This window comes from Sciurus vulgaris (assembly GCF_902686455.1).
Source record: "Sciurus vulgaris genome assembly, chromosome: 6".
NCBI lineage: Eukaryota > Metazoa > Chordata > Mammalia > Rodentia > Sciuridae > Sciurus > Sciurus vulgaris.
The window spans coordinates 38,018,768-38,304,434 of NC_136466.1; the positions used below are offsets into that span (position 1 = coordinate 38,018,768).

The following is a 285,667-nucleotide window of genomic DNA, read 5'->3' on the forward strand; positions in this document are numbered from 1 at the left end:
GGGTTGTGAATAGAGAATCAGGTCCCAGGAAGGCTCTGATCTGGCGGCCCCTGGCCTCTTCTCAGTTGGTGGCAGCCAGAATCTACGCTTCTACTGGAAAGAGTTTGTGAATGAGGTGGATGTGCTGGTCTTCATGGTTGACTCTGCTGACCGGCTGCGGATGCCCTGGGCCCGACAAGAACTGCATAAGCTACTGGACAAAGACCCTGACCTGCCTGTCGTCGTGGTTGCCAACAAGCAGGTAAGGGTCATGGAAGGCTGGCTGAAGCCAGTTGGACTTCTCACGTATGCCTTGTCAGGGCAGGGAGCACTAGAAGGATTTGGGCCCACGCTTGGAGGACTTGGCTGAGATATTGTCCCCCGCCTCTTCTACCTATACTCTTTTCTCATTCCTCCTCTTTTCTGATCCCTACCTCTGTCTTCTCTTTGTCTCCCTATCCTCTGTCACCCTAGAAACATAAGGGGAATAATTAGTAAGTATGTACTATATACCAGGTGTGGTTCTGAATGACATTTCTTCTTGGGCTTCTGTTGACCCTACAAGCTGTGGAATAGTCTCAGAGAGGTTTGTTATCTCTCCAAATTTGTGGAATTGGGATAAGAGGAGTGGAATTGGGATGTACCTTTACCTGGGTATGGTGGGACATACATGAAATCTGAGCAATTTGGGAGGCTGAGGAAGAGCATTGCAAATTCAAGGCCAGCCCGAACAACTTAGGGAGACCCTATCTCAAAAAGTAAAAATGTCTGGGGATATATCTTAATGGTAGAGCACCCCTGGGTTCTCTCTCTGATACTAAGAGGGAAAAAAAAAACAAAAACCAAAAAAAAGCCTTGTACCTTTTCCACTCTGCTGTGCCCTTTCAACTTCTGGGTATAGACTAGAGAGCTAAAGTGACAAGAAATAGAACAGGTTAAATAATAATAACAACATTTATTGTGTGCTCACAGTGTTCCAGACACCTAACAACCATGATCTCACTTAATTCCTACAAAAGCCCATGATGGGCCCTGCTGTCATCAAATGCCTGAAGTTAAAACTTCAGCAAAGCCAAGACTCAAACTCAGGTCTTCCTTAATGTTTCTGCTCTTAACCATAACAGAGGGCTACCTTGGGTCCAGCAAACTTCAACATCACAGAACCTTAGGTGCAATAGGGCTCTACAGTCCAGAACCCTATCATATTCCCTATGGCCTGTGCCTGTGTGTCTGGTTTTTTGTTTGGCATTTGGTGGTACTTGTGATTGAACCCAGGGCTCCAAGCATGCTAGGCAAGCACTTTACCACTGAGCTGTATCCCCTGTCCTGTGGAACACGTTTCTAACCTGAATTGGAGAGAAGCTGTATGTCTTTGACCTTGGATTCCCCCTACCTATTGGGAGATACAATGACCCATGACTAGAGGTATAGTTCGGTAGCAGGGCACTTGCCTAGCATGCACAAAACCCTAATCCCAACACTGCAAAAAATAAACAAACCATGGTGACCATTTGGCCTGGTATGCTTCAGCATTCCACATCTATATCTATTACTCTGCTGTGACTATTAATAATTTCTAGCCTCTGAAATACCCTGGTTTAGACAAATTATATCATCATCCTATTTATAACTCATAGCAGTTTTACACCTTTGGGAGATAATGCCTACTTTATAGGAGGTTTTTTAATATAATTTTTGGTTCCTATTCACAGTAGCTTTAAACCTATAGGAGTTAACACCTAAGTTAACACCATTCTATGAATTGGTCCAAGAGAATCCTTTTAATCTTGAGCCATCTTTGAATTAAAATATATCATCACCAGCCATGCCATGAGTAGTTTATTCTTTTCTTTCAGCTAGTTTTTAGGGTATTATCTGGAAGTGGAAGTTTTTAGGGTATTGTCAGGAAGGAACCCTACTGTATGAACTCCACTACTGAGTTTAGGAAACTGAGTCAGGATTTACATAAGGGTCAAAGCTTGGTTATCAGGGCTGGGGATATAGCTCAGTTGGTAGAGTGCTTGCCTTGTAAGCACAAGGCCCTGGGTTCAATCCCCAGTACTGCAAAAAAAAAAAAAAAAAAAAAAAAAAGCAAAAAAGCATGGTCATCAAACCAACCTGTTTGGAACCTGTCTCTGCAACTTATCATTGTTACTTGGGCTAAAACACTTCATCTGTGAGAAATAAGTTTGGGTATATAAGTACCCAAACTTATATACTTCCTATGTGGCTGACACATAGGAAGTGTTCTGTTTCTTACTGTAGTTACTGATGGTACAATGAAAAGAGAATTTTTGGGTTTTGGTTGGGTTTTGTTTTTTGTGTTTTGTTTGTTTTGTTTTGTTTTGCTTTGCTTTGCGTTTTGTTTTGTTTTGTTTTGTTTTGGGTACTGGAGGTTGAACCCAGGGCACTTTGCCTCTAAACTACAACTACATTCCCAGTTTTTTGTTTTGTTTTGTTTTACCATGCTGGGGATTAAACTCAGAGCCTTGGATATGCTAGGCAAGTACTCCACCACTGAGCTATATCCCCAGCCCACCCCTAGTCTTCTTATTTTTTGAGACATGGTCTCACTAAGTTCCTGAGCTGGCCTTGAATTTGGATACTCCTATGTCAGCCTCCTGAGTCGCTGGGATTGCAATTGCACCACCACACCCATCAAGAGTAGTGATTTTATTTCAAGGTACCCAGAGGTGGCTCCTGGAAACTTGGGCCCTGATGTTCCCGGGAATAGCCAAAGAATAGTTGAGTTCATGGATGACGAGGGTGGCATTGTTGGGAACCACTGTCAGCTGTGTTCTAACTGGCTTCTGTGTCAACCCTAGGACCTGAGTGAGGCCATGAGTATGGTGGAGCTGCAGCAGGAGCTGGGCCTCCAAGCCATCGACAGTCAACGGGAGGTTTTCCTCTTGGCAGCCAGCATTGCTCCTGCTGGACCTGGCTTTGAAAATCCTGGCACTGTGCACATTTGGAAACTGCTCTTGGAACTTCTCTCCTAGGCTCACTGCCCAGCCTGGGGACCACAGTTCCCCTGCCTCCTCCTTCTTCTTCACCAGATTGGGCCTGGGGTAGGAACCACATGGCAGCACTTCCTTTCTCCCCTCCTTGCCCTCTCAAGAGCAAGGCCAAGTCCTGTGAATAAGCCTTCCTGGTGAGGTAGCCATGAAGCTAAAATAACGAGGTGAGTGAGGCAGAGAGTAGAGAGGTAGTTTCTGGCTCATTCCAGGCTGGAGTGTGGATCCAGTGTTCCCTTCTATTACCTGCACAGTGAGATGCTTAGTAGGCTCAGTCCTCCCCTCCCTGAAGGTCCCAGTGGTTGAAGAACCAGTGCAGATGTCACAAACACTCTTAGCACCTCCAGGTCTCCCAGTATAGACTGTCCCTCCTGATGACCATGCCTTTCACATGTGAGCAGGTTTTGGGTGATATGGAGTCAGCCCTTGCTTCCAGCTCTGTATTGTCCTTCAGCCCCTGGTCTGCCAGCAGAGCTCAATGGCACATACCTGTAATCCTAGTGACTCAGGAGACTGAGGCAGAAGGCTTGCAAGTTCATTGCCAGCCTGGGCAACTTAGTGGGTCCCTGCTCTGCCTAACTGGCTTGTGGCCTTGTGTAGTCTCTGCCTCTCTGGTCCTCAGGCCATCATTTTTAAAGGAAGGTAATCACCATGTTCTTTTCTAACTGCCAACCATGGAGATGTGACGTAGTAGGATGAACCTAGAGATCCTAGCAAGGACCTTGATCAACACCTTCCTGCTTTTAAGGCCTGGATTGCCAGCTTCTCTTGACTAAAGAATAAGTACAGTTCACCCACCAGACAGAAAGGGTTAAGGCTGGGTTTCCCCGCTGATCTGGAGACAAGCTGCTGCTCTTATACTAACTGCCAATGCTCATGTTTACATAAGTCTGGGGAAGGAAGGAGCCTGAGTCCCTGGGAACGAGACTGTTGACTGGAGCTAGAAGTCAGCCTCAGAACTGTTTTATTTATTTATTTATGTATTTATCAAAGGAACAGTCCAAAGTTCTAGGTTCTGTTTATAGGTGCTGTAATCACAACCCCAGGTGATTATCATAGAAAACTTGGAACTTTGAGGAAAATAGCTGGAATCCTGGTGATATTGAGATAACCTACAGGTGACAATGGAGACAAAGCTGTAGCCACACCCCCTCCCACCTTTGGGATTGTAATTACATAATACTTCACATTGATTCACATGAACTTAAACTTCAACCGTTGGCTCAATATGTTGAAGGGACACAAACCCCTTCTGGATAGATAGAACCGACTCCGAAATTTCTATCATGTAAGTCCCATAAAAAGATGAAAAAAAACATTTTCATCATGTTAATCTATAAGGACAGGAATAACAGACCAGCCAAGGTGGTCTTGAGCATATCACTCAGCCTTCCTGGACCATTTACTCCCCAACGAAAGCTAAGTTGGACTGAATTTCCAGAATTCTCTCCAGTGCACATTCCATGATTCTGTTAATAGTGATCAGCCAATACTTCTTGATGAGACAGGCAAAAGAAGGAGCCACTGAATAATCAACAACTGCAAATGGACTTATTTTTTTAAAGTGATATCCCACTCAGTTTGCTTTCTAATTGAGAACAGAGTTTGTGCCTTTGTTTCACTTGACATCTACCAGCATGCTTCATACCATACTATGGTCAAGAAGAGGCACCTGGAGGGGCAGTGCGTGGGAAGCTTTTAAGTCCAGAAGTAAGTATGATCCGTGGGAATGTGGTCCACTGTGCCCATGGACTGTGGGAACATTATAATGGAATCACTGTTCTTTTAGATGCCAATTCATTTTCCACGGTAAGAAGTGATTTCTCTGCTTTTGTGTTAAATATTTAAGGAATGACTTGAGTTTTAGAGTAGCCTTCGAAATTTTGCTGGCAGTTTTTCATCTTGTCATTGGAAGAGTAAGAAACTGTGTCTTTGTTCTATAAACTCTACCTTGTTCTCCAGTGCTTACAGGTTACCTTCAGAACCAGCATTGATTGTTGAGAGGGATCCTTTTTTTCCTAATTAAGATCTGCCTTTGTCTAATGAATATCATTATGTAGTACAATTTTTAAAGTCCCCAATAGGGGGAGATGAACTTGAAGAATAAAGAACTCTACTATGTCCACTTGAGCTGCTTTTATAAAGACCATTCTCAGAACCTCAGGAGCTAGTGGCACACTGAGGAACTGGAGTATCATCACCACCCCATCCTTGTACAGCATACAGGAATTCTAGTGGCCTCTGAGTGCTAGTACACTCACATGGTGGGGCTGCTAGCATTTTATTCTCCCTATCTGCTTGGCCTGGTGGTGGTTTTGTTGTTGTTTTGTTTGGATTTTTTTGGTACTGGGGAATGAACCCAGGGGTGCTTTACCACTAACCTGTAACCCATTCCTTTTTATTTTTGAGACAAGGTCGCTGAAGCTGGCCTCAAACTTGTGCTCCTCCTGCCTCAGCCTCCTGAATCACTGAGATTTTAGGCATGCGCCACTGTGCCCCACTCCTTATGGTGTTCTTACCCAGCTGCTGGTGATTGAACCCAAGGGCATTCCACCACTGACCTACATCCCGAGCCCTTTCTTATTTTTGAGACAGGGTCTCCCTAAATTGCCCAGGCTGGTCTCAAACTTGTAAACCTCCTGCCTCAGCTCCTAAGCTGCTGGAATTACAAGTGTGCCACCACACCTAGCTATTTCTAAATAGTTCCGAATAGTACTTTTTGGATCCAGTAGCCCAGAACACCTGACTCTTGGAAATCAGCCAGTTACCTGCAGCTTCTCATCTCATATATGTTGCCCAGAGCTTGGATATTTGGATGGTCAGGGTGAGCGGGTTCTGGAGGCTTCTGGGACTAGCTGCCCATCCTGTCCAGTAACCCTTGCTGCTCAGAACCGCAGGTCTTAAGCTTGTGCTGATGCCATGATACCTGGCTATGAGGACTGGGAGGAAGTCAGCCCATCAGAGCCTCATGGTCTTCTCTGGAGAAATGCTGATGGAAATTTGACACTTATCTGCCAGCCTGAATGAACAGATTCTCCAAAAATATTTCCACTTATATCTTTTGAAAAACATTTTATTATTCTCATGCTGGATTAGGAGAACAGCCAGCATTTGAACCAGCTGCAGGACAACCTTTGGTGTCCCCTCTCTTGCAGCTGTTCCAGACCTCAAATCTGAGATATTCTAAACAGACTGCCCTCCCCTCACAGCCTCAGAGGTGGCAATTTTGAACATTAAGTTCTATCTAGTAGCCACGAAATGGGAATCTCCCTTTACTTCCAGATCTTTGACAGAAATCCTCCCCTTGTCCCTTTATGGGCCCATTTTCCAGAGGCAGCAGATGAGGAAAAGGACCTTGCTGTCTTGGCCTGTGCTCCACAAACCCAGATGCAAAGGGCTGCCAAGAACAAACTGTATATACTGGAATTTTAGTAGCTGTTTGAGGTTAAAAAAACAAAACAAAAAAAAAAAAAAAAACAAACCTTGAAACTCTTATATACTTCAGTTGAATTCTCATTTTGAGTAGTATGTGCTAAGTGCTTACAGTTCCAGTGAAGGGGAGCTGTGGAGGGTGGGCCCAGAACACTTCCTTGTGACACAGTAATGTGCTGGACAGTCCCAGGTCCCTATGTGGGACAGTACCCCATTTTGGGGTATGGAGCAGGTGGGTAAGAACATCAGCTTTGGCCTAACTCAGTGCCTTTGAGGAGGGATCCATATTGCTGTTCCTACCCATGGAGGGGTCTCAACTAAGGACAGAGGGTGGAAATGGGAGCAAGGAAGTCTCCTAATGGCCTCAGCACTAAAGGTCAGAAGGGAGACCACAAGCCATGCAGACAGGTGATTCCATGAACATTCTCCCCAGCACCTGCCTTGGGCCAGGCTTTGGATTCCCAGGCAAGATCCCTGTCCTCAAGCTTACTCTAGCAAGGGATGTTAAACAAATAAGACAATTTATGATTGCTGAGCACAGTGGTGCATGCTTGCAATCCCAGTGATTTGAGAGACTGAGGCAGTTAGATCAAAAGTTAGAGGTAAACCTTGGCAACTTAGTGAGACCCTCTCAAAAAGTTAAAAGGGCTTAGGATATAGCTCAATGGCAAAGGACCCCTGGGTTCAATTCTGAGTAACAAAACAAAAAAGGAAAAAGGCAGTTATGGGGCTCAGGGGTATAGATCAAGTGCCTGGGCCCTGGTTTTGATCCCTAGCACCACAAAAAATAAGTATATATTGTTACAGGAAATCTAGGGGTGGCAACTACAGGATACACCCAGCCTGGGGGGCAGAGACTAGTACTAGGGAAGGCTTTCTAAAGCACCTTACTGGGTAAAGAAACAAGGTAAGGGGACAGCCTGGTCCAAGGCTAGAATTTGGAATTCTATAGACAAAGGAAGTTAGGAAGCCAAATAGGCCCTCAGAAGCTCCTCTAGACAAGATCCTAAAGACTGCTCTCAATGCTTACAAAGGCCAGTCACTGCTGAAATCTAAGTCTGGGGTCCAATAAGGGGCGTTCTGGGACTCTCACAGCCCACCTTGATAGTTGGACTGCAGAAAGCCTAGAAGATTTGACTTCAAGCCCAACTTTAACACCTCTCCAGCCTGTTTCCTTTATCTGTAAGATGAAAGCTTGCACCTCACAGGATTTCACATGCAATGAAACCAAGCCTTTCTTTTTTTAAAATTTTGAGACAGGATCTTGCTAAGTTGCTGATGATGGTCTTGAACTTAGGACCTTTCTGTATCAGCCTCCAGAATTACTGGGATTACTGTTGAGTACCATAGATAGCGCCCAGGTCAAGCCCTTACTTTCAAGAGCAGTGAAAAGGTACATTATAGATGCTTCTAGAAAAAAACCTTGAGAATGAGGATTAAGTTGGGGATGAAGGATTAGGACTTAAGGAAATACCCACCCCCGCACCCTGTAGCATCACAGGTATCATTTCCTCATCATTTTGCAGCAGCATCACAGGTATCATTTCCTCCCATGTCACTGCATTAGGCCTGGCTCAAGGATGGCCACATCATGTAGAGCCCAGTGCATTGTTCACAATAGAGTGGTATGCAGCAGTCCACTATAGTCCCAGATGGCAGGTTTTGGGCCTAGGGTTCACCTCAGGCCAAGGCCAACACAAGCAATCCAAAGCAAAGATGGAAGATCACTTGGAGGGCAGACAAGGAGTTGGCTCCTTACCTTTTGGCAGGGGTGGGACGAGAATAGCAAGGCAGGCTCCCTCCAAGCAGCTGAGGTTACCAGTGAGCTTCTATGGGAGGGTAAATAGAACTGCTTCACAGGAAACCAAGGCAGAGAACAATCAAGAAAAGGAAGGAGACTGTACCTACAAAAGCATGTGCATGTGGCACATGCTTGTTGAGCTGAATGGATTCTGCACTGGTAGGGATAGTTTTCACTGGGGCAGCCCCAGGACTTAGCTGGGACTCAGAAACAAAACCAGCAGGAAAGTAAAATATCTGATTTTATTATGTACAGACTATATGCAAATAAAGCACTCACTCTGAAAACAAGTTCTGGCTTTTCTGAGAGCTCCCAAAAGAATGTAAATTGGAGCCCCTAAGACACCTCCTTTCCCAGAGTGGGAGGGGTGTATAAACTGATTCCACAGATTGGTCAGCCTCATCAGAAGCCACACTCTCTCTCTTTGCCTTTAACCCTGGCTCCAGCTTCATAGTCCGGGGGAAGTCTCAGCCTGAAACAGGTATAAACTAGTCACTCAATCTCCATTTTATCCTTCTGCAAAGAATCGATGAAAGCTTGCCACTCCACTGGGTAAAAACGTTTATAGACGTTGATCTTATTCCGAATTTGTTTGGGAGTATCTTGATAGTAATTCTTCTCATCCCGAGCCATGGCCTAAAGAAGAGAGGAGGGCTACTTGAAGAGAACTAGACAGGTACAAAGTTTTAAATCATCTCTGCCTGAAATGAGCAAGCCATTACCTACCCTGAGGTCCAGATGCCTCACCTCAAAAGCCATAGTATATGTGGAGCCCTACAGCACTAAGGGGCTAGGGAAATGGGTTCAAATGTCCTTAGGGACCAGGCAGGACCAAGAGTTCAGTGGGCCAGCAGGCACTATAGCCAGTTTAAGGAGCTCATGCCCCACTGATAGCCAGCTAATCCTGCCTGGGCACAGGGGTCCAGTGTAGCCAGCTCTTTCAATTAAAAAAAAAAAAAAAAAAAAAAAAAAAAAAAAAAAAAGGGTGGGCATGGGGGTGCATGCCTATAATCCCAGCAACTCAAGAGAAGCACAAATTCAAGGCTAACCTCAGCACTTAAGCGAGGCCCTAAGCAACTTAGTGAGAACTTATCTCAAAATAAAAATAGAAAGGACTGGGAATGTAGCTCAGTGGTAAAGCACCCCTGGGTTCAAAGCCCATACAGTACACATACACATCCCCCAAAAATATATAGACTTTTATTTAAACCCTCCCATAACTAAAATGGCAACTAGTTCAAGTTCTTTAAAAACAACATGGAAGTCAGGTACAGGCACATGCCTGTAATCCCAGAGGTTTGGGAGGCTGAGGCAGGAGGAACCTAAGTTCAAAGCCAGCCTTGGAAACTTAGCGAGATCCTATCTCTAAATTAAAAAATGAAAAAGGGCTGGGGATGTTGCTCAGTGATAAGTGCCCCTAGGTTCAATCCCCAGTACCAAAACAAATAAAAAAACAGCAAAAAAAAAAAAAAAAAAACAGCATGGAAGCAAAACAACATATTTGTGAGTGGGATATGAACCATAAGCCACTGTCCATCCTTACCGTTAGCATTCTGTTCATATTAGATCCCTGTCAATGGGATCCCTTTCCTAGAACCTCTTTTCTCCCTTTCTACTCAGTCTCAGGAAACAGGCAGTAGACAAGCAGAAAAGGCCACGAATAGTCCAGTATGCCTTCCCAACAAGTCCTTCCTGTCTGCCCTGAGCCACTCACCTTATAGTCCTCCCCATGGTTCTCCACCATGTAGCGGACGTAGTCAATGAGATCGCGAGACAGGGTATTTCCTTTCTTTTCTGGGAGGCTGGCTTCTGCCTCTAGATCTGGAGTAAGAGAAGCCAGGAGACAGAATGAGGCTTTGCCTTCTGCATTATTTGACCTACCCAAACACCCCCTTACCCAATCTCAGGCCACAAGAATTTCTTAATCAGCCCATTCCCAAATTCACTGCTGGAACGTTCTTTAGCCCCTAGGATCCCAGACTCTGCCTATGACACAAACATCTATCAGTACAGCAACTACCTGAAAAGCAACTCACTTCTCTCTAGGACTTAGATGGATTTAAAAAGAACCACACTACCAATCTCTAATGCCAGGTTCTGGGACTAAGAGAGATGAAGATACACTGCCTTTCCAGAAAGCAGGATTCCCAGTGGTACAGCACTTGCCTAGCACAGCTGAGGCCCTGGGTTCAATCCTTAGCACCAATTAAAAAAATAACAAACAAATAAAATGAAGGTTAAATTCTTATAAACAACAACAAAAGACTTGTCTTTTCTTGGTGTCTTATACCAACACAGGAAATTGAAAGGTCTATATAATGAAAACTAGAGCTGCAGGGACTAGGAGGGCATTTCTCCGTGCAAGGAGAAAATCCAAGCTATGGAGCCAGTTGCTTCACTTTAAAAATAACAAGGTAGACTGAGGGTGTAACTCATCAGTGGAGTGCTTACCTAGCACCATAAAAAAGCTAGGCAAAAACCTTCCCATTTCTCATCTATGAAGGGAAGAAAATAGCTACTTCATAGAAATGAGGTTGTTTAATCTAAGGGTTAGGTGCTAATACTGCTTATAGTCAAAATTATGTTTGTCATAGCTGGAGGTAGGGAAACAGGGAGTTGTTTAATGCGTATAGTTTCAGTTTTGCAAAATCAAAGTTCTAGAGATCTGCACAACATTGTGAACACACTAACACCATTGAACCATACATTTAAAAATGGCTAAGATGGTAAATTTTATTTATGTATTTATTTATACAAGGGACTAAACCCAGGGGTGCTTTACCACTAAGCTACATCCCCAGCCCTTTTTATTTTGAGACAGGTCTCACTAAGTTGTTTAGGGGCTCACTAAATAGCTGAGGCTGGCCTTGAACTTGTGATCCCTTCTTCCTCAAACTTCCAAGTCGCTGGGGCTTACAGGTGTGCACTACAAACTCCCAAGTTGCTGGGCTTACAGGTGTCACCACCAAGCCCAGCCAGATGGTAAATTTTATGTAATTTTTATAAGCCACAATTTAAATTCTTAAAAACTTTATTACAATGAATACATGTGCCTTCGTGTACACAATCCTGTGCAGTATTTTTTTTTCCACATTGAACAGTGCAGTAATTCTTATGAGAACCATAAAGACAAGCTACAGACAGGAACACATGCTGAGGCTCAATCCTTCCCACTGAAAAAAATTACGAAAAAGCAAAACAAAACCCATGAAAGATAAGGGAAAGGATCAATGAGTGAAAAATTCTAGAGTTTTCTTGTTTTACTGCAGGGTTTACTCTCCTGTCTTAATATCAGTCTCTAGCTGGGTGTAGGGGTACAAACCTGTGATCCTAGCAACTCAGGATAATTACAAGTTCCAGGCCAACCTGGACAACTTAGGGAGACCCTGTCTCAAAATAAAAGAAAGAAAACAGAAAGGGCTAGGAATATAGTTCAGGGTTCAATCCCTGGGATGGCCAGGGGTGGGAAATCTAGTCTCCTTAGTCTTAATACACATGAAATTGATTTGCCATTTGAAAAATTAAAGGAAATGGTGGAATCTCTAAAAATAAGTTCATTTTTAAAATCATGAGAAGCCAAATACATGCCTGAGATTTAATGGTTTCTTTTCTATTCTCTCAGGTACCTGGCTATATCCCCCTGACCGTCTCTTGACTTTAGTTCATATACTTTTTTATTTTTTGTATTTTATTTTATTGTTTGTAGTACTGGGGATTGAACCCAGGGATACTTTACCACTGAACTACATCCCCAGCCCTTTATATCTTTTATTTTAAGACAGGGTCTCCCTATGTTGCTCCAGCTGGCCCCAAACTTGATACTCCTAAGCCTCCTGAATTGATGGGATTATAGGCAGGCACCACCACACCAGTTCACACACTTAAGTTTAGTAAGTACTAGACTGAAAATAGCTCAGTGGAGGACACAGTCCTAATTCTATAGAACCCTAGACCAGTTCCCTTCTGCTCTCTGAGCCCTGATCTCTCCAGCTTTAAAATGAGGACATCCCAGGACTCTTTCCAACTCTGACAGCGTAGGACAATGAACTGGAGGAATAAGGCCCACACCCACCATTTAGCACATAAGGCTTCCGTACAAGCTCCTTAGGCCTCTCCTCCATGTCCATGGCCTTCACCTGCAGAGAACAGAAGCTGTGAGACAGTAGATAAGGTCCTTTAATCAGGGAAAGTATGATCACAATCAAACAAGGATCCTGCCATCCAAACACAGCTATATTACCCCTAAGAATTCCTGCCCAAGATCAGGCAGAACTAGATAACAAGAGCCAGTGCCCTGAGGTTTCAAGTACTAAAATTCACAGTCCCCCCCCCCCCCAAAATCACATATAGGCCTATGTATATGCCTATTTGTAAAATGAGTATAATACTCCTTGCATTCCTCATTTGGTCATATGACAACTGAGCTGAAACAGATGTAAAGTGAAACAACTGAAAGTGAAAGCACTTTATAACTTAAAATTGGGGGAGGAGGGTCTACCTGACAGTGCTCAGCTATAACCTCATAATTGTTCAAGAAGCAGAAGTGCCATTTTCCTCTGGCATGAAGGAATAAAAAGCAATTTGCCTACAGACACGGGTCACATTCATTCAGCAAGCCCATTCCTTAGGTTATCAAGTTACATCCTAAGCACATTAGGGAAAAACAGGAGATTCTGTTAGTCACCAAAGAAATTATGTTAAGGGGAAGATGCACAGACAATAAACAGATAAGCAAATAAGTTAATACGCATAATATACCATCATGTACTTACAAGTGCTATAAATTAAAGCAGGGAAGAGATACTGGGTGAAAAGAAGTGTTGTTTTTGAAAGTTTTAAAACATTGTCCAGAAAAAAACTTTTGAGGGAGAAACTAGTCCTAAGGAAACCTCAGGCTAAGGATGACTGGGGGAAGGTGTAGAAAATAATAAATAAAAATCTCAAAACTCTGGGGCGTCTTTATTAGGAAAGTCGTGGGTAGAAAAAGATAAATTCTGGAAAATAACCTTCAAGATGGCAACGGTCCCAAAGAGGTTAATTTCCTAGGAAAAATATTGAGTGGAGGAAGAAAAAATAAGCTCCAAACGTGTGCTGAGGTGTGTGAGAGGTGGTAAAGAGACCTTTGACAAGAGTCAGTACAGGCTGACCGAGTGGACTGTGGGGAGGTGGAGAAAAGTGTGAGGGAGGATCAAGTTCTGAATCCCAGCAAGGCAGAGGAAGAAGGAAAAAGGGATAGAAAAATTAGGAAAGGGAGCAAGTAAAGGAGAAGAGGAAGGAAGGAGAAAAGGAAGAGGAGACAAAGGCCGGGATGCTGTCTTGTCAATACCTTTTTCTTACGAAGGGGAACCGCCTTATTGGGGTCCATGGCCAATCCCATCTCTGCCAGGTTCTGCCGCACGGATTTGGCGTGGTCCCAGGCATGTCGGATGTGGGAGCTACCAGCAAAAAGAGAGATCGCAGTTCTATCACCTCCCGGGTGATCCTTGCCGATGACCCCTGCCTCCCAAACCCCGAGCCCCTCACCACTCGATACGAGGCGCTGCCTTCCGTCGAGCATTCCGGTTCAGACGCTTTCGGTTGACATTATAGCCGAACTTCTGCCTTCGAGTTTTGCCCTTGGCCTTGGGCATCGCGCTGACAGCCGCACCAGCAGCTCACCCTTGAAGCCTCACACTTAGAACCTCGTGTTAAGAGACTCCTTCCGGTGGGTGAGCGCGGGGTTTTTTGGGAAATGTAGTCTTTCTCGTAGCGTTTCCGCGTTGATTACTACGACTCCCAGAATGCAACTGGTTCTTGCGCCTGCGTACTACACTTGCACGTTCGTTTTCCCCGCCCCCTTCGTGACTTCATTAGGAGGTGGGGTTTAACGTCCGGAGTATCTCCTACCTCTGTTGCCCCAGACATGGCAACTCCTAGCCCTGTGACTCCGGAGACACCCTTTGAACCATCGAAGCCCCCAGTCATTGAGGGCTTTAGCCCCAGTGTTTACAGCAATCCGGAAGGCTTCAAGGAAAAGTTCCTTCGCAAGACTCGTGAAAACCCAATGGTACCCATAGGTAAGTGAGTGCTGTAGGAACTATAAACGAAGAGGACAATTATGTCGGGGGGAATAAAATAGGGGAGGACCGGGGACTCCAGGAGGTACCGAATGATATCTAACCCGAGAGGTGGGCGAAGGGGCGGGGCAGTGAGGGGAAAACTGGAATCCGGGTAGTGCAGTTTTGGCTGGGCCGGGAAGGGGTGGACTCTTGAACTCTCGAGGAGGACCCCGCCTCATCCAACCCCTCCCTCCCTCCCTGCTGCTGTCTTGTCCTTGGTGAAGTGAGACCTAAATCCCTAAGGTACCTCCGGGGCCCTACCTGTTGCTCCCCTAGTTTTGTCCCTTCCCCAGGCTGCCTGGGCACGGCGGCCGCCCTCTCCTACGGCCTCTACTGCTTCCATCGAGGCCATAGCCAGCGCTCACAGCTCATGATGCGTACCCGGATCGCCGCCCAGGGCTTCACCGTCGCAGCTATCTTGTTGGGTTTAGCTGCATCGGCTATGAAGTCTCGACCCTGATTCCACTGCCAGCTCGTGAAAGCTCCGCGGAAGATCATTCCAAACCTCAGGAGCAACCACCAGCCCTGCCAAGAGACTCATTCCCCTCATCGCCTCCACAGGCCCCAAACCCCTGTGTTTGGAGAGGAAGTGGCCAACTGTGTGATCGACAGATTATTTTTTTTTTCCCCCAGAAATCCCAGAGTTGGTGGTTTGGGTATAGCATATGTCTATTTGCGCTGCCCTCCCTCCCTACTTAATAAACTCTAATCACTAGTAGTATGGTGAATACATTCTCAGCCTCACCCCCATGGTCAAAAACCGTGGTTTGGAGTCTTTGGTTTTAGGAGGAATCAGACTGGAGACTGGAGTGACCCTTAGAAATCATGGAGTCTAGTCATTCAAACTTTTCCTGGTTAGCAGTCACCTGGGATACTTGTTAAAAAGATTTCATGGCTGTGACAGGAGGATTTCAAGTTCCAGGGCACTCTAGGCAATTCAGGGAAAGCTATATCAAAAATTTTAAGAGCCTGTAATCCCAGTGACTTAGGTGGTTGAGTCAGGAGGATTACAAGTTCAAGGCCAGCCTTAACAACTTTGTAAGACCGTCAGCACTTAGGGTGAAATCAAAAGGCCTGGGGATGTAGCTCAGTGACCACCCCTGTGGTCACTGGTTGTTATATACCTAATTCATAGAAAGGTACAGCTGAAGGAGCAGGTAGAATAGGCAGACCAATAAGCCCTCTACATCCAGAGGGTCCCAGCCAACTCCACCAGAAGGGGTCTGGCAGAGGCAGCCTTTACCAGCCTTTCACCCAGGCTTGGAAAAAGTCACCACTGGGGATGTCTGGTCTTGCCTGTTTATTCCCACTATAAGCCACATCCCCTCTGAGAGCCTTAATGTCCTTGGCTACATGTGAGAACAGCAGAATTCTTACTTCACAGGCTTGTTAAAGGATCCTAAAGGATCAAGGTTACAAACGCATTCTGACTGGGAGCTCTTGGGCTTCCAGGGTGTTATGGTTTGGATTGGGAATGTTCCCCAAAGAGCTTATGTGTTGAAAGCATGGTCACCAGTGCAGCAAGGTTCAGAGGAAGGGCTTTTAGGTAATGATCAGAACATGAAGGCTCTGACCTCATCAGTGGATTAATCCATTGACAACTAAATAGACTACTGGGAGGTGACTTCTAGTTGAAGGAAGTAGGTCACTGGGGGCATGCCCTGGAATGGTTTATCTTCTCCCTAGCTCTTTCCTTCCCTCTTCTCTCTTGTAGTATCTCTCTCTTCCTCTCCTTCTTTACCCCTCCTTCCCATTTGGAGCCTGCTGACCCTGTATAGACTGAACCTCTCAAACTGGGAGCCAAAATAAACCTTTCCTCCTTAAGTTGTCTTTTCCAGGTATTCCTTACCTTCTTCCAAGGCCATGAAGTTGGGAAAGTTCTAAGCACAAACAGCCCTGACACCAGTTGTGGCTTCCAGAGAAATGAGGATGATAATAAATAGGTGTAAAAAGAGTTAACAACATACCCTTTAAGCCAAGAAAAAAAATACATCAGGAGGGACAGTCACAATTGAGTGAACACAATTGAGTGGAGGAGGCATGAGGGGCTGGACCATAGGGCCAGGAGAGAGCAAGGGACCAAAGGGGTCAGGGTCCTCTTTCTCAACCCTGGGAGACAGAGAGGAACGGAGTAGGCTGTGTGTAGCAGCTATCAGTGGAAGTTTCCACCCTGGCCAAAGCAGCTGCTGTTCTCTGCCCTGGTGCAGCCCGTGCTTTGTGATCATGCTTATGGCAGGCACCTAGCGGGACAGCGGCGTCTGCTTCAAGGACATGAGCACCGAACGCAGCCGGGACACATCTTTGCACTGCTTGCTGCTCTTGGGGTTGAAGTCACAGAGCTGGGCCACCTTCTCCCACTCTGTGCCTGGAGTCTCCTCCTTGGATTCCTTCACGAACGCCTCCTCAGATGCCCTGTGGTGGAGATGGGGCAGATATTTCTTAGTGGTCCACTTTCTGATGCCCTGCCTACCTGGGGACACTTTATCCACAGGTCTTCTCCCTAGCCCTTATACCCTGTGACCTCAGCCCCCCAGGAACAGGTTTGTCGTAAGAGGAAGCCTAAGGCTGAGGGTACAGTTCAGTGGTATAGCACGTACTTAGCATTCACAGGCTCTGAGTTCAATCCCTATCACCAAAAAAAAAGAAAAGTTTAGTCCTGCTTTAGGACCTTTGCACTTAATTGTCACCTCTTCCTGAAAGACTCTTCCTCCACATCTGCTTATGACTTGTTGCTTCCTTTCATTTAGTTCCTAGAGCAGGCCTCACCTCAGAAAGATCTTCCCAGTCTAGGCACTCTGCATTACTGCTCCCTCTGGAGGTTCCAGCCTGGTGATCCTGACACCTAAAGGCCCTTGGAGAGACTAACACAGTACCTCAACTATGCTCAATATTTCCAAAATTTTGACCTAGAAAAAACATTGACTAGCCATCTACCTCACTGAAGTATGTGATTCAGCATTGTTGTATGAGTGTTCTCCAGAAAAGGATTGTGTAAATACAGAGCCTTTTTTAGCCCAAAAGAATCATTAACTCTGTGGAGCCACAGCCTGGGGATTGGAGTCTTTACTTTTGGTTGGAATCAAGTTAGGATGAAAACTAAAGTGGTCCCTTCTTCAGAAGTTCACCTTGGGCCAGGTGTGGTGGCACCCGCCTGTGATCCCAGCAACTCAGGAGAAGTTCACCTTGGTAGTTTAAAAAACTGCTGATCTACCTAGAGGTGTAGCTCAGTGATAAAATACTTGCCTAGGTGAGAAAGTGTGTGAGGTCCTGTGTTTGATCCCCAGCACCACAAAAAAAAAAAAAAAAAAAAAAGTCACTGAGTAAGGGACAATAGGGAAACAAATAGTAAATACAGCTGAGGGGGGCTGGGGTTGTGGCTCAATGGTGGAGTGCTTGCCTGGCACGTGTGAGGCACTGGGTTCGATCCTCAGCACCACATAAAAATGAAATAAATAAAGGTACTGTGTCCATGTACAACTAAAATATTTTTTAAAAATACAGCTGAGGGACAAAATCTAAACATGAGTGTCATTTAAAAAAAAAACACACAGTTGGGAGAACTGGATCTGTGTCCTCTTTGGCCTACAGGGATCTGGGGAATTCCTTTTTTTTTTTTTTTTTTCTTTCTTAAAAGGCCCTCTGTATCTCTAGGCTCCTAGCTTCCACCCTGCTGATCTGGTTCCTGGCTGACAATCCAATAAGATGGCTGGTGTGTGCTGTGTAGAGTCTGATGGTGAGAAGAGCTGTCCCAGGAGCTGCCCTCTTTCAGAATCAAGAGATTCCTTTCTGGGGCTGGGGTCGTAGCTCAGGAGTAGAGCACTTGCCTAGCATGTGTGAGGCACTGGTTTCGACCCTCAGCACCATATAAAAATAAATAAAGGTATTATGTTCATCTGCAACTAAAACATGGAAAAAGAGAGATTCCCTTCTGTCCATTGTACTGAAAGTGTGGTTCATGCTCCAGGGCCGTCAGTGTCACCATGGAGATTATTAGAAATATAGAACCTTGAGCCTCATCTCAGTCTTCCTGAATCAGTATCTGGATTTTTTCAAGATCCCCTGGTAATTCAAAAGGCATGTGCAAGTCTGAAAAGCCTTGTTCTAGACTCTGCCTCTCTTCAGGGTCCTCTTACATGCTCTCTGGGCCATTACCTTGGGCTCAACAGGAACACTTGAGTCCCCATGGGATTCCATAGAACCAGAGCCTATGGGACATCCTCTTCCCTTGCTGAAAACCTCTCATGGCTCCCTGCTGTTTTCAGGATCAAGTCCAAGCTTCTTAGATTAGCAAAACAGGCACTTTGCAATACCCAAGCTGATACCTCCCAGCTTCAGCCCCCAATCATTGCCACAAAGCAGCCCTGGCAGCATTCCAGACACCGCAGGCCACTAGGTAGTTACTTTCTCTAGGCCTTTGCCCCAGCTAATTCTCTCACCTAAAATGCCCTTCTCATCCCCGCTCCCCACCCAGCGAGTTCCTTCTTGTACTTTCATATGCAGCTGAAGGTCACAAATCTGAATCCTGCGCTGGCTCTCCCAGCTTAGGGTGATTTCCAGAGCTCCATTTGTCCTTTCACACATGGCTCATACCACAACATACTCCAGTCCATGAGCAACTTGTAGGGACAGACTATGTGTGACCTCTTTCTATTTTTTTAAAATATATTTTTAGTTGTAGATGGACACAATACCTTTATTTTATTTATTTTTGTGGTGCTGAGGATTGAACCCAGTGCCTCATACATGTGAGGCAAATGCTCCACCACTGAGCCACAACCCCAGTCCACCTCTTTCTGTTGACCAGAGAGTGGCATAGGGTAAGTTTCAAAAAGCACAGAAGAGAGGGGATGGAAGGAAGAAGAGGGCTGCTGCCCTGCTGGACCCTGCATTTTGTGCAAGACAACTTAGCCCAGAGAGCATTGGAGAATGCAGTATCACACCCAGAGCAAGGAGTGGTTCTAGCAGGAACAGCAAGTACTTGGCACACTCGCATGTGCCAGACATCACTCAGTAATAACTGCATTTTTGTCTTTGGTTTCAGAATCCCCAACACCACCCTCGAAATTGTCACAACCAATCAACTGAGATTGGCATGAGAGGAAGCCTGTTTGCCATGTCTACATTAGTTGTAGTGCCAGCTAGACACCAAGCCCAGAACCATGTGATAGGGGTTGGTGGTGGTGTGGACACGGTTCATGACCAATGTCAGGGCATTGGGGGTAGAGGGCAGGGATCAGTGTACACATAAAAGCATCTCTTATTCTTTATGCCTTCAGTACCTTGTACTCAGTGTTTGTTTTGTTCAATAAAAGACCCCTTCAACCCACCCACCTACCCACCCCAAAGGCATCTCAGAGAGAAGGAACTGGGGGCTGCTTTGCCCTTTGCCCCTCCTACATGGCACATTCTTGTCTCTGCTCTCACCCTGTAGGGCTCTCTGATTTAACAAAGCAGCCTCCAGTTTGCTGGAGAAATAGAAGTGAGGGTTAGCCTCTTCATATGCCCTGGGTTTAGCCCTCCTCTGATCATCTCCCTAAGCCCAGCCACATTGATTTATACCCCACAAGTAGAAGACTCCAGAAGTCTTGTGCCAGCCACACGCACACCTGGGTGCCTCTCCAGATCCCTCCCGGCAGAGAAGCAAAGGAGACACGTACACATAGCCGATGATATCAGCATCTGGCTGCTGGTAGAATGCTTTGTCAGCGATCCTTGAGAGAAAGGTTAGAAGAGGTTAGGTGGAGAAGGCCAGGCAGGCAGGCAGAGGGTTAAAAGAAAGAAAGAGCACATTAGTACCTCCAGCGGGAGGTGTGTTAGGAAGCACAGTTTGAAGGCTCAGCAGTTATGCACAGCTCCAGAGGGGATCTTCCACCCTGGTCACAGTGTTTTTTCTAAAATTCAGCCCTGATCATATTACTCTCCTGTTCAAAACCTTCAGAGGCTCCCCACTGCCCACATTTGTGCCCAAAGCCCTCCCAATGTGACCCCCATTTGCCCACTTGCTGTCTTTTCCACCATTCCCTGACTCCATGTGGCCCAACACACCACATCTTTTCTTTCCTGCCAGGTGGTTCCCAGGTATAGTGCCCCTCCCTATACCAAGCCCTTTTATTCCTGATGAACTCCTAGTTATCCTCCAAAACCCAATCTCCAGATGCAAGAATTCTTCCCCAGCCTGCTCCTTGCTTCCCTTGTTTCTATGATTTTTGTGCAGAGGGCCTCACAGTATTCAAGTTCAGCTGCACCCATGTGGTTCTCTCCTCTGAGCCCTTTGAGGACACAGACCAAAGGATCTTCCTTATCTAGGCCCTGGCATACAGTAGTTTCTTGAACACAAGGTGGCAGATTCCTAGAATGTGTCTTTCCCTTCCTGGAAGGTCTTGTACCTTGAAGGGAACAGCCTCAAAGGCAGTGGTCATGGACAGCATCCTGTATGAGACCATTTTCATACAGATATTCTTTGATGGACAACTACCATCTTTGCCTGTCAGGTATTCATGCCCCTTCTTTCAGGAAGGGTGCCCTGTCTGTCCTTTGTGGGATCAGGCTGTTCCAATGGCAGTCCCTGTGGTTTGTATGGGACTGACCCTAATGCAGAGTCCAAGGAATGGGACTTTCACCCATAGTGGGTGGAATAGGTGCATCCCTCCTGGCTACAGTCACTGGGCCTGGCACACATATATAATCCAGAACAGACCAATGACAGTCAGGTCAAAGACTTCAGCTGGAATGGCTGGCCACCTGATGTTCTTCTCATGGAGGTTGCCAAGAGAACAGGACAGAAGCTGGCCATTTTTACCCCATATTTCAGGGCTGTGTGCCCAAGAATGACACCAACATAGAGGAAAGCAGAACTGAGCAACAGTAAAGGTGAATGCCTATTGACTTTGTGCCTGCAGTCCTACCCCTGACCTTTTCAGTTACGTAGGCCAGTAATTTCCTTCTATCCTTTAGTCATTCTGGGTAAAGGTGTTATAAAAATAAAATCCTATACACCAGTTGGCTCTTCACTCTCAGCCAGGCCTGTACCTTCTCTGACTCTAACCCTGGCCATGGAGGGCCCAGGGCTAGCTGTTGGCTGCTGGGCCCCTGGACAGTCTGGCTCTAGGACCCTTGGAGATCTTCTGTTGACTCACAGACCCTGCGTCCTGTCGTGGAAAGGTGGAGAGGGCTCAGTGGTAGACCATCTCTAAACTCTACAGGGACGCAGCCCTGGAGGCTTCACCCTTCCTCCATGTTCTTGCCACCAAATCACCCATCTCAAGACAGTCTCTGATATCATATCCAGCTCCCCTAACCGCCCCCATGGCTTACCTCAATCCCCATGCCTCCCTCATGTTTCCATAGCTCCTCTCATGTCCCTATGGCTCTCCCATCTCTTTGGCCCCCCTCATGTCCCCATGTCTCCCTTCATATGCCCACAGCTCCTTTTATATCCCAAGAGCTCCTTCATGTTCCAAAGGCTCCTCTCACCGGTTGTTGATCTTGTTCTTCTCAACTTGCTCACTCTGGCGCTGGTTCCACTCCTCCAGGTCCTTTTTTGCCTTCTCCCGCCACTCCTGTTCTGTCACCTTAGAGGCAGCATCTGTGAACCCAACAAGAGAATGAGTGACAGCTTTCCAGTGGCCCTACTGTCCTGGCTACTCCTCCCCTTGGCCCCTGACAGGGCCCACCTTTACCCAAAACCCACATTAAAGCAGTGTGGGCTTCCACAAATCCCATGGCTTTCCCGCTCCACCCCTGCCACCACCATGTCCCAACAGCCAACGCTGCCAGAACCCAGCTCCCAGTCAGCCCTGCCTTTACCCAGCTCTTGCAGCCGTTTCTTCTGCTCCTCTCTCCATTTGCGTATGCTCTCGGGCTCCTGAGTCAGCCTATCAACTTGGGCAATTGCAGCGTAACCATCAGCGGGGCCATTAGCCTCCTAGGCATAAATATACCAGTCATGTACCCAGCCATATCTGCACACTATTTCTGCTGCCCCTCTGGGGAGCCTTAGTACCAAGGCACCCTTCACATCAGGACACCTCAATAGCCTCAAACAACTGCACACTGTCTCCTGTGACAATTCATTCCCTGCCTTCGCACTTGCTCTTCCCTTTGCCAGCAACATTACTTCCCCTGTGTGACCTTAAGTTACTCAACCTCTCTGTGCCTGGCCTTTGTACCAAGCCCAGCAGCACTAATTTATACCCCCACTTTTTTTTATACCCCATCATAAAATGGGCCAAATAATAATGCCCACCCCACGGTTGATAGAAGACTGGAATTTTAAAATGTAAAGAACTTGGCACACAGTGAGTCCCTTGTGTTACTATTGTTAAAGTTGCTTTCTATTAGAGTAATAGTAACTAATAACAGGTATTCAGTCTGAAATAACTAAACTTTTTAATGTGTTTATTTGTCCATCAGAATGTCATTTTTGTGACAGCAAGGATCTGGTCTGCCTTGCTCACTGCTGTGTGTACCCAGAGCATAGCACAGTGACTGGTACATAGCAGACACTCAATAGATTATATTTTGGGGGCAGAGGGAACCAGGGATTGAATTTAGAGGCACTTAACCACTGAGCCCTTTTAATTTTTTTTTTTTTTTTTTTTTTTTTTTGTGACAGAGTCTTAGTTGCTTAGGGCCTTGCTAAATTGCTGAGTCTCTCTTTGAACTTGGGATCCTCCTGCCCCAGCCTCCTGAATGCTGGTATTACAGGCTCCCAGTTTACATATTTGTTGAGTGAATCACAGTCTTCAGAACAGGACAGCCACGGCTAAGCCTGTGCAGTGGTGAGACAGCCAGACTGTCCGGGTTTGGATCCCATCACTTATAAGATGTGTGTATGACCTGGGGCAGGTTACTGAACTTTTCCCAGCCTGTTTTCTCATCTGAAAATGGAAATAATGGTAAAAACAACCTCTTAGAGTTGCTGTTGTGATTTGATGCACCAGTATTTGTAAGGACATTTAGAAGAGTGCCTGGCAAAGAGTGTTCAATGAATGGCAGTTAGAATTATTACTATTATTATTAATTCCCATTTTATAGGGGAGGAAACTGGCCTGGAAGGTGGAATGATGCAGTAGCTGGAGTTTAGGTCAGGGCTTTGTTCACTTCTCCCAGCCTCCTACTGGATCTAGGGGCAGAGTTGCCAGGGCTAGGGACAGAAACATTAGGGGCACGCCCCCTCTGCCCCACCCCTCTGGCATACTGCAAGCTCCACATTCCTGTCTGCCTTCCACACTGCCTCCAACTTTGCTGCCATACCTGTCTCCTGACACTTTCAGCCTGAAATCATCTCCCCTCCTTCTCTAGCTAGTGAAATCTTACTCCCATGAGTTTTCCTGCTCAGGAGTCACCTGCTCTGGGATATTTCCCAGTGTCCCCAAAGAAGTCCCCCCTCTCTGCACACAGGTCACAGCCTGCTCCAGCTCCTACCAGGAGCTCCTGGTGGACAGGACAGGGCCTTGTTTATAACCCCAGAACAGTTGTTTTATCATTTGGTGACTCCCTATCCTCCTCCAAGCTTTTGTCCAAACTGTTACGATTGCTTATGCTGTTCCCCATGGGTCAGTGTCTGGCGTGCCCTGTCTGGTGGTGCCCACCAATGTCCTCAGCACATAGTAGGTCTTCAGTAAGTAGCGTCTGAATGGGTGAAGACCCATGAATCTGCAAGTGTGGAGTTGGGAGAAGGAGCTTGATAATTGGATTTGCTCAAGGGGTGTGGGCAGATGGAACAGCTGGGCTATCTCCCATCATCTGGGGAGTGAGGGAAGGGTGGGACCCAGGGCAGCGTGCCTCCAACTAGGCTCTGCCCTTGGGTGGGCAGTTGGGGTCCACCCTTACTCCTCTTTCCTGCCCAGCACTACACTTCAATTCAAATTAGCTACACCAATTAACGTTCTTTTCATGCTTTTCACCATTACTTTTCTGTTTGACTTTGCGAGTAAGTGGTGGACCTAATTGGTTGATCCCCCAAATCAGGCCTCTGACCTAAAACTCCAGTAACAGCATCACCTTCCATCTTCTCTCCCTCCAGCTCCTGCCACCTCTGACCTGGACCACAGCTGGTCTCCTTTCTTCACCCACCAAAATGATCCAGGCACAGCCTAAATCAGATTATATCATGTCCAGCTTAAAAACAGCTGAAGGCTTTCCACTGCAATTAGAATAAAATCCAAGTGATCTGGTCTACCCTGCTCCCCTGCTTTTTGTCCTCGATCAGCACACACTTCCCACATTGCCCCTTAAACAATGCTGTGCCCCCACAGGGTCTGTCTGGAACATTCTTCTCCAAGAATGTAGGACTTGCCTCTTCCTGGGCTTCCCCTGACTCCCAATTCAGGACCTAGCTCTGAGAAAGGCCTGAGCACCCTGGCTTTAGTGACCTCTCACTCACTACAACCACATCTTTAAGCAACTGCTATACAATCCACCCTCCCTCTGCATCTGCACATCCTTGGACTCAAGTAAACACTGATCCTGTACTACACAGCTAGGCCTACAATGGTTGCCTCTATACTCAACATGTGCAGAGTTTTCTTTCTTGGCATTATTCTCTCAACAAAACAGCATAGGGACTGAGGATGTAGTTCAGTGGTAGACTGCTTCCCTGGCATGCATGAAGCCCGGGGTTCAATTCCTAGGAATACACACACACACACACCAAAAAACAAAAACAAAACAAAACCAGTGTACCAACTGTTTACATAGCATTTACCTTGTATTAGTTATTATAAGTCATCTAGAGATAAAGTGACACAGGAGGATACACATAGGTTATATGCAAATGTGTTATCTTTTTATAGAAGTCGCTTGTGCATCCTTGGATTTTGGCATTTGCAGGGGTCCTGGAATCAATCCCCCATAGATCCCAAGGGACAACTGTATTTTATTTTCTTCATAACCCTTATTGCTATCTGAAATGACTTGTTTACTATCTGTCTCCATTCCCCCACCTCCTGCAAATAAATAAACTCCATAAGGACAGAGACCATCTGTCTCTATTGAATCCATAACAGGAGGGTCTGGCTATAGGAGGATTTCTAGAATATTTATTGGAGTCTGGAGGTATAGTTCAGTGGGTAGGGCCTAGTACGTGCAAGGCCCTGGATTTGATCCCCAGCATGACCAAACAGAAAGAATACTTAATGAATTCATAGATGTCAGCTTTGGGGACAGGGATGAACAAGATAACCCATCTCTTTGGACTTTGGGAGGGGAGTCCTTCATGGCTGGGGAATGTAGTATAACACAGGCCAGGTAAAGAAGAGGGACAAAGGACAGCATGACCATTCCTACCTGGGGGGACAGGACAGCAGGAAGGAATGGGGAAGAGCATTTCAGGCCAAAAGCCTGCATGTATAAGGACCACATGGTTCAGGTGCCTTTGAGAAACTCCAATTACACAGATGTTACCAGATGTGGAAGGAGATGGGGTGGGAGAGATGGGCAGGAGAAGGGCTTCTAGGCAGGCATCTCCTCTCATTGTGTCCTTCAATGCCCACCATCTCCAGAAAGTCTGACTTAAAATTAAGATTCTAGAACACTTGCAATTAAATGATCTTTGATCTTTACAATTTTATGTGGAAGGTTTTATTATCCTTGTTTTATAGTAGGGAAACTCTAGTTTCAAAGTGCCAAGGTCACCCAGTCAGGAAGTGACAGAGTTGGGATTCAAATTGAATTACTAGCTGTGAACTCCCTTGCTAACAGGGTCCTAGTATGGTGGCCACACTTATAAGCCCAGCATCCCAGGAGATGGAGACCAAAGGATCTCAAGTTCAATGTCAGCCTCAAAAACTTAGGAAGACCCTGTTTCAAAATAAAAAGGGCTGGAAATGTAGCCCAGTTGTAGATCACCCCTGGGTTCAATTCCCAATGCCAAAAACAAAATTCAATAAAAACATACAAAGTTCTGTGTAGCATGATTTCTGTGCTTCCTTTTTGTCTCCCTGATGAGTGCATCTTAGAGACTGTGTCCCCTTCCTCCTCTGCCCCTACACCCCATCCTCACCTCTCTCTCTTTCACATGCTCACAGTAGGCCACCCCTCAGTTAACTTAGTAGCTGGGTGAGGAATTTATAAGAAGCTTCCAGAGCTACAGAGCACCTTTCTCAACAGTCCTGTGAGAGCAACAGGGCCTTGAATCCCCATTTTACAAATGAAAAACCAGGCTCTGAAATGTTATATAACTAGTTCAAGTTCATCTAGTTGGGACACCCATACAATGAAGTTCGGGCCTTCTGAATCCATCCAAATTTCTGCTGACTGCAGTCTGGGCATGGGAGTTCCTCAGCCCCTGGAGCAACTGCAGCACACATCCGGAGCCCACTCAGTGTGATCCACAGTGTGAAACCTGCCAAGCTGGGTCCACCTCCTCCAACCATGTGCTCACCAGCAGTGAGGCCCACCGACATGCTCTGGCTGGGAGTTAAGTATTGCTCCTCTGCTGCCAGGAACACCAGTTCTGCACCTTAGTTTCTCTGGGCTCTCCTCGCACATCTCTCTGTCTTTGCACAAGCTGTTTCCTCAGCCAGTACAACCCGCATCCCCCTGGAGAGCCTCAAAACTCACTCCCAGCATCCCTTTCCTGTTGTGCTCCCTGACTAAAGTGCAAGCTCTGGTGCTTGAGCTTGGATTTAATCTATGTAACTAGAGCAAGCCATTAAGCTCATGTAAAATGGGAATAATGAAAGAACCTGCATCCTAGGGTGTTGGGAGGATTACATGAGTTAATCCTTGCAAAGCTCTTGGATGGTGCCTGACCCATAGGAAGAACTCAAACTATTCATTCACTTGCTTCTCTCTCATTCTCTCTCTCTCTCTCTCTCTCTCTCTCTCTCTCTCTCTGTCTGTCTCTTTCTTTCTCTCTTTTGAGATGGGGTCTTTCTATGTTGCCCAGATTATCCCCAAAGTCCTGGACTCAAGCAATCAAGTAGCCGAGACTATAGGTGCATGCCACTGTAGAAACGAATTCTTCGAAGACAAACCCCACACTGGATCTACCACCCCAGCAGCACAGGGTGTTGTACTCAAAGAGTGTGAGTTAATTAAGTGACTGGACAAGTTGCTGATTATAAGTGAAGTGGAGGCTGCAAGAAAGCATTAAACTTAGCATCAGAGGGACTGGGATTTAAGTCCCTCTCTGCCATTCACTGGGTCATAACTATTGAGAAAGTCCCTTTCCTGGGCAATTTGGATTTTAAACCTGTTAAATGAGAATAACAACATCCCACTCAAGGTGCAAAAATGAGGATTCTATGAAATGACTGTCATGGAAACACCCTGTTGCCCATAAAGGTGTCCATGAGGGATCACATAGCTATTGTGGTTCATTGTTGCAATGTGACAAGGGCTCCATACATTCTGGTCCTCATTGCACCATGATCAGGAAGAGCACAGAGTCCTGAGAAACAGTTTCCCAGTTCTTTTCTGAACTGCTCTGGATTTGTTTTCCTGCCTCTCCTCTTGCCAGTGACTTTTGGGACCACAACTAGAATTTTCCTTAATCATTTGAGCACTCCAGGTGGGAGACAGGGTCATTGCCAAGAAGTCTGGCAGCTCATCAGACAGTAGTGACTACAGAAAGAGTCTGAGCCCCTCCAAAGTCCCAAAGAGGGAAGGGGTCAGGAATGGTTAGCACCAGAAGGCAACAGTCAGGACCAGATCGTCTCAGCCCAGCTTCTTAGTACCCCTCTCCTGAGGGATTCCTCTTCTGGGCACTGCCCAACACTTCAATGGACCATGCTGGTCAAGTTTGTGCTGTGACTTCAGGGAGGGACTGGAGGATAAGGCATATCCATCTTCAGAACTGACAAAATAAGCCAGGCATGGTGGCACAAGCCTCTAATCCCAGCAGTTTGGGAGGCTGAGGCAGGAGGACTGAAAGTTCAAAGTCAGCCTCAGCTACTTAGTGAGACCCTGTCTCAAAATAAAAAGGGCTGGGGATGCAGCTCAGTGGGTATGTGTCCTTGGGTTCAATTCCTGGTTAAAAAAAAAAAAAAAAAAAAAAATCCTGACCAGCAAATGCCAAGGTAAGTTGAGCTGCTGATTTCTTTGAGGATCTCAAAAGAGGATAATGGTAGTATGTGGTGGGGAAAAGGAGAGAGAATTTTTGCAGGATGGTGGAAAGGGGGAGAGTCCTGCAGGGGCTTTCTGTCCTTGTCCCTGTTCCTAGTGATGCCAAAAGGAACTGGAATAGGTGTAGGCAGGCTTATCCCCAGGCCACAAAAGATTAAAGTACAAAATCTCTTCCCAGGTTGGGTACTGTGGTGTACACTTGTGATTCCAGCAACTCAGGAGGCTGCCAGGACTTTTTTTTTTTTTTTTTTTTTTCCCTTAAGTTACATCCCCAGTTCTTTTTATTTTGACTCGCTAAGTTGCTGCTGGCCTTAAACTTGTGATCCTCCTGCTTCAGCCTACCAAGTAGCTAGGATCATAGGCATACACCACTGCATCCAGCTCACCAAGACTCTTAAATGCTTTTTAGAGTTACACAGGCCAAGGCATCTCCCCTGAAAGGGCAGACCAGACACTGCTATGTTCAATCCTAAAGAGTTTTCTGGGGCTCACCACTTGTAACCTAGCCACTGTGACTGGCCAGTTCCAGGAACAGAAAGGTAGCAGAGTACAAAGCATATTGATCAGGGATCAGAAGATGTATGTGAGCAGGGCATGGCAGTACACACCTATAATCCCAGTAATTTGAGAGTCTGAGGCAGGAGGATTACAAATTCAAGGCCAGCCTCAGCAACTTTGTGAGACTTTCAGCAACTTAGCAAGACCTGGTCTCAAAATTTAAAAAGAGCTGGAACTATAGTTCAGTGGCAAAGCATTCCTGGGTTCAACCTCCAGTAAATGCACCCCCTCCCCCCCCCCAAAAAAAAAAAAGTAGATGAGTTGGAGCAAGTTGGAGTTGTGTCTCTAAGTTTCTGAGTGATTCATCTCACCTGGGACCCTCCCCTGCCTGAAAGGATTCTAGGATGGCACTGATGGTGAAATGATTTACAGATAAACATGCCTGGGGTCATTATTACTAGCAGTGAGAATAACTACCAAAGGATTGGGAAGGAGCCCTAAGGTTCGTCAGATCCACCAAATGCAAAGTAGGACTGGGGAGGAAGAAAGCAGGGGAGCTAAATCAACCAAATGAGGAAAACTTCAAAACTGACTGATTTCCTGTGTGATTTTGCATAAGACACTTCACCTCTCTGTGTCTCAAGTTCCTAATTGATTGAAAAATAAAATTACCCTGTTCACAGTATTCTAGGTACTTTTAATCTTATCTCCAGGTACAGGACTACTTAAAAGTCCTTTGGAGTGTTTATAGAGCCTGATGATCTAAATCTCAAAGATCTAGCAGACTGCAGGAAGAAACGGTCATTGTTTGGCTCTGTCAGCCTCAATTGGATATGAAACTGCTAAGACCTAGAGATTGACTTTTTTAGCTTGCTGAGAGTTGAGTAATTTTCCAGAAACAGAACTTGGCTAGTTTCCCTGAGTAAGGTACCAGCCCATCCCACTTACATAAGAAAGTATTGTTTGTTTTCCCAGAGGATTCCACAGGCCAGCTTCTCTATGGGGCGGGGCTCAGGAGTCTCTGCCACAGCCCCTGGATTAAGGGTCTTTGACCCAATCTGCGTGGGAATTAAGGCACATTCAACGGAGACATGGCCCCAGTGAGGCAGGAGGTGGGGTTGCAGGGTGAAGGCTGTGCATCTATGAAGTTCTAGGCATGCCACTGTGCTATGGGGTCTCTCAGTAAGTATTCTCTCTCCCTCTCCCCCAACCCCTCTCTTTTTGTGGTCCTGAAATGCTGTACATTGCATTATACACTCCCAGACATTTTTTGGAGACAGATTCTTGCTAAATTGCCCAGGCTGGCCTCAAGCTTGTAATCCTCCTGCCTCAGTCTCATGAATAGTTCAGTCTAAGTACTCCTAAACCTATCTGTGGGTATATGAGGGGACAGATTTGGGTGGGTGTAGGGAGAAGCAATCTCGTTTTGTTGTTTCTTTTGCAGGGCTGGGAATGGAACCCAGGACCTCACACATGCTAGGCAAATGTTATACCATTGAGTTACATCCCCAGTCCCTAAAAATATTTTTCACAGATTTGCTCTCCACCCCCCGTTTTGTGGTATAGGAACACTACAACGATTTTATTTTTTTAATACAGTGAAAACGAACACCCTTTTCTTATTCCCCTAGGTCCTCCTGTCCCCGTCTCCCCAAACTCCAATTCTCTCCTCAAGACCAACCATTGTTAACAGTTGGTACACATCCTTTCAGATATTTGGCCTGAACATTTAAAAATAAAAACCAGGACCATACTGTGCATAATATTCTGCAAGCTGCTTTTTCCAGTAATATACCGTGGGTATCTCTGCATGCCCACAAGGAACTCTGATTGCCCTTTGTAACAATGGCATGGGCTTTCAAGCTCTCTATCCAGGCCCCTGATAATGAACATTTAGATTGTTTCCAGTTTGCCTGCCATTATAAATAATCCTGCAAAGATCTGGATGTAAAAACAACAAATAAACAAAACACAAGAATCTAGGTGTCTTTCTCCAATTATTTGCTTAGGAAAGATTCCAAGAAGTGGAATCTCTGCTTCAAAGGACCTTCCCAGCTCAAGTGTTCACATGTGTGAATGATGGTCACTCAGTTCGGCCTCCCACCAGTGGTACATGCTCAGGCAGGGTCCTGTACTTTCTTTGTTACAGGCAACTGTGGGCCGCTTTATCTCTCCCTCCTGAAGCTGAATGTCATCATGGTCAACCGGAGGCTAATCCTCATCAGTCCCTGTCTCTAGAGGTCCTTATTCTTCACTCCTCCCCTTTCAAAACCAGAAAACATTTCAAAACCTTTCTCTACATTCCCACCTCAATGCATCAGACATAATGAACAGAACTAGGAGCCCTGAGCCTACCAATGATGGTGCCACGAGTCATTGGACTTCAGGCTATCACCGCTAAGACAGAGTCTTGCTTACCTGAAACACATCTCCATTGACAGTGGTCCCCATGTCTTCAGAACCAGCTAGAAAGAGAACAAGAAGACAGTATCACTCATTGTTCAGCTTATAGCAAGCATACAATGGTTTCACCTTAGGGCCGGAAGACAATATCTGTATATGCCCATGTATATTGACCCCACACAGGTAAATATATGGATACACAAATAACTATGGCTCAATCCTTCACCTTTCACAATGCCTAATACAGCTGTTACACCTGATTTTCACTGCAGCCCTACAATGAAGTTGTTAACAACGCATTTTACAGATTCTCAAGCACAGTCTCAGAGAGGCTATATGTTTGCCCAAGATCATCCAGACAGCAATACCTCCTTACCCACCAGAAGTTAACTGACCAATAGTCGTGTGGGAATGATCCAATGGTGTGTGGAACCTGTGCCTACTGAGTAGGTGCTGGGAGGTGCTGCAGGCTTGGGCGAGGGCTACCAGGGGCAAAGAAGAGAGAGACCTGTGTGTCTCTGCCTGTCCTGGTGGAACCTTAAGTAACTGCTCTACCTGGGAGAGCAGGAATCACAGTTCCCACTGGGCAGCACCTGGCCTATTTTTTCTCTCTATGCCTCTCCCAGAAGAATTTTATTTTGCCTTCTGCAGTGACTCCTCCCAATCCTTTTGCCTGACATCCAATTAGTCACACATTCCTGCAGCTTCTGGTGGAACAGTGACCCTCAAAGTTGTGCTCTGCTGATTCTCTGATGTCCATCCTCAGCCTGGGACCTCACCATCTCTCTCCTGCACATCTGCTTTGGTCTGTATGCCCTGCTAGTGATGAACACCTGGTAAAGTATAACTCTCTCTTTCTCCTTACCATGGTCTTCCCCAGAGCCACACATGGGATTTGCCCCTTCAGAGCCAATAACTAGTTGTTGAATAGATAAATGAATAATTTTTCGTTTGTTTGTTTTCAGTGCTGGGTATTGAACCCAGGGACTTGAGCATGCTAGGCAAGTGTTTTACAACTGAGTTACATCTCCAGCATCTCTTCTTTTTCTCCCCCCCCCCTTCTTTTTAAAAAACAGAGTGAATGCATGACTTCTGCCCATTCACTGGCCTCCCTGACTCCAGCTTTACCCTCTCCAATCCCTCTTTCAAACTAATGCCAGGGTGAATATTTTGAAAAACATAGACTTGTTTATGTCCCTCCTCTGATTAAAAGACAATGAGAGTGAACCAAAAAGAAATCCACTTCCCCTGGACCACAGGGGCCTAATGGGACTGCTCCTGCTTTGGGGACTTTGCAGGTGCTGTTCCCTTTGCCTGGAAATCTTTCCTACATATTCCACATGGGCTCCCCCATCACTCCTGTCTCTGCTCAAACACGGTCTTAACACATGGCTTCCCTGATCACAGCTCATTCAGCCCTCAGACACCAATTGCCCCCATGTTATTTGCTTTAGAGCACTTACTACAGCCTGATAAGTTTGCTTATATATGTTTTTATTATCTGTCTCCCCCACTTGAAAGGACCCTTCATGAGGACAGGGACTTTGTTTTATCCTCAATGGGACCCAACACCTGGAACAGTGCATGAAAGGAATTCAATAAATAATTGGCAAATAAATGCATTTAACCCTGGAATACAGTTCATGAGGAGCTTTACAATCTGGCTCTGCCCTTTTATCCTGACTCACTTCCTAAAGAATCCTGTTTGGATCCATTCCTTCTCCAAAGCCAGTTCACAAGTCACCTCCTCCAGGAAGACCTCACCTACTACCTTTGCTTCCCTCGACACTGCGGTAAAGGTCTTACCTCTATGGTATGCCAGAATATTGCACGGCATCCCCTGCTCTGTTGTGCAATTACTTGTAACCCCCTGGAACCAGGTATTCCCTTTCCAGACTGTATCCTATCAGCTTCTAAGGGCTCCTGAATAGAACAGGTAAGTAGCAATTATTGGCTAAATAAAAATTGAATTGCTTTTGGGGGGGGGTCTACTGTAAGAATCAAGAAAATAGTCAGAAAGTGCAATACTTCCTAGCAAAGTACCATAGGAGGCCACCAGAGGTAACTACAGATGGGCAAATAATACTACCAGCCAGAAAGGGCCGTGAGCAGCAGCAACCATGCTTTCAGCCTGAGTACTGAGATACTTAATCTCATGGCAATAAGCCCCAGTTAATATGAATTATAATTGACTTTACTGAATCAGGCAGTGATTCATTTTGACCTACGAGTCAGCTGTCACTGCCACATATTCAGATAGAATTTCTCCTGCAAATCAGGATGAAACCAATGAAGTTTCGGAGGCAGTCTCTTCTCTGAAGGGTCTTTTCCTGGGGCACCTCCTCTACCAGGGCCTGATATTGCCAGGGTCCATTCTTGATGATGCAGGTCTGTATTCAACGTCTTTTGGAGAAGTTGCACTACCATCCTACACCCTGACCAGCTGTCTTAGACCCCTCATATGCAGGCAGATGCCAAGTACCTACCTTGGCCTCTGGAAAAATCTTTCTGCCCCAGGCTGTCAGTCCTGTGAGTGTCCCTCTGGAGATGCAGTTTCAGCCTCTTTGGGAATCCACACACCCACCCACACAGAGAATTACCAGTATCTGTTCCCACAATGCTCTATGAGTATGGCACATTTATTATCATGGGTCTGCAATCAGAGCCAATAGAACAGGAGTAAAGCAAATCCAAGTCCCATGAATAAACCCCTGGGTGTGTGACTTCCCTCAGATGCCTGGCCCATTTTGGAACAAGTTTAAAGAGGGTCCAGAACATTCCTGTGAGCTTACTGAGGCCCAGAAGGAGAAATGGACTTGCCCAGAACTGATGGGCAAGTCACAGCCATGCCTACTGCCCAGAAAACTGGGTGTGAAAATATAAACCTTTGGGGCCCTGCCCAAGGCTGATGAATGGAAACAAAGTGTCCACCACTCAGGCTGGCCACAGAGCCAGCCCAGGGAAGAGAATCTTGTGACTCAGGCTCAGACCTACACCAAATACCTCTTTTCCCTCATTCCTCAGGGGCCTCTGGGAGCACAACATCAGGGTACTCAGCATAGGGACTGCTAATCAGAAGATCCATCATTTAAGAGAGGGTGACTCAGAGGTGTTGACTGGTGGCTGCTACTTGAGCCAGCTTCCACCCAGTTCCCAACAGGCCAAGGCCCTTCCTCTCAGCCCCTCCAAGTTCATTGCTCTCATCACTGATCAGGAGAAGACTACCTGTCCAGTGCTGCCTAGTCTAGAAGGGTCAGATCAGTTCTATTTATGTCTGGTCACCCACTGAGTGACCAGATTGCCACTTAGGTGGGCAGCTGAGCATTTGTAGCCTCAGCAGGTTTGAATTTCAGAGTCACTTAGAGGGCTGTGTTCCTGGCAGCTGCCTAGAAGAAGAGAGCATGTCGATGTTTCTCTCCCTGTCATCTCAGGTCTGGGGCCAATCAATGCCCTACCCTGTCAGAGAGGGAACCCTTCATCTAGGCTTTAAAACCCAGGAGCCCCACTGTCCTGGGACAAGACACAACTCCCATTCCCTTCTGGTGACCCTCAGCTGGAATTCTACTTGCACTTTTCTTTACTAGGGTTCTGGCAACTTGAGGCCTCTTGGAACCATCAGGCTAGATTAGGGAATGGGGTGGTCTCACGGAGGAAGCGTGAACAAATGAATACCATTGCATGAACTTGGGCAGACATTTCTTAGGAATTCCCTGGGATATGGAAGGGTCCATGCTGAGGGGCTGGGAGCCACTGCTTCAGAAGACCTCTATTGCTGACTGTTTCAGGTAGCAAAAGACACCTGTCCTCCTCCCCCAATATCCAATGGCTTCCCACAGCATTTGAAAGAACATGAAACAAAAAAAGAACATGAAACCCAAAGTTGGGAGGTCTGGAATTAAATCCCAGATCTATCACTCATGCTGTGTGACTCTGGGCAAGATACTTAGACTCTCTGAGCCTCCAGTTTCCCTCCCTCCCTCCCTCCCTCCCTCCCTCCCTCCCTTCCTTCCTTCCTTCCTTCCTTCCTTCCTTCCTTCCTTCCTTCCTTCCTTCCTTTTTCTTTCTTTCTTTCCTTTCTTCTTTCTTTTCCCCCACCCAGTGTTGGGGATTGAACCCAGGACCTTGTACATGTAGGGCAAGCACTCTTCCACTGAGTATTTTATATTCTTAACCTTATTTATATTTTATTTTGAGAAAGAGTCTTGCTAAGTTGCTCAGGCTGACCTCAAACTTGTGATCCTCCTACCTCAACCTCCCTAGTAGATGGGATTACAGTCCTGTGACACCCTGTCTGGCTGCTTCCAGTTTTTCATATGTTACAAAAAGCTTGTTATATTTCTCATATCAAGGGAATAAAGAGTTGCTTCAACTACTCAGCCACAGAAACTGTCTTACTGGTTTCTGTATCCCCAGTGGGGCCTGGCACATCGGTATTCAACACATGTTTTTTTAAAAATCTTTTTTAGTTCTTTATGAACACAATGCCTTTACTTTATTTATTTTTCGTGGTGCTGAGGATCAAATCCAGTGCCTCACACATGCTAGGCAAATGCTCTACCACTGATCTATAACCCCAGTCCCTCAACACATGTTAAATGAAAACAAACATGACTGTTGAAAAGCCTTGTAAATAAATAAATATATGTGCGTGTACATAGATATATATACACACACAGACACATATGTCTGTATATATATGTCTCATATATATATACACACACACACACTCATACACACACACACACACACACACACACACACACGTATACACTCTTTTTCCAATATGTCTGTTGGCCTCTCCAAAATGACAATAATAAGAAATAAGTTCTGTATGGGATGTACTCATGAAGGTGATATCTACTTTTTTACTAAATATTTTAAGAAATTGTTTTGGGGGACCAGAATTAGAGTAGGAACATCAGTGATAAATATGATATTGCAGGGACCAGACTGTGAATCCTGAGTTCTGAAGTCAACTATAATAGCACTGGACCATTTTTAGAAAATCATTAAGTGGACAGAAACCTCTGAAGGGCAGGAACACTTCTGAATGATGCCCCTTTGTGCCCCTGCCCCAATCCCAGTTTCTAACTCAGAGCCAGGCACATGGAAGACGGCTTGGTCAATGGGAGGGGTTTAGGATCTGACAGAAATGAGTTTAATCCTTGAGTTACCCTTACTAGTTATTTCAATAGCATACCTTTCTTCCTCTCTTCTTTCCTCTCTCTCTCTCTCTCTCTCTCTCTCTCTCTTGTTACTGGGGAATGAACCCAAGGGTGCTCTATCACCGAGGTGTTTCTCCACGCTTTTAATTTTTTTTTTTGAGGTATGATCTTGCTAAATTGCCTAGGTTTGCCTTGAACTTAATGATTCTCTTGTCTCAGCCTCCCAAATTGCTGGGATTACAGTCATGTGCCACTGTGCCCCATTAATAGTGTACCTTTTGAGCCTCAGTTTTGTTGGCTCTGAAATGGGTTCACTAATGTGTATGAAATTATTAAATATAATTAACATGCCTAGCCCAGTGGCTAAGGGAAGACAGGTGGTCCCTAAGGACTACCATTAATCCCCATTTTCCCAGATGTGTGAAAGCTAAGGCTGAGGGGCCAGCAGGTCTGTGTTCTTCCCACACCTGCACCACTTAGCTGGAAGCCTGGATCACTCAGACTATTAGAAGGGTCAAGAGGGACTCTTAGAACTGGGCGGGTAATGAATTCCAGAGCCAGGCAGTGGTGAAGTTGGCCTTGGAATAAAATGTCATGACCGAATTCCTGTCCTCAGAGTCAGCAGATCCACAGTCCCAGGAGAGGCCTCAGCTCATCCCCCAGCTCAGAGATACTAGAGGTGAATCTCCAAGATTGCTCCCTACTTCCCCAGGTGAATCTCCAAGATTGCTCCCTACTTCCCCAGGCCTTCTGCTCACGGACGCACACAGCCCTCGGCCTGCTCCTCTGGCCTATACCAGATCCTCGTCACTCTCCCGCAAGACTCCTTGGCCAGGTCTGTGAAGGGCCTGGGCCACCGTCCCCAGGTAACAGGTTCAAGGCCCCCAACTCCCAGGCCGCTGCACCGACTCACCCCCACTCGCAGGTCCCGGCTGCGCCGAGGTCAGCTGGCTGCCGGCAGGTGCCCCGAAGCCCTCGTCATTCTCTATGCCTGCGATCTCGCTCTCCTGTTGGGCCAGGAAGGCAGCTGCTGGGTCCTCCTCAGTCGCCTCAGGGGCCCCGCTCTCCGACGACGAGAAGAAGCCAAAGTCATCAGCCATTTTCCCCGCGTCTCTGCTGAAGCCTCTGCCTGGCTCTTGGCTGCCCGGCTCTAGCCCCGCGCTGTGCCCGGCGGCCGCGACACTGTCACCCAGCAGCCCGGGGAGCCGGCCTGCGCGGAGACGGGCTGGGCGCCGCGGCCCCGCACTTCCTCTCCGCCACCGGGCGGGGCTCGCCTGTCACTGCCGCTGCAGGCGCCGCGGCGGCGGGAGGAGCTGGGAACGGGAATGCGGTGATGTCACCGGCCGAGGGAGGGTGCCCGCAGGACGGCGGGGAGATCGCCTCGCAGCTGCCACAGGAGGGCGGCAGCAGGACCGCGCGCGGCCTGAGGGGCGCGACCACCGAGACAGCGCTGCTGGGCTCCCTCCGCTCATTTCCAGAACACCGGAATCAAACACGGATCCTACCGGTCTGCCGGCGAAGAGAACTGGACAGCGGTCATACAGTGCACACTGCCACGACAGGACAGTCCCGGCCTCCGGAACTCCGAGAAGGTGGAGCTGGACTGATGTTGCTAATAATTAATTCCACAAAAGTTTGTTTTCGCAGCGCTGGGGTCTGGTGCATGTTAGGAAAGCACTGAGCTACATACTCGGCCCTTTTTACTTTATTTACAGAGTGTCTCGCTAAACTACCCAGGCTGACTTTGAGTTTATAATCCTCCTGCTTGCTGCAAGCGCTTTAGAGTGGGATTATAGGCGTGTGCCAGCGGTGCCCGCAAGTGTCTTCAACCAAAACTGTCCCAATATTATGAACCCTATTAAATGACACTTCTCTGTAGAGGAGGGAAATGAGCCTGGCAAGTGCAGGACGTCGCCCTCTTGGCCATGTTGCTTTAGTGCATTGCTTGGGCATTTCCCATTTGGGGAGTCTTTAGCTCCTGCCACCTGTTCGTGTGACCTGCCTGGGCCCCTTCATTGCCTTTAGATATGAACCGACCTGAGAAAGGTCTGCAGTTTATCTAGGCGACTGGACGACACCTACCTCCAGCCACCCACAGTTAACACCCAATCTCCTCCCTGCCAGAAATGACCAAGAACCAGGACAACAACATTTAGTAACTCAGCTTTGGTCATGTGGAGATTACAATCTAATGAGACCAACAGATGGCAAATGACTAAACGCAAGGTACTGGGAGACCCAGAGAACCACCAAGGGATTTGGACTGTTTTCTTCTGATTTGAGACTTGAAGATCAACTATGAATTATGGGCTGAAAGAACAGAAAGATATGCTCCAGGTGGTGGGTAGTGGTTCCTTCAGGCAGTGGGGAGTGGAAGTAAGGTTCAGTCAGCACAAAGCTCTTGTTAACTATTACTTGACTATAGATTTCAATCTCATACAGGTACTACTTGACTCATAATGAGGTTGCATCCCAATGAACCCACCATAAGTTGAAAACATTGTAAGTGGAAAATGCAGTCAATTCCCTTAACCCATCAAATATCATATCTTGGTCCAACCCGTTATAAATGCATTCAGAATGCTTACATTAGCCTACAGTTGGGCAAAATCATCTAATTTATTAAATACTGTAGTGAAAGTGAAAAACAGAATAGTCGTATGAATATTGGAAGTAAAGTTTCTACTGAATACAAATGGCTTATGCATCATGGTAAGGTTGAAAAATCATAAGTTGAAACATTGTAGGGTTGGAGATCATCTATAATGAGAACACAGACATGTTGAAAAAGAGAAACTAGAGGCCCTGCACAACTTGATTCAAACTCATCATCTTCCACCTCTTCCTTGTTCCCACACTACAGACTTGGGTGACGAAAAAAACCTAAAAAGTTAACTAGAACTGGGCATGGTGGTCCATGCCTGTAATCCCAGCGGTTTGGGAGGCTGAGGCAGGAGGATCATGAGTTCAAAGCCAGCATTAGCAATTTAGTGAGGCTCTAAGCAACTTAGCCAGACCCTGTCTCTAAATAAAATACAAAAAAGGCTGGGGATGTGGCTCAGTGTTTAAGTGCCCCTGGGGTCAGTCCCCAGTACCAAAAAGAAAAATAAAAATAAGGGTTAACTAGTTTAATCAGCTAGGTGTGGTAGAGACAGGGGACTAAGACTATCCTACTGCCCACTGAGCCCTCCATGGGATATCCTTGCTTGATTCTCTCAGGCTTAAGTCAATAACGTAGGCAACGCATATATATCCAGTAGAGACATTCTTCCTAACTACTTCCTCCTTTCTCCTCTTCCTTCCTAATGTACCCATCAGCAGAATTTCTGTCCTTAATTGTACAAATTACTTGTCAAATTATTCTGCAGCCAATGTTCACTCCTATACATTACTCTTACATGTTGATATTGAACATTATTATTAAAGTTATATTTTGAACAATGTAGCTGTATATGTATGATAGAAATTTCCAGTTTATTGACACCCCTTGAAATACCTTTGTGTCTAAACATTATTCAAGATTTTTATTTTTAGGACTGGGGATTGAATCCAGGACACTTTACTACTGAGCTATACCTCCAACTCTTTATTTTTAGATAGGATTTTGTTAAATCGCCCAGACTAGCCTCAAACTTGTGATACTCATGCCTGGGCCTCCTGAACTGCCTGGATTATAGACATGTGCCATTATGCTGGGTTCTGCAAATTTTTTTATTGTGAGTTTGTTCAGCTTAATATCTGAACAAAATTACATGTTGAATTTGATTCAATGACTCAAGTTCTTTAATTTTTTAAATTATGGACAATTTCTGACATTTACAAAAGCAGAGATAATTATAAATAATTGTAACAATATATCATTATTATAATAATAGTAAAATAAACCCCAATATAACTATCACCAACTTCAATAATTATCCATATTTGGAGGTTTATTTCATCTAAACCTCCACCACTGCCCCATACTTTAAATTCTTTGAAAATAAATCCCATGTTATATCACTTCATCCACAAATATCTCTCTAAAAGAGAAAGACTTCTTTCCTGTTAATCACTAATGATCAGAGATTAAAAAAAACTTTTCAACAATATTAGCAAATATCCAATCAGTATTCAAATTTTTCGTGAATATATATGGATCTAAACAATGTTTCCACATTGCATTTGTTCATGTATCCCAAGTCATTTTGAAAAAAACAACCTTATGAATACAAAATTTATAATCAATAGAGTGCACTGAGTGTACAATCCCATGAGTTGTGATGAAAGTGTGTATCTGTGTATCTACCAATACAATAAAGATACGAATCTATAATCCCAGCAACTTGAGAGACTGAGGCAGGAGGATTGAGAGCTTGAAATCTGCCTCAGCAACTTAGCAAGGTCCTTTCTCAAAATAAAAAATAATAAAAAGCGTTGGGGATGTGGCTCAGTGGTTAAGAGCCCTGGGTTCAATCCCCAGTACCAAAAAAAGAAATATCTGTCACCCCAAAATTTCCTTGTGCCCCTTCTCAGTTAACTCTCCTTACTTCCACCCATTCACAGGAAACCAGTGATCTGCCTTCTGTTACCAGATTGCTTTTTGTTAGTTCATGCATGTTATTGCATGCTTCAATGTTTATTGCTGTACAGACTCCCATAGCATGATTATAAAGTAAATTGTGTATCTTTTCACCTGTTACAGACATTTGGATTGTTGCCAAACTTTCTCTATCATGCATAAAGTTGCTATGAAAGTTTGTGTACAATCTTTGAATGAACTTATTTTCATTTCCCTTGGGTAAATATCTAAGAGTGGAACTTCTGGGTTGTATAGAAAAATATATGCCTAACTTTCTTTTTTTTTTTTTTTTTTTTTTTTTTTTTTTTTTGCGGTGCTGGGGATTGAACCTAGGGCCTTGCCCTTGTGAGGCAAGTACTCTACCAACCGAGTAATATCCCCAGCCCCCAGATGCCTAACCTTCTAAGGAATAGCCAAACTGCTTTTCAAAAAGGTTGTGCCATTTTACACTCACACCAGTAAAGAATGCTTGTTTCTGTGGCTCCATATCCTCGATAATACTTGGTCTTTTTTTGGTGTGGGAGTGTGTGGTGGGTCCTCTCTGCCATGTCCCACGTGGAGGAGAAAAGGATTAACTGTTGGAGGAGGATGTTGGTGGGTTTTCTACTACCCATAAAACTTATCTACTCAATAAAAACACAAGAGCCAATACTCTCTTCACATGAGAGGGGGTGTGACAGGACTGGCCATACCAGCTCTGGCCTCTTACAACAACATGGAGTGACCCCACTCTCCTTTATTTATAACATACAGGTAAAGGGGGCAAGGACCGGAGAAGCTTCTTCTGTGATGGCCAGGATAGGGTGGAGCTAGGGAAGCCATTCTCTTAGGGGAAAATTCCAGAAGGAGACAGGGAACCACTCCCACTCAGGGCCACATACTTCCCGGCAGTTCCTAGAAGCCAGGCCTCTGCATCCTTTAAGAACCCAGAAACCACTCCGGACGTGGGAACTCACGCAAGAGAGTTTATTAAGCAAACAGGCAGAGTGTCTCCCTGCAGGGTAAGAGAGAAAATGAGAGGAAGAGAGAGAGAGGGAGAGAGAGAGAGAGAGAGAGAGAGAGAGAGAGAGAGAGAGAGAGAGAGAAAGCAAGAGAGAGTGAAAAGCCAGGGGGAGAGAGCATGAAAGCGAGGAGGAGAGAGAGAGAAATGTTGGGGAAGCTCTTCTTAAGCAGTTGAATTCTGCAGGCTAACAGGGGACCAATAATGGAGAAGGATACTTGCAAGCTGACTGATGAACCAATAGCTAGCTAGGATGTTCACAGACTGATCAGCTCTGGTTGTAAGTTGGGAGGCGGGGAAATGACTGCAGCGTGAAGGGCGGGGGAGCAGCTTTATATTATATTATACACCCCATGGCTCAACTTAGTATGATTCTACTAAATAAGGATGGCTTTCCACAGGGGGACCCTCTGGGGATGGAACTTAGAGGCACTTTATCATTAGGCCACATCCCCAGTCCTTTTTATTTTTTATTTGAAGATAGGGTCTCATTAAGTTGCTTAGGGCCTTACTAAATTGATAAGGCTGGCTTTGAACTTGTGATCTTCCTGCCTCAGCCTCCCAAGTCCCTGGGATTATAGGCCAACACCACTGTGCTCAGAAATACTTGGTCTTTTTTTCACTCTAGCTTTACTATGTATTTGAGTAATACCTCATTAAGATTTTAATTTGTGCTGGTGTGGTGGTACACGCCTGTAATCCCAGCAGCTTGGGAGGATGAAGAAAGAGGATCTTGCTAAGCAACTGAGTGAAATTCTCTCTCTAAATAAAATACAAAATGGGTCTAGGGATATGGCACAGTGGTTGAATGCCCTTGAGTTCAATCCCCAGTACCTGCACCCGGAAAAACAGATTTTAATTTGCATTTTCCTGATAACTAAAACGATGATCATTTTCTCATGGTTTTTTTTTACTTTTTTTAATTAAAATATTCTTTATTTTTGCAGACACATTTTGATTCATTGTACGCAAATGGGGTACAACTTTTCCTTTCTATAGTTGTACACAATGTATATTCACGCCATTCATATAATCATACATATATACAGGTAATACTGTCTGTTTCATTCTACTGTTTTTCCATTCCCACCCCCCACCCCTTTTTCCTCTATACCATCCAAAGTTCCTTCATTCTTCTCTTCCCCCCACCACTCTTCATCATTATATATTGTCATACACTTATCAGAGAAAACATTTGGCCTTTGGTTTTGGGGGGTTTGGCCTATTTCACTTAGCATGATATTTTCCAACTTCATCCATTTACCAGCAAAGGCCATAATTTCATTCTTCTTTATGGCTGAGTAATATTCCACAGTAATATGGCTGTGTATATATACCACAGTTTCTTTATCCATTTGTCAATTGAAGGGCATCTAGGTTGGTTCCACAATCTAGCTACTATGAATTGAGCTGCTATGAACATTGATGTGGCTGCATTACTGTAGTATGCTGATTTTAAGTCCTTTGGGTATAAAGCGACGAGTGGGATAGCTGGGTCAAATGGAGGGTCCATTCCAAGCTTTCTGAGGAATGTTCATACTGCTTTCCAGAGTGGCTGCACCAATTTTCAACTCCACCAGCAATGTATGAGTGTGCCTTTATCCCCACATCCATGCCAACACTTATTATTGCTTGTGTTCTTGATAATAGCCATTCTAAATGGAGTTAGAGGAAATCTTAGGGTGGTTTTAATTTGCATTTCTCTAATTACTAGGTATGATGAGCACTTTTCATATATTTGTTGATCACCTGTATATCTTCTTCTGTGAAGTGTCTGCCCATTTCCTGAGCCCACTTATTGATTGGGTTACTTGTATTTTGGGTGTGAAGATTTTTAAGTTCATTATAAACACTGTCTGAAGTGTGTGTGGAAAAGATTTTCTCCTACTCTGTAGGCTCTATTTTCAAATTATTGATTGTTTCCTGTGCTGAGAAAAAAACTTTTTAGTTCGAATCTATCCCATTTATTGATTCTTGCTTTTATTTCTTATGCTGTAGGGGTCTTGTTAAGGAAGTCTGGTCCTAAGCCAACATGATGGAGATTCGGGCCTACTTTTTCTTCTATTTGGTGAAGGGTCTCAGGTCTAATTCCTAGATCCTTGATCCATTTTGAGTTGAGTTTTGTACAGGGTGTGAGATAGGGGTTTAGTTTCATTCTGCTGCATATGGATTTCCAGTTTTCCCAGCACCATTTGTAGAAGAGGCTATCTTTTCTCCACTAGAAGTTTTTGGCACCCTTGTCTAGTATGAGGTTACTGTACTTATGTGGGTATGTCTCTGTGTCTTCTATCATGTACCATAGATCTACCTGTCTATTTTTGTGCCAGTATCATGCTGTTTTTGTTACTGTTGCCCTATAGTAGAGTTTAACTTCTGGTATAGTGATACCTCCTGCATCACTCTTCCTGCCCAGGATTGCTTTGGTTACTCTGGGTCTTTTGTTCTTCCAGATGAATTTCATGATTGCTTTTTCTGTTTCTATGACAAATGGCATAGGGATTTTAATTGGAATTGTGTTAAATCTGTATAGCGCCTTTGGAAGTATGACCATTTTGATAATATTAATTCTGCCTATCCAAGAACATGGGAGATCTTTCCATCTTCTAAGGTCTTCCTCAATTTCTTTCTTCTGTGTTTTGTAGTTTTCATTGTAGAGTTCTTTTACCTCTTTGGTTAGATCGATTTCCAAGTAATTTTATTTTTTTGAGGCTATTGCAAATGGAGTTGTTTTCCTCATTTCCCTTTCAGATGTTTCATCGCTTATGTATAAAAATGCTTTAGATTTATGCGTGTTGATTTTATAACCTGCTATTTTGCTGAATTCATTGATGAGGTCTAGAAGTTTTCTGGAGGAGTTTTTTGGATCCTCTAAATAGAGAATCATATCATCAGCAAATAGTGACAGCTTGAGTTCCCCCTCTCCTATTCGTATCCCTTTAATTTCTTTAGTCTGTCTAATTGTTCTGGCTACTATTTCAAGGACGATGTTGAATAGAAGTGGTGAAAGAGGGCATCCCTGTCTTGTTCCTGTTTTTAAAGGGAATGCTTTCAGTTTCTCCCCATTAAGAATGATGTTGGCTATGGGCTTAGCATAAATAGCCTTTACAATGTTGAGGTATGTTCCTACTTCCCTATTTTTTTCTAATGTTTTGAGCATGAAGGGGTGTTGTATTTTGTTGAACGTTTTTCTGCATCAATAACCATATGATTCTTTTTTTAATTTATTTTTATTGTAAACAAATGGATACATGTTGTTTATGTTTGTACATGAAGTAAAGGCATACCATTTGTGTAATCATACATTTACATAGGGTAATGGTGTTTGATTCATTCTGTTATTTTTTCCTCCCCCGCACCCCTCCCACCCCTCTTTTCCCTCTATACAGTCCCTCCTTTCTCCATTCTTGCCCCCCTTCCACCCCCCATCATGTGTCATTCGTCCTTTGGTTTTTTGAGATTGGCTTATCTCACTTAGCATGATAGTCTCCATTTTCATCCACTTGCCTGCAAATGCATAATTTTATTATTCTTTATAGCTCAGTAATATTCCATTGTGTGTGTGTGTGTGTGTGTATATATATATATATATTATATATATATATATATATATATACCACAGTTTCTTTATCCATTCATCAATCAAAGGACATCTAGGTTGGTTCCACAATCTGGCTATTGTGAATTGAGCAGCTATGAACATTGATGTGGCTGTATCTCTGTAGTATGCTGATTTTAAGTCCTTAGGGTACAGGCAAAGGAGTGGGATAGCTGGGTCAAATGGTGGGTCCATTCCAAGCTTTCTGAGGAATCTCCACACTGCTTTCCAGAGTGCTGCACTATTTGCAGCCCACCAGCAATGTATGAGTGTACCTTTTTCCCCACATCCTCGCCAACACCTATTGTTGCTTGTATTCTTGATAATCACCATTCTAATTGGGGTGAGATGGAATCTCAGGGTAGTTTTGATTTGCATTTCTATTATTACTAGAGATGTTGAACATTTCTTCATATATCTGTTGATTGCTTGTAGATCTTCTTCTGTGAAGTGTCTGTTCATTTCCTTAGCCCATTTGTTGATTGGGTTATTTGTATTCTTGATGTAGAGTTTTTTGAGTTCTTTGTATATTCTGGAAATTAGTGCTTTATCTGAAGTATGAATGGCAAAGATTTTCTCCCACTCTGTAGGTTCTCTTTTTACATTGCTGATAGTTTCCTTTGCTGAGAGAAAGCTTTTTAGTTTGAATCTATCCCAGTTGTTGATTCTTGCTTTTATTTCTTGTGCTATGGGAGTCCTGTTAAGGAAGTCTGATCCTAAGCCGACATGTTGAAGATTTGGACCTACTTTTTCTTCTATGAGATGCAGGGTCTCTGGTCTGATTCCGAGGTCCATGATCCATTGTGAGTTGAGTTTTGTGCAGGGTGAGAGAGAAGGGTTTAGTTTCATTCTGCTGCATATGGATTTCCAGTTTTCCCAGCACCATTTGTTGAAGAGGCTATCTTTTCTCCATTGCGTATTTTTGGCCCCTTTGTCTAGTATGAGAAAATTGTATTTATTTGGGTTTGTGTCCGTGTCCTCTATTCTGTACCATTGGTCTACCTGTCTATTTTTGGTGCCAATACCATGCCATTTTTGTTACTATTGCTTTGTAGTATAGTTGAAGTTCTGGTATTGCGATACCTCCTGTTTCATTCTTCCTGCTAAGGATTGCTTTAGCTATTCTGGGTTTCTTATTCTTCCAGATGAATTCCATGATTGCTTGCTCTCTTTCTGTAAGGTACATCATTGGGATTTTAATTGGAATTGCATTGAATCTGTATATCACTTTTGGTAGTATGGCCATTTTGACAATATTAGTTCTGCCTATCCAAGAACATGGGAGATCTTTCCATCTTCTAATTTCTTTCTTCAATGTTTTGTAGTTTTCATTGTAGAGTTCTTTTACCTCTTTGGTTAGATTGATTCCCAAGTATTTTATTTTATTTTTTTTTGAGGCTATTGCAAATGGAGTTGTTTTCCTCATTTCCCTTTCAGCTGTTTCATCGCTTGTGTATAAAAATGCTTTAGATTTATGCGTGTTGATTTTATAGCCTGCTATTTTGCTGAATTCATTGATGAGGTCTAGAAGTTTTCTGGAGGAGTTTTTTGGATCCTCTAAATAGAGAATCATGCCATCAGCAAATAGTGACAGCTTAAGTTCCTCTTTTCCTATTCATATCCCTTTAATTTCTTTGGTTTGTCTAATTGCTCTGGCTAGAGTTTTGAGGACAATTGTTGAGTAGAAGTGGTGAAAGAGGACATCCCTGTCTTGTTCCCGTTTTTAAACGGAATACTTTCAGTTTTTCTCCATTAAGAATGATGTTGGCCATGGGCTTAGCATAAATAGCCTTTACAATGTTGAGGTATGTTCCTACTATCCCTATTTTTTCTAGTGTTTTGAGCATGAAGGGGTGTTATGTTTTGTCAGATGCTTTTTCTGCATCAATTGAAATAACCATATGATTCTTATCCTTAAGTCTATTGACATGATGGGTTATGTTTATTGATTTACTGGTGTTAAACCATCCTTGTATTCCAGGGTTGAACCCCACTTGATACTGGTGCACAATTTTCTTAATATGTTTTTGGATATGGTTTGCCAGTATTTTGTTAAGGATCTTTGCATCTATATTCATCAAGGATATTGGTCTAAAATTTTCTTTCCTTGATATGTCTTTGCCTGGTTTGCATATGAGGGTGATATTAGCTTCATAGAATGAGTTTGGTAGTGTTCCCTCCTTTTCTATTTCCTGGAATACTTTGAGAAGTATTGGAATGAGTTCTTCTTTGAAGGTCTTGTAGAACTTGGCTGAGAATCCGTCTGGTCCTGGGCTTTTCTTGGATGGTAGCTTTTGATGCCTTCTTCTACTTCATTGATTGATATTGATCTGTTTAAATTGTATATGTCCCCCTGGTTCAGTTTGGGAGGAGCACATGTCTCTAGAAATTTGTTGATGTCTTCAGTATTTTCTGTTTTTTTTGGAATATAGATTTTCAAAGTAGCTTCTCATTATGTTATGTATTTCAGTGTTGTCTGTTGTGATTTTTCCTTTTTCATCACAAATTATAGTTTGAGTTTTCTCTTTCCTTGTCTTTGTTCATGTGGCTAAGGGTTTATCTATTTTGTTTACTTTTTCAAAGAACAAACTTTTTGTTTTGTCAATTTTTTGAATTGTTTCTTTTGTTTCAATTTCATTGATTTCAGCTCTGATTTTAATTATTTCCTGTCTTCTACTACTTTTGTTGTTATTCTGTTCTCTTTTTCTATGGCTTTGAGCTGTCATATTAGGTCATTTAATTTTTGACTTTTTATTCTTTTCTTGAATGCACTCCATACAATGAATTTTCCTCTTAGTACCGCTTTCATAGTGTTCCAGAGATTTTAATATGTTGTATCGTTGTTCTCCTTGACCTCTAAGAATTTTTTTTATCTCCTCCCTGATGTTTTCTGTTATCCATGTTTCATTCAATAGCATATTATTTAGTCTCCAGGTGTTGGAGTAATTTGTTTTTTTATTTTTTCATTGATTTCCACTCTCATTCCATTATGATCTGATAGAACACAAGGCAGTATCTCTATTTTTTTTTTTTTTTTGCATTTCCTAAGGGCTGCTTTGTGGCATAACATATGGTCTAATTTTGAGAAGGTTCCATGTGCTGCTGAGAAGAAAGTGAATTCGCTCATAGATGGATGGAATATTCTATATATGACTGTTAAGTCTAGGTTATTGATTGTGTTATTGAGTTCTGTGGTATCTTTGTTTAGTTTTTGTTTGGAAGATCTATTCAGTGGTGACAGTGGTGTGTTAAAATCACCCAGAATTACTGTGTTGTGGTCTGTTTGATTCCTGGAAATGAGAAGGATTTGTTTGATGTACATGGATGCACCATTGTTTGGATCATAAATATTTATGATTGTTATGTCTTCCTGATTTATGGTTTCCTTAAGCAGTTTGAAATGTCCTTCTTTATCCCTTCTGACTAACTTTGGTTTGAATTCCACATTATCTAAAATAAGGATGGAAACCCCTGCTTTTTACTGAGTCCATTTGCATGTTAGATTTTTTTCCCATCCTTTCCCCTTTAGTCTGTGTGTATCTTTTTCTATGTGATAAGTCTCATGAAGGCAGCATATTGTTGGGTCTTTCTTTTTAATCCAATCTGCCAGTGTGTCTTTTGATTGATGAGTTTAGGCTATTAACATTCAGGGTTATTATTGAGGTATGATTTGTATTCCCAGTCATTTGGTCTTATTTTTTATTTTTAACTTGACTTGGTTTCTCCTTTGATTAGTTTTTCCGTTAAGGTAGTTCCTCCCTTTGCTGAACTACATTGTTGTTTTTCATTTCCTTCTCATGGAATATTTTAATGAGACTGTTCTGTAGCATAGGCTTTCTAGTTGTAAATTCTTTTAACTTCTGTTTACCATGGAAGGATTTTATTTCATCTTCAAATCTGAAGGTAAGTTTGGCTGGGTATAGGATTCTTGGTTGGCAGCCATGTTCTTTCAGAGCTTGAAATATGTTATTCAAGGCCCTTCTAGCTTTAGGATCTGGGCTGAGAAATCCGCTGATATCCCTATTTTTCCCCCTATAAGTAATCTGATGCTTTTCTCTCACAGCCTTCAAAATCCTATCTTTATTTTGTATGTTAGGCATTTTCATTATAATGTGCCTTGGCACATCTGTTGTGATTTTGTGCATTTGGTGTTCTGTAAGCCTCTTGTATTTGATTTTTCATTTCATTCTTCAGGTTTTGGAAATTTTCTGCTATTATTTCATTGAATAAGTTGTTCATTCCTTTGGTTTGCCTCTCTGTGCCTTCCTCAATTCTGATAATTCTTAAATTTGGTCTTTTCATGATGTCCCATAGTTCTTGGAGATTCTGTTCATAATTTCTTACCATCTTCTCTGTTTGGTCTACTTTATTTTCAAGATTAAATATTTTGTCTTCATTGTCTGAGGTTTTGTCTTCCAAGTGATCTAGTCTGTTGGTGATGTTTTCCATTGGGCTTCCTATTTGATTTATTTTTTCCTTCCTTTCAAGGATTTTTTGGGGTTTTTTGTTTGTTTTTGTTTGTTTGTTTTGAATTTCTATCTCTTTGTTCCTGCAGTTGCTCTTTCAACTATTTATTGGAGTGTTCATTCATTACCTGTGTTTGCTCTCTTATCTCATCCTTTGCTTCATGAATCATTTTAATGATATATATTCTGAACTCCTTTTCTGATATTTCTTCTACCATGCCATCATTGGATTCTATTAGTGTAGAATCTTGGGTTTTTTTTTTTTTTTAAATCCTTTCTTCCCTTGTTTTTTCACGTTGTTCATGTATCTTCCCCTTTAGCAGTGCAGATCTGGGGTATTGCAGTTTCCACCCTATAGGCTTATATTGACCTTATAAGTTTCCAAAACCTCTTCTTTAAGCGGCAGATCAATATTAGCAGCACACAGTACAGACAATATGCAGCCCTAAACCAAGTGACCCCTGACAAGGAGCTTCCAGTTTCCAGCAGGCATCTAAGGATGGGTCTTGCCCCACCTAAAGGTGGGAGCTTCTGCTTCCAGGACAATCCAAGATGGGCACACTGGCTTCCCAATGTGTTGGCAATGGGGAGCTGCAGCTCGTGGCATGAGCATTGTCTGCCAGGGGCCCTGAAGCTGGGGCGTGGTCAGTCTGGTTGAGGGGTCCTGGAGGCGGGGCACAACCTGTCAGTCTTGGGGTCCTAGAGGCAGGGTGTGGTCAGTCAGGCTGAGGGGTTCTGGAGATGGGGCTCTGTAAGTTCGCCTGGGTTCCTGCAGGTCCTGGCTGTTGTCTCAAAATGGCAGCAGCTATGTGTAACCAAACCTGCAGGTACTATGGCAGTGGGCTTCCAGCCAACAGCAGGCAGCTGGCGATCTGCTGGTGGTCTACAATAGGTCTGTAGGTTACCAGTGGACAATCAGCAGGTGGACCTCAGGCAGTAGGTGATGAGCAGGTGATAGGCAGGTGATGGGCAGGCAAGAGGCAGACAAATGGTGGATGATAGGCACCAGTCAGTGAGCAATCTGCACTCAAAAAGTAGTCAATATGCTGGCAGACTGCAAGTGATCCCAGTGGACAAGTCGGGTAAACAGCAGGGGATTGATAAGCAGCAAAGACTGCCTCACAGAGAAACAGACATCCTCTGCTTGAAACCTGAGTTACAGAGCAACAAGGAACATAGTCTCCCTCTAGTTTGCCATCTTGGATCCAGCCCTTTTTATTTTTTGAGACAGGGTCTTACTGAATTGCTAAGGCTGGTCTCAAATTTGTGATCCTCCTGCCTCAGCTCCCAAGTCACTGGGTTTTCAGGCATGCACCATGGTGCCCAGTTCCTCTCTGATTTAATCCTTGCCACTGCCCGGTGTGACAGGTGTCATATTAGTGTGTTAACAGTTGAGAGGTGAACAAAGTGAGCCTGGCCAAAATAACATGGTCAATTAATGGTGGCATCAGAGATTGTACTCAGATATCCCTGAAGTACTTGAAGTGTACTTTGTGGTCTGTGTAATGCAACTCGACTCCAAAACCTAATTTGGAGGTGGGTTTTCCCCCTGGTGATACTGGGGATTGAATCCAGGGGTGTTCTATCACTGAACTACACTGGGCCCCCAGTCCTTTTATTTTTAGACAGGATCTATTAAGTTGCTGAGGCTGGACTCAAACTTGCGATCTTCCTGTCACAGCCTCTAGAGTCTGAGATTACATGTGCACCACTAAGCCTGGCTATCCAAACCTAACTTGTTTAATTAGTGAAAATACCCTCTCAGAAGCCTGAGGATCTTTAATATAAAAAGAACAACAAACAAACAAAAACTGTTGCTGACATCTCAATGGTCTGCTTTACTCAGCAATCAAGATGCTGAAGTTCTGCCGCGTCTATTTCCTGCCACTCCAACATTTGACACAGCTCTGTTAGAGTAGAGAATTCGACACTTGACACGGTATGTTGGAATAGAGGACTCAACACTTGACACAGTTCTGTTGATCGTCCTCCCTCTTGGGGGCCATAGGCATGGCATATCTCCAGGTGTAGTTGCTTTTTAATATTAATAATCAATATTTCATTAGAAACTTATTGGAAAAACATTGGGAAGGTTTTACTGTATTGGGACACAAAATAGTGCACAATAAAAATTTAGCAGTAATACATAGATAAATATATGAAAATAAACAATTGTAGCTGTGCTCGAGTTAAAAAGGGCTTGTGATTGCTTTAGTATAATAATAGATGGATAAAGAGGCATTCCTCTGAGCTTGGATGCGGTGTTTAGACTTTGTTGCTTTCCTAGTTTTAATAGTTGGTTCTAGAGATACTTTACATAATAAAACATTTAGATTAGTCATAAATATAATTTGTGCTTTTCCTATGTTTAGTCTAATTCTTTGAGAATCAGAATAAGATTGTAGTCCACCATTATTTGAAATTAGAATAGACTAAATATTAATTATAAGTTGATTTCTTTGCCCTTTAATAATAGTAAAAACTTTTCACTGTTAAACACTGGAGTTCATGGTGCAGGGTGGTTTCTCAGAAAATCTAGTGATGTGTTTGTTCTGAAGATTGAAGGCAGGCAGATCATGGTGCCCTCAGTTTAGCTGGGAGGCAAATTTGTTTCAGTTTAGCTGGGAGACAAGGTTGTTTTAATCTAGCTGGGAAATAAGGTTGTTTTGGTCTGGACTGTCATACAGAGAGAATGTGTACTTTGAGAAGAAGCAAACATTGTACTTTTGAAGGTTTTTCTTATTCTAAACTAACCATAAAATGATATAATCATTACTAAAGAAAAATATCTATAAAAAGGCTGGCAGAAAAATAAAGATACAAATTCAGCCTCAGAACACTTGGTGTCTCTGTGTGCTGTTTCTCCACCACACCGATGCCTCCCATCCACCGAGGACCCCCGACCCCTGCTAGGGCTGGACCCCAACAAATTTTCCTGACATTCTTTGCAGAATTATGAAAAACAATTTTTAAATTTATTTGGAAGAAGAGACCCAGAAAAGCCAAAGCAATACTAAGCAAGCAAAACCCCTCCCCCGGTTCCCTACGATGGGCAGACTCACAGCTTTTGGGATAGGAGTCCCCTGTGTTTCTCCTTATCTGATGGGTGAGTTCCGATCTTTATGGTGGAGATTCTCTCTCAGGGTTGAGGCTCCTCTTCCTCCTCTTCACTTTTCAGGTCCTCAACTCTCTCAGCTTTTGCTGGGCTGATGGTCAGATGGCAACCCGCATCACTGCAACTTCTCATCTCCAGCCAACTAATCTGTGACCTCAGGACACTTTGGACACTGACTTGGCTGTTTCTCAGTCTCCACCATGGGATCTAGGTCTTCCATTCTGGCAGATTCACCCTTGGGACCTTTACTAGAAAATCTTAAATCCCTTCACCTGATCCCTGACCTAGAGCCATCAAAACTTATTTGCTTGGGTATGCCTTTTTCACTGTCCCTCTTCATCCTGACATAGGATCTCTGCGCCTTCACCTGGACTGACCCTCTCACTCAAATTTCTTCTCAGCTGACCTGGACAGTTCTCCCACAGGGATTCTGCTCATCTGCCTAATAAAATCTCTTGTGTGAGTTCCTGCATCCGGAGTGATTTTTCTGGGTGCTTCTCATTGGTGGAGCCCCCTTTAGAGGAGGTGGCCAGTGTGGAGGGACCCAGCCCAGGCCCAATATTCCCTTCCCTAAAGGAGTCTCTTAGAATTTCAACCAGTCCTCCAGGATTTAAGGCAGAAAGGCTTCCTGCACCCCACCAACTCACCTTATAACATTCCCATCTGGCTGTTAAAAAGCCAAAGGATCTTACTGTTTGGTGCAAGATCTCTGTATCATCAACTTGGCAGTTGTCCCCATCTTAATGAAAGTAACTTTCCTTTGGGGTGCCCACTGAAGTGCTCTAACCTCATACTCTACTTTCATATGGTTCACTGATGGGAGCTCTTTTCTCCATGAAGGGATCCAATGGGCTGGATATGCCAATAGGGACAAGGACTGAGCTTTCAGCGACAAATTTGGTGACCCAGATGGGACCCAAGAGCAGTCCTCACCCTAGCTTTCTTGGGAAGGCCTGGCTCTTCAAGGAACCCCACTTCCATGATGAGTATGTAAGGTGCTGGCAAACTTGTTGTGAGCCAACCCAGGAGTTAGGAGATGAGTGAGTTTGCCTCAGGTTGAACCAGAGGAGCTGCTTCTGTGAGTAAAAAGAGGAACTGAGGGACCATCCCAGCAACTGCATAAGCTCCTTTTGTCCAGGGAACTCTCACCTTCTCTCCCTGAACACTACAGGTAGCTCCATCAAGTCCACTCTGACAAAAAGGAAACTGAACTCAGGAAGGTTGCAACAACTTTGGCCATTCCATAATCTCCCCCGATGTGCACACCAGGACCCTTGATTCTACATATCTGGTTCCCCTTTGTGAGAACATCTGGTTCCTCTTCATGGGGACATCTGTGGTGCTGCTGGTGTAGAAGTCATGGTTAAGTGGGAGTTGGGAATTTGGGATTTTCCCCTATCTGGTCTTCCTGTTTTAAAGGTTCCTGTCTGTCATCAATGGTTTTGGAATTCCCTGTGATTGTCTGGTTTGTTTGGCCAGTACTGCATTGATTCTATGGGTAGTCTCTTGGAAAAGATCTTGGCTGATCAATTTCAAGATTCCCATCTGTCAGCCATGATTTTGGGGCTCCTCTCTGGTTGTCTATGTTTCTTTTTTGTACACTCTTGCAATTGGAGTTGATCTGTCAGAGGTAAAGTGAGTTGAAGAAAGGGCCACCAATTGGTATGCCTAAGATAATTTTTTTTACTGTAATTATCTGGCTTTTAAGTAACTTTCTAGATTATTGTACAATCTTGCAGTTGGAGTTGGTCTGTCAAAGGTAAAGTAAGTGGAAGAAATTTTGTACATGCAGGTCTGTCTGTTTTTAAGGTTCCCATCTGTCAGCCTGGGCTGGGTTTCAGTGATCCTCTCTTGTCTTTTTTTTTTTTTTTTTTTTTTTTTTTTGTCTGTTACTGACCCTTTAAGACGTGGCCATGCTGCATTGATCTTACTGGTAGTCTCTTGAGCAGAGGATCTTGACTGCATGGGCCACCTATAGGTATAAACCTGTCTTAGAGGAAGAGGGTATGCTGTAACACAATCTAGCCTTTAAAGGGTTTTTCTGGATTATTATACAATTTTGACATTGAAGTTGGTATGTCAGGGGAAAAGTATATGAAAGAGATTCTGTATGTACAGGCATTTATGCAGTTGCATGATAAGGAGCCTGAACCATCAGGAACTAAGTCGAAAGTGCCAAAGACACTGCCTCTGGTGTGCAAAGATAACAGGACACCAGAAGAAAGGGTTAAAATTTTTTTTCAATCTTTTAAACCCAGTGCTGCACTCCCACCACTGTCTCAGCTTGGTTCCAGGCAGCAATAAATCATCTCACTGTTGTCAAAGACACTAGTCCTAAACTGGAAAAAAAAAAAAATCCCAGAAAAGCTATCTGGGCTGTAGAAAAATGGCCAAAGAGAACCTGGCCACTGCCCTGACTTCCAACCCCTTTTGTCCCTGGTGGCAGGGGGGAGGTGGAGGCTGCTGGCCACAAAGAATGTGGTAATAGTTTCCAGCACTGTCAGTTATGACCTGGCAAGAGGAAAAGTCTCCCCTTTTAAGAACTGACAGAAGAACCTATTTGGCTATGTGATATTCATCACTGGGGCAAAGCTATTCTTGCTATAATAGCATTCCATCCAATGCCTGGGGAGTGGCAGAATAAATAATTGCACCCAGAAAAGAAAAAGAAATTACGGCCAAGCTGTGTTTTGCAGGCAGCCTCTGCAAAGGGATTTCAAGGGCCCCCTATAGCAATATGCTTAGTATTATATATGTTGGCAATATGCTTAGTATTATATTCTATAGCAATATGCTTAGAAAAAGGCCCAAAAGGAGCCTCTGGGTAAAATTAACAGTGGCGAACTCACTGAAAGTTGATGGCATTGTGACAATGATAATGGAGATGGATCAGGCTCAAAAATATCCTGTGAATGTGGTGTGGGAGAAAAAGCATTACGGCACAGTATTTTGTATGTGCTGAATTGTCTAACCCTCTCCTGGAACAAAACTTGTTGAGTAAATTAAATGCATAGATAACATTCATAAGGTCTGTTTCAGAATATGAATTTAAGAAAGGGTCCAAAACTAGAAAAGATAAAAGAAAGTTATAGGTATGGAAATATATTTTAGTATGGAAAATTAGAAGGTAAAAGAAATGTTTCTGGATGAGAAAGTATTTTGTCTGGTAAAGTAATGTTCTTGGGCTGAAGTCCAAGATGAAAAAAGATGAAACAAAGGATGTAAAGAAGTTTTGAATGTTTAAGCATGTTGCAGAATTTTTGTGGAAGTTAAATCTCAAAAGTTTGTGTTTGTGATTTAATTGGCTATAATTAGCACAAAGTCTTTTAAACTTTATTATACTGATATGAAGCAAAGTCTGAAATATTGAGCCGCTCTTATCTATTGAGATAATTTTCTTGTATTTGTTCAGTTTTATTACTTGGGGGAAACTAAAGTCTTAAAGGAATTAGGGTTTGTACCTGTTTTAAAGTCATATGATTACTTTGTAACTGAGTAAACAAACAACTGTTATTTAGGTTATAATGTTATAGTTGGCACTCTAAATATATGTGACTAGGTATATGTATGCATCTAAGAACTGTCTGAGCCTTGTCAAAGTGTTATGTAAACGTTTGTAAAATGAAAGTTTATGTAAGTTTAAAGGTAAGATAACCAATAAGTGTTCTCTTTTTACATTGTATCTGACATAGAAGGGCCACACTGTCATTTGAAGACCTATCTTACATCTGTTTGCTTTGATTAAATCAATTTCATCAGTAACATTGTTTCCTAAATGTATGAGATTTAAGGCTCTCCTTTGATTTTTGTTAACCCATGAAGACCTGTGATTATTGTTACTGTACACTCTGAATTGTAAGTTGTACTTTAAAAGTCAAACTTAGTTAAACATAAAGCTTAGGAGAGCGCTTTGTCAAGTTGGTGTTCTCCAAACTAAAATTAGGTGTAACACATTAGATTTGTATGGAAATAACAAATTTGGTTGACATTTATTCATGTATTTGATGTTTTATAACTGAATAAAGTAACCTGTTGTCAATAAGTTATATATACAATTTTGTGTTACTTTTCACATTGGAATTGGGATTTAAATGTATTTTTGGAAGTTATTAAAGCCTGATCTGTTTAAAGGTGACATTGTAAAATATGGAGGCATATTCTGCCACTTTTTCCACAAAAAGAAAGTTAAAAGCTCTCTTAGCCTTCTTTGATTCATATTTCAGATGTAATGTTGTATTGTTATTTGTGAAGAGCCCCACCTTACCTAAGATAAGGCCCTGCCTCCTATGTTACTCCATGTTAGAATGGTTCCAAAATAGGCTACATTTAAGCTATTTAAAGGTGTGTTCAAAAGATTGATTTTTGTTGTAACAATTACTGTGACCTCAAACAGAGGATATAATATATAACTAAGTAAAGTTCAAAATTATAAAAGTCACTTTTTATTGGTTCATACCTATTACACTGAGCAAAAACTGTGTTTTTACTCTGTTAATTTCATTTTGTATATTCAATGTAAACTTTATAACTGTTGCCTGTTAGTGTTTTGCAGAGGTACTGCTTCTAAAACAACAACAATAACATCAAAACAACCTGAGTTAATCTGAGATAATAAGCCATCACCTACAGGACAGATAGTACATACTGCTGACTTCCAGGACTAATCTAACCCCAATTAAACGAAAGGGGCATCTGTAAATTATAGATATTGAAGTTGTAACCTGTTATTCCCTCTTTAAGATTGGAGAAACTGGCTTGCTGGGTGTTTAAAACTGAAAACTTGGAGACAAAAGTCAAGCATTGAAAAGGCCAAGGAAAAAGCAGTCAATATTTTGGCCCTTGCCCTTTAATTTCAGCCAAGATGCAGAGAATGATGGGACCTCTCTCTGGCTCTTGCAACTCTGGTGAGTCACCTGATCTACTGATCAGGGAGATGGAGAGGACCCTAGAGAATAGGAAGCCAACCGGTGCACATTCTGAAAAAAGTAGGGTCATGGAGACAGAAATGTACCTGATACTTCCAAGAGAAGCCAGATATGGTCAGTCACACCCTGACCCATCCTGGCAAGTGACTCCACTGGTAGAGAAAAGCTAAAGGAGCCAGGTGGCTTCACACATGTCCCCAAAAGTGATCTCTGAGAAATCTCAGCTGACCTTTAGATAGGAACAAGGTCAGTTTTGACCAACCTGTTCTTAAACACCTGGCAGGAGGGTGTAGCTTAAGCACAGTCTTACGTATACATTTAAAAGGAAAAACAATGGTTTTTAAAATGTCACTTAAGATGTACATTTGTGTCAGCCCTACCAAAGGTAAGTAAACCTGGAGGCTATAAAGGAAGGGTTCTTGTGTGACAGTCCCTAATAATAATGATCACAAGAGTTGCAAATTTGTCCTGAGTTAATTCAAATCTTTTTTCATAGACCTACAAATCTTAACCTCCTACATTGATGAGCTTGATCTGTTTTCCACTAAGATCATGAGTTACTATCCTCATGGTTTTCAGAGACTGGCTGAAATCCTAATTGTTTTTGTGCTAATTATTTACAAAAAAAAGTAATGCTTTGCTGTCTTTATTGTTGTCTTAGCAAGATCCCTGCCATATGTATGCCTTCTCCAGTCACCTGCCATCTGCCACTGTGGATCTCTGGACTGCTCTGATGCTAAATGCCTTTAGTTGTCCACATACCACCTGATAGAGAACAAGGACTTTGAGTTACTTCCCCCAACTTCACTCTTTCAGTAGGAAGTAGCATGGAGATGTCTTCTTTTCATAGAAATGGAAGCTAGGAATTGACAGTGGGGAATTATGACAGAGATTCACTTGATGCTTTGACTATATCCTTTGTTGCTTTTTCTTTTTCCCAACCTTTTCCCTGACCTTCTCCCTGATCTTCTTTTCCCTAACCTTCTCCTCCATGATCTTCTTTTCCCTGATGTTCTCCTCCCTAATCTCATTTTCCCTGAATCACTTCTTGAAAAGCTCCCTGTTTCAGCTAATGGGCAGAATCACAGCCTTCAGGGCAAAGTCCCCTGTGTTTCTCCTTTACTAGCAAAAGCAATAAACTATATTTTTTTCTCAAAACCATGTTATTGGATTGGCACTGGGTACAAGGACAGAACTTTTGGCAACAAAAGTTCTTTTGATGGAGCACTCATCTCCAAAGTTTATAAAGAACTTAAAAAACTTTACACCCAAAATATAAAGAACCCAATCAATAAATGGGCTAAGGAAATGGGCAGACACTTCACAGAAGAAGATATATAGGTGATCAACAAATATATGAAAAAGTGCTCATCATACCTCGTAATTAGAGAAATGCAAATTAAAACTACCCTAAGGTTTCCTCTAACTCCAATTAGAATGGCTATTATCAAGAACACAAGGGCTGGGGAGATAGCTCAGTTGGTAGAGTGTTTGCCTCACAAGCACAAGGCCCTGGGTTCAATCCCCAGTACCGCAAAAAAAAAAAGAACACAAGCAATAATAAGTGTTTTGTGTGGATGTGGGGGAAAAGGCACACTCATGCATTGCTGGTGGAGTTGCAAATTGGTGCAGCCACTCTGGAAAGCAGTATGGAGATTCCTCAGAAAGTTTGGAATGGACCCACCATTTGACCCAGCTATCCCACTCCTTGGCCTATACCGAAAGGACTTAAAATCAGCACACTATAGTGATGCAGCCACATCAATGTTCATAGTAGCTCAATTCACAATAGCTAGATTGTGGAACCAACCTAGACACCCTTCAATTGATGAATAGATAAAGCAACTGTGGTATATATACACAATGGAATATTACTCAGCCATAAAGAAGAATAAAATTATGGCATTTGCTGGTAAATAGATGAAGTTGGAAAATATCAATGTAAGTGAAATAGACCGAGCCCCAAAAACCCAAGACTGAATGTCTTCTCTGATAAGTGCATGACAATATATAATGAGGGGGGGTAGTGGGGGAAGAGAAGAATGAAGGAACTCTGGATAGTGTAGAGGAAAATGGGGTGGAAGGGGGTAGAGGACAGAAAGATAGTAGGATGAAACAGTATTATCCTATGTATATGTATGATTACATAAATGGTGTCAATCTGCATTGTATACAACCATAGAAATGAAAAGTTGCACCACACTTGTGTACAATGAATCAAAATGCAGTCTGTAAAAATAAAAAAGATTTTAACTTAAAAAAAAAAGTTCTTTTGCGTAGAGTGTTATGGAAATCACCCTCAGCAAGAGAACAAGCACCTCCCTGAGGGTTGGAGAACTCAGGTTTTTTCATACCTGGCCACCCAGATGTCCCAGGGCTCTGAAGTTCTGAGCCCCGAGCTGAGGTTACAGATGGCCCTTTATAGGCAATTTGACATCATTCCTTAACCATTACAACATTAGTGGGTTAGACTTCTTGACCTATGTGATCAAGGGCCATGCACAGAAATTTTATGCAGAGTAGCTCACAGGTCAGAACAAAGACAGTAAAGTGCTTGTGAGTGTTATAAAGTGGCACAGGCAGTAGTTACTCAAAACAACATGAGTTTATCTCCCTAAACAGCAGTTAATTGGCATAGTAACCTACAATTTATACTAGCAATAAGTGATGTGGCTACATTCCTAGAGTTCAGAAAGTATAAGAAACAACTGTTCTCACAGCATATGTAGACTCTCTGGTCTTGAAAGACTGTTAGGGGAAGGTTTACATTTCAAGAGGGATTCTTCAGCCTCCTAGAGCTAGTTATTTACAATCCAATAGATAAGGACCCATATCTAATTATGTTCCCTGAAGAAAGGCTGGGGTGGGGGGTGGGGGCTTAACCTCAGGCATTGGTTCTTCATCATAATGTTCTTATAATTTCATTTTATAATCAGGTCTGGTATACCCCTAACAAAAGAAAAACAAAAACAGTTTGCAAATTGGGCAGGTACTAGAAGAGGTTCTGAGTACTCCACTTAACATGTGATGAGACAACATTTATAGAAAAATGGAAGTCAGGCATAGACTATGGCTTAGTAAATCAACCAATTGGTTATAGCTAGGTTTATTGGCTACAAGGCCTCCTACAAGCAACCAAAGTTCAGTTGCTGGGATTAAACTATTAGCTTGGTCCATTATGTTTAGTGCATGTGCTCAGTTCAAATCTATGACTTCCCACAAGTTTGTTTTTTCTTGTGGTACTGCCAATTGAACCCAGGGATGCTCTACCACTGTGCTACATCCGTACATCCCCAGTCCTTTTTATTTTTTTTAAATTTGAGAGAGGGTCTTACTAACTTGCCCAGACTGGTCTTGAACTTGCACTCTTCCTGCCTCAGTCTTCCAGAGTTGCTGGGATTACACACTTGTGCCACCACACCCGGTCCCACAAGTTTTATTTAATATGGCAGTGGAAGTGTAGCAAACACAGCTCTCTTTGCATCCAACGGTCTTCTGGATAAAGTTCATATGGGGAGAAAAGAAGCAGTAATGAAAATAAGAGACCTAAGGAGAGGTGGCAGTCTTCTCTTTTTCAAGGGAAGTAGAGACTGATAGAAGGGGCAAAACAGTAGAAATGGCATATGGGAAAGGCAAGAAACAATCTCCAAGGAGAATGAATAAAGGGGGTATGACAGGTGCTTCAGAGGACATGGCAAGATGGATCCCAAAAGGTTTGCCCAAGGGTGCCCAGCATTTGCAAGGTGGTAACTACAACCTGAACCTAACTCTACTGAAGATTCAGGGATCTTTCTTGGGTTGTAGGGGCCACTGGTCTAGGCCCTTGGCGCTAAGAGGAAAATGACCTGAGAAGGCTTGAGGCCCAGCGGTGGCTCCCGTACCTTGGCTACAAGGCTGTTTGGAAAGCTTTCCCCAAGTATCGGAGCACCATTAATAGCCAAAGACCCAGGAAGCTAGGTCCAAACACTCCTACCTAATGATGCTGAGATCTCAATTTAAACAAAAAGCTTTCCCACAGCTTCCTGTTAGAAGGCGGTGTCGGAAGTGCCCCACCATCATTGACTTTCAGAACTTCCCGAGAGATGATCAGCAACTTTGAACAGTGCATGAATCAAGCGTCAAAAGGCCACGGTCACAATTTCCAGAGAAACCTTCAGGATTATTGGAAGTGACTGGAAAATGGTTAGGGAGTAGCCCAAATCGGCCGAACGCCATTTGGGCCCTTCCTGAGTTTCTCTAGGCGCATTCGGGCTCCCACGGCTCTCTGCGTTCTATTCAGGAATCTTAGGACTCCAATACTCAGTTTGTCGCATAAATCAAAAGGGCGACAAGTACCGATAGTACCGATAGGAAACCATAGTAGTTTCCGTAATGGTTAGGCATTGACCGGAGCATGGCTCCCTCTAGCGGCAGGCTGCGGAAGGGGCGTGTGAGCCAGCGCGCGCACACGCAGTTGCGCGCCGGCGACCGTTCAGACCGGATGTGGTTGCGCCTGAGGTCACTTCCGGCGGGTGACGGTGCGGACGGGTCAGGAGCGTAGAGGCGGCGGCAAAATGGCGGCGCCTGAGGAGCGGGATCTAACCCAGGAGCAGACAGAGAAGCTGCTGCAGTTTCAGGTAGCAGCGAGTAGTCGGCGCAGCAGATGCGGGATGGGAAGTGGGCCCCTAGAGAATCTCATAACCTTCCTAACTCAGATTGGGTCCGGGCTCTTTCTCAGACCCGCAGGCGCCCCCCCACCCCCAGATGCCAACTGTCCGGATTCCCCTAGTCTCCGAGCCTCTGTCGGTTCTCAGCCTTCCAGCAATCACTGCCAGCCAGGCCCGTCTCGTCCGTGTCCCTTTACCCTCAGCGGGTCAACTTCCCTAGTTTCTCTTAGCGGCGCTAGTCCTCAGCCATCCTTGTCAACCTGGTTACCTGTCAGACCATCTCCGCCCAGCGACTCTACTTCTGCCTGAAATGCATAATTCCTATTTCAGAGTTGGCATTAATTCGGGTTTCCGGAACACTTCTGCCACTGTCCCGTACTATTTCCACAAGCATTCACCGAGGCCTCTTTGGTACCAGGTCTTGTGTTGCGGGCTGTGGTGGGGCAGGAAGCACCTACACACAGGCCTGGCTCCTGCTCTGTAGTTGTGGGAGGACATCATATATCGAAACAGTGTAATGTAAATACAATCATCGATGGCTTCTGAGGGGTTCATTACACTTTCGGCTCATTTCTGGACTCCTGTGCTTGATTATGCTTGAGGAGGGTGGCAACTTGCAGGAATCTGCATTTTAGTGAATTTTCCTTATCACTAAGTTATCACTAAGTATTTCACCTCTAAGCTGGAGAATCTAGTTGGAGGAGACCATTAGGGTGGATAACCATAGCTTGGTTAGCAGTTCTCCTGTCTTTTAAATGCATATTTTAAAAGTATCTACTTCCTTGGGGATGTTGTGGAGAGCAGTGAGTTTATGGATATTAGAAGGACTTTCTAAACAGTACAATGCTCCCAAACAGTATTACTGCTGTTTAGCGTTATTTCACTTATAATAGAACTGAAGTTAGTAGTACATTTATTTCATAATACAAAATGTGCTAAATATTCATTTATTCAGCAGTCTTTATGAAAAATCTTAGTGCTCAGGCACTCTTAGGTGGAATACCATTTACTAAGTATTTACAAAGTTGTAAGTATTTTGCTAAACATTTAGCATACATTATCTCATTTAATACTCAGAATTACTGTGAGACTCATACTGTCACAATGCCTATTTTAAAGATGAAGGAAATGAAGCTTTAGAGTAACATGCTTAACTTACACAGCTAGTATGTGATGGTGTCATTTTTAAGCTTAGGTTCATCTTTCCAGCGCCTTTCTTGGGCTTTACCTGCTGTACAACAGGTTGCATATGTATGGAGATGGGAAAGTGTGAAGTATGTCTATTGTGATGGTTTTAGAGAATTGAGGGTGGAAAATAAGACTGAAAAGGTAAACTGGAACTTGATTTTGGAGGCCTTTCAAACCTCTACACAGTAGTTTATACTTTTTAATCTGTAGGCATGGGAAGCCATCAAAGGTTTTTTTCAACAAGAGTGACAACATTAGATTTCAGGTTTACTTCAGGAATAGTATTCAGCATGTATTTAGAATCTCCGCAGGGTCAGGATAGAACAGTATGACACTGCTTGGTAGGACCTGGCTCTCAATTTCCTCATTTGATATATTGAGATTAGTAAATATTTTAGAAATCTGTTTTCCTCTATTTTCTTTTATGTGTGTGTGACATGTAATTTGATTGGAACTCCCTAAAGTATATTTATCATGTTTCTCAGTCCATCTGATATTTCTAAGATTTTTCTGCAGTCCTCCACTGCTTCTGTTTATTTTGGAATCAGCTGAGTATTAGTAACTAGTGCAGATGTTTGTTTTAAGATGTTTCAAATGGAAAAGAATGGGGCATGTTTTGTAAGAAGAGCTACTACAGATAATATGAATGATTACTCTGTTGGAGTCCATTTCTCCAAATTTCAAAATAAAGTAATTAAAGTAATTTCCCTAGTGCCTTCTTGCTGTTTGAACACCTAGACAATGATGACATGGACAAAGAGAGAGAAAACTATATGAGCTATTGCCCCCCTGGAGGAAGAAGTGATCTCTTTTCTGCTTGTACAGGAGTAAGAAAAATTTCTTTTTAAATATATAGTAGGGTATGACCCTCATTCTCCGCCCCACTCTACCCCACCAGTGTAGAGCACCCACTGGTGCTCTACCACGGAGCTACATTCCCAGCTCTTTTTTATTTTTTATATTGAGACAGGGTCTTGATAAGTTGCCAGGGCTGGCCTCAAACCTGTGATCCTCCTGCCTCAGCCTCCTTAGTAGTTGGGATTACAGATGTGTACCACCACACCTGATTGCCCTCATTCTTTCAAATTATAGAAAGTGAAGCCTGAATTGAGCTGTAGAATCAAGTTTATAACTCATTTTGGAAATCTTTCAGTGTGCTTCATCAGACAGTTACATAGCAGGAAAAAACAAATAGGTTTCATTTGTGTACTGAAAAATTCAAGCTGGCTGTGATGGCGCATGCTGGTAATCCCAACATCTTGGGTAGGCTGAGCAGGAGGACCTCAAGTTTGAGGCCAGCCTCAGCAACTTAGCAAGACCCTGTCTCAAAATATTTTTATTTTACTTTCGTGCTGGGATGTGGCTTAGTGGTTAAATGCCCCTACCTTCAATTCCCAGTACCAAAAATAAAAATTCATAGTTATCTGAGGTGTTTTTTGTTATAGTTGTTGTTGTTGTTTTGTTTTGTTTTTGAATGGGGCAGTAAATTTGACATTGTAGAGAAATGTGAGCTTTGAAACTCTAGGCAAACACAAGTTAGAGCCTTTCAGCTTAGCTTCTGGTGAATTCTGCAATCTTGGGTAAGTTCTTTCTTCTTTGAATCTCTTCTTTTATCTAATTGACAGCATTCAATTTCTCTCGCTCTTTTTTTTTTTTTGTTTTTTTCTAACTTTAAAAAACAAACCTATCAAGTAATGCATGCTTAGCCAGGTGCGGTGGTACTCCCCTGTAATCCCAGCGGCTTGAGAGGCTGAGGCAGGAGGATGGCAGTTCAAAGCCAGCCTCAGCAGCAGGGAGGCACTAAGCAACTCAGTGAGACCTTGTCTGTAACTGAAAATACAAAAAAGGACTGAGGATGTGGCTCAGTGGTTGAATGCCTTGAGTTCAATCTCTGGTACTCTCCCCCCACCAAAAAAAAAAGTAATCCATGCTTGTAGGTTAGCAACATATACCTGTATTAAAAAAGCAATTAAGTCTCTTTCTTCTAATTTTAATTTTGGGTATGTTGCATGTCTTTGTATGCTTTTTTCTAATACATGTGCACATCTACAAATGCTTAATGTAGAAACTCTTACTCTGTCTCTTGACTGATGAGTTGAAAAAGATTATCCTCCATTTCCTATGATCTACTCTCTAACATATTCAAGTGTTTCTGGCCTCATCATTTGAATTGTACTCTTGACAGGAGTCAATTGTGTTTACTCCCAAACCAGTGGGTGCTGGTGTTTGTCAGATAAAATAAAATACCAGTACAAAAAGAGTTTTGTTTATATAAAAACTAAATAAAATGGCTTTGAAAGGCTCTATAAGGATAAGTTGCTGAAAAAAGTTGCTATTAAGTTAGGTGTAGGCAAGATAACTGTAAATTACTTTGGGGAAAATCATTGAGGTAGAAGATTGGGCACAACTGCTTGGAATAAATAAACTGCCCATTGACAACTTTAAAAAAAAATTTTTTTTTTTTAAATCCAGTCAGTGTGGTTTTGCTAGAAAGTACCGGGAATGACAGTGGAGACATTCCCTAGAGAAACGTGTAGGCTTTTATTAAAAATAAAAAAAATTTGCTGCATAAACATGTTTACTTTATTTGTATTCCTTACTTTAAGTGCCTTTTCAATCAGTTGGCTAGTTATAGTTTTCATTCTCATTTTACTTATGATCATATTTTGCTTATGAAAGCAGATCATAATAAGTGGTTATGAAGATTGGCTTTGGAATAAGGCTTCCTGGATTTGAATTATGAATCTCCATTTACTAATTTTGTGACCTAGAGCAGATTACCTAACCTCTCTGTGCCTTAATTTCTTCATCTATGGACTAATAATATATTACATATTCACAATGTTGTTTCAGTGTTTAAATGTTACCATATCTAAAGCACTGGGAAATATGAAACACTTGAAGGTTAAACATTATTATTACTTTGTAGTTTCTTCAAAATATTATGGATAATTGTGTCATTTTCACTTTTGGGATCACGCAAATAATGCTGCAGTGAATATTCCTTTGTGAATGTGGCATAGTGAATCCTATTTTGTATAATTCTAATTCACTAAATAAAAATATTTATGTATATATAGATTTATCCCATTCAAATTCACTAAATAAAAATGTCTTCGTACATATAGATTTATCCCATGTTCAATCAATTGTTATTTATTCAGCATCTACCCTGTGCTAAAGTTCTGGGCCCAGAATGCAGTGGTACGGTTAACACAATTCCTACTTTGGTGGAGTTCATATTCTAGGGGGAGGACACAGGAGATAAAGATTGTGTAATATGTCAGATAGTGGTTAGTACTGTGGTGAGAAATAAAGAACTTTGAGGAACAGGTTTAATTTTAAATAGAATGATGAAGAGAAGACCTCACTAAGAGTCATTTGTGTGAAAACCTTAAGGAAGTATGGGAACAAATTGTGTGGATAGCTAGGGAAGAGTATTCTGGATAGTGGAAATAAAGGTGCAAAAGCTCTGAGGCATGGTCTGCTAATGTTTTCCAGGAACGGCAAGGAGGCCAGTGTGCCTTGAACCAAGAGAGGAAGGAGGTATGTAGCAGGAGATGAGGTTAGAGATGTGCTAAGACCATTCTTGGAATGCCTTGTAGGCCATTGTAAAGATTTTTGGATTTAACCCTGAGGTAATATGGGTAGGCTTGAGAAAGTTTTCAATAGGATAATGACAGGATTTGATTTATGATTTAATAGGGTTACTTTGGCCACTATCTTGAGGAGACTCTGAAGTAAGGTAGAATGTAGAGACCAATTAGGAATTTTTTTTTTTTTCAATGGTTAAGGAAGGCTCAGACAGGGGTGAAGGAGGTAGTAATGCTGAGTATTTGCTAAATTCTGAATCTATTTTGAAGGTAAAGTGGATGGGATTTTCTAAGAGATTGATTGGTGAGGAAGAAAGGAAGTTAAGGGTGTCTCTTTTTAAAAATGTTTGCCCTAAGTAACAGGGTGGAAGTCATTAACTGAAAGTACAAGAATGCCAGTGGAGCCATGTAAGGGTGAGATCAGGAGGTCAGATTTGTTCTGTGAAGTCTGAGATTTCTATTAGATATCCAAGTGAAGATGCTTAGTAGGCAGCTGAAGTCTTGTGTTTAAGATAGTGATCTGGACTGGCAATACAAGTTTATATATATAGATATATAGATAATATTTAAAGCCATGAAACTGCTTGAAGCTGGGCACAATGGCAGTGTCTTGTAATCTCAGCTACTTGGGAGGCTGAGGCAAGAGGATTGCAAATTCAAGACCAGACTGGGCAATTTAGCCAGAGACCCTCTTGGGTGTAGCTCAGTGGTAGACCATACCAACCCCTAGTACTTCCCCTCCAAAAAAATAGAAAAGGTAAAGGGGCTAAGCCCTGAGGCACTTAATCTTTAGCGTTTGGAGGATGTCATGAGAACATACAAAGGAGATTTAAGTGGCAAGTGAAATAGGAGGAAAACAGTGTACTGTCCCAGTAGTCATGAAGTAACTTGGAAAATGAGAACAGATCTTTGACTTTACATTGTGAAAGTCATTAGTTACCCTTGACTAGAAGTTTTATTGGAATGTTGCAGGGTAAAGGCTTGACTGGAGTGAGTTCAAAAAAGAATGTCATGAGAAATTGGAAATTTCTGCAGGTTTTGCTATAAAGAGGAAAGATATTTGGGCAGAAGCTGGAGTGGGGAAGAGAGTTTGTTGTTTTTTAATTGAGAAGAAATATTAGCATATTTGTATGCTGATGAGGAAGATGAATTAGAGAAACCTTGATGCAGAGGAAGAAAAGTTGCTGTCAGTATCCTTGAGTAGGTGACAGGGAATAGAATCAGGCACACAAAAGGAATTGGCTCTTGCCAGGAACACAAATAAATCTGTCCACAGTTAAGAGTAGAAAAGATGGATGAATGGGCACAAATGTAGACAGATATGTTCTGCCACTTGAACACTGTGATTATTTTCTCTCTGAAATAGTAACAAAGGTTATAAGCCAAGAATAAGGATGGGAGTGTAGCATGAGAGGTTTGAAAAGAAAGAAGGTATAGTCATCTGGGAGAGTGAATGAATTAGCAACTAGTATGAAGGCAAGTTAACCTCCACTTGAGGTTAGTGATCATAAATTTATTTCAAGACAGACCAGGAGGCTTCATTTACTTGTGAGGGTACAGGTACAGAGTTGGCAGAGTTTTGGAATTAAAAAGAACTGTGGGGCTGGGGAGATAGCTCAGCTGGTAGAGTGCTTGCCTTGCAAGCACAAGGCCCTGAGTTCGATCCCCAGTACCGCAAAAAATAAAATAAATCGCCCTCAACAACAAAAAATATTTAAAAAAAAAAAAAAAAAAAGAACTGTGAAAAATAAATAAATAAATAAATAATAAAAAGAACTGTGGCTTAACCAAAGGAATATGATTATATTAGAGGGTCTAAAGAGTTAATGGGTGTAAGAAAGTGATTATAATATTTGAATATAGAAATTACAGTGGATAAAATGAGAAACAGAGACATGAGGAGTGCTGAAGAATAGGGTCAGTGGGCCAAGAAGGGTTGAGAGTTGTTAGGCAAGGCCTTAGAAGGAGGAAATGTTAAAAGGTAGGAATGTGTGTGAGAGTGTGTAGGGCTGTGCAGTTACTAATTGTGGTGAGGTCTAGGGTTTGACCCTAGGAGTGAATGGCTGAGGTAGGGTAGAGATCATTGGAGGAACTATAGACAAGGACTAGAGAGAACAAAGTACAGATAGATGTCTTATTAGCGGAGGAGGTTCCAAGAACCCCCAGTGATATCCATATCTGAAAATGTTCAAGTCCCTTATATAAAATGGCAGAGTATTTGCTTATAAACTAAGCACACATTCCTGTATGCTTTATAATACCTAATACAATGTAAGTGCTATGTAAATAGTTGTTATACTGTATTGTTAAAGAATAATGACCAAAACAAATCTCCATGTTGAAATACAGACACCATCCCCACACCTGTACTTGTGATCTGCTATTGGTTAAATTTGTGGATGCAGAATGCTGAATGTATTAGAACAATTATCCAGTAGAGTTGGAGAAGGTGGCAGGCATCCAGGAGGTAAAATTTTTAAAAGAATTGAAGGCAGCGATTTGAAGTGAGCAGTTGTCCCAACAAGGACAGGATATTGATTGGTATAATCTGATGAAACTTTGAGATTTAAAGGTGTTTTGTGATGCTGTTTAAACATTTATTGAGCATTTACTTTGACCTGGATAATTCTAGATTCATTCTATCAGTGAATTCTCCTAGTAAACAAATGGAGTAGGTTCTAGTTTTGCTGAGTTTACTAGGACCTATAAGTAACACCCAGTGTTTATGATGAGCTGAGATTTGACCTGGCTTCCATTTCCTCTTTCCTATAACCTAGCATTACTTTTCTGGCTTTTAAATGTTAATTTGTTTTTAACATCAGGTAAGTAAAAAGGGCCAGTAGAAATGTTGTGTAGCAGGTTATTTTATTTTATTTTTTGCAGTGCTAGGAATTGAAGTCAACCATGCTAGGGAGGTGCTCTACCACTGAGCTATACCCCTAGTCTTATGTGGCAGTTTAAGAGAATTCAGCAGAGGAAGACCAAAAGTATGGTTCTAATTCTAGACATACCATTCATGGTAACTCTTGGTATCCTCTACATGAAGGTGGACTTTTTAAGGAGAAGAGAAGAATCATCACCCCAAAACAGAAATGAATTATGTCCATTGATATGGGAAAGAGAACTTCTGGGAAGAGTGGCCTCATAGAAAACCAGTTTTTTTGGATTTTTTTTTTTTTTTTTTTTTTTTTGTGATATTGGAGTTTGACTCAGAGGCGCTCTATCCCTAAGCTACATCCCCAGCCTTTTTTTATTTTTTATTTTGAGACACAGTCTTGCTAAATTGTCCAGGCTATCCTCAAACTGTGATCCTCCTGCCTAAGCCTCCTGGGTTGCTGGGATTACAATAGTGCATGAGTGGCTCAGAGTTTCAGTTAGACCTTGGAGATAGAGAAAAAAAATTTTTGTTTTCCTTTTGAGATAGGGTCTTGCCACATTGCCCAAGCTGGTCTCCAACTCCTGGACTTAAGTGATCCTCCTGCCTTAGCCTCCCTAGTAGCTGGGATTCCATAGTCCCAGAATGTGCTGCCATGCCTGGCTCCATATAGAAATTTTTAACACTTTTTTAAAAACGTATTTTAACGACTTTTACTTTTTTCTTTTTTTTTAATGTGCTGCTGAGGTTTGAACCCAGGACCTCACGTATGCCAGACAATTACTCTACCCCTGAGCTACAGCTCCAGCCTAAGATGGAGAAAATATTTAGAGGCTAAGAATAAAGCAAATATTGCTGATATAGTGGGGCTTTAATTTCTGTAGAATAAAATACTAAAAATGTGGGGTTCCTGGGTATCTTAGTCCGTTTTGTGCTATTATAACAGAATACTCAAAATCTGTTTATAAAGAAGACATTTAATTCTTACAGTTCTGGAGGTTGGGAAGTCCAAGTTTAGGGGCCACATCTGGAGAGTGCCTTTGTAACAGAAGGTAGAAGGGCAAGAGGACATAAGAAGAAGGACTAACTCATACTTGTATCAGGATCCCTTTCGGAGATGATAGCATTAATCCCTGTCCTCATGACCTGAGCACCTTTTAAAGGTCCTACTTTCTAGCACTGTTGTTTTGGGGATTAAGTTTCCAACATAGAAATTTGGGAGGCACCTTGAAACCATAGCACTAGTTAAACAAATATACTTGTTAAATTTTTAAAATTGCTGCTAGACTATTTTCTAGAAGGATTTTGTCAGCTATCATTTCCACCAAGAGAATTAAGAGGACCCCTTTTCCCATACTCTTGCTAGTCTCAGTTATCTTTTTTGGCCTTTAATAATCTGTTAGAATGAAAAAAAAAATCTCATTTTAATTTGCATTTCTGGTCTTGGTGGTGGTGGCAGCAGGAGCCAGGGAAGCTGTGGTATTTGACTTTGTTTTTCAATTAGTTGAGTTTAAACAGCAATGCCCACATTCCCCCTACCACCCCCATTTTGTGGTACTAGGGATTGAACCCAGGGTTGCTCTACCACTGAGCTATATCTCTAGTCCTTTTTATTTTTTAATTTTATTTTTTTGAAATAAGGTCTCACTGAGTTGCCCAGGCTGGCCTTGAACTTGGTGATCCTCCTGCTTCAGCCTCCATTAGTAACTGGGATTTTAGGTGTGTGCCACAATACCTGGCTGGTTGATATTTTTACAGTATATAAAATTGGCACGTTTTTTCTTTCTGGCTCTTAGGTTTACTGTTTTGCCTCTACTTAATAGGGCTATACAAATGCATTTTTTTCCTTTGGAATTTTATATAGTTCACTTTTAATTTATTTTTATTTATAAAATTTTATTTAATTTTTGTGGTATTGAGGATTGAACCCAGGGACACTCTACCACTAACCTATGCCCCCAAACCCCCTGTTTTTTGTTTTTTTGCTTTTTCTCATTTTGAGATAAGGTCTTGCTAAATTGCCAAAGCTGGCCTCGAACTTGTAATCACCCTGCCTCAGCCTCCCAGGAAGCTGGGTTTATGGTCATATGCCATCATGCCCAGCTATGTAATTTTATTTTTTAAATCCGATCTTTAAGCCATGTGGCATTTAATTTTCTTGTATTATATCTGATAAGAAACTAATTTCACCTTTTTCCAGGAAAAACTATAGGTTTGCTGAATAATTTATCCTTCCTGCCACTGATTTTGAGTAGTCCTCTATCTTCCTATGCCGTTTCACTAACTGGTCTACTGGTATCATTACTCATTGAATAACCTTAGATTTATGCTAAATTTTAATACCTGATAGAATAGGACTTCCACTTTTTTTTTCTTCCTGAAAAATTAATCATTTATGCAGTTTTGAGATTGTTGGAATTGCAGAATGAAAATATGTCCTCACAAAAATCTGTATATGTGGTGGTGCATGCCTGTAATCTCAGTGACTTGGAAAACAGGAGGATCACAAGTTCAAGGCCAGCCTAGGCAATTTAGGAAGACCCTGTCCCAAAATAAAAAAATAAAAAGGACCAGGGATGTGGTGGAATGTCCCTGGGTTCAATCCCAGAACTGCAAAAACAAACAAACAAACAAACTAACAAAAAAAGATTGCTGAGTCTATATTTAACTTTTCATGAAATTACCAATTTTCTGAAGCAGCCGCACCAGCATTCTGACCCTCAGTATATGAAAGTATATAATTTTTCCATATCCATGCCAACATTTGTTATGGTCCATATTTGTTAATTATCATCCTAATGAGTTTGAAGGGATTTCTTATTGTGGGATTTGATTTGCATCCTAAAACTGAAATGATGTGGAATATCTTTCCGGTGTTTGTTGATCGTTTGTATATCTTTGGAGAAATGTCTATTCAAATCTTCTACCTGGGCTGGGGATGTAGCTCAGTTGGTAGAGTGCCTGCCTTGTAAGCACAAGGCCCTGGGTTCAATCTCCAGCACAGCAAAAAAAAAAAAAAAAAAAATCTTCTACCTGATTTTTTGAGTAACTCGTTTAAGTGGTAAGAGTTCTTTATATATTCTAGATGTAAATCCTTAATCAGATATATGTTTAACAAAAGTATTCTCCCATTCTGTAGGTTATCTTTACTTTCTCTCTCTTTTGGGGGGGGGGCGCGGGGGAACGGTATCAGGGATTGAACTCAGGGGCGCTTAACTACTGAGCCACATCCCTAGTCCTTTTTTGTGTTTTATTTAGAGATAGGGTCTTGCTGAGTTGCTTAGGTCCTTGATAAATTGCTAATGCTGGCTTTGAACTCTTGATCCTCCTGTCTCAGCCTCCCAAGCTGCTGGAATTACAGGCATGCGCCACCATGCCCAACTGTCTTTACTTTCTTGATGGTATGCTTTTAAGCTTTAAATTGTAGAGTACAGTTTGTCTGTTGCTTGTATGTTTGGTGTCATATCTAAAACATCATGGCCTAAATCTAAGATTACAAATCTTTCTGCCTATGTTTTCTTTTAAGAGATTTGCATTTTTAGCTCTTTTATTCAGATCTGTGATCCATGCGAGTTAGGATTCTGACTTCTTTTGCATGTGGATATCCATTTTTCCTAGCACTTAGTTGAAAAGATTATTCTGTCTACATTAAATGACTTTGGAACTTTTGTCAAAAATCAGTTGACTATAACTGAGAGTTTGATTCACTGATCTGTGTAGTAATTATATCAGAACCACATCCACTGTCTTGACTATTGCAGCTATGTAGTAAGATTGAAGTCAGGAATTGTGAATCTTCCAGCGTTGCTCTTTTTCAAATTTGTTTGGCTGTTCGGGTCTCTTGCATTTTCAAATGAATGTTAGGATCACCTTGTTAATTTCTTGGGGCGGAAGGTAGTTGGAATTGGCTCTATAGATCAGTGTGGGGAGTAGCCATGTTAATACTATTGAGCCTTCCAATCCATGAACATAGAAAGTCTTTTCCATTTATTTAGGTCATCCTCAGTCTTTCTTCTCCTTTGTGTTTGTGTATGTCTGTGTGTGTGCTACAGGGAATTGATCCCAGGGGCATTCTACTACTGAGCTACATTCCTAGCCTTTTTTAGTTTTTGAGACAGGCATTTTGTTCAACTGTCTAGGTTGGCCTCACACTTGTGATCCTCCTGCCTCAGTCTACAGATGTACACCACTGGTCCCGCCTATCTTTATTCTTTTTCAATGATGTTTTATAGTTTTCAAGTCTTAAACTTCTTTTGTTAAATTTATTCCTGAAAGTTTTATTCTTTTTGATGCTATTGTGAACATAATGGTTTTCTTAATTTTATTTTCAGATTGTTCATTGCTAGTACCTAGAAATATAACTGGGTTTTGCCAAGCACAGTGTCGCACCCCTATAATATCAGCAGCCCTGGAGGCTGAGGCTGGAGGCTCTCGAGTTCAAAGCCAGCCTCAGCAATGGCGAGGCACTAAGCAACTCAGTAAGACCCTGTCTCTAAATAAAATACAAAATAGGGCTGGAGATGTAGCTCAGTGGTTGAGTGCCCCTGAGTTCAATCTCTGGTACCAAAAACAGAAAGAAATATAACTGGGTTTTGTATATTGGTCTTATACCCTGAAACCTTGCTGAATTAGTTTGTTCTAATAGTTTCAGGGAGACTCTATAAAAAAGGAGCAGTCCTAGGGTTCAATTATACATGTTTATACACAGACACACACACGTGTATATATGTATATATTTAAATTTTCTTCTTCAGTTGTGGGAATCCACCCCAGGGCCTGTGCATGCTAGGCAAGTGCTCTACTACTGAGGTACATCCCCACTCCCTATTCTCTAATATTTGTCTTCATTTTTCTGTGGATTATTTACTAGAAGGTGAAATTGAGACTTTGTGTAAAAATATTGCCCACCCATGTACCCCCCCCTTTTTTTTTTTTTTTTTTTTTTTTTTTTTTTTTTGGTAATGGGAATTGAATCTAGGGGCACTTTACCATTGAGCTGCATCCCTGGTCCTTTTTATTTTTTATTTTGAGACAGGGGGTCTCTAAGTTTCTGAGGTCATCCTTAAACTTTCAGTCTCCCCGCCTCAGCCTCCCTTGTCACTGGGATTACAAATGTGTACCAGTGGACTTGGCAACATTGTCCTTTTTAAGTTTGTGCTTGGGAGATAGGAAACACTATGGCCAGGTGCAGTGGCACACATGTATAATCTCTGAGACTAAGGTAGGAGATCACAAGTTTGAGACCAGTCTTGGCAACTTAAGAAAACCCTAAGCAACTCAGTGAGACCCTGTCTTAAAATAAAAAGGACTGGGGATATAGCTCATTGGTGAAGCATCCCTGGGTTTCATCCCCAGGACCAAAAACAAACAAACAAAGAAATAAACAAAACCCATGTATCAATTAGCAAGTTATATATTTGAAAGACTGCAAGTCCTTTTCAGAGGGACTTTAAGACTTTTTTATAAATGAAAGATTTATCAGATATTTTATATACAGAATTAAACCTGTCATTTGAGAATTAAAAGTGTTTCTTTAACATTCTAGGGTTTTTTTTTTTTTTTTTTTTTTTTTTTTTTCACTTAAAAATTCAAATATTAGGTGCTGGGGCTGTAGCTCAGTGGTAAAGTAATGTGTCTAGGGTGCCCAAGGCAGCCTTTGATCATCACCACCACTATCACACATACATACATATGCACACATGGCAGATATAGCTTCACACATTTCTCACAAGTTTAATATTAAAACATTGTTTTATTAGCTTTTACCTCATGACATTACCTTCTTAGTGACTCATAGATAATTCAGATGATGTTTTCACACCTCATTTTAATAGATGAGAAACCAACTGGCATAATAATAGGAAACAATGTGACAAGAGCATAAACTTTTGAAATCAGAGTACTCCAAGTTCAGTACAACTAGCTTCCCATTTTGAATAAAACTTTTTACTTAATTGGTATTACTTTGAAAGTTACAGATTACATCTGAAAGTTACAGATGAATTTGTTTTAGCTAAACTTTATGTTATAGAGTAATTTAAGTTTACAGCAATGTTGAGTGGGAAGAGATCCCATATACCCTTTCTCACCATGCAGACACTGCACCAGTATGTTACAGTTGATGAATTTTCACTCACATATTATGAAGTCAAAGGCCATAGTTTCACATTAGAGTCTTGGTGTTATATGTTCTGTGGTTTTACAAAAATAATGTAATGACACTTATCCACAATTACCATATCATACAGAATAGATAGATTCATTTCCCTAAAAATCCTCTAGTCTCTGTATACTTATCCCTCTTCCCTAGCCTTTGGCAACCACAAAACATTTTTACTGTTCCTTAATTTTGCCTTTTCCAGAATATCATATGTTTTAAATTACCAGTATGTATCCTTTTGAGATTGTTCTTTCTCTTGGGGATATGTATTTATTTAAGTCCTCTATCTTTTTATAGCCTGATAGCACTGAATAGTATGCTATTGTCTGGATATACTGCAGGTTATTACCCACTCACTTACTAAACGACATCGTGTTTTCCTTCACAAACTTTGGCACTTATGAATAAAATTACTATAAACACCTCATATGGGTTTTTGTATGGATGTGTTTTTTACTCATTTATATAAATACTTAGGAATGTGGCATACTGAATTGTATGATAAGACTAGTTAGCTTTGTAAGAATCTGCCAAACTGTCCCAAAGTACCTGTATGGTTTTGCATTCCTACCAGCATTGAATGGTATTTCCTATTGCTCCAAATCTTTATCAACTTTTGATAATGTCAGTGTTTTGGGTTTTAGCAGTCTAATAAGTATATAGTGGTGTCTCATAATTTTAATTTGCAATTCCCTAATGACATGATGATGGATGTCTCTTAGTGTTTACTTGCCATCTGTATGTCTTTTTTGTGAAGTATTCATTCACATCTTCTGCTTATTTTTTTATTTTGACCAAAATATTGTGTGAACAACTAATCATTGAAATTCTCTTTATTTTTAAATCGAGTTGTTCATTTTCTTATTGTCAAGTTTTAAGTTCTTTCTATCTTTTGAATAAGTCTTTTATCAGATGTACCTTTTACAAATATGTTCTCCTATTCCATGGCTTGACTTTTCATTCTCTTGACATTGTCTTTTCAAAAGTCAGTTTTTAATTATTTTGTAATAATAATAATTATTGTTATTATTGCACAACAGATTAAACCCAGGGGTGCTCTACCACTGACCTCTATCTCCAGCCCTTTTTATTTTGTATTTTGAGACAGGATCTCCCTGAGTTGCTCAGGCTGGCCTCAAACTTTTAATCCCCCTACCCTTAGCCTCCAGAGTCACTGGAATTACAGGCATGTACCTCGTACCTGGCTGCTTTTTCACACAGCTGGTATATAGACAATGGTTTCCTACAATCTTGCTATAATCACTTATTAGTTCCAGGAGTTATTAGTTCTTTCAGATTTTTTACATAGATGATCATTTTTTACATAGATGATCATATAAACAATTTATTTCTTCTTTCTTAAACTATATGCTTTTTATTCCTTCTCTTATTGTATTAGTTAGGACTTCTAGTACAGTCTTGAAAAGCAGTGGTAGAAGACACACATCCTTACATTGTTTCTGATCTTAGTGGGGAAGCTTACTATAATCCTCTTGCCTCAGCTTCCCAAGTCACAGGTATTATAGGTGTGTGCCACCATACCCAGCACTTTCTGTATTTATTAGTAGGGATTTCTCTGTAAAGAGATATGTTCTCTCACCTGTTATACTAAATTATCATATACAGTAAAGACATGATAATGTTGATTCTTTCAGTTATTTACTAGTGTTTTAATAATGAGTTGGTTTTCCTAGCATCCTGTAAAAGCAATTACTGAAACTTTTAAAAATTTGAATAGTTATGAACTCATGAATTTAAACATAGTTAATGTTTTATATCATTATGTTTATATTCATTTTGGGGCACAGATTGTGCATGTTTGATAACTGAAAATATTTTTGGATGGTGCCTAAGGACTTTTTAAAAAGAAATCCCAATTGTTACCCATTTTTTTGTGTATAAAATCCAAAAAGCTCTTTCTTTGGATATGTAAAAGTCTTATATTATTGCTCTTAAGGACTTTTGTCATGTTATCATGGCCCTAGTCATCTTTGGCAGCTTTTTAGCTTTTTCATACAAGGTGCTTTCTTAGATCCAGAATCAATCATATCTCCAAGGAACCTGAGGAAGGATATTTAGAAGCCACAGAATGGAAACTGAATGCTTGTTGCCACTGGGTTGGTCTAGAACTATTTAATGTCAGTTAGGAAATACATTTGTGTTTATTTTCATGATATAATAATTTAGTATTTCCATTTCAAATTTAGGACTGCCAGTCCTGACTCTATACTACATCTTATGTTTATCTACTTTTTCATGTCTCCAAGTTTTGGTTGTTAATAAAACTAACAACTATTCATTTGCTTTTTTTTTTTTTTTTTTTTGTGGTGCTGGGGATTGAACCCAGGGCCTTGTGCTTGCAAGGCAAGCACTCTACCAACTGAGCTATCTCCCCAGCCCTATTCATTTGCTTTAGCACATAATTAACACATAACTGTCTCAAAATAGCAATATCCGTACTACTACTAACAATATGATTATTTAAAGTAATTTAAGCTCTTCCATTTTTCTTTTTCTTTTTTTCTTTTGGCAGTAGTAGAGATCAACCAGGGCCTTAGGCATGCTAGGCAGGCACTCTATCACTGAGCTGTATCCCTAGCCCCTGAGCCCCTTTATTTTAAAGGGTATATAATATATTTACTATGTTTTAAAGTAATTTGTAGGATTATTTATCTGAGTCTGTATGCTGCAAGTAAAATACTTTTAGCCTTTCAAGCTATCAAAGAGGCAGAGAGAAATCTTAAACACATATTACTGAGTGGAAGAAGCCAGTTAGAAAAGTATGATTCCCAACTGTGACATTCTGGAAAAGACAGACTGTAGAGAAAGTAAAGATCAAAGGTTGCCAGGAATGGAGATCAGGGAGAGAGAAAAATAGATGAAGCAAAGAAGTTATTTAGGAAGATCTATGCCCTATAACTCTTTATGATACTGTCCTTGGCATTGTGCATTTAGCAAAACCCATAGAATGTACAACACAAAAAAGTGAACCCTAATGTAAACCATGGCAATGATGTATAGTCATACAAGTGGGTCTCACCAATGCAACATGTTAATAATTGGGGGGAAATGGGGAAAGGGTTGGATGGGAGAAAGCCTCTTGAGAACTCTTATTTTCTATTAAAATTTTTCTGTAAACCTAGAACTGTGCCAAGAAATAAAGTCTATTAAGTAAAAAATAGATCTTTTCTTCCATTGTTCTGAGATGTATCCCATATCAATGCTAGATTTCAATCCATAGTTGGGACTATTTCTAGATTTTCTATTCTATTCCATTAATCTTTCCATATACATGGCAATAGTACTCTTTCAAACTGTGGATTGAACCCACTGGCACTCTACCACTGAGCTACATTCCAGCACTTTTTTTTTTTTTTTAGAAAGGGTCTTGCCTAGGCTAACCTTGAATTTATGGTCTTTTTGCCTTAGCCTCCTGAGTAGCTCTGATTAGAGCATATGCCCCGTGCCTGCCACAACATTACTCTTATTATAAAGGCTTGTAATATATTTCAACCCAGAGGGTTGTCACCTGCCCCCCTCCACCCCATTGCTCTATTTTTTAGGGTCCTCCTGGATTTGGGGGGTACCAGAGATTGAACCCAGGGGTGCTTAACCACTGAGTCACATACCCAGCCCTTTTCATATTTATTTTGAGACAGGGCCTTTGCTATGTTGCTTATGGCATCACTAAATTGCTGATACTGGCTTTGAATTTGCAGTCTTCCTGCCTTAGCCTCCCTAGCTGCTGGGTTTACAGGCATGTCAGTACACTGAGTTTATAATCAACTTTTTTAAGCTGAAATTTTATTGTATTTGTAAATGAGCTTCTGGAGCTGGATTGACATTTCTGTATTGTTGAATCTTCCTATTCAAGAATATGGTTATATTCTGGGAATTTTTGATTCAGTAGTGCTAGCTGTCCAATCCACCCCCAATTTTTATATGGAAGTACAAACATTTGAGATCAAGTTGATTCAGTATTAGGGTTATTTCTTTAGAATGTGCTGGACATCAATGTTTATGTCCTCCTCTTAAGTATTTTTTAAAAATATTTTTCAGTTGTAAATGGACACAGTCCCTTTATTTTATTTATTTTGTTGTGGTGCTGAGAATCAAACCCAGTGCCTCAACACATGCTAGGCAAGTGCTCTACCACTGAGCTACAGCCCCAGCCTCTCATCTTAAGTATCTAAGGAGTATTTCTGTACATGACACATTAGTATAATTTCAAGTTTCTCTGAGTGGAGTATTCCCTGTACTGTACATATTCTTTTAGAAGTAGGTCATTTAAGGTAGGTCTTAATAAAGATTTATTTAATTTTGTCAGTTTTCTTTTGGGCCACCTGAGCATCCTTGCATGCAATTTGGGAACTCCAGTTGCAGTTCCTTCAACATTTTATTTTTGCTTAAAATGAGAAGCAAAAATGAAGTAGCACAGTTATAAAATGAAAATTTGATGATAACTGCTTTTGCTTGTATGTACATTAAAAATATTAAAAACCCCATACCAGGGATTGAACCCAGAGGGCACCTAACCACTGAGCTACATCTCTAGCCTTGTTTACATTTTGAGATAAGGTCTCACTAAGTTGCTTAGGGCCTCACTGAATTGCTGAGGCTGGCTTTAACTTGTCATCCTCCTGCCTCAGCCTCCCAAGCCACTTGGATTAAAGGCATGTACCACCATGCTGGGTTTAAAAATACTATCTTTAATAGGAGTGCCAGAAATGGTAAATAGCAGAAATCTCCATAAACATTTTAAGAGCCTGTCAGCTTTGGACTTCCCCACCAATAAAATTTAGAAAAAATTCTCACAGTCCTGGAATATATATGGAAATTTTTATTTTATTTTATTTATTTATTTTTTAACACAGTAGTGGGGATGGAACCCAGGGGTGCTTTACCACCGAGCTAAATCCCAGCCCTTTTATTTTTGTTTTTTATTTTGAGACAGGGTCTCACTAAGCTACCAAGGCTGAGCTTGAATTTGAGATTCTCCTTCCTCAGCCTTCCAACTTCTGATCATCCTGCTTCAGCCTCCTGAGTAGCTGGGATTACAGGTGTGGATTACTACTTCACTCAGCTGAGAAAAGTGTTTATGCTAAATATCAGGTGCCTTTTTTTTCCCTCTTTGATACTGGGGATTTAATCCAGATGTACTGTACCACTGAGCTTTTATTATTTCTATTTTGAGACAGTGTCTCCTTGAGTTGCTTAGTGCCTCACTAAGTTGCTGATCCACCTGCTTCAACCTCCTGAGTTGCTGGGATTACAGTTGTATACCACAGAACTCTGCTAACAAATGTCTTTTTAATGTGTCCTTCATGTGTCTTATTAATAATAGCTAACCTCTGTTGAGACTGTATACTTCATTTTTACAACACAAAGGTTTAATAAGCACTTTTCATTTACATTTTGCCAATGAGAAAAGTAAACTCAAGATGCCTAAGGTTACCAAGCTAGTTAATGTAGAAATAGAGGGAAGGATTTTTTTTTTTTTCCTCTCTCTCTCCCCTTTGGGAAATGAACCTAGGGATGCTCTACCACTGAGCTATGTCCCTAGCCCTTATTTTTATTTTAAGACAGGGTTTCGCTAAGTTGCCTGGGCTAGCCTCAAACCTTCGATCCTCCTGCCTCAGCCTCCTGAGTACCTGGATTACAGGCATGTGTCACCTGGCCCAGCTGTGAAGGAAAGATATTGAAGATGGTGTCCTTCCACCTTTCCAACAAAGGTCAACCACATTTTCCACATATTCTTAGTTGCTCGGATAAAGGATATTGTGGATTTCTTTTTGGAAATATTCATTCGTGTGTGTGTGTGTGTGTGTGTGTTTTGTTCTGTTTCAAGGTGCTGGGGATTGAACCCAGGGCCTCACACATTAGGCAAAACACTCTCCCACAGAGTGACACACCCCCAGCCCTCATGTAGGTTTTTTTTCCCCCCATTTCATTTGTTCAGCCTTTGTCTTTTTCTTATGCAGTTTTTAATGTAGATTTATATATTTGCCCATAGAACATCTCCACATGTATAGTGTCATTTGGTTCAAATGAGTTATCAAATATTTAAGACTCTACTATGTGGTTATGGTTATCTTGATTCACATAGGGCGTTTGGATGACATCCAGTGATGGACTAAACCAGTGAGTTCCAGATTGATTTTAAGTGAAAACTTATTGAGGGATGTCAGTAGTGTTCTTAAAAAGATCTTTCCCTGTGTAAAGGTATGAGGTTAAATTTTCTTTCTTTCTCAGAGCAGGACCTTTTAAAAGATTACATCACCAATTTCCAAAAGGGGAATTTGTTGAACAACATTTTCTAGTCTTATTTGACCCCCAGACCCTTTGGCCATAGATGAACTATATCAACATATGTTGATTCTGGGCATAAAAGAGAACAACTTTGAGTACATCTTTGAGCTATTATTCAGCTACATGTAGGGAAAATAAAAGAAATTTTAACTTTTTGCTGGGAATGTAGCTCAGTGGTAGAGTGCTTACCTGGCATATGTGAAACTGGGCTCAAACACCAGTATTCCACCCCCACAAAACAAACAAACAGAAACAAGAAATTGAAATTTTCTAAATTGAGAATTTATTGAAAATCTGTTGTTTTCAAACATGAATTTATCAAATAATAATTGGAGGCATCATGGCACAAGAGAGGACTCAGACTTTGGAGGTAGTTTTCTAGATTTCAGTCTCAGCTCCACTACTTATCACTGTCTAGGTATTCTTAGAAAAGGTGCATAGCCTTTTGAATTCTTGGCTTTCTCAGTGCTGAAAATAAGGGCTTTGATCTTTACAGTGCTTATTACATAGTAATAAGTGCTTTCAAAGCAATAGTAAACACCTATTACTATGTAATAATACATAGTGGGAGTTGCTGGTAATTAATTTGGGAGACCAGTAATTCAATGTGAATACTAAAGATCTGTATGTAAGAATTTTAGTTACAGCCAGGCACATGGTTCACATCTATAATCCCAGCAATTTGGGAGGCAGAGGCAGAAGAATCACAAATTTGAGGCCATCCTCAGCAACTTTGTGAGGCCCTAGTCAATTTAGCAAGACCTTGTCTCAAAATTGAAAATTAAAAAGGGCTAGGGATTTAGCTCAGTGGGGAAGTGTCTCAGGGGACAATCTCCAGTATATTTTTTAGTTACAGATCAGGGCTTAGCTGTGGTTACTTTCAGCATGGACTTTGAATTCTATTTCTCCTGCTATGCATGGTGGTGCATACCTATAATCCTAGCTACTCAAGAGGCTGAGGCAGGAGGATTGAAACTTCAAGGCCAGCCTGTGCAACTTAGCAAGACCCATCTCAAAATTAAATATGAACAGGACTGGGGATGTAACTCAGTGTTAAAGCACTCTTGGGTTCAATTCCTAGTACCACATAAAAAGAAGAAAAAAATGCATTTCTCCTGCCACTATCAGAGAAGGCATACTCCCCGTTGCATACAGCAAAGCCAAATTGTTTATGTGGCAGGAAAGAGAAAACAAAGATCCCCTAATTTTGCCAAGTTTCTCTCTGGGAATAGCTGAAAAGAAAGCTTAAAATGTGCATCCTCAACACGCTTGACCTAGCAAGCCAATTGGAGTTCAGACAACTTAGATCTCAACTGAGGTTTCCACACCAACCCCCTTCAGTGTTTGTTTTTGTATAAACAGTTGAGATACGGAAAGAGAAACACTTCTTAGGAAAGCGAAGTTATTATGCCCTAGTTACCAATCCCTGTCAAAACACTTGATTAAGACATCTGGTTAAATTGGGTGTGGTGGCACACTCCTGTAATCCCAGCAGTTTGGGAGGCTGATGCAGGAGAATAGCAAGTTCAAAGCCAGTCTCAGCAATTTAGTGGGCTCTAAGCAACTTTTCGAGATACTGTCTCAAAATAAAAAGACGTGGTTAAGCACCTCTGGATTTGATCCCTGGTACAAAAAAAAAAAAATCTGGCTAATATACTACATACCACCTAATGTGATACCATCTTTGAATCATACTTTGGCAAGAGATAGCTCAGGGATCACAGTATTTCAAAAGTTGGTTGCCAGGTGATTAATATCCTTTTATCTTTTGACTCCAGAGAGAAGATAGTTAGACAAAGACTAGATGGAATAAGTAAGCTAGGGTTATAGAATAGTTCAGACCCCTCTCCCAATTTCTCCTATGCATTTTACTAGAGATGGATTAGGGTTTGTTTTTTGTTTTTATTTTTATTTTTATCCCAAAGGTAAATACTTTCCTTCTCCCCATAATTCTATTATCAGTTGTACTTTTGTGTAAATTGCTGTGTCTAAGTGCAGTATTCTTCCAGTCCTTAGGAGATCAGTTCGTGGAAGGAGAGTTATCTCTAAGGGAATAGGAAAAAGGGAAAAGATGGAGCAAGAGATATTTCTCAGACATTTAGATGGACCTGCCAAGTGGGAGAGGTGTGATAGCAGTTGGTGACATTTGACACTTTCCCCTGAGAGATTAGAGGAAGAAAGAGGCTCCAAAGTTAACTTTATTTCCCATCACAGCTATTTTGTCCAGTGCTATCTGTAGTTACCTTAGGTATCAGTAGATCTGAATGTACATCACATCTACTCTGAAGAGCAAAGCAGTAGAATTTGGAGATTTGGCCAACCTTTAATGAGCACTGATTTAATACCCAAATTGGTGTGGGATGTTTACACATTATTCTTTTTTAAAAGACCCAGTATTCTCAATTTGTAATGGATAAGATGACATTTGTCTCATAGATGTTTGAGGAAAATGTAGTGAAAGTAGCTAACATAGTTCTTGGCACAGAGTAGGAATAAAGTAGTAATAATAAGAAGAACAATGTTTAAGAAACTAGAGAAAGGTAGCCAGGTGTGGTGGCACATGCTTGTAATCCCAGCAACCTGGGAGGCTTAGGCAGGAAGATCTCAAGTTTGAGGCTGTCCTTAGCAAGACACTGTCTCAAAATATAGAAGAATTGGGGATATAAGCCAGGTGCAGTAGCACATATCTGTAATCTCAGTGATTCAGGAGGCCAAGTTCAAAGCCAGCCTCAGCAACTTAATGAAACTCTATCACAAAAAATAAAAATGGCTGGGGATGTGGTTCTGTGGTCTACTGCCCCTGGGTTCAATCTCTGGTACAGGGGGGAAAAAAAAAAGAACTGGGGATGTAGCATTCCTGGATTCAATAACAACAACAACAACAACAACAACAACAAAAAGAAACTAGATAAAGAAAAGAAACATTATTTGGGTGAGAGAGGATTCAGTTACTCAAACGTTTCCTGTGACAAGGCATTATGCTAGGTTTTGGGATATAAAGGTAAATAAGTTTTTCATCAAAGGGAAAATTTTTTTTGAAGGACTGGGGTTTAGCTCAGTTGTAAAGTATATACCTAGCATATGCAAAGCCCTGGGTTTAATCCCCAGGACCCCCCCAAAAATTACTTTTTAAAAGAGAATTCCCTATTGGATTCTAAAGAAAGTACTTTGGGAGGAGCTTGAAACCTGCGACTGAGGTTATTAAGTCTAACCTTACCTCTTCTTTGTTTTACTTCTCTTCCAGAAATGCTAATTAGCCAAACTTTGTTATTGCTGAGGCAGGATTGATAGCAGAGATAATGGAATTATCTCCTGCCAAAACTATAGTGGGCTTTCCGAACAAGGCTGGCATTGCAAAACTCTTGGTACTGAAATGGAAATGGATGTTGGTTAGAGACACACTTAACTTTTGACTCAAATTGAAACCAGCCCTATCCAGTGTAAATTGGGATAGTTCTCTCACATGCATTTGGCACTATGTATCAGGAACTTTAGAAATAGCTGGGTGTTAAGGTACACACCTGTAATCCCAGTGACTTGGGAGACTGAGACAGGAGGATCCCAAGTTTGAACCAGTTTGGGTAACTCAGCAAGACCTTGTCTCAAAAAGTATTGGAGATAGCTGAGTGGTAGAGTACCTTTGGTTTCCATTCCCAGAACTATAGATAGATAGAGATACACAGATAGAGATAATATGGCCGAGAAAGAAGCAAGTACCATTAACCAGTTTCCCCTACAATTAAAAAAAAAAAAAAAATGAATATGGAGAGGAGGCTGAGTCAAAATCCTAAATCCTTGTCTTGGAGTGTGAGGAGCTGGAAGGAAATATACTAAAATATAAACCGTTTAAATCATTGTATTATTAGTGGTTGGGACCACTTTCTTAGTATTTAAACTTCTTTACCTTTATGTGAGAGAGCATGGAAGTACTAGGGATGGAACCTAAGGGCACTCTACCAACTGAGCTACATTCCCAGCCCTTTTTATTTTATTTTGGGGGACAAGGTCTTGCTAAGTTGCCCAGGCTTGTTTCGAATTTGTGATCCTTCTGCTTCAGCTCCCAAGATTACAGGTATGTGCCACCATGCCTGGCTTTTCTTTACCTAAATTACACTGTTTAAAAATACAAAAAGCTGAGAGAAAACCCAGGTAGCAAAACCCATCCTAGTGGTCTTGATATAGTGAATGCCAAATGAGTTCTGCGTCCTTGTTTACTAGAAGCTGTCGTGTTGGCTAGCATTTGAGGTCAGCAGTCTGTTTCCATATAATGTGTTTAATGCAATGAAATAAGTAAGAATGTATTTGTTAGGCAGTCTGTTTCTACTTTTTCTGCCATTCTTTTTTATTTAATTAAATTTATTTATTTATTTATTTATTTATTTATTTATTTTTCATGTGCTATTGGGGTTAGACCCCAGGGGTGCTCTACTACTGAGTCACATCCTCAGCCCGTTTTATTCCTTACTTTGAGACAGGGTTGGGCTGGGGAGATAGCTCAGTCAGTAGAGTGCTTGCCTTGCAAGCACAAGGCCCTGGGTTCAATCCCCAGCAGGGCAAAAAAAAAAAATCGAGACAAGGTCTCACTAAGTTACACAGACTGGCCTTGAACTTGGGCCTCCTGCATTAACCTCCTGAGTTACTAGGATTACAGGTGTACGCCATCCTACCAGGCTTCCTATTGTTCTTTATAAACAGTTTTATTTTTCCATAAATAAGTGTTTCTAACAAAGATGAGTAAAATCATCTCAACAGTTTTCCCCATTCTTTATTAAATGACATGATCATTCTGTTTGCTTAAGCCTGAGTCCATCTAAACATTTCTTTCCATCTTCACATATTTAATCCGTCATCTAATCCTGTGACTGTACCTCTACAATATATGCCAGATATGTTTACTTCTTTCCCTCTTCATGCTTGTTGTCCTTTTCTAAGTCACCATTTTCCTTTGGACTTCTATATAGATATTTTTATGGTATTTTGCCCTTTTTCATGTCCTGTGTAACTAATTTTTATATGCTACCAGAATAACTTTTTATATAGTATACATATGATTATGCCACTCCACTGAATTTGGAATTATGGCTTTGGATTTAGTGATTCTTAATGGTAGTTTCATATTAGAATTACCTGGAAATTCCCCACCCCTACAGAAAAAAAATTACCCAGGCTAGATAATCTTCAGAGAATGTAAATAAACTTCCTAGGGTCTATAGGGTATTTTTTTTTTTTCTTTTTCTTTTGTTTTGATAGGGTATTTTTAAAAATCTCCTCAAATGCTTCTGGTGTGCAGGCAAGATTGAGAACCCTGCCCTTAGAGGAATGATCTCTCCACTGTCTACTTCTTAGCCTTATCTGCCAACTTCCCACACTTGTTCAACTTCATAGGTTTCCTCTCTCTCCAAGTTATATTATCTGTCTTTCCTTCCTGTCCACCCTGCCTCCCTCCCTTCTCTTTTTTGCATTGCTAGATATTGAACCCAGAGCCTTATACATGGTAGGCAAATACTTTATCACTGAACTATACCCCCAGTCCTACTTACTCTTTTTTTTTTTTTTTTTTTTTGTACTGGGAATTGAACACAGGGGCATGTAACCATTGAACCACATCCCAACCCTTTTTATTTTTATTTTATTTTATGTTTTGGTAGCAGGTATTGAACCCAGGAGTGCTAAACCATTGAACCACATCCCCTGCCTTATTTATTTATTTATTTTTGAGGCAGGGTCTCATTAAGTTGCTTAGGGCCTCGATAAGTCTTTGAGGCTGGCTTTAAACTTGCAACTCTCCTGCCTCAGCCTCCTGAGCCGCTAGGATTATAGGCCTGTGCCAGATTGCCTGGCTTATTTTTTGTTTTGAAACAAGATCTCCCTGAATTTCTCAAGCTGGCCTCAAGCTTGATATCCTCCTACTTCAGCCTACTGTGTTTAGTTTTTACCTAATGTCCTTTTTTGTTTCAGGATCCCATCTAAGTTACCATATTATATTCAGTAATCATGTCTTAAGCTCCTCTAAGTATGAGAGTTTTTCAGACTCTTTGATTTTGATGACCTTGATAGTTTTCAGGAGTACTGGTCAGGTGTTTTGTTGAACATCCTCCAGTTGAAACTTGTCCAGTGTTTTTCTCATGATTTGGCTAAAATTAAGTATTTGGGGAGGAAGACTACAGAGGTAAAACACTTTTTATTACATTATATTTAGAGTGCATGATATCCAATGAAATTTATTGCTGTTGATGTTACTCACCTAAATGAGATAGTGCTTGCCAGATTTCTCCACTAAAAAGTTAATCTTCCCCCACCTCCTTTTCCACACTGCAGTTTTTGGGAAAAAGTCACTATGTATAGTCCATGCTGGAAAAGACTAGGAAGTTTTGCTTTAGTGTGAAGGTAAAGTATCTACCCAAATTATTTGAAATTCTTCTGTACAGGATATTTGTCTCTTCTCCCCCATTTATTTATTCAATTATGTATTTATACTATAGCTGTTTATTTTATACTTTAACTTATAATCAATTACTACTTTATTTTATTACTCTAATTTTCCAGCTTTGGACATTGTGGATCTTTTTCAGTTGACTCCTGTATCCCTTTACATAGCCATTATAGTTTTTTTCTTTTGCTTTTTGAGTACTTTCTTAATTCCCAGTACTGTAATTTTCTCCACCTTCATCTTATATATTTGCTGCAATCCTTTCGTTAGACATTTCTGCAAGGAACGCTGTTTCCTTTTATTGAAGAATGGTATTAGAAAATAAGATCTGGTTGTATGCACAAGGCCCTGGGTTCAATCCCCAGCACAAAAAAAAAAAAAAAAGAAAAGAAAATAAGATCTGGGCGTTTGTTGTGTACATAGGCCCTCTAAGCTGACAGCAAAGAGACTAAACTGAATTTTTCTATATGTAACCATGTGCATCTATATTAAGCTAAACATGAGCCAGGTATGGTGATACATGTGTAATCCCAGCAATTCAGAAGTCTGAGGCAGAAAGATTTCAAGTTCAAGGTGAGCCTCAGCAACTTAGTGAATCCTTGTATTGAAATAAAAATTAAAAGAGTTGGGGATACAGATGAGTGATAAAGTACCCCTGGTTCAATTCCCACTATCAAAAAAGAAAAAAGAATAGTTCAACACGAGTTGGTACATATGTTCCCATTACCACATGGATCATTCCAGCTTTCTTTCTTTGGTTATCTATAAACTCTTTAACAGTGATAAACCTGGCTCCCACCATCTACCATACATTTACTTAATTGTTCAGTTCCAATGTACAAATGCAGATTCACTGACTTCAGATTAATCCAGATTCCCATGGAAAATTCTTATCAAACAGAGGACAGTGCTTATTTGTGGTTCCCTTTGCCTTTAGTCTTAGATTTCAGTCATTTCCAAACTTACTTAGGTCAGCACCTTTCCTCCACCCCCTTTGGTGAGGTTGTTTCATTTATTTGTAATACAATTAAGATTATTTCATCACAGTTTGTGTTCCATCCAGAGATCCCCTGGCATCCTACCTGATTTTTTTAATTTGCATACATCAAGATTCACTCTGCTGTGATGTTAACATGAGTTTTGATAAATGCAAAGTATCTATTTGTCTTAGAATTTTTACATTTCTTGTCCTTTTGCCTGGAGTAATCTTCCCACATATTGCCCCATGGTTAACCCCTTATCTTTCATTCACTTCTGTGGTCCATGGGGAAGCCTTACTTGAGCACCCAATCTAAAGGACTCTTGGAACAAAGTGAAAAATTATTTTCTTTTATTTTCTCTCTCTCTCTCTCTCTCTCTCTCTCTCTTTCTCTCTCCTCTATTATTTTGGTTAGTCTCCTACAAAGATACAAATTTAGTGTGAGGAGGGACTTTTTCTGTATCCTAGATATTTAAAATACTGAGTCAGTAACTATATCTTGTTGTATGAATGAATAATCCTGTCTTAGGTGTGTCTAGTCTTATTCCTAGTCCATGGTTTCATGATTAGTAGTATCTGAAAGCAGGCTTGTCCAGTTTGACTTCCTGCATACCTGCCTCACTACTTACAAAATGGTTTTGCTTGCAGATTAGGTTATTTCAGTATATTGAAGATGTGCAGTTACTTTATTTTCTCCTACTTGTTGACAAATCTTTTTAAATTTTTTATTTTAAGTCTTTTATTAGAGACTTAAAAATTTCTGTTCCAGGACTGGAGTGTATCTCAGGGGCAGAGTATTTGCTGAACTCAAGGCCCTGAGTTCAATCCATGGTACCTCAAAAACAAACAAATAGCTTTGCTCATACTTAGAATTGCACATTAATAGCCATTGACTTCCCATTCTGGCTGTAATTAGAATCATTGAGGAATTTTTTTTAAGTTCAGCTGAGGAACTTAAAAAAAACAAAAACAAAAACAAAAAAAACCACTATTTCCTGACTAGGAAGATTCTACAGTTTTGTATTTTTAACAACCAGCCTAGCATCTAACATTTGGTGTTTCAAAATCCCTCTGGGACTGGGAGGGTAGTTCAGTGGTAGAACCCTTGCCTACATTCATGAGGCCCTTGAATCAATCCCCAGGACCTCAAAAAAATGAAAACAAAACAAAAAAAGACCCCAAACTCATAAATATCTAGAGGAATTCAGTTTATCACTATTATTGAAACATACACAAAAAATATTTTTAATTTCCACTAACTTTTTCTGTAATTATTTAAGCCCTTGCTGTGTGCTAGGTAATAACATAAGTGAATCATAGACGCTGCTTTCAAGGAACCTACATCCTCTGAGAAGGCATGGATGTAAATAATTATAATAGAGGATAGAAAACAATTTTGGTATTTAAGGTAGGGAGTGGTCCTTCACACTCTTGTGAGAAGGTAGGATTAGAGTTTCATTCCTTTTTGTTGTTGTTGTTGCACTAGGGATTGAACCCAGGAGTGCAGTGCCTCTGAATTATATACCTAACCCTTTTTATTTTATTTTTGAGACAAGGTCTCACTGAGTTGCCCAGGCTGACTTCAAACTTGTGGTTTTTCTGCCTCAGCCTCCTGAATTACAGGGATTACAGGCATGAGCCACTGCACCCAAGTAGTCTAATTCTTAAAGGGAATACACAGTCAGAGGGAGGAACCCTTGACATGCCAGTCCTTTATGGACTGTAATGTAGAAAATTGTAAAGTAAGGCAAGCCAGAAAGAACGTCATTGCCAAAGTGGAAAGAGGCCTAGAATGGTCAGGAAATAAAATCCAAACTGTCAGAGCTATGGAAGTCATTCACTCTTAATGGAGTTGTAGAGCTATTAATAGCTTTTTAATTTTAGTATTAAAGTTTTTATATTAATTCAAACACTATATATATATATATATTTTTTTTTATTTTTTTTTTTTTTTTTTGTGGTGGTGCTGGGGATTTGAACTCAGGGTCTTGTGCTTGTGAGGCAAGCACTCTACCAACTGAGCCATATCCCCAGCCCTACTAAATTTAATTATAAAGTTTATGTATCACTTGTGAATTTTAAAAAATAAACAATTATAGCCAGGCATGGTGGTGCATGTTTGTAATCCCAGTGACTCATGAGGGTAAGGCAAGAGCATTGCAAGTTCAGTGCTAACCTAGGCAACTTAGCAAAACCCTGTCTCAAAAAATAAAAAGGACTGGGATGTGGCTCAGTGGCAGAACATCCCTGGGTGCAATACCTAATAAATGAATAAATAAATGAGTAAATTTTAAAAGTTCTGAAAAATCCAAGCTTTAGTTTTTTGGTTTGTTTCTGTTTGTCAAGCTCTAAAGGATATAAAATCAATATTAAACCCTTCATGTTGTACATAAAGGAAACTAAATTCTAGAATGTTTTAAAACATGTTTGTGCATGAATATGGAGTGCAAAATCAAGCAAGAACTTGAGTCTTCTGACTAGTCAATCTGTGCCAACACATTCTTGTCAGGTTGAGATCACTCTTTGTCATAATGGCTCTCAGTTATTAAGAGGAGTTTCCTGAGGATATAGAGTTTTTACCTCATTTTTCTAGCCCTTAGACATAGTATGCTTATTATACAGAATAGACACACCATAGGTATTTGTTGAATGAAAGGGTGAATGAATGGAGAGATGTGACTTTTGTAGTGGTCCTTTTTTTAAAAAATTTTTTTAGTAGTCAGTGGACTTTTATTTTATTTATTTATTTATATGCAGTGCTGAGAATCAAACCCAGTGCCTCATGCATGCCAGGCGAGCATTCTACTACTGAGTCACAACTCCAGCCCTTTTGTAATGGTCCTTGAAGGAAGTTAGCTCTCTGGGCATGATATGTGCAATGAAATATTAGATTTAGTAGATATTGGGCATCTGAAGGGAAGAAATTTTTGGGGGGATGGGGCAGCACTAGGGATTGGTGCATGCTAGGCAAGCACCCTACCAACCCAGCTGCATCCCCAGTCCCCTGAAGGAAAACATTGAGGAAAATAACCTAGAAAGCCAGGTTGGGTTCACTTTATAGAAACACTTAAATGTTGGGCTGAAGATTTTGGAATTATTACTTTCATTTAAATAACATAATTTGAAATTCAGCTGACTATTCAAAGGTTTTAAACAGAGGAGTAATGCATACAAACATGCTAAATACAGGAAGATGATAAATTTTTAATTGAAGTTTTAACATACTATTACATCTATCTTAAACACTTAGTGCATTTTCCTAACATTAAACATTAAGGATTCCTTTGGGGTAAAAATACCCAAAACAAAAAAATAAATACTAATTGGTTTTTTGTTAAGTAACTTTTGTCTTTTTCTTTCCAGGATCTGACTGGCATAGAATCTATGGATCAATGTCGCCATACCTTGGAACAGCATAACTGGAACATAGAGGTATAATAGGATTTATTCTAATCTTTCTTTTTTTTCCTGGTCTGATAAAGAATCAACAGTACATGTTTGTGCATAGCAGAAATATTAAAGGTGTGGAAAATGGAGAAAGCATGACAAAAATGTATGGAATCATAAATGCTGATGAAATCCCATACTTTTATCCCCTTCTTAATTTTTCTTAATAGCTGTTTGAGAAAACTATTAGATTTTTATACTTGGTATTTAACCAGCTGTGAACCTTCTTATTATGTATTTTATAATATTCTTTTAGGTTTTCTAGGTGATCATGTCATCTGCAGCTCAGTGATTTTTTTTTTTTCATTACTTGCATCTTGTGTTTCTTTTACTTGATTATGAAATTGGCTAAAACTTTAGAATATTATCTAAATCATTAATGGTAGTAAGAAATATCTGTTCTCACCATGATGTTTTATTATCAGTTGTAATATTGGTTGTTGCTTTGAGATGGATTCACTAGAATGTAAACTCCATGAGAGCAGAGGATTTTTGTTTGTTTGTTTGTTTCTTCTAGTTTTATTAACTGTTTCATTTCCAGCATATAACATTGAGCTTGGTATGTCATGGGGTCTCAATAAAAGTATCTGTTGACTAAATTCCATTTTTTGAATATTAATGCTAGAGGGCACAGTGACTTATCCCTGTAAGTCCCAGCAACTTAGGAGGTTGAAACAGAAAGATCTCAAGTTCAAGGCTAGCCCTGGCAACTTAGTGAGTCCCTGTCTTAAAATAAAAAATTTAAAAAGGGGTAGGCATGCAACTCCATGTAAGAGCACCCCTGCAGTGAAAAGGAAAACAAAGAAAAACCCATGTTGCACACCCACATAGACAAAGAATTTTAAAAAACATAAAGAAGAAATTGATCAACTGTAAACCACTTTAGAGATATTGTTATATTTTAGTGTATTTTCTTTCTGTTTATCGAAATGACTATATAGGATTATGCTGTATTTGCAGTCTTTTTCATTTTAATCTTTTAGTAGCTTGTAAAAATAATACATAAAATACATCAGAAATAATTTAGTTTCTAAAAAGTTCAAAGAAAAGCCTAAGATAAAGTATGAAAGAAATTCCATTAACATCATTTTCCTACCTCTCTTTTTCAGTCCTGCTTCCCTAATACTGCCATATTAACAATCCCCTCGACCCCCCCCCCCTTCGTACTAGAGAATGAACCCAGGAGCACTTTACCATTGAGCCATATCCCCAGCCCTTTTTATTTTTTATTTTGGGACAGAGTTTCACTAAGTTTCCCAAGATGACCTTGAACTCAAGATCCTCCTGCCTCAGCCTCCCAAAATTGCTGGAATTACTGGCACTACCACACCCAGCTAACAATTTCTTTTGATTCTTTCCAGATATTATTAATGCCCATCGAAAAATGTTTTTGTTACATATTTCCTATATAGACCAGAGGTTTTCCCCAAATAAACTGGAGTTTTAATTTATAGGTATTAATAAAGTTTATTAATTCTTTTTTTTTTAGAAAACTCACGGAATGTTGAACTCCAAGTATATAATTTTGCTTAGCATACATGAGGCCCTGATTTCAGTTCCCAGTACCACAAAAACTATATAACTCTAAGTTATTAAAAACACTTTTATAAAAGATAACTATTTTTAACTGAGTGCTATGGAGCACACCAGTAATCCCAGCAATTTGAGAGGTCGAATGGACAGGAAGGGTATAAGTTGGAGGCCAGCTTCTGCAACTTAGCAAGGCCCTGTCTCAAAATAATGAATAAGGCTGAGGATGCAGTTCAGTGGTAAACCCTTAGGTTCCATCTCGTATTCACAGACTTGTACAGTTATCATCACAATCAATTTTAATACATTTTCACAAAAATATTTTAGATCATTTAGCAGATTACCCCAAAAAGAACCCCATACCCTTTAGCTATTGCCCTCCTATTCCCTTACCCTTCTATGCCTAACTAGTATACTTTCTATTTCTCTTTTCTAAACTTTCATATGAATAGAATCATACAGCATGTGGTCTTTTGTAACTGACTTATTTCACTTTAATGTTTTCAAGGGTTATCTTCTTGTAGCTTGTATCAATACTTCATTCCTTTTTATGGTCAAAAAATATTCCCATTGTTCTGGGGGTGTAACTCTGGTAGACCCTGGGTTCAATCCCCAGCACCACCAAAAAAAACCATAAAATTCCTTTGTACAGATAATATCACCTCTTAATCAGCTACTATAATAAAATATGAAATTTTTTAAAAAATTTTTAAATGAAAAATGAAGGCACCAGCTGATTCAGTGTCTAGTGGGATCCATTTTCTGATTCACATGTGGCACTTTCTCACTATATTTTCACATGAAGGGGCCAGCAGCTATCTAGGGCCTCTTTTAAAAAGGCACTAAACCTAATCATGAGGGCTCTATCCTTATGATATAATCACAAAGGTCTTACTTCCTAACATAACCACACTTATTAGGTTTTAGTATAGGAAATTGGGGAGGAGGATTACAAAAATGCACACCATAGCACCACAATATTTTCATCCATCATTTGATTGATATTTTTTCCCACTTCTGGCTGTTAATAATGTTGCAATAAAGTATGCAAGTTTTTGTGTTAATGTATATTTTTCTTGGGTATATAAAGTGGAATTTGTTGGGACATATGGTAACTATGTTTCACTATTGAAGGCCTGCTAGTCTGTTTTCAAAATGCACCATTTTAATTCCCAAAAATAATGTATGAAGGTCCCAATTTATCCAGACCCTTATCAATACTCCTTAATGTCTTTTTGGTTGTAGCCATTCCAGGGGGTATGAGATAATATTTCATTGTGGTTTTTTGTTTGTTTAATTGTTGATGGGCATTTATTTATTTATTTATATGCAGTGCTAAAAACTGAACCCAGTGCCTCACACATGCTAGGCAAGTGTTCTACCACTAAGCTACAAACCCAATCCTCATTGTGGTTTGTTTGTTTGTTTGTTTAAATTATTTTTATGTATATTTTTAATTGTTGATGGACCTTTATTTTATTCATTTATTTATATGTGAGGCTGAGAATTGAACTCAGTGTCTCACACATGCTAGGCAAGCGCTCCACCACTGAGCTACAACCGCAGCCCTCATTGTGGTTTTGATTTGCATTCTTCTCATGACTAAAGTGATGTTGAGTATTTTTTATGTGTTCTTGTTGGCCATTTATAAATCTGCAAAAATGTCTTTGCTTATTTTAAAACTAAATTGTCTTTGGTGTTGAGTTGTAAGAATTCTTTATATCGTGGATACTTGATCCTTATCAGACATATGATTTGTAAATATTTTCTCCCATTTTTATGTTTGGGTTTTATTTTCTGGATAGTATCTTTAAATGCAGAAAAGTTTTTTCATTTTGCTGAAGAGCTATTTTTCTTTTTTATTTTGTTGCTTATGCTTTTGGCATCAAATCTAAGATAATATGGCCTAATCCATGTACATGAAAATCTACATCACTGTTTTTCTTTAAAGAGTTTTAAAATTTCAACCAGGCATGGTGGGACACACCTGTAATTCCAGCTACTCAGGAGGCTAACACAAGAGAATCGCAAATTCAAGTCCAGTCAGGGCAATTTAGTGAGACCCTGTCTCAAAACAAAAAATAGAAAGGACTGGGAATGCAGTTTGGTGGTAAAGAACCCTTAGGTTTGAGCCCTGGCACCACAAAAAAAATTTAAAAATTGGGGGCTGGGGATATAGCTCAGTTGGTAGAGTGCTTGCCTTGCATGCACAAGGCCCTGGGTTCAATCCCCAGCACCTCAAAAGGAAGAGAAAAAAATTAAAATTTTTGAAAAAAGAAGTCTTAACATTTTAATTCTTATATTTTGGTCTTGATGTATTTTGAGTTAACTTTTGCATGTAGTATAGGCTTAGGGGTTCAACTTCTGTCTTTTGCATGTGACTAACTAGTTAAACCAGCCCCGTCTGCTTAAAGAATATTCTGTTCCTCACTGAATTGTAACTAGGAGAATGTCTGAATTAGCCAAACAACACAGTTTAAAACTAGCTATCAAGTTTAAAGGATACATGGCCCTCCAAAGCCCTACTTTCCCCTTCTGACACCAATGGGCGAGTTCAAAGGGTTTCAGAAATCATCCTGGAGTTTGATGGTTCACTAGAACCCACTGAAAGTTGTTACACTCATGATTACAGTTTATTAAAGGGAACAGATACAAATTAAAATCAACTAAAGGAAGAGACACAAAGGGCAGAGTCTCAAAGGGTTCCAGTTGCAAAACTTGCATACTCCTCTCTATTGGAACCAGATGCATTACCATCCTAGCACAGACTTTTTGGCCAACTGGAGAGGATCTCCTGAGCTGGAATGTTGAGTTTTTGGGGGGCTTCATGACACAGGCATAATTTATTTAATTGGCTACCCACGTGGTTGAACTCAGTCTCCAAGTTGACTAACACCAAGTTATCAAAGGCCCCACCAAAATTTGCCTTTCTGGATTGAATGAGGCAGCTCTAACTACAACCTACTAACAAAAAAGTACTTCTATCAGAAATGGCATAGATTACCTCCCAGAATACCAGACATTTCACTGGGTATGGCCAAATTTTGTACTACTTTGGGATAACCCCTTTTCAGAGACAAAATTGAGATAAGAATGAATTTTTTAAATTATCTATCCAAAGTTCTATTAGAATCTTTGTGTGTCTGCATCTCTTTAATTTTTCAGATTAACTGAGCATTTTTGTACCTTTTCATTTTGCACATAAGGAACCTGGGGCTTATAAGTTGAGTGCCTTCTCTGAATGATGAAGCTAGGATGCAAACCTGTTTCTGTATGCCAAAGTCCTCCAGTCAGACACCACTCATTGGGACTACTCCATTGCACAACTCCAGGGGCTCTATACACATTGTGTTCCCTGTAGATGGCTTTTCTTGGGATAGTACAATGAAGCACCTTGTATCCCAGCTCCCTTAAATAATAGATACCATTCAAATAGAAGCATTATGCTTGCTGCATACATATAGCTTCCAGAAAAGTTCCTTGGTTTTTTTCTACTAGTTTTGAAGATATACTCTTCAGGTTACCTTTGTGTAATTATCACCCTGTTTTGAAACACCAAATGGTTGCCTCATCTCTTCTAGGTTGATTTGAGCATTATTGAAACGCTTGCTGTTCTGTTTTTCTTCTCAGGCTGCTGTACAGGACAGGCTGAATGAGCAAGAGGGTGTACCAAGTGTTTTCAACCCACCTCCATCCCGACCCCTACAGGTTAATACGGCTGACCACAGGATCTACAGATATGTTGTCTCAAGACCTCAACCAAGGGCAAGTTACTTTGTAGCTGGAATTTCCCCCTTTTTTATTTTATAAATTTTTCCCCTTGATCTCTGTTTGATAGGAGTAAAAGAAATATTTAGAATGTGAACATGTTAGCTGGACCTGGGCCCTTGGTAGATTTAGTGGGTAAATCATTTTCCTTTGATTTTTTAATAAATTAATTATTATAGAAACTATCAATTTTTTGTTCTTTGTCAGTTATTTGGAGTATTTTCTGTATCTTATTTTGAATATATGAATGTATTCATTTACATGTGTAAAAATGTTTACTACAGATTTAATAGATCACCCACTTTTTAATTAGAATCTCTTAACCGAGTTCTTCATACTTCAATTTACTTAATTTTGACTATTTCTGAGAAAGTGTTTGGAATCCTTCAGAGTCCTCTACCACATATTACAAGTTAGTCTTGAAGGGTTAGTTGCAAAGAGGTGGTTCACTTAAATTTGACAGGCATTTAAGGGCTCCAATAATCTGGTGTTTTTCTCTTGGGTATCTAGAGCTGAATAAAGAGCTTGTCTTCCCATTTCAAATTTCTCCACAGTCTAGTTAGGGAAGTCATATGTATATATTGATAATGAACTCCAAAGAACTTCTTGGAGTTCTCTTTCTTATCCTTGAGATTATACTCAACTCTTATACTTGCATTCAGAATCCTAAGAAAGAACTCCCTTTAACCTTGGAGCCATAGAGTCTACTCTATCATCATACTTTTTGTAGAGTACTTGGTGTTTTTTAATTTGTTTTTTGTTTTTTTGAACTGGGGAAAAGGGTCCTTTACCACTGAGCTACATCCCCAGTCCTTTTTATTTTTTATTGAAGTTGTCTAGACTGGCCTTCAACTTGGGATCCTCCTGCCTCAGCCTCTTGAATAGCTGGGTTTACAGGTGTGTGCTACTATACCCAGTGGAGTACTTGATGTTTTAAAATTGGAGTTTAGGCAGGAAGTTCAAGGCCAGACTGGGCAACATAGCGAAACCCAGTCTCTAAATAGATACAGTCGGTCAATTTGTTTAAATAGTCCACCGTTATCCTTGAGGCATTCAAGATCCCTAGTAGATGTCTGAAACTGCCAGTGGTGCCAAACCTTTAATGTCTTCTCCATCTTGTGTGTGGGGTGGGGTTGGGGGGTACTGGGGATTGAACCCAGGGATGCTCTACCACTGAGCTATACACAGTCCTTTTTTATTTTTATTTTGAGACGGTCTCACTAAGTTGCTGAAACTGACCTCAAACTTGATGATCCTCTTGCTTTAGCCTCCTGAGTTGCTGGGATTATAGGCATGTACCAGTGCACCCAGTTGTCTTATCATTCACTATGGATGTAACTTTCTCTTTCTTCTTCTTCTTCTTCTTCTTCTTTTTTTTTTTTTTTTTTTTTTTTTTTTTTGTGTATGTGTGGTACTGGGGATTAAACTTGGAACCTCACACATGCTAGGCAACTGCTGTACCCCTTGTAGCAGTAAATTTTGCAGTTTGTGGTACAACAGCGAAACTAGCATGAATTTCTTTTTCCTTCTTCACAATTTCACGAATAAAGATTTGTTCTTACCATATTATCTTAGCAACCTCAGCATAGAATATTTTTCTCTTTCCTGCTTTTGCCTTTTCACCTAAAGGAAGCACCTTATTATTCTCTTTGACACATCCAGATTGCCAGTATCACAACTGATATGCTCTGGGGCCATATCAAGTAAAGTAAGAGCTACTTTAACAAAAGCACTGCAGTACTTTGACAATTAATCTGATGACTGAGATGGTCACTCATTGACTAATGGGCAGGTATCATATACAGTACACTGAACAAAGGTATGATTCACATTCTGGGTTGGATGGAGCAGGATGGCGTGAGGGTTCCTCACAATAAGAACAGCATGTTCTTTAAAACTTTTATGAATTGTTTATTTCTGAATTTTCCATTTAAGATCTTGGTTGACTATGGGTAACTGCAACTGCAGAAAGTAAAACTATAGATAAAGAGGAGGGCGATCTATCATAGTTGTTTTGAAATTTTCTGAAGTAGAAAGAGTATAGAGTCCTAGAAAATTATATAACTCAAAGAGTAGTCTTGTGTATGCCCAGTGTTTCTCATCTTGCTTTTGGCTTGACTAGGTGTTTGCAACCCTCATGTCAGCCATGGGGCTCTAGAGCTCCTTGGCTGTTGCCACAGAATATATCTCAGGCTAACACAGTGTGACACCTGAGCAGTGCTTTGTAAACTACAGAGCCCTGTGTGTTTGCTAGTTAATAACAACAGTAATAATCATATTAATAATTAATATTATTACTAAGCTTAGCAGCCTTGTGAGAATTTGTTATTGTGGTAATATACTTATTGTTTACATACAAGTGTCCAGGTAGAAATAATGGTTACCTTTGCTATTTCTGCATGCATATATTTTGATGCATATATCTAAAAATGAGTATTTATTATTCGGAGAGGCGAAGTTATGGTCGAATTTGATAACTAATGGAAGTAACTTCTGGAAAATTGTTGAAGGAAACTTAAGGCAAAATTATGTGGAAAAAAACAATAGTAGTAGATGGAATGAGATCAAAGGCAGTAGCATTTAAGAAGGACAAGGTTAAAAAAAAAAAAAAAGCAAGGTAGCTCAGCATGTGGCATACACCTGTAATACCAAGAACTGGGAAGGCTGAGGCAGGAGGATCACAAGTTTAAGACCAGCCTGGGCAACCTAAAGGGACCCTGACTTAAAAAGAAAATTTAAAAAGGGTAGGAGATGTAGCTCAGTAGAATAGTGCTTGCCGAGCATGCACAAGGCTTTGGCTTTAATCCCTAGTAACACACACACACACACAGAGAGGAGGTGACTAGGAAGAGGGAAGAGGAGTATCACAGTGGGAAAAATCACATAAAAGGATAAAAAAGTGCTAAAATTTGAACTCGCTGTTTTGTAAGATATTAGAGGTTGAGAGAATAGTCTCTAACTTTGTTTTTGATATTTCAGGGGCTGCTTGGATGGGGTTATTACTTGATAATGCTTCCATTCCGGTTTACCTATTATACGATACTTGATATATTTAGGTAGGTACCTCTATATTTATGTATTAACAACAGCAATGTAGACCTTGGAACTGAAGCTTGGATGAGCATAAGTTTTATGCTCTTAACAATTTTGACTTGCCAGTTTGTTATCAGATTGAATATTCTTCCTGAACTCTTACTATAGTGTAAAATATTTTAAATTGTTCAAGCACAGTAGCAGATGTTTTATAATGTAATTGTTTTAATTTGCCTTGCCTGTTTGCAAGAATCAATCTGCCTACATTTTATCAATCACCCCCTTCTCCCTTCACCATGTTTGTCACTTCTACATTCCCTAGTTAATCTCCACATCCTTTCCTTTCTAACCACCATTATCTCCTAACTTCACACTCCTTGGAACTTTTACCTAAACTGCTTCTCCATCTTACTACTCATAATCCCAACAAATTCTTTTGTTCTGAGGTTACCTACTTTGCCCCTAGATTCCTCCTACAATAGTGGTATCTCTCTAAACACTGTCATGTACATTTCCCTCTGCCCTGGCAATTTCTAGGATGCTGACACTGGATCCCTTTTGCATAAACACCCACTTGCTCATACCTTCACCTTCTAGCTTCCTTCATGTAACAATCAAAGAGTTCATTGTTGGAGCCTGCAGAGGGTCCAAGGTTAGGAAATGCTGAGTTCAGCCTGAATTTCTGGCAGATCAGGCTTGGTGTATCTGCCTTGAACCACACCTAGGCTTTATGGGAAATTTAACATGTTTTGGGTATTCAGCCCAGTAGGTGGAGCTAGAAATGTAACCTGTGCCTTGCATACAGTATGACCTTTACCTCCCGTCACCTCCCTTCAGATATGGGGTAGGCTTTGCTCTGCTCTAAGAAGCAGAAATGGAAGTGAGAGGCTGAAAGTTAGAACCTAGCAGCTACGGAAATTCAAGGATCAGATAATATTTTGGCCTCCTGGGGTTTTATGAGACTGCCTGCTTAATGGCTTCCTTGCTTTAGCAAAGTTTTTAATTACCTGCTTAGTACCCTTTCCATCCCTGTAGGAACGGGCACATTTAAACCTTTAAGATCATAGTGAAGACTAAATTATGTTGGCTGTAGGAATGTGTTGTAATAAGAATTAAAAAGTTAAAATCTTTATCCATTTCTAAAATTTTGAATGCTTTTAAAAGGATAACCCTAAAATAATTTCAAAGAAAGTAGACAAAATATCATTTTTATGAAGGATTTCTGATGACTCTAACACGAACACAACTTCTTACATTTTGTGTTTTTGATTTTCTCTGGAATGTTTGTGTCAATGAGTTTCATTTGATTACTCAGAAAAAAATCTAGTGTAATTATATACACATGGGGGATTCGTTGAGGGGTGAAGAAATTAGCTTAGAATTTAATTTAAAAATGTCATAGTTTAGTCACCTTTTCTGTGCTGAAATTTCAAGTAAATGACTCCTGTTTGCTTTCTTTGGGTAAATATGCATGGCATGTGTTACTAATTTTAATGCAGCTATGTCATCCAGGCAACTTGTTTATGTTACGTAGCACATTGGCCCCTGCCCCATTGCTTTCTGTGGAAGCTTGAAGCATAAAGAAATGGTGCTATACAACTAGAATGGGCTCTTTAGGAATAGATATGTAGACTAGTAGGTAATGCATCCTTAACTTTATAATAGCTGCTTATACTACAAATCTGCCAGTATATCCTGGATCATTTTTAAATCTTCCTTCACGGACACAGCAACCATAAATTATCAATTCAAATTTACTTGCCCATTTGAAGAGCAAGTAAATCACAAAAAGTTCAGGTTTTAAGTCCCTGTCTGTAATTTGAATAGCTTTGGAGTATGAACTAAAAATCCAAAACACCAGGAGAACAGAAAGGAGTGGGAGAGGCAAATAGAACAAGTAGAAAGAGATGTCTGTTCTAGATATGAACTGTCTAGTAGAACTTTCTGTGATGATGGACTCGTTCTGTCTCTGCACTGTTCAGTATGGAAGCTACTAACCACATGGTTGTTAAGCACTCGAAATGTGGCATGTCTGACTAAGGCACTGAATTCTTAATTGTGTCTGATTTAATACATGTAAATTTAGAATAACCATAAGTGGCTAGTGGTCAGTGCTACTGTATTAAACAGTGTCTGGGAGCATGGCCTAACCCCTAGTCTTTTTTAATATGGTGTCTTCCTTTTCCACCCCTTCTAGTTCTCAATTTTTCTGCAAAAAGCACTCCAGTCATTTGTTTAGGCCAGTATTGGATTATAATCCTAGTAGTTTGCATTCTTCTTGAACAGGCCATGGAACAACACTTGCAGCTTTGTGGCTTTTGAGCCAGATTCTACTCCCAGGTTTGATGATCCACTTAGACCACTCACCTCCCTTTGCTGCCATGCCTCTGGCTCTGTTATAGGAAACTGTACAAACTGGCCCACTCCATATGCACTGCAGTAACCTGGATTCATGTGATTATTTATTCCTTCCTCCCCAGGTTTGCTCTTCGTTTTATACGGCCTGACCCTCGCAGCCGGGTCACTGACCCCGTTGGGGACATTGTTTCATTTATGCACTCTTTTGAAGAGAAATATGGGAGGGCACACCCTGTCTTCTACCAGGGAACGTACAGCCAGGTCAGTGCCACAAACCATATAGATGCCAACTTACTGATTATGATTCTGTCCTCAAAGGAAAGCATAGCCCAGCACTGATCATGTCTTCTACTCTAAAATCTTAAATAGCTCTTCACTGCTTATAGGGAAAAAAAGACCAAACCTTTTAGTTGGGTCCTCCTTGATCTAATTCCAACCTTCTTTTGAGGTCTTTCTGCATTACTTATTTCCCTATATCCTAGGTTCTGGCCAAACCCTTCCCTGAACACACTTTCTCCTTTCCTACCTCTGTGCCTTTGCTTTTGCTGTTCCCTCAACATGAAATGCCTTCCTCACGTTTTGGCTAGTAGAAATCTTGCCCATCTTCAACCAGCTCATGTCACTCCCCTTTCTAACCATTCTAATTGTTGTGTTCTATCCTGCCGTACCTTCCAGTCTAAAATATTAATCTCTCCTTTTGTTCTCCCCACCTTTTAAAAATTTATAGCAATTTCACATTCCTCCTTATAATTATTTGAGTTCATGTCTTATGTCCTTTACCAGACTGTACATGGCTTGAAGGCAAAAGCTAAATCTTTTTTGACCCCTTACAGAATTGAATAAGGTTATAAATCTTAGATTCAGGGTGGCTGATCTCATTTATCCTAAGCCACATAGACCTCTGACTGTTACCTCCCAGGGGAGGAAAACTTCAGAGTTCTCTGGGTGTTAGTCACGTCTCTAGTAAGCCAGAGAAAAAAAAGAATTAAAACTTTTTTTTAATTCTGGCAAAAAATGGCAATGGCAAAGGGTAGTCTTATTCTGCAGCCTTTAGAATTCCTGAATCTATCTGGAGAAAGAGAAAACCGCTTACCCTTGGCTTCTACTTTGATTTTCCCACATCTGCTTTTTCTCATAGTCATTCTCCTTGCTGGCTGCTACCACTGCAACCAACCAACAGCAAGCATCTACTACATGGCATTAAGGCCCTGTGCTGAATGCTGGAGATACAGGATGAAAAAGATGGGTACCTCTCATGCACCCTCTTTGCTGTGATCCTGAGGGTAGACCATTATAGGCCATTCAGAACATAATTAATTAAAGTAAATGGTGCTCAGGAGTAAGCACATGCAAAAGTATAAACAAGACTCTTGGACACTAGCCTTGACTTCGCAAATCATTTAAATCACGTGTTCCTTAGAATGCCTTTGGGTCCCATAGTCCTTCATTCCTGCTTGTTATGTGGCTTATGATAAGGGTCATCTTAACAGTTTTTTTGGTTTTTGTTTTTTTGGGGGGTTTATTTTGTTTTGTTTTAGTTTTTGGTTTTTGTTTTTTAATTATAAGGATGTTATAGCTGTGAAGTGACAATTCTCACCTCCCTTTTCACCTGGTCAAATTCTCCTATTTTTATCTTTAGACTGTGGGAACAGCTGGCTTTTCTGGGATTTGTAGGGGACCTTTATATGTCAGCTTGTCTACTCTCATGTGTTTGATACAATTTAAATCCTGACAACTCTAAAACCTTTTAATTAAAGCTTATTAGTATGAACTTTCTATGGGGAGAAAAATACCAGGGGTGCACAGGTAGCCCCAGGAATTTTCTGGTTTCTTGCTCACATTTTTTCCTTATTTTTCTTTTTTTTCTTAAATATGTAGTGTATCTTTTAGGACCCTTAGTCTAAATAAAAGCTCAGGACACTGTCTTTATAATAATTAGTGATATTCTTTTTCTCATAGGCACTTAATGATGCCAAGCGAGAGCTTCGCTTTCTTTTGGTTTATCTTCATGGAGATGACCACCAGGACTCTGATGAGTTCTGTCGGTAAGTGAATTAATTGTTTTATTTCTCTTCTCTGACCCTTTCTGCTGACAGTTTGTAGTCAGCAATTTGTTCTTATTTCTTTTCATCATTTTCCACAGCAATACTCTCTGTGCACCTGAAGTTATTTCACTAATAAATACGAGGATGCTCTTCTGGGCATGTTCTACAAACAAACCTGAGGGATACAGGGGTAAGTTGTGTTTCTTTTGCCTCATTGAGATTGTTGGGGTGTCTTTGGCAAGGTCTGGAACAACATGCCATGTCATTTGTTTCATGTCTGTGGTAAACACAAGGCTAGTTGCGGTTTTTATGTCATTTAATCATCTCAGCAGTCGAGAATTGTATTACTTCTACTTTGTGGTTTTGAAACAGTCTCAGAGTTTAAGCTACAGGTTTGAGATTACATAGTTAACAAGTTTTGGAGCAAGATCAGGTCTGACAGACTTCTATTCTTTATAGTTATCCATTGCCAGAGACTTTTATTTTTAAAAATGAGCCCTACCTAGCAGTTTGCACTTTAATCTTAAGGAGTTTTTTTGTTTTTTTTTTTTTTTTTTTACCGAAGAGTTTATTCTCCTAATCAGCAATTTTAACAGAGCTTCTGACACAGTGAGTTGGCTGTTTGAGTACCCTGAGTGCTGATAGGGATTCAGAAAGTTCAGGTCTTTGCTGACAGTAACTCTTAATTGGAGATAAGTATTTTTAGAAGTCATTAGAAGATATGAAGACATTCAGTGAAGAAAAAAAATGCAGTTGTTCTGTAGCTCCTTGTCTCCAGCAACCCTGAGTGTGTGTGCCAGGCATTGTGCTAGATCTTAAGAACCAAAGATGCAGCAGGTATTTTCCTTGCATCCTGGAAACTGAATCTTTTACTCCCTAATTATGTCTTAAACATCTGGCCAGTTCCTGCAGCATACATTTTGCCATTCTAATGTGACTTTGTGAGATTGGGGGTGGGAGTGAAAAGAGGAGACTTAAGGATACTTTTTATAGAAATTTATAAAATCTCTTCTTTCATAAGGAAAACGGAATTCCATTATGGTCAAATTTTGGTTATTTGGAGACTTTCTCCTTTGGAGCAGAATGGGTATCCTTTTTAGGAGTAAAAATAGAGAAAAGGAATAAGGAAAAAATTAGACACCAAGAAGAAAAGGCAGAAGATGATGTTGGGAATCATCACCAGTTGTCTCCTTTTAGGCTTGACCCCTTATGTACCGAGAGCTACGCTAAGTAATAGGCAGATTCTTTGTAGATCCTTTTCCTACCATTAGGTAGACATTATCTTTGAAGTCTGCAATGTAATAGCCACACCCCAGGAAAGCCTGTCCTATCTAATTAAGCACCTAGGAGTGGGGATTCAAAGATATAGCAAAGAGAAAAGATTAAGGGTCTAGGAAAGGAAAAGATAGGGAGAGAATGAATGTTATTCCCATTTGTCTTAACTAGGATTAAAGCAATTTTCTCTCTCCCTTTATGGAAAGTTTGAGGGTTGATTTGTTTTATCCCCTTAATCTCTTGGGTGTTTCTGTCAGTCTCACAGGCTTTACGAGAGAACACCTATCCATTCCTGGCCATGATTATGTTGAAGGATCGGAGAATGACTGTGGTGGGACGGTTAGAGGGCCTTATTCAACCTGATGACCTCATTAACCAGCTGACATTTATTATGGATGCAAACCAGACATACCTGGTATCAGAACGCTTAGAAAGGTATGACAGACTTTCTGAAAGGAAGAGATCAGTTTGTGTATCTAGAGTAAAACTCCACTAAATTTTTACTGTTGCGAAAAAGACTGACCTCTGGGAGCTCCACAGACCCTGACTGTTTTCCTTCTGTTAAGCATATTTTGACCTGAATTATTCTATATCAGATCATCTGTTCTTAGAGGTGTGAATCAAAATATAGGGCCTTAGCCTCAGTAATGAGTATTGTGAGGTGGGCATTGTAGTACTAATCTGTAATCGTAGCAATTCAGGAGGCTGAGGCAGGATTGCAAGTTTAAGGCTTGCCTGGGCAACATAGGCCCTATAAAGTGAAAAATGCTGGGAACGTAGCTCAGTGGTAGTGTGTCATAGATAGTCCCCAATACTGGGGTGGGGAGGTGGACAGAAAATATAAAACAAGAATGTGTATTTACTCAACCATTTTGATTGGCTAAATATTCTTGCTATGTGAAAAAACAGGAAATACACCAAATTGTTATGATGTTATATGTGTTTAGTGGAATTCTTTTTTGGTTGTAGTGGTGGTGGGTGTGGGGATGTTGTTGCTGTGGTTAGTGGAATTCTTTTGTTGTTGGATTTTTTGTTTGTTTTATTTTGTGGTTAGTGAAATCCTGAATAGTGTTTTTATTTTTTTCAAATCTTTTATGATGTATGCATGAGTTTTTGATTTTGTGAAAGTGCCACGTATACAATAGTGCAATAATTCAGAAGGGTATTTATCTATAAAATACAATGTTGGTAATTACTTTAAAACAATAATACTGTTGTGGAAAAGGATAAACTTTTATTTTAAAAGTTAAAAAGTGAGAGGGGAAGCTTGTAATTCTGTTCCTGCCAAATTATACTGAGGAAAGAGATGGCTCTTTCAGATTCTGCATCCTCTGCTTCAGAATCAACATATTCCCCCTGTTCCAAATTTTTAACATAAAATTCCACAGGGGTCTGGGGATATGGCTAAGTTCTGCGTGAAACCCCGGGTTTAATCCTGAGTACCACCAAAAAAAGAGAGAAAGAAAGAGATAAAAGAAAAGAGCTTTGTGAAATTGCTATTTCCCTTTTTATACTTTGATCCGTCATAGGGAAGAAAGGAACCAGACCAGGTGCTGAGACAACAGCAGGATGAGGCCTACCTGGCCTCTCTCAGGGCTGACCAAGAGAAAGAAAGGAAGAAAAGGGAGGAACGAGAACGGAAGCGGCGGAAGGAGGAGGAGGTACAACAGCAGAAGCTGGCAGAGGAGAGAAGGCGACAGGTGATGGACCATACCTCTTCTCTGTGATTCCCAAACCACTGAGATTGCTTAAGTGTGAAAGGAACCTGTGATGTCACACACCAGCAATTGCAGCTACCCGGAGGCAGAAGGATCTTAAGTTCAAGGCCAGCCTGGAAAACTTAGAGAAATCCTAAAAACAGATATGTGAAAAAAGAAAACATGAAAGGAAAAGCTATGTTATAACTTTGGGTGATTCACAATTTTTTTTCCCTTATCATTCATAATACCAGTGTTAGCCGATAGCGCATTTCAGTAATGCTCTTATTTCACTCTTGGTTATAGCCAGTGTCTTTTAACCCATTCCCTTTTTCCTCAAATAATTCCAATACCTGAATGTGATCAGCAAATAATACATGTGCTGCCATAGAGTTGTTTCTTATCTCTTGCCAAGGGTTTTTGTTGAGAGTAATTAGTTATTAGTTTTTCCTTGGAAGCGCACAATAAACCTTCACAATCCTGTTTGAGCTGTAGCCTCACCTTTGCTTTGTCTTTACAGAACTTACAGGAGGAAAAGGAAAGGAAGTTGGAGTGCTTGCCTCCTGAGCCTTCCCAGATGGACCCTTGAAAGTGTCAAGATAATTTTCAAATTTACCCAATGATTCTCGAGTAGAGAGACGATTCCACTTTTTCACAGTCTCTAACAGTAAGCATCACCTAAGTGGGTTGAAGTGTTTGTGACTTCTAGAAGCTTTTATAGCCTTCATTCCTTTTTTGTTTTTGTTCTATTTTGTTTTGTTTGTTTCTGTTTTTTGCAGTGCTGGGGATTAACCTAGGGCCTTGTGCATGCTAGGCAAGCACTCAACCACTGAGCCCCTTCTTAGCCTTCTGAAAGTGTTATTGGTGTATCTACAGCTCTGATGAACAGGGAAGGAACCAAGAGAGATGGGTGTGACATCAGAGAACACCAGGAAGAGTACAATAAACTATTGAAGGTTTCTTCAGTTCTGGCTCTCGGCTCAAAGCACTTTTTTAAAGGTTTTCTTTCATCACAATGTTTGAGCTTTGCTAAACAAAAAGACAAAGATGTCCCACAAATGCCTTATGTGTTTAAGGTTCTTCCATGTTCTCTTTTGGCATTGACATCAGAACCCTTGGTTTTTTAGAGAAAGCTCTGTCTTCAGTGACCTAAGAATCACTGAATTACATTACATATCTGAATATAAGTGTACCTGTAGTTCAGGTGCGATTATCTCTTCCTTATGCCCTTCTCATCACATAAGAATTCCCACTTCCTGAGGTTCCTTGTGTATTTGGAATCCATACAGTAGTCTTTGTTATTTCCATAGGTACGTAGTTAAAAGCAGAGACACTTAAGAGTCTCACAGAATGAAAACCAAACTGTTATACTACTAGAGTTGCTAGATATATTTCCTTAGTTGGGAAACATACCTAGCATGAATTTCTTCATCGGTCAGATTGGTATAGTAATAGATACTCCTTAATAGGATTGTTAAGATTAAGTTCATATAAAGTGCTCAACTTTATGTCTGACTCATAATAAACAGCCAAATACAGTTTTGGTGTTTATAACAAAAGACAGTTTCTGTTATATCAGTGTTAAAAGGTAGCCTTACCACTTTACAGCTATAGTAGTCTGCCACTCCTCTGATCATTAAAATAATCAAGAGTAAACATCAGCCAGGTACAGTGGAGCATACCTATAATTTCTGCTACTCGGGAAGCTGAGACAGGATGCAAGTTCAAGTCCATCTGGCAATGTAGCAAGACCCTGCCTCAAAAAAAAAAAAAAAAAAAAAAAAAAAACATTTAAAAGGGTTGGGAATGTAGCTCAGTGGTAGAACAGCCCTGAGTTCAATCCCCAGTACCAGCAGGGGTCAGGGAGGTTATGAGGCTTCCAGGTTAGAGCAAAACAAATAGCTTTCTCATTTTGTTTATCTCTTATTTATGTATTTATTTATATTGAGGGAAGTGCTCACATGTCTAACTTTGGATATTGATTGATTGATTTTAGTGCTTAGGATTGAAGCTAAGATGCCTCCCACACACACATGATATAGGCAAGCACTGTACACTGAGTGAGCTACATCTCCAGTCCCTGGATTTTCTAACTGTGACTGTGCCTTATAGAGTACCTTCCCTGTAATATGTGATAACCATGTTTCCTGGTTTTCCCTGTGTTTCTTAACTACATGTTTACATGTGGATTTTAACTTGCATTACTAAGTTTCACTGTTTGTACATCTGAGCTCCATGGAGTTTCTAGCCCCAAAAGTCAGATAGATAAAACTATATATTAAAAAACTAACCACAATTTACTCTTCTGAGAGTTTTAGAGAAAAAAAAAATCTATTAAAAATGTGGAATAAGAATAAGAATAGGCCTGTGAGTAAAGGGGAACCAACTATTTCTTTTTTTTTTTTTTTTCTTTTCTTTTTTTCTCATTTTTAAATTGATACATTATAGTTATATATAATAGTGGAATTTATTGTTACATATTCATACATGCACACAATATAACAATATAATTTGGCCAGTATCGTTCTTCATTATTTCCACTGGGAACTGCTTCTCAACTATTTAATTATTAAACACTTGTAAATAGGTTCCTCATTGAAAGATGTTTCTTAAAAAAGACTATCACACTGGGCATGGTGATGTACACCTATAATCCCAGTGACTCAGGAGGCTGAGGCAGGAGGATCACAGGTTTGAAGTCAGCCTCAGCAAATTAGCAAAACCCTAACTAGTTTAGCAAGACTCTGTGTCAAAATAAAAAATAATAGGATGTAACCCAGTGGTTAAACATCCTGGGTTCAGTTCTCAGTATTGAGAAGAGAAAGAAGAAGGGGAGAAGGAGGAAGGAAGAAAGAAAGAGAACATCATGACCAGCTGAGGCTTGGTTGTAAATTGGGCTTGCAGAGGGGAAAAAACTATAAAGGAGGAGAAATGCAGTGCTAGTTCTGGCCTGGAATTTAACATTCACAGAGGTAACAACATAAAACCAAATAATGATTTAGAGTGTTTTAGTGCTCTTGAAGACCTTGTGTCATCTTCCTGTCAGCTCAACTCTTCACATATAATCTCAAGGATTATATGAGACATTTTGCATGTGATGCTCAGCTCTTAATAGCAGTAAAATGCTAAGATGAAAAAGAATAAACTATAGAAAAATCTCTAGATTCCATGAGTAGGCAGAAAAGTGGCATCTAGCTTTCTCTTAAATGTATATAAAAGAGATCCAGTTTGGGCTGGGGAGATAGCCAGTTGGTAGAGTGCTTGCCTCGCAAACACAAGGTCCTGGGTTCAATCCCCAGCACCTCAAAAAAAAAAAAAGATAGAGAGAGAGATGCAATTTAAGCCAGACACAGTGGTGCACGCCTGTATTCCCAGCAACTTGGGAGGCTGAGACAGGAGGATCTTTAGTTCAAAGCCAGCCTCAGCAAAAGTTAGGTACTAAGCAACTCAGTGAGACCTTGTCTCTAAATAAAATTAAAAATAGGACTGAGGATGTGGCTCAGTGGTTGAGTGCTCCTGAGTTAAGTGTCCGGTGCCCCTGCCCCCCCAAAAAGAGATCCAATTTATACTCAACCACATACTCATGTTTATGTCCATCACAAATCAAAAGGAGCATAATGTGGTGACATGTTTATTGGTGGTGTCAACTCTTTTCATTGGTAAGTGAAAACATGCCAGTCTTATAAGAATATTAGATATTCCCAAGCAATAATTGATATACAAAGTATAATTTCAGGGTTGGGGATGTGGCTCAGTGTTAGAGCATTTGCCTAGCATGCATAGGGTCCTGGGTTCAGTCCCCAGCACCAGGAAAAAAAGAAAAAAAGAAACAAATGTATTATTTCAGTCTCAGATGAAAACTGTTTTGGGCTCATACCAAGAATATATGTTGCAATTCTAACTGATCTTAAGAAAATGAGAGTTAATATTAATGGAGATTGCAGAGAGTCAGAAAATGCTTGAAGTTGTTGGACTAAAATGTGACAAGTTTATAAAGTCATTGGATAAGGGGGAAATAGATTTAATCTATAAATTCTAAAATTGTAGCTTCTTAAAAATCTCTAAAGAGTTGAAGACAAAGGAGAGAAAGACTGCTTCATGCAGAAGAGAATAAATCAAAAAAATTCATTGTTCTGAGAGGGAGAACAAAACAATATATATTCTCCCCCAAAAAAGGAAGGATAATTTGAATGGTGTATTCCTCATTTTTGGGGTTGACCTGAAAAAAAGTAGTGTACTTCATAACATATCCCCAAGAGTCTTTAATAGAAATAGAATGCATGATGGAGAGGGCCTTAGGTTGTGCCTGTCCCTAATGTGGGGCATTAAGAGACCAGGAGAAATAACCATGGCCTATTGTACAGGTGTCTTGCTCACATTTTAAGTTTTAGCAATATGAGTTCTGCTAACTGCCCACTTTGCACTCAGTGTTTACCTGTACCTTCTCAGAGCCAGAACAGTGTGAGGAAGGCTTTCCCACAGAGGGAAGTCCATGGAAAAGCATCATATTTCCCCCTTCCTGCTGAGATTGAACCCATGGTCTTACCCATGCTAGGCAAGTAGTGTACCATTGAACTATATCCCCAACCCTTTTTTTTTTTAATTTTATTTTTAAGACATGGTCTCAATAAGTTGCCCAGGTTGGCCTCTACTTTCAATCCTCTTGCCTTAGCTTCCTGAAGAGTGTCAAATCTTGATCAGGTGAAGAGTGTGTTTACATGTATGGCAACTCAATGCAAGAGTCATCTGAGCCCAGATAGCTCAGGTTGGGTGCCTAAAGCCTGAACATAGTAAGGAGAATATATGTCATAAGCCACAGATTTACAGATTTTAAGTTCTGGTTTTATACACATATAAACGTAGGAATGTGTGTATGTGTTTATCCATCCATAGGCATATTCTCCATAGTGAGTGCCTAGAAACAGCAACTCCCAGTCAAAATGAGCATATCTAGCACCAAGATCTTGACTTTTGAATACACTTGTCCATTAGGAAAAACTGGGGATTAAGCTCAGTTATAGAGTACTTGCCTGGCATGCATCAGGTCCTGGGCTCAATCTCCAGCACCACAAAGAACCACCAGATCTCTCTGGAGGAAATGGCTAATTCCAGGACTAGGGAAGAGAGTATAAAAGATCAGCCTGGAACATCTTATCCCTGAAAGCAAAGAATTGTTAAGAAATTGATGAAGACATATTAGACACTGAAGGCAGCCATTCATGGTGACTATATCTGGAATAGTTTGAACATTAAAATGGTGATTGCAATATTATAACCTATTGAATAAAACAGGAAGACAGAAATTTGTATTGATACAAATAAATGTAAATGTTTAAGGAACAAAATATCTTCATAGTTTCAGAGTGCTTCCCCCCCAAATTAGATCCTAACTGAAGAAAAAGCATAACCTACAGTGGAGAGACCTGGCAAACACCAGATAAATCAGGTGATCAAAATGAGCATCTTAGCTAATGGAACAAATTGAAAATATACTCCAACAGGAAGAGGAAGCATTGAATAGAGTATCATTTCTGAAATATTCTTATCAAGGATGTACTACTCAAATTTGATTATAAGTAAACAGAAAACTGAAAGACATTCTATAAAATATTTGACTGTACTCTATACAAATTGAATGATTTGTTGTGGACTAAAGGAGATCAGAGTCATAGCAGATATAATAGTTCTAAACTAGGTCATTTTGCTAGAAAAGACAACTGGCAAAACTTGAATGGGACCAAATAATGTAACATAGTCCAGCCCTCCATATCTGTGAGTTTTACAATCTATGGATTCAGACAACACAGATCAGAAATTTTAATGTCATTATTTATTCTTTAAACTATACAGAATAGAAATGACTTATATAGCATTTACATTGTTAGCAATCTAGAAATGAGTTAAGGTTACATGATTTTATATAAGGGACTTAAGCATCTGTGAATTTTGGTATCCACATTGGGGTCCTAGAACCAATCTCCCATGAATACTGAGGAATATTGTATTATGGTAATAATATGTCAATTACATTTCCTGATTTTGATGGCAGTGTTGTCATCATGTAGAAGGTTGTCCTGTTTGTAAAACATACATACCCTCAAGTATTTTGGGTTGATGGGACATCGGGTTGGCAGCTCACTTAGACCTGGTTCAAAGAAAAACAAAAATTCTATATCCTATACTTCCAGATTTTTTGTAACTTTGTGAGTATTTTAAAGTTAAAAAAAAAAAAAGCTTTATTTCAGATAGGTTGTCAAAGAAGAAACAGATGAAATCAATTCAGAGTAGGACTGGTATCATGCTTGGGTGATTTATTTTAAAGGGCTGCCTTTTTATATTTGTTTTATTATAATATATTTATATATTATATTTGTTCTGGGAAATAGAAATACCTGAAATTTCCAGTGTAATATGATTAATTTATAACCCAGAATCATCCTAGGGAGAGTTGGGCAACATTTGACTTTGTAGTGATGCATGCATCTCTTTTTCTCACTATCATTCTTTTTCTCTATGACCTCTGCAGGTAATCCACGACTTCTTATTCTCTTTGAAGGAAAGCCCTGAAAAGTTTCAGATTGAAGCCAATTTTCCCCGGCGGGTACTGCCCTGTGTTCCTTCAGAGGAATGGCCCAACCCCCCTACACTGCAGGAGGCGGGACTCAGCCACACAGAAGTTCTCTTTGTTCAGGACCTAACAGATGAATGACACTTTTTCTTCCTCTCCCCTCCCACCCTAATCCCTAAAAGAAATGGAGAAAACAAAAAAAGAGAGAAATTCATATTATTATTATTATAATACAATATTTTTTTTAAAAGACTGCTGCATCCTAAGGAAGGATCAGAAACCATGCTGCCTGCAAGAGTCACAACCTGTGTGCGTGCACAAGGTTAGCAGTGAACGTACCCACTTGGCAAGCTCACCCTTCCCTATGGCTTCTATACCATGCATCTTCCAAGTGAATGGAAACTCTTCACCTCCAACCCGTCCATTGTCCCAACCGGGGAAGGGGACATTCCCACTAGTTCCCATTTATTCTTGCTTTTATGGAAAATAAAAGTGAAAAACCTCCATCAACCAGCTACAGCAGCATCTCCTGAGGACTTGCTTCTCCTACCTCTGGAGAAGAGAGGGAAGAGAAAGCACAGAACAGAGATGTTCCTTGAACTGCCACAGTTTATGTAAAACATTGTTTCTCTTGCTTTGTAATGACCAAAGGAATGAGGCTGACATAGGTGTATTTCTTTTCCTTAACTTTATTTGATAAAGAGCCAATTCTTAAATATGAGTTTTTGCCCTGGGCTCCCTTAGCCCATAATAGTGTAATAAAGGTGCCCCGGGCTGGTTCGTGCTTATTTCTGCTATTTCCCCTCTCATGTTCCCAGAGAGGTCATTCATTTGGTCCAACTCTTGCTGTCCTTTCTTGCCACCTGTCTACCCCCACTTGGAGCAGTAGAGAAAATCTGTTTGTAGCCCCACGAAGGCTGTATATGTACAGATTACACCCATGTGTGTGGTGAACATTCACCTTTACATACAATTGCAGCTTTGCCTTGGAATCTGTACCAGGTGGTGGTGAAGGGTCTGAACCAAAGGATAGCAGCTCTGCATTCCTCTTCTGACACTGCTGCTGCTGCTTCTCCCAGCTTTTCTGAATTGCCAAGCTTGGTGCCTTCCAAAGGACTGGCATGGCCTGCTGTGGAGCCAGCAGAACCACATGAAAGCGCCCTGCCTGTCTTAGTGGAAGTATGTTTTACGGATGGAACCAGAGGAGAGGTCCTGAAGGGAAACAAGATTGGACTCCCAGCCTTTGTAAGCTGTTGAAAAGGCACAGATCACTTCCTGATGTAGCCACAGCTGGAGGCAGTCGGATCCTCTCCCTCTATTGCTGTATTGAAGTAGTAGGTTTTTTTTCACCTCTGGATGTCACTTGTCTGTGGTTGAGTTTATAATAATGGGTATATGGGTCAAGCCATGTATTAACATGCTATTGTTCAGTAGCTAGATGGGTGCAGACTTATATACAGAAGCCTTTGGAAGTCCTATGGTTGCTAGCATGCTGTGAGGGGCAGGGGTTTCAGGCCAGGTTTAAACTATAACTTGCTAGATATGTCATTCCAAAGGTTTTATCTCTTGATTAACTAAAACCTAACGACCACTTTCTTCAGTAGTAGTAATAGACTTACTGTTCTCTGCAGCCCTCTGCAGGTTTGTTGGGGTAAACATCATGGGACTGAGGGAGGTACCTCATTGATGACACCTGGGGAGTGTGAGAATTTCCCAGTGGCCTTGGCACAGGGATAGAACATCATCTGTAGGGAAAGTAGTTCTGTTCCTACCTGCCTATCATTCTTCCACTTGGTTTCCTGCTGTCCCAAGGCCAGATGGGTGGAAAAACACCCTCTCGCAAATTGAGTGTGTCTAGAGTAGACATCAGGTAAATTATGTTCTCCACTCAACCTTAGGTGAAGTCTGCTCACTAGCATCCATGCAAAGAGGAATTTTTCCACTTAGAGCCTCCCTCTCTGTTTGCAGTTCACAGCTATTTCCCTGGCAGCACATGGGAGGGTGTGAAGGACCTTCATTAGGCTAGGTGTACAATGTAAGTATTTTGCCCACACCTTCTTGGGGAAGTTTTTTGTTTTTGTTTTTCTCCCCTTAATAACTCAATCTCATTCTACAATGTGCACTTTATGCCTCTTGCCTTTGATAACTGTTTAGTAAAGGAGGTCAGATGCCAGAATATTAAGACAAGGTCCCTCTGTCAATACAACTCTTGGAATGGCCTGCCAATTTACTATAGGTTTCAAGAAGCTTTAGCAGAAGCACATACCTGTATCTAGTCCCTTTTGAAACAGTTCTGCTTTATTTAGACCCTGTGCCTGCCTCCTTGCAGCCCCTAGTACTACTGCCTGAGTGCCATTTCCTTTCCTTGAAGGTGAAAAATGGGCTGCACAATTTGTCACTTAATGCCTATACAATCTGTTACTCCCAAGGACCTCCAGGAGCTTGATGGGACCTGCAAGGGAGAAAAGGCTGAGATGCTGGTAAACTACAAAAATTTGCTCATTTCCACATCACCTCTGGAATATTTCAAATGGCAAGTCAGCAACTGAAGAAAACACTTGTTTCAAGTTTTGTTCTGCACTCTCAAAACTGAAGTTGTAGATACAGCTGAATAACCATGGGAAATGATCAAGCAAAGAAATCCACTAGGGTCAGTTGAATTTTTGCAGCCTTGGTGGGATCCTTCTGATCTTTTCTTCCACTTCTGCAGAATTTCCTGCAGCAAATATTTCTCCTTGCTTGCCTCTACCATGAGATTTGAAGAAGGAATGGCGGAAGGAGAATATCTCTTTAAAAAACTAAACTTAAAAGAACCTGTAATCAACTGAGCAGTTATTATGAAAATTACTAATGGTGCCAAGGCCAAGGAAAGAGTTTCAGAAAATAAGAAGGAGTGGTAACCCCCAGAATACAAAGTCGGGGGAATATTATCACCTGGTGCTTGAACAAGGAGCTCCACCTTACAACTGGTTTTTTTTGTTTTGTTTTGTTTTGTTTTTTAGGACTTGTGAGGAACGCAGCAACAGAAAATCCATCCACAAAGGATGCAGTGCCCCAACTTGTACTGCAGCTGAATAGTTATGCGATAATTTCCTGAAGAAATCTAGTGTACTTTAAATTTTTTTCATAAAGGTTTACATTGTATTGTAGGTTAACATTAAATGTTTTATAACAAAAATTTCACAACTGGTTATGAGTCTTTCTGTCCAGTAGAAGTGTGACAGATCTTTTTCCATGTGTGAAGGAAAGGTTGAAAAATATTAGGGGAGTAAATGGGACATTCCATTGCCAAGAAGCCAGAAGCCAGTGCACCTGTGATCCCAGCTGCTAAGGAGGCGAAGGCAGATGAATCACAAGTTCAAAGCCAGCCTCAGCAACTTAGAAAAACTCTGTGTCAGCATAAAAAAAAAAGGGCTGGGGGTGTAGGCTCAATGGTAATGGTAAGGGATCAATCCCCAGTACCCCCCCCCCAAAAAGTTAAAATATATCTATATTATATCCCTGTGAGAATAGCAATTTATGCAGTATAGTAGTATAGAAAGCAGGCAGATCTGGGATTAAATTTTGGTTTTCCTTTATCAGCTTCTATCTCAGGTGAGTTTTTTAGCTCCCATAAAATTTAGTTTCCTCAATCATAATGAAACATGTCATCATCCTCAGGATAGATTTGAAGAACAAATTGGCCAAGAATGGTGGAACACACCAGTAATCCCAGCATCTCAGAAGCCTGAGTCAGGAGTATCACAAGGCCAACCTCTGAGCAACAGTCTAAGCAACTTAGACTGTGTCTTCAGAAATAAGGGCTGGGAATGTAGTTCAGTGGTAAAGTGCCCTGGATTCAATCCTCAGTAAGCCCCATCCCACCCGCCCCCCCAAAAAAAGTGTGAAGCAACTGACCTACTTTAGATGCATTGTTTGTTCCCCTTTTCCCATAAGGATGTATTTTGAAGGAACAGTTTCTTGCAGAAATAACTCCATTTCATAAGGAGTTTATTGCTTCAACTTTTTTTTTTTTTTTTCTTTTGATGGTGCTAGGGATTGAATTCAGGGCCTTACTCATGCTAGGCAAATTACCACTAAGCTATATCCCAGGCCTATTTTCTCCTATTAGAACAGCTATATCCTGGCAAAAGTGATGAGAGAGAAGTAACTACAATCTAACAGATTCTGGGCTACTGAAATTCCTCTCCTGGATATTTTTCTCCTGTTTTCATTTAAGCTTCAGCCTTTCTCTTCATCTCTCTCCACCTGTTTTTTCCTGTGCTAAGAACTCATGCCTGTGAATTATAGATTCGTGTGTTGTGAGCATGTGGTACTGGGGATTGCACTACCTCTGAGCTACAGCCCCAGCCCTTTTTATTTTTGAGGCAGGCTCTCACAAGTTGCCCAGGCAGGCAATCCTCTGGCCTTAGCCTCCTGAGTTGCTAGGATTATAGGCATGAATCATCACATCCCCCTGAATTATGAATTCTTGTCACCTTCAAAGTCTGCGCAGTTGCTTATCCAGAGAGGTGGAGGTAGAACTCCATCTTCTTAATGTGAACTAGAACATCGCCTCTAGTCTAGATCTGGAAGATTTATTCACCTAAGGTCAGGAAGCCACTAAATGTTTCACAATTGACTGTGAAGCTTGTGTATTAAAATTGCCATTGATGAACAGAGCCAAGGAGAATTCAAACTGATACCATGATTTTGGCCATATCAGCTCTCTTTCTAAATTTCAGCAGCTATAAAACAGGACCAATTGCAGCTTGTGCAGGATGCCAGCACACATTAGGCATTGGTAAAATATTACCTCCTATTCCTGTTTTAGAAGTCTGTAGTTTACTCACACTAAAGATGAGACGTGGAGAAAGGAGAAAGGAGGAGGAGTGTGAAATTTAGGCTTTGCTTGCTGGCAACTCATGCATGATATAACTTTTCATGACACATTTCTCCAGCATTACAGTTGGAATTCCTATGTCCTGATGGGGCTCCAAGCCCTCAGGTCCCTTCTTCATGCCTATGAGTTCAGCTACCGTGCTTCCTGAGCCTTTTACCACCCTAGTCCCTCCCTTCTACCCCTCTTGGGTAACTCTCAGAAGGATGACCCACAACTTTCAGGTTTCTTCCCCTTAAATTGAGGACCTAGTTTTCCTTTGAAGATTCCACTTGCTTAAAAACAAACAAAATGTAAACAGAGGTCACATTCCCATGAATCTTGGCCAAAAGGTATAGAATCTGTATTTCTATTGCCAACTTGAAGCATGGTCCTAAAGGGACAGTGCTGAAGCACATGCCATCTATTTGGATTATATCTTTACCTCCACTAATTCTAGGAACCTTACAATTCTACATATGTGGATTCCCTAAAATTTTGTCCCTATAGGTCAGTTGAGTATGGTAGAAAGAGGCTTTGGGACTTGAAATTATTCCACTGTTTGCTAAGTATGATCTAAGGCAAATTAATGACCTCAGAACCTGTTTCCTCATCTATAATATTATAATAGTACATCCTTGCAAAGTGGAGGTACTGTTTAAATGAGTCAGTGTGTACAAACTATCTGGCATTGGGTGGATGATGCTCTGTAAGTATGGTGTCCCTCTTCCCTGTCTCTCTCCTAACAGTGACATGTTTTACTTTAACCACTTCACTTTTGAAGGCCTCATGCCCAATCCCTCTGACCACCTTTATATCTCCAGTTCCCACTGTCCCGGCTCTGCCCTCAAAACCTCTCCTCTCCACTCAACTCATCTCAGTTCCCCTATTTTCTTGTCTTCATTCTCTATTCCAATACAAGTCAATCCAACCTACAATTCCCTAGTCAATGCAACCATTTGGTTTCTCTCCTTGCATACTCCTTAAACCTGGGTGGTAAGTGCCCCTTCCTTTAATCCAGATCCCATGCCTTTCTGCTGCAAAGGAACTGTCTCAAATCCAAGCCCAACTACATCGCCCTAGTCTAGGCTCATTACTACAACAGTCCTGCCACCAGAAAGGAGTTTTCTTGCCACAGAACTTTGTTATCTTCCTTTTTCACCTCAAAATTGTTTTGTAATGCACCTGCTTTCTCTTTCTCTTTTGGTCTGATGGTATATTTTTTAAAAAGAGATGTACTTTACATACAGTAAAATGCCCAAATCTTAAATCTACAGTGTGATAAAAATTTTAACTATGTATCCACCAAAATTAAGCAGCAGAATACTCAGGATTGGGGATGCAAGATCAGTGGTAGAGGGCTTGCCTACACATGCAAGGTCCTGGGTTCAGTTCCTACTACCACAACACACACACACACAAACTAAAAGATGCCAAAATATTGCCACCACCCTGGAAAATTCCCTTTTGTGCCTTTGCAATTGATAGCTCCTTTAGAGCTGATGACCTCTTCTGAATTCTTTCAACCATAGTTTACCCTGTTCTTGAAATCTGCCTCTATGCGCAAGGGGAAGATTTTATAAATTGTTTTCCTAATTAAGATTTAATTATTTTTCATAGGGAGAAAATTTAGAAGCTGGACACTGGCTCATGCCTAAAATCCCAGCAACCTGAGAGGCTGAGGCAGGAGAAATCACAAGTTCAAGCCAGTCTCAGCAATTTAGTGAGGCTCTAAGCAACTTAGAGAGAGACTGTCTCAAATAAAAATAAAAGGGCTGGGGATGTGGCTCAGTGATTAAGTGCCCCTAGGCTCAATCCCTGATTAAAAAAAAAAAAAAAAAAAAAAAGGAAAAAAAAATTTAGAGAAATTAGGAAGTATAAAAGAAACAGAAAAGACAACAAAGAAGAATTGTAATACTGATTGATAGGTGGCAGAGAGACACAAGTGGTGGGAATATGAAGTTGGGGGTTGGTTTTGTGAACTGGGCCTACTGTGCTGACCTTCATGCTTTCTTTAAAGGGCAATTTGTCTGAGGGCTGCTTTGGCCCTGCCTGACTTGAGTCATGGAATTCTGGATTCTTCTATTATCAGGAGAAATGCAGGCCCAAGGACTCTTCCCTGTAGATAAAAAGAACAAGGGTTGCCTTGAAGGGGGACTTTTGTTACCTTTACACAGATCAGATTCCAAGACTCAGGAAGACAGGATAATTCAAACAATGTCCCCAACCATAAAATACGTAAAAACAAGTTGCAATTAGAACTGGCCAATGCAGACCAAAGTGACCCAAGTTGCCTTGGATCTTAAGCATGCCATCTTAATAGTAAAATATCTCCTTCATGGAGTAAGACCATGTGTAGCAGGGACTTGAAAGATGGATGCAATCCAACTACCAAACATCAAGAGGTGGGCCTGTGCAGGAGTCTGGGAATTTCCCTGTGACCCCTAATAAAAACAGGGCTAGAGGGACACACCATTCCTCTCCTCTCTGAAAGGACCCACTCTCTCCCTTCTTCCTTTGAGGGTGTTCCTTTTTCCCTTTTCCAATTCCAACAATAAACTCATGCCTGCTACTCCTAAATGAATCATTTGAAATCCTTCCAGCATGACAACAAGAAGTGGTGACTAAGAACCTCTGTGGACAGCCTTGTTCTGCAACAATACCACACTGTCCAGAGATGTCCAGTATTAATATTCTTATGTATATCTTCCTGGAACTTTTCATTGCACATAAAAACTTTTTTTTTCTATAGAAATGGGATTCTATTATAAGTAGCACACATTTGTTTGGTGTGTGGGTGATACTGGGGAGTGAACCCAGTGGTGCTCTACTACTGAGCTACATCCCTCACTTATTTTTATATTTTATTTTAATTTTTCTTTTTTGGTACTGAAGATTGAACCCAGGGGCACTTAACCACTGAGCCACTTCCCTAGCATTCCCCCCCCGCCCCCGGTTTTTAATCTTTTTTTTTTTTTAGTTGCAGACGGACACAACACTTTTATTTATTTGTTTTTATGTGGTGCTGAGGATCGAACCCAGTGCCTCACATGCGCTAGGCAAGTGCTCCACTACTGTGCTACAACCCCAGCCCCCCAGCCCCTTTTTATTTTTATTTTGAGACAGCATTTCACTAAGTGGTTTAGGGCCTTGCTAAATTGCTAAGTCTGGCTTTGAATTTGCAATCCTTCTGCCTCAGCCTTCTGAGCTGCTGGGATTACAGGTGTATGCCACCACAGTTGGTACCAAGCTTGTTTTCTTGGGAGGGAAAAAAAAAAAAAAAATCCAGGGGCTGGGGGCTAGCCTACTATACATGAGGTCCTGGATTTGATCCTCAGCACTGATGAGAAAATCCTAGAAGTGAAATTTCTGAGTCAAAAGAGATAGAAATTCTTACTTTAAAAAAATGTTTGTCTTATCTCCAAATTGTAGTTTAGAAAAGTTATTTATATTCCTACCAGCAGTGTATGAATGTGTGCTTAGTCTCCCATCTGTCACCATCATCTCCAGAACATTACCAATTATTCCCTTTTGAATCACTTGGAACTCTTCCCTCTAAAAATGTTTGCATCCTCACCCTTACCAAAAAAAAAAAAAAAAAAAAAAAAAAAAAAAAAAAAGAAGAAGAAAGAAAAAAGAAAAAATCCTCAATATTGCTTTACCCACAAGTCACCAGACTGTCTCCTTCCCTGGTGGAATTATTTGCACAATCAGGTTCTATCCACTTCTTAGCCTCTGTAATTGTACTTTCATTCCCACTGACCTTCTCCTAAGGTCACCTGGGACATCCTAATTACCATTTTAATCGACCTTTACAAGACCTTTTTGAATGCAAAAGTTCCCAAGCATCTACTGATTCTGAATAATGTCCCTTGCCCTTTATTCGTACAAATATAAATCAAAGTTCAGATTTGTGAACTAAAAGGAATTTATACTTTGTCCTAAGGGCCAGTAAAGGGCATTAGGCAAGAGGACCACACACCAGATTTGGGTTGGGGCAAGGTGTGGGTGGCACTGGCTTGTAATCCCAGCAACTCAAAAGGCTGAGGCAAGAAAATTGCAAGTTGGAGGCCAGCCTCAACAACCTAGTGAGACACTGTCTTGAAATAAAAAATAGTCTGGCTCTGTGGTACACTCCCTGTATCCCAGTGACTCTGGAGGCTAAGGTAGGAGGATCATAAATTCAAGGCCAGCCTCAACAACTTAGTGAGACCTTGCCTCAAAATAAAAAATATAAAGTGCTGGGGATATGGCTCAGTAGTTAAGCTCCATTGGATTCAATCCCTAGTACCAAAAATGAAGAAATAAATAAAAAATAAGAAGGGATGTGGGGGAGATCCAAGATGGCAGACTAGAGGGAGGCTGTGTTCCTTATCGCTCCATAACTCAGGTTTCAAGCAGAGGATATCTGTTTTCTTGATTGCTCACTATCTGGGCGCCTACCATCTGCCATTTGCCTGCCACTCTTGCCTGTCCATCACCTGCCTTTCCCCCTACCCATCACCCCAACGGCCTGAGGTTCACCTCCCAATCATTCAATAGCAGTCAGCAGACTGACCATAGACTGCCAGTGGAGCACCAGCTACCTCCTGTTGCCTGGAAGTTCACTGTCACAGTACCTCCAGGTTTAGTTACACGTGGCTGCCGCCATTTTGAGACAACAGCCAGGACTTGTAGGACCCCTGGCCGGACTGACTGAGCCCTGTCTCCAGGATCGCTCAGCCCAACTGATCACTCCCTGCCTTTGGGGACCTCACATCAACTGATTGCTCCCCCCCGCCAGGACCCCCAGACCGACTGCGACTGCCTACCACCAGTAGCCCCATACCAATTGACTGCACCCTGCCTCCAGACCTCCAAGCCGACATTGCCCATGCCACGAGCTGCAGCTCCCCATTTTGCCAACACATTTCGAAGCCAGAGTGGCCATCTTGGATAATCCCGGAAGCTGTATCTCTGATTCTTTAGGTGGGGCAAAACTCATCCTGAGATGCCTGCTGAGACTGGAGCTCATTGTCAGGTACTATCTCATGCATCAGGCTACTGAAGACTGGGAGGTTTCATTACTATATGACTGTTATAGTGTAGATTTTCTTTTTTCTCCTTATTGAAAATTTTTGTTTTTATTTACTTTTCTTGCTCGCTTTTCCTTTTGTTTACCTGTTCCCCCCGAGTCCTCTTTCTCCCTTTTTCCATGCTAACAACTGACTTCTTTTGATTATACTCACACTGAAAAGGGAGCTAAACCGCGGCCATGACAGGCTGCATTTAGGGCATGAAAGATTTCAGGCCTAGGTAGCCGATTCCAGGAAGGCTACTAGATTAGGACTGGCCTTTGGCCAAACAACCAATGTTAGCCAATGCCTAACTTCCAAACCATATATATCAATATGTTAAGACCTGGGTACCCTAAGCCAATGGAAACATGCCAAACCTCACATGTTGGAATATCAGCCAACTGTTGTACTTTGCTTTGTTCAAATTTCCCCGCTCTACTGTGGAGCTCATAAAAATCACCACTGAATGGAGACTCGGGACTCTCAGCAGTACCTGCTATGTCAGTGACGCTGTGATTCCGAGTTCGAGCTTGCAATAAAGACCCTTTGCTTTGCATCGGAGACAGCTCCATGGTGGGTCTTTGGGGATTCGCGATCTGGGCACAACAGTTGGGGGCTCGCCCGGGATCCCCCAAGACCCCTGGGGACTCCCGAACCGGAGGGTCGATCAACCAGCTGGTAAGTGTGTCTGTGTCTTTGTGTGTGTGGTGCCTTTTCTTCCCTGAAGAAACTTGAAACTGGTCAGGTTCCTGTAGAGGCCTTTTGTATTAGAGTTGGCAGAAGACCTAGGCCGGACGCACTGGAGGGTCTCCAACGGAGGTCTTGGAAGACATTCCAGGCCCTCCTGAAGGGAATGTAAGTCACCCTGAAGAACTTGAAACTTGGTCAAGTTCCTGTAGGATTGAAAACCGGTCGTGGGTCGCTCCCGCGTTACAGCGTGAGCCGTCGGTTTACTTTTGGTTCTGTTTTAGGTCGACCTCTTGGCATTTTTTCTGTTCTTCTTTTGTCTGTTTTCTTAAGTCCTTTTGTTTGTGACTATTTTTTGACTGATGACATGGGACAAACTCACACGACACTCCCTTGACTCTGGTGACTGATCATTTTAAGGATGCGCTTTGCTCGCGCTCATACTAACCTCAGTGTGGACATAAAGAAAGGAAAACTAAGGATTCTTTGCAGATCCGAATGGCCCACTTTTGGAGTAGATTGGCCGCCTGAGGGAACCTTTGATGTTTGGAATATCAGAAGTGTAAAAGCAAGGTGTCTTTCTCAGAGGACCCAACGAGCACCCAGAACAAATCCCCTAATTTTGGTCTGGGAGGATCTTGTCGAAAATCCCCCTCCCTGGTTAAAACCATTTATTCCAGCAGGAAGATTCTGGCACTAAGACACAATCTGCAAGGAAGATGGCCCCCAAACCTAAACCCTCTGCCTCCCGCGCATTCTTCGTGTTCTATTTTCAGGGAGGCATGGAGGAAGAAGTCATCTTTCCTCCCCCATATCAACTTAGGGTTCCAGCACCCCCTGAACCAGCCCCACCGGCTGGCACAGCTGCGGCCACCCAACAGGTCACAGGACCAGCAGCCGGTACCCGCAGCAAGGAGCCATGCGGGGCAGGCTCCCCTGCTGCATCAAGGACCAGCAGATTCAATGGTCCTTCCTCTCAGGGCCATGGGGTCCCCTGATGAGGAGGGAAACCAGCAGTACCATTATTGGCCCTTTGCCACCAGTGATCTCTATAATTGGAGGTCCCAAAATGCCCGATTTTCTGACAATCCTAAAGATTTAATTAGTCTTTTAGATACCGTCTTGTTCACCCATCAGCCGACCTGGGACGACAGTCAGCAACTCCTCCAGGTCCTTTTCACAACAGAGGAAGGGGAGTGTATCCAGACGGAAGCCCGGAAATTGGTTCCAGGAGACAATGGGCAACCAACCACCAACCTAGACACCATCATTGCTGTTTTTCCTCTGTCTCGTCCCGCCTGGGACTTCAATACAACCCAAGGTAAGGAGAGGCTCCGGGTCTACCGCCAGACTCTAATGGCGGGTCTCAAGGAGGCTTCACGAAAGCCCACCAATTTGGCCAAGGTAGGTGATTGTGCAGCAAGGTAGAGAAGAGAGTCCAGCCGCCTTTTTAGAAAGACTTATGGAGGCTTTTAGGCAATACACTCCTATGAACCCAGAAGCCCCTGAAACGAGGGCTGCGGTGATCATGGCATTCATTCACCAGGCAGCCCCAGATATCAAAAGGAAACTGCAGAAGATTGACAGGCTAGGAGAAAAGAGTATACAGGACTTGATGGCGGCGGTGGAGAGGGTTTACAATAACCGGGAGACACCGGAGAAAAGACAGACTCGGATGATAGCGGAAGAAAGAAAAGTTAGGGCAACTGAAAACGCCAGGCAGGCCCACAACATGGCTAAAATCTTACTTGCGGCTACTGCAGAATCTCCCGGAGAAAAGAGGAAACAACTAAGGCAGTTAGCAGCTGGGCAAGATAAGGACCGATTCAGGCCTAGAGTGCAGAAAGACCAATGTGCCTACTGCAAGAAGATAGGACATTGGGCATGGGAATGTCCCAGTAAGGCAGGGAGAAAAACCCAAGATTTTGAAGGTAGACGCAAGGTGCTGGTGACGGAATCTGGGGACATCAGCGACTAGCGGGGGGACAGGGTTCGGTTCCCCTCCCCCGAACCCAGGGTAACCCTTAAAGTGGAGGGGACCCCCATCAACTTCCTGGTGGACACAGGGGCCCAAAACTCAGTATTATTACAACCTCAAGGCAAATTGTCCACCAGGACTTCTTGGGTACAAGGGGCCACTGGGATGAACAAATGCTCATGGACTATCCGAAGAACAGTGGACTTAGGCGTGGGCCGGGTATCCCACTCGTTCATGGTGATCCCAGAATGCCCATACCCACTCCTTGGGTGAGACCTGCTCACCAAGATGGGGGCCCAAATTAGTTTTGGGCCAGTCTTAGATTCATCTGGACAACCCAGATTAAGTTGTGCTACGATTCATCTGGACAACCCAGATTCGGTGTGCTTATGATTAGTTTAGAGGATGAGCAAGGGTTGCATCAGGTCCCCGAGCCACCCAGTGATAACATGGACTATTGGCTCAGAGCCATTCCTCAAGCTTGGGCAGAAACTGGGGGAACAGGTCTGGCAGATCATCGCCCACCCTCTATACTGAATTGAAAACCGGGAGCTGAACCTGCCCGAGTCCGCCAATATCCAATGACAAGGGAGCCAAAACTGGGAATCACACCTCACATCAGGCGCCTGCTGGAGGCGGGAATCCTGAGACCATGTCAGTCAGCCTGGAACACCCCCCTGTTGCCCCATTCAAGCCCCATTCAAATGATTACAGACCAGTACAGGACCTGAGAGAAGTTAACAAGAGAGTAATGGATGTGTACCCGACAGTCCCCAACCCGTACACCCTCCTCAGCTCCCTCCCTCCTAACCAACAATGGTATACAGTGCTAGATCTTAAAGATGCCTTTTTCAGCCTACCATTGGCTCCCAAAAGCCAAGACATCTTTGCCTTTGAATGGAGTGACCCTGACAAGGGAATCAGTGGACAATTGACCTGGACCCAACTGCCACAAGGCTTCAAAAACTCTCCCACCATCTTTGACGAGGCACTCCATGAGGATCTTGGTGAGTTCCACACCAACCACCCTCAGATCACTCTTCTTCAGTACGTGGATGACCTCCTCATAGCTGCAGAGGACTGCAAGACTTGCATGCAGGGCACTCGAGATCTACTCCAGACGTTGGGGAGTCTTGGTTTCCGAGCATCAGCTAAAAAGGCGCAAATCTGCAGACAGGAGGTGAGTTACTTAGGCTATATGTAAGGGATGGTCAGAGATGGCTGACAAACACCAGAAAGGAGACAGTTCTCAAGATCGCCAGACCACAAACTGTCTGACAGGTTCGTGAATTCCTGGGGTCTGCTGGGTTCTGTAGGCTGTGGATCCCCAGGTTTGCGGAGCTAGCCAAACCCCTCTATGAGGCCACTAGAAATCAGGATCTCTCTTGGTCAGAAGAGATGAAGGCTGCCTTCACAAAAATTAAGGCTGCCCTCCTTTTGGCTCTAGCCCTTGGGCTCCCGGATGTGACCAAACACTTCCACTTGTATGTGGATGAGTGGAAAGGAATAGCTAAAGGAGTTTTGACCCAATACTTGGGGCCTTGGCGAAGACCAGTGGCATATCTATCAAAGAAACTAGATCCCGTGGTGGCTGGTTGGCCACCTTGCCTACGCATGATAGCGGCCACTGCACAGATAGTCAAAGATGCTGATAAATTATTGATGGGGCAGGAACTTTCTGTGACCACCCCCCCACGCCATCGACAGGGTACTCAGACAGCTGCCTGATCGGTGGATCAGCAACGCCCGCCTGACTCATTATCAGAGCTTATTGTTGAACCCCTCTAGGATTACCCCTCGGCACTGAACCCCGCTACCCTGCTGCAAGACCCTGACCTCGACACCCCCCTTCATGATTGCATGGAGATCTTGGCTCAAGTCCACGGGTCTCGCATGGACTTGAAGGACCAGCCACTGGCAGACACTGAGGACATCTGGTACACCCATGGGAGCAGCTTCGTACAGAACAGACAGAGGTATGCAGGGGCAGCAGTGGTGTCCAAGACAGAGGTGATTTGGGCTGAGCCCTTGCCAGCAGGAACTTCTGCCCAGTGCGCTGAACTAATTGCCTTGACTAAAGCCCTGACTATGGCAAAAGGGCGAAAGTTAACAGTCTATACAGATAGCTGCTATGCGTTTGCTACGGCATATGTCCACGGGCCATATACAAAGAGAGAGGACTACTAACAGCTGAAGGAAAAGCAATTAAAAACAAAAAAGAAATCCTTGCTCTACTGGCTGCCCTATGGCTGCCTAAAAAGCTGGCCATAGTACACTGCCCTGGTCACCAAAGAGACACCACCCCGGTAGCCAGGGGCAATAATCTGGCAGACTGTATGGCTAGGTAGGTGGCTCTGCCAACAAGTCAAGCCCTTAGTGTTGCCCTGGTGGATCCTGGGCCAGCCAGCCTACCAAAAACTCCCCGATATACCAAGGAGGTCTTAGAGTGGATCAGACAGCAGCCCACTACTCAACCCATAGACAGGTGGTGGAAGGCCGCGGACAGCAGCGTAATCCTCCTTGAGGACATGGGGAACAAAGTTTTAGCCAGGATGCATCGGACCACACACACGGACACCAGAAAAATGCAAGACCTGATTAGGCATGCAAAGATCTGAATCAAGGATGCCAATGCCAAAATTGAGAATATCGTGGCAGACTGTAAGGCCTGTCAACTGACAAATGCGACCAAGACCTCTGCAAACCCAGGATCCCGATTACGAGGGAGCAAAGGAGCGTACTGGGAGGTAGACTTTACTGAGGTAAAGCCGGGCCGCTACGGGTGTAAGTACCTATTAGCTTTTATAGACACCTTTTCAGGATGGGCCGAAGCGTTCCCTACCAAGCATGAAACAGCTCAGATAGTGGCAAAAAAACTGTTGGAGGAGATTATGCCAAGGTATGGCTTTCCCACTATGACTGGATCTGACAATGGTCCTGCCTTTGTATCCAAGGTAATACAGGGTTTAGCATCAGTTATTGGGGCTAATTGGAAATTACATTGTGCGTACAGACCCCAGAGTTCAGGACAGGTAGAGAGAAGGAATAGAACTCTAAAAGAGACCCTAACTAAATTGACCATGGAGACTGGCGGGGACTGGGTGGCTCTCCGTCCTTATCCCCTTTATAGGGTCCATAACTCCCCTTATAAGCTGGGCCTGACCCCCTTTGAAATCATGTTTGGAATACCCCCTCCCATTGTACCACAACTCCAGGCAGAATTAATAACTGAAATTAATGATCATGAACTTTTGTCTTCCCTCCGTGGTCTCCAGCAGTCCCACCGAGATGGGGCCCCCACCTGAACCCCACCGCTATCAACCAGGCGACTGGGTCTATGTACGGCGCCACCGGCAAGGGACTCTCAAACCTCGCTGGAAGGGACCGTAGGTGACCATCTTAACCACGCCAACTGCCCTCAAGGTAGACGGGTGTGGGGCGCTGGACCCCGGCAGACGGGATCGCCACCTGGGTCCATTATACACACGTGAGACCAGCAGACCCATTTGCTGTCAAGGACGACTTCCTGTCAACATGGAAAGTAACCCGCCACAAGGACAACCCTCTCAAACTAAAGTTGCAATGAGCAGGGGGTCAATGATTTTTCTCCTAATCCTACTCCAAGCTCACAGAAAACGAGAGAGGGAACAGCGAGAGGGATGGTTTGAGTCATGGTTTAACTCATCTCCTTGGCTAACTACCCTAGTTTCAACGCTTCCGGGCCCTTTGATTATTTTACTAATGTTGCTTACTTTCGGTCCCTGTATCCTTAATAGATTGGTCAATTTCATGAAGGACCGCTTAAATACAATTCAACTTATGGTGCTTAGAACTCAATATGGGCCAATACAGGAGACAGAAACTGAACTTTCAACCCAGGATCCATGATTGGCTCTCCTAAGTACAAGACAAAGGGGGAAATGAAAAGGGAGCTAAACCGTGGCCATGACAGGCTGCTTTTAGGGCATGAAAGATTTCAGGCCTAGATAGCCGATTCCAGGAAGGCTACTAGATTAGGACTGGCCTTTGGCAAACAACCAATCGGGAGCTAACAAGCCAATGCCTAACATTCCAAACCATATATGTCAATATGTTAAGACCTGGGTACCCTAAGCCAATGGAAACATGCCAAACCTCACATGTTGGAAGATCAGCCAACTGTGTACTTTGCTTTGTTCAAATTTCCCGCTCTATGTGGAGCTCATAAAAATCCCACTGAATCGAGACTCGGGACTCTCAGCCAACACCTGCTGTGTCAGTGATGCTGTGAGTCCGAGCTCGAGCTTGCAATAAAGACCCTTTTGCTTTTGCATCGGAGACGGCTCCATGGTGGTCTTTGGGGATTGGCGATCTGGGCACAACAACACTCCTTCTACGATCTAGAACTTCTATATATTCTTTTCTTATCCCATTTAACAGCTACATCCTACACCCCTCCACATCCTCTTTGTCCTCCATTAGAAACTGTAGACCTTATTGCAAATCTATTTGTTACACTGAAGATAATAATTGAACTCATTCTATTTATTATGATAATATTGTTAACGTCCTCATAGGGGCTATTTGGTTTCAGGTTGCATACTGTCTGAACTGGGCACTGCTAATATTGATCTCTCCTGTAAAGCAAAGGTTTTGGAAACCTATAGGGTCACTATAAGCCTATGGGGGGGAACTACAATACCTCAGATCTGCACTGCTAGAGGGGAAGATACGTGAACAACATGAAAAAACAAGGGAAGAAAATTATCCAAACACATCTAGATTCTATAATAATAGAATCCAGTGACAGTATGATTTCTTCTATCATATTGTCACTAGATTCTATAGACTTATAGTCACCATTGGATAGATCTTCCAAACAAAAACTAAACAAAGAAACCATAGAACTCAATAACACAATCAATAAGCTAGACTTAACAGACATATACAGAATATTCCATCCATCAACAAGCAAATTCACTTTCTTCTCAACAGCACATGGAATATTCTTAAAAATAGACCATATGTTATACTACAAAGCAGCCCTTAGTGAATGCAAAAAAACATAGATACTGCTTGGGTTCTATCAGATCATAATGGAATGAATTAGAAATCAATGACAAAATAAAAAACAGAAATACTTCCAACACCTGAGACTAAAAATAATATGCTATTGAATGAAACATTGATAAACTGAAAAACATAAGGGCAGGAAGATAAAAAAAAAAATTTAGAGGTAAATGAATAATGACAATAACAGACATATTAAAATCTCTGGGACACTATGAAAGGCAGTACTAAGAGGAAATTCATTGCATGGAGCGCATTCGAAGAAAAGAATAAAAGTCACCAACTAATGACCTAATATTACAGCTCAAGCCCTAGAAAAAGAAGAACAAAATAACAACAAAAAGAAGTAGAAGACAGGAATATTAAAATCAGAGCTGAAAGTCATGAAATTGAAACAAAAGAAACACTTCAAAAATCGACAAAAAGTTGGTTCTTTGAAAAAGTAAACCAAAATAACAAACCCTTAGCCACATGAACAAAGACAAGGAAAGAGAAAACTCAAACTATAATTTTGTGATGAAAAAGGAAAAATCACAACAGACAACACTGAGAATACATAACATAATGAGAGCTACTTTGAAAATCTATATTCCAAAAAAACAGTAAATACTGAAGACATCACAAATTTCTAGAGACATGTGCTCCTCCCAAACTGAACCAGGGGGACATATACAATTTAAAACAGATCAATATCAATCAATGAAGTAGAAGAAGGCATCAAAAGCTACCATCCAAGAAAGCCCAAGACCAGACGGATTCTCAGCCAAGTTTCTACAAGACCTTCAAAGAAGAACTCATTCCATACTTCTCAAGTATTCCAGTGAAATAGGAAAGGAGGAACACTACCAACTCATTCTATGAAGCTAATATCACCCTCATATGCAAACCAGGCAAAGACATATCAAGGAAAGAAAATTTTAGACCAATATCCTTGATGAATATAGATGCAAAGATCCTTAACAAAATACTGATAAATCCATATCCAAAAACATGTTAATGAAAATTGTGCATCACACTATCAAGTGGGGGTCCATCATGAATGCAAGGATGGTTTAACATCTGTAAATCAATAATGTAACCCATCATGTCAATAGACTTAAGGATAAGAATCATATGGTTATTTCAATTGATGCAGAAAAAATGTCCAACAAACATAACACCCCTTCATGCTCAAAACACTAGAAAAAATAGGGATAAGTAGGAACATACCTCAACATTGTAAAGGCCTATTTATGCTAAGCCCATGGCCAACATCATTCTTTTTTTTTTTTTTTTTGGGTGCTGGGGAACAAACCCAGGGCCTTGTGCTTGCAAGGCAAGCATTCTACCAACTGAGCTATCTCCCCAGCCCCGAACATCATTCTCATTCTTTTTTTTTTCTTTTTTTTTTTTTTTTTTTTTTTAAACAAATGGGATACATGTTGTTTCTCTGATTGTACATGGCGTAAAGGCATACCATTTGTGTAATCATAAATTTACATAGAGCAATGTTGTTTGATTCATTCTGTTATTTTTTCCCTTCCCCCCACCCCTCCCACCCTCATTCTCATTCTTAATGGAGAAAAACTCAAAGTATTCCATTTAAAAATGGGAACAAGACAGGGATGTCCTCTTTCACCACTTCTATTCAACATGTCCTCAAAACTCTAGCCAGAGCAATTAGACAGACCAAAGAATTAAGGGATATGAATAGGAAAAGAGGAACTTAAGCTGTTACTATTTGCTGATGACATGATTCTCTATTTAGAGGATCCAAAAAAACTCCTCCAGAAACTTCTAGACCTCATCAATGAATTCCAGCAAAATAGCAGGCTATAAAATCAACACGCATAAATCTAAAGCATTTTTATACACAGCGATGAAACAGCTGAAAGGGAAATGAGGAAAAGCAACTCCATTTGCAATAGCCTCAAAAAAATAAATAAAATACTTGGGAATCAATCTAACCAAAAGAGGTAAAAGAACTCTACAATGAAAACTACAAAACATTGAAGAAAGAAATTAGAAGATGGAAAGATCTCCCATGTTCTTGATAGGCAGAACTAATATTGTCAAAATGGCCATACTACCAAAAGTGATATACAGATTCAATGCAATTCCAATTAAAATCCCAATGATGTACCTTACAGAAAGAGAGCAAGCAATCATGAAATTCATCTGGAAGAATAAGAAACCCAGAATAGCTAAAGCAATCCTTAGCAGGAAGAATGAAACAGGAGGTATCGCAATACCAGAACTTCAACTATACTACAAAGCAATAGTAACAAAAATGGCATGGTATTGGCACCAAAAATAGACAGGTAGACCAATGGTACAGAATAGAGGACACGGACACAAACCCAAATAATACAATTTTCTCATACTAGACAAAGGGGCCAAAAATACGCAATGGAGAAAAGATAGCCTCTTCAACAAATGGTGCTGGGAAAACTGGAAATCCATATGCAGCAGAATGAAACTAAACCCTTCTCTCTCACCCTGCACAAAACTCAACTCACAATGGATCATGGACCTCGGAATCAGACCAGAGACCCTGCATCTCATAGAAAGAAAAAGTAGGTCCAAATCTTCAACATGTCGGCTTAGGATCAGACTTCCTTAACAGGACTCCCATAGCACAAGAAATAAAAGCAAGAATCAACAACTGGGATAGATTCAAACTAAAAAGCTTTCTCTCAGCAAAGGAAAACTATCAGCAATGTAAAAAGAGAACCTACAGAGTGGGAGAAAATCTTTGCCATTCATACTTCAGATAAAGCACTAATTTCCAGAATATACAAAGAACTCAAAAAAACTCTACATCAAGAATACAAATAACCCAATCAACAAATGGGCTAAGGAAATGAACAGACACTTCACAGAAGAAGATCTACAAGCAATCAACAGATATATGAAGAAATGTTCAACATCTCTAGTAATAATAGAAATGCAAATCAAGGGGCTGGGGATACAGCTCAGTTGGTAGAGTGCTTGCCTCACAAGCACAAGACCCTGGATTCAAATCCCCAGCAACGCACAAAAAAAAAAAAAAAAAGAAAAAAAAAAGAAAAAAAAAAAAAAAGAAAAGAAAAGAAATGCAAATCAAAACTACCCTAAGATTCCATCTCACCCCAATTAGAATGACAATTATCAAGAATACAAGCAACAATAGGTGTTGGCAAGGATGGGGCGGGGAGGTACACTCATACATTGCTGGTGGGGTTGCAAATTAGTGCAGCCACTCTGGAAAGCAGTGTGGAGATTCCTCAAGAAAGCTTGGAATGAACCCACCATTTGACCCAGCTATCCCACTCCTCAGTTTATACCCTAAGGACTTAAAATCAGCATACTACAGAGATACAGCCACATCAATGTTCATAGCTGCTCAATTCACTAGCCAGATTGTGGAACCAACCTAGATGTCCTTCAACTGATGAATGGATAAAGAAACTGTGGTATATATATATATATACAATGGAATATTACTGAGCTATAAAGAATAATAAAATTATGGCATTTGCAACAAGTGGATGAAAATGGAGACTATCATGCTAAGTGAGAAAAGCCAATCTCAAAAACCAAAGGACGAATGATCTCACTGATAAGTGGAAGATGACACATGATGGGGGGTGGAAGGGGGGCAAGAATGGAGAAAGGAGGGACTGTATAGAGGGAAAAGAGGGGTGGGAGGGGTGCAAAGGAGGAAAAAATAACAGAATGAATCAAACACCATTACCCTATGTAAATGTATGATTACACAAATGGTATGCCTTTACTTCATGTACAAACATAAACAACATGTATCCATTTGTTTACAACAAAAATAAATTAAAAAAAGAATCGTATGGTTATTTCAATTGATGCAGAAAAAGCGTTTGACAAAATACAACACCCCTTCATGCTCAAAACATTAGAAAAACATAGGGATAGTAGGAACTTACCTCAACATTGTAAAGGCTATTTATGCTAAGAGCCCATAGCCAACATCATTCTTAATGGGGGAGAAACTGAAAGCATTCCCTTTAAAAAACAGGAACAAGACAGGGATGCCCTCTTTCACCACTTCTATTCAACATCGTCCTTGAAATAGTAGCCAGAACAATTAGACAGACTAAAGAAATTAAAGGGATATGAATAGGAAAAGGGGAACTCAAGCTGTCACTATTTGCTGATGACATGATTCTCTATTTAGAGGATCCAGAAAACTCCTCCAGAAAACTTCTAGACCTCATAAATGAATCAACAAAATAGCAGGTTATAAAATCAACACACATAAATCTATTTTATACATAAACATTTGAAAGGGGCATTTATACATAAACATTCCAAAGGCACTATACAGATTTAACACAATTCCAATTAAAATCCCTCTGACATTTTTCATAGAAACAGAAAGGGCAATCATGAAATTCATCTGGAAGAACAAAAGACCCAGAATAGCCAAAGCAATCCTGGGCAGGAAGAGTGATGCGGGAGGTATCACTATACCAGATCTTAAGCTCTACGATAGGGCAATAGTAACAAAAAACAACATGGTATTGACACCATAATAGACAGGTAGACCAATGGTGCAGGATAGAAGACATGGAGACATAGCACATAGGTACAGTAACTTCATACTAAACAAGGGTGCCAAAAACTTACAATGCAGAAAAGATAGCCTCTTCAACAAATGGTGCTGGGAAAACTGGAAATCCATATGCAGTAAAATGAAACTAAACCCCTATCTCTCACCCTGTACAAAACTCAACTCAAAATGGATCAAGGATCTAGGAATTAGACCTGAGACCCTTCACCAAATAGAAGAAAAAATAGGCCCGAATCTCCATCATGTTGGCTTAGGACCAGACTTCCCTAACAAGACCCCCACAGCATAAGAAATAAAAGTAAGAATCAATAAATGGGATAGATTCAAACTAGAAAGTTTTTTCTCAGCACAGGAAACAATCACAATGTGAAAAGAGAGCCTACAGAGTGGGAGAAAATCTTTTCCACACATACTTCAGACAGAGCACTCATCTCCAAAATACACCCAAAATACAAAAAACGCAATCAATAAACAGGGTAAGGAAATGGGCAGACACTTCACAGAAGAAGATATACAGATGATCATCAAATATATGAAAAAGTGCTAATCATCCCTAGTAATTAGAGAAATGCAAATTAAAACCACCCTATGATTTCCTCTAACTCCAATTAGAATGGCTATTATCAAGAACATAAGCAATAATAAGTGCTGGCATGGATGTGGGGAAAAAGGCACACTCATACATTGTTGGTGGAGTTGAAAATTGGTGCAGTCACTCTGGAAAGCAGTATGGAGATTCCTCAGAAAACGTGGAATGGACCCACCATTTGACCCAGCTATCCCACTCCTCAGTTTATACCCAAAGAACTTAAAATCTGCATACTACAGTGATGCAACCACATCAATGTTCATAGCAGCTCCAGTCACAATAGCTAGATTGTGGAACCAACCTAGATGCCCTTCAATTGACGAATGGATAAAGAAACTGTGGTATAAAATACAGTGGAATATTACTGAGCCATAAAAAAGAATAAAATCATGGCATTTGCTGGTGAATGGATGAAGTTGGAAAATATCATGCTAAGTGAAATAGGCCAAGCCCAAAAACCAAAGGCCAAATGTTTTCTCTGATAAGTGCATGACAATATATAACAAGGGGGGGTGGTGAAGGGGGGAAGAGAAGAATGAAGGAACTTTGGATGGTGTAGAGGAAAATGGGGTGGGAGGGGATGGAAAAACAGTGGAATGAAACAGACATTATTACCCTATATATATGTATGATTACATGAATGGTGTGAGTCTACATTGTGTACAACCATAGAAATTCATTGTGTACAATGAATCAAAATGTGTCTGTAAAAATAAAAAATATTGTAATAAAAAAAAGAAGGGATGGGGGAATATAGTTCAGTGGTAGAGTGTTCATGTGTTCATGTGTTCAATGCCCTACAGTACAGCAAGGAGAGAGAGAGGGAGCGAGATTGCTTGATTCACAGGCACATATCAGGTTTGAGTTGAAGAAAATCATGATGCCCTGATTGTTCCCTAAACACACCATGCACTTAAATGCCTGTAGCTAAACAACTCTCCTCTTGATCTCTTGATATCAAGAGGAACAATTTAAACAATATACTGTCAGTTTTTCTGACTCCTCCAACTGCCAACAAGGCAAGTGCCTATACCATATGACACTGGTATTCCCAGAATCGCATTTAAAAAACTGGTTTAAGCAAGACATGGTGGCCAGTGCCTGTAATCCCAGTGACTGGGGAGGCTGAGGCAGGAGCATTACGAATTTGAGAACAGCCTCAGTAACTTAGTGAAACCTTGTCTCAAACTAAAAAATAAAAGGGGCTTGGGATATGGCTCACTAGTTAAGCACCCCTGGGTTCAATCCCCAGTACCCTCCCTAAAAAAAAAAAAAAAAAAAAAACTGGTTTAACTTTGTGTTCAGCATAACTCAGTTACTAGCAAAGAGTATTATGAATCATAATTAGCATCATATGCTAATGTAAACACAAACTCTGCACATACCCAGATTTACACATATTGCTCTTAACACATACAGATGTTACTTTTGGTCCCTATATCAGAGGTTTTTATTTGCAAGCAACAGAGAGAATGCTAACTTTTTTTTTTTTTTTTCAGAGCCAAGGACTGAACTCAGGGCCTTGCACATGCTAGGCAAGTGCTACTGAACTAAATCCCCAACCCCAGGAAAGCTAATTTAAGGGAAAGAAAACTTGTTGGAAGACTTGGGTGGGTTCCAGAATTTAAAACCAGATCTCGGAAAGCATAGGTTGAGCCTAACTGTGGGACAGAAGATGGAGATAAAGGACAACATTGCCAGGGTCCACCTTTGGGCTGAAGGAGCAGAACCAATAAGCAGACTGAGTTTTCTGTGCACTCCATACTATAAGGCAGAGCCTTGTAAAAAATAAAAAATAAATAAAGGGGGCTGGGACTGTAGCTCAGTGGCAGATCGCTTGCTTATCATATGTGAGGCACTGGGTTTGCCCCTTAGCACCACATAAAAGCAAACAAACAAAATAAGACATTTAAAAAAAAATGCACAAAGCCAGCCTTAGCAAAAGTGAGGTGCTAAGCAACTCAGTGAGACCCTGTCTCTAAATAAAATACAAAATAGGGTTGGGAATGTGGCTCAGTGGTTGAGTGCCCCTGAGTTCAATCCCTGGTACTGAAAAAAAATTGCAGAAAGTATACAGAAGGGGCTGGGGAGATAGCTCAGCTGGTAGAGTGCTTGCCTCACAAGAACAAGGCCCTGAGTTCAATCCCCAGTACCAAAAAAAAAAAAAAAAAAAAAGAAAAAAAAAAAAAGAAAGTATACAGAAGAAAATAACCATTGCTCACATTCTCACCATCCAGAATGATTAACATTAATATTTAGATATATTTGCTTTGGGTTTTTTCTGTGGATATACATTGGTTAAAAAACCACAGGAAATGTTTATACATATACTGAAATAAATCCATCTGTGCTCAGTAGATTTGGCTAACATGTGGATGAGCTGGACTCTGATGTTGGCCTCCCATCAGATCTGCCATTGTGAGTCCTGTGTTGTTCTGAGGGTCTTTCCCAGAAGGCCCTTTTTCTTAGCAATAGTGCAGAAGACAGGGATTCATCCAGTTTGTCAGAAGTGCAGAGGACAGGGTACAAGGAGTTATTATTATACCCAAAGATAAAAATAAAATAATGAAAAAAAGGACAGATTAGACAGATAATGCCATTTCACTAAACTGGGTCACTAGACAGAAAGGGTGAAGCCTGCGTAAAGTCACCAGGGCTGGGGTCAACTTCCCACAGTCTCTCTGCAGGTCGCCATTTGTTTGCTTATTTGGTCATCCATTCAGAAAATACCGATGCCTATATGTCCTTGCCCTTTTCTGGGGTCTAGGAACATGGTGCATGTCATGACCCTCAGTCTAGTGAAGCAGAGAAATGAGGAACCAGCAGGAGTGATTGTGACAGGTAACACATGGAGAAGGAACCTCTGAAGGCCTGTCATGGAAGCACCAGTAGAAGCCAGCAGGCTGGAAAGCAGGGGTTGGGTTGAATGGTACCTTTGACCTAGGCTCTGGAAAAGGAACCTGCTTGCTAGGGGGAGGGAGAAGGCAGTTATCTGAGATGATGTGGTGTAATTCAAGGGCTGAAGTGTGTCCTGCGGGTGGGGCACACACACTCGGGTCTGAAACCCAACTCTTGTTGGCTCTGTGGTATCCTTCCTCTGAGCCTGTTTCCTGTGGGTACTACAAAGGAAGGTAAGTTTCGCAGTCAAGAAAACAGAGGGAGGATCCCATGAGACAGATGCGAGTGGTCTTCCAAACAGAGGAAACAGCATACGGAAGGGGCAGGGTGTTGGGTGGCACAGATGGGCTGGGAAACATGAGCTTCTGGCGGGGAGGAGGGAGAGGTAGGAGTTGACAGAGTGGACCAGGAGACTGGTCCTCCCATTGCCTCTATCCTCTCCCTCAGAGAAAGTAGAGAAGACAGAGGGGAGAGGAAGAAACAAACAAGGAAATCTACTTCCTTGACACCCTTTACCTTCCTCTGAAATGACAAAGGTTACATTTAGGGCTGACTTTAGTCTCCCCATTCAAAAAAAGAAAAAGTAAAAATTTACAAAATTTCTGTTCTAGCTGATCCTCCCCAAAACTCCTCCAAGGGGCAGAGGCCTTCACATCTTGCTGTGGTAGGAAGCTATCGGTGGCTGGTTGGAGAGGGCACATCTGAGGTCTGAAGGATGTGAGAAGAACTGACTGAAGAGAGCAGTCTGAGGCCCACCAAACCCAGGGGCTCCTCTGTTCACTCTTTTCCAAAGCGGACTCTTGGGCAGGTTGTGTAGCTGCAGTAGTAGAGTGCTTGCCTAGCATCTCTGAGGCTCCCAAAGTAAGACAGAGTTAAAGGGGATTCTCTGATTTGAGGGGAGGAGTGGGGACTGAAAATCCGGACTGATTTTTCCATTTTGTATCTGGGCCTAAATCCAGGCTTTTCTGAGTCTCAGTCCTTCAAATGGAAACTCAAAATTATTTCTCTACTCAGGATGGTTAGGAGCAGGTGAAACAGCACTGTTGGATAAGGTCCCCAGGCCTGACTCACCCTGGAAAACTTCACCATGCTCCCACTCCAGTGCACCCTGGCCTCCTGGCCTTTGCCCATTCTGTTCCCTCTCTTTGGAGCGCTCATGTCCTGACTAGCTCCTTTTCATTATTTAGGTCTAGATTCAATGTCACCTTCTCTGAGAGACCGCCCCTGTGTCGGGATGCCCCTGTCCTAGGCCCTCTGACTTCTCACTTTTCCTTTATGGCCCTCGTTTAATTATTTTTTAGTGCTGGGGATTGAACCCTGGCTTACACAAGGTGGGCAATCTACTCTACCACTGAGCCACACCCCAGTCCTCTTATTACAATTTTTCTTTTTTTGCAGGGGAGGTGTACGGGGGATTGAAGTTAGGGGCACTCGACCACTGAACCACATCCCCAGCCCTATTTTTTTTTTTTTTTTGTGGCTTAAATTATAAAGACTTTATTATTATGAAACAGAGCAACATGAGGCAAGTACTATTCCAGGCTAGGTGACTTGGGAGTCTGAAAACATCTGTTGAAATTTCATGTAAAAGCTGGGCACAGTGGCAAGTGCTTGTAATCCCAACTACTTGAGGGCTGCAGCCTGAGGATTTGAGCCCATGAGTTCAAGGCCAGCTTAAGCAACACAGCAAGACACTGTCTCAAACAAAAACCAAATTTTATGTAAGATCAACAATGTCCATGAAGAAAGAAAACCTCTGTAAGTTACCAGCAGAACATATCTCAGGTCTTCTTGGTTAAAGATGGGTCATATTCATAACCACACTAGTCACAGAAAGGAATGAGGACCCTGTGAACTCAGGTGTCCCCTGCCTCACCCTGGGCATTGGAGAGAGTTCAAGTCCTGCTATTTGAATCTGAAGATGCTAGGTAACCAAGCTGGAGAAGTTGAGATGGATTCAGCCATCTCAACAACTTGACAGCAACTTGAGGATGTCAGGAAGTGCAACACAGGCCTGACATCTCACTGATGAATCCTGCTGTGCGCACAGCTCAGCTAACACCTCCCTGCAGCATGAATTTTCTGATGCCAAATGAGGTGGGAGCTTAAGCTGTAGGCCTTCCCACACTCACTACACTCATAGGGCCTTTCTCCTGTGTGCACTTTCTGATGCCGAAGAAGATGAGAGGTTCTGATGAAGTCTTTCCCACATTTACTGCACACAAAAGGCCTTTCACCTGTGTGAACCCTCTGGTGTGCTATAGTCAGAGCTTCGACTAAAGAATTTCCCACATTCAGTGCATTCAAAAGGCTTGGTCTCAGTGTGAATTCTCTGGTGTTTAATGAGAGTATATTTGTGGCCACAGGATTTCCCAAAATCACTGCAATCATAAGGATTTTCTCCAGTATGGATGCTTTCATGCTGAACAAGTGTGGATTTGTGTCTGAAGACTTTCCCACAATCATTGCACTTGTAAGGCCTTGCTCCATTGTGTACTCTCTGGTGTACCATTAGGTTAGAGTGATGGCTGAAATACTTTCCACATTCACTACACTTACAAGGCATTTCTCCTGTGTGGAGTGTCTAGTGCTGAGTAAGGTTATCTTTTCGACTGAAGGCTTTTCCACATTCATTGCATTCATAAGGCCTTTCTCCAGTGTGGATCCTCTGGTGCTGGACAAGTATAGCTTTACGACTAAAGGCTTTCCCACACTCACCGTACTCATAAGGCTTTTCCCCACTATGGATCCTCTGGTGCTGGACAAGTGTATCTTTGCGACTAAAAGCTTTCCCACATTCACTGCACTTGTAATGCATCTGTCCAACATGCAGGATCTCCCTGCTTGAGTTCTCTGGGCTGTCTTCCTCTTGTTATGGATGATCTTTTGTTGGCAACAGACCAAGCTACCTGAACGTTCTGCTCCTCCTCACAGGTAAAGGAGTTTTCTAAGAAGTGAGGTTTTTCACAAACTCTGAAATTCTTCACCAGTGAAGTCTTTCCTTCATTTCTCTGTGAAGGTTTCTCTCCAATGTAATGCTCAAAGTTCTGGTTAAAATCTGCAATGAACCAGAATTGTCTCCCACATGCCCTACATGTGTAAGTTTGAAGTCTACGGTGTGCTCCCTCCAGTAGCAAAATATCTTTCAAGATGGGGTCACATACATCACAAGGGTGAGCCACCTGGGTGGATGGACTGGCTGTAAAAGTCCTACTATACTACAGTTCTACAGAAAAGCTCTGCTTTGAAGGTACCTCTTCATCCTTCCTCTGCACCAACAACTGGGCGCTCGGAGCCGCCTCGTTCCCACGGTTCCACGGTTTTATTTAGAGACAAGGTCTCTCAGAGTTGCCCAAGGGCCTCACTAAATTGCTGAGGCTGGCTTTGAACTCTCAATCCTCCTGCCTCAGCCTCCCAAGCAGCTGGGATTACAGGCATGCACCACCACGCCCTGCTTCTTATTATAATTTGCAATGGTTGTTTGCTTATATATATCTACCTCTCATATGAATGCTGAAGGCAGAAACTATGTCAGGTTCCCTAGGGTATTTCTGATGTCCTGATGTCTAGAACAGAGTGCTTGGGTTGGCTCAGGGCTCAGTCAGTTTTGCTCAATAAATTTATTTGACACAGATGACATGCCAAGCACCCTACCAGGCCCTGTGGAGTCAGTGACAATTGAACAGTTCTTATAGAGTGTGTAGGCTTTTATATACTCCTTGTGACCAGAGAAGAACTCTGAATTTCCTGTCAACATACAAGCTGAACTCAAAGGACACTGAGACCAAAAGAGATGAGAAAGTATTCAACTCTCCGGGGGGCCGTCGTGCTAAGTGTATGTTAGTTTACTAAGAAACTACCAGACCACCTTCCAGAGTGACTTTACGTTCCCATCAGCAATATGTGAGAAATCCAGTTTCTCTACATGCTCATCTGAATTTGACTGTTTGACTGTTTTTTTTTTTTTTTTCTTTTTAAATACCAGGGATTGAACCCAGAGATCCTCTAGCAACACCCCCCACTTTTCTTTTTCTTCCTCTTTTTGGAGACAGGGTCTTGCTAAATTGCTAAGGCTGGGCTGGAAATTTTGATCCTCCTGTCTCAGCCTCCCAAGTAGCTGGGATTACAGGTATGTACCACCACACCTGGTTGATAGTCAATATATCTGGTTGTTATTAATAGGAATGTAATAATATCTCATGTGGTTTAATTTGCATTTTCCTAATGGTTAACAGTGTTGAACATCTTTTCAAAAGCATATGAAATATCCTCCTTGATAAGATTATGCTGATGTTTTGGTTTTCATTGAGTTTTGAGAGCTCTTTATATATCTGAGATACAAGTCCTTTGCCAGGTATATAGTTTGCAAATTTAAATTTAAAAAAAATTTTTTTTTTCCTGGTACGGGGGATTGTACCAAGGGGCACTTAACCACTGAGCCACATCCCCAGCCCTTTTTTGTATTTTATTTAGACAGGGTCTCAGAGTTGCTTAGGGCCTCGCTATGTTGCTGACGCTGGGGTTGAACTCTCGATCCTCCTGCCTCAACCTCCCAAACCGCTAGAATTAGAGGTGTGTGTCACCGTGCCTGCTAGAAGTTTTTAACTTTTTTTTTGAAGTTTTAAATTTTGATGAAGTCCAATTGTTGATTTTTATCTTTTATGGATCGCTTGATATCATATCTAAGAATGCTTCATTTAGCTCTAGGTCTTGAAGATTTTCACCTGTTTTAAAATTTTTCAATCCTTACATTTTATTTTAAATCTATTTTGTCTTAATTTCTGTATAAATTTTGAGATTTGTTGAAAAGACTATCTTTCAGCAAATGTTTAAAATCAGTTGGACTTATGTAGACTGACTCCTGGGCTCTTGATTCCGTTACTTTGATCTCTTTGTGTTTCCCATCTATATAATACATTGTCTTGCTGAATTTAGCTATAGTTTTGGGTTTTTTTTTTTTTTTTTTTTTTTTTTTTTTTTTTTTTGTCATTGTTTGTTTGATACTAGGGATTAAACCCAGTGGCACTTAACCGCTGAGCCACATCTCCAGTCCATTTTTTTTAAATTTTGAGACAGGGTTCACTATGTTCCTTAGGGCCTCCTTAAATTGCTGAGGCTGGCCTTGGATTGGTGATTCTCCTGCCTCAACCTCCGGAGCCACTGGGATTACAGAGGTGTGCTACCTCTATTGGCTAGTGTTTCTTCCAATTTTATTCTTGTTTTACAAAACTGTTTTAGTTACTTAGTATGCTTTTTCATATACATGTTAGAATAAGCATGTCTGTATCTTTAAAAAAAAAAAAAAAAAAAAAAAAAAAGTGGGGGTGAAGAACAAAAACTTCCCTGGAATTTTGACAGGAATTGCATTAAACCTATAGATCAATTTGGGAAGAAATGATCTCTTTACTATACTGAGTATTCTAATCCAAAAATAGGTGATTTCCATTTATTTAGATCTGATTTCTCTCATCAATATTTTGTATTTTTCAGCATATAAATCTTGTACAATTTGCTAGATTCATTCCTAAGTATTTCATTTTTCTTTTGAGCGATTAGAATTTTTTTTTTTTTTTTTACATTTGATTTCCACATTTGTTGCTGGTCTATAGAAACACATTTTTGTTTTATTTGAGATGTTGTCTTGATGTGTTTTCCAGCTTGACAAGAGATCCTCCTGCCCCAGCTTCCAAAGTAGCTAGGACTTCAGGTACATGCCACCAGGACCAGTTCACACAATTTTTTGGCTGATCTTACATACTTTGACCTGCTGAATTCATTTAGTTTTGAGTTTTCTGAAAGATTATTAATTTTCTACATAGACTTCCATGTCAGCTGCAAGTTGGGACAATTTTATTTTTTCCTTCCCATCTGTATGCCTAACTTTATTTCCTTTTCCTTGATGAATTGCACTGGTTGGGACTTTCAGTATGATGTTGAATAGGAACAGTGAGATGGGCTTCCTTGCCTTATCCTAATTTCAGGGGGAAGCATCTACTGTTTCAATATTAAGCATGAAGTTAGCTGCAGAAACTTTTGTTGATGCTCTTTATTATGATGAGGAAGTTATACTCTTTCTGATCAGCTGAGTTTTCATCATGGATAATGAATTTTATTAATTTTTTATATCATTTGATTTGATTATATATTTGTTTTTTTCTTTCAGTTTTCTGAAAGGGAAAAAAGTTTAGAGACTCCCCTCACTTTACAATTTTCTCAGACTTCCAGGTTTCTGGCAGTTCAGTTGCTACCACTGGTCTAATTCCCTATGTCCCAGAGTGCTCCAGGGAATATAATTTGAAACCTACACACGACCAAACCAAATACAACCAAATGTAGGAAATGTGGACCAGAATCCACTCTTGGAGATATAGTGTACATTGGTTGAGAGAAGCCCTGTAATACTCATTGCCTTCAACATGGAATTGACCAGAGGCCCCTTTTCTGTTTTTCTTTTATACGCAAACCATTATGCTCCCACTGGACTTTTTGTGAAACACACTTAGTTTTTCCTAACTACTCAAATGATCCCGTCCCCTAATTTGCAGGTAATTGAAGGAGCGAAAGAAAAGTGCCCTGATCAAGGCTCTAGTTAGTAGCGTCAGATACAAGACCTCAGCCTACTCTTCCTCTAAACCATGTCGGATCATGTTGTTCGACATGCTAACAAATCAGCCACCACTCCTGCAGCACCAGACACCATTCTGAACAAGATGAATGTAAATTCATCATCTGTAAGGCACTTAAGGTGTCTCCAGGGTCCTTCATCCCTACTTAGCCTAGGTTTGAGGAGTTCAAGTTCCTGTGGTTTCAGGAACCTGCCTGTGGATGGGCAGCATGTAACACAGTCCTGGCCAATCTCACCATTACAGGTCCCTCCTAACAATGAATGGTTCAGGTTTGGGAACACAACCAAAACTGGTCTAGTAAGATTTGATTTCAGAAATTCCATGGGAATTTGATACCAAAGTTGGAAGATGAAAGAGACCTTGTTCCCTTATGACAGGCCTGAGCCCCCTGATCCAGTCATAACAGAAGAACCTACCTTAGAATTTTTTTTTTTATTTTTTTGTGGTGCTGGGGATCAAACCCAAGGCCTGGCACGGGCTAGTCAAGCACTCCAAAACTGTGGTCCAACCCCAGCTCACTACTTCAGAATTTAAAAGTCAAAACTGCTAGCAAATTTCCCCCGTCCTCCTCAAATTAGTTAGATGAAATCCTGTCACTTGCCAACAAAATCTCACCTAATTCACATGTGAGGCTGATGGCCCAGGAAAAGCAATCACTAAAAACTGGCTTGGCAGGCCACTCTTTGACGAGGAGGTGCTGACTACCCTAAAGTTCCACAGTGCAGAACAACCTCCTTTACACCCTCAGCTCACCTGTCCTCCCATCCACACCCTCAGCTTAACATCATCCGCACTTCTCACCAAAGAACACAGGCAGCCAAAGGCAGCTTGGTCAATACTTGGTATACATCATACATTTATTAGTGAATATCCCTCTGAAATCAGCAACAATATTAAAAAAAATAATGATTGCACTACTTGGTCAAGCAGAACTAGCAACTTTCATTTTAAAAAAAGTACAAATCTGTTAAAAATTTCAATCAGTATACACATATATATAATACAACATACTAGTTATGTTAAATGCTACAAACCAATGTGAATCCAATGGAATGGAAAAAACCACACATTTAAGCTTTAAGAACCATTTTTTCTCTATATATTAGCATTTTCTCAAATACATACATGGGAAAAATGAGGTAACTGTAAAATGTGCAAGGAACAGGGCCCCCAAAATTACATATATTTATATATATATATATATGTTATTATATATATATAAAACCTTTCTAACACAGAACACAGGCGCTGGGCCCAGCCAGGGCTGGGGGAAGGTGCCCACTGTCATGCCTAGGCCAGAAGTTGGTAAATAAGAGTAAACAATGACAAGCCCCCACCACAGGAAATCATTGGTAACATGGCATCTATAGCAAGGTCGGCAAATCACAAACATCCTAAATAATTGTTTCATAAATCTTTTTTTTATGATGATTAAAAATAATGTTGTTCCCCCCCAGTAGCTGCTGTTGGAATCACTGCTGCAGCCAACACACAATCCGCGAGCCTGTTTCCGCCTGCCCCAGGAATGGTCAGGGTTTGGAAAACCTTTTGTTGGGGTGAGGAAGGGAGGGGGGTTTTGGAAAGGGTGGTTCTTTGTGTAAAACACGTGGGTTTCAACACTGCTATAAATATAGAAACGTCACCTGGAGTTATATACAGTAAGACTTTGGGTTCTCCATGGGGGTGGGACCAGGCAGGCTGGGGCGGGTGGGAGGCAGGGAGCCAGGGCAGCTGCAGGGAGAACGAGGGTGGTTGGAGCATCCCTGAGGCAGCAGGCGCCAAGGGCTGCCTGCTAGGATGTGCCGGCCCCACACGCAGTTCGTTCAGGGCAGCAACCCCAGCTGAGGGTAGGAGAGGAAAGGAATAGGATCAGAGAAGGAAGGTGGGAAGCACAGCCAGACCCTACAGGGGCCTCCTCCAGACCTTGGAGGGCAGGGATCAGGCTGGGAGGGGTCCCCTGGAGATGGAGGTCCACACCCTCCCTGGTCCCCATCCTCCTGGGATTCCTTGGAGGAGACTCACCCAGGCAGGTGGGAGATGGGCCCTGGCTGGAGAGGGAGAAATGCCCTGAAAAGCGTACGGTCCCAGTAGGCTCTAGGGACGTGTGCAGTACAGTGCATGGCAGTTATCAGCTGAGCACAGATCCCCCAACCCTGCCCCATGACTGCCAGCCGCCCAGCCCAGCCCCAGCCGCACACATGCATGCAGGCCGGGCGGTACCACCCAACCCTTCTCTGCCCCCTGGGCATTAGGTCCTGGTTGGTCCCTGTACCCCACCCCCCACCATTAAACCAAAAGAAAAAAAAAATTGTCTTAAATATCCACACCCCCAAATCCTACACGCATTTTTGGGCCAAATGAATAAACAAAAACTGCTGCTCCTCACATTCATGCAAAACAACAGAGGGGAGAATATTGGGCATGTATCTGACCCCATCACTGGTGGAGGGGCAGCCACCAGGAGCACAGGGACCCTGCCCAGTGTGGCCCAGGTCCCCTCAGGATATATGTGTCCCAGCTTGGGTCTTTCTCCTATTTGCTCAAGAGGCCTGGCTGGGATGTCCTCCAGCCTGGAGATGGGGCTGGAGTATTACTGTGCCTGGGTGAGGGTCCTTGAGCCAGACACACCCTGCACAGCAAACTACACAGAGCTGGCTGCCTGGGTCAATCAGGGGGACTCAGTTCCAGGTCCTAGAAAATAGTCTCATGCCACCATCTGTCCACACACCTGGCAGTGCCCCCTGGGCAGAGAGCACACTCTTTCAGTGCAAGGGACAAGATGGTCCAGGATGGTAAGTCCTTTGCCCATACTGGGGCCAAGGATCTCTACCAGCCATGAGAGGGGAGTATACCCCTGGCTCTCAGTGCCAGCAAGAAAAAGGAGGACCCAAGGGTGAACAGGAGGGACACTGAGCTGGGGATACCTAGGCAGCTCTGTGGCGGGCAGACAGGCAGGCAGATCGGGGAAGTAATCTTTGGAGCTTGGCAAATGCAGGGGCTTATTGCAGGGGCTTCTCACAAGGAGGACCCTGGGACCAGCTCTGGAGATGCAGGTGGGAACCAAGGGGCAGGTCTGGGCCATTCCCTCCCCATCCTCCCTGGGTCCCCCCCGAGTTTCCAGAGCTTCGGGCAGGGTTCTCGTGGGCAGCTGTGGGGCTTCACTCAGCCTCCCTGGGCACCTCGGAGGCATCGGCTCGGCAAATGGGACATGTCCGGTTGGCCTAGGGGAGCAGCAGCAAGTCAGGATTCACTCTCTCCTGTCCTCCACCCACCCCTTTAGTTCAGCTGCCTGGTGAGGACCTGGCTGGCAGAGCCAGAACTTCTGGATGATGACAGGGACAAGGAGGAACTTTCTCCAGGCTTGCCCTGCCCCTCACCATGGGAAGAATACCTGGGGCCACCATACCTTCAACCACTTGTCAACACACTTGGTGTGGAACTCATGGTTGCAGGGGAGGACTCGGAGTAGCTGCCGCGCCTCAAAGTCACTGAAGCAGACCACACACCTGGAAAGGGCAGTGTCACTTGCACACTGATGGCTGAGGGAAGGCTCATCACAGTGTAATTCCCCTTGAGGGAATCTCAATGCAGCCCAGTTGTTCAGGGTCAAGAGGTGGTGACAAGGCACTTACAGTGTCTGCTCTGACTGATGGCTGTCGGGGTTAAAGCGGTAAGATGGGAGCTGCTCTATGTCTGCTTTGGTGAGGCCTCTGGGCTTGGCATCTCCCAACCGCTCAGCCAGGTTCAGAAGGGCCTACATAAAGGTAGAAGGGGAGGGTCAGCAGCACCCAGAGCTGGAGATCTCCCAAACCCTACCTCCCGGCACGGGAAGCCACGGGACCTCATAGTTCTCCATTTCCACATCATCCACATCCAGATCCAGGCTGATGGTGGGCCCCATCGCTGTTGGTGACATTGGCAGCATCGAGCTAGAGAAGGCAGGTGTCAAGTCCTAAGGTCAAGGTTAATATGGGCGGGAGAGGGGAGAGCACAGAAGTGCTCCTCTAACTCCTCCATGCAAAGTCCACAGCTCTGCACAGTTTACAATGGGGACCCTGGTGTTTGTTCTAGGATGGGAACTCAAGAGAGTGTGTATGTGGCTTGCTGGAGATACTAGAAAGCTTTGGAGGACCTAAGGTCTCCAGGACAAGAGGTGTCACAGCTCTGGGGCAAATGTGCTGGTACTTACAGGAAGTAGGGCAGGAAGCTGGGGTAATAAGGTGGCGGTGGTGGCGGCGGCGGTGGTGGCGGGGGCAGTGGCTGTTGCAGGCGGTATCTCTGGGTGCTCATTCTTCGTGGCACCATGTGGGAGTACGACTGCAAGATGGGGGCCGGACTGCAAGTCAGCCTGTGGGCCTGCTTCCTGAATGCCCCCGAGCCTGGCTGGGAGGTGGGGCTGGCACTTACCATACCAAAAGATAGCTCCTGGTGCAGTGGATCATGGGGCAGGTAGTGTAGGGGTACTGAGGGGGACAAAGCTGGGCCAGGGGCAGAGGTGGAATAAGTGAAGCCACCCAGAGGGTGCTGTTCTCCCCGCAGGTCCACGTCATTATCGAGCCGCTGCAGGGGCTAGAAGTGATAGGGGTGATCAGTCACAAAAGGCATAAAAGAAATCCCCAACCCTCCCCTCCACTCTTCCCCTCTAGCACAGACCCAACCCCAAGACTCACCATTCGGGGGTGCTGGGTCTGCAGTGATACAAACTGCCCAAGAGGCGCCATGTGGGCAGGCTGAGGTGGAGGGGCTGGTGGTGGGGGGTGCAAGATGTAGTGGTCACTGGAGATGAGGTGGGGGTAGGTCTGATAGGGCATAGGGAGCTGCTGCATGGTGCATGCCTGGATCAGCTGCTGAAAGAGGAGGGAGAGGGGAGGAGGAGGCTGGAGAATGTTCTTCTGGACTCTGGGCTGGGCCTTAGCTTGTGATGAGGGCCAGGGGGTTATTCCACCCTCATTATACACACAAACCCAGTAGCCTCAGTGGATCTACAAGTCCCATCTCTGTCTTAAACTGCCCGGGAAGGACACAGTATTCTAAAGACCCATAGCCTCCACTCTAGTACCTATGCCAATATGTAAGACACTAGGGTACAGGGAGGTCCTTGAACCCTGAAGTACTCTTATCAATGCACGTGAACCACGCTTTGACACATCTTTCCTAGAAAGGACTATGGCCTGGAATTCTGACAGACTGGGTGAACACTGTTAGCTCAGCTCAGTTCAGGGTTGCCTGCTGAGCTGTCCTGGGGACATAAAGTTGCTTACAGCTGGGGCTTGCTCCTGGAGTAGGAAAAGAAAGTATCCACTTACCGGGGGCGGGAGGCAGCAGAGGGGGTAGTGCTGCCCGCTGAACATCACGGAGCATGCTGGGAGCTGCTGGGCACTGCAGCCAGGGATGTGTTGGCCTGTAGGCAAGGGGAAGCCTTGGGTGGTCACTGTGGTGACTGTGTAGGACAGAGGGACAGGTCCCTGGTGCACCTGTGAATAGAGAGAGAGCCGGGGAACTGTAGGGAGGTCCCACCACTCAGGTAACCCTCAGGAGAAAAAGTCCTACCAGGCTCAGCTCCCAGGTTTCTGTCCCTTCTCAGCTAGGGACCCACCAAGTTACAGATCAGATTATTCCCTGGCCCAGGCACCCCAGGGAAGAACCTCTAGGAATTCAGGAAAAGCCTTGCCTTTGTTTGGGCCTGTTTACCCACCTGTAAATTAAGGCTAATAATGTCTCCCTTGACCATGCAATGAGTTAAGCAAGGTGGAACCAAGGTGTTGTAGCCTTTGCTTCTTAAGACTGGCTCGTCAAAGGCTGGGGGACAGCAGTGAAGTGGGGAAGTGTTCTGCCTACCTGCTCGTGGAGATCAACCATGAACGGGCTCTGCTGGGTGGCTGGGTGTAGCATTCGGGGGCTCCCGCCGGCAGGAGCCGAGGCTCGGTGCTCCTCTAAGGGGAGGTGTGGTGGTCGGGGCAGCGGCTGCTGGGAGGGTAAGCGCTCATCCTGGGCAGGTGGGCTGGCCAGGGGGCCCTCGTGGCTGGGGCTGCACCACAGAGAGGAGGCCCCATAGGACTGAAGGGGTGCCACTCATTCACAGAGCAGGGAGAGAAGCCAGGGTTGTACACCCACTGGGGAGGGAAGACAGCTCAGGACCCTGGGCCCCACCCCTCTGGATCCCCAGGTCCCAGTCAAGCTGACCACCTCAATACCAGGGCTGGGAGACTCCCTCCTACCTTCCCCAGAGCTGGACTGGAGTACTGTTAGGTCCTGCAGAGAATCGCCGCTGACCCACAGGGATGGAGGGTGGCCACCTAGTCACTGCCAGAGCCCATGGTCGCATCAGGGGAACACTGGGTTGGAGGGGCTAGGCCAGGGCTCACAACCCTAGAAGGCAAACAGACAAAGAAACTGAGGCATGGAGAAGTCATGTCACCGTGCCCCACTACAGGTTGGGGAGACTGAATCAAATCCCTGCAGTATGATTCCAGGGGCCAGTGATGTTTATCACACCCTTGGGCTCTATGTGCACCCTGAGACAGACCCTGCTCTGGGCTCTGGGGTCCAGAGCTGACAGATTAGGGACAGGCTCAGCCTGTAAGGAATTATGCCTCAGATTCAACCTCTGTGAAATGGCATCAAGTCCTCTCAGAGTTGAGTTTGGAGATCTGGCCAGCACGTGTTTTGGGACCAGCTGGTTCCCACAAAGCTTCTGCTGGGTAGGGTTCCTGGTATGGGGACCTGGGCAAGGATCTTCCCTTGCCTTCTGCCAGGGGCTGCAACTTGGCCTCCAGTCTTCCTCCCTTCCATTTGGCTGGCTCAGAAGGGATCCCAAAGAAGCCTGGAATCCAGTTTTTCTTCCACTATCACTAGGTAAGAGGTTCCAACCTGGTTTCTGCCACTGGGGGTTTTCAGTTCAAGGAAGCAGTATTTTCTTTCCTTAACCAGTTCCCACAGTGCCTACCCAACTGTGACTTAATCTACTCTTCAAGAAAGGTCTTGTTAGAGCATTTGGCAGAGGAGAAAAACTTAGGATCAGCAAGAGGAAAGGAATTCTCCCAGATCCCACAGTAAGTATTAAAGCTAGGACAGGGGCCACTATAAGCCTGTCCCTTACATCCTGCTGCCAATCACAGGAGGTAATGAAGGCAGTGGTTACTGGTAGCCTGAGTCTGGTATAGGTCCTTGTTGGGAGTCGGAGAATCCTAACATAGCCCCAAAGTTGAAGGTGGGGCCTGCTAAGGAAAAAAGGGAAGCAAGACCCTGAGAGAGGAAGTTAAGAAGGAAGAAGGAATGGGTGGGGCCAAGGCCTCCTCCCCAGAGTCAGAGAGGGGGCCCAGGTGGGGGAAGTTGGGGGACCTGGCTCAATCCCAGGCTTCCATTCGTTAACTTCATAGGCTGGGCTAAGGCCTTGGCAGGGAAAGCTCTAGAACCTGTCAGATCCTGTAAAGTTGAAGGGTGCATCAAATAGGGCCAGCCCTTTGCTGTTCCTGACACAGGGAACTCCACCTCTTACCCTTTCTCGGTCTAACAAATTTCCAATGCATCCTTGATACTCAACTTGAAATGTCACCTCCTCATTGACACAGCCAGGGAGCTGGTGTTAACTGTCAGTTCAACATCTTGTTCTTTCCTGCCAACAGCAGTAAGAACCATTTCCTCAGTGCTCTGCTCTACAAGCTTGGGCCCTAATACTCAAAACAAGCTTTCCTAGGAGTTATCGCCTCCACTTTATAGTGCCTGGCTGAAACCACATGGACGGGAAGTGTGTAGGTTGGAATGCACATTTCTCCCCTAACTCAAGGGCTCTAACACTCAGAAGAGGGTGTGGACAGGGTCCAGTGACCGCCTCGTGTCTAGCACAGGGCAGGTGTTATAAATGTGCACTAAAGAGACTCAAAACACACAGGTCCAAGCCACACAGTCTGGCAGTGATGATGTTAGTGGCCAATAATTAAAAACTGGGAGATTACAATACAACCTCTCAGGGGAGGGGAGAAAAGTGGGAAATCTGGTTCCACTGGGCCTTATTTCTGCATGCCTTCCCCACGTGCTCTCTGGGTCACTCAAGTCCATTTTCTTAACCTGCCCACCATAGATGACAGTGAGATCTCTGGCTTGGGCCACGTGCACATCCTTATACACACATGTATATCCTGCTGTCAATTTTCCAAGCAAATGAGGGCCAAGGGAGACACAGATAACTGAAGCAACAGACTCCTGGCCCACCCCAGACCATTTGAAAATTCAGGGGAAAAGGGCACCTAGATTTTACCAAATTCCTTAGCAATTTCTATAGCAGGCCTGGGGTTGTGGCTCAGAGGTAGAGCGCTTGCCTAGCATGTATAAGGCACTGGGTTCGATTCTCAGCACCACATATAAAGGTCCATCAACAACTAAAAAATATATTTAAAAAAAATTCTATGGCAGTCAGGTTTGGAACTTCTGCTCTAGTTGATTCCAGAGATTTGGGGAGGTACAGTTCTGCCAATGACAAATAGTAACAACAAGAACTATAACATTTCCCATGTGCCAACTTGATGAGTCCTCATACAACCTTTGGAGGTAAGTACACCAAGGCTCAGAGAGGTGAAGACCATGGCCAGTCAGCTCGAGTGGTAAGCGCACTGGGGCATAACCCAGTCTGACCATAAAGCACCCACGATTAGCTATCATGTCAGTAGCGGTCAGTGGCCTCAACTGCTCCTTTTGTGTCCAGCTGTCTTCTGAGGCTAGGCAGTACTAATGCTCATGGGCACTAATCCCAAAGAGACCCAGGTCTGTGGAAATCTGCTCCGTGGCCAGATCTCTTACAAAGGCACCCAGTCCTCAGGGAAGGTAAGTAAGGAGCCAAGAAACCAGACAGACAGCAGTAGCCATCACAGCCCCACGCTTAACATCCCCAATTTCTGGCTAGAGTCTTGAAGACTTTAGGTACATGGCTTCCCCTTTACTGAACTTTAGCTTCCTTCTCTGTAAAACAGGAACAACTCACTAACTGCCTCCCAGGGCACTGTCAAAGACTGCAGCGGAAGTGATTTGTAAAGTTAAACTCAGTTTGGGTGTAAATGATCATTATCAGAAAATAAGATACACTACCTCCACCCCCAAGTCCCAGGCAGAAACAGGGCACTACTTTAAGCACAACGAACACAAGGCAGCAAAGAGGGGACACACCCACTTCACAGTTGACAAAACTGAAGCCCAGAGAAAGAAGAACTTGATATAAGCCACAAAATCTAAGGAACACAATTGGTCCTGGCTGGCCCCTTAGGCCCAGCCTCTCCCAATTCCTTTCTCTCATTGGCATCAGTAGTCCATGGAAAGACCATCTAATTCCAACTCTACTCCAAGCCATAAAAGAGGTGGAGAACGCTTTGTCTTCCATGCACCTGTAAGTAGCTCTGTTATGGAGAGAAAAAAGTGAGGCCAAGATGGAGCTAGCAACTTGCTCAAGGTCAAACAGTAAGGGTGGCCAGCTTAACTGCTCTGCCTTTCCACACAGGCACTGTGCTCTCAAAAACGTTTGTGTAAATGGGTTGACAGTCCCCTCTCAATCCAATTTGCCTAGAGGCAGGTATCTCACTTTGCACTGACAGTCCCACATGCACCCACTTCCCAGTCAGCCAACTCCCTAAGCCCACTGCCCCATGCAGATACCCTGATCCTTAAGGAGCCCATGCCATTTGGGTCTGGGATCTGCTTGCAGAAGAGACACTCCCTTTTGCAGATGAGCACAGTCAGATCCTAGGAGCATGAGTAAACTCAGGCAGGAAGAGAAGCCCCTTCCCTACTTTCCTGCCCCACCCCCACCCCAAAGAGGAGCTCTCCAACGTGTGGTGCCTGGAGGCGGTTGAAGGCTGGACCACCACACACGTTGCCAGGAGTCTTTGGGTAGTTCACTCTGGGTGACCTTGGTCAAGGAAATCCCTTAGCTTCTGAAAGTCTCAGCTGCCCCAACTATAAAATGAGGGTAGAAATCTCTCTTCCCTGGAATGCCACCCAAAAGCCAGAGGGAACAAGAAACTTGGAGGTCACATTAGAAGGGGGAGAAAAGCCGGGGTCCCTGAGGGGCAGGCTCCTCCCCAGATCCGCCCAAGCGCAGGTCATGGGGCTCCAAGAAGCTTCCACAGCCAGCTCTCCCTGGCGTGGGGTAGGGGTCTAAGACTTGGGACACCTGCCCCGAGAGAGGCCTCCCGAGTCCCTTTCCAATTCCTTTGTGCCACGCTCAGGAGTACTGGGGGCGGGAGGCCAGATTGCAGCTCCGGGGCCGGAGCGCTGTGACTTTAAGAGCCGAGGATCCTGGACCATGTGCTCGGCGTGAGACAAAAGCAACAACAAAGGAAGTGGCGGCAGCAGGGGGAGGGGGCGGCTCCTTCCTCTCCAACCGCAGCGCTCTGCCTCTGAAGAGGGGAGACCCGGGCCGGCCTTGGAGGGCGCAGGGGGGGGGGTTCCCTGATCTCAGGGGTCTCGCCGCTCCCAGTCCCTACCGCCCGTGATTAACCCCTGCGGAGCCAGCTGGACCACTTGCCCCAATCCCCGGGAAGGGAAACGGAGTTTCAGGGGTGCGGGAATCGGGAGTTACGGGCCTTGGCCTCGACTCACCTTCGGCCGCCCGGCCACACGTTGACTCCTTTGTTCGCAATCTAGGAAAGGCTAAGCCGGGCAGGGGGGCGGGGGGGGCTGCCTGGACCCTTTAAGAGTCCCCGCCCTGCGGAACAATGTGCTCCCCTCCCCACCCCCCCAGTCCGGGGGCAGCCCGGCTCCTTCCGGGGCCCTCTCTCTTTGTTGTCTGCCCGACGGCGTACGCCTCGCGAAGCCCACGCGCGGTCAGTCTCTCTTGGCCCAGGCCCTAGGGGAGCCGAGGGACGCGCCGGACGCAGCTGGTTTGCGCGGCTGCCGGAGGCTGGCCCTTTAAGAACTGTCCGCCGCGGCAGCGGAATGTAACAAACCCCACATTTGATTCACAACATTCGAAGCGGCGGGGTCGCGCGCCGGGTGGGAGGGGGGTTCGCGGGGGCGCGCCGGGAGGTTTAGGCAAACAGTAGCCGGCTGCAAGCCTGCGGCGGTCCCGCCCCACGCCAGGGGCTCCGCCCCATGGCAGCCCGGAGAGCCAATCACTTACCGTAGCCAGGCACGTGACTGGCGGGCCGCCATCTTGAAAGATAAGAGCGAGATATATATGTATTTTTAATCTCATTCGCTCCCACCTTCGCTCTTAAAGCGACCGCAGCCACAGTAAAAGGCAAGGGGCGGGGCCACAGAGCCTGACAAAAAGCTGAACACTTCGGGGTGGACAAGACCGACAGGTAGCAATTCAAACAGCCTATGCAAACTAGCCAACTACTTGCGCTTTGGGGACTGTTTCCCTGCGGGAGAAATGGATCCCGCCAGCAGACACCGCAGCGCGGACTTACTGTGTCATGGTCACCTCCTTGGGGACCGGGTGCCGCCTCGGACACTGGAGTGCAATGGGGCTGATCTCCAACGGGACAGTCTCTTAGGCCGTCTCTTAGGATGGCTTCAAAAGTACTGGGCAGCAACCTTCCCAGAATGACGTCACCTCCAAGAGCTGCAGCACCGCGGTGACATCATGATCCGGTCGCCCCACATCTCCTTGTTTATAGTGTGCAGCCCCTTTAAAATGGTGGGACGGCCTCAGTTGCCCAGCAGACCAATGACGGGCGACCCATGCAAACGAGCTAACGTCTACCTGGTGGGGAGATTGGTCCTGCGCGCGCTGACGTCACAGAGACACTTAACCGCCCCGCCCCCACGTTGGCCAGGGGAAAGGGGCGGGGAACAGATTGTAGTTTAAGGCTAACTACAGTCATCAGGCAGTAGTTACTCTTGGCTGGGCCCGGAAGTTTTGTGTAAACCTTCCATACTTCAGTATCCCTCCCAGTAGCTATAAAACGAGAGATTATGACGGTCATTCCATTTTACAGATAAGAAAAGTGAAGATTAATAAAGACCTAACGGGTTGAGGATATTGGTCGGTGCTACAGCGCTGACCTGGCATGTGCCAGGAGCTGGCTTGACCCCAGTACCTTAGGGGAAGGGGTGGAAGAGCGCATGCGCAGGAATCTTCACTCGCCCCACATCACAGAATTGGTAAGTGTGGTGGAGCAGGCATTTGAACCAAAGCCAAGCCTTGTTATCCTTTGGATGTCTTCCCAGGCAGGCATTATATGAAATGGGGCATTACACATCAATTATATAAACAACAACAAAAAAAATCATTAATATGCTAGATATCCCAGAGTTGGGGACAGGCCTAATAAGGACTGTTGAGCGAACCCATTCAACTAATAACTGGACTCCTATGTAGCTACCACAGATAGGCAGCTGCAGAGATATTGCCATAGGGCTACTTCCTGGATATCCCTAAACAAGTGCTAGTGTAGAATGTTAGGATTTGTTAAATCTGTGTGATGGGCTACAGGATGGGGGCTCATTTTTTATGCTTCTTGGGTATTTTGTACTTCCAAATGTAGTTTTTGGTGTTTTTTTTTTTTTTTTTTTTTTGGTACTAGGGATTGAACCCAGGGCCTTGCACATGCTGGGCAAGTACTCTACTACTGAGCCAACCATAATCCCAAATTTAAAAATTAAAAAATTGAATCCAAAATGCTGAGCAGGGTGTAACAGTACCATTAATAACTTTAATTGGATATATACATCTGCATAGAATATTTCTGAAAGGATATCGAGGGAACTGATTAATAACTGTCCTCAAGGAGAACTGGATCAGGAAGATAGATTTTTTTTATTGTATATGATGTTACATTTGCTCATTTAAAAAATTTTTAGAATACAACCTACTGGGATATTTAATAAAAACTTCTATAATGAAGTATGTTTTAAGTCTTATAAGCAATAAAATCTTTTGTTTCCTCAAAATCAGAAATCCCTCTTCAGGACAGGTGTCCAATGAAAAATCCAGAAAGAAGCTTGGGGAACAGACTTGCTTATTGCATGTCGCTTAGACCAACAATAATCAGTATTAAAAGATAGTACTCAGCAGGATGTTTGCTGATCTCTAAGCAACAGAAGATCCAAGTTCTTGATGCAGTACTACAGATGTAACTTGGGGTGCCGAACTGTCAAACACTCTACCACTGCACTACATCCCCAGCCCACTCGATGATCTCTTCAACTGGCTCATCAATTCTTCCTTCACCTCCTGTGTCTTTTTAATGTTTTTATTTTCCTCACCATATAAAAGCAATTGGAAACCCCTCCCACATTTAAAGGTTCCTACATCTTTAAGACTATCCCCTGCTTCAATAGGGGTAGAGCTTGCAGTGGCTCCCTACTGCCAACTACACATAAACTGGTCTTTGGGGGTATACTTAACAAGTTCTCTCTGTCCAAACTTTTTGGGCTCACCTCTCCTCAACCCTCTCCCACACCACGGTGGTGTTCCCTCTGGCCTTCCCTGCTTGTCTTGGATGCCCTCTGAATTCCTACCAATCCATTCCTCTTTTCTACCCTTTGAGCCTCTGTTCTTGTCTCTTTCCTCTTGCCTTGACTTTTGCCTCTTTCAATAAGCTGCTTGTGTTATCTCCAATTCGTACTGAACTCTTCCATCTCTGCACACCAGGGCTAGATGCACCCTGATCTTCCCCTTGTGCCATTTAATTTGCACATGGCCCTATCAGGATCACTGCTGTGTCTTAATAATCCTCCTCCTGGCTGAGAGGATTCAGCCCTTTTAAGTGTGCAGTCAGTCTTTGCTGGAAGTTAGGCAGCACAGGGGTAACCCAACCTCATTTTACAGTGAGAATTTGAGACTCACAAAGTGACTTTGCCAAAGGCCACAAACAATACCTGAGCCACTTTCTGCCCTCAGAAAAGGACTCTCTAGCCAAGATCCAGCCTCTGACTGTGCCATTCTTTTTGCCTAATATATCCTCAACTCTGTACTCACCTATGGTAAAATCCTGCTCATGCTTTGGGGACAGCTCAAAGAATACCCTTTCTGAGCCTTCCCTAACCTTCTGGCTTATTCTGGCTTCCTCCCAGTAGGATTATCACACTGCATCACAACAGCAGAAGGCTGTTCCCCCTATTCCCAGCAGGGCCCAGACACCCAGTCCAGGGCCTGGCTCATGCTAGGTAATGGATGCCCAAAGAAGAGGCTCTGTACGTATCCCTCATCCTTGTCCAGGAAACCCCTCCCCATCATCTCTCCTGCACAACTCTCTTATTTATTCCATGTGTCTGGGCCTGGCCACAGGAAGTCTTCAGTAAATTCCCAGAGTCCCTTGGGTTTAACCAAGATCTGAGGTCAATAACATGTCTTTTCTGGGCACAAGGAAAACCAGTCTGGAGAAAGTGGAAAGGGGGCACAAATTCATCAGATATCCTAAATTTTCAATACAAGGCAGAAACTTGAACTTTTCTTCAAAATCCTATGCTTTGGAACTCCAGTGTGAGGATGTGACCTACAATTCCCAATGTGCCTGTTTCTCATCACACCTGCCCCCTTGAACGCAGGTACTATTTACTCTCATATTACTGATAGAAGTGGTTCAGAGACAGTCACTGCCCCCATCATACAACCCAGAAGGGTGGCCAGTGGGCTCCTGCTGTGTGTTTTGTGGAAAGATGCAGGTCCAAGGTTCTTCTGCAGGGTCTGGGCAAATCCCACATGATCATCTGACACTGAGGTAAGTGCTTTGTGCCAGTATTTGTCCCATTTTACAGATGAGGAAACTTAAATGAAAGGTGATGAGCCACCACTGTTACACAGCCATCAAGGGGCAAACCTGGGATCACATTCTTAAGTTTGATTAATGCAATGCAAATGAAAACACGGAGACTCCCATGATTACTCAAGTTGCTCAATAATCAAAAGCAAGAGGAGACCACAGGGGTTCAGGGACTAGTGGGATAACTCCACATCACACAGAGCAGATGACAGCCAGAGGGGCTCAAATCCTGATGCTTCCAAGTAAGCTACATTCCAGCTTCCTCCTCCTGGCCGCCTCTGCAGTTGGGAGGGGCTTGGGTAAGCTGAGGCCGGAAAAGGAGGGTGTGGTCATCACTTCCTGCTGGGGCCCTACCCAGCCAGGGTTTCCACCTACTCAGAGCCTGAACAGCTGGTTGCCTTCCTCCCTCCCTCAGGGTCACAGAGTACTCCACTTTTCTTCCATGGCTCCTCAAATTCTCCTCCAAAGAGGCAGGGCACAGTAACCTTTCCAGGATGGAGCTGTCAGGAGATAAGAGATTGAGGTACCACCTCAGGGGACAGCACAGCCTGGTAGAGCCAGCTCAGAACTCAGACCTCCCAGATATCACAATATCACACTTCAGCCTAGAGACTCACATACCTGAGAGGGAGTTGACAGGTTCCCTAACAAGTCCTCTCTGCTCAGGGCAGGACCGAATGTACCTGAGGCCTAAGTTTTGGCTTCTCTAAAAAGAACTGTTTGTGTAGATGCACCAATGGGGCAAGGGTGCAAGGGCTTTAAGTGTCTTGTAGAGATGTTTAGGGTTTGAGGTTCATGTCTGCAGCATTCTGGCTCCAGTATGGAAACTGGGTAATTTATTTGCCTTCTCCAAATTTTGGTTTCTTATATCTAAGATCACAGCAATAATGATAGCACTGATGACAGGTGACATTTACTGAACACAAAGATGCACCCAACACTGTTGTTCATCTCCTTTAGAACTCAGTACTACACTAATGGTTAAATGAAGGGCCTGCTCTGCGTCTTATGAGCTCTGTGACCTTGAAGAAGTCATTAACCTCTGTAAGGTTGTTTGTTCAGGTGTAAAATAGGGATGAGAGTACCTATCTCAGTGTGTGTGCATCTTAGGAGGCACCTGCCTAACCTTCTGGTTCCAGGTCTACATTTGGATATGTGTGTGTGTGTGTACTTCGTTTTTTGACTCACCCCAGTCCCTGTAACTCTCACCACTGGAGTCCTCAAGTTCTGCAAAAGGATCACGACCATCTTCCACTGTCCACAAATGAAAACCAGCATATGCCGGAGTACAGTGTCTGGTAGACCCGGGAGATGAGTTCAACCAAGTGCCCCATTTTTCCTCCACATTAAATGTCCCCTTTCACCTCTTCTCCTTTCTGACCCCCGGCACCAGCTCGAGTAGGGTTTAGTGGCCTTCAGAAAACGGAAGCTGTGTGGTCTTGGAAAAGACACTGATCCTCTCTTGCCCCCTCGGAATTCCAACATCCTGAATGCAATAAGGACGGTGCTCGGTTGGGGGGGGGGGCGGGGTCTGTTCCCAGGACTCGCAGCCGCTCCAGGGCAGGACCCGGGTCATTCTGACTATTCCAATGGCTAGCACAAAGGGCGTCTGTAAAAATGTTTTGGACCAGCATAACCAGGCCAAAGGACAGCAGCGCCTCTCGGGCTCCGGGATACCTGGGTCCCAGCTGAAACCGGACCCACCCGGGGATGTGTGTTGGGGGCTGTGATCAGGGCAGGCGCGGGGCGCAGGGCGCAGGGCTCTTTGGGACTTGTAGTTGCCCAAGCATCCCCGAGCAGGGGCACTTGGCAAGCTGACCGACGGAAGAGCGGCGCGGCACCGGCACATGGACGCAAGACAGCGAGTTCTGGCTGAGTGAGCGCACGCATAGGCCTCGTTGGAAGCCACAGCGTTACTCGACCAGCCCGAGGCCGCCCCCTATCGCTGCGTCCTCGTTGGCTCCGCGCCTGGGGCGCTCGGCGCAGGGTCGCGGCCGGGCGTTACCTGGGGCAGTGGTGGGGCTGCTCCCCCACCCCGCGGCGGCTCGTCGCTCCCGCTGCAGCCTAGCGTCTCCGTCGGGCAGCGGCCCGGACGCCGCCTGCCGCGGGCCCCCCCTCTGGGCCCGCGCAGTGGAACCGTCCGCGGACTTCACCACCCGTCCACGCGCGGGGGAACCCACGCAAGCTTCGGCCCACCCACGCAAGCTTCGGCCCTCCCACCCTGGCTCCCTAGCAAATGGAACTGGCTGGACTGCACCATACGAGGGGGTGGTGGCAGGCGGGAAAGGGCGGGCGTCTTTCGGCCACGCCCACTCACGTTAGGCGGCAAAGGGCGCGCAAGGGCAAAGCGCCCACTTACTACGTCTGTGACCTTAGGTGAGAACTGACTCTGTTTTCTCATCTGTGAAATAAGGAGTAATACGACTCCGTGGCCTTTCAAAGAGTCTTTGCTTCCCGGAGAATTTGTGCCTCTTCCACAGCCTCAGAATGGGGAAGGGGGCGCAGGTAGACATACAAAGAACAGGCTCAGTAGATCTTGGTTCCTCCTTTGGGCCATTCTCCTGATGTTTTCTTGTCTGCGAAGTGGAGGGATGAACTTTATTCAGGAAGAAATTATGAGATTCCAGTGACAAGAAGACAAGGCTGCTGGGCGAGGGATTGCACCTCTGTCCCCACATTCCCTGTATACCTAACACGAGATAGGACTGGCCCCATACTTGCACAGAACAGGGAGCCCCAGCCCTAGAGGAAGCGGGTTAATAAGTACTACAGCTCCCAGAGTGCGGTGCGCTGGCAGCTCTTGTTGGTCCTGTAGACCGCGCCTCCCAGCGGCTATCCGCGGGGAGAATCCTCTGTTCTGAGGCCAGGACTTAGCTCCTATGCGGATGGTTGGTTCGGCTACCTTGAGGCTTAGTTTTTAAAGATTCCTTTTTTGGTAAGAAGAGCAACCTGGAAAGAGCACTTTAAAGGGAAAGTGTGCCTTGGAAGGCGGCTCAAGGTTCTGGGGTTGGGGAAAAGGGAGAGAGATTGTCTCGTGAATCTCGAAGTTTTTTCTAGGGTGGGAGTCCGTGAATGAATCTGTGACACAAAGGAGGGCTGTTCCTGGGCTGGTTCCTTGATTGTAAACAGCAACGAAGGAACTTTGTACCCTGTGCAGAGTGTAGCATCAAGGGATGACTGGGATATTGAGGAAGGATTAAATGCATTCACACCAAACAACCACCTTCAGCTCAGGCTCTACAGGTGGTTCATTACCTCTAGGGCAGGGATTAGGGGATGTCTTCATGTTGCATATGAAGAAGCGGTGGCTCAGAGAGAATGACTAGCCAGAGTCATGCAGCGAGTCAGGGACAAACTAGCACTTAGTTTTGACTTGATCAATTTCTGAGCACATAGTGGGTGCGCATAGCAAAGATAGTGAAGTTTTTCTGACCACCTTTGAAAAAGCATCCACTTAAAACAGTGGCTATGAAGGGACCCTAATGTATATTTAAATTGTTACCCCATGTGCACATCACTGTTACTTGCCCTGTGCTGGGTGCTTTCATGCATTTAATGATTAATACTTAATACAATTAATTGGAGTTTGTCCTTATTCCTATTTTACAGGTAAGGATATTGAGGCTCAGATTGATGTACCTTGCCTAAAACTCCAGCTGGAAAATTTGGGAGAGGATATTAGGACCCTGGTTATCCTGGGTTCTTAGCCCTGCTTTCTGCCTTTTGCTCCCTGGAACTAACTGAACCTGTACCTGTTAATCAGATCTGGCTCATCACAGCCCAGAACACAGCAAGTTTCCCAGGCTGCCTTGTGGCAGGTGAACGAGTGCCTCTTGAGATGGGCAGGGCAACATTTGGATCATCTAGGTGCTGTCCAAAGGTCTAGGTAGACCAGGGCACACCTGACAACCATAACGGTGACTCACAGCTGATGGCCCCAGTCATCACAGCAAGGAGGGAGGGCAGAGGGTTGTGTCTGGGGTCTGTGCAGGGAGACCAGGCTGACTTTGTGATCTAAGATAGAGCTGGAGCTTGGAACCTGGAGCCTTGGGTGAGGTCACCTGCCTCACCTCCTACCTGTCAACCCATCAGCAATAATTAGTGTCTATATTCTTCAGAGGAGAGTCTGATAACTGGCAGGAAAGCCAGGGGCAAGAATTGTTGTGCAGATATGTATTATTATTCCAGTTCTGCTAACTCCTGACAGTCTGGCCTCAGGTGGTAACCTAACCTGTCTGGGCCTCTATTTTCCCATCTGTAATAGGGGAAAATTATCCTTGGAGTTTTGGGGAGGATTGAATAAGATAACATTTGTAATGATGGCACAACAACCCCCAGCACACCACAACAAAAATTAACATTCATTGAGACTTTACCCTGTGTGGGCACCAAGCCTAGGACTTTAAATATGTGACTTCATTTCATCCTCACCACCTCCTTCCAAGGCAGGTACCATACATTATCCATGATTTACAGATGAGGAAACTAAGGTTCAGAGATATTATATAGCTTGCCCCTCCCCAGATTGAACCCAGCATTCTCACCCTCTGATCCTGTTCTCTTAATTGCTCTGCTGTACCAGTCTGTCAAGTGCTGTCCAAAGTTTCACAGCATCCTTGCCTCAGAAATGCTTCTCAGAAGAGGAAATGCCTTTTAGGTATCAAAACTTGAAATTGCATCATAGCTCGCAGATCTTGGGTATAGACTTGTGGTTTTGAACAGATGGATGCTGGACTCAATGGATCATCTTTCCCTTCTTGCTTTGCCTGCTAAACAACTCAGAACCTGATTTATGGCCCACCTCTTTTACTCAGAACGTCAAGGCAAATATTTTGTGGACTCCATTCAAGCTTAGATTCCCCTTGTTTTCTCATGTGACTTCTCTTCATCCAGATTTCTTTGCCTTTTAAAGCTTGTTGTAGCATACATATGTCAGTAATCTATTTTATGTTTGAGGATCTGGGGAAGAAATTATCCTGTTAAAATTTCTGACTCTGGTAACTAACTGATGTGTGTCTATCAAATGTGAATCAGACATGTCTCCTGCTCATGAGGAACAGGACACCCCATAGGGATGACAAGATGGAGGGCATATGCCTTGAGAAAGTTGTGAATTCAATGCTGGGGGAATCCAGATGAGTGCATGTGAGAAGACCCCATGACAGGAGCAGTATCTCAGTCACCTGATTTACTCCTCACAAGATCCCATGAAGTAGGTAATATTTTCTTTGAATTACAAATGAGGATGTCTGATATTGTGCTGCAAGGAAGAGCAGGGACTCCAAGAGGCTTACTAACTGGGAGATGGCCAAGCCACATTCACATTGTCTTTCTTGCTGAACTCTGTGCATCTGGGTGGAGTGGTGAAGGGAGGGGACTTCCTGTCTCAAAGGAGACTGTAGTCAGAGCAGAAACCAACTTAACAAGGTCTAGCAGAAAAGGCAATGTTTTGGTTCAGTAACTGAAAATTCTGACAATGAGTGGTTTCAACATGGCTGCATTCAGGGGCTCACACAGAATCACAAGGAATCTGTGTGTTTTCATTTCTTAGTTCTGCTTTACTCAGTCTTAGAGTAAAGTCTTACTCTATGTCTCAGTCAGACCTTGCCTTCATCGTAGTACGACAGCTTTTGGAAGCCCCAGAGTCACTTTCTTACAACTCCGCCATCCTCACTGGGAGGAAGTGCTTGCTCTCAACCATTCCAACAAAAGTCCTTTACTTGAGAACCATTCATTCTTATTGGCCCAACTTTGATCACCTGCCCAAACCTGATCCAATTGTTGTGGCCAGGGGAAGCTGTGATCTGACTGGTCAGGCCTCATCACATGGCCAGCATGGAATAGGGGAGAGTGGTACATGGAGTTTCCCCAAATGAAAACTAGGGTATTGTTGCCAGGGGAAGGACTGCTGGGCAATGGGAGCATCAGGTGCCCACTGGCAGGGAACAGGGAAGACTTTCTGGGAGGTAGGTAGCGGGAGACAGAGAGAGAAGTGTGGAGAAGGAACCCCCTCTCTGAAGGAGCAAGGGGGAGGGTACAAGTGAGTGAGGAAGGACAGGGTGACCACTCTGCTTGCTCTTTCCATATTCCAGAACCTCGACCCTGTAGTCAGAATGCACAGCCAGTTCAGTTATTTGCTCTTGAGGGGACATGAGAATGGTCACTTCCTTTCTCTGAACCTCGAGTTCCTCCTCTGTAGAATGGGTATGATGATAATGGTCTCTAACTCTTTTAGGTGATGTCAAGCATCCTTGAGAACATGATGTAAAGCACACAGTAGGTACTAGTAAATGCTGATTTCAATTCCTTTTGGGAGGCTTAAAGTCAGGCTTCACCAGAACTTCTCTGGACCATGAGATGCAAATTTCCAGGATTTGCATCCCATGACCTCTTCTGGTAGAGCTGGGTTTCACTGTACTTGCTTGTCCACCCTCCAGGCTCCCAGCAGGTGCCAGAGGAACTAGATGTAGACAGCATGGTTCAGAGAGGGGTGCTGACTTCCCCAGTTAGAAAGAGGCAGGATCTAAGGCTGGTGATCTTGTACTTGGGCCCCTCTTCTCCTGTGTTCACATGGAGATGGTTGGGCCTTGAGGTTGACTGAGAAGGAGCTGGGGGCTTGGTCCCTGCTGGGAAGCCATTGGCATTGAGATAGCATTAAAGCCAACCTGGAGTGGATGAAAGTCCTGGAGAAAGGTGACTGCCCTTTGAGGGCCTTAATGGAGAGAATAAATAGCAATGACAGGAGGGACAGTTCCAGGGTGCCTCACTCCCCTGCATTAACCTCTCAGGGGCTGGCCTGGAGTCTCCATGTTTGATTGTCACACCATTTTACTAGTCCCCTCTCCTCTCCTAACTCCCCATTCTACACAGGTCCCTGTCACTGAGGACTCTTGTAGTGGGGAGAGGGTCTTGACACTTTCCTCCCCCCTGTTACCTTCCCCGTATTTGGCTTGCCACAGGGCTGGGCCTTGTTCCCAGGTCCTCTGAGCTGGGGGTCTGCCAGGCCCTTTCTCCTGCAGTCTGTATACTAGTCCCAAGAGCACTGTGATCCCTGTCATCTCTGTCCCTTCCTCCTCCCCAGGCCCCCAGCTGTGGTCAGTGCCTCCTGAGGAGTCGGCCCCATCATGGGAGGTGTGGTCTCTGGCAGGGTTAATGATTGCTCAGAAGAGGCGGAGATGGTGCCAAAGTCTGCTGGGCGTGCTGCTGCCAGGCCTAGACAGTGCCCACTTGTGCTCACTGGTGATCATCGCCGCCTCTGCAGCCCCTTCTGGGGCACAGGTAGGGATTGCACAGCTCAGATGCAGCAGTGGGTTCTGGGATTTTCTTACTGGGGGTCATGTAGGGTTCTTGGAGCTGAGGTAAGCTTGGGGTCTTTAAAGATCCCACCTGCACCTGGGTGGGAATGCCTGGTGGATGGAACTATCTGTAGTGCTGGGCTGAACACACCTGGAATTGAGTCCCAACGAGCTTCGAGGTCTTCATTTCTTCTGGAATGTGGGAATAATGCCTACTTCCTGCTCTTTCTAGTCCTTGGGTAATTTGGCCTACAGAAGAGTCTTCACAGGGTGGAAGGGAGGCAAGGTCCCCCAGGGAAATGAATTAACCTATGTGGGCCCCTCACAGGAAGTTGGAGAGGGTAAGGACAAAATAACTGAGCCCTGGGAGCCCTAGAAGTTTAGGAGAAAAAGTTGGGCTCTGACCCGACTGCTTGGTTTAGATCCAAGCTCTGCCCTGGCTTGGGTGGGTTGCTTGACTCTTGTGAACCTCAGTTTTCTCATCTATAGTGGCAGGCGGAGGGGGAGATACTAGTACAGCCAAGAAACTGGAGAACCTGGAGGCAGGCAGGATTGGGTGCCTGTACACCCTCTCCAAACTCAGTGATCAAGTTCAGTGCCACCTCAGCCAGGAGAGGAGGTGTCAGATGGGGACTAACGACTGGCTGGCCCCCAGCCCTAGCTCATTCCAGGCCCTGACACATCTCCTTGCCCTGGTGTATAAAGTGGAGAGTCAGCTGAGACCTGGGGCCGGAACTCATCCCTAAGACAGGGACTGACTTACTGGGTTGACACAGGCACAAGGTAGGGTCTCAGTGAGCATGAGAATCTTCTGATCAAAACAGGCCAGGCTGCCTGGGCATGTGGCTCAGTGGTCCAGCACTTGCCTGGCATGCATGACGGCCTGAGTTTGATTCCCAAAACTGCAAAAACAAAACAAAAACAGGTCATGACCTTATCCTTGTCCCATTTCTCAGTAGGGGAAACAGAGGCCCAGGGAGGTGGGGAGGAATTTGCCTGAGGTTGCATGAGTAGGTGAAATGCTAAAATCCCTCTGATTCCATATCTGTCTCTTAGATGAAGCCGACTGTGAGAGGGGCACAGGGGTCCTGTGATTGGGAGCCTGGGGTCCTTGGGTCCTCACCCTGGAACGGCTCCTCCCATAATTGAGTTGAGCCTAGACCAGACCTTGGCCGGGGTCTCCTGTGTTTGAAGCTGCTCTGGGTCTAATCCTCTGCTGCTTGCTCTTGGGCATCCCTCTCTGAGCATCTCCGAGCCTTAGTTTTCTCAAAGTGACATGATCTGAATGATAATTCCTGTGGGAAGGCAACAAAAGAAAGGAGAAGTGAAAGTGTGATGAGTGGCAGGTGGTGAGGAGGGCAGGCCTCCCTTCTCATCCTTCTAGAGGCTCTGGATCCCAGTGGCTTGGAATTCAAGAAAGTCTAGAATAGTGTTGGACTGTTCTGAGCAGTCTGAAGCTTCCTCCCAACTGAGCTTGAGGAGCTGGTATTTCCAGGGCCCATCAGGGCCAAAGAGGACACCCAGGGATTGTGTGCATTCTCAGGGGTGAGTCCTGAGCCCCCCTCATTTGCCTCTGGGTTTTATTTGACCTTTCCTCAAGCACTTTTTTTTTTTGGTGTTGGGGGTGGAACCCAGGGCCTTGCAAATGCTAGGCAAGCACTCTAACACTAAGCCACATCCCCAGCCTTCAAACACTTGAAAGATTTAAAAAAATTATTTATTATTTTATTTTATTGGTACCAGGGATTGAACCCAGGGGTGCCACTGAACCACATCCCCTTTTTGTTTTTTGTTCTGAGACAGGGTCTCTCTAAGCTGCTGTGGCTAAGTTCTGCCTTAGCCTCCCCAGTTCTTGGGATTACAAGTGTGAGCCACCAATGCCCAATCATTTTTTATTTTTAATTGACACACATTAATTGTACATTTTTATTGGTTAGAGTGTGGCATTTCTATGCATGTATACAATGTGTAATGATCTGATCAGAGTAATTGGCATGTCTATCACCTGAGACATGTAGTGTTTCTTTGTTATGGAATATTCAAAATCTTATAGCTATTTTGAAATAATCGATTATGATCAACCATAATTATTCTACTATGCTATAGATCATCAGAAGTTATTCCTCCTATCCAACCGAAACTTATTTATGTGTTTATTTATGAATGTATGTATGTATTTATTTGTCTATTTATTTATACTGGGAATTAAGCCCACATCCCCAATCTTTATTATTTTTTATTTTGAGGCAGGGTCTCACTAAGTTGCTTAGAGCCTTACTAAATTGCTGAGACTGGTCTTGAACTTGCAATCCTCCTTCCTTAGCTTCCTGAGCTGCTGGGATTACAGATGTGCACCAACATGCCCTGCCCCAAATGCTTTTTAAGAGTAGGGAAAGTATAAGAGCTTGGGAGCAAGGAGACAGACTTTTTAGAATATAGAGAGTCTCCATCTCTTAGTGAAGCGCACTGAAAGAAAGGAGCTCCTGGGAACAGTTGTGCAGTAACAGGGGCTGGAATCAGACTGTGCCTTGTTTCAGAACTAAGTTTGGCCCAAGGCTGCCCCTGTTGAGACAAAGGGGTACCCAGTGAAAGGGCTCGATGGGTATTGCCCCTGCACCCCACCTCAGTCCTAGCCCATGGGAAACTCCGTCCCCTTTCTTTTCATTTGTACCTTGCTGGAGTACCAGAAATTTGGGTGCCCAAAGGAGGGAACACCAATTGCTGGAATGTGGCTCCACCCCTGACCTGAGTCTTAAAGGATGGGGAGCATTTGCACATGTGTGGAAGGCATGGGGGGCCTTCTGGGCAGAGATGACACCAAATGCAAATGCAGGAAAGAAAGAAATCGTAGGGTGTGGACCAAGAACAGGAGCTTTCAGTGTCCCTGGACCACAGGAGGGAAGAGAATAGCTTGCATGGAAAGAGAAACCCAGCCCAGGACTTTGTCTGCCAGGTAGAAGGGCAAGAAGTGTGTTCTGCAGCCAGGGGAAGCCATGGGGGAGTTTGAGTTTGGGAGCAAGTGAGCTTTTCTTTTTTCTTAAGTAACCAAATGCAGGGAATGATAATGATCTTTGGTCTCATTATGATCAAATGAGTATGTTTATGAAAAGTCGCTCTGACATGTGACAAAGAGGAGGCAAGAATGAGTGAAACCCAGGGCCTACCCAGCTGAAAGGAGGAAGAAGAGACAAGAATAGGATAGGAAGGAGTTCTGGGCCAGAAGTCAGGTGGGTGGCATCCTAGTTTCCTCTCTGGATGGCTGCCTCTGTTGGGCAGGAGCTTCCTGAGACTCTGGGTCCCCATGGGAAATGGGGCTGATGAGCCATCTCTTCCCTCCAGGGGATGATGAGGACCAGATTCTGGGAGACTTTTATGTGCTTAGGCAGATGCAGGGTCACATCATTGTGGAGTAAGGGGCAGTAGACTTGTTGACCTCCCCCTCACTGTGAGAATGGGATGGGAATGGGAGATACTTGAATGAGCAATGAGTATAGAGGAAGGACGCTGCAAGGGGAGGCCTCAGAGGTGATGGAGTATGAAGGTCCTAGTTCATGCTTTCTCCCTCAACCTCAACTATTTGGGGGTTCTCGGGGGGAAATTTGGCAGATCAGGAAGGAAGAACTAGAAGCCGAGAAGAGAAAGCACAGATTACCTGGCTTTGGTTCTGATCCCATTACTGACGACCATTTCCCTTCCCCACCTAGTATGCTAAATGGTAATGGGTACAAAGTGCCATTCATAGCACATGGCCCTTCTTGTGGCTTCCTTTTTCCTTGAGGACAGGGTAGAGGGACCTTGAGGGCACTAATCTCCCATCTTGGGAGAAAGACTGAGACGGACTTTGTAATGGAGATAAATATACTTTTTATACCTGTTGGCTATGTACCTAATGACGGTTGTTGTGACTGTTGACTCATTTCTGAAGGAGGAGAAAGGAGAGAACCAAAGAAATGAGAGATTAAGTGGAAGATTACAGACCCCTAGAGATGCCAGGTCTAGACATGTCCACCCAGCATGAAAGCCACTGAATTTTCCTCATGTGGTGAACATCAGCAGTGTACCACCTTCACTAACTCAGCTCCATCTGCATCTCCACCCACCACCATCATCTCCATCCCACAACCAACATCTCCACCAGCTTCTGTTGCATCTCCATTCATCCACCCACCACCTCCATCTCCATCCTACATGATTGCTTCCAAGAACTCCATCTGCACCTTCATTCCCAGTCCACCACCATTTCCACCCAATATTACCACCTCTACCCGCTCCAGCTGCATCTCCATCTTAAACATCACAAACATTATCAGCACACCATCGTCACTTCCATCTCCACTTCCATCCCTTCTGCCTCCTGAAATACTGCCTTATCCCCATCAACCCGTCCATGACCAGCTCCAGCAGCATCTCAGTCACTGCCCTTGGCCGTAACTCCATGACACCTACACTTCCAACAGCATTGCTGTATTCACAGCATTCTCACCGTCTCACTGAGGGCCGAGCATGGCTCAGCACTGCCAATGATTCTGAGGATTGTGGATGATTATTAATTCCTCCTGAGCAGCTGGATTCATCTGCATTTCTCAACACAATTGAGCATAGCCCTGCTGTCCAGCTTGTGGGCTGTGTCCAGCATGTGAGCTGTCCCCAGCTCTTATCTCTGGGGCTCTTGACAAACCAACAGTTTTCAGTTGCTTCCCAAGGGGCCCTGGCTAGAGTCACATGGCAGATAGTCACCAGAAATACAGTCCTTGACTTCATCGCAGAGCCCTGGTGCTACTCTGCTCAGCACACTCTAACATCTATATTCAGTCTCAGAGCCTGGGCAGTGATGTCACAGGGAAGGGACAGGAGCAGTTTCCATGGTGACTGTAGTGGGAGTAGCACGTGTAAGGTGAAGATGACCACACAAGATGCAGAAGGAAGGGATTTGTGCTTGCACAGCAGCGACAGTATGCCCGTTGCTGAGCTGGTGCATCCTTGCTCTCCTTCAGATCATCCCTACTCCCTGCTCACCATCGTCACTTCAAAGTGATATCATTCCTATGGCACAGAGGAGGAAACAGGCTCTCAGAAGGGCAGTGGGTCACCCAGAAGGGCTCTTCATTTCTCTGAACTGCTGTTTCCTCTTCTGTAAAGTGGGCATAATAGTACCCACCTTGAAAGGTTTTTGTGGCTCTTAAATAGCACTCATCTCAGTGTCTGGCAGACAGTAGGTGCTCATTATGTGGCAGCTATTGCTGCTCATCATCAGAGTGTTTAATGACTGCCTAACATTCCTCCCAGTGCTTGGCCTCTTCCTTACCACTCGCTACGTACCGTGTTTAGGTTACTTTCAACTTGCCAGGGTTATAAATCATCACTTGTGATGGACAACATTCTGAAAAAAGAACTTCATTGTTTTAATTTAGTTGGATGAGGGGTTCCAGAAGGATAAACATTTGGAGATTTGGGGTCCACATTGAACTGTGCTTTTTTTCTCCTGTTGGGGTCCAAGGGAAAGGCCAGAACTGTACCCTTCCCTTTGTGTCAAGCAGAGGGTCTTGGGCTTGAGAAACTGGGAGTGAATCCCACTCATTTCCAACGTGAGATCCTCAGCAGATCACTCAGTGCCTCAGTTTCTTCACCTGTAAGATGGGTCACTGTGGAAAAATTCTGTGAATTTTAAACATTCTGCTTCCAAACTATAGCTTTATGTTGCCTCTTCTCTCCAACTCTACTGCCATGTTTCAGTCCACCACCACACAACAGCCAGAAGGCTGAGAAGAGCAAAGTTCCTATAACTCCTCTGCTTGAGACTCTGAAATGTCTTCAATTTTTCTTAGAAAAAAAAAAAAAAATCTTTACTGTGCTTATGAATCCTTGCATGATCTGGCCCCTGCTTTGCTAGTCAGCTCTTCACTACTATGACATACACCTGAGATAATCAACATAAAAAGGGAGAAGATTTCTTTTGGGCCATAATTTGGAGACTTTAGTCCATAATCAGTTGACCCTGTTGCTTTTGGGCCTGTGGCAAGGCAGCAGCACATCGTGGAAGGAGCACTTGAGTGGTAGAGCAAAACTGCTCACCTTACAGCTGTGGGGAATAAAGGAGAAGACACTGAAGGCCCATATCCTCTTTTGAAGGCCCATCATCTCCTTCAAAGGCACCTTGTTAATGACTTAGGACCTCCAGTTCTTTTGACTTTAAAGATTCTACCACTTCCCAACAGTGCCATAGGTTAGGACCAAGCCTTTAACTCATGGGCCTTTGCAGAACATTCTAGAGCCAAACTACAGTACTTGCCTCCTTCCCCTCTCTAACCTTTCACCCTTCTCCTCTTTCTTCCTGTGTTCCAGCCACACCGACCCTCTTTCAATTCCTGGTACACCCTGGTTCTTGCCTGACCCAAGGTGATCCCTTATATTGTCCATGATATCTGGGAACACCCCCTCCCCATAACAATACTCATTTGATCAAAGCCATGTGAATATTTAACTTAAAAAAAAAATCACATAATGCTATATGCTTTATAACAAAAAACAGTCTTTCCCTGCCTCACATTCCACATTCCCAAAACCACTCTCTAGAAGCAACGGATTTTCCTTCTCTCTCTCTCTCCCTCTCCCCCGCCCCCCATTATTATTTTCTTTGAGGTACTGAGAATTGAACCCAGGGGCCTCATGTGTGCCAGGCAAGCACTTCACCACTGAGCTACATGTTCAGCTGGAGGATTTTACTCTTTTATACCTCAGTGCACTCCCCTTATGCTCACAATAAGGTTATATAGTCTATTGACTATGGAAACATTCATATTGAGCCCCTTAGTGTCTTATGTTCCTGTGCCCTTTCCAGAAAAGCTTTCCCACCACCTCCTTCCTTGACTGGTTTTGTTTGCTTAGTTTTTTGCATAGGATTACTCTTCACTCTAGCCAGAGGTGTAAACCTCCCCTAAATTGTTGAAACCATCATTTCTGCTTCCATTTTCTTAGAGACAGTTCTCTGGAGACCCATTGCTCTCTCAGCTGCCTTTCTCTACCTTCTGTGTTGACATCCTCTATTTCCTAGATTCTTTCTTTTCCTTTTTTTTCTTTTTTTTATATATGTATTTATGTTCCTGGCTAGCATCCTGAGGAAAAAAATGTATAAGAGGTAAAATTTTGGACTTTGTGTGTTTAAGAATGTTTTTATTTTTCTTGCATAGGAAATTGATAGTTTTGGTGGGTATAAAATTCTAGGTTGAAAAATAATTTGTCTTCAGCATTTTGCAGGCCTAATGTTCTGGTTATTTACTTCTGCATAACAAAATACCCCCAAACTCAGTGGTTTATTAGTATATTTTATGATTCTGTAGGTCAAGAGTTATAGGAGGGCATAGGGCATAGAAGGAATTGCTTAACTCTGCTCCATGGTGTCTGGGACTTTAGAATGGATTTTGTGAAAGGATGAGGGCCGGAACAGTGGGTATTGCCAGGGTATCCTGCTCTCTTTAGCTACATAGGTCTCTCAATGTGTAAGCTTCCTTATAGCATGGCTTCTTGATAGCAGAGTAGTTGGACTTCTCATAAGGATCTCTGGGTTCCAAGAGCAAGTGTCTCAAGAGGTCCAGGTGTAAGCTGCCAGGCTTATTCTGAAGTTCCAGAATGTACTTCCACTGTACTCTATTGGTAAAGCAAGTCATGAAGCCCAGCTCAGATTCAAGAGCATGGGATTACATTTCACCTCTTTGTTGAAGCCACTACCAAATTAGCTGCACATTGTTCTTTTTTTTAAGCAGGAAAAAAAAAAAAAAAAAACCTTTATTTCTATCAAATTGAAAAGTATGAATCAATCTTCAAGCAAGATAACCAAAATAATCAATAGTACAATCAACAGTTAGGAGAGCATACACGGAACAGAACACAGGGTTAGATGCTCTAAGCTGATCATAGACACCAACATTGGGGGGGAACAGCTGTCACACCAAGGAGAAGCACTCTGACTCATCGTAAACACATGTCTTCTGGGAAACTTGAGCTGACATTTCACTGGACAGTAAACGGAAGAGACAGATCATTGCAGGATTAAAAACTGGCTTGAACTTGAGGGGGATCACAGTGAAATGCCATCGTAACTCAACAGTATCCCCAGAGATCTGTTCATCTCAAAAACAGGACATTGTTCTTTAAAAAAAAAAAAAAAAAAAAAAAAAATTTGTAGTTGTAGATGGAAAGAATGCCTTTATTTTATTTTTTTTATGTAGTGCTAAGGATCGAACCCAGTTCCTCACACATGTGAGGCAAGTGCTCTGCCACTGAGCTACAGCCCTGTTCCATTATCCTTTATTTGCTAGGATTGTTCTTAAAAAGTTCCATGACCTTCTGATTCTGTAATTATATTTTCTCTTCAAATTTCATGGTCTTCTTTGATCCCTAGTATTCTGAAAACCCTTGTTGTAGCCCCATTTTGTTGGGAAGTCTTTCAATCTGGAAATTTGTTATTCATTTATGAGAAATTTATTGTTTATACTTCTCTGGTAGTTTCCATTTTCTGACTTCTCTTTCAAGAATTTCAGTTAATCAAATATAGGATCCTCTGGGTCCTCTAATTTTTTATGTTCTCTCACATATTTTCCATTTTCAACTTTATATATTTATCTATTAACTTTTGTATTCCTGCTATTATTTCTTAAATTTATGCCAGGCATGGTGGCACACACCTGTAATTCTAGCTTCTGGAGACGCTGAGGCAGTAGGATCGAGGTAGGAGGATCTTAAGTTTGAGGCCAGCCTGGTCAACTTAGTGAGACCCTGTCACAAAGTTAAAACAAACAAACAAACAAACAAAAAACCGGTTAAAGGTCTTTGGATGTATTTTAGTGGTGGAGTGTTTGCTTAGTATGTGTGAGGTCCTGAGCTCCATCCCCAGTACCAGAAAAAAATTTTTTTTATAACAGTGGTTCTCGATGAGGGATGAATTTAGCCCCAGGGTCTAGGGACATTTTTTACCATCACAACTTGGGAGTGGCCTAATGGCCTTTAGTAGGTAGAAGCCAGAGTTACTGCCAAATAAATTATAATGCATAGGACAGCTTCCACGACAAAGAATTATCCAGCCTAAAATGTCAATAGTGCTAAGGTTGAGATACCTTGATTTATAAGAACTCTTTAAAAAATGTCTATATTATCTTACCTGTTCATGTTAATAGATCTAGTAGCTTCTCTATGGCTCTGAGAATTCTAATTACTAATTACTGTTTTCTTCTTGCATTGTCCCTGTTCTTTCTGAGATGCTTTATTCATGTTTTTGTTTCAGTTGGTTTGTATTTTTCAGTTGATGTGCAAGTTCTTGGGGGAGAGAAAAAGCCTTTATTTCATTGTTGTGTTTGCCTCTCCTCTGCTCCCCTCCTCTCCCCTTCTCTCCCCTCCTCTCCTCTCCTCTCTCTTTTCTCTCCTCTTTTTTCTTTTCTTTCTTTGCAGTGCTGAGGATCAAACTCAGGGACTCATGCATGCAAAGCAAGTGCTCTACCAGTGACCATTGAGCCACACCCCCAGTCCCTGTGTTTGCCCATTTTCTCTAGTGTAAATACTTCCACTGTGAATGATCCTGAGCTACCTGCATGATATCAACCGGCATGTAGAATTCCTGAAAATTTTGCAGCATGCTACTTTCTCTGCCTTACCTTCAATGTCTAACAATTCCTGCCCATCAGTTCATAAAGAATGAGGCTCTAGAATTTGGCATGTAGCTAGTGGTAGGGCACTTGTCTAGCATGTGAGGCCCAGGGTTTGGTTCCCAGTATGGGGGCATGGGCAGAGATTAATGCTCTAAAAACTGATTGGTAGCCCTGAGTTGTGGGTGGGACTTGTCTCCTGGAGGTTTCTCCCTAAATGATCCAGTGGAGGACACTCCCCTACCCCCAACCTCCCACACACCTTCCAGAATCTGTGGTGTTTTGTTAGTTTTTTTTTTTTTTTTTTTTTTTCCTGTATACAGGTCCATTTTCTTAACTTTTTATTTCTGGTTGTTGATGAAGGTGACATTTCATCTGGTAGCCAATACTTGTGGGATTGAGAGGGGAAGAGGGTTAAAAGTGTCACCATTTAGTGTGCAGTCTTTCACTTAATCCATTTTATTATGGTATTCCCATCTCCTCTATGCTAGTGTCCCCAGGTCAAGATCTCTCTGATTCAACTTCCCCTGGAAATAACCTCCACATTCTTTAGTGCATAGGGTGGGGTGGGGCAGCCACCTCATTGCATGGGTGGGGAAATGGTATCTGGAAGTCTAATTACTTCTCTTAGAAACTTTCAACCAGTTTTCCTTCTCTCAGGCCACCCCACACTTCTGCTTTCAGAGGGTACTAGAACCTTCAATCCATCAGTCTACCTCGGGCTTGAGGTCTGCTTCCTGTGTGTATACCCTACTCAACTATCATTAACTTGATAAATTGATAATCTCTCATCACTTCTTTCCAGCTTCCAAAATCATTACCATCATTTTAGTGGGGTTTCAAGACGGAGGAGGTGGAGCTCAACATAGGATCTACATGCATAACAGAGGCTCCCTTCTGCACTCACAGGGGTCCTCTTCTTATTCTTCAGATCTCTGCTGAAACTTTGCCTCCTCAGAGACCCCCATCCTAACTTTTCCTATTATCAACTGCTGCATGAAAAACTACCCCTAGACTTACTGGCAATCACTGCCATCAATTACTATCTTCAGAAATCTATAGTTTGGGGCAGGGCTCAGCATGGATGGTTCATCTGAAGGTAGAAGATTCATTTCAGGATGAACTTTCTCACATGACTGGCAAGTGGGTTTTTGAGTATCAATGTAAGCTTGACTGGGCTGTTGGCCAGGGTCTTAGCTCCTTTCCACATGAACCCATTCAAGGAGCTGCTTGCGATTCTTTGCAGCATGGCTGCTGAGTTTCCAAGTGTGAGTTTTCCAAGAGACAGAAAGGGAAAACTGTCAGTATTTGTGGCCTGAGCCAGAAAGCATCTCCAGTGGCATGTTCTGTCAATCAATCCCAGAGTCTTGCAAATGGTTCATTGTACTACAGGATGTTAAATTTACCAAGGTTACTGGGTGATAACATAGAGAAGCTAATGGTATTGAAAGAAAATTTGATTACTCAAAATTCCAGGCAGAGGGGTCATGCTGTACACAGGACTACACAGGGAAACCTCAGGGCTGGTCAGGAGGCAGAAGGAGGGAGGAGGAAGCATAATTTAGAATGTTTATAATGTAGTCATGGGAAGGAAGGTGGGAAGGAGCAGTTAAGCAGCTGAGCAGAACTAGGACTAGATGATTTCTCAGTGGGCTCTGGGTTACAGTGGTGGTCCCTGAGTTCTCTTCCTTCATAGCATTAATGCAGTTAACTATTATATAGTGCTTTATATACTTGTTTAGGGTCTGTCTTCCCCTAAGCCATATACATAATGAGGGCAACACCTCCCAAGCCACTGGGATTACAGGCGTGTGCCACTGCGCCTGGCTCAAAAAACTTTCTTAACAGAAAGATGAAACATTTAAGGAGCCTGTCCTTCTTTAGTATAATAAGCCGATTGTCTTTTAGGATGAAGGAGCCTTGGAGTTTTAGATCTTTGAATGACAGGGAAACAAGTTCCCATTTTCTCTTCTTTTTTCTGGATGAAGGATAGCTTGTAATTTCAGATGACCAAGAAGGTTGAGAGTTTTCCAAGGGTGCTTGTCTAGCTCTCAATCAATAAGAGGAGTGCTGATACACCCTTTACCAAACTGATGTGACCTGGCAACCCTTCTGCTGCAAAGAATCTTACAGGACTGAGTTCCACAGAACACACTTTGGGAAAGGTTAACACGGCAGCTATTAAGTGTATCAGCAAGTGGGACAGACAATCCTGCCTACCCATAGTGCCTTGATGATCCTAAACAAATAATAGTCCCTCTCTAGGCCCCTAAGTTTGAAGGGTGCTGTTAATGTGGACAAACAGGCAGGATAGTATTGTGGTTAAGGTATACTTATCATCCAAAAGACCTGTGTTCAGAGCATGGTCTTATCATTGATCCTCTGTGTGACCTCAGGCAAAACCCATTCCTCAGCCTCAAGTTCTGAACTGCCACCTCCTAGTTGTAGGAATAATGAAATTTCATACCTAAGATGCTTGGAGTAAGGTCTGATACAGAGTGGGTGCTGAATTCAAGGGTAAAATTTAGGTTCAGCCATCCTGCCCATGCTGCCTGGCTCTCCTTTTGTTTACCCCCAGTCCTGGAGCATCTGGAAAGTGGATGGAGGGTAACAGGGGCCCTGAAGGAGAACTACTGAGTGAAGGTAGTGGGTGGGCTCAAGGTCAGAGCCAGGCAGATAGGGCTTTGCCAGAAGGAGGGAGGCCTGTGTTGAGATGCCATTCCCTAACACCTTTCCTCCTAGGTCCCTCCATGATGGCCTGGCCTTGGCTGCCCTGCTTCCTGCTTTCTGCCCTCACAGTGTCTGGTGGGTTTCCTCCTCTCTTCACACGAACAGTGATAAACTGGGGACCTTCAGCAGGACCTCTCAGAGTAGGGGGGCTGTCCAGGTCTGGTTGCCCAGCTCTGTGTGTGACTGGCTGCCTGGAGAGCCTGGGGAGGAAGCCAGCCCCAGCTGGATGACTTGGGCTGAAGGTTGGCCATAGGATGGGGTGGGAGTCAGGATCTACAGAGTTGTCCAGATGACCCAGTGCTCTGTGTCCCTACAGTGGCAGCCAACATGCCCCCAACGTTTGGGCAAAATATGTCATTTGTGAACCTGCCTGAGGACCTACCAGTGGGTGAGTAATGGTCCAAGCCTTTATCCACAAGAAAGTCCTAGGAGTAAAGATGACCCAAAGGGAGTTTGTTTGGCTTTATGTTTGTTTTCTCCTCTGCAGCTTTTGAGTGAGGAACAGTGTCCCCTTGGGTGTGATATGCACCTCCAGGGACCAAATATAAGGTCATATAAACAGCACTCATTTCCATTTCCCATGTCTTTCAATCTTTCTGATTATTCCAAGGAGATGACTTCAGGCTCAGAGACTTACCTAGACATATTGTGCTGGAAATTAATAGTCTGTTTTGCTTTTATTATCTTTCTTTGTAGAGTTACATTCCCTCTATGGCAAGAAGGGGGGTTTTCCATTTATGGCAGTGATCTAAAGTTTGCTTTCCAAAATACATGTATTTACACAAAACAGTAAGTTGATGAAAAGAATAATAAAGCTGGTGTGGTGGTGGCTGTAATCCCAGCTACTCAGAAGGCTGAGGCAAGAGGATCACTTGAGCCCAAGAGTTTGAGAACAGCCTGGGGAACATAGTGAGACCCCATCTAAAAAAAATAAAAAAGAAGAAGAAGAAGAGGAGCAGAAGGAGAAGAAGAAGCAGCACAACTAATGATACATGGATATGAACGTCATGGCAGTGAAAGGAAGGAATGTGTTGGGAAACCATCATTTTGTAAGAAGCCAGGGGAACTGGATACCAGATTCCCAGAAGGCAGGGTTTGGACAAAGGATGCAGAAACAATAGATGACTGCAGTCTCCTCCTGAATATGCGCTTTTGGAGGTTGTGTCTTGCCTCTTGCTTCTGTCTCCTCCCCTCTGGCCAGTCCCCAGTCCTCTGCAGCCAGCTCCTGCCCACTCCTGAGGCTGTTGCTTCTCTCCACTTTATCCTCTCCAGGCGTGAACCCAGGCTGCATCTTCCGTTGCATGTCACAGTCTTATTCTTGGGAATAAGGCAAAGAAGACAGCACTTGGCAGGACACCAAGACCACTGTTGCTGCTTTTGTCCACTGACTATTCAAGTCACGAGTGTCTGCTCCAGGCCTGGTCTGCTAATGCATGCCTGAGGCTTCCCTGATCCCTGCTTGTCTCCTCCTCTGCCCAGCTCTGGGATCCTGCACTTTTCTCCAACATCAGTCTCCCTGTCCCCCCAAGGGAAATCTAGTCACTTCATTGTTCAGAGCAAAGCACCTCCCTCCTCTCAGCCAGGACTTTCTTAAGTGAGGGAGCAATCTCCCGCTTCCTGACATGAATGCTGCAACAGGAGAGCATGTTTCATTTCAATTTTTTTAAAAATGTGTCATTTAGACTTTTTATTTTAAAGGATAACAAAGATACAGAAGTACTCTGAATGATCACAGTACAGTCAGCTCTTCATATTCACAGGTTCTGCATCTATGGATTCAGAAACCGTGGAATGAAAACAGGAGTTGTGAGGGGGGAGAATGTGCCTGCTCTGAACATGGAGACTCTTTTTTCATGTCATTAAAAACAATACAGCACAACAACTATTTACATAGTATTTACTTTATACTAGCTATTATAAGTCATCTAGAGATAATTTTAAGTATATAGGAGGATGTGCATAAATTATATGCAAACATTATGCCAGTTTATGTAAGGACATGAACATCCACAGATTTTGGTATCTTTGGGGGGTTCTGGAACCAATCTCCATAAAATACCAATATTTTTGATCATTGATCTGCAACTGGTTGAAGCAGTGGATACAGAGAACCAACCCTATGTACAGGGAGGGATTGACATACACACACTCACCTGCTGTGTTTCCTGAGGGATAAGAGCCACATCTTCTGGCATTTTAGTATTTCTGAATCAGAACTTGTCTTACAATTGAGATGATCATTTAACACAGTTCCTTCCCCCTGCCCCCTGCCCCAAAGCAGTCATTTCATTGACAATGTTTCTCACAGCTGAGAACTTCTTTATTATTATAATTATTAACATATATTACTTGTACAAATTAGTGGATTTCACTGGGGCATTTCTGTACATACGCAGATCATGCTTTGATCTACCTTCCCTTCTTCTACCCTCTCCTGTACATCCTCTTTCCCCCTACCCAGTCCCTAAAAGAGTTCCTCTTCTACTTTTAAGTCTTTTTTTTTTTTTTTTTTTTTTTTAAGTTTTCACATACAAGAGAATATGTATGATGTGAAATACTTGTCTTTTTTTTTTTGGTACTGGAGATTGAACCCAGGGGTTCTTAACCACTGAGACATATTCCAAGCCCCTTTTTAAATAGTTTATTTAGAGACAGGGTCTTGTTGAATTACTTAGGGCTTCACTAAATTGCTGAGGCTGACTTTGAACTCGCAATTCTCCTGCTTCAGCCTCCTGAGCTGCTGGGATTACATGCATGCACCAGTGCATCTGGCCATGAGATACTTGTCTTTGAGTCTGGCTTATTTCACTTAACATAATGTCCTCCAGTTCCATCCATTTTCTTGAAAATGACAGGATTTTGTTCTTTTTTTATGACTGAATAATATTCCATTGCGTATATTTATCATATTTTCTTCATCCATTCATCTGCTGAGGGCAGCTAAGCTGATTCCATATGTTAGCTATTGTGAGTAGTGCCACAATAAACAGGGGTGTACAGGGATTTCTTTGGTATGCTGACTTCATTTCCTTCTGCTGTACACCCAGCAATTGGATAACCGAATCATATGGCAGTGTTATTTTCAGTGTTTTGAGAAACTTTTTATTGTTCTCCATAGTGGCTATGCTAATTTACATTCCCAACAATGGGTGCGAGGGTACCTTTTCTTTTTTGGGGAGGAGAGTCCTGGGGATTGAACCCAGAGCCTCATATACGTTAGGTGTGCTCTACCACTGTTACATCAACCCTTTTTATTTTTTATTTTGAAACAGAGTCTTACTAAGTTGCCCAGGCTGGCTTCAAACTTGTGATCCTTCCACCTTAGCCTCTGGAGTTGCTGATCATAAGCATGTACCACTGCACCCAGCCCATCAGTTCTTTCCTAAGAACATTTTTTTAACAAAACATTGTCCCGAAGGTCCTCCTAGGGAGAGGGCCTTGGTGGGGAAAGACTACCTGAACCTTCCAAGCTGGAGGTGCTGAGACTATTTCACCAAAGAATAGCAGACTCCATGGCATGTGACCAAGACCATCTCTGAGGGGCTGCCGTGGGCAAGTGGGGCAGGTTGGTTCTGTGAGACCCTCAGATTGGGTGCTGGACCACATGGGGCATGAAACTATTGAGCACTTTTGCTTTCATGGGACCCTTCCTTCAGAAAAATATATTCAAATTATATATACATATAAAATTTTTTTGTGGTACTGGAGATCAATTCAAGGGGCTTGAGCATGTTAAGCAAGTGAACTACCACTTAGCTACATCCCCAGCTCTTTTTTGTATTTTATTTCAAGACAGGCTCTCACTGAGTTGTTAAGCACCTTGCTTCTGCTGAGGCTGGCTTTGACCTCGAAATCCTCCTGCCTCAGCCTCCCGAGCTGCTGGGATTACAGGTGTGCACCACTATGCCTGGTTTCTTCTGATTTTAAAAGACATTAAATATTTTTTGTGTGCCCCTGGAAGTATCATGGTTTCCAGTTTCCAAGCCTCCTGTGCCAATAGATGAGGCCTCTGAGGACCCATGGATGGCAGCTCTAGGGGGACGCACGCTCATAAAATGAGAAAAGCCCTTGCTAATGAGCACCTATCCAGTGACAGGAGGGGATGACTGAGGGGAGAGTGAGTCCCAGCACGGAGGGTGGCCAAGCAGAGGCTGAGTGTAGTGAATGGGGTGAGGCTCAGTGGTGGGGAGTGAGGGGTTGGTTTGATGAATCTGCAAAAAGTCCCTTTCAGGCTGAATAGTCTGTGACCCCAGGGGTTTTTGTGCTCCCCACTTCCCAGCCCCTGCTCTGCCCAGGGAGGCAGTGAAAGAGGCAGGTTCTTGGGAGGCCAATAGCAGATGCAGCTTTGGCTAACTGGAGCAGAAATAGAGTGTCCTGAAGAGCTCCCGGGTACACTCTCAAGATAAAGGGATTTCGAGGTCAAGATAAACTCTCTTAGGAGAGGCCAGGCCCAGGCACTTCGGGTGGGTCATCAGCAGCCCCGACCCTAGGATGCACCCAGCTTCTGCAACTGGAATGTGTTGACTTCAGCCATTTTTGTCTGGCAACAAAGCTCGATTTTCCAGTTCTGGGGAGGGTAGCCCTGTGGACTTGGCGACGGGAGGGGAAGACACCTGGGTAACAGCCCACCCCGCTTCTTCCCATCCTGCGCACTTAGAGTAATTGTCCCAGAAGAAATCAAGATGCAGTTCCTAAGAGGCCCTTGAATGGGTGCCCGGTAACAACCACATCTGATGTCCATGACCCAGGACTGGACCCTGGGGGCTGCAGACTTCCCAGGACTAAGGTAGAGTCTGTGTGCAGAGCAGCCAGACCCCAGCCCAGCCTCATGGGCAGCTCAGCCAGACACATACTGAAAAAGGTGGCCACAGACCCTGGGCAGCCCTTGTTCCATTTCCAGGTGCTGTGGCCTTCTGGATGGTAGTAGAAGACTCGAATGATGTTGATCTGATTTATGGGATTAGTGGTTCCAATGCCTACTTCTTCAATGTCACCATTAATACTGGGGAAGTGAAGTTGGCTTACCCTCTGGACTACGAGGTAACAGGGCAGCAGCATGGGAAGGGTCCCAAGAGTGGGAGGTGAGGTGGGGAGGACTCTCCCAGTGAGCGAACAGGTGGTGGGTGCCCAGCCTGTGTTCCCTCACTGAGCAGGGGCTCACCTGGGATCCCTTCTCTCTGCTCCTGCAGACAGTCCCCATCTTCAGCATCACCATCTCTGTGAGCGACCAGCACAACAACCGAGTGAGTTGGAAGGTGGAGGGAGGGGCGCGTGACCCAGGGACAGGAAGAGCAGGATTCCAGGTGTCCACTCTTGACTGTGTTGTCCACCTCAAGCGAAGAGAGCACCCTAGTTAATACCAAATTTAATGTTTATTCTTATCAAAATTATACAAATAATATGACCAGACTTGGTATGTATTATCCACTTAGTTATGTAATCAAATCATTTATATCAGAGTACAACATTATAGTGTTGATTTATATTATGTAATATTGATTATAAAAACAAGCGTCAAACACCTCTTGTGGCTGGGTGTGGTGGCGCATGCCTATGATCCCAGTGGCTCTGGACTCTGAGACAGGAGGATCTCAAGTTCAATGCCAGCCTCAGCAATGTATTGAGGCCCTAAGCAACTCATCAAGACCCTGTCTCTAATCAAAATATAAAAAAGGGGCTGGGGATGTGGCTCAGTGGTTAAGCACCCCTAGGTTCAATTCCTGGTACCAAAAACAAGACAAAACAAAACACCTCCCCACCCTAGCAGGTGATCTCAGCTCCTTTGTCTGAACATGTTGGCATCTACACTCACATTTCTAAAATTATGATTATGCTGTTATATCTTGTGTCTATGGAACTTGAGTTTGTCTGTAATGTATTCCCTAAACCACATTTTATGGGTCCATTTTCCATTACTATAACAAAGTACCTGAGGCTTGGCATAAAGAGATTTGTGTTGCTCAAAGTTCTGAAGGTTCAAGGGCATGGTGCTGGCACCAACCAGGCTCTGGTGAGGACCCCATGGCAGATGACTCCACAATGATGGAAGTCCATGCCAGAGGGAGAGGTCATATCATCAGACAGGAAGCTGGGGAGTGACCAGGGAATGGCCAGACTTCTTGTTCTGTAACAACCCTCTAGTGAGAACTAACCAGGAGCCATAGGAAAACTATAGTAATCTCTTCCAAGGGCATCGCCCCCAGTGATCTCTCACTAGGCTCCACCTCTTAAAGGGTCCACCACTTTCAGACCAACACATAGGGAAACAAACCTCCAACACATGAACCCTTGGAAGAAAAACCACCTCCAAACCATAGCACCCTCCCATTAAAAAAACATTTCAATCACTTGAATTCTCAATACATTCTCTACATAAATATTTCAAAAATTGCAGAGAAAGCTAAATTCTCCTTAAAGAGCCCTCTGAGGCCACCCACACTGAAATGTCCCCTGACACTGTGTTCCTTCATACCCCTCCCTGAGTGCACATGTACATCTCTACATCCTTGGAGAAAAGACTGCCTCTTAGTGTAGTTCCTGTGTATATTGTCTTGAAGCGGCCCCACCTACTTTTTAGTTGGGCTTGAAGCTCTTCTTGCATTTGTGAATGTGAATCCTTTATTTCTTTTCCTTTTATGAAAGTTATTAAGAAAAGAAGTTTATTTGAGTCCACAGTTCTGGTCCAATGTTGAAGGGCTACATTTGGCCATGGACTTCTTGCTGGTGGAGTACCAAAGTTGTGCGAAGCATCACATGCAGAGAAACAGGGTGCTTCCCCGATTCCTATGTTGTCTATATTCCATGTGGGAATGCGTCATGGATCTTTAGCTAGTCCCCTTGGCTGGGCACTTAGGTTGTTCACAGCTTTAAACTTTGGCAAACAAAGCTCAGTTGCATGTTCCTGTTATAGGACAGGCATATTTTAAATTTTAAAAATACCTAAAGATATCTGCAATTTCACTTTCAAATGGTTCAGAAAATCTAGGGAGAGTGAGAGAAACCAAATGATGGGTTGATCTAGAACAAAGGTATCAGGAGTTCTGTGTACTCTATTTGCAACTTCTCTGGTATTTTATTTATTTAGTTGTTGGTACCAGGGATTGAACCTAGGGGCGTTTAACCACTGAGCCACATCCCCAGCCCATTTTTATATTTTATTTAGAGAGAGGGTATTGCTCAGTTGCTTAGGGCCTCTCTAAGTTGCTGAGGCTGGCTTTGAATCCAAGATCCTCCTGCCTCAGCCTCCTGAGCTGCTGGGATTTCAGGAGTAAGCCACTGTGCCTGGCCTTTCCTGGCATTTTCATGCTCCCGTGGAGCAGAGAAGCAGCCTGACCTCAGAGGGCCTCAAAGCTGTCTGGGCCATGTTCTCGGTATAATGGGAAACACTTGGAGGTTTTTAAGCACAATTTGGTTTTGGCTCAATTTGGTTTTCTCACTTGCAGGTGCAAAAAGAAATGCATGTGGTTGTGGAAGACAGAAATGACAATGCACCTGTTTTCCAGAACACTGGATTCTCCACCAGTGTCAGTGAGGTAACATCTGACTTAATGGGGCAAGCATGGGGAAGGGTATACCCCAAAGTGCTCCTCTGAAGAACCAGAGGCAGTAAGTAGGGTAACCAGAATCAGGAAAATTCTCTTCTAGAAGGGACAGCAACAGGGACTAAATCCAGGGAGAGGCAACCCCCAACAATACTTACAGCAACATTTTTGAAGCAACCAGATTGGATTAATTCTTTCAATTATAGCAGAAAAGAAAGGAGTTGATTTTTTCATGTATCTGAAAAATTTAGAGGTGCCACTGACTTCAGGCATGGCTAGATAGAGGTACTCAAACTGTCCTCAACAAATGTCTCTCTGCAACTCTGGGCTCTTCTTCTTTTGGTCTCTTCATCATGAGGGGTAGGAAGCAGTTCCAAAATTAAAATGCAGTGAAAATGTCCCCTAGCAGCTCCAGATTAGCATCTTAGCAGCTTTGCAACTTCAATAGGAAAGCTATCTCTTCCTCAGTGGTTCCAGTCCAAACCCCATGGCTGACTTTCACAGGCTCATTTTGGGTCATTGTTAATCCTTAAACTAATGTAAAGATAACAAATGCTCTGATTGGCTAAATCTGCCTCATGGGCCTTCCCTTGCTAAAAGAGCACAGTCCCAGATGAACTAAAGTGGGGAAGAGGTTCTGCAATGGTCATTGAGTAGCAAACACAGCGTCATTTGGGAATGTTCATCACTACTGGGTGCAAAGACCTGTGTGTGGGAAAAGGCAAGCTAGGCTGGACCCAGGCTGGTAAGTCTAGACAGTCATGTGACAGGCTCTGATGGAGTACAATGTGCTAGGCACCACAGTTAGCGGGTGAATGATGCCTGCAGGGGCTCATGATCTAGTAAAGGATATTGATGATAATCAATGAAAGCGGGGTTGAATTATATGAAGATCACGAAATAGGGCAAAGTGAAATAAAGTGACTCTGAAGGGAACTGCTTTTGGTTGAGTGTTTAGGAAAGCAAGAAGGAGCCTGTAAGAGGATGCTCCAGGGAGATGATGTTCCAGGCAAGGAAACAGCAATGCAAAGACCCTGAGGTGGGAATGGGCTTGATCAGAGTAGCAGGAGGTTAGAGGGTGAAGAAGAGGTGAGATCAGAGAGCAGAGGAACAGCCTGACCTCAGAGGGCCTCAGAAGCTGTCTGGGCCATGTTCTCGGTGTAATGGGAAACACTTGGAGGTTTTTAAGCACAAGAATGATATGGTCTGATTCATGCTTTTAAAAGATCTCTTTGGCTGTTGTGTGGATGTAGCAGTCCAGAAGCAAAAGCCTTCCCAAAGAACTTCCAGAGGTTGAGACAGGAGGATCACAAGTTCAAGGCCAGCTTCGACACCTTAGTGAGGCCCTCAGCAACTTAGTGAGACCCTGTCACACATAAAAAATAAAAGGACTGGGAAATGTAGCTCAGGGCTCAAGCATCCCTGGGTTCAATCCCAGTGCTAAAACAAATAAAATAGAGAACCTTCCAGCTCTCTGGGTGCTATTTGAAATTTAGGGCTGTAGGCTTTAGAAAGCCCGTGGGATGTTTGAGCAGGGAAGTAGTATAGTTAGATCGGGTTCTAGAATGTTCCCTCACGCTAGTCCTGACAGACTCCACAAATCAGAAGTCAGCTCAGGTGGTGGTGAGGCTGTGTAGGGAAAGAAGGAGAATGGGGTCCTGCTCCCTGCTCCACACCACCCCTGGCTACCTCCAAAGTCCGGGTCCACTTGGGAAGAATGGGGGCACATTATCCCCACGGGACAGTTGAGGCAACTGAAGCTCACAAGTGGTGGAGAGGATTTGAGCCCATAGGTGACAAGTCCATCCCCACAGACCCTGCCAGTCGGCTCTGTGGTGTTCTCCGTGCTGGCAGTGGACAAAGACACTGGGTCAGCAGGCGTGGTGAAGTACTACATAGAGAAGGTGAGTGTGGCAGTCCCTGGGTGTGAGCCCTGATTGCTCCTGTGGCCACCAGGGGGCAGCATACCCACAGCTAACCCACTGGGTCCTTGAGCGTCACCTCGGCTGTAGCCCAGCCCTGGCCCCAAGCCTTCCTCCTACCCTCTTACCCAACTCGCATGGAACCCCATTTTGTCCATTTGCCAAAGAAGGGCACCTGCTTCCTGATACCTTCCTCCCACCCTCCTGCACAGGGCACTGTCAGGCCCCTGGTAAAAGCTAAGGTCTTTCCACCCATTGGCTTACACTCCTGGCTTCACAGGAGAACTCAGAGCTCAGAGAAGTTTGGGGTCTTGACCAAGGTTACACAGACAATAGGAATGTGCGAGGAAATTCAAGACAAATTTGCTAGTGGATTTGAAGATGAATTTTCTAGGGATCACTCCATTTCTTGAGCAACAACTATGTCCTTGGCACATCTGTTATCTCAAGGGACCCTCCTTTCAACCCATAGAGGCAGTTTCATCAGCTCTACTTCCCAGAGGCACAAACTGCGAGTAGGAGAGGTCATGTGACTTGGTGAAGTGCGTAGGACTTGTCAATGGTAGAGCCAGAATTCGACCCTATGTCCCTCAGAGCAGGCTCCTCAGGGTACCGCTGTCCTGAGGGGCCCAACCTGAATGTCTCCTGCCTCAGGTCATCCCTAACACTCTGGACAGTGAGCATCTCTTCAGAATCATGGACAATGGCTCTATCATACTCAATGGCAGTCTCAGCTACAATAACAAGAGTGCCTTCTATCAGCTGGAGCTGAAAGCCTGTGTGAGTGGGGTGCAGGCAGGGGCCAGGGGCATGGGGACCCACAGCCCTGGCTCACGGAAAGCCCATCTCCCTACAGGACTCGGGTGGCCTACTCAACGACATTGTCACCATCCAGTGCTCCCCGCCTGTCTTCCTGTCCATCACAGTAGTGGACCAGCCTGACCTGGACCCTCAGTTTGTCAGGGAGTTTTACTCAGCTTCTGTGGCTGAGGATGCAGCTGTGGTATGTACCAGGGGTCCTGGAGGGCCCAGGTGGAGAAAAGAGGCAGAGGAAATGGTCAAGCACTGACCAGGCTTCCTTCCAGGGGACCTCGGTGCTGAAGGTGGAGGCTGTGGACAGCGACAAAGGCATCAGTGACCATGTGATCTATAGCATCTCCAGTGAGAAGCCGGGTGTCCTGCTGGGCTGGGCTGGGGCACAGGACAGGGTGGGGGCTCTGTCAGGGTCCCTGAAAACAGCTGCTCATCTGCCTCCTTGTCAGACTCCACAAGGCCTGGGTGGTTCAACATTGAGGCAGATGATGGGGTTATCATTGTTGCTGGCAGCCTAGACCGGGAGCAGCTGCTGGAGGAGGATGAGGAAGTGCAGTTGGAGGTCACGGTGAGTGACAGCTGTCCTACCCTCTCACCTCTGACCTTTGATCCCACTCTCTCTGAACACTGTTCTCTACCCTCTGCCCTTGCGCTTTTGCTCTGTACTTTAGGCCACTGAGAGGAACCTCAACATCTATGGGCAAGAGGCCAAGGTGAGCATATGGGTCACAATAAGAGTGATGGACGTCAATGATCACAAACCTGAGTTTTACAACTGCAGCCTCCCAGACTGTTCCTTCACACCCCAAGAAGCCCAAGACAACTTCATTGGCTACGTGGATGAGCATGCCTCTACCCGCATCCCCATCAATGGTCTCACCATGGTGGCCTATGACCCTGACAAGGCAGGTGCATGGGCAGGGGGCAGGAGCCAGGGATGATGGTGGGTGATGGCTGGGGAGGTAGGTGGCAAGGAAACAACAGAGAATATGGCAGGAGGTTGAGTGGTAGACCCAAGGAGAAAGATGGCAGTGATGTTATGGTGAATATGGGTGTTGGTGGAGAAGATCAGTTTATCATGGGACATGGAGTTGTGGGTAACACCTGGACATGTTGGATGACATTGAGTTGATGAGGTCCTAGCTAGTGAGTTGTGCCCAGGGTGATTCCAGATGGCAATGAGCAGAGAGGCAGGGTTGAGTGGAGGTGGGGACTGGATGTGGGTAATGCTGAGTGGAGTGTAATTTCTGGTGATGTTGGTGTTGGTGGTCAGTGATTTGGGGTATTACTGGATGTTGGGAGATGCTGGGCACTGTTGCGTCCAGAGTGATCTGAGTGAGTGTGACACTGGAGGGAACTGGTAAATGAAGATTGACATTGAGAGGTGGTAACTTGAATGGTGCTGAATGATAAATAACCATGGATGGCATTTTGTAGTATTAGGTGATGTGGAGCTGGTGCAAAAGGTTGAGCGGAGGAGTTACTGGGTGGTGCTAGGTTGGAGGTGTGTTGAGCTGGTGGCTGGTGTTGACTGAAGGGTGGCATTGGTGATGGGGTGCTGTTGGGTATTGGTGGGGTGACGGGGTTGTTAGCAAGGTAGATAGGAATCCTTCACGGGAGTGAGGGGAGTGTGACCAGGCTGTTTCTCCAGCCCACGTCTGGGACCCACAGTGCCTAGGGAAGTTCTCTTCTGACAAGCTCCCATTTGTGGATATTAGTGACCAGCCCAGCCTCCTGGGTCCTATTGTTTCAGGACCCCCCCTCATGTGGGACCTCACTGGGCAGAACTTCTGGAGGCAGGAAGACACAGGTGGGGAGGTGGGAAGGGGCATAGGATCCCTACTATACAACCCACTTTTGCAGGGCAAAAATGGCACCTTCCTGCTGTCCTTGGAGGGCCCTGATGCAGGAGCCTTCAGTGTCTCTCCTGAGCTGGCAGCAGGCTCAGTCGATGTGCAGGTACTGGTGAAGGAATCAGAGATGGTGGACTACGAGAAAAAGACAGAGATGGTGGTGCAGGTGAGGGGCACTCTGGGGTGCTGGGGACCAGAGGCTATGGGGCAACTGGGCCCCAATAGTGCTGCCTTTTTTTCTGTTCTCAGGTGGTGGCCACTGACTCAATGAGCAAGGACTCCTCCATCGCCAGGGTGACCATCCATCTCAGAGACATTAATGACCACAGACCCACGTTCCCCCAGAACTTGTATGTTCTCAGTGTGTTAGAGAACAGCCCAACAGGCTCTGTGGTCACCAGCAGCATCCATGTGAGTGATGAGGGATGGGAGGGAGACAGGGAAAAGGGCGGATCTGGGGGACTGCAGCCCAGATTGAATCTTTGTATCATCTGATATCATCATATCCCAGGAAGTGTGCATGCACGTGTGAGTGTGCATGTGAGTCGGAGGTGTAGGGTCTCCGTGTGAAACCAAGTGTGTAGGGATTTGCCCTTCCGGTCAGGAAGCATGAGGCCCCTGTCTCCAAAAATTGCACAGCAGGTAGAAAGTGCCATTGTATCTAAACAGTGTCTCACCATCTCTCTGCTTCACAGGCCACGGACCCAGACACGGGTGAGTGGGGCCGCATCACCTACAGCCTGCTCCCAGGAAATGGGTAAGGTCTTAGGGTGGGCAGTGGGCATGTGAGCAAATGGGGCTCAGGCCTACCTCTCTGCCTCACCATGGGACTAGGGTAGCCTGAGAAAATATAGGGATCTCTGTTACATTTTTTGTGTATGTGTGGTGCTGGGGATTGAACCAGGTCCTTTGCATGCAAGGCAAGCACTCTACCAACTGAACTATATCACCAACCCCTCAGTTACATTTTAATTTCAGAAAAGCACACAATAATTTTAAAAATATGTGTATTAGTCTGTTTTCTATTATCATTATAACACAATACTTGAGACCAGATTCTTTATAAAGACAAGAGGTCTAATTAGCTTACAGTTCTGGAGGTTCAATAGCATGATACCAGCATCTGTCAGGCTCTGGTGAGGACCTCATGGTGGATGACATCACAGTGGTGGACATGTGTATCAGAGGGAGAGATCAGTGATGAGACAGGAAATCAGAGTGAGGGGAGGGGCTGGGAACCATCTTCCACTAGCCCTCACCTTTTAAAGGCCCCATCACCTCTTATCAATGCTATGCTGTGAACCAAGCTGCCAACACAGGAAGACTTGGGGACAAACTCAAGTCATGTCCAAATTGATAATAAGAATGTTGGAACTATTGCCTGGTACATACTAAATATGCATCATTATTTATTGAAACTCAAATTTAAGGGGACATCTTGTCATTTTATTTGCTAAATCTGGCCACCCTGAACAGGGAAGACCTCTTTGAGGTGGATCCAGACTCAGGGACAGTGACTGTGAAAAATGGCACGCTGCTAGACCGGGAGAGGCAGGCTGTGTACTACCTCACACTACAGGCCACGGATGGTGGGAATCTGTCTACCTCCACAACGCTGCAGATCAACTTGCTGGATGTCAATGACAACCCCCCCATAGTCAGCGGCTCCTACAACATCTTCGTCCAGGAGGAGTTGGGCAATGTCTCTGTGACCATTCAGGTGTGAACTGGCCTGGACCTGGTGGGTGGGGTGAGGGAGGGGATCAAGCCTGGCCCTGTGGTCCTGCTGGCCCTGGATAGAGTCCGAGCTCTGCTGTGTGGCCCTAGAAAGTCGCTCAGCCTCTCTGAGCCTGTTTTCATAAGGTGAAGATAATCAGGCAGGAAAGGTGTTGAGGGATTCAGGATGAGAAAACAGCATGTGCAAAGGACCAGTGGTATGGAAGAACTTGTATTCTATGAGCTTGTTTACCCCAAATGCAAACCAAACACGCTGGAGGCCCTGGAAGGACAAGAACACACATATACACACACTCGCACACACTGAGTGAAGAATTAGCTATTTAAAAATATAGCACTGTAGTAGTCATCATGGAAAAATCACAATCTTGTTGAACTTCACACTTATTTTATATTTTCAAATTTTTTGAATGTCTGTAGTATCCTTCCCTGTGATCTTTTTTCCAGTAGCATCTCAGATTCATAAAGAATTGTGTTGATTACTGCTCTGTCCCCAATGCCAAGATCAGGGCCAGGCATGTAGTAGATGCACAGTAAACATCTGATGGGTGAATGAATGACGACATTAGTGCTTAAGATCTCAGAAGCTGTCGCAAGCTGTGGATCTGAGCCTCTTAGAGGGAGACTGAGGTTGGGAGTTGGGCCAGCATCCCATTGGCTCCAGGCCCAATTGCTGCCTCCGTGGCCTGGTGCTGGAGGGGGAGATCAGGCTGCAGGGGAGGGGAGGGGTGCTTGGGGCACCGATAGCTGCTGTCTGACTCCTGCTGTCTGTACAGGCCTATGACAACGATGAGCCAGGCACCAATAACAGCCGCCTGCTCTTCAGCTTACTGCCTGGCCCCTACAGTGCTAACTTCTCAATAGACTCCAACACAGGGCTCCTCAGAAACTTGGGGCCCCTGGACCGAGAGGCCATTGACCCCACCCTGGGGGGCCGCATTGTGCTCACGGTTCGCGTGTCTGACTGTGGAGTGCCTAGCTTCAGCACGGACGTCAATGTCACCATCAATGTGGAGGTGAGACCCAGCTCGGCAGGGGCAGGGAGCTGGGTTGGGGCGCTCCCCAGCAGGTGGCCAGCCTCCCCTGCCTCCAGCAAAAGGCACAAGTTTAGGCCCCTTGCAATGTGGTGAGTGGGAGGGCCCGCCACCAGGCTGCCTGGCTGAGAGCCTGGCTCACGAACTGGGCATGCGGCCCTGGGCCACCCAACTCCCCTGGCTGTAAGTTCCTCTTCTGTGAAGTGGAGATGAAAACAACATGAAGAGTAATTGATGGAAAACATTCCTAAGAGTGCCTGGCTATATAAGGTACTCAGTGAACGTTAGTTTTTATCATCATTCACAAAGTCCTTCCTGAAACCTTCCTATCTCCCATCCCCACCATCCAAAGGCCAAGAGAAAGGGTGACAAATCAGCATTGATAGTGTATGTTGTGCCTCGGGCCCTGCAAGGTAGGAATGCTTATTACTGTTTTATTGATTAAGAAAGTTAGACACGGAGAGGTTCAATAGCTTGCCTAGGGTTGCAGAATGGGATTTGAACATGAGGGCTGTCACCTGCCCTCGAGGCACCTTTCTCTGGAAAAGGGTCATGACAAACATGCACCTCTACAATGGCAATGATGTGGATGGTCCCTCCAGGGCTGTACAGTGCACAGCCTGCACCCCTGCACACAGCAGCCCCGGGTGCCACTGGGTTGGGAATCACTGCATTCCTACAAAGGTCAGAGAGTATGATTTCAGAGATAATGGAGAAACAGAAGAAGATTTAGAACTAACTGTTGGCTTTCCTCGGGATAGGGAAGGCCACAAAGAAGGAAAAATGAAGAATTGCACTTACACCCATGAGCTAGTCCTGCTTGTAAGTGGATACTACTACCCCATTTTGCAGAGAGGGCACTGAGGACTAGAGAGGTCAAGGACACACAAGAGGTAGAGAAGGAGTGGGATTTACTCAGGGCTTAGCTTTTGGTCACTGCGGGGAGTTAGGCTCTCACACTTGAGAACAGAGCCAGTAAAGTCATTTCTGGGAAATCTCCAACAAAAACTGCATCTCAGGCTGGGACTGTAAGTCAGTGGCAGAGCACTTGCCTAGCACAGGTGAGGCACTGGGTTCGATCCTCAGCACTGCATAAACATAAACAAATAAAATAAAGGCATTCTGTCCATCAACAAAAAAAAATTTTAAAAAGAAAAGAAAATGCATCTCATCTGGACCTGGTGGTGTGTGGCCATAGTCCCAGTCACTTGGGAGGCTGAAGTAGCAGGGCCTCTTAAGCCCAAGAATTTGAGACCAATCTGGACAACATAACTGGTCCCATCTAAACATTTTATATATCCAGTTGAAGTAAAAGTACTTTACTTTCCAAGTGTCTGTTCTATGGTTATGTAGAAAAACTTAATGTCAAAGCAAATGCCCATATTGTTGCCCGCCTGCGAGCAGCCCTGGGGAAGGGCTGGAGTTTTCAGGGCATCTCTAAGTGCATGCTGGTATGAGGGGACATTGTGGAAGGCTGAGCTGGCTTCATCCTGGGACAACAGTTGTGAGGGATCCCGCTGTGCCCTGGCTGGAGGGGGAGAGTGAACACTGAACAGCAGGACCAGCATAGGCCCTGGCAGGGTCCCAGAGCCAGCTTCACCCGAGCACAGAGCTGGTGCCGTGGGTTCAGATGAGTGCGGGAAACAGGAAGAAGCAGGGGACAAGGGCATGTGGGCTGCAGAGCCATGGTACTGGTGCCACACGTGAATCCCAGAAATGAGAAGTCAAACTGAGCCAGGCAGTGACACAGGTGGGGACCTGGAACTGCCTTCCGGAAGGTCGGTTCTAAAACTGTCCTGAGCTGAGGTCAGAGAAACAAAAGTGAAACGGGGCTTCCTGACCACGTGTGAATAACTGCAGAGGTCCTTGCATATGCGTCTGAGCCCCGGGGAGGTGACTGGGACAGGTCCATTCTCCTTGAAGCCTGTTTCCCCATCTGGGAATCGGGCGGTGCTATCCAGGGAGAGGCCGTCCTGTTTCTGTGGCAGAGGAAATTTTGGCTTCTCAAGTTGGATTTTTGGGTCTATGAGGGTCCCTGGAACTCACATCGACCTCTGTCTGCAGGACATCAATGATAACCTGCCCATCTTCAGCCAGTCCAGCTACCAATTCTTCGTGAAGGAGAGGGAGTTAGGTAAGTCCTCTGTAGGGCAGGCTGGCACTGGTGATGGGTCCCCGTAATTGGGCAGTGGGTTGATTGTGAAGATGACATGAGGAAATGGCTGTAAAGTGTTTACCACAGGACCTAGCATGCAGGGGGCACAATTTTGAGTCAGATGTATACAGTTGATGTCCTACTTCTGACACCAAATGGCATAATAATCATCACAAGAGCTACACTAACCCGGAAAGCCTGGGGCGTGCCTGCGACTTAGGGGCAGAGGAAGCTTCCAGAGGCCTGTCCAGCAGTGGTCCCTCTAACCTCTTTCCCTTGTCCACAGGAGTGCTGGTGGGTGTAGTGGAAGCCTGGGACGCAGACCAGACGGAAATCAACAATCGCATCAGCTTCAGCCTGTCAGGGAGTGGTGCCAACAACTTCGTGCTCCGAGGCTCCATGCTGGGGTCTGGAAGGGCTGAGGGCCACATCTGGCTGCCCCCAGATGGGAGTCTGGACTATGAGACACAGGCCCTCTTCCTTCTGACAGTGAGTGCTGAGAACTTAGACCCCCAGGGGCATGAGGCCACGGCAGGAGTCAACGTGACTGTGGTGGACGTGAACGACGAGCCGCCCACCTTGGATGAAGATTCACTCCAGGGCATCTCTGTGGCCGAGAATGGTTCGCAGCATGGTCAAGTGGCTGAGGTCGTGGCCTGGGACGTGGACACCGAGGCCCAGCTGGAGATACAGCTAGTGAACGTCATCTGTACTAAGGGCAGGGTCGATGTGGGCAGCCTGTGTCATGGATGGTTCTCCGTGGATGCCAATGGCTCTGTGTACATCAATCAGAGTGAGGCTATCGACTATGAGGCCTGTGACCTGGTCACACTGGTCGTACGGGCCTACGACCGCACCACAGATCCCCGCTTCCAGGCCTACAGCAACAATGGTAAAATGATCTGGCCAGCAGGGCTGCAGCTTAAGAACCACAGGGTGGACCTCTGGGCTGGGACCCCCAAGATCTGGCTTCAAATCCTGCCTCCAGCCCTGCCTGGCTGTGTCACTGGCAAAGTCCTCTCCAGGCTTTGTTTTCCATCTGTCCTGTGGAGTTGGGCAGCAGATCAGCTGTGAATGTGAAATGAGAGCATGCAAAAAAGCATTTAGTGCAGGACCCTGCATAGAGTAGGTGCCTCATTAATGTTATGATTTTTCATTTTTTTTTGTGTGTGATGCTGGGAATTGAACCCAGGGTCTCATGCATGCCAGGCAAGTGCTCTACCACTGAGCCACATCCCCAGCACCCAATGCTGCATTTTTTGAGGCTGTGGAAGGGAAGGAACACGCCTCAAGGCAGATGTAGTATATTCATATCCTGCCTCTGATATTACTGCTACCAAATACCAGTAATAACCATATTAAAAACTAGCATATATTGAATCTTTACAATGGCCAAGAACTATGCCAGGTACCTCATAAGCAGTTCCTCATTTTATTCTAGTATAACCCATGAGGCAGGTGATGTCTATCCAATTTGATAGATGACGATACTGAGGCATGGAGTGGGTGTTTAAATAAGCAGCTACACTAGTTAGAAAGTAGTATATATATAGTGTATATACAGAGGGAGGGTGAAGGGAGGGAGGGAGGGAGAGAGGCACTGAAGATGGAATCCAGGGGGCCTCACTCATGCTGGGCAAGTGCTCTACCACTAAGTTTCTGCCTTAGCTCATTTTATATATATATATATATGATTTATTTATTTTTTTAAAGCTGTTTACCCTCTCTGAGGTCTAGGAATGACACTCCTAGATGCTCAGGCCAGAGAGGACTGCAGGGACATCCGAACTTAGGAGTAGGGGAAGGGACTAAATGGGGGTGATGTGTAGGGGGGAGGCTGTAGGGATCTGGTCAAGACTCAGGTCCTTTGTTTGGGCCAGGTCTTTGCCCAGAGGCTAGAACCAGATGACCTTCTCTCCCCAGGAAGCCTCCTTATTACCATCGAGGATGTGAATGACAATGCACCCTATTTTCTACCTGATAATCAAACTTTTGGTAAGCAGCCATCCTGGTGTTCACCCTTTCACCCCGCCCCCCAGGACACATACCCTGTACCACCTGGAACTACCTTCAGGCAATCCTCACAGGCCCACCTTAGGGAAAAAGGACTCTAACCCTACCTCACCCCACAGTGGCCCCCGAGGGTCACCTGTGATTTCATTCCAGCCCTGCTGCACCTGACGCCCTCCCGCTCTGGCCCTCGGTTTCCCCATCTATACAACGGGAGGTGGAAGACCCACTAGCCCGTGGCTCAGGTGTAGCTGCAGTGGGTCTCTGTTGATAGAGGTGTTGAGGGCAGGTTTGGGCACAGCTCAGCCCCCTGACTCTCTTCCTGTTCACATTTGTAGTGATCATCCCAGAACTTGTGAAACCCTCCCAGCAGGTGGCTTATGTTCGGGTAAGTCCTTGGCTCCAGTTTTGTCACTAAGCCCCAGGGGACATAGGGCACAGCCCTTCAGGCTTTTCAACTGCCCCCAAAGTGTTTGAACGCTGGAAAGGAAATGCACGGGTTTAAACAGATGAAAAAGCAAACCCCAGAATGGAAACAAACACCTGCCTAATTGATATGATCAAATTTCGCTAATTGTTCAATTTAGTACTCATAAAAATTTCATGACTCTCAATATCACGTTTCAGGCCAGATTTTTTCCTAACTATACCAGAATTCTTGAGTATGAGAGAAAAATCATAGCCAATTATAAATTAAATGAGTTCCTTCTAGATAAGTTATGTACAGAGCAAAATGATAAAAATGCTTTCAATTTGTTCTGGTGTTGGCTGTGGGTGTGTTTATCAGAGGTGGCTATGCCACATGGGAGTGAAGCCCGTGAGGCCTGGGCACAGACAGCTGCCATGCCCCTCTGGGCCTCAGTTTCCTTCCTTGACCAGAAGCTGGAGGTTCCTGGCAGGTGGAGTCTGGGTGCCAACCTCTATGTTGTGGAAGGAACATGGTATGGGGGTGGCCAGGCCTGGCCTTCCCCACGTGGAGCCGAGGGGCCCTTAGGACAGACTCTCTATTGGAGTCTCAGTTTTCATAAAATGGGGACAAGAGTTCTCCCTCTCTAGGTTCTTTAACGCCTTAAAACAGTCAGTTTCCCAGTCTTCAGCCTCTTGAAGTTCAATGCTGTGAGTGGAGTCATGGCTTTGAACAGTTTTCTTTAAATCAACTCCTGTTTGAAACTTAAACACTAGCTGTTTTGAAACTTGACCACCAGCTGTTCATCCTGAACAGAAAAGCCAGTGAACTCTCAGCTCTGTGTGTCAGTTATATTTTTCTCTAAAAGGTGCTGGAATGAATAAAACGTCTGTGCCTCATGCGTTCCGTGGCTCACTATGGAAATCCATATTCATATTAGTAAGCACTGACATGAGAGAACAAAAATAAGGAAGGGTACAGTCAATGCTTAGGAAATCTGAGTATTTTTGTGCCTGTGAGCGTGTGTGTGTGTAAGTTGTAGGGGGAGAAAGGCCGATATTTTTTTTTTTTTTTTTTGGTACCACTTACCCACTGAGCCACACCCCAGTCCTTGTTATTTTGTATTTAGAGACAAGGTCTGTCTAAGTTGCTCAGGGCCTCACCAAGTTGCTGAGGCTGGCTTTGGAACCTGCAGTCCTCCTGCCTCAGCCTCCCAAGTCACTGGGATTACAGGCAAGCACCACCGCACCCAGCTAAAAGGCAGAACTTCTACATGGGAGGGACTCTGGGCAGTGATATGTTAAATTAGGGTGCAGGAGCAGGAACTTGTTCCAACTTGGATTTTCAGACAAGCTCACTCTCTTCAAAAGAGCACTTGCTAGTTTGGGGTAGCCTGGGAAAGGCTGATGGAGATTCCATAGACCAACCTCCCAGACCTCTGAGCCCTGCTGGGGATGGAGGAATGCCTGACCTGGCCCTCAGATATCATCCACTCTTGTTCCCAGGCCAGAGACAATGACTCAGGAAGCAATGGGGCCATCGTGTTCTCCATCCTCCAAGTGGATTTCATCTCTAAGGATGGGGCCACGATCCCTTTCCAGAGCTTCTTCTGGATAGCCACCTCTGTGGAGGCCAACGTGTTTACTGGCAGCATTGAGTAACTGCTGGCAGCCCCTGGAGGGACCAGGGTGGGGGGAATGAGGGAGGCTTCCAGTGAGTGAGCCCCCATCCTGGGAGGTATACAGGTGGAGTTCAGAGGACCCCAGCTTGGGTTCCAAGGTTGAGCTGGGTCCTCCCTGCTTCCACAGGCTGGTGACCAACCTTGATTCCACTCTCCAAGGCACTTACCAAGTGACAGTCCAGGCCCAGGACACACCTTCTGTGGGTCCTGCACAGTCAGCCCAAATCACCCTGAATGTGAGTGCCAGTCCCCACCTCTGTTCCCAGTGTCTTGGCCAGTCCTCTGAGTCCTCAGTGCCTCCCCCTCTCTCCTCCCACAGCTCTTCACTGTGGACCAGAGTTACCGCATCAGCTTGCAGTTCTCCACTCCAAAGGAGGAGGTGGGCGCCAACGTGGAGGCAATTAAAGCGTAGGTCTGGGGCTGGGGAGCTAGCTCAGTCGGTAGAGTGCTTGCCTTGCATGCACAAGGCCCTGGGTTCGATCCCCACCACCGCAAAAAAAAAAAAAAAAAGCGTAGGTCTGGGGAGCACAGGAGGGGTCTGTGGGAAGAACAGGGCCTAAGAGGCTGGTCCCCAACAAGGCTTGGGTGGAATGTCCAATTCTGCCCTGACCCACACTTGACTTGTCCCTGTCTTTGATCCTGTCCCTGTACCTGCACCATATTTCTGCATGCCCCCAGATGTCTATGCCCAGCCAAAAGCAGAAAGAGGCCTAAATAAGCTGCATGTAGATACAGTTGTGAAGGTTGTGCACTGCATAAGAGCACTCTGCACTCCAAGCACTAGAGGAAGGGATTTCCTTTTTAATTTGCAGAGGTGCTATCTGCTTCACCAACAGAGCCACTGTGCCTCTTTCTCATTCACATAATTCCTAAGTCCACTGGAAGAGCCCCAGCCACAGGCCTGAGCTAAGGCCCCCATCCTAGGCACTTGTGACACCTGCCTTCTTTGTAGGGCTCTTGCCCAGGCAACCAGGACTACTGTCTATGTTGTGAACATTCAGGACACAGACTCTATGGCTCGGTGAGTGCCTGCAGGCCCATGATTGGGCTGAAGAAAGAAATAGTAGCCAGAGAGGCTTACCAATAGTTCTGGACTGCCAATTCTCCTCTGCCCCATTCCAGGGCTCCAGCCCAATCTTATCTTGATGCCTACTTTGTCTTCTCCAATGGGTCAGCCCTGACACTGAATGAGCTGAGTCTGTGAGTGGGGCTGTCCTAGGGGTGGGCAGGAGGGTGAGCAGGAAGCCAGGGGGTGCCCGCGGCTCTTGGGATAAGCAGGTTCTCTGGCCAGGATGATCCGGAAGGACCAGGATGCACTGACACAGCTGCTGCAGCTGGGGCTGGTGGTGCTGGTAAGTGTGGCAGGGCAGAGGGCACAGGGGAGCAGGAGCAGGATAGATCCCACAGCCTCCATCACCCCTCTTCATCTCCAGGGTGCCCAGGAGAGCCAGGAGGAAGACCAGGCCAAACTGCTCACCAGTGTCATCATAGGACTGGGAGTGGCTTTGCTGTTGGTCCTTGTGATCATGATCATGGCCCTTGCGTGTATGCGGAAGAGGTGCTGTTCCAATGCCCCCCAAGTCCCCAACCCTCCCCTTGCCTCCGCCAACCAAGACTGTCAGGGTGGGGGTGGGAAGAGCTTGGGTTTAGCATCTGGTACGTGTTTGTTCAATCCCCAGTGACCTGTTGGGATATCTTGGGTGAGTCACTTCTCCCTGAGCCTCAGGCTCCGCATCTGCAGAATGAACATGAGGTTAGAGTCCTTGATGCACCCAAGGTTGTAAAGCGTATCTCACGAAGGTGCCTGGCACCTGCTGTGCATTTCATAGATGCCGCTGCCTTTCCCCTTTCTAGCATGCATAACTGGCAACCATAACTGGTTTGATTCCAGGCCTTGCCACTGGCAGGCCGTGTGGCCTTCAGCAAATTGCTTTTAGTTATTCTTTCTACCCTCTGTAAAGTGGAGCTAATGCTCTTACCAACCAGGATCATTGTGAGGCCACATCTCAGAGCCTCCAGTGGGTACTCAGTGGGTATGGGGCAAAGTGTGACTCCCCTCCTGGTTCTCTCCAGCTACCACCGGAAGCTTCGTGCCATGAAGGCTGCTAAGGAGGCCCGGAAGACAGCAGTGGGGGTGATGCCCTCAGCTGCTGCTATCCCTGGGACTAACATGTACAACACTGAGCGGTGAGCAGGGTGAAAGCAAGGGACCTCAAGAGATGGCCAAGGCCATGGCCCCTTGACCAAGCCTTCTTTCTAGGGCCAACCCCATGCTGAACCTCCCCACCAAAGACCTGGGCCTTGAGTACCTCACTTCCTCCAGTGACATGGACCACGTCAGGTGAGCAGCACCCCTCACAGCTGGAATAGTTGTTGATGATGGTGGTGATTGTGGTGATGGGGCTGGTGATGGTGGCAATGGTGATTGTTGTGGCGATGATGGTGGTGATGGTGGTGATAATAGTGGGGGTGGTGATGGCAGTGGAGATGGTAGTAGCAGAGGCGACAGATGTGAAGGACTGGGCTTGCCAACAGCCCAAGCTCCATCACCTCTCCCCACAGCCTCAATTCCCTGGATGACAACTCTGTGGACCTGGATGGGAACAGTCAGGAAATAAAGGCAAGATCTTGGATGAGTTGGTACCTGGGGCTTCTGACTTGGGATTCTTCTTTGAAGGTCAGGAAAGGGGTGGGAGGAAACTGCTGTGGCCTGGGCAGTCTCACTTCTCTGTGCCAGGCCTTGGGAAGCCCCAAGGCTTTGGAATGAGGTCCAGTCCCTGCTCTTACCTTCATCATGTGACCCTGGATAGATAGATGACTTCCTGCCATTAGCTGTTGTGGGGATTAAATAAGAGCAGGCATAAAAAATATCTGGTCATAAAACAAGTGCTCAGAAATCTGGTTCTATCCTTTTCTAACCTTTATATGAAAACTGATGGGGTGTGGAAGAGATCTAGAGATGAACATATACAGTCTAACAAAGGAGAGGGGAGGCTCAAGACACAGCAAAACCATCATTTGTTAGACTAATTGGTTAGATGACTTAAGAGTTTACAGGCTGGGTTGCTGGGGAACTCTAATTATGGGTGCCAGGTCACAAGTAGAGATCCTGATTCTGGTGGCCCAGGGTAGAACCTGGGCATGGGTACGTGTCAAAGCTTCTCCATAAGACTCTAATGTACAGGCAGGATTGAGAACCCCAGGAGCTCGTCAGTAGGCTGCAGGGAGGATCCAGAAGCAGAAAGAACTACCCTGTCTCTTCCTCCTGGAGTAGAAGTTCTCTGAGGCCCATTTGAGTTGTAATGGTCCGAGATTCTGGATTCGGATAGAGGTGTCCACTCACCATCTATCCACATCCAGTCCCTGCCTCTGGATCCCGAGCTTAGCCTAGTTGCTGCCTGTAAGGGCTCCCAGCCTTTCCTCACACTTTAGTCCTTTTGTTCCCTTGAGGACTCCTTGCTTGGAAAGACTTGGTTAACCAAAGTCTCCTTTGGACTTTAAAATGCCAGAATGCTGCACAGGGACCCACATATGTCACAGTACACAGAGTCTGGCATAGAGGTCTCCAGACAGAACCCCAAGGTAGGGCATGGGTTGCCAATCCAGGGAACCTCTGGGTACAGCTCATCTCTGAAGATAGTTTGAGGCAAAAACTCCAGTGAACATGTCCGAGGGAATGAGGCACAAAGGAATGGTCTTGCCTATTGGTGTTATGGACCACCCCCTGAGAAGAGGGTGACCCTCAGAGGACAATGGACCCTCAAGGGACCTGGAGGTGGGGCTGGGCCTGTGGGATGGGGAGGGTCAGGGGCTCTGCGAGAAGAGTCTAGAGAGGGGAGGGGATCAGTTCACAGAGACTTTGAAGTCAGAAAAGAGCTAACGGAGGGGGCAGGGGCTTGCTATATTACTGAGAAGCTTCCTAAGGCTTCATTCCCTGTCCTGAGCAATAGATGGCCTTGGAGATCTCTGGCAGGCCCAGGAGGCCAGAGTCTTCTTAGGAGCCATCTTCCCCTTCACTTCCTTGGCTGGGTGGGGATTCAGGTGGGGATCTTTTCCACCAATCCCTTGATGCTGTGACTTTCCCAAGAACTCCAGGTGGAAAGTGTGAGTGACCTGAGAGGTCATCCATCCTGTCTTTCCAGGTGACCAATAGGGAAATTGACATTCAGAGGGCGGTGCTGACTCTCTTAAGGTCAGACAGTTTGCAGGGCAGGAGCAGACTAGAACTTGGGTCTCTGGTCTCAGGGACAGGGTGACATTATCCTGGGTGGCACTGCTCCTTGGCTCAGGGTCTGTGGAACACAGGCAGAATGCTTAGCCCCTCTGGGACCCCACAGATGTTCCACTGTTTACTAAAAACTAGAACAGTTCAAGTCCATTGGGTGCGGTGGCACATGCCTGTAATCCCAGTGACTCAGGAGGCTGAGACAGGAGGATTGTGAGTTCAAAGCCAGCTTCAGTGAGACCCTGTCTCTAAATAAAACACAAACTAGGGCTGGGGTTGGAGTGCCCCTGAATTCAACCCCCAGTACCCAAGGGAAAAAAAAAAAAACCTGGAACAGTTCCAATTTGGGAAAAAAGTCCTTGGAGTAGCCTGAGTAGGGCAGTGATGACTGGGGCTTTGGCCCTGTGGTTGACTCTACAGCAAAGTATTGAGCCTGAGGGCCTGGTCCTCCCACGTGTGTGTGAAAAGGCACGTGTGACTGGCCAGATGTGTAAGTGTACACTGTGTCACGTGGAGAGAGAAGGAGGAAGGGCAGGAGTGGTGTGTGTGTGTGTGTGCCACGATGAACTACAGGTGGGATCCTGAGTGTGATATGTCCCTCTGACTGTGGCAGGAGATTCCAGATTCATCCAAGGGCTGTGCTGTTCCACACACAGGCTTTTGATCCGCAAAGATGAGTGGTCCAAAGCTTGCTCTGTCACTTCCCGCCCAGGAGAGTCTTTTGAGCCTGTTTTCACATCTGTAATATGGGGGACGTTATCCCTCCCTTAAGGGGTTTTTGTGGGCATTTCAGGTAGTTGATGAACTTTGCCTAACATGGTGTCTGTTGTGGGGTGTAGGTGGCAGGAACTCTGATGAATTGGCTCCTCACATAGGATTCATGACTGGACATTATTCAGGATATGGCAGAACCCCAGAATGTTGCTCTGTGGGTGAGGCAAAGGCCAGATTAGAACTCACCTGGCCAGCCCCTTCCCCTGGGCCCATCTGCACCACCCCTGGTCATGGGCAACTCTGAAAGGTAGCTAGGAGACTGAGGCCTCAGAAGGAGTTGGGGGCAGTAGGACCTTGGCCAAGGAGCCATCTGGTCATGGCATGAAGGCCCATCTACTCCCCTAGGGCCTGGGGAGATCACCTTATCATCTCACCTTCCCTTCCTCTCCCCTCAGAAGCGGCCTCAGCACAGTCCACCAGAACTGGATCCGGAGCCTCTGAGTATGGTGCTATCAGGAAGGCAGGGGAATACAAGTGGACGGCAGCAGGAATTGTACTTCACCAATCCCGGCCTGGACACCACAGACCTGTGATGGAGGCCCCTACTCTTCTGGCCCACTTTGGAAGAGGCCCTGGGGCACCCTAACTACATCTCCCCCACCCTGATATAATAATATATGATGTTGCTTTGCTTCCTGATTTCAGTCAATCACAGCAGACAAGGGTTGGGGAAAGATTTTATTACCAATGTATACTGTGACAGTGTGCAGCCAAAAACTGAGGCTGGTGGGGTGGGGACAAGGGCGCTGAGTGGTCACAAGGGACTTGTGGGGGCTCACAGCACAGGGGGATCAAGGGACTGAAGAGGGTGGCCTTTAATAGTGAACGGTGGTGATAGAATGAACTCTTCACCCTGTCCCCAATACCCTAGAACAGTTGTCACCCAGGCAGCTGTGGCCCAAGACCTTTCATGAGCCTGACTGTGACCTTCTCTCTTGTTTGACACCCTCTGGCTTTTCTGCAACTCTCCTTCTCATCTGAGTCCCCAGTGCCCTTCCTGGCCTTTGGCCTCTCTGAGAATTGTGAACCAGTGAGCTGGTGGGAAAGGAGCTAGGGCTTGGGGGACCGGGAGATTGGAGTTGGGAGGGACCACCAACAGCATGCAAGAGATGCCCCAGCCATGGGGGCCAGCATATGCCCATTCGTTCAGAAACCTCCGAGGGCCACACATTCAGAGTCCAGCACACGTGGGGGTGGGAGTCTCACCAATCCTTGTACACATGGAGCGCCACTTAAAGATTTGCATGCAGTCTTTCCCAGTTCTGGGAATCTGGTCCCATTGGAGACCTCAACACACCAAATCTGGCCATCTCAAGAGCCTGCCTTAGCTCTCATGGGGCCGGAGGAATGGGTGCTGAGTAGGTCCCCTTGCTAGCCCAGTGTGACCTGGAGGGTACGGGACTGAGGACTGAGGGCACGAGGGGGCAGCAGGGATGGGTTTGTGGGCTCAAAGCCACGAGGGAACTAAGTAGAGGGGTTTCATTTGTGTGTTTGGGACAGAATGGGGCTGGGAAGAAGGGGATGAGAAGCCCCTAGAGGCTGCCCACCCCTCAGAGGGCTGTCGCACGCCGAGGGGACACCTTCTAGGGGTCTGGGGTCAAGAAGGGAGCCTGAGAAGGTTGAAAATCCGGGCGTACAAAACAGGGGCAGGTCATTCGGCCGTGGGTCCTGCCCGCGAGCAGCACCGCGGCCGACGAACACTCTGCAGTAGAGCGCGAAAGAGGCCAGGCGGGCGTTTGGCGGCGCCATCCGGGGGCGCGGCGCGCACCGAGCCTGCTCTGCCTGGGCCTGCGCGCGCAGCGGGCGGCGGCGCGGGCGCCCCTTGGCGGCCGTGCTCCTCGATCTGCCGCTCCAAATGCTTCTGGATGGCCATGCCCAGCACCTCCACCTCCATGGCGGCGCCGTACACTTCCCACGTCATTCCTTTCTCGTCCCAGCTCACGTCGCGCACTGGCTCGGCCGCCTCCTGGGGCGCCATTGCGGCCGCCAGCGCCGAGCCTGGCCGCACCCGCACTTCGGGGAAAGCAGGGGGCGCGGCAGGGGGCGCGGCTGTCTGAGGCGTCATGGGCCCCGTGGCCACCGAGCGTGTCTCGGCTGCACCCAGCGACACCTGCAGGCCAGCGTCCCGGCGTGAGGGCGGCCTGGGCGTGGGGCTGGGTGCGCCTGGAGCTGCCTGGAAGCTGAAGGCCGGACCGCCTGCGCCGTCCTGCGGAGACATGGGACTCACGGCCACCGAGACGCAGGCCTGCGCCTCTGCCTGTGTGCCTGCGTCCTCGCGCGGCGGGGGGGCACTCGCGTCCCATGACGGCGCCTTGGTGAAGTTGTCGCGAGTCCGTGGTCCTGGTGCGGGCGCTGAGGCCTCAGCACATGGGCTTCTTTCGGCCTCAGTGGCCACCAGGTCTTTCTGGCAAAGACTGGGGGTCTCAGTGCTGGGGGCAGGCTCTGGCTCCTTACTGCCCTCCACACTCCCGGGACCATCGCGGGGAGATGAGGCTGAACTGCAGGGCTTGCCATCTGATTGCCTGAGAGAGGAGGACTCGGTCTTCTTCGGAATGGGAAACCCCTTTCCAGAGGATGGGGACTCTGCTTTTATTGGAGATGCAGAGTCGGCCTGTGATACAGGCTCCACGTTCCCACACACAATGGGATCCACTTTTCCTGAGGATCCCGGATCTACCTTCTCAGAGGTCTGTGGCTGCTCCTTTTGCAAAACTGCTTTTCCTGATGATGTGGCACCCTCTTGCCCAGGGAGATTTGCTTCTGCCTTGCCCCCAGACTTTGGCTCGGCTTTCCCCAAGGCCTTGATTTCCTTCTTTGTGGCGGTCACAGGATTCCTCTTCTCCAGGGACAGAGGATCCACCTTTCCCTCTGGGATGGCTTCTGCTTTCCCCCAGTCCATGGCATCTGCCTTCCCAGGGGACACCAGGCCTGTTTTGCTAGGAGTCATGGGGGCCTTTCCTAAAGACATATAGTCCACTTCTCTAGAGGGGACAGTTTCTGGTTTCCCCCTGCTTATGGGGTCCACATTGCCTAAAATCAGGGGATCCGCTTTCCTTGAGACTGTGGGACCTGCCTTCTCCAAGGACCATGAATTTCCTTTTTCCTCAGTCACTGCCCCAGCTTTTCCTGCGGGTGGAAGAACCCCTGTCTCCAAGGATCTGGGATCCCCTGGACCTGAGGACACAGGGTCTGTCTTGCCTGAAGATTCAGGATTCACTTTTCCAGAAGATGGTATTTTTATGTTTCTCTCAGTTGTGGGATCCAACCCTCTGGAGGACACCGGGTCTTCTTTTCCTAAAGATATAGTTACTGTCTTTCCCACAGACACATGTTCTGCCTGCCCAGAAGACAAGGGCTCTGGCTTTCCTGAGGTCACAGGATCCACCTTTTCCAAGGAAACTGGATCCATCTTGCCTAGAGACACAGGATCTGTACTTGTCACAGATGTGGGATCTATCTTTCCTGAAAACATGGGATCCACTGGTCTAGCAGACACTGTTTTTGTCATTCTCACAGACATGGGACACCCCTCCCCTGAGGAGGCAGGGTCTGTGTTTGCCAGGAACTGAGGGTCCTCTTTTGCCAAGGACCCCATTTCTACATTTTCCATAGATGCAGGATCTGCCATCCTGGAGGATGTAGAATCCACACTTCCCAAGGACCCTGGAGCCCCTATTCCAGAAGATACAGGCTCAGTCATGCCTGATAACCCTGGAGTCAGCTTTCCCAAAAGCCCAGGATCTGACTTTTCTGTAGGTGTGGGATCCATGCTTCCCAAGGACATGGGATTAACCCTTTCTGAGGGCCCAGGATCTACCTTTTCTGTGGATGCAGAGCCCATAAGCTCCTCCTTTCTTGGGAATACAGGATCCACTTTGCCTGAGGAAACAAGATCCACCTTTCTCAAAGACCCAGGATCCTCCTTTGGGGACATTATATCCATCTTGCTGGAGCACACAGGATCTCCTTTCCCCAAGGATTCAAGATCCTCCTTTCTTGGAGGCACAGGATCTCCCTTTCCAGAGACTGCAGACTCTGTCTTTCCTGTCAACACAGGCTCTGGCTTCCTTGAGGAAACAGTGTCTTCCTTTCCTATGGACATGAAATCTGCCTGCTTTGAAGACTTGAAATCCCTCTTCTCCAAGAACACAGGATTTCTGTTCTCTGAGGACGTGAGATCAGTTTTCACTGATGACACAAGCTCTGGCTTTCTAGACAAAGTGGTTTCTGGTGTCCCTGAGATCAAGGCTCCATGTATCCCCAATGTCTCCATGGTAGCTGCCTCTTGAGGAGGGATGCAGGTGACAGAGGGACAGGCCAAGGTCCCAGTGGGGCCCTCAGAGCAGGAGGCCCCTTCCCCAGCCCCACTGGGGCTGCTGTGTCTAGAGTCCATGCTTGGGGTTTGGTCAGGGGTGTGCCTGAGGCATGCAGGGCTGGCCTTTTGCTGGGAGGGGTAGCAATCCCTCATGGCCAGGCCCCCAGCACCCAGGCACCCATCCTGTGGGCAGCAGGAGGGGTTGGGTGTGCTGGAGTCCTTCTGAAGCAGCTGGAACCAGGCTGGGTCTTCAGCACTGCCCATCTACCCTCATAGCCATGCTTGAACCCAGGCTGCTGTCTGGTTCTGAAATAGAGAGAGAGCAGACTCAGACTTAGGGGAGAGTCCAGGGGGCACAGTCCATCTGAGCCCCTCCTGCTCACCTTCCTTCTAGCAGCCCAGCCTCTTCACAGGGTTCTTTGTCCCTGTCTGATCCCCTTCTCTTCACAGGATCTGGGCTAAAAACACAAGCCAACCATGTCACCCCTGCTTCATCACACCCAGTGGTCCTCTGGATAGGACTTCTTAAAATGGCATTCAAGGCCCTTCACAACTTGGCCACAGCCTGACCTTGCAGCCTCACCTACTGTCTTCCCACCCTGGTCATACCCACCTTATGCAGCCCAAAGGTTATGCATTTGTTCTGAAGGCCAGAGCCACAAACTGATGCCATAGGGGTCATTTAAGTGAGGAAGTGGGTTGGGTATAAAACAAAAGGGAGAGGTGGGGACTATAGCAAAGAGTACATGCCCCGTTAAAGGCAAAGCCACTATTCCATGAGCCAAGTGCTGCCCTGGAGAAATGAAACCTGGTAGCACTAGTTCTTCCAGTGTCTTAAGAGAAGTGGGAAATCCAGACTTAAATGTAAAATATGCTAATTAATTCAGGATTTAAATAAAAACCCAAAACATTATGTGGGCCAAAGAAAACATGCCTGTAGGCCACCAGTTTATGTCTGTGTAGGCCCTAGGGAGCTGTGAATGGTTTATAGTCAGGGAAGGGACATAGATGTGTGTTTTCAAAGATTCTTTTGGAATGGTGTGGAGGCTGAGCAGAAGGAGAAGAGGGACTGGGCAATATCTATGAGGAGGTCAGTCAACCATTCATTCTATCTATCATTCAAGTAATCCTTAATTCATTTGTGTGGTCCCTTCTCTGCAACAGAACCTGAGCAATTGCATTATAAATGTATATATATGCTTACATACTAGGAATTGAACCTAGAGATGCTTACCACTGAGCCACATCACCAGCCCTTTTTATTTTTATTTGGAGACAGGGTCTTGCCAAGTTGCTTACTTAGGGCCTCACTAAGTTGCTGAGGCTGGCTTTGAACTTGTGATCCTCCTGCTTTAGCTTCCCAAGCTGTTGGGATTACAGGAGTGTGCCACCATGCCCTGCTATTTGCAATAGCTTATACAAGAGATGTCACAACAGAGGTCCTGAGGAAGATGGCATGAGCAGAATTGAGAGATCCAAAGGAAAACTGATGGAAACCAACTGACGATAGTAGGTGATGGCTAGAGTGGCCCCCAGGACACTTGCTAGCATGGTGCTGGGCAATGGTGCTGGGTAGGAGATCCAGGGAAAGAGAGAGCTCCATTCTGGACGAGCTATGATAGCTAGGGGACATTCAAGAAGAGGGTCCAGCAGGCAACTGGATCTATGATCCACTTTGTTCCATTACTCACTAGCAGCCAGAGTGAACAGAGCTTATGATTCCCCCAAAAACCTTTCAAAACTATCTCCCTAGTGCTCAGGCCACAATCCTTGAAGTCACACTTGATTTTCATACCCCATGTCGTATTTTGATCTACTTTCAAAATACATTCAGAATCCCAACACTACCCTGGGCTAAACCCTCACCATCTCTCATCTGGATTACCCTGGCTTTCCCCTTTCATCCCATCCAGAGTCTTCTCAACACAGTTGCCAGGAAAGTCTGTAAAACCCAAGGCAGATCATGTCCTTCTGCTCAGAACCAAGTAGTATCTCCACTTCTCATGTCAAATAGAAGCAAACTCACAACAGCTCTTAAGATCCTACATTTTCTGGCTCCACTAATTCTTTTGGTCATTTCTCCTACCAGTCTCCCTTTTCCATTATGCTGCTTCAGCCCCACTGGTTCCCTCACTGCTCCCTGAACACTCGGAATACCCTACTCCCTGGCATCAGGGCCTTTGCACTGACTGTACCCTTTGCCTGGAATGATTTCCCTTCAGATAGTGATCCACTCCCTGAGGCCTTTCCTGGCCTGTACTATATAACATAGCCTCCTCCCCAACCCTGGCTGGCATTCTCTGTCTACCTAGTACCACTGAGTTTTTTCTCCATTGTACCTGTCACCATCTGACATATCACATATATTTGTTTATTGTTTATGGCGTGTTCCTCTCATTAGAATGCCAGCTCCAGGAAGGTGGGGACTTTCTTGTGCTCATTGATAAGTCCTAGAGTCAAGAAAAATGACTGGCAAACTCCCAATAAATACAAGTTACATGAATGACTGAACGATTTTGCTGAGATTTAGATCTAACCATGCTATTCCTGGTTCAAAACTCTTCCTCTCGTTCCTCTCGTTCCTCCCTCCCTTCCTCCCTCCCTTGTTTCTCTCTCTCTCTCTCTCTCTCTCTCTCTCTCTCTCTCTCTCTTTCTTTCTTTCTTTCTTTCTTTCAGAATTGAACCCAGGGTGCTTAACCACAGAGCCACATCCCCAACCCTTTTTACTTTTTATTTTGAGAAAAGGTCTCACTCAATTACTGAGGCTGACTTTGAACTTGCAATCCTCCTGCCTCAGCCTCCCAAGTCATTGGTATTACAGGTGTGCCACCATGTCCTGCTTCTTCTTGGAAAATTAAATTGGTTATCTTTTTAGAAGGATATTTAGCAATTCTATCAAAGTTTACATACATTACAAATCACATAGCATTTGAGCCATCAAACCCACCCCTAGGGATGTCCTGAAGATAGACTAGGAGATAGACTAATGTGCATCAGGGGGCATGAAAATCTGGGTGGTGGTGGAGAAAAATCAGGAAGCAGGTCTGCTACATGTGTGACAACCACAGGGAACACAATGCAGCTACCAGGATATATGTGGAGTGCTGAGGAAAGATGCCATGATAATGTGAAAGAAAAGAGACCTAGGGGACAGCATGCATGTAGCCAAGGAAAAGGTGAGGCACACATTTCTGGAACGAATTCTTTAAAGCTTTCAGTGGTGATTGCCTCCTGGAAGTGAGACCAGGATGCAACCCGCTGTTGGGGTCCCCTCTTGTCTCTCCAAGTGAAGAAAGAAAAAAGACTAGGAATCTGAGAGTAGGAGATAAATACATATATATATTTATATATGTATTTATACATATATATACATATATATAAGTTGTAGATGGACACAGTGCCTTTATTTTATTTATTTGTTTTTATATGGTGCTGAGGATTGAACCCAGTGCCTCACACATGCTAGGCAAGTGCTCTACCTCTGAGCCCCAACCCCTGCCCCAAGATAACTTTTTATTTGGTATACCCTTTTGTGCCTGAATCTGGATTACCTGTGCACACAGTGCAGGCATACATTGCTTAACAACAGGGATATATTCTGAGAAATGCACTGTTGATAATTTTGTCATTGTGTGACTATTATAGAGTATACTTGCACAAACCTAGATGTTATGGGCCCATAACTCCATGTGGCCTCTTGATACAATCAAGAGACACAGTAAACTCTACAAGTGTGAGGCTGCTGCTGCTGAAACACTGCATACTGTTTTACAGTAAACTTTTTTTATAAGTAGAAGGAGTATACTCTAATGATAAAATACAGTACAGTAAATACATAAACCAATAACATAGTAGTTTATTACCATAATCAAATATTATGCACTGTACATAATTTTATGTGCTATATTTTTATTCAACTGGCAGTGCAGGTTTTTTTATGCCAACATCAGTACAAATGTGAAGAATATCCTGTGCTAAGATGTCATGACAGCCACAATGTCACTAGGCAATAGGAATTTTTCGGCTTCGTCATAATCTTATAGGACGACTGTTGTTGACTAGAATGTTACTATGTGGTACAGGACTGTACCTTTTTTTTTTTTTTTTTTTTTTTTGCGGTACTCAGGGCCTTGTGTTTGCGAGGCAAGCACTCTACCAGCTGAGCTATCTCCCCAGCCCCTGTACCTTTTTTTAAACAAGGGGAAAAGAGAAAATTTTAATACTTCCCTAATCTTGACCCTAAAGTTAGGGTCAAACCTATCTTTTTAATGTGCTTCTAAGTCCCTATATACATACTTACCTGCTGGAATCTATCTTTCATAATCTACTCCCACCCCCAAAGGATGCATACACAGACACTCACACCACACAGACATGAGTGTGACCTCTTTGGGTTGACCTGTGGCTTTGTGTCCTATGCCAGCTCAGCCTCTATAGACCTCAGCTAGGGGAATCTTTGGCTCCCTCCATTTCTGGCTATTTCTTATTTAAACCTTCAGGTCTCGGTTTAAATACTTCATCCTCTGGTGGGCCTTCACCCCCACTTCCTTTGGATTTCCATACCTCTTGTTCTTCCTCTAACCAATCAGGTTACTCTGCATGTATTCATTTACACCTCTGGGTCTCTGACTTGACCTCAAGTTTCATTTTTTTTTTAACTTACTATTTGTAGTTTTTTTATTTTTTAATTTTGGTTGTCTATGGACCTTTTATTCATTTATCTATATGCGGTGCTGAAGCTGGAACCCAGTGCCTCACACATGCTAGGCAAGTGCTCTACCACTGAGCCACAGCCCCAGCTCTGTCAGCCTCAAATTCTTAATGGGGACTCAATTACAATCAATACTAGTCACCACAGGGTCCCCCCAGGCTTTGGGCTTGAGACTTGGGATGAGAGTCATCAACTAAGGTGGGGATCCAGGAGAAAGGATGTTTTTTCAGAGGATGGTACGGCACTTGGGTTTGAGGAGTAGAACTGGGGGGCCTGTCAGACTTATGGAGGAGTCAGATGGGGGACAGGTGTGAAGCACAGGAGAGGTCTGGCTGGAATCCTTTGGGTCTGGTTTAATCAGCATAAAAATGAGAGTTAGAAGGTCATTGATCCACAGGGCTCAATCAGATTTGAGTTGAATGGATGGGGTCGATCTGCATGGCTTACCTTTTGATAGTGATATAGGTGTGTTGGGAGTAATCCTAGTTCTTGGCTCGCAGCAGTTAATGTCTCAAGTGTGTAAACTTGCACTGAGGAGCATTCTACTCTGACCACCTAGGAATGTAAACAACTGCCCCCAAATTGACCTAGTGTTACCAAGGGAACCTGTATAGGGGCCTGGTGGTCTGACCACCCATGGCACATTGTGATTGAGCAAAAAGTTTATAAAATGTATGGTTTTCCTGCAATAAACGAGTTTGCAGGTTGCTCGCCACAAGCCTGCTTTTTACCCAACTCCCGGGGTCTGGGTTCTGACTCCGCGGCTCTTACCTGCACCTGAGCTAACCTGGCACACCCTACATGGGTGGAAATAAAAATTTAAGAAAAACAATAGAGCAAGGAAGATGATGAAAGATGTTGACATCCTCAGAGTGAGGGAGATGAGGGTGGGAAATGTGGCCACTGATCCCTTCTAAAGGGGCAAATGAATTCAGTTCTGCCAGTTGTGGTCAAATAGGAATCCATCCATTAGTTCAACATTTATTGGACACATAAGCAACGTTCTAGGCACTGTTCTTGGTGCTGGAACACAGCAGTGGGTGAGAAATGCACAGTCCCTGACTTCCAAAGCAGGTAGACTGGGAAGAGAGTAATAAACAAGGAGCTTACAAACAAACAATATAATTTCAAATACTAGATACTGTGGAGACAAAGGAGTGGGCAGCTGGTTTGGACACGTGGTCAGGAAAGGCCTCTCTGAGGAGGTTAACATCTGAGCCAACCACGAAAAAGCCAGAGTGGCAGGAGTAGAGCTGGAAGCGGCAGCCAGTATCACATTCCTTGAGGGGAGGAGTGGGGGATTCTCCTAAGGGGACTGGGAACCCCCTAGAATGCTTTTAGTAGGGAAGTGAACGTGGCTTCTAGGTGGCCAGGTCTCCTAATTTATTGAGCAAAGTCATAAATCTGGATTTTCTACATCTTCAACATTGTCTCATTTTTAAAAATATCACACAGGCCAGAACCCTTCTGCAGGTCAACTCTGAGCTCTGATCTAACTGGTCCTTGGGACTGTGGAGAAGGATGTTATAAGCCAGAGTAGACTGATGGGCAAGAGAAAGGGCCCAGGTTCTGGAGAGGGCCAAGATCTGCCTTCATGCCTGCCTCAGTTTCCTCCTCTGGAAGGTAGGAATTCAACAGCTGCCAGGGAGGTGTACAGGAAGTTCAAGCTGCAACTAGAAGTAGTCAAAAAAGGCTATCAGGGGGTGTTCTGGGTCCTCAATACCTCATTTCAGTCCAATAGCTCAGCCCTAGGGTCTGCACACACTAGCCCAGCCAACAAGTTCCTCCTGGGCAAAAAGTATGGACATCTCACTACTTACCAGATGCGTGGCCTCAAGCAAGGCCCTTTTCTTCCCTGGGAACCCTGAAAAACCCACCCTTTGCTCTCCCAGGGCTGTTATGAGAATTAAAGAAGATGATGGGTGTGTGTGGCTCTGCTCACTTCAGGGCTGGGCTGTGTACATGCAAGGCCTGTTTTTATCTACTCAGCCTGTCAGAGCCCAGCTGTGCTCCCAGGAGGGGGTTGGGGGCTGCAGCAGAGAGCAAATCAGCAAAATGCGGCCTTTTCACATGCTTGTTTGACCCACAGGGCTTAAAAAAAAAAGTTAAAAAGTTAAATTTAAATAAAGGAGTAAAGCGATCAACATTTAAAAATTAGAATTCGTGTGAGAATTGGATTTCCAGAACCTCCTGGAAAATTAAAATTTGACAATCTGAGTATGTTTCCTGCGGGGGATGTACTCTCCAATTAGCTGCAATCCTCACCTCTCCCTAGGGTGTCCTGAACACTGAGGCTTACCATTGTCATTGATCACTAAATTTGTGCTGTTGTTTTTCTTATAGCCAATCCTTCATGTATGGTACCCTCCTGACCTATAGCCACCAAAGCCACCTCTGAACTGGATGCCAATAAAGGGAGGAAGTGACCTCACACAAGTCAAGCACTTACTATGGGCAGACTTCACATACCTGGCAGGTAGGTACTATGTTCCTGTTTTTCAGCCAAGGAAGTTGAGGTTCTGAGAAGTAGGCATGGCCCAGCTGGTATGATGCCCCTTTGGCAAGACTCCCTGGAAGAGGCTGGCTTTCCAGTTTCCTGCTCAAAGTTCTGTCCCTGCAATAGGATGGGTTCCAGGGTAGAGACAGACAGCCTGGCCAGGGTGGTAGACCCAGCTTAGTCATTAACTTGCTCTAGGACTTTGGGTGAGTTTTCTACTCTCTGGGTCTCTGTTTCCCAATCTGTTAGATGGGGCCAAAAGATCAATGCCAGACGCTCTGTTGCTCAGTTCTTCTGGGCCCTTCCTGGCTCTGAAGGAAGCATCTGTATTCTCCAGCCATTACTTCAAGAGGCAGCCCAGGCCTGGGAATTCACCTCCTCCCCACGCACTCCCTCTAGAACCCACCCCCACCCACTTTCCAGATCTCTCAGGCTCAGTTCATCATCTGGATCCCATACCAATCTCATGGGGGGACATTTTCACTCCATTCCACATATGAGGATACTGAAGTAAGAAGAAGAGATGTGACCCAGGGCACACACTGTGGGGAAGAAGTGGTTCAAAGCCAGTTCCGTCTGAGCCCAAAGCCTGGATTCTTCCCAATCATATCAGCCAGGATCTTGGACACTAATGCTTGGCTCTTAAAACCCCTTTCTGTTCCTTGGGACCAGGCCAAGGCTCCTCTGGATCCTGTGGATCTTACAGGCAACCGTACTATGGAGCATGCAGTAGAGGAAGCAAGAATGTCTCTGCATACATACACCTACCTGCGGGAACATGCACACCCAATGAACAGATGATCTGCACACTTAGGCATAAACAGGTGAGTGTGACCCAATTGAGGTAGAAGGCTGAAATGACTGAGTAGGTGTATGGAATGGCTCAACTGGTATGGGAAGGAGTAAGCAGACTGCCTGTGGAGATCTGTGCAAGCTTAGGTCAGTCTGGAGCTAGGACTCAGCTCCTGAGGTCTGCTCAAGAAAATCTTGATATGCGTACATAACCTGTATGTGCAGAAAGGCCTGTGTGTTTGCACATCCATGGGGGCCTCTTGGACCCTGTGGGTGTGCACATATGACCACATATGGCCTCATGGTCTCACTCATGGGAGATTGGTCTGAGTTTGTGCATAGGTACTGTGTTCCACAAAGGCATAGCGGTCCCTTTGAATACCCAAAGACCTGGCTAGCCTGTTTCTTTCCCTCTAGGATTTCTCCCCAGTCTGGAGCCATCTCTACACCCCAAATCAGGGCCAGAACTGCCAGGCACCTGCAAACATCTCCTCCCATGGTAACAAGACTGACAAAAGCTTGCAAGATTTTGGCAGGCATATGTGCCTGTGAGTATTGAAAATCCTGGTCTGCAGCCCCTTGTCCTTCAGAAGAGCAAAGTAGGAGAGAAGAAGTCTAGCAAAGGGTTATAATCAGACTTTTCCCACCAGAAACAGCCCCCATGCATCCATCCATCCATAGGACAGCAAGAATGGGCATTTAGGGCATGCTAGTGTGGGTGGGGTAAGCAACAAGCTAAGAGACAGTAAGCCTGTGTATGATAGGGAGTGTGTTCACAAGGGTGACAATCTACTCCAGATTCTAGGTATAGGAGGGACACCATGAGCAGGTGTGAGCAGGCACAATCAGACCACAGTAGGTTGACTGGGAGTGTGCTGTGATCAGGGTATTGTCGAGTTGAGTATGCTGTGATCTGTGACGGCTAGTGTGAGTGCTTAACTGTGCCTGAGTGTATACACAAAGCTCTCACTCGGTGAACTGGGTGGGTACACAGGTGGCTGTGTGTTTGAGTCTGATGGAATGACCAAAGGCCATAGTGGGTGTGTGTGTAGACCTGTGGTGTAGACCTGTGGTGTAGACCTGTGGCCTGGCCCAGGTGATCTCCAGTGCGGTGTGTGACCGTACCCCAGGGTGTGTACCACACTGGGTGTGCAACGGCGAGTGTGCTCAGTGGTGCCAGTGGAGCCACTCAAGCGCTGCGGAGCTCGCTCTGGGGAGATGAATCAACGCGGGCGGACCCCCTCCCCCCTAGTGGCGGGAAGCGCCCCCTCCCGCACTGCCGCGCGGAACAAAGCAGCCAGCAGCGTCCAGGCCAGACACGGGGCCCCAGTCCTGCACGCACCGCGGCCAGGCCCGCAGGGCCCCTCGGGGGTTCGGGCCGGGGATGCCGGACCCGCCCCCGCCCCGCCCCAGCGAAGAGCCTGGAAACAGACACCTGCCGCCCCCATCCACGCGCGAACACACAACCCAGCGCTCGCGGTGCGCGGTGCCAGAGCCCCGCAGCAGAGGGGCTTTGAAGACCCTGGACAGCGGCTGTAGAGCGGCCACGAGCGAACCCAAGGGGTCAAAGCCACGCTCGTGGAAGGAACAGCAGGTGCGGGCGCGGCGCTTACCCGGCGGTGCTGTTGCTCCGGCTCTTCGGCGCCCTGCGTTCTGGCTTCCGCCGCTGCCGCCGCCTAAACGGCCTCGGCTGCCTCGGGCCAGGCTGGCGGGTGGACCCGCGGATTCCGCGCTGCTGTCCCCGGAGCCGGTCCGCGCTCCCGCCCCGCGCCCCGCCCCGGGCATGCGCGCTGGCGGACTCGCGGCCTCGGAACCCGGGAGGGGGCGGTGCCCGCGGGGAAACCAGAGCTGGAAAGAGGGAGGGGCGCCACCAATCTGCAGCCCCTCACAGTAGCCCCTGTTTTACAGAGTGTCCCGCCCTTCTTCTTCGGGTTCCCATTTCACAGACCAGGAGACTGAGGGGCGGAGAGACTGCCCATTTGCTGCGCGCCAAAAGAAGGCGGGGCGTGCTGCCTCTCGAATCTCAATCAACGCGTCCCCGCGAACGCTCTCTAGTTTCACCGAGGAGGGAATTGCTGCTCGGAGACAGGCAGCCACTTGTCCGAGGACCTGCGGCTCCTACATGGGGACCCAGGTCGTTGTGATCTCCAAGCTCCCTCTGAGAGGAAATTTCCCGCCTCCCCCTCGGCCGCACATCCGGCCTTCTCTGCCCCCGCCCCCGCCCCGCCCCCAGCCCTTTGTCTCGCCGCTGCCCACGCTCCTACAAGTGGAGGGGACGCCTGCGGTGGTGGTTCTGGAGAGGAGCTTTTCATTCTCCCTCTGCCGTCCTTCCCAAATAGGGTGTCCGCCCACTCTCCTGTCTGTGTTAGCTGGGTTCTCCTCTGGATACCCCTGAGCAGGTCATTTCACCCCCTTTAAGCCTCAGTTTCCTGATCTAGAAAATGGGGCTAACATTAATCACCTCGGTGGTTTTGGAAGGATGAAGGCGCCCGAAGTAGGTGTTCAGGAGCTTGAAGTCGAATCTGAATTGCCAAAGACATGAGCACTCACTGCCCTCTCCCTCCACGTTTCCTGGCAGAGAAGTGGTCCCTTGCTCTTTCAGTTTCCCTGAAGAGAAAATAACTGTAATTGTTCTGGAGGTGATAAAACCCTCTCTTTAGTAGGTGAAACCACCTACTAAAAATAGTAACAACTAATGTTAATGAAACTTATTTAGGCACAAACACTGTAATGAGATTTTGTTTACAGGTTTCATCTAATTTCAATTTTCAATCATTCAGGAGAAAGGATTAATGTATTATAACCCATTTTCAGATAAGAAAACATACAATAATTATAGTGAAACTGGGAATTCAAATTTATGCAATTTAACTCCTGCAACTTCATGCTTAACTCTGTCTTAGCCTTCTCCCTTATCTGGTGAACTACAAGTCACCGTGACCTTGAAATATTTTTTAATTTTTTAAATCCGATGGCAAATGAATAAAATCCATGAGACTGGCGTCTTCAGCCAGGATCCCAAGGAAGGGAGAAAACGGTAAAGTGCCAGACCAATTTTCAGCACCACGGACAGCACACACAGCGCAGGGCTGCTTCCTTATATTCCTAGTCCTGAAACTGGTTCATTCACTGGGTACAAGGACACTTAATTTCAGACTTCACACATCCTATTCTGCATCCATCATTTCATTCTCCCCCTAAAATATTTCAAGGCAAATATTATAGACTCCATGATAGAGACAAACAAATCTTGGGGAGGTTCACAAGACATGAAAAGTAGGAAGAGACTGATCTAAAAAGTTCTCCCTCTGGCAGAATGAGGGTAGACAGGAGCAGATCCCACACGTATGTGAAGAAGCTGTGGCAGGTGAGGTTCGATGATACCTGAATCATGGCAACTTTTCTTGGTATGGAGAAGAGGGGCCAGACTCAATACCTATTTAGGGGTAAAATGAATATACTTGGTCATGGGTTGGATGTTGGAATGATGGGAGAGAGGGTTCTGCTGCCCCTCTGAGGTTTTGCCTTAGAAATCCAGGTGAGTGGAGGATCTATACCTGATGAGTCCTAGGAAAAGGAGGGGGCTTGGAGGATAGTCACAGTGAGACATATGAGCCTAAAGCTGAATTCTGATGTGACTACCACTGAAAATGAATTAGCAAGTCCATCAACTGAGACTGGTAATGGAGGCCATTAGAGACGTGTCAGCCTGTGGAGGGAGAGTATAAACCAAATAAAGAGTCATGCAGACCTTGGGTCAGCATTGAAGAAATGACTGCCATGGAGGTTCTGGTGGTGGGTGGTGCAAAGGATGAAAAGCACAAGTCTGAAAAGCCAGTAGAAACCCAAGAGAGTGTGATATTTCAGAAGGCAAGGGGAGAGAATGTTCCAGAAGGGGGACAATGTGAACCATATTAAGAAGACAAAATGTCACCTGCAAGGTGTCCTCTGGATTTGAAAAGAAGGTAACTGGACACTCGATCAGAGCAGTCAGTGGAGTAGTGGAGTGTTGGGGGCAGAAGGCTGAGTTGGTAGAGGGGAGTTTGATGATCAAATGGGAGTAGGGAAGTGGAGTGGAGGCTGGAAATGTAGCTCAGGGGTAAAGTGCCTGCCTGGCATGAACTGTGGTTTTGATCCCAAGCACTGGGGAGTGGGGGAGAGGAAGTGGAGTGAGCAATTATACACCTTTCTCAAGAAATTTGGGCTGAGAGAAAAGAAGGATAATGATCGCTATGGAAATAGAAGTTAAAATGGAGAAGACTCGCAGGCATTAAAATCCTGATGAGAAAGGCCCGGACAGAGGGAAAAGGGAGGATGCCAGCAAGGCAGAGCATGAGGACTGGGCCCAGACACTCAGGGGGAAGGAGAGGTGGGATCCAGATCCCTGGGGTGGTTTGCAGAACCTGAGATGAACATCGAAGGCATGTGGTTTATTTGTGTGGTGCAAGGACATCAGTAGGGGAGTGGAAAGGTGACCCAGGAAAGGAAGGCAGCCAATGAGAGGTTGTTATTAAGCCAGCTACCACAGTGGGTGAGAGAAACTTAATTCTGCAGGGAAGTCTTGGAAAATGGGGCAAATGCACACTTCAGAATTCCTCTGGCCAAGGACAAGAGATCTGGGGTATGCATATCCCACATCTGGCAGATGTTGGTTAAGTGCCTACCTGGAATATGTTGCCTGGGCAATACTGGTCCACAGTGCATGGGGGTGATATGGATTCAGCAGCAGTCTGAGAGTGTCTTTGACAAAGATGCTGGTATTGACTGTTGGGAGTCCTGATGGTGGTCACAGAAATGGTCAGGGCATTCAAGGGGATATGCAGAGCTCTATCCATGTCTGCTACATGGGCATAGGGTCTTTTGTCATCTGTGTCCTTTGCTGTGCTCTCTAACCCCTCTTTATCCAAAGGGACTTGTTGATAAAAAACATTTTTAATGGAAATCTTCAGACAAAAAGATAAAACATTTATTAAGACACAAATGGAGCTCCAAATGGGCAGGGAGGCAATCTGTAGGTTCAGGCTTAGCTTTGCCAGTTACTAACTGTGTGGTCTTGATTTGAGTTCTCTCTGAACTTCACTTTACCATATATAACACTAGAGCTCTGAGAAAACTACACCAAATGCCTGGCACAATGTAGCCATTGTAGAGGGTGCTACTGTTTGGATGAGCCCAACATGTACACCCTTTTCTGACCATAGAACCTCCATTTTCCTGGGGAACCACCTCCCCACTCTAGTTTGTATGGTGGGGAAGGGTGGACTCCACTGCCAGCTCTAGGGGGGGATAGTGACCCAGGCCTGGTCAATTGATGTCCAAGGATTCATTCTGAGGGTGGGGGTAGAGCAAGGGACCAAACTCAGAGCAAGTTACTCTCTTTTGTGGAACTTTGGGGCTTGCTGAGTTGATATGGGTCCACATGCTGGAGGGGCATCTTTGTCCTCATGTGGAGAGAGTCTGCCTAGGTCTGGGGTTTGGGACCACCTTTTGACAACCAACATGGTCACTCACACCCATAAGTGTGTGTACACCCATATCTCGGGTTGGTCTGCTGCTGGGGAGCCTTACACATGCGTACGCACAAGAAGATAAACAAGTGCCTGCAGCTCCTTGGCTGGCGCCCAGGCCGGGGGTGGAATAAACAATCCTGGTGACTTTCTGAAAAGCAAGCGTGTGTGGCAACAGGCACCATGGAGACAAGCAGACTGTACCAGAGCAGACAGCAGACAGTCCCCGATGCCACCCCTGTGCATGCCTGCGTATGTGCACACACATGCGCGCGCACACACACACACACACACACACACACACACACATGCTGTCCTTTCCTCTTTCATGTTCATATCACGTTCATATACATACCATCAAACACAATCTTTCTTTCACATCCAGGACCACCCACTCGTGTGGTCTAGCCAGCCACCCCATTCCAGTTTTGCTTGATGCAGAAAGCTTTGGAGAAGATCTGAGCTTCCCAATACAACAGCATCCATAATTCCTGACCCCTTCACCTGTACACTGGTCCTTGTCAAGGACCCAGGAAAGGTGTGTGCTCTGGGTGTATGTGTGTGTGTGTAGGTTGGAGTTATCATAGTGGGCAGTGACATGTAATCTTAACTTTCTCTAAAGTTCTTGCATAAAGTTCTTGTGCTTCAGGGATACACACACACAACACACATTCACTCACTCCTTCAAAAAAACCCTTACTCAGACCCTGCTGCCCAAGGGTTGTACAGAGACTCAGATGCATAACTCTACATGCTTGAGATGATGATAAGTATGGTATTGTACTATTTTCTGTTTCCCTAAGTTTCCGTAGTCATTATCTCATTTAATCCTTAAGGAAAATCACCCGAGACAATTACAATTGTTATTTCCATTGAATAGGTGAGGAAACTGACATTCAGAGAGGTTAAGCAAATTGCCAGGGTCACACAGCTAAGAAGGGGACAAATATGGGAATCAATCCAGCACACTGTTAGCTTCACACAAATGTACATGCAACACCATATGCACCACGGTCTCCTGTCAATCCAGATAACTTATGCCCATGGAGTTGTCTTCCCATCCCTGACCTCTCCACATACAACATCACCAGGCTCTCACTTTGCTGCTCTCACTTTGCTGCTCTGAGATTCATGAGACTCCCTGGCTTGGGAATGTATGCACACAGCCTGATCCCACACAGACCCCCTCCCTCCCCTGCTGCAACCCCCCACCCCCCACAGCTGCAGGCCCTGGCCCAGCTGGGGGCGGCCCCAGGATTTGGATGGGTGACTCAGTCTGAATCATGGCCCAGCTGCTCCTTGGCAGCCCCTCCCCCATTCTGCCCAGAAAGCCTATTTGGAAGGCAAAGGTGGGTCTTGCAGTGGGGGGCAGGGAGCGGGGGGGGGGGCACTTGAAAAGGAGGAAAAGGCACAAGAGGGCTTCTCAGGCAGCCCCCACCCTGCCTCTCATTCTGCCAGGAAATGGCGTCCTTTGTTTGGACTGAGACCAGGGGCTCCCTCTCTAATACCAGGGCCCATTTTGGCTCGCCTCCTCAATGTTTGGGTCCTAATAATAACATCAACTGTAACACTGTTCAGTATTCTAGTTGATCACTCACATTTTATAGAACTATAGTTTACAAAGCTCTTTCTCATCAGCATCATATTTAATTCTCCTACTGGTCTTAGGGGGTGGCAAATTAGCATCTTTACTTTGGAACTGAAGAAATAGGCTCAGAGAAGTACATGAAATGATCAGTGGCACACAGCTGGTGAGATGACTAAGCCTGGATGGAAGTCCCAGCCCTCTGGTCCATTCTGTGGGAGGTAAGGCCTGGAGCTGCAATACAGCAAGGTGGGGCACTGCAGGGGCATCATGGGGACATGGGTGGGCATCAAAGGAGCATGGTACTGTGGCATGGTTGAGCCATGGCAGGGGCATGGCAGGGGTATTGGGGATACACAAGAAGGCATGGCAGAGGTTTGACTGGAAGCATGGTTTGTGGCAGAGATGGAAAAACATTTTTCCTTTACCTTCCTGCAATTCATGATTTATGGAATTATTTATGCTTTCAAATCTTTTAAGTTTCAAACCAATATACGAAGACAAACAAATTCAAAGCATGGAGTTTCTTGTGAGAAAGCTTTGGTTGTGGGAACCTTTGCTTCCTGAAGCCTCAGTTTCCCTATCTGAAAACAATATGTCCAGTTCTGTGGCAGGATATAGGCTTTTAGGAGGCACGAGTGAACTCACTCTCATCAGGCGTTTCAGAAGCTGTGAAGGACTCCACAAGGGCTGCTGGTTTTCACATTTTGTTTCATCCTTTAAAAAAACACTGTGGGTGCTGGGCAGAGGGTTGAGTGGGCTTCTGGGAGCCAGGGGGTGGTGCTGTGGGGGGAGTGGGTGACATCTCTTCTTTTCCCCCTGCCTGGGCTCCGTCTGGCCTTCCCCCACCCTCAGCCCAGAGCCTGTTTCTAGGCAACAGAATGGATGCAGGGATGGTTCGGAGGGGAGAGAGCTATAAATAGGGAAGGGAGAAAACAAAAATAAAGTTCCAGAGAAAGCTGGGAAGCCGCATTACTGGGGGGTGGGGGTGGGGAGACTGGGGCAGGGAGACAGACAATGGCAGGGATGCAGGGACAACCCCCTAGCCCTTCATCATTTTTTGCTTAGCTGCCCGACAAGGGTCCATAGAGTGCTGACATGGGACCGAAGGGGGCCTCTGTGCACACAGCTGAGCAGAATGAAGGAGGTAAGAAGAAAGTACTTCTGGTCAGAGGAGTAGGAAAACTCAGAAGAGGGAAGGATTTCAACAGGCAGAGTTGAGGACAGCTTGTCCTGATGGAGAAAGGAACCCAGGCAAAGGAAGAGAAAGCACAGACCAGGAGGGGTGGAGCTGGAGGCAGGATCTCAGGCGTCAGGAGGCCCTGCAGGGTCAGCCTTGCTAAGGGCACACCCCCTGTGCTCATGCCTAGGCACGGGGGTGGGAGCTTTCTCTTGTATGCAATGCTGGCTGCCCCCAAACCACATTGTTTTCATTCAGGTTTCAGCTCCACCTCATCTCCTCAGACACCTGACCTGGCCATCTCGTTTTAATGTTGCCTTCATCCCCTCCATGTGACTTCCTTTTATGTTCTTCATAAAACTAGAAATTGTCTTGTTGATTGTTTTGTGATCTCTGTGAGGTGAGTTGTTAGAACATTGACCTGCAGGGCTGTACCCTGAAGTCCCTAGCTTCTAAGAACAGAACAAGTGTGTAATGCACACTACTGGAAGACTAATGAACTCACACAACACACGTGGGCAGCATCCATATACACACATGAACACAGATACAGACACAGCACAAACGCATGTCTATACCACAGATGTGTGAACACTGTACTAACTCACAACACGCTCCTAGGTTTCCTGACATTGCACAAGTGTCTGTAATCTCCACATTACTACTTCTCTACATTTTCCTATTGCTTTTCATTTGTTTCTTCACAAAGCCACAGAAAGTCCATTTTGGAAATTACAAAGGGGTTGTGCTTTGGACTCAGGTATGGGGCGCAATGTGTCTTTTGCCACTTCCCAGCAATATGACCAGGGAATGTGGTTTTGCCTCTCTGAGCTCCATTTCCTCATCCACAAATTGGGGCAAATAACAAAGAAGCCTTGAGGTTGGCTTCAAGTAAAATTAATGGAGTTAAGTACCATCTGCCTGGGCACTTGGGAAATGTCTTTGTTCCTGTCACATGGAGGAACCCATGATCGGTGTGTGCTCTCACACGTGTACTCACACAGCCAGGACTGCCTTCTGACACAGGCCTGGCACCCTCTGCTGATGCTTCTGGACCTGTGCCTGGAATGTATTTAAAGTGACCCTGGCAGATGAGAACATTGGTCTCTGAGCAGAATCATTCTCAGTGGGACCAGGTGTAGGGCTTGGCACCTGGAAGGAGGAATAAATCTCCCTACAGACCAGATGGTGAACCTGGTTTTGTCATCTAAAAATGGGGATCAGGCGCTGGTTGCTGGATCAAGAGTGCCAACTTCCTTAGAGGCCAAGCCGTTCATGAAAATAGAGGATGAGTGTAATACAGTAAGGAAAGGACTACGGCAACTGGAAAAGGTGTGCTCAGCCCAAAGATACTCGATTTATTTTTTATTTTTTGGGTACTGGGGATTGACCAGAGGCACTTAACCAATGAGCTACATCCCCAATTCTTTTTGTTTTTTGAGACAGGGCCTACTGAGTTACTTAGGTCTTTGCTAAATTGCTGAAGCTGGCCTTGAACTTGCAATCCTCCTGCCTCAGCCTCTCTAGTCTCTGGGATTAGAGGCACACCACTGAGCCGGGTACATATTCACATTTTAAAAGTTTAAAACCTTGTGGTAGCAAAGAAAACACAGTTGGAGGCCAAATTCAACCAAGGGACACAAGTTTGCAATTCTCAAGGACAGTGGATTGTAAGTATTGTCTTAATTCAGCCAAAAGGGATTTCGAGCTGTTTGCACCCTCACTCACATGAGTCACAAAATCCAAGGCCACCAATTCGTTCTAAACACACACACATACACACACACATACACACATACACACACCAACGTCTGCCAGCTGCTTCCTGATTCAGGGCATAAAGGCCCCCACGTTGCAGACCAAGGTGACTAGAGCAGACTGGTATCCAGCTTCAAGGACTTCCCATGTTTGGCGTTGCCCCTCGCCTCAAATAACTTAGGGTAGGAAGAGACACCAATACTTCAGGATATTAAATAGAGCGTTTCCAATTTTGCAGCTGGCGGGTAAGGCGTGGGTTTCGGCTTGAAAGGGACTCCACCGAGGCATAAAAATGGGCGGGGTCTTGCGCAGGCAAGGTTGGGGGGCCTCTGCGGCAGAGCCAAGCCCTGCTTCAGCTCGGTGTGGGCGGAGCCTCTGCAGGGTGGGACCTGTACAGCAAAAGAGGGCAGGGGCTACACACAGATGGGAGCGAGGCCTAGAAATGGGAGCTTTTCTGCCAATGAAAGCAGGGCTTTCGTGCTAGCGGGGGCGGAGCCTCGGCGCAGAACCCGCAATGTCACCACCCCTTTCTTCTTCACTTTGAGGTGGCGTTTGGGGGCCCCCTAGTGCTGATCGGCTCGAGGCTCCCGGACCGCCTCCTAGATTTCTATCGATGATCGCCCTCTTCAGCTGAGACCTCAACATTTCAGACGCCCTTCTAAGGATGGAGACGGCATGTCGGAGCTCTGTCCTCTTCTGAGGGACAATCGCTCTTCCCTGACCCCTTAGGGTTTTGGTTTTTGTTTTTCTGCCTTGGGCAGGTGAGAGCAAGGCTAAGTGCGTATACACGTTCAAGGGTGGGAGAGGTCTGTCTGCGCATTAACAGCGTCTTTCTGTTAACTGTCTGCGCTGCTGGTTTCCGAAGGCTTCTGCGTGGCTTCTGTCCAACTGTGAGCGCACACGCGTGTCTGCACGTGCGCGCTGGTCAGGGTGCTTACTCTCGGGTTCACGTGCTGGGACCGCTTACGTGCACGCTTGTTCGCGCGAGCGTGCGCATCCGCGCGCCCGCGCTGCCTCTACTGCGTGGGGCTTCCCTTGACTCTGCATCCCAGTAAGCGCTTTACAGCCCAGAAGGTGGCGACCAAAGCCACCTTCCTATCTTACAGTCCACTGCGCGTCTCAGACCTGTGGGGTCCCCTTTCCCACTCCGGGTCACGGGCGGGAGACCGACAGTAGGAGATGGAGAAGCCAAGGACCCAGCTAGTCAGTTTTGTACCTGGCTTGAGCGTACCAGACTCCACAGAGCTGAAGAGCAGTATGGAAATCTGAAGCCCATCTCCCTCCGCCACCCGACTCCCAGCCCAACCCTGCCCTTGCGGTTCTGACTATAGACAGATTGGCTTTATTCATGGACACGCGGGGGGCGGCCGCGCCTGCCCACCCGGGACACGCTCACACGGTAGGGTGGGGGACTTTCCATGCCACAATCACAACACACGACGCCCGCGCTTGGACCGGGCCGGCTGAGGGAGGGGGCATGGCACAGCCTGGCTCCTGGTTTTGGTTAAAAAAAAGAAAAAAAAGTTCTTGGTGTGATGTGGGAGTGGGGCGGGGTGCTCTGGGGCTGCCCGGAGGTCCCTCGGAGAGCCTCTGTCGGGGTGGGAGAGGAACGGTCGCTTTCCTATATTTGTTTAAAAATACATAAAACATGCTACATCCACGCAGACACCAGACGGGATGGGGCAGGAAGGGGCAACACTGGTGAGGCGAGGCTCCCAGTCGCAGCCCCAGCCCCAGCCTTGTTCACACCCCAGGTTGGACGCGGGCCGATAGGACAGACAAATGGACAGACACAAACACAGGCTCTGAGAGGGCTCCTCAGAGCGGAAGGAAGATCTCGTGTTTTGGGGGAAGGGGTAGAGGGACAGCCCTGGTTCTGGGGGGCGGGGTAGGGACAAGGAAAGAATTGTGCTGCTGGTGGGGGGCCGTTCTGGACCCTTACGCCTCTGGCTCATACTCCTGATATTCCTCCTGCATCAGAGGGTTGGGGGTGGAGTAGAGAAGAGCAAACGGGAGGAGGGGTTGGAGACCAAGTGGCCAAACCCTGGCCGCCAGATCCCTACCCCTCAAGAAGGAACATCACACGCGCCTCCCTCTGGCGAAGGGAGGAACCCCGAATTGGGGACAGCTAGGATATTCCCAGGCAGGGTTGCCTGGAGCTCCGTGCTAGGCCCCATGTGTCTTCCCCTCCCTGCTCCCACCTCCTGAAGCCTGGGTTCTAAAAGAAGCAAGGACTGAAGTCCCCTGGCCCAACTTTATCATGCCAGTAACCTCCCACCTCAGTTAGGGATGGCAGAAATCTTCTGGGATGCCCAAAGCCCCACCTGACTCTACTGCCCCCTCACCTGAGGTGTTTCCTCATAACTCTCCCCCTCTGGCTCCATCAGGGGCTCAATCAGCGGCTCTTCAGCAGCTTCCTGGGCCACTTCCTCTGGCTGAGGGCAGAAAAGGGTAGGGCTGGTGAAGGCAGCCAGGATACCCCTAAAATCCCATGATGGAAGAATGGGGAAGGCTACATGGGGTTGGCAGTGCAAGGAGAATTTTTAATTAAATTGTTTATTTGGAGCAACTTGGAAGTAGGGTGGAGGTGTGAAGGGCGAAATCCCTTCAAGTCATCACCTGAAGCTGGGAGTGTGAAGGGGGTGCTAGACTCTACACCCCTCCCTCCAGCACTTGGCAGCCTCCTCCACATTCATCATTTGAACTGGTTGGGGTCGGGGGATAGACAGCACACTCAGTCACCCATTTATCCCTACCTCTGGCTCTGAGCTAGAAGGGGAACTCAGAACCCTGGAGACTCCCTCCAGGGTTGAAGGGAGATGGAGGCTCAGGGACAGGGCTAAGCAGGGGCTCTGAGCCATTCCCCTGCCACCTTCCACCATCCCTCCCCCAGGGCCCAGCATGGCCTGATTTCTTCGCTGTTGCTATTTTAAGATAAGCTGGAAGCAACAGCTCATGGTGTTGCTTGGATGTGTGAGCTAAGACTCTCCCCTCCCCCCTGCATCTGCTGCCCAGATGGGCACAGACCAGCGGGCATGCATGTGGGGGACTGCTAGGCACATGGCTGGCCTCCTGCAGGTGAGTACATATATGAACTCACACACACACACACACACACACACACACACACACACACACAGGCACACGCAACAACCGGTGGTACCTGCATGGCTGCACAAAACCCAGTGTAGGCTCGCACATAGCCGGGACCCTCAGTTTGCACTGAGATGTTGTCACTCTAATTGCTCTAGCCCATCTAGGTAGCTTCAGCTCCTTTCTAGTACCAATTTAGGTGAACCCTGTGGGGACACGAGTTTATAGATCCTGACCTGACTCATTCTTTCTGTTGTAGAGATGGGTACATCAAGACCCAGGAGATAGGGAAATGATAGTTTTCCCCAAGTTATCCAGCTATGACCAGAAAGAATCCAGGGAAAAAATACAGTGTTAAAAATGCCACCTTGAGCATGTTGTTTGGAAACAACCCAAATGTGCAAACCAGTGGTAGAACGGATGTGTATACTGTGGTCTAATCACACAGTGGAATAGTACACAAGAATGAAGAATGACCATAATCTAAGAGCAGGACTGAATCTCAAGAATTTACTGTTGATTGAAAGAAGCCAGGTACAGAGGAGGCTGTACTTTATAACACTGATGTGAAATTAAAAAACACCCAACTAATTTGTGGTGACAGAAGTCAGGTCTCAGATACCCCTGGAGGGGGTTAAGCCAGGACTGAGGTAAGATAAGTGTGGTGCAGAGGGTGAATGTTAGGGAGGCACTTGCTCCCAGGACCCTGCAAATGAGACCTGATGTGCAAGTGTCCCCCACAACTCTCTTGCCTCACCTAGTCCTGACCCTAGGGATAGGGACTTGGAAGGGAGCATAGCAGGAGTGGGTGGGGGCCTGATGTTCTGTGTCTTGAGCTGACTGCTGGTTATTATGGCGGCATTCCTTTTCTGAAAATTTCATGGAGCTGCATGTATGTTGTACTTCAGTAAAAAGTCACTAAAGCGCTGGGGGGTTAGCGCAATGGTAGAGCACATACGTGTTCAGCATGAGTGAGGCCAGGGTTTGATCCCTTGTACCCCTCAAAAAATCACATAAAAAAATCCTAACCTGGTCCTTACTAGCTATTTGGCATTAGACAAGTCATTTCCCCTATGATCACAGCAGCCTGGGATGGGAAATGAGGATGCCGTGTGCTTTGCAGGAGTATGGCAAGGACTTCATGATCATGTAGGAAAAGCATGTTGGAAGCTGGAGATTCAGAAACGCTGACCCTGAGCTTACCCAGGTTCCCCCACCTCAAGGAACCTCAAAGGACTGCTGTTTGGATTATAACCCTGCTCTTCAGCTTCTTTGAGGCAGCAACCTTGATGTGTCCACAAGCACCAATGGGAGAAAGGTGGCTGGAGAGATGGTTCTGTGCAAAGACCCATCACAAAAAGCCTGGAGACCCACATATCAGGCCCAAATCTGCCTCTCTCTGTGCCTCAGCACCCAGCACATATTCTGGCCCTGGGTCAGCACCTGTGCTTATCCTCCCAACTGCCTCATAAAGGAAGTGGGCAGGAACTGAGATCTTGGGCAAGTCACTTCACCTTTCTGAGCCTCAGTTCCTCCAGCTGTAAAATGGTCTAGTTGTGGTACCTTCCTCCTCAAAGGGACATTGTGAAGATTCAGTGAGTTGCTCCATGAAAATGTCTAGTGGTCAATGAATGGGAGCAACTAGTGCTAACATGATTATAGGAAATGGGATGTGATTTCCCACCAAACACTGAACAAAGAGCCCTACACCTACAACCAGGGACAGACATGGGCACCCACAGGAGGGATACACACATGGTTAGGTCCACAGGGCACACTGGCATGGTGGTACACTTCTGTGCACACCTGTGATGCCATGATCTCCTGTGGGTAGACACTGACTATTTGCCTGATCATGAGTGGGCACTCACTGTGTGGAAGCCAGGCTCTCTCTTTATCTCAATAGTTCTCAAAGTGTGGTCCCTAAAACTGCAGCATCAACATCACTTGCAAATTCTCAGGCCCCACCTCAGACCTACTGAACCAGAAATTCTGGGGATGGGGCCAACACTATGTATTCTCATCTGACCTCCTGTGATTCTATACATGTTTGGGTTTTAAGAATCTGTTCTATATTATCCCTAATTTGCCTAAGAACCCTATTAGGTTCATTTTCCATGTTGCAGGCAGATGATCAGGCTAAGAGACATGATGGGACCCACCCAGGGCCACAGCCTGGAAGCAGTGGATCTGGGATTTGAATGCAGTTCCATGGGGCTCAGGAGCTCACCACTCTTTCCCTATGGGGTGTCCTAATGAAGTCCCCTGTCTCCATGCAGGTAGCAACCACTCCACCAAGGAAGCATATGTGCACAAATGTGTGACAGACATTTGATACCATTCTGACCCCACCATGGCTCACACTTGCCTCAGAGCCTTTGTACTTGATGTTCCTATCTGCCTGAAATATACTTCCTGCACATCTTCTCTGTCATCCCTTGGGTGCCAGCTCAAATGTCATCTTCTCAGAGAAGCCCTCCCACTTCAAATAGCCCTCTCTTGATTCCTTCCCATTACCCATGCAGTCTTTCTTCCCCTGCTTGGGGAGGTACTAGGGATTTAACCTAGGGGCAATTTACCATGAACTAATCCACAGCCCTTTTTTTTTTAAATTTTATGACAGGGTCTCACTAAGTTGCTTAGGGCCTCACTAAATTGCTGAGGCTAGCCTTGAACTTGTGGTCCTTCTGTCTCAGCCTACTGAACCACTAGGATTGCAGGTGTGCTCCACCCATGTTGTCTTTTCTTACCCTGTCTGAAATTATCTTGCTTACTGTCTTGTTTTTTACAATCTTTTCCCACTACAACATCAGCTGCACAAATGGAGGAACCTGTTCACAGTGAGAACGTCTAGGACCATTCCATACTGGCATGGACTTTTGTTCAATGATAAGAAATGAATGAACAATCAGTGGCATAGGCAGAGGTAGCCAGAAGTGGTCTGGGTCACAATGGCAAGCAGACTACATACATTCAGCCAGCTACCTCCATGGATGCAGCGCATCCACATCCCTTCAGACTTCATTCTGAGCTGAGCCTAGCATAGTCCTGCAGAACAGGAGACAGACACTTGTGCTCCAGGTTAACAGGAGCAAAGGGGGGTATGGTGGTCTGTCTATTTGTGTGCCTGATGTGTGTGTGTGTGTGTGTGTGTGTGTGAGGTGAGGATCACTCACCTTCAGGTCAGTGGGGAATTCCTCCTTCTTCACCAGGCCTGTGGCTGCTGCAATGTTCCCAGCCCCAGAGAACACAGCTCCTCCCAGATGTGATGCCTGCTCCTTGGTTTTCTCAGCCACTGAGCAGGAAGCGGGTGGGGAAGGGGTTTGGGGGCCAGGGTGAAGGAGGTATAGATTTCCCCTCATAACATCCCAGGGCATGCCCTTCCCAGGGAGCACCCCACCACCACACACACACAGAAGCTTTGGGAGCCCCCTCCTGCCCTCTGTATCCCAGCCAGATCACAGGCTGGGAGAGGGAAGGGGCTATGCCAGAGCTGGACGGGTACCTGAGGCCACACCTTGTACCACCCCCTCTCGGGTCTTGCTTCCTGCAGGGAGGAAAAAGAACACATTTAAGGAGTTTGAGATGAGAAAACAGAGATTCCAGCACAGCACTGCCTTCTTGGATCCCCACATCCCCCATGCTAACCACACTGAGCCCTCCACAAATACTTTTTCAGGTTTCCCAGTCCCATCCCACCCTACCCCCACCACTGAATCCACAGGGAACCTTCCCAGGGGATGTTGGCTTGAATGCTAGCACTGTGTAAAGCATGTAGCTTACACCGTTTCATGCATTACTCCCCCCAGCCCTGGAAGCGGGTGCTGTTGTCCCAGATGGAAAACAAATTCAGTAAGGGCCCTGCAACCAGTAAGTGACTCAGTCCTATAGGCATTCAAGTTCAGGTCTTTCTGACTCTAAAGCTCCTGCTACTAACTGTATTCTTAGAGTTTGGAGCCCAGGATGGAGGCTTGTGAAGCTGGGATGAATTTTGAAAGGTGTCCCTGGTACCCCTGATGCATGACTGCTCATGTGCCACTGCCTACAACTCCGTTTCTTCTAGACTCTTTCTTCCTATCAAGGGTTAAAGCCCTCCTTCTCGCCAAAATGGGGAGTCTTAGGTGCAGGGTGGTGTGCAGATTGTGACTGGCACCCATGACATTGACTGCACCTTCCCAGGAGGGAAGCAACTTGGTCATATCGAAATGGGGGTGGTGAGCACTGGGAAAAGTAAGAAGAATTGATCTGCTGTGGGGGTTCTGTGGGGAGGGAGTGGGGCATGCCTCATGCTGAGGATTTAGCAACCCAGACAACCACTGATGAATTCAGAAATGGGCATCTGAGCAGGCTGAGGCACATGGGCAGAGGAAAAGGAGAGGCCCATGTGGGAAGAAGGATTCTCGGGAATAAGGCCCTCTGGAACCAGGAGATGCAGAGCACGGGCTGTATGCCCACCCCTCATTCCTCCCACAAATGCCTTATTTGCCCATGCTCTGAGCCAGGCCCTGGACGAGTGGCTCACTGTCTGAGGAAGTAAGAGAAAAGTAGGTTTAATTTCTGAACCTCAAGTAGTGGGGAGAGGGTCTCCAGCCTCCAGGGTTTGTGTGAAGTGGGAGGGGACATTATCTGGACTTTGAGAAATGAGGAGCAGGTGGATATTCAGAAAGGTGGTTGGAGAGGGTGACCCAGGCTCAGGGAACCATGCAGACAAGGTCCAGGGAGGCATGATTTGGTCCTCACGCTAGGAACAATGGGTATGGTGAAAGGCAAAACTGGAAAGGTAAACCGAGGCAGGACAATGAAGAGCATTGTATGGCAGGCTACAGGGAGCTGAGGCTTTAATGTATAAGGACTGGGGTCCATGGGAGGGCTTGTGGGCAGGTGGAGGAACAGAAAGTACCAATCTAAGGAGAAGGACAGCATGGCTTGGAGGGGTGGGGTCTATTTGCAGAGAGAATAGTGCCAGGGGTCAATAGAAGTGAGAGGGCTGGGGGAGGAGACAGGAGGGAGGCCAGAGCTGGGCATCAGGTAAATGTGAGCTCAAGCCTTTTACTTGTCTGCATCGCCACTGCCATACTCCTTTGGTGGCTACCCTACTTCTTAATGGGCTTCCCAGTAACTTGTTTTTGTCCCCAGGGGCCTCAGGGGCCTTTCTAATCTGAAGTCAGATCATGCCAGTCTCTTGGTTACAATCTCTCCCCACACTTAAAATTAGCCACTGAGCCACATCCCCAGGATTTTTTATATTTTATTTAGAGTCAGGGTCTCCATGAGTTGCTTGGTGCCTGGCTGCTGAGGCTGGCTTTGAACTCTTAATCCTCCTGCCTCAGTCTCCTGAGCCTCTGGGATTATAGGTGTGGGCCACTGCACACTGTGCCTTGGTCCCCTCTTGAACTGACTCACCCACAAACTTGACCTTATCTCATACTACTGCTTCCTGCCCTTGCTTTGCAGACCATCTCACCTGCCTTTTCTGCCTCCCCTATTCCCCACCTGGCTCTTTATTATGCAGGGCTCAGCTCAAATGCCACCTCCTCTTTTTATCCTATCCAAAAAATGAACCTAACCAGGTGTGTTAACATATGTGTAATCCCAGCTACTTGGGAGGCTGAAGCAAGAGGATCAAGTTCAAGGCTGGCATTGGCAATTTAGCAAGACCTTGTTTCAAAATAAAAAATAGAAAGGGCTGGGGTGAAGCTCAATGGTAGTGTGCCCTGGGTTCAATTCCCACTACTGAAAGAAAAAAGAAAAAAAGACCCCACTCCTGCCACTGCATGTCAAAAATTCCACTACTAAAATGCTCTGCATCCCCATCTGTTAACTGATAAAGCCCCAGCATCCACACAATACCTGTCACATAATAGGTGGTCACTAAATAGTTTTCAGATTATCACAATCCAAATCTGCCAGGACCTTGGGCAAATTATCAACCCCTTGGAGCCTGAACAGGTGATAATTATACCTGCTCCCCACAAGCAAGCCCTGAATCACCATATGGGCTAAAAAAAAAAAAATCAACAAACATCAGTTTCCGGCTTTTCCTCTCTTTATGCAAATGACTCTAAAGCTCCTTTCACACTTAGGGTGAAGATTTTAACCACTTGGCCTTTCTCCTGACTCCATCTGGCAACTGCAAGGAGGGTGGACAGGTGGAGAGATGGCAATGGTGGAGCCACAGGCACTGGGAAGCAGGGGGTCCTGGAGAGCAACTTGGCCCTGGAGGCAGCTGGAGGGAGCCCATACTAATACAGGAAGGAGGGTCCAAAGAAGACAGATGGGGCTTCCCAGGTTCAAACTCCAGCTTTCGTTTTACCAGCTGTGTGACCTTGGGCAAGGTAGTTAAATACCCGGGGAGCCCCAGTTTTCCTGATTGGTGGAATGGGTTAGGAGCGTTAAATGAGGTAATGGATGTTATTGGTATTTCACACAGACTATAGGTTCAACACCAGGTAACTATCAATAATGGTATCAAGAATAAGAAAAAGGAGGTTCTTTGCTTTCTCTGCTTTGATCACTGCACTGACCCCTGGATTTTCAGCTGAATCCTCCTTTCATCACACTGCACCCAACACAACCCCTCCATTGGTCTGTCACTGACCCAAGCTTCCATGGGCAAGCTTTGACCCCAGTGACTCCTGCTGACCCACCCCATCTGCTGACTCATATTCCTCTGTCCAGAACCCCTACTCCCCCTGAGGACTCTGTCCTCATATCCTAGGAGGACACCCAAACCCTGCAATCCCATAAGCCCCGCCCCTCGCCCACCGACGTAGAGGACTCCCTCCTTGGTCTTCTCTGCTGCCTCGGTGACCCCCTGCTTGGTTTTCTCGGCTGCGGCCACGACGCCCTCCTTGGCCATGGACAGGCCCTTCATGAACACGTCCATCCTGGCGGCCTGGGAGGATGAATACACAGGAACCGGTGCTCTGGCTCCGTATCCTCACTCCAGCCCCTCCCGAGGGACGCAGATGTTCCCTCCTCTCCTTCCCTGATACCATGGCGCTCTTCTGGTCCAGTATCCCCTTCCCACCTCCTCCCAGACCCCAGTGCGACGCCTCAGGGCCTCGGTGAGTCCTAGCGTCCTTGAAACCTGGGACGCGGGAGGGGCCACCGCCTCGGTTATCCAGAGCCCTGCAAGCTGCAGCCCCGCGAAACCGGGGTGCTGCGCTCCGCACGAAGACTCGGGACCTGCCTATACACACAAGCCACTAAATGACACGGTCATGCACACAAACATACCACGAATACGCTCACGTGCACATACAGGAAATGTAGACGTTCAAATGCTCACGGACACCCGGACACACCCGGGCGCGGGTGCACGTCCCACACCGCCACCCAGACAGTTGCAAAGAAGCAGACACAAACCCCAGGGTACGTTCCCGCGCGCCCACCGGGGCCCCCTCACCGCCGCCCGCTCTGCATTTTCCATCCCCTTCCCCACATCCAGCCCCAGAGAAGAGTGCATCTCTTCCTCAGCCCATCCGAGTCTCTTCTTCATTCCCACCCCACTCCCCGGCGCGCGGCCGCCTCACCTGGTTGCGGGGCCCGGCTGGGGATGGAGCGGCGGCTGCAGCGGCTGCAGCTAACAGACGCGGGGGCTCGGCTAGGCCGGGCTGGGGTGGGCTTGGGGCCAGTAGGGGTTCTGGCCGTGATCAGGCGCTGCAGTCACCGACACTGAGCAGGAGTGCAGCAGTGCCCGGGTCTTGGGTGCGTTGCCACCAACGGTGCTCCTAGCGCCCTCCTAGCTCGCGCGCTCCGGCTCCAGCGCTGCGGCAGCTCTGAGCTCAGCGCCCCCCACAGGCGGCCGCGCCGCCCCCTCGGCCTGACTGACAGGGGGCGGGGAGGGTGACATCTCCGCGGAGCCGACGAGCCTCCAGGGACCGGCCTCTGACGCGCCGCTGGGAAACCTGGGGCTTGAGAATCGCATAGTGTTTTAAGGGTGAGGGAGGAGGGACAATGCGGCGCGCTAAGAGTGGGGGAAGAAATAAAGCGGTTGGCTTTGGAGTGCAAGTGGGTGCTCCATTCTAGCTGTGCTAGTTATTAGCTACGGGATCTTGGGCTGCTGAGCTCTCCATTCTAAATGCGTTTCTTTCTGTAAAACACGGGTGGTTAATTCAATGTATGCTTATTGAGCACTGAGGCAGGTGGTGCAGGTTCGAGGGTGGCCACAGGAGGGAAGGAAAACAAGGTCCCCTCTGTATGTGTACGCGCTTGCGCAGATGGGAGACAGAATGGAAAATAGATGCTTCTGCATCAGCACTTAAACCAAACAAGATTATTTCAGCTTGTGAGACGTGTTATGAAAATAATAAAATAGTGATCTATCAGAGTGACCAGAGGAGAAGTGCTTGAGTCAGAGTCGTCACAGAAAGCCTCTGCAAGAAGTTGCATTAGAGCAGAGACCCCAGAGAAGCAGTAAAGCTAAGTGAAAGCAAGATCCATAGAGAGGGAATTTCAAGTGCAAAGGCACTGGGGTAAGTCCTGCTTAGGAACAGTTAAAAGGCAAAGCAGTCCAGGAAAAACCATAACGGAGAATGAGAAGGACAAGATTGCTATTTAGGGTGGGGATTGTGAAAATGATCATAGAACGCCACAGTAAGACCCCTCAGTTAGTGCTATGATATTATTTCTAAAAAGTTATAGGATCCTCAAGGAAAGGGACTCTGACAGTTTAGGGGGTTCAGGAAAAGCAGTAAAGAGGAGGTGATATCTGAGTTGGGACCTTGAAGAATGCGTAAGATTTCATCAGACAGACAAGGAAGGAAGGGAATTTTGGGCTATGGATATAATATGTACAAACATACTGTGGCCAGAAATGCAGGATGGCAAGTGATGAGATTTGGGGGGTGGGGATATTCACAGGACTCTGGTAGAACTGCAAGCTGGCACAGAGTTTTGGGAAGACAATTTGGCAATGTTTACCCAAAGCGTAATTGCATGGTCCCTTTGAGCCAACAGTTCCCCTTCCAGGAATTTATCCTGTAGAACTCTGCTCACACAAGTACACACAGATATTTATGTAGGGATGTACACAGTTTATCATAGCAAAAGAAAAAACCTGAAAAGAATTGAAATGCCCATTTGTAGCCGACTAGTTAGTTAATTGGGGTATAATCACCTGGTGACATGCTACGTTGTGGTTAGAAAAGATGAGCTACACCCATGTGTACTGACATAGGAATGTGTCAAAATATGGTGTGAAGTGAGAGGAGCAGGATGTTAAACTGTTATGTGCTGAAGAAGCCAAATAAACATAATTTTCTATGTTTCAAAATATAATCATATATTAGTGCTGGGGTGTGATGGTGCACACTTGCAATCCCAATGGCTCAGGAGGCTGAGGCAGGAGGATTGCAAGTTCAAAGCCAGCCTCAGCAACTTAGCAAGACACTAAGCAACTCAGTGAGACTCCATCTCTAAATAAAATAAATAATAGGGCTGGCGATGTGACTCAGTGCCCCTGAGTTCAATCCCCAGTACCAATTTATGTGTGTGTGTGTGTGTGTGTGTGTATGTAAGTATATATTGGTATATACACATATACTTATCACATAACATATACATTATACACAGACACCTTATGTATAAATACATACATATAGTTGACCCCCTGTGTCCAAAGATTTCCCATTCTCAATTCAAACATTATGGAACCAAAATACTTGGGAAAAAATTGGACCTGTATTAAACACAACAGATATTTTCTTGTCATTATTCCTTAAACAACACAGTGTAACCATGATTTATATATCATTTACATTGTACTGGGCATTCTGAGTAATCTGGAGATGATTTAGAGAGTATGGGAGGATAGTGTAGGCTATATGCAAGTGCCAAGTCATTTCATAGGACTTGAGCATCTGCTGATTTTGATATTTACAGAGGGTCCTGGAACCAATCGCCTGCAGATACCAAAGGGTGATTGTATTTATTTATAGCCAGATATACAAAGAACACATCTGCAGGACTTCCAAAAAAAACTGCAAAACAGTAGTTTCCTTTGGGAAGTGAGGCTGAAAGGGCTCAAGGAGGAAGCTTCTAAATTTTACCACCTTTCATCTTTGTGAGTTTTATTATTTTACCTTAGATAGTACTTACTTGTGTGATTTTTAAAACTAACATGGCAGACAGCTGTAATTATTTTTGGCTTTAGGGAAAATTGAAATTGTTCCCTTCCTGTGTTTCGGGGTGCCCTGCCTTATGCAGCAGGGACTACTTTCCCCTCTAAGAAATAACAATGCTAAATACCTGCTTTCCCCAGTCTTCCTTGTAGCCCGACACGTGACTGACATGAAGCCTGGACTGGGAACTTGAGGCTGGTGCCAGCAAGAAGCAGGAAAGGAGGTGAGTCTATTCTGATGAGGGGAGGTGGTGCTGGTGGGGGCAGCTCCTGCTGGGGACCATGGGATTCAGTGACAACTGGTTTACAAAATCCTGAAGCTCTAACCATTGGTTTTTGTGAAACCAGGCCAAGTAGATTATTAGAGCACTGGATTTGGAGTCATTGGCAGAGAGGTGGTAGCTGATGCCATGGGAGGCATGGCTATTGTCCAGGGCACATGTAAAGTGAAAAGAGGAGGAGGCCCAGAACATAACCCTGTGGCACTGCAACCCTCAGGGGTAGCCAGAGGCAAAGGAAGCTGCGAAGAGATTGAGAAAGTTTAGTGATAGAGACAGAAGAAACTAGAGAGTGACAACACAGAGAACTAGTGTCTGGAGGTCAGTTGGAGGAATGCTGCAGAGAAGCCAAAGGAGATAATTAAATCTTGGATTGACAGCAAGTGGGCTGCTGCGGAGCTTAACAGCAGCACAGGGAATTACAGAGTCCACAGAGGGAAGGGGCAACAAGGGAAAGCCTCCAGGAGACAGTGACATTGAGCTGGGATTTGAAAGATAGAAGGATCTTACAAGTGGTGCAGAGCATTCTCAGCGGAGGATCTGGGAAGTGGGGAAGTCCAGAGTGCTGGAGGAACACAGATAGGTAAATTCCAAATCAGGTGGGAAGTTCATTTGGCTGCTAGCATAGAAGCTTATGCAAGTAGACTTGTATTCTTTCACTTTTTAAAAAAATAAATTTTAGTTTGTCCATGGACCTTTATTTACTTATATATGGTACTGAGAATTGAACTCAGTGCCTCAACACATGCTAGGTAAGGCTCTTCCACTGAGCACAACACCAGCCTGTATTCTTTCACTTAAAGGAGCCCAGTGCTAGGCAGTCCACAGATGGTGTGCCGGCTTCACAATCACTGGGAACCCAGGCTCCTTCTACCTTCTGACGCACCAATCTAATGTGAATTCCACCTTCAAGGTCACTTCATGGCCCATTATGGCTGTGGCTCCAGCCTCATCTTCATGTCTGTGCAGAAAGCAGGAAAAAGGGAAGTAGGGTACAAAAGAACACCTGCCAGTTATCTGTCCATTTCCTAAGGATTGTGTGTGTGTGGTGTGTGTGTGTGTGGTGTGTGTGTGTGTGCGCGTGCGCGTGCGCACACCAGGGATTGAACCCAGGGGCACTTAACCACTGAGCCACATCCCCAGCCCTTTTTTGTATTTATTTATTTATTTACTCAGGGTCTCGCTGAGTTGCTTAGCACCTTGCTAAGCTGCTAAGACTGGCTTTGAACTTGTGATCCTCCTGTCCTCATTTCCTAAGGATTTTATCAGAAGTCAACAACTTCTGCTTCTGTCTCACAGGCTAACCTGAGCGGTAGGGAGGCCAGAAGGTGTGGCCATTTAGCTGGGCATATGACTTTCAAAGGATAAAATTGTGAAAAGGGAGAATGGTTACAAGTGACCCACTAGCATATCCGTCATTGTTTCTTTTTATCTTAACTTATTTTGAAAATTTCAAACCTAGAAAAAATTACAGGAATGTACAATGAATAAACCTGCAGAAAAGTTGCACCATGAACATAATGACTACCCAAATATACTTTGCCTAGATTCACCGATTGTTAACATTTGCCACATCTTTCTATTTCTTCATATGTACCGTCCCAGGAAGGAGTCCTGGATACTGGGTTGTCACTTTCTAAAACAACATATTACCCATGCCACACATCTTTAGGCACAGGATAGCAAAGTTGAGGCTTCTAGGCCTCCTTTGGCCAGGTCGTTGGTGCAAGAGTTCTCATTGTTTCTGTTCTCTCTCTCCCTGGAAAATGGGCCTTTCCATTCTTCTCTTTACAGTCCCCTTCCGAAGGATGTTCGGAGGAGAATGACTATTGAAGCTTTGGGGGAATGAAGGGTGGCAGAATGTGGGAAAGGGCTTGGGAGAAAATCCCAGCTAGAAGAGTAGGAGCAGCGAGTTCTCAGAGAAGGATCGCAGGGATCCTGGCCCTGCCTGAATTCTTTCAACTTCCAGATGTGCCTTTATAACTCTGTGTATGGTGCTTGATTAAAAATACAGAGACCTCAGGATGGGCAGGAAGACAGGCTGGTAGGCAGGCTGCTCCCTGCAGGGCAGGCAGGATGGGAGGCTGAGAACAGGGAGGGGCATGGATGACACTTATTGAACACCTACTGTATGCTGGGTACTCCATCCATGATATCAGTAAGCATTGAAAACAATCCTTCCAAGCAGGCATTGTTATCTCCTTTAACAGATGGGGGAGCTGACATGCAGAGCAGGGCAGGCACTGGCATTTATTCTTTTCAATCAGTTTTTCCTGAGTGCCTACAAGGTGCCAGGTTTAGGAAAGTAAGCAGAAAAAAAAAAAAAAAAAAAAAAAAAAAAGACCAATGAAGGCCTTTTTCTTCTGGAATTCAACATTCTAGGAGAATGAGACAGACAATTAATAAGTGAACTAGAACCACATAAGACCATTGGCCAGTTAGGCACAGTGGCACATGCTGGTAATCCCAGCTACCAGAAAGGCTGAGGCAGGAGGGTTGCAAGTTCAAGGTCAGCCTGGGCAGCAAGACTCTGTCTCAAATAAAAGTAGAACAAAGGCTGGGGGATGTAGGTCAGTAGTGGAGCACCCCTGGGTTTAATCTCCAGAACTATAAAACAAAACAAAGCAAAGCAAAGATAATTTGGATTGTGTAGCTACTGCCAAAGTCCACAGTGATATTCACCTTACGAAATCTAATGGTCAATTCTCCTTTCTCTCCCTGATCTCTGAGAATTTCAGTGAGCCAGGTGCTGTTCTAGGCACTGGAGAACACGGTTTGTGAATAAATGAGTCCTTGGGGACCTTATCTTCTACAGGAAGACAAACTATAAGTAAAATAAATTGGTAAAATTTATAGTGTCAGGAGGTGACAAAAGCTAGGGAAGAAGTGAAGAGAGAAAGTGCCAGAAGTGCTGGAGTGGGAATTAACCATATGGGCAAGGAAGGCCCACCAAGCAAGGCTAGGCAGAGAGGGAAGAGCCAATGAGAAGTCCTAGGGCAGCAGTGAGCCTGACAGGTTGAGGATCTGCACACTTGAAGGCCAGTGTGGCTGGGGCAGAATGAGGAAGGACAGTAGGAGAGGTAGGTCAGAAGAAAAGATGGGGATTGGGTGGTGAACAGAGGAGACAGGAATGGCCTGTCGAGGAGCAGTGTGCTCAGGACTCTGTGAGGCTGAATCATGCAGGCCCTGAATGTGCACTTTGGATCACATCTTGGGTGTCCCGGAAGGTCTGAAATGAGACGTGATCATATTAGTATTTTAGATGATCCTGAGATGCTCGGAGAATGTTCTGTAGGGGGCAGGAATGGAAACAAGGAGAATGTGCAGAAAGACTTATGCAGTGGACAAGGCCAGAGAGGCTAGGGCTTCTCTGGGATAAGGACAATAGGGAAGGAGAAGAATGGGCAGGCTAGAGATATATATTTTCAGAACAGAATGGCAAGGTTGGGATTCAAGGACCCCTGCTTGTTCAATTCCACCAAGAAGGTGTTCCTGTTCCCTACAGACAGGCTAGGGGTGGACCTTCGTAGGGGCTAGGACCCCAGCCGCCTAGGAGTTGCTTTTAGTCTCTCCTTAGTCACCCCAATCCCAGACTCAAGGGACTGCACCAGGCTGGAAGACGTGAAAGATGAAGAGAAAGGGGTGCTGTGACTGGGAGGGTCATTCCAAGCCAGGCATGGGGCCAGGACTCTGAAGCAACAAGACCATGCCTGGTTCTGGGTGAGTGTTCTTCCTTCCTTTTCCCGGTTAAGTTGAGGTTCACGATCTCTCCTCACGCTCGCCTCTTGCAGGGTTTCTTCCGTCCTGAACTTCTTTACCACTCCTCCCTCTGAAGCGGGATATGTGCCCTGCCTTGAATTTGGGCCCTCTAGTAGAATACACAGGCCTTATGCAGGGCCAGGTTTTAAGCCCTGGCCTTAGGACACTGGCAGTTTCTGCTTCCTGTCTCTTGCGAGACTCACTCAAGTCACCATGCTGTGAGGAAGCCGAAGCCATGTGGAGAAGCCACACAGAGCTGTCCCAGCTGACACCCCCAGTTGAGGTTCCAGCTGACAGCGTCAACTGCCCCATGTGTGAGTGACCAGATGCTTCCAGCCTCAATCTGTGAGCCAGCCCAGCTGGTCTCACTTTGGAGCAGAGCATGCTGTCTCTCCTTGGTACTTCCCAAATTTCAGATTTGTGAGCATAATAAATGATTCTTATTGTTTTAGAACACTGAGTTTGGGTGGTTTGTTATGTGGCAATAATTGGCACACTGTGCTTCACCTCTCTAGGCCCATCTGTCACGTTATGAAGTATAACTGAGTTTTTCTTTTCAATACCTCTTAAATATGTCATCTCCTCTCCATATTCTCTGTCACCTGGACAACTGCATTAGCATCCTAATAGATGTCCTCCTCCTGCTCATTCCATTTTTTTTTTTTTTTTTTTTTTGGTACCAGGGATTGAACCCAGGAGTGCTTAACCACTGAACCACATTTCCAGCCCTTTTGATGTTTTATTTTGAGACAGGGTCTTGCTGAGTTGCTTAGGGCCTTGCTATGTTGCTGAGGTTGGTTCTGAACTTGCAATCCTCCTGCCTCAGCCTCCATAGTCGCTGGGATTACAGACGTGAACCACTGCCCCTGGCTCTCCTGCTTACTCTTGCAGCCACAGGTCCCTACACAGCAACTTGCTGAAATGCACAGGGGACTTGCTGAAATGCACATGATCACCTGCCCAGCTCAGCTGCTCCCATTTGAAGCACTTGGTGGTTCTGTACTGCTCCTAGAATCAAAACTTACCCATTTCTTTCCTCCTTTGGGTCTTCGTCACACTGGCCTTTCTTCTCTTCTCCAGTACCCCATTCTCTCCCTTTGCCCCAGGGTCTTTGCATGTACAAACAGTTTGTTCTCCCTGAAATGCCCTCCCTTGTCCATCTCGATACCTCTCTCGCTCATGCCTTAGGTCTCAGCTCAGTGAACTGTCCTCTAAGCCAGTGATTCTCAAAATGGGCTCTTTGACTAGCATAAGCAGGGGACTGGTTAGAAAAGAAAATTCTCCAGGCCCAAGCCCATGCCTAAGGAATCAGAGATTCTGAGGCAAAGCCCAGCAGTCTCTCTTTCACAAGCTCTGCAGGTGAATCTGATCCTTGTACTCTAGAACTGCTGCTCCAAAGCCCCAGTTGAGGTTATGGAGTTTGTTATCCTCTCTCATCCCTGAATTCCTTTCCTTCAGAGGTCTGCGCTTGTGAGCGCTCAGGGATCGGTAAGATCATCTAATGAGTGCCCCATGCTCCCCCACAACCCTGAGCACAGGGGCTGGGCTTTTTTTTTTTTTTTTTTTTTTTTTCGGGTTGGGGATGAAATCCAGCAGGGACTGGTGCATGCTAGGAGAGCACCCCACCACTCAGCTCTACCCCCAGCACTCACTTTCTGCTCACTGCATCCTGGCACCTCCCTGGGCACCTGGTCCGCCTCAGGGAAAGGTTAAGGATGTAGATTGAATAACCGTTGACTGTGAGTCTCCAGCTGGTCATGTACTGTGGGAGAGGGGAAACTTTCATGGTGCTGGGGCCCCACAAGTGGTCAGTGGAAAGATCAGAAACATTTAAGAGCTTGGGGAGGCTTTGGTCCCTGCCGGAAAGGTGTTGTTTAGAAAGCCAGGAAGGGATGTCCAGAGCCAGAGTGTTCCCCACTTTCCTTCCCCTTCCTCATGCCTTCCTGACCTGGGGTAGCCCTCAGCTGACTTCTATTGAGCACAAAGAACCAGGCCTTGTTCTATAGGCCTATGTGATTATGTCACTAATACTCACAGGCTTCTGAGTTGTGTATTAATATTCCCATTCTACAGATGGGAAACTGTGGCTCAATCAGGTTCAGTAACTTGGCCAAGGTCAGGGCAGGAATTGATCCCAGGTATGTGACTGGCACTGAGCCTCACCCTCAGTGCCCAGGTGGGACAGCACTAAGAGCAGGAGGCAATGCAGGACTCTATGGAACCTCCTGTGCCCTTCCACAGGGCAGCCTCATAGTGGATAGTGGACCTTCAAGACAGAGGTCCCAATGATGCCAGACCTTCCCAAAGTTGCAAGAGAAGCAAAGGTGTGAATTTTAACATAAAATCTCCCTGTTTGTAAACACTAGACAATTATCACAATTAAAAAAAAAAAGAAAAAAAAAAAAAAAAAAACCCTCAGATGCTTTCAGAGACCAGATAGCATGCCTTGTTGTCCAATGCCTTGGATGACATTAGGTGGCTGAATTGAAGGTGTGAATGGTTCCAGGAGAACCCCCATGGTTTTGTCAGTGTTGCTGCTTCTGTCATTTGTGGGGCAGACTGCTTTAAATTCAGGGGCCCCCCCTCAGTGGGATTGCAGACCCCAGTTTCTCTAAGGGCAGATTCCAAATATTGACCCTTACCTTCATTTTTCAGCCGCCACTGCCAGAGTCTGGTCAACCTGGTCACAGGTGTGTCCCAAACCAGCCTGCATGCTGAAGTGCTCACTAACGAATGCTTGTTGATGGAAGGATTCTGATAAACTTCCCACCTCCCTGCATGCTGGCTCCTCCCCCTCCCTGCCCCAGGAGGGGTGGGGGTGGGGCTGATAGGTTAAAAGCCAGCATCTGGGGACCCTTACATGCTGGGTGCCCTGTGGAGCTTGAGCCTTAGCATGGCTACCTCCAGCCCTGTAAGTCCAATGGTCTGCCCCTTCTGGAGCAAAGGCCCAGCTGGTGTGATGGATGTAGGAGTCTGGGGTACAGCCAGGGTCAGGACTCACAGTCAACCCCTGACTCTTTTCTCTGGTCAGGCAAGTGAAGTTGAGGGTAGACTTCAAACCTGGGAAGAAGAAGAAAGAGGAGGAGGAGAAGGAGGCAGAACCAGTGCCAGTGTGCATGTGGGAGCAAGAGCAGGAGGCGTCTGTGGCAGCATCCTTTGGAGAAGAGGCTCCAAACTTTCCTGGGACTGGAACTTTGCTGTCTCTGAGGGCGAAAGCTCAGGACAGGGGGCCCGAGGAGGTCAAACTAGAGTTGCACCCCCTGAAGAACAGGTAGGGAGGAAAATGAAGAACTGGACAGACCCCTGTGACTGGGCCAGCCTCTGTGCTCCCTGGTTGTGTGGCCTTGGGACTACCCTTTCTGCTCTGGGTCTCAGTTCCATATCTGTGAAGTGTCCTGGCCCTGTGGACTCTTCCAGCTTTACCCAGCTGAGATTCTGGGTTTTAAAACTTTGCTCCTTCCTCAACCTTTCAGGATAACTAACTTCAGTCACCTTGAGTGGTATGTGTGCGAAGGGGGGTTTATGCCCTCAAATCTTGTTTTGTCCTTAAAGGGGAGGGACCTCCCTGCTAGCTCAGGTGGTGCTGGGGGTGGACATGGGAGTGGGTGTCTCTGCTTCCTCTTCCCTATCAGGTGGGTTCTGTGGTTCTTCAAGAATGACCGTAACCAGGCTTGGCAAGACAATCTGCATCTGGTCACCAAGGTTGACACCGTGGAGGGACTTCTGGGCGTGAGTGTCTGTCTCTCAGGTGGGCCAGATCGGGGATTCTGAACTGGAGGTTGCTTGCTATGCAGTCATGCTACCCTCTCCAGGACCTTTCAGCATTTGGTGAGGGGTAGGGAAGGGTTTCCTGTCCCAGAGGCATTGGGGTTGGGGCCACAGCCACCCCCTTGAAGCTTCTGAAGGCTTAGGGAGAGAGCTTGGGAAGTGGGAGAAGCCTGGAGCACCCCACACTGCCATTTCATGGCTTTGTGACTCTGGGCACTGTGTCTCAGCCACACAGTGAGAATTAGGTTGCCTCAGAGTGTCTGTGGGTGATCAAGTGAGGAGATTTGAGAAGTGTGGTATAAAACCCTAGGGGGTCTTCCCAGATGCAGGCTTCATTGGCCTTGGATGGTTAGGGAAGCTGCAAGGAGAAGGTGGGTTTTGAGGGAATTCCAGGCAGCAGGAACAGGTGAGCAAAAGTAGGGAGGGCCCAAAGGTGGTGGGGAATTCAGTGTGATTCCACAAGAAGCTGGGAGGGTTGGGGATCAGTTGGAACATAGCCCAACAAACTTGACTTAAGCATGGGGTGGGGGCTCTCTCCAGGATGTACAGTCATATCAAGCTGGCTAGTAAGCTCTCTTCTGGCTGTGACTATGCCCTGTTCAAGGTAAGTTCTGTTCTCATGCCCTTCTCCCCTCAAAAGGACAAGGGGAAGATTCTTCCCAGCTTCTGCCACCATCCTCCCCTCCCAGAAGAGGTATTGGGGTGGGGGGAAACCATAAACAGTCTTTTCAGGGCAGAGGGTGTGATTTCTGATTGGAGGGAGTGCTCTACAGAAGCCCAGAAAAAGCATGTCAGGCCTGAAGCTGCACCTTGGAGAACACCTGAGTCTGGGAGGGTGGGGGAGAGGAAAGAGTCCAGGTTCTTACACAGCTTCTGGACACTCTCCTCATCACTGTCCTGCTTTAACCCCTGGAGGTGCCCAATGTAGGTATTTAAAGATTTCCCCAGGTGACTTCTGCCCAATGAGGTCTGGGGACTGTGCAGTTTAAATCTGGGATGTCTACCATTGCCCACATAAATGTCTGCCCCAGAGGCTTTCCTGCAGCACTCCCGTTTGCACTTTTGTCTTAAGGAATCTGATTCAGTAAAGATTAATTGCACACATAGACAAGGCTATGAATGGTGACAAGTAGTAAGGGTCAGGGCCTGTGGGGCTCCAAAGGGGTCTCTCCGGTGGGCTGAGTGGCACCTGGTGGCACCTGGTTGTGTAGAATGGAAGTAAGAGAAAAGTTGGCCTATTAAAGGGCTGAGGCAAGGACAGATTAGGCCGCTCGCAGAGGCAGCTGGGTCCCTTTGAAGGAAGGGAGGCGGTTGATCTGCCATTGACCTTGCAGGATGGCATCAAGCCTATGTGGGAAGACAGCAAGAATAAGCGGGGTGGCCGCTGGCTGGTCAGTCTCCCCAAGCAGCAGCGCCACATTGAGCTGGATCGTCTGTGGCTGGGAGACAGTGAGTGGTGGAGCTGGGGTGGGGGGAGGTCCAGGGGTAGAGTCAAGGCTAGAGTGGATCTCCAGGAGGCAGTGGTCTCAAGGGTGGGTGGGGGCTGTCCCTGTGCCCAGCTGGAGGGGCTCACCATCCCTTCTTTGGGCCCAGTTGCTGTGTCTGATTGGGGAGAGCTTTGAGAACACAGTACAGAGGTGTGTGGGGCTGTCATCACATTCGCACGGAAGGGTGACAAGATTGCTGTGTGGACGAGGGAGGCCGGAGAACCAGGCCAGTGTCCTGCACATTGGGTGAGGGCTGAGTCCAGGGACAACATGGGGGTGGGGGACTTGGCTTGCAAGGGAGACCTCTGGAACTTGAAGTACCCTCTCACCCTTCTTTCTTACCCACCTGTATAAAAGGAGTGGGAATCATTCTGACTTTTCATGTCTCCTTTCCTCTGTGTTCCCCTGCCCAGGCATGTATACAAAGAGCGCCTGGGCCTCTCCATGAAGACTGTCATGTGGTTACCAGGCCCATGCAGATGCAGCCACCAAGAGCAATTCCCTAGCCTAAGAACAAGTTTATGGTGTGAAGGAGTCTTGACACCATTCTCAGTCTGGTGGGGCCACCACCCCATGAGCCTCATTGCTGTGGTTTGTGCAGGGTGGTGCTGGACTACACCATTGATCCTGGCAGGCTAGGGTGCAGATGACCTGATTCTTTACCTATATCCGGAATGCATATGAACACTTTCTTTCCTTTCTCTTTTTTTGCTATGGGACCTATGCTGTGTAGCTTAGCCTCAATTCCTGAGTTAAAACAATCCTCCCACCTCAGCTCCCCACAGCTGGGACTATTGTGATTACCACCATGCCTGGGTTCACGGTTTGTTAGAAGTGGATTCACTTGAGGATGATGAGTTTAGTCCCTTGAGGAAATTGTTCTACATAAATACTTCTGAACAAACTTGGAATTATTATTATTAGTTTTAAGGAGGGCTCCAAATATTTTTAAGATCCAGGCTCCCCCAAACCCCTGTTCTGCCTGGAAGGAGCTCATGTGAGTTTCTTGGTACCAAGAAGTCCAACCAGGGTCTAAAACTGATACGAGGGAGAGGGGTAAAACTGAGGGACCTCAACCACCAAGGGATGGGGGATAGACTCCCAGCAAAACTGAAGGGACAGGGAGCAACAGGCTGGTACTCTCAAGATTCAGGTCCTCGTTTGGCCTGAGTCTGAGACCAGAATCAGTAGAACTGAATCTCTATTGAATGCCATGCGCTCTTCTGTATTTAGACCTGTGACAGGTGTGTTAACCATTGCCATCCGTTCACACCCGAGCCCCAGTTAATCTAGAGCGCTAGGGTGGGACTGGGGTGCCACTGGTACTGAGCCTTACAGGAGCTGAGGGATCTGGAGTTCTTCACGTCGTGGTCACTGGCGCCATCAGTAGGCGTCTCCTGCATGTCTAAAGGACATCAGGAGCTTGCTGGGGCGGTTTGTGAGAGGAATCAAAGGCCGGCTTCACAGAGCCAGGCCAAGAGGCAAGGGGCTCCGAGGCGGCGGAGTCGGCTGTGGGTAGAGCCGACTCAGAGGCGGGGCTCCTAGGTGGGCGGGGCCTGGGACGGGGGCGGGGCTCCGAGGGGACGGATCTGCTCTCCAGGCTGGGCGGGCCTGGGCGCCGTGGGCGGTCCCCTGCGGGGCGGGCCGGCGCTCTGTGTGGCCGCAGCCATGAAGCCGCAGCCGCCGGGCCTAGGCCCGCGGCGGCCCAGCCCAGGGCGGCCCGCTGAGGGCTGGGCCCACTCCCCGGCTCCGGATCCCGGGCCGGAGGGTGGCCGCTCACCATGCCTGGCAAGCACCAGCACTTCCAGGAACCCGAGATCGGCTGCTGCGGGAAATACTTCCTGTTTGGCTTCAACATTGTCTTTTGGGGTGAGCACGGGGTCGGCTTCGGGCCCTGTGCTGGGGTTGGTGAAAGGAGGTCCAGTCCCCTAACCGATGAGAGGCCACTTCCTGCTCCAAGAGCTTATGTGGGCTCGGGACAGTCCCGGGCCGACTCTTCCTTCCACCCTACCCGCTCCTAGTCCTGGTACCAGACCCGAGGGAGCCCCAAGAGGCCTGGATTGCTTGGGGGCGGGAACCCACTACGACAGTGCTGGGGAGTCACGGGTTGTATCCTCGAGGCCCAGCGGCGGAGGAGAGTGTTTGCTTCAAGACCCCAGGGGCATGCTGTAGTGGGTCGGCCCCTCTCTTGCCCCAACCCCCTTGTGAGGAGATATGAATATCCAGCCGGGTTTAGTCCAGAGGGGAGAGTCCGGCTTGTTCTGACCTCCTCGTTCCTCCACACCCGGGATTGGTGCCCTCGCCCTAGGCTCCTGCAAGTGGGGGTCGGTCACAACCCTCTCCCTTACCCACCGGTACTAGGAGGCAGGCGGTCAAAGGAGGGGCAATAGCCGAGGACCTCAGGGCAGGGAGAAGGATCTCCCCCTAGAGCTGGGTGCTGGACCTGGGGAACGGAATGCGACATTCCATGCTGACGGAAACCGAGGGCTCCCAAACAGGAGATTGATCCTACTCACAGAAGGAGCTGCATGTGCCTCTTCCAGAGTGGTGTCTGTGCCCCTGGCCCTGCCGAGTCATCTTTCCTTTCTCCCTCCCCCATCCCATCTCCAAAGCTGCCGCCTCTGCAGTCTCTGTTCACCAGGCCTTAGGTCAGAATGCCAGGCCTTTTCACTTGTGCCACTTCAGTGGCACCTCTTTCACACACGTGATGTTGAAGCTTGCCCCTCTGGTGGATGTCCTTAGACTTCAGTGGTGCTCAGCCCTGGATGGTGTGGGCAGTGTGGCAGGGAGGGTCAGGATCAGGAGCCTGGGTGTGTAGAAGGCTTAGCTGCAAGGCCTTGGCAGGGTTGCCTCTCCTTTCCGAGTCTCAGTTGTCCAGCCTGAGAGTGGGCGTTTGAAGTTGGCCCCCTAGGTTAAATGAGTTCTAATGAGTTGTATTCTCTCAACTACCTTCAATATTGTTGTCTATTTTATAGATGGGGTAACCTGATGGAATAGGTGTAGATAGAAGGTTAAGTCATTTATTATCTGTGGTCACACAGACCACGGTGACAGCTGAGGAGTAGTAGGTGCAGGTGAGGAGAGTAACCCCAGTGTCACTAGGGAGCAGGTACAAGAGACCCAGCTTTGCTCCTGGGGCCTGGGCAGGGGAATGAGGGTAGGTTGAGCATTTTGATTTTGTATTAGGGCAGCATAGAGCAGTAAGGGCTTCATGGTGGGAGTAACAGTCTGACCTGACTTCCATACTGGAGCAGATGTCTGGCTTTGAGGGGGAGTGTGGGTGAGGGGCAAGATCTGGAGGTAGGGAGAACAGAGAGGTACACTGGGACCTAGCTACATAGCTGGCATAGTGGAGAGAGGCAGTGGCATTGGGAAAGGTGAATAAAGCTCCAGGAAGAGGCCCAAGACTGAACTGACAGGACTGGGCCACTTGGGGAGGGGATGGGTTTCAGGTTTGGGTCAAGGTGGTTCAAGAGAGGTACCTATGAAACAGGCCCAGGGACAAGTACTTTACCACTGAGCTACATCCCAGCCTTTATTGATTTATTTAATTATTTTAATTTTTTGATGACAAGCAGACCCTGGTGTTGCCCTGTTTGGTTGGAATCTTCTCATGGTTTCTCACTGTTCTAGAATACAGCTGATAGCCAGTTTGCCTCCCCTGGTCTCATTTTCTTGAAAGGTACCTGACATGTCCTCGTTTGTTTGCTCACTGTCTCTTTCCCCTGCCATGGTGTGAGCTTCATGAGGGCTGAGAGCTTGTCTGTTTCCATTGACCAATGTATTCCCAGCACTTGGAACAGTGTCTGGACACTGAGAGTGTTTGCAGCAGGAAGGTGAACATTGGGGTCTGAAACCTGGGAGAAATTTGTGTGAGGATCTGGGGATCATGCCAGTGTCATGCAAGGGTGGAAAATGGATGTGAGGGGGAAGAAGGGTGGAAGTGCTAAGGTTGGAATCCAAGGAGGTGTGGCCATAAGCATGGGGTAAGGGGAGGCAGAGAGTCCTGGGAAGGAGTCTGAGAAGAAGCAGTGGAGGAAGGGTGTTGAGTTAACCAAGGAGGGATTTGAGAAAGAGATAGTGTTGGACTGGTCCCCAGTCCAAAAACTGGGGGCTGGTTAAGTGGGGTGAGGCAGAAGAGGTAATATTTGCTTGCATATCATTGGACCCAAATGTGGAGGAGGGAAGGAAAGATGTGTTCCAGAGACAGTATAGTGGTGGGTGGAAACTGGGGTCAGAGAAGGAAGGATGGTCAGGGGTGCCTTTGACAGTGACTGTCTCTGCACTCTCTGGTGGAGTCTCCTGAATCTGGATGTCTAGGGACCTAACCAGGATCAGGCATGACTGAGTGGTTGACCTTAACTTTCAGAGCGCTTCCCAGCAAGGAACTGAGGCAGGAGGTGGGAAAACTGAGGGTGGTACCAGGGCACCCAGGGCTGTCCTAGGTGAATAATCCATAGCTGGTAGTTAGAAGGCCCAGGCAGAGCTGTGGTGAGAATTTTTTAGGGCTAAGGCTAGGTCCCCTTAGCAGAATCCTGTTCTGCACTGAGATTCCTCATCATTCAGGAGGGTCACTAGTTGTGAGCTTTGAAAGCTCGGATCTTAAGATGCTGGGGTGTAGTTTAGTAGTAGAGAGCTTGCTCAGCACGTGTAAGGCCCTGTGGTTCAATCCCCAGCACTGCCAAAAGCAACAACAAAAAATCCATGATAGTGAAATGAAACCTGGAAGGCAAGGAGGAGGTTGGATGGCAGTCTTAGAGCTGTAGGGCTGTAGGAGGGCTGGTTTGGGAATGGGCAGAGAGGAGGTGAGGGGGATGGAGCTCCAGCATGGACCCAGGATAGGAGCAGAGGCTCAGTATGCTGCTTTTGCTTCTGGACAGGAGTATAGTTGTAGTTTTAAGATCCAGGAAGGGATTCCTGAGGTCCTTCTTAAGGCTATGGGTGGCTTCAATCCTTCACAATGTTCTGTGGACAAGAAACACTGAGCTGGTCCTTGGGAAGATGGAAAGGACTCTAGATTCCTTTCACAGCCTGAGTCCCTCTTTCTCACCCTGGGTTCCTGAAGGCCCCTGAGTACTAGGGAAGGACAAGTGAGGGTCCTGAGCTCTTTGCTATTGTTCTTGCAGGTACTAGGAGCCCTGTTCCTGGCCATTGGCCTCTGGGCCTGGGGTGAGAAGGTAAAGGTGGTGGGGTAGGGTGTGGGGCTGACCTTGGGGCAAGGTGGTGGGAGACCAGCCCCTCGCACCCACCTCTTCTCCCTCTGCACAGGGTGTTCTCCTCCAACATCTCAGCGCTGACAGATCTGGGAGGCCTTGACCCAGTATGGCTGTTCGTGGTGGTTGGAGGCATCATGTCTGTGCTGGGTTTTGCAGGCTGCATTGGGGGCCCTCCGGGAGAAACACCTTCCTGCTCAAGTTTGTAAGTGTCTTCCATCCACTGGAGACCCAACCTCTTTCCTTCTGGTTCTTGCAGTACAGTTGGTGCTTAGTAACAGGCAACTTTGTTGTTATGCTATTGTCATCATCAGATTCATGTTATCTATATTTGTTAGAATTCTTTTTGTTGTAAGTGCCCACAACCCAGTGGCCTAAGCATGAAAGTATACTTATTGGCTTATGTAAAAAATAAAAAACAAAAACAAAAACGAAATAACCATAGGTCACTTAGCCAGGTCTCTGTTTCTCAGCTCTGCTCCCTAGGGTTGGCTCCATTCCCTGTGGGTGGAAAGAAGCTCAGGGAATAGGTGCTGGCTTCACCCTGACCTCCCAGGAACTCCTACTGGAGACTGTGGGTACTTTTCTCTCAACTCCTCTCAGATTGCTTTAATTGTATGTCCTTGGCTCTGATTGGCTGTTTCTGTACCAATCCCTATGGGCTAGGAGGAGGTAGTGCTCTGACTGGTGGGATGGTGGCATAGCCCAGTTTTGTATCTGGGCATAGCTCAGCTCTGTACCCCAGAGTCAGGAGAGAGCTGGAGCTGTTCCATTTGAAATCTGGAACTGAAGTTATGCACAAGGGTGAATTTTTAAGAAAGCAGGTGTAGTTACCAGATAAAGAATGGTAGGTAATAATAGCACTTGCCTTTTACCATCATAAAACTGTACCAAGTGGGTGGTGGTGAGGCTCAGTGGCAGAGTGCTTGCCAGGGGTGCATGGGCCCCTGGATTCTATCACTGACACCAAAAAAACAGAACGAAACAAAAATACTTCTGTGCCAGAACTGCTACTTTCCCGTAATTTGCCAAAATGACAAACCCAAAGGGAAAGAGAGGAACCCAGTATTCTCTAGACATTTCAGAAAACATGGAGTTGTTTGTTCCTTTGGCCATATATATGTGAATATATAGGAATGGTGATATTGTGAGCATTAAGGGAACAGGTACTGTTCAAAAAGAAATGCCCTAAAAATGCTACCATGACAGAACTGGAAGAGTCTACAGTGTTACCCAGCATGCTGTTGGCATTGTAAACAAGCAAGTTAAGGGCAAGATTCTTGCCAAGAGAATTAATGTGCATATTGAACATATTAAGCACTCTTAAGAGCCAAGACAGCTTCCTGAAACGTGTGAAGGAAAAATGATCAGAAAAAGAAGAAGCCAAAGGGAAAGGTACCAGTGCTCAGCTGAAGTGCCAGCCTGGTGCACCCAGAGAAGTGCTCTTTGTGAGAATCTATGGAAAGTAGACTGAACTGCTGGAACCTATGAATTCATGTCACAATAGATGGGAGTGTGTGGGGGGGAAGTCCTGTGGACTATTTGAAAAGAAAAAAGAGTAAACAGTACTAAACTAGTGGAGGATGGGGACTGGTGACTTTGGGTTCCCTTGAGTCTCGGTGGAGGTAGAGGTAAAACTCTTCTCCCTGGCAACCTCAGAGCCCTGCATCTTTAACCCATACCATCTGTATGTCCCCAATCCAGTTTTCTGTGTTCCTTGGCCTCATCTTCTTCCTGGAGCTGGCAACAGGGATCCTAGCCTTTGTCTTCAAGGACTGGATTCGAGACCAGCTCAACCTCTTCATCAACAACAACGTCAAGGCCTACCGGGATGACATTGACCTCCAGAACCTCATTGACTTTGCTCAGGAATATGTGAGTGCAATATCCAGCATGGGCCACATGAAGGAGGTACCTAACAGGCACATGAGTGAGAAAGGGAGAGAGAGCAATTACTCTGTGTGTCAGGACTGCCCCCTCATCCATCCAGGCCAGCAGGCCCCAGGGAGGAGACCCAGGAGTGCCCCCATCCAATTAGAAACCAGATCCTAGTGATCCTTGGTGATCCCCATATACCTAGCCTTGTGGGGACACAGACTTGGGAAATAGAGACCAGAGGATCCTGATCGGCAACTCTCAGTTCAGGGCTTATGATACACTTAAATGGAGGAAATTTGGCATAAAAATATTGACTTCCTCTTGTACTGACTCTGAGCCCAAAGTGTCAGTCAGGACTATGTTGCTACTACCCCCTTTACTGGAAGAGGGGCTGTCTGTTTGCCGCTGATCCCAGCACTTGTATTTTGTTACACCTGTTAACCTTATCTCATTTATATCATAGTCACATTACTTAAAGTTGGAGATACAGTCTTGAGAAATGTGTTGCTAGATGATTTCATCATTGTACAAACATCACAGACTGTACTTACCCAAACCTAGATGATCCACACAGGCCAACTTGACGTGGACTCTTGAAATAAACAAGAGACTGAGTGAACACAGATGGGTTATGCTAATGCGAGTGTAATGCAGTATAGTATTTTTCAGTAAACTTATTTATTTATTTATTTGAGATGATGTCTTGCTATTATTGTCCAGGGTGGCCTCAAACTCCTGGCTCAGATGATCCTCTTGCCTCAGCCTCCCAAGTAGCTGGCCTACAGTTGTATGCCACCACACCCATCTTTACTCATCTTCAAACTTTTTAAAAAAATAAATAGAAGGAATCAACTCTAATAATAAAAAGTATAGTTTAGTCAATACATGAACTAGTAAACATAGTTGTTTATACCATTACCAAATATTATGCACTATACATAATTGCATGTGCGTATACTTTTATATGACTGACAGTGCAGTAGGTTGCTTTGTACCAGTATCACCACAAACATGTGAATATGTGTTTGGCTAAAACGTTAAAACAGCTATGGCATTAGTAAGCAATAGGAATTTTTTGACTCCATTATCATTTTGTGTGGAGCTACCAGGGACTGAACCCAGGGGTTCTTTACTACTAGTTACATCCACAGCCCTTTAAATTTTTTATTTTGAGACAGGTTCTAAGTTGCTAAAACTGTCCTTGAACCCCTTATCCTCCTATCTCAGCCTCCCAAGTTGCTGGGATTATAGGTGCATGCCACCACACCTGGCTGCACTATAATTTTGTGGGACTGCTGTCACTGACTAAAACATCATCATGCTGTGCATGGCTGTATTTCTTCAGCTTCTGAACATAGTTTGAGATCCCCACAGCAGCCCTATTCTCACTTGCAAACCTAAGCCCTAAGAGGAAAGAGCCAGAAAACAGTTCCCAAAACCTTAGTTGCCTCCCACGTGCATGTTCTTGTCCACTCACACCCACACATGGTCACATACTCCCAGTCACCTGATCACACCCACTTAGATAGTCATGTGTGCTTGATGACATCCACCACCAAGTGCCAGCTCTGGGACCCAGTAATGAATTGGAGCTGGTGTCTTCCTCCAGGAGCTCAACCTAATGCAGAGGCAGACATGTAGCCAGGGGGCTATGGTGGGATTCATTTGTTCATTCAGCACAGAATTATGAAGGGTACACCATGTGCCAGGCCCTGGGCCAAGTGCTGGGGATTCAGTAGTGAAGAAAGATGAACCTGTCCCCTTGGGAATGGCATCAGGAGAGACGGATGATAAATAAGCAAAACTCTGTGTGTGTGTGTGTGTGGGGGGGGGGGGGGGGAGAGAGAGAGAAAGAAAGAAAGAAAGAAAGAAAGAGTAGAGAGAGAATAGAACTAAATAGAGCGAGAGAGAAAGAAGAAAGAGAGAAAGAGAAAGAAAGAAAGAAAGAAGAAAGAGAGAGAGAGGAGGAGAAAGATAGAGAGAGAAGGGGGAGGAGGGAGGAAGTGAGGAAGGAGCAAGGAGGAAGAAGGAAGGTAATGAAGGAAGTAAGGAAGGAAGGAAGGAAGGAAGGAAGGACGGAAGGAAAAAGGAAGAAGAAAAAGAAGAAGAAAGAATTGTGGGGTAAGGGTCAGGTCTGTAATGGAGAAGAAGGGTGTACGGGAAGGCCCTGAGTGGTGACCTGGAGGCTCTCAGTGGAGGAAGCAGCAGAGGTGTGGAGTAGAGGAGAAGATTGTGTCTTCAGCAGGGACAGCAGGCACCGAGCAGGTGAGAGGGCACAGGTACAGGCTAAGCTGTGCTCTGAGACCTGCACACACATAGCGATGTTGGTTCTGCCTCATTCCAAGGCTTTGCTCCTTGGGGCCTGCCTCTGCTACCAAGCTGGTCCCTCACCTGCCCTTGAGCCTCCCAGCCCTTGTAGGCTGGCTTTCTAACAGTACACATTGTTGCTTTCCTTTGAGGCCCCTCTCCCAGCTCAGTGGGGAACTCTGGTCATTGCAGGCCTTGCACTCACCATCACCCCTGCCTAGGGAGGCAGCATGGGATGTTCTGGGAGGTGGGTGGGGCTATGGAGTGATGCCAGTGTGTACTTAACCAAATGGAATGGTACTGCTGTAGGGTGCAGGGAGGGAGGGCTGGGAGGATTTCTCTCTTGTCCCTGCATCATAGAAGAGAGAACTCTGTCAAATCTCTGGGCAAGTGTGGCAAGATCCAGTGTAGTTCAGTGGTTCAGTGCTGCCTCTATCTCAACGGGGCTTGACCTAACTCCTGTCTCAGGGCCATTTGGAAGAAGCCATGATCCTCAGGCCCCCTCCCTCCCTTTTTCATCCTCTTAGGTTGGGGGGCAAGTTGAGGAGCCCCTTCTCTGTACCCCATGACTCCCACCAGCCTGGAGCTCTAGACTTCTGTCCATTCTGTAATCCCTTTGGATCCTGGCCTGTTTACTGTGGGGGTAGGGAGGTACCCACTTGACTGGCTGTCTTTAGACCCCTTCCCAGCTGGCTTATTCTCCCGGTAGCCTGGGCTTCTTATCCCCAAACAGAATGAGGCTCCCAGGGTGGGCCTGGCTTCCAGCCATGGGCCTGGCTTACCCGGGGCTCTCCCCTGCCCCACAGTGGTCTTGCTGCGGAGCCCGAGGGCCCAACGACTGGAACCTCAATATCTATTTCAACTGCACTGACTTGAACCCAAGCCGGGAGCGCTGCGGGGTCCCCTTCTCCTGCTGCGTCAGGGACCCTGCGGTGAGTGGGGCTGGAGGAGAGGAGGGGATGTTCTGGGTGTCTAGGAAAAACCCACAGTAGGGCCCCACCTGGCTCTGCCTCACCCTGGGGATATGGCTGTTGGGGGGGGTCATTTCACTGGGGCAGTTTGTGCTGGGGCACTGAGGCCCGCTGGAGCTGGGACTTTTATCCCTCTTCAGTAAAACCTGTTTCTGATTGTGGCAAGATGGAAACAGTAGGTCCCTGGAGGATGGGAACTGGCCTGAGACCTCCCTGCACCCTGTATTTCACTAAACACAGCTCCAGGTGACCAACTGGAAGGTTGGCTGGGGCTGGTGTCACATTCAGTCACAGGTGTGTGTGGAAGGGGTCTCCCTGGCCACAGCCAGCCATCACGCCACCATGCCAGTATGATGGGGTGGGGTGGGGTGTAGGGGACTGGGGAGGGAGGTTCTGACCCCTTTATGGCTTTCTTGAGAGCAGAAATTTCTCACAGTGACATGTATGCAGTGGAAGTTCATCTGTGACTCCAAGGACCAGGTGTCTCTTCATTCTTATAAAACTTGAGGAGGCAGGATTCCAAATAAATAGGCAGCAAGTCCAAGCTGCAGCCACATGCCCTAGTGTCTGGAAGAGAGGCACGGGGGCCTTGGGGAACCTTGCTTCAGAGTGGTGTGGCATGACAGAATCCCTGGTTCCATCTGCCTCCCTGAGAAAGAAAAACCACTGTAGTGCTCAGGCACCACCAGCCCATATTGGATGCCCCATTACCAAGTTACTAATGGCCTGTTTCCCCTCAGGAGGATGTCCTCAACACTCAGTGTGGCTATGATGTCCGGCTCAAACTGGTGAGATGGTTGGGGACAGGGCTGGGGACAGTTGGGGTCACTGAAAAACCTCAGGAATTCTATGGGATAGGGGTGTACAGGAAATCCGACACCCAGGGGCTTGGTACTGGGGAGAGTGGGCCTGTGGGCTTGGGCATAGGTGGGGTTACTCATTTCACCTCTTTGTTGACCTGCTGTGTGACTGGCATTGTCTTAGACCTTAGAGATTCAATGCTAATGAGAGAGTCTCTGTTCTCGTGGGGAGAAAGACACCAAGCTCGTGGATACATAAATATGGATGGTCATGTGCCAATTTCAGCTGAGAACCTGGAGGGTGAGGGGAAGGGGGCTGGGTGCTCAGGAAAGGCCTGTCTACAGAATAGGCATCCATGCTGAGACCTCATGAGAAAGAGCCAGGGAGGCATGGACTGTGGGGCAGAGATCCAGGGAGTAGGCACTGTAGGCCAAGGACCCAGGGGCAGGGATGAACTTCACAAGCTGAAGGAAGGAAGATAGGGCAGGCTGAGGTGAGGCCTGCAATGGTAGGCAGGTCAAGCCTGGTTCCCGTGTGCCTTTAGGAACTGGAGCAGCAGGGCTCCATCCACACCAAAGGCTGTGTGGGCCAGTTTGAGAAGTGGCTGCAGGACAACCTGATCGTTGTTGCTGGGGTCTTTGTGGGCATCGCCCTCCTCCAGGTACTGCCATAGCCCCACATGCCCCTCCCCTTGCCCAGTACCTGCTGCCTCTCCCTCACCTGCCCTCTGTCTTACAGATCTTTGGCATCTGCCTCGCCCAGAACCTTGTGAGTGACATCAAGGCAGTGAAGGCTAACTGGTGAGGCTGCTACGGGACATGGCCACTTGCCTGGCCTACCCAGGCCTCTGGTGGGGGCCCCCAGGATCCTCCTACTGTACTTATGATGGGCAAGGCCACAGGAGGTTTCTGTTTGGACCTGAGCCCCAAAGGGTTTTGTGAGCTGGGTTGCACTGTCTGCCCACCAAGAAGGCCACTTTGGCTTTGCCTGGGCTGCTTGTCCTGGAGCTCTGTGTACATGGAGGGTGTTTGTGTGTACAAGTGTGCATTTGTGTATGTGCACAGGGAAGCCACTGTCTGGGCTGCTGGGGTGGTGGGCTCTCTAGGGGACTAGGAAGGGTCCAGTTAAGATGGTGCAGGCCAGATCAGTGGGAGGTGCTGCTGTAGTACCTTTGTGGGCCCCGCCTCCAGCCCACACTGGGTCACACGTCTCGGTGCATGATTGTGTGGGGTGGGCTTTGGGGCCTGCTGTTGCCCAGGCAACTGCCTCACATAACTTCAGAGATCTCTTCTCACTAGCTCTGATCTTAAGCCTGCCAGGAGCCCACCTCGGCCTCAGTGTCTGACTCTGAAATAGGTCCAAGAATTTTCTTTCTCTCACTTGCCTCTCAGGATCAAACATGATGATGGCTACAAACTACTCAGATAAAACTTTGAAAACCACTGGCTTGTGCCCACCATCTTGGAGGTTCTATCAGCTGTGGGACCTCAACATAACTCTCCGGTGAGGGCCCTTGGCTCAGACCCAACCTCTCTACAAGGTTTCTTTGGCCTGTGTAGTTTATACATTAGAGACAACCTTTAAAAATTGGTACATTTCACATAAAAGACCAGATTCCCTGCTTCTCTTGAAGAATGACCATTGGGCCACACCAGCTCTTCAGTGGCAACATTACTTGGGACATAAGCTTCCTTGGTCACTGAGATTCTGCCTGGCCTATTCTCACCTAAGTGCCCTGCCTGACCCCCTACAGGCTGGGAGTTGGCTTCCCCTGCCTCTGGATTATTCCCTGAAAATGTCACAAGGCTGCTGTGGCCAAGACTCAAGAAAAGCACAGGGATATGAAGAATGAGGATGCTGTACCCCACCCGAAGAGTGTCTTCCTGGAAGGAGTCAGGCCCTGCTGGGGACTGAGGTGGGTGACAGAATACCCAGGGAATGGCTGAATGGTAGGATGGCAGTCAAGAAGAGTTTGCAAAGGAATCAACTGAAAGCCCAAAGCGTGACCCCATGAAGTTAAAAGGAACCTGCTTGGGAGGCTACTGATGGTTGGTTCCTGGGCTTGGAATCAGGTTTGAAAATCTTCAGAAGAGCTATCTGATGGCCACCAGAGGGCGAACCAGCACAGCATTCTCTGGGTCTGGCTTCTTCCTTCTGCAGCCTCACTCACCCCAGTGAAGCCAGGTGCCTACCCTGCTTATTAGTGCTTCCAGGCTTGCAGAATTTGAAAACTTCTAATGGAGCAAACAAGCTCAGGCTTGGAAAATCTGCCTCTTATCAGCTACATGAATGGGTGCGTGTGGAATGACTCTGCTCCACCCCTCCCTAGGCCATAGATGAAGAGGGGGAGGTGGTAAGCTAGTACAGAGGTCTGGTAGGTTATACAAATGAATGAAGATGGTTTTAGAGTCATGATGCCTACTTCAGTTTAACTTGACCACCTGAAGACCAGACACAGAGACGTTGTACCTTGTGATGAGAAATCTTTGTGCAATCCAGTTGAAAGTGGCAACTTGCCTTGGAGAACAGGATGTCGTGGAGGTTGTGACAAAACACAGGTCTTCAGCAGAAGGTGGTAGCTGCTATTCAATTGTAGCTGGCTGTTGTGATATGGGAATGCAGGTCTGTCATTAGAAATACAGAGAAGCCACAAACAGATTTCAATGTGAGATAGTCCGGATTTTTAAGTTGTTGGCCACTAGTTAAAAAATTAACTCTGTAAGCCAAACAAACAGCATAGGACCCAGCTTTGGCACCTATGCCACCATAGATCCCATGGGGACAGGGACCCTGGCTGCTTAACCATTCAGGTATGCTGGGAGCTGCTGTCACGTAGCAGGGTGTAAGGCACGCACCCAGCACCCTTGTTCACCGTTCAGGCTGGGCAGGGTCCTAGGGTTCCTGACAGGCATTGACTGTGGGTGGTTTGTTCATGCTATAATAAATGCAGCTCAAAATACTGTGCATATGTCTTGCATTTCCTGATTTCAAATGTCTTTGCTTTTATTTTCTTCCTCAAACCTCACACACCCTTGTGATGTGAAGTTGCTTTTCCTGATGAGGATACTGGGTTCTAAGGAAGGTCATCCAGGGCACACAGCAGGGAGAAGGCACACAGATCTGACTGCGCCAGAGTTTTGTACCACACCTGTGATGGGCATGATGCCTTTCGTTCTCTTTCTTTTCTTTCTTTTTTTTAAAACTTACAACAGGTTACTTTATCCAGCTATAAAATATCATAAGGCATGAATAAATACTAATCAAATTTGTTATTTCTATACAAATCGAAGACTCTTGCTACAGATAATTTTAGTTTGGAGAACAGCAACCAGGCAAAGTGCTCTCCTAAGCTTTACATTTAACTAAGTTTAACTTTTAAAGTGCATTTTAGAATCCACAGTGTATGATAGCAACAATCACAGGCCTGCATGGGTTAGTAAAAATCAAAGGATAGCCTTAAATCTCTTATACATTTAGTAAACAGTGTTAATCATCAGAAATTGATTTAGTCAAAGCAAACAGATACAAAACAGGTCCTCAAATGAGAGTGTGGCCCTTCTATGTCAGATACAATGTATAAAAGAGAGCACTTATTGGTTATCTTGCACTTAAACTTACATAAACTTTTATTTTATAAACTTTTACATAACACTTAGACAAGGCTTAGACAGATACAGTTCTCAGATGCATACATATACCTTGTCACATATAATTTAGATGTAAACAATATTGTTATAACCTAAATAACAGTTGTTTGTTTAACCAGTTAAAAGTAATCATTTCAGACTTTAAAACAGGTACAAACCCTAATTCCTTTAAGACTTAGTTTCCGCAAGTAATAAAACCTAAAAAACAAGAAAAATGTCTCAATAGATAAGAGTAGATCAATGTTTCAGACTTTGCTTCATCAGTACATTAAAGTTCATAGAACTTTGTGCTAATTAAAGCCAATTTAATCACAAACTTTACCTTCCACAAACCTATGAAATAAACATTCACAACTTTACATCCTGTTTTGTCCTCTTTCATCTTGAACTTTAGCCCAAGAATATTACTTTACCAGACAAAATACTTTCTCATCCTGAAACATTTATTTTCTAATTTTCCATACTAAAATATATTTCCATGCCTATAACTTTCATCTTTTCTAGTTGTAGACACTTTTTTGGGGAGGTGGGGGTATCAGGGATTGAACTCAGGGGCACTTGACCACTGAGCCATATCCCCAGCCCTATTTTATATTTAGAGATAGGGTCTCGCTGAGTTGCTTAGTACCCCGCTTTTGCTGAGTCTAGCTTTGAACTCAGGATCCTCCTGCCTCAGCCTCCCAAGCCACTGGGATTACAGGTGTGTGCCACTGTGCCTGGCTTTGGATGCTTTCTTAAATTAATATTCTGAAACAGTCCCTATGAATGTTCTCATTTCATTTACACAACAAATTCCATCCCAGGAGAGGGTTGGACAGTCCAGCATATACAAAAATTGTGCCTTAATCTTTTTCTCCCAGGTTGCATTCAAGGGGTTGGAGCACAGGATGTTTTTGAGCTTGATCTGTCTCCATTATCGTTATCACAATGTCATGAACTTTGAGTGCTCCAATGTCAATTGTACCCAGAGGCTCCTTTTGGCCCTTTTTCTTATACTAAGCATATTGTTATAGGGGGCCCTTGAAGATCCCTTTGCAGAGGCTATCTTCAAAAGAGAGCTTGGCCTTAGTTCCTGTCCTTTTCTTTTCTGGGTGAAGTTATTCTGCCAGTCTCCCCAGGCATTGAGTTTGATGGGATGCTATTATAACAAGAATTGCTTTGCCCCAGTGATGAATATCCCCTGGCCAAATGGGGTCTCCTGTCAGATCTTAAAAGGGGAGACTATTCCTGTCCCCAGGTCACAAACTAACAGTGCTAAAACCTGCCACATCCTTTGTGGCCAGCAGCCTCCACCCACCAGGGGCTGGAAGGCAGGGCAGAGGCCAGATTTTCTTGGGCCATTTTTCTACAGCTCAGGCAGCTTTTCCAGAATTTCCGTCCCTCCCACCCACCCACCCATTTTAGTGTCCTTGACCACAGTGAGATGATCTGTGGCTACCTGGGGCCAGGCTGAGAAGCAGTGCCAGCACTAGGTTTAAAAGAGTGAAATCTTTTTTTTTAACCCTTTCTTCTGTTGCCCTGCTATCCCCGCACACCAGAGGCAGTGCCTTTTGGCACTTTCAACTTCCATCCTGATTGTTCAGACCTCTTACATATAACTGCATCAATGCCTGTATATACAGAATCCCTTTCATATACTTTACCCCTGACAGACCAACTTCAACATCAAGATTGTATAATAATCCAGAAAAAACATTCAAAGACCAGACTGTGTTACAGTAAACTTTCTCTTGGACAGTCTTGTACCTATAGGTGGCCCAATCAGCTAAGATCTGTCTGCTCAAGAGACTACTGGTAAAATCAACGCAGCATGACCCATGTCTTAAAGGGCCAATAACAGACAAAAAAGAGAGGATCACCAAAACCAGGGCTGACAAATGGGAATCTTTAAAACAGACAGACCTGCATGGGCAGATTTCTTCCATTTACTTTACTTTTGATAGACTCCAACTGCAAGATTATATAATAATCCAGCTATTTTAAAACCAGATCATCACAGTAAAACATTATCTTAGACTTATATTTATAAATACTTATAAGAATTTATAGGTGACCCTTTCTTCAACTTTCTTTATCTCTGAAAGACCAACTCCAATTGCAAGATTGTATAAAAAGAAACACAGACAACCAGAGAGTAGCCCAAAAACCATGGCTGACAGATGGGAACCTTTAAATTGAACAGCCAAGATCTTTCCCAAAAGACTACCTATAAGATCAATGCAGTACTAGCCATGTCTTAAAAGGGGCAGAAACAGATACAAAGAAAACAGACAATCAGAGGGAATTCCCAAGCCCAAGACCAACAAATAGATGAGAACCTAGAACAGATTAGAAGGGAGTAAATATCCCTAGGTTCTCAAGTCAGATTAACTGTGACTCCTACACCAAGGTGTCACAGATGTCCCCAGAAAGATGGACCAGAAATGTGGAATCAAGGGTCTCAGTGTGTACACTGGGGTACTTAGTAAATGGCTAAGGATGTCGTGACTTTATGGAGTTGTTTCCTTTTTCTCAAAGTGGACCATGATGGAGCAACCTGTACCATTGAGGGAGAGAAGGCAGGATTCCCTAAAGCAAAAGGAGCTTTGGCAGCTTCTGGGACAGTCCCTCAGTCCCTGTGAGTAAAGGGAGGTTTAACCCAAGGCAGACTCACCTGTCTCCTAACTCTCCTGCAGTTGACTCTCAACAAGTTCTCCAGCACCATGAATCCTCAGTATGTAAGTGGGGTTCCTTGGAGAGCCAGGCCTCCCCAAGAAAGCTGGAGTGGGGGCTGCTTCTGGGTCCCATCTGGGTTGCCAAATTTGTTGCTGAAAGCTCAGTCCTTGTCCCCAATGCCAATCCAATAATGAGGACATGGTTTTGAGAAAAAGGAAAAAGAATTTTATTGCTTTGCTAGCAAAGGAGAAACATGGCAACTCCTGTCCCAAAGGCTGTGATTCTCCCATCATGCCTTCTTGATATCTCTAGGTGAAACCTGCATACTTGAAGTATCAACCACCAAGGGCTGTAACAAAACCTTCATCTCTTAAGGGGGGTAGAACATCTACTTAGATGCTGGATACACAGAGAAGACAGAAGGGCAAGCTCCCTGCCCCATGCTGCTGCTTCATGGGGGAGACAAAACAAGTAGGCATATATTTTGGTTAGTAATATGTACTATGACAAAAATAAGAGTGATTGCCAGATAGTCTGGGAGGGGGTGGGGGAAGGAGCACCATCTCTGGGAAGCTCTGGGGGAAGTGTTCTAATTTTGGTACCAGCTTCCACCGAGTCCCTTGGTGGGCTTGTGTGAGAGCCTGGGAGAGGTGGGAGTGTGTGAGGGAGAGAGGGACGTACGTGATGGAACCAGGATGTCTGGAAAAGGGATTGGTGAGTTGGGCTGGGAATGTGGGGTAGAAGTGGTGGCCTTGGGTGAGCCCAGAGTTCTCCAAAGCTCAGTTGCTACAAGACATCAGTTCTTCATCCACCTGTCCAGATACTCATCTACCCACTCACTCATCCATCTACTGCTCCACCTATCTGTCCATCCATCCATTCACTCACTTGTCCCCAACCTGATGTCATGCACTCAGCCACTGACCAGGAGCCAGGGTTATCCAGGCAACTTAGACTTGTCTCTGCCCTCCCTGGTGCCACAATTCCTTCGCAGAGGCAGACAGGGAGCAATGGCTCTCTGAGAGTGCATGCTGAGAGGCAAGTGATGGTCACAGCTAGGTGTGGTTTGCCTGGTTACAGACAAACTTCCTGTCCCCTAAGAGGAACATGGAGCAATTCTCTGCTCCTAGGGGCCCTCACGTGCAGGTAACAGCTTTCCATATTTGCAGAAAACAAACATGTAAGGCTGCCCCCTCTCCATTCCTCCAGGTGGCCCCCTGGGCCATGGGGACCAAGATCACCGTCTGCCTTGTCAGGTTGGGATGCACATTGGTAGCGACACGGGTGGCAGATTATGTCTGCTAGCCTGGGAAATCTGGAGCTCTGGACTGGCCTAATCCAACCACAGACGAGGCTGCCAGCAGATACCTCCATCATCTTGGTAGGACATTCTGTGACACTAGGCTACCCCAGAGAAAAGAGGAAGGTTGGGGGAGTGCTGGAGTGAAGAACCAGAAGGGAATGAGAGAGCTCAAGCTGACAAGGTCCCCTGGGTCTCTGGGTGAGGTGGCCATGAGGACTGAAGAAGAATTACCACTGGTAAAGGTAAGCATGTTCCTTGGAGACGCCATTCCAGGAGACCACCAGAGGGCACTAAAGCTCAGCCCATGCAGCATCGTGGGCTCGGCAAGCAGCTGGACCTGTAGGGGTCATTGTGAGGCGATCCCTACAGCCAAGCAAGGCCGTGCCAGTGTTCTAAAGTCCTGGGAGCCCACCCTCTTGGTATCAAATCCAGGTTTTACCACTGTCTGTCTCCTTCTGGGACTTGGAGTAAACAACACTGCTAGCCCCAGGGATTCCTTTCCCAGTGCTCAAGGAGACCCAAGCTTGCATTCAGGACTCTGTCAGTGAACACCTGCCAGACCAATCAGAAAAAGTGTGTGCAATGTTATTTTTTGAGGCTGAAGTAGCACTATACCTCCACTTATTCATATATACCTCCATTTATTCACCCAGACTTACTAAGCACCTACTATGTGCCAGGCACCATTATAGGTACTTGGGAGACATAATGGAACAAAATAAAGTTGGCACACACACACTGTTCCTACAGAACTGTGCAGAGCAGGCATTGCAGATTTTGCAAGGGAACAAAGAGTACATATGTTAGACACATGCTGCACAATCACTCAGTTTTGACCTCATGGAAGAAAGCAGCAAGGTGAGTGGGGCTGGTGGCACATGCCTGTGACCCCAGCAGCTTGGGAGTCTGAGACAGGAAGACTGTAAGTTCAAAGTCAGTCTCAGCAATTTAGCAAGGCCCTAAGCAACTCAGCGAGACTCTGTCTCAAAATAAAATATAAAAAAGGGCTGGGGATGTGGCTCAGTGTTTAAGCACCCCTGTGCTCAATTCCTAGTACAAAAACAAAACAAAACAAAACAAACAGCAAAGTGTAAACAAACAGTCAGGACTTTGTTCTCGTACTGTTTTATTTAGGATGCTGGAATTTGACTTTCATGCAACTATTATCCTTCCATTAATTTTTTATCATTAAAAATTAGAAAACTATCTTTAGCTCTCAAGCTAGATTAAAAGAGGCCATGGGTTGGATTTGCCTACTGGGCTTGAGTTGGCTGATTCCTGCTCTAGAAAGATGAAGCCGGTGAACATCCTAATGGGGAACTGACCCGTGGGGGGTGCTGTGTGCTATGGAACCTTTAGAGCCAGGAAGGAGCTTGGGAGGGCAGTAGCCTGGAGGTGTAGGCCTTGGTGTTCAATGGAGTGGTCAGAATTGGTTTCACTGAGAAAGCAAAAGGGAGCAAATATTTTTTATTTTAAGATTTTGTTGTTGTTGTTGTTGTTTATTAAAATAGGAACCCATGACATTTTTTTAAATGGATGACACTAAAGTCTCTTCACTGTTCCCTTCTGGCCCCTTTCAGGCTCCCCCAGTGTAGTCTACACAGTGTCCCTCAGTATCTATGGGGGGTTGTTTCTAGAACCCCTTCAGATACCAAAATCCATGAGTACTTAAATCCCTTTCATATAAAATGGCACGATATTACATAGTATAACCTATGTACATCACCCCATTAGTTTTAAAAATTTATTTTTAACTGATACATAAAAACAAAAAAATGTACATATTAGTGGTATATTGTAATGTTTCAATATATGTATGCATTGCATAGTGTTTAAATCAGGTTAGAAATATTTTCCCAGAATTTGTCATTTCTTTATGGTGAAAACTTCCAAAATTCTTTCTTCTACCTTTTTGAAATCTACAATACATGCTATCTGTGAAATCAATGTTTTTAAATATGGCACTCTTCAGACTCTGGGGTGCTCTACCACTGAACTAGATCCCTATTCCTTTTTATTTTTATTTTTTATTTTGAGACAGGGTCTTGCAAATTTGCCCAGACTGGCCTTGAACTTGCGATCCATGTGCATCAGCCTCCTGAGTAGTAAGAATTAAATGTGTGCATCCAGGTATCCAGCTTAAGAGGTCAACTTTTCAATTTATTTCATTTTATTTACTTATTTTTGGTACTGGGAATTGAACCCAGGGGCACTTTACCACTGAGCCATAAGCCCACACCTTTTAAAAAAATATTTGCTTTTGAGACAGGGTCTTACTAAGTTGCTGAGGCTGGTCTCAAACTTGTGATCCTCCTGCCTTAGCCTGCCAAGTCGCTGGGATTATAGACATGGGCCACCATGCACAGTTCAACTTTTAAATTTAGTTAATTCATTAATTATGTTGGTGCTGAAGATCAGATCCAAAGCCTTGTGTGTGCTAGACAAGTGCTCTACCACAGCCCTCAGATCAACATTTTTAGATAGCAAATATGAGTGAGATCATGCAGTTTTTATCTTTCTCTCCCTCCCTTATTTCACTTAACATGATTTCCAGTTCTATCCATGTTCCCACAAATGACAGAATTTTATTCCTTTTAATGGCTGCTCCCCTATATATCAAACCATCTCTAGATTACTTATGATACCAAATATGATGTAAATGCTGTGTCAAAAATTGTTATACTGTAGTGTGTAGGAATAATGATGAGGGGAAAAGTCTGTGCCTGTTCAGTACGGGCACAGCCATCACAGGCCTAACTCCATAGTGCACATCAGGAACAATGGAACATTTTTTTCCAAATATTTTCCATCTGTGGTTGATTGAGTCCTTGAGTGCAGAACCTGAGCATGTGTACAGAAAGCCAACTGTGCAAACTTCCAGATCCTATACATTTAAAAAATCTTACACTCACATTATATGCCATAGAAAATGTGTAGTATTTCCTGAGTGTTTCCAGTATCAGGACAGCTTGTTTTCTGTCTCCAAGATGTGTTTTATTTTTATATTTTATTTTTGGTACCAGGGATTGAACTCAGGGCCACTTAACCACTGAGCCACATCCCTAGCCCTTTTTTACATCTTATTTAGAGACAGAGTCTCACTGAGGTGCTTAGGGTCTTGCTAAATTGCTGAGGCTGGCTTTGAACTCATGATCCTCCTGCCTCAGCCTCTTGAGTTGCTGAGATTACAGGCATGCGCCACTGTGCCCAGCTCCAAGATGTCTTTTAAAGACCTAGACCTGCTCACACATATGAAGCTGGTTGGTGTCTTGGGGCTGCAGGGGTGTTTCTCAGCAGAGATAAGCCATGTTTTGCCTCTCCTCTCAATAGGAGAATTACTCTGTTTCCCACTTTGGGTCTCTTTCCACACCAAGACTAGTGAGAGGCGTGATCAAGCTTTCTCCTTTGGGATTCTGGCTGGAGAAGCCACAGCTTCACTGGTCAGAAGGATGAGGGACTTGAGGGAGGGATGGCCCCAAGTCAGACTGATGGCAGGGGTGACCGCAGCAGGTCTTTACTGGGGTCTAGAGGTCTCATTTCTGCTCTTCAGCTTTGGATGGGCAGAATAACCACATATTTGGGGACCTGGAACTCAACCCATCAGGCATATGCAAGTTGTACAATTAACACTGTGGCTGTTGCCACGGCAATGCCTCCCTGGTCCCCTTTGCAGTTGTATGGAAAAATGGAGACATCAACCCTGCACACGGACGATCCTCTAGTGCAGCCCAAGCCTCCAGCCCTTGACTGGAGGCTGCCTCAGGTGTCCAAAAGCCTGGACACATCTGCACATCTGGGTCCTACTTCCAGGGATGATCTTTCCTGGGAATTAACTCTCTAGGTCTGCTTCCCATCCAGAGAACTGCTTTCTTTGAGGACAACCCTTCCCAGGCTACTCCATGGAAATTTCCCTGGAGTCATCCCTAGGGAGGGGTAGGATTCTGCAGAATTCCACATGGGATTTCAGCTGGCTCACCTATAGCCATTTGCCTCTAGGGTCTCTGCGTGCCAGGTCAAGCAGGGCACCCAGCATTCAGTAGAGGCTCCAACACAGCTCTTATCTTTAAGGAGCTCACAGTCTAGCGGGAGACACAGGCATATCACAGTGGTTTATTTGTTCAAATAGATGGTATATAGGCAGGTGGCTAAAACCCATAAACTACATAGAAAGATCAGTGCAAATCCCTTGGTCACCTCTGTCTCCTTGTCTCCTCTGTTCCCCAGGGGCAGCCACTGTCACCAGTTCTGAATGTACACTCCCAGAGATGGCTTATGCTTTAGAAAGTAGATCTCAAGAAACAAAGCAAGCCAGAACCAAATCCACATCCTCTCTGTGCTTTTCACTGACCAGCATTTCTGGGAGATAATTACACATCAGTGTGTATAGATCCACCCAGTTCTTTTCTACAACAGCAAACAGATAATGATAGCAAGCACTCAAATTTACCTTGTGCTGGATGCTCCTTGGCACATTTCCTTTGTGTTAACTGACCTAATCCTCAAGGACCAGGAGACAAGCACTCTGCTTGTACTACTCTACAGGTGAGGAAGCCCCGTTGTGCAGACTGGCACATTGCTTATTTGGCCTCTCCAGATGGACCTGCGAGATGTTTCCAGGCACTGATCATCCTTGTTCTTATATCTTTGGACACTTGCTTCTCTGCAGGATAAATGCTTGGATGAGAACTGCTGGGTTAAAGGGCATGTGCACTTTTCATTTACATAGCTATTGCCAGATTGCCCTCTGGAGAGGTCACACCCATTTACTGTCTCACAAATAAGACATGAGACCTTCCCCTCCTGAGAGCAGCTACCAGAGCCAGCACTGCCTTTAACCACCATTTCCATCTATGCCAATCTGATAGGAGAACACGGTTTCTCCTTGTGCCTCTTATTATGAGAGGGGTTAAGTGTCTTTTCACACAGATCGGGACAATCTAGTAGAATTGGAATTACGAAAGCCCTAAGGAAACACTGAGGTGGGAGACGGGAACGCCCAGCTGGGTCTGACCGCCACACTAATGCCCCAGCCCCAGGTTTTTCTCACACAGCTGGAGCTAAAGTGCAACTGCAGGGGGTGAGGGGGCCCTCTAGCCCATAGGGGGCATCTTTCAGAGGGAGTCGGTCCCCAGCTTTCAGTGAGGTAGCCCGGGACCTCTCTCCGCCCCTCGCCCTCCCTGCCCCTCCCGCGCACGCCGCCACCAGTCCAGGGAGCGTACATCCTCATTAGCACGGTTCAGTGGCCAGCACTGGTAATTGATCTCCCTCCGGCCCAGTGTGGACAGCGGCTAATGGGGATGAATGGGGCGGGAGGCGCCGCCCAGGGATGATCACTTGGAGGCCCACATGGGGCGGAGAGGCGGTCAGGAGACGGAGGCACTCTGAGCAGGTCTGCGATTCAGATGTCCACAGCTGCCTCTGCCCACACTTCACCGACAGCCATGCCGCCCCAACCCTGGCTCCGGGCAAGAAGACATGGGGGTAGAGTGGCTTTGGAATTGAGCTGCCCATGGTGTGTGTGTGGGTCTGGGGGAGTAGGCCCTGGGGACAGGGGGTGGAGGTGAGACTCAAGTTTCGGGAGGGTTGGGTGGGTTGTAAGCACTGGGGCCCCAAGGTTAGGCAGGCAGTGTCCTCAGTTATGTGGGGAGAGGGAAGAAGACACTCCAAAGCGAGATTGGACAGCCATGGAACAGACCATGACAAGGAACCGTGACAGGATTCCATTGTTCAGTTAATCAATAGATATGCATTACGTGCTTACTGAATGCCAGCTACTATGCTGGGCATCAGGTAGAGATGGTGTGGCTAAAGCAGTCAGTCAGTATCCTCTTCTGTGGGGAGGGGGAGATAGTGATAAATGCTCAGGAGAAAATAAGCAAGGTTATGTGCTGAGGACCAACTGGATGGAGCTGCTATTTAAAAAGGGATCTGGGAGGTGTTCCTGAGGAGAACACATGTGTGCTGAAACCTTAATGGTAAGAGAGAAAAGCAATTCAGGCAAAGAGGATGGACAGTGCAAAGGTCCTGAGGTAGAAATGATCTTAGAGCACTTAAGGAAAAAAAAGAGCCACTCACTCTTTCTTAGGCTACTGTGGGCTATGAGAAATTGTTGATAGGAAAGCAAGGAGAGACATGGTCAAGACCAATCCCAGCTGCCAGGTCTGAGGGAACCCTTTCCTGAGGTAGTACTGACTACCTCAAAGGCAGAGGAAGATCTTTCCTGGGTAAGCTGGGCCTGAGGACCCCAGTGAAGTCAGGCTTAAGGAGATGGCCATCACTACCTGGTCACTGCGAAGGCAGGGAAGAGCTTCCAGGGGTGTCTGGGCCAGCTTCAGCCAGACTTAGAAGAGACAAAGGGGCCTTCTTGGCCCTGTGGGACAAGGACAAGGCATCCAGTCTCTGCAACATGCATGGCACAGTGGCCTCCCTCATTGTATAACTTCTGGCCAACTTGTAAGCCCAGCTCAAGTAATCCTCCTAGCAATGAAGAAATCTATTAATGTGCATTAAGGTGGCACAGTAAAGCTTCATACTGGAGCAGGACAGAGTCAGCCTGGCAGGCAAGCAGGAGCCTTCTAGAATTCTTTCAGAGTTTTTGACATAAGATCTACGTATATTTTTATGGGCAATTTAAGCAATTTTCAAGGATAATCTTGACTGTTCTCTTGATTTTTGCCATATGTGCTGACTTTGCTGTTGAATACCCAAGTTGAATTTGCTGTTATGGTTCCTCTGGGGCTGAGGCGTGTGCTGAACCCGCCGTGGGCAAAAGTTCCAAAACTAGGGTAGGTTCTCATGTGAAAGGACCACGTCAGATTAGTGCCCTCTGATGAAATATTTACATACTCATCTCCTTGCTTAGATTGTCTCTGAAACCACAGTGCATCATCCGTTATTGACACCTGGTCTGTTTCTTTGTATTCTTGAAGGATCTGCTCAAATGTTCCTTCTTTTTTCCTGCTGTTCCTGACCCTCCTTGCTCCCTTCTCTAGGTTTCTGCATACTCCCTACTGCAGAAAAGTGCAGTACAGTTGGCACTTGGTATCTGTACCTGGGGTTCCTCATCAGCACTTTCAATCTTAAGTCAAAAGGTCAAAAGTTGTTTTTTGTTTGTTTGTTTGTTTTTGTTTTTGCTTTTTGGACTGGCTAGGAATTGAACTCAGGGGTGCTTTTCCACCTAGCTACACCCCCAGCCCTTTTTATTTTTTATTTTGAGGCAGGATCTCCTTAAGTTTCCCAGGTTGGCCTCAAATTTGCTATTCTCTGCCTTAGCCTCCTGAGTTGCTAGAATTATAGGCAAGCATCACTGTGTCCAAATCAAAAGTATTTTTAAAAATTGCATTTGTACTGAACATTCACAGACTTTTATCCTGTCATTATGCTCTAAACAATATATTATATCAATTATTCACATAGCATTTGTTAGGCATTATAATTAGTCTGGAGATGATTTAAAATATACAGTAGGATGTCCATAGATTCTATGAAAATGCTATGCCATGTTATTTTACTTTATTTATTTATATATTCATGGTACTGGGAATTGAACCCAGGATCTTGTACATGTTAGGCAAATATTCTACCTCAGTCATACCCAGGCCCTTTATTTATTTATTTACTCAATTTTTGCAATACTGGGGATGCTCTACCACTAAGCTATATCACCAACCCTTTCTATTTTATATTTGAGGAAGAACCTCACTAAGTTGCCCAGCCTGGCTTCAAATTTGTGATCTTCCTGCCTCAGACCCCTGAGTAGCTGGGGACTAAAGGTATGCACCACTAGCTAGGTAGTACTATGCCATTTTATATAAGGGACTAGCACCTACATATTTTGTTCTTTAATGGGATCCTGGAACCCAACGTGCTGCAGATCCTTAGTGATGACTGTACAACTTTTGGATTACAGATCTCAGCAGAATATGACCTAGAAAAAAAACATTGGCTAAATTTCATCACAAAATTATGATTTTTTTAAAAATCACAATTTCTTAGCAACCAGAAATAACAGGAGTTTTTAAAATCTGATAAAAGGCATCTACCAGACATATAGAAAAAATTTGTTATTGATATTGAAACATTATAGTAGCAGGAGTAGGCACAAGGATACTGACTTTGTTGCAGTTAGGATTGTATTGGAGTCCTAGCCAATGCAGTAGCACAAGAAAATAAATAAGAAGTATAAAGATTAGAAGAAAAGACAAGGCAGTAACCATCTCTTATCTCATTTCCATCTAAGCAGATACTTAATAAATTGTATTAAATTGAAGAAAATTCAGAAGTCTATAAAGAAAAGTTCTTAAAGGCTGTGGGATAGAACAACCCTCTAATAGCAAGAGTCTGAGAAAATTCACTGGTCCTCAAGAGGTTCCACTGATCATACACTTGCCAAAAAGAGACACACAATGTTCCCCTAAGGACATAGTGGAATGAGAGAGCTCTTATTCTGCTGAGGAAAGACAGTTTAAAGTAATTGGTGTTGGTCCAAAATATGGCAAGATGTTTAGGTTAATGAAATCTCTGTGACAAAACAAAATAGATGTACCTGTATTCTGAAGCAGGGTGCTGGAGGAAGAAAACCAGACAGTATTTTCTAGTCAGTGGGAGCTGCAAGAATCAGAGGCTGTCTGCTCTTTCCCTTGGGTTATAGTCAGAATATCCTGCTGTTTTCTATGGGTTTCAAGAATATTGAGCGACCCTCCCATCTGTTTCCTCCCAGGATTTTTTTTTTTTTTTTTTTTTTGGTACCAGGGATTGAACCCATAGGTTGCTTTACCACAGAGTTAAGTCCCCAGCCATTTTAATTAATTAATTTATTTGAGACAAGTATCTCCTTAAGTTGCTTAGGGCCTTGCTAAATTGCTAAAGCTGACTTCTAACATTTGATCCTCCTGCCCCAGCCTCCCAAGCAGCTGGGATTACAGGTGTGTGCCACTGTGCCTGGTCAGGATTGGGTTCTTAATGTGTTTATTACAGGCTCAGGAAAAGCAGTGCTGGCTCACGGTACACTGGGTCCTGGGGGTTTACTGTTTCTGCCTGGTCCTTGTCTCTTTACCACGTTCTGGCTTTGGCACTTGGATATCCCTTTGGCGGGATCCTCCCCAGCACTCTGCAGGCCCACGTCATGCCACCAGCGTCTTCTACTCCCTTGTCCATGGAAAAAGTGGGCAAAAGATTGATGTTTCTTGGGTTTTGCTGGGACAAAGACACTTCTGCTTGTTGATGTTACAGCACTGCTGCTGGCCAACCATCTTTCTGCCCATGGTCCCCGAGCAAGGCTGACACAAAGAAACAGGACAGGGTGGCCAACCTTGACCTGGTGACTGTAATTGAGCCCATGTCTGATGGCAGAGCTATTTTTATTTTTAATCTAAGGTGGTCAAACTTGGTTTCTCTCATCTGTAACAAAAAGAATCCTGAATTGACCATGGCAGGGAAGGGGAGAATATGAAAGCCTGGGTCAGACATGCTTTCTCATGGGAAAATAGGATGTAAAAGGAGTTTCCAAATGGATCCCAAGCTGGCAAGCTCTGCCCCTTCCTCTATCCTACACTGACCCTCCCAACGGGCTGGCCCCAAGATCACAAAAGGCATTGAGGAATGATCAGCATCATGCTAAGTACCCGTTTTTGTATAGTCCACTTGATTGAGGTATAATTTACAGGTCATAAAATGTACCCAGTTAAGTGCATATTTCAATGAGTTTTACAAATGTATTCCTCTGTGTAACCACCTGCCAGACAAGATAGACACGATCTGTCACCAAGAAGTTTCCCTGTAGTTCTTTCATATCAATCTCTGTTCCTCCTTACCTGCCAGACAACAACTGAGCTGCTTTCTGTCACCTTGGGTTAAATTTTTTTTCCACTAAAGTTTCATATACATTTGGCCCTCCATTTCTGCAGTTTTGTGTCCTCAGATTCATCCAACTACTGCTTGAAAATATTTGAAAAGAAAATTGCCTCTATAGTGAACATGTGCAGATTTTATCACTCTTCCCTAAAAGAAATACAGTATAACAACTAATTAATAGCATTTACATTATATTAGGGATCATAAGGAATCTAGAGAGGATTGAAAAAGGATGTGCATAGATTATATGCAAATACAGTGCCATTTTATGAGGGACTTGTGTGTCTATAGACTTTGACCTCAGGGGCCTGGGAATTAATCCCTGTCATTGATAGAGGGGCAACTGCATATTTAATCTTCAGTGTTCTCAGATTCCATATTTGTGAATTTGCCTACCCACAAAAATTTATTTGTAACTCTGGAATCAGTACTGGTGGTGCTTTCGTGGTCACTCATGGACACTTGCAGAGTGGTGAAGATTTTGATTCCCTATGCACAGGTTTCCAGCTGAGGTCAACAAAGCAATGCTCTGCCTTCTTGTTTCAGGTCTTAAACCAAACTAATGTCTTTTTTGCAATGGACTTAGCACCACATTTTCTGAATTTTTGTGCCATTTCCTGACCCCAAGCATAAGGTGAATTGCTAGTTGGTGTTCCTAAACACAAGGAAGGCTGTGATGAGTCAGGTACCCTGACGCACACCTGCAAGCCAGCTACTTGCAAGGCTGAGGCAGGAGAAGTACAAGTTTGAGGCCAGCTTCAAACTTATTGAGGACTCTGTCTCAAAATAAAAAATAAAAGGGGCTGGAGATGAGACTCTGTGGTTAAGTGCCCCTGGATTCAATTCCAGCACTGCAAAATAAAAAATAATTTAATTTAAAAATAAACAAAAATGAAGAAGACTGCAATGTGGCTTGTAGAGAAAATACGTGCATCAGAGAAGCTTCTTTCAGGTAGGAGTTACAGAGCTGTCGGCCATGAATTTGGTGCTAGTAAATCAATAATATATATTAAAGAAGGTATCTTTGAAACAGAACCACATATACCACAAAGCTTTGATCAATTGACAAATATGTTGTGAACAGAGGTTCACAAGAACCTCATCTTGTGTTTTCCTGTGAGTAACGGTTCAGAACTGGCAAATTTAGTGTTCTGGGGGACATTATAGGACATACTGCCTACTGGGACTCATGTGTACATTGAGTCACACAGATACAGCCTTTCAGTCTGGCTTCTGTCACTTACCATAATGTTTTTGAGATTCATCTGAGACGTTGGGAGTTTGCTCCTTTTATTGCTGAGTCGTATTCCACTGAGTGACTACACCAGCATTTCTTTCTTTACTCACCAGTTGATGGAACATTTGGATTGTTTCCAGTTTGGGGTGATCATGAAGAAAGCTACTTTGAACTTTTGTGTACAAATCTTTGTGTGGACATATGTTTTCACTTCTAGTCTTAAGTATTTTCATATGGGTAAATAAATTTAGTGTTTGTTTAATCCTTATAGTAGCTTGGTAAAGTAGACTCATTTTATATAAAAGGAGATGGAGCTCAGCTCTATGGTGGCCTGCATATGGCTCTCAGCAACTGTCATCTGCACTCACTGCTTCTTCCCTGGTAGAGCCTGGGGGTCCCTATTCAGAGATGGCCCCAAGTGGGGCAGGAAGGACCTTGGCTCTGTCATGTTGTGCTAGAGGTGGGACCTTTGGGAGGTGATTCATCATAAAGGATTGCCTTTGTGAATGGATTAATTCATTCAGGGATTAATGGTTTATCTTGGGAGTGACTTTTTTTTTTTTTTTTAATAAAAGTCAGTTCTCTGGCATGCTTGCTGTCTCTCACCATGTGATGCCCGCTGCCATGTTATGTTGCACCAAGAAGGTCCTCACCAGGTGCCAAGCAGATGCCAACTCCATGCTTGTTTTAGTCAGTTTTTTTGCTGCTGTGACCAAAAGACCTTACAAGAACAATTTTAGAGGAGGGAAAGTTTATTTGGGGCTCACAGTTTTAGAGTTCTCAGTCCATATATGGCCAACTCCATAGCTCTGGGCCTGAGGTGAGGCATAACATCATAGCAAAAGGGTGTGAAAGAGGAAAACATCTCAGGACATGGCCATCAGGAGAGAGAGAGAGAGAGAGAGAGAGAGAGAGAGAGAGAGAGAGAGAGAGAGAGAAAGCTCTGCTCACCAGGGACAGAATATAAACCCCAAAGGCATGCCTCCAGTAACTTACCTCCTCCAGCCATACCCTACCTGTCCACGGTTACCACTTAGTTAATCCATATTAGTGAATTACCCACTGATTAGGTTAAGTCTTTCATAACACAATCATTGCACTTCTGAAAATTCTTGCATTGTCTAACACATGAATTCTGGAGGTACCTCATTTCTAAACCACAGTAGCACTCTTGGATTTCCCAGTCCCCAGATCTGTGAGCTAAATACAACTCCACTCTTTGTAAATTATCCAGTCTGTGGTATTCATTTATAGCAATAAAAAATGGATTAAGACAATGGGCCTTGAGTTTCCCAGCTGCAAAATGTACAGTTTCCTCCAAGGACCACAGCTTTCTAAGCCTGTCATTCTAACCCCATTACAAATCTGAGCTTTAGGGGCAGACTGTACCCCCAGTCTCAAAGCAGCCCTATCGAGGCCAAATGAGGCTAGAATCAGGACTGGCAGGGTCTAGATGGCCCGGCTTCTTGGCCTCAGGGCTTCAGCTGCACGGAATCCATCCTGCCTGCTGGAGCTTTGGGGCTCCTCCTCCTCCATCCGGTGTACTCCAGTGGGGAAGCCCATCAAGGCCTTATGCTGTCCACAGGAGGAATGCATGTCTTGGGATTCAGCTAGCTGGCTCATCTCTGTCACAAGGCCTTGAGCCCTGAGCAGAGGCCCGATACAAGGACTGAGAAGTAGCTGGAGCAGTCTCCATATTGCCTTTGCTCCTCGCCCAGGCCTTGGTCTTTGGCTTATTATTAATTCAGTGAGCTGCCTGACAACCTCCTGATGCATCTAGAAGCTTTCTGTTCTCACAGTCAGTTAAGCCCTCACACCACAGTTGATATTCCCCTCCCTTGTGGACCAGAGGCCTCAGCACCATCTTGTCTCTTGGGAGACCATCCCTTTGGATTCTGCTTCCTGCCCCTTTCTTAGATCAAGGAAACCCCAGAAAGGGACAGTCTGGTACTTGAGAGTAAATGAAGCAAAGGCTCAGTCAGGCTTGGGGAGCAAAGATGAAGATTTTCACTGGCTGCTTGGGGCTCAACTTCCTCATCTCTAAAGTGGGTATCATTACCCCTGTTTCATTCATTATCATCAATCTTTTCCAGTGGGTCAGGCATTGT

The 285,667-nt window shown here is 45.0% G+C and overlaps 11 protein-coding genes across 20 annotated transcripts in view; 6 read left to right on the plus strand and 5 right to left on the minus strand.

Annotated features, from left to right (window-relative positions):
• The window catches only part of ARL10 (ARF like GTPase 10), a 13,096-nt gene extending 7,980 nt beyond the window's left edge, over positions 1 to 5,116 (plus strand). Inside the window, exons 3-4 of the mRNA XM_079145325.1 lie at positions 66 to 241; positions 2,805 to 5,116. Coding sequence (XP_079001451.1) covers positions 66 to 241; positions 2,805 to 2,978 — 350 coding nt within the window. The 3' untranslated portion in view covers positions 2,979 to 5,116. The remainder of the gene's footprint in view (positions 1 to 65; positions 242 to 2,804) is intronic.
• Positions 5,117 to 8,449: 3,333 nt separating this feature from the next.
• Positions 8,450 to 13,880, minus strand: NOP16 (NOP16 nucleolar protein). The gene is made up of 5 exons (XM_079144284.1): positions 13,750 to 13,880; positions 13,553 to 13,661; positions 12,299 to 12,362; positions 9,941 to 10,047; positions 8,450 to 8,862 (listed from the first exon to the last, which is right to left on the minus strand). The coding sequence occupies exons 1-5, from the start codon at positions 13,854 to 13,856 to the stop codon at positions 8,719 to 8,721; spliced, it is 531 nt and encodes a 176-aa protein (XP_079000410.1). The 5' UTR covers positions 13,857 to 13,880; the 3' UTR covers positions 8,450 to 8,718.
• Positions 13,881 to 13,990: 110 nt separating this feature from the next.
• Positions 13,991 to 14,954, plus strand: HIGD2A (HIG1 hypoxia inducible domain family member 2A). The gene is made up of 2 exons (XM_079144313.1): positions 13,991 to 14,282; positions 14,618 to 14,954. The coding sequence occupies exons 1-2, from the start codon at positions 14,129 to 14,131 to the stop codon at positions 14,782 to 14,784; spliced, it is 321 nt and encodes a 106-aa protein (XP_079000439.1). The 5' UTR covers positions 13,991 to 14,128; the 3' UTR covers positions 14,785 to 14,954.
• A 1,320-nt stretch (positions 14,955 to 16,274) lies between these two features.
• CLTB (clathrin light chain B) lies at positions 16,275 to 37,777 on the minus strand. 2 transcript variants are annotated; one of them, XM_079144270.1, is made up of 6 exons: positions 37,374 to 37,777; positions 31,311 to 31,357; positions 22,131 to 22,248; positions 21,798 to 21,909; positions 19,982 to 20,035; positions 16,275 to 16,736 (listed from the first exon to the last, which is right to left on the minus strand). In XM_079144270.1, exons 1-6 carry the CDS (start codon positions 37,558 to 37,560, stop codon positions 16,565 to 16,567), a joined length of 690 nt encoding a protein of 229 aa, XP_079000396.1. In that variant the 5' UTR covers positions 37,561 to 37,777; the 3' UTR covers positions 16,275 to 16,564. The 2 variants fall into 2 exon arrangements, with proteins under 2 accessions (XP_079000396.1, XP_079000397.1); XM_079144271.1 differs by lacking the exon at positions 19,982 to 20,035 and having other exon boundaries at positions 37,374 to 37,754.
• Positions 37,778 to 62,607: 24,830 nt separating this feature from the next.
• FAF2 (Fas associated factor family member 2) lies at positions 62,608 to 116,811 on the plus strand. The gene is given in 15 exon segments (XM_079144322.1): positions 62,608 to 62,738; positions 93,666 to 93,734; positions 98,910 to 99,044; positions 102,027 to 102,103; positions 104,561 to 104,699; positions 106,398 to 106,483; positions 106,582 to 106,673; positions 108,016 to 108,193; positions 109,288 to 109,301; positions 109,304 to 109,458; positions 109,976 to 110,041; positions 110,043 to 110,066; positions 110,068 to 110,103; positions 110,105 to 110,122; positions 115,982 to 116,811. Coding segments are annotated over 15 exon segments (1,335 nt in total). The 5' UTR covers positions 62,608 to 62,675; the 3' UTR covers positions 116,165 to 116,811.
• Positions 116,812 to 149,160: 32,349 nt separating this feature from the next.
• On the minus strand, positions 149,161 to 165,195 carry RNF44 (ring finger protein 44). 6 transcript variants are annotated; one of them, XM_079144638.1, is made up of 11 exons: positions 165,037 to 165,195; positions 154,551 to 154,701; positions 154,171 to 154,360; positions 153,639 to 153,806; positions 153,003 to 153,179; positions 152,740 to 152,901; positions 152,522 to 152,649; positions 152,174 to 152,261; positions 151,965 to 152,086; positions 151,739 to 151,838; positions 149,161 to 150,173 (listed from the first exon to the last, which is right to left on the minus strand). In XM_079144638.1, the coding sequence occupies exons 2-11, from the start codon at positions 154,655 to 154,657 to the stop codon at positions 150,156 to 150,158; spliced, it is 1,260 nt and encodes a 419-aa protein (XP_079000764.1). In that variant the 5' UTR covers positions 154,658 to 154,701; positions 165,037 to 165,195; the 3' UTR covers positions 149,161 to 150,155. The 6 variants fall into 6 exon arrangements, with proteins under 6 accessions (XP_079000764.1, XP_079000763.1, XP_079000760.1 ...); XM_079144637.1 differs by having other exon boundaries at positions 149,161 to 151,553; positions 153,003 to 153,176; positions 165,037 to 165,193; XM_079144634.1 differs by having other exon boundaries at positions 149,161 to 151,553; positions 165,037 to 165,193.
• An 821-nt stretch (positions 165,196 to 166,016) lies between these two features.
• CDHR2 (cadherin related family member 2) lies at positions 166,017 to 209,463 on the plus strand. The gene is made up of 33 exons (XM_079144653.1): positions 166,017 to 168,243; positions 170,113 to 170,309; positions 182,704 to 182,766; positions 183,008 to 183,079; positions 187,592 to 187,731; positions 187,881 to 187,934; positions 190,134 to 190,223; positions 192,047 to 192,136; positions 192,809 to 192,934; positions 193,011 to 193,157; positions 193,240 to 193,315; positions 193,417 to 193,535; positions 193,639 to 193,872; positions 194,831 to 194,986; positions 195,070 to 195,231; positions 195,516 to 195,577; positions 196,297 to 196,540; positions 197,334 to 197,573; positions 199,656 to 199,725; positions 200,033 to 200,638; positions 201,670 to 201,741; positions 202,095 to 202,144; positions 203,668 to 203,819; positions 203,971 to 204,079; positions 204,163 to 204,251; positions 204,796 to 204,864; positions 204,966 to 205,043; positions 205,135 to 205,195; positions 205,277 to 205,401; positions 205,917 to 206,030; positions 206,104 to 206,184; positions 206,406 to 206,463; positions 209,238 to 209,463. The coding sequence occupies exons 2-33, from the start codon at positions 170,156 to 170,158 to the stop codon at positions 209,373 to 209,375; spliced, it is 4,101 nt and encodes a 1,366-aa protein (XP_079000779.1). The 5' UTR covers positions 166,017 to 168,243; positions 170,113 to 170,155; the 3' UTR covers positions 209,376 to 209,463.
• A 46-nt stretch (positions 209,464 to 209,509) lies between these two features.
• GPRIN1 (G protein regulated inducer of neurite outgrowth 1) lies at positions 209,510 to 223,116 on the minus strand. Of its 3 annotated transcripts, XM_079144626.1 has the most exons (3): positions 222,771 to 223,116; positions 220,338 to 220,482; positions 209,510 to 213,463 (listed from the first exon to the last, which is right to left on the minus strand). In XM_079144626.1, exon 3 carries the CDS (start codon positions 213,419 to 213,421, stop codon positions 210,494 to 210,496), a length of 2,928 nt encoding a protein of 975 aa, XP_079000752.1. In that variant the 5' UTR covers positions 213,422 to 213,463; positions 220,338 to 220,482; positions 222,771 to 223,116; the 3' UTR covers positions 209,510 to 210,493. The 3 variants fall into 3 exon arrangements, with proteins under 3 accessions (XP_079000752.1, XP_079000753.1, XP_079000754.1); XM_079144627.1 differs by lacking the exon at positions 220,338 to 220,482; XM_079144628.1 differs by lacking the exons at positions 220,338 to 220,482; positions 222,771 to 223,116 and adding an exon at positions 213,541 to 214,114.
• Positions 223,117 to 229,152: 6,036 nt separating this feature from the next.
• Positions 229,153 to 242,140, minus strand: SNCB (synuclein beta). 2 transcript variants are annotated; one of them, XM_079145795.1, is made up of 6 exons: positions 241,816 to 242,140; positions 241,046 to 241,175; positions 237,798 to 237,827; positions 237,457 to 237,575; positions 233,533 to 233,622; positions 229,153 to 233,158 (listed from the first exon to the last, which is right to left on the minus strand). In XM_079145795.1, exons 2-6 carry the CDS (start codon positions 241,164 to 241,166, stop codon positions 233,126 to 233,128), a joined length of 393 nt encoding a protein of 130 aa, XP_079001921.1. In that variant the 5' UTR covers positions 241,167 to 241,175; positions 241,816 to 242,140; the 3' UTR covers positions 229,153 to 233,125. The 2 variants fall into 2 exon arrangements, with proteins under 2 accessions (XP_079001921.1, XP_079001920.1); XM_079145794.1 differs by having other exon boundaries at positions 232,514 to 233,158; positions 237,786 to 237,827; positions 241,816 to 242,117.
• EIF4E1B (eukaryotic translation initiation factor 4E family member 1B) lies at positions 241,277 to 254,225 on the plus strand (the record flags this gene model as incomplete). Its single annotated transcript, XM_079145131.1, is given in 13 exon segments — positions 241,277 to 241,347; positions 251,472 to 251,711; positions 252,073 to 252,157; positions 252,159 to 252,169; positions 252,749 to 252,812; positions 253,543 to 253,650; positions 253,652 to 253,657; positions 253,802 to 253,825; positions 253,831 to 253,911; positions 253,913 to 253,941; positions 254,109 to 254,154; positions 254,156 to 254,203; positions 254,205 to 254,225. Coding segments are annotated over 13 exon segments (834 nt in total).
• Positions 254,226 to 255,331: 1,106 nt separating this feature from the next.
• Positions 255,332 to 266,447, plus strand: TSPAN17 (tetraspanin 17). The gene is given in 11 exon segments (XM_079145521.1): positions 255,332 to 255,563; positions 258,822 to 258,872; positions 258,964 to 258,972; positions 258,974 to 259,081; positions 259,084 to 259,113; positions 260,613 to 260,783; positions 263,900 to 264,025; positions 264,805 to 264,852; positions 265,410 to 265,526; positions 265,604 to 265,665; positions 266,257 to 266,447. Coding segments are annotated over 11 exon segments (846 nt in total). The 5' UTR covers positions 255,332 to 255,476; the 3' UTR covers positions 266,294 to 266,447.
• Positions 266,448 to 285,667: the final 19,220 nt, after the last annotated feature.

Excerpts from the sequence above, each read along its gene's own strand:
- NOP16 (XM_079144284.1), bottom strand. The coding sequence starts at position 13,856 with ATGCCCAAGGCCAAGGGCAAAACTCGAAGGCAGAAGTTCGGCTATAAT. Across the intron at positions 12,363-13,552 it reads TTCCCCTTCGTAAGAAAAAG|GTGAAGGCCATGGACATGGA; the intron begins GTATTGACAAGA and ends TGTTCTCTGCAG. Across the intron at positions 10,048-12,298 it reads GAAGCCTTATGTGCTAAATG|ATCTAGAGGCAGAAGCCAGC; the intron begins GTGGGTGTGGGC and ends CTCTTACTCCAG.
- SNCB (XM_079145794.1), bottom strand. The coding sequence starts at position 241,166 with ATGGACGTGTTCATGAAGGGCCTGTCCATGGCCAAGGAGGGCGTCGTG. Across the intron at positions 237,576-237,785 it reads GGTACAAGGTGTGGCCTCAG|TGGCTGAGAAAACCAAGGAG; the intron begins GTACCCGTCCAG and ends CTTCCTGCTCAG. Across the intron at positions 233,159-233,532 it reads GTTATGAGGAAACACCTCAG|GAGGAATATCAGGAGTATGA; the intron begins GTGAGGGGGCAG and ends CCTCTGATGCAG.
- GPRIN1 (XM_079144627.1), bottom strand. The coding sequence starts at position 213,421 with ATGGGCAGTGCTGAAGACCCAGCCTGGTTCCAGCTGCTTCAGAAGGAC.
- RNF44 (XM_079144634.1), bottom strand. The coding sequence starts at position 154,657 with ATGCGACCATGGGCTCTGGCAGTGACTAGGTGGCCACCCTCCATCCCT. Across the intron at positions 153,180-153,638 it reads TCTGCTGCCTCCCGCCCCCG|CAGCTGATCCAGGCATGCAC; the intron begins GTAAGTGGATAC and ends CTCCTCTTTCAG. Across the intron at positions 152,902-153,002 it reads AGACCCAGCACCCCCGAATG|CCCCTGCAGCGGCTCGATAA; the intron begins GTGAGTCTTGGG and ends TATCACTTCTAG.
- CLTB (XM_079144270.1), bottom strand. The coding sequence starts at position 37,560 with ATGGCTGATGACTTTGGCTTCTTCTCGTCGTCGGAGAGCGGGGCCCCT. Across the intron at positions 22,249-31,310 it reads TCAATGGAGATGTGTTTCAG|GAGGCTAATGGCCCCGCTGA; the intron begins GTAAGCAAGACT and ends ATTTATGCCTAG. Across the intron at positions 21,910-22,130 it reads GAAACGGCTGCAAGAGCTGG|ATGCTGCCTCTAAGGTGACA; the intron begins GTAAAGGCAGGG and ends TTGGGTTCACAG.
- HIGD2A (XM_079144313.1), top strand. The coding sequence starts at position 14,129 with ATGGCAACTCCTAGCCCTGTGACTCCGGAGACACCCTTTGAACCATCG. Across the intron at positions 14,283-14,617 it reads AAACCCAATGGTACCCATAG|GCTGCCTGGGCACGGCGGCC; the intron begins GTAAGTGAGTGC and ends TCCCTTCCCCAG.
- CDHR2 (XM_079144653.1), top strand. The coding sequence starts at position 170,156 with ATGGGAGGTGTGGTCTCTGGCAGGGTTAATGATTGCTCAGAAGAGGCG. Across the intron at positions 192,137-192,808 it reads TGAAGTACTACATAGAGAAG|GTCATCCCTAACACTCTGGA; the intron begins GTGAGTGTGGCA and ends CTCCTGCCTCAG. Across the intron at positions 195,578-196,296 it reads AGCCTGCTCCCAGGAAATGG|GGAAGACCTCTTTGAGGTGG; the intron begins GTAAGGTCTTAG and ends CACCCTGAACAG.